At 38.9% G+C, this 288,358-nt stretch overlaps 6 protein-coding genes across 14 annotated transcripts in view; 3 read left to right on the top strand and 3 right to left on the bottom strand.

The window, feature by feature from the left end:
• The window catches only part of LOC127799759 (uncharacterized), an 855-nt gene extending 124 nt beyond the window's left edge, over window positions 1-731 (top strand). Inside the window, exon 1 of the mRNA XM_052333989.1 lies at window positions 1-731. This exon is cut by the window's left edge and continues 124 nt beyond it. Coding sequence (XP_052189949.1) covers window positions 1-731 — 731 coding nt within the window.
• Window positions 732-16,182: 15,451 nt separating this feature from the next.
• On the bottom strand, window positions 16,183-24,657 carry LOC127798694 (UDP-galactose transporter 1-like). Its single transcript, XM_052332241.1, has 5 exons — window positions 24,296-24,657; window positions 20,510-20,759; window positions 20,206-20,413; window positions 16,968-17,202; window positions 16,183-16,548 (listed from the first exon to the last, which is right to left on the bottom strand). Exons 1-5 carry the CDS (start codon window positions 24,404-24,406, stop codon window positions 16,336-16,338), a joined length of 1,017 nt encoding a protein of 338 aa, XP_052188201.1. The 5' UTR covers window positions 24,407-24,657; the 3' UTR covers window positions 16,183-16,335.
• A 52,194-nt stretch (window positions 24,658-76,851) lies between these two features.
• On the top strand, window positions 76,852-78,468 carry LOC127799758 (uncharacterized). Its single transcript, XM_052333988.1, has 2 exons — window positions 76,852-78,201; window positions 78,295-78,468. The coding sequence occupies exons 1-2, from the start codon at window positions 76,852-76,854 to the stop codon at window positions 78,466-78,468; spliced, it is 1,524 nt and encodes a 507-aa protein (XP_052189948.1).
• Window positions 78,469-79,230: 762 nt separating this feature from the next.
• LOC127799757 (protein MAIN-LIKE 1-like) lies at window positions 79,231-81,479 on the bottom strand. Its single transcript, XM_052333987.1, has 5 exons — window positions 81,096-81,479; window positions 80,344-81,015; window positions 80,104-80,256; window positions 79,615-80,034; window positions 79,231-79,536 (listed from the first exon to the last, which is right to left on the bottom strand). The coding sequence occupies exons 1-5, from the start codon at window positions 81,444-81,446 to the stop codon at window positions 79,231-79,233; spliced, it is 1,902 nt and encodes a 633-aa protein (XP_052189947.1). The 5' UTR covers window positions 81,447-81,479.
• Window positions 81,480-82,539: 1,060 nt separating this feature from the next.
• LOC127799509 (sister chromatid cohesion protein PDS5 homolog B) lies at window positions 82,540-220,095 on the top strand. 7 transcript variants are annotated; one of them, XM_052333595.1, is made up of 32 exons: window positions 82,540-82,861; window positions 101,192-101,389; window positions 101,496-101,677; window positions 109,428-109,548; window positions 114,831-115,052; window positions 115,212-115,428; window positions 115,531-115,676; window positions 115,758-115,915; window positions 116,006-116,155; window positions 116,228-116,276; window positions 117,045-117,233; window positions 131,334-131,513; window positions 132,309-132,451; window positions 133,274-133,400; window positions 133,608-133,766; window positions 133,878-133,946; window positions 134,390-134,479; window positions 149,181-149,317; window positions 162,388-162,505; window positions 195,084-195,218; window positions 195,318-195,511; window positions 195,604-195,751; window positions 195,876-196,016; window positions 196,130-196,192; window positions 196,326-196,802; window positions 196,895-196,962; window positions 197,041-197,092; window positions 214,910-214,996; window positions 215,725-215,753; window positions 217,032-217,150; window positions 219,273-219,346; window positions 219,794-220,095. In XM_052333595.1, exons 1-32 carry the CDS (start codon window positions 82,751-82,753, stop codon window positions 219,806-219,808), a joined length of 4,368 nt encoding a protein of 1,455 aa, XP_052189555.1. In that variant the 5' UTR covers window positions 82,540-82,750; the 3' UTR covers window positions 219,809-220,095. The 7 variants fall into 7 exon arrangements, 6 of the variants coding, with proteins under 6 accessions (XP_052189555.1, XP_052189557.1, XP_052189558.1 ...); XM_052333594.1 differs by having other exon boundaries at window positions 82,541-82,861; window positions 219,830-220,095; XM_052333597.1 differs by lacking the exon at window positions 101,192-101,389 and having other exon boundaries at window positions 219,830-220,095.
• Window positions 211,938-261,227, bottom strand: LOC127799510 (two-component response regulator ORR9-like). Of its 3 annotated transcripts, none has more exons than XM_052333603.1 (6): window positions 260,765-261,227; window positions 260,428-260,603; window positions 259,402-259,479; window positions 258,973-259,040; window positions 258,558-258,864; window positions 211,938-212,186 (listed from the first exon to the last, which is right to left on the bottom strand). In XM_052333603.1, the coding sequence occupies exons 1-5, from the start codon at window positions 260,895-260,897 to the stop codon at window positions 258,594-258,596; spliced, it is 726 nt and encodes a 241-aa protein (XP_052189563.1). In that variant the 5' UTR covers window positions 260,898-261,227; the 3' UTR covers window positions 211,938-212,186; window positions 258,558-258,593. The 3 variants fall into 3 exon arrangements, with proteins under 3 accessions (XP_052189563.1, XP_052189562.1, XP_052189561.1); XM_052333602.1 differs by lacking the exon at window positions 211,938-212,186 and adding an exon at window positions 256,686-256,900; XM_052333601.1 differs by lacking the exon at window positions 211,938-212,186 and having other exon boundaries at window positions 258,472-258,864; window positions 260,765-261,226.
• Between the last annotated feature and the right edge of the window lie 27,131 nt (window positions 261,228-288,358).

The raw sequence follows: 288,358 nt of genomic DNA, 5'->3' as shown, positions 1-288,358 counted from the left end.
GCAAAGCAGGAGCCGACCTAAGTGAGAGCAAATATTGGATTGAGCAAATTGAGAAAATCTTTAATTTTATCGGTTGCGGCGAGGGGGAAAAAGTAGGTTGTGCCACTTTCATGCTTCAAGATGAAGCAGATCAGTGGTGGAAGACCATGCAAAGGACCCTACAAGGATCCAGGCGACAAGGTACGCCAATTGTTACATGGGCACAATTTAAGGAATTGTATTATGCTAAGTATTTCCCTTTATGTAAGAAAATGGAAAAGGCCCGGGAGTTCATGGATTTGAAGCAAACTGGAGACATGTATGTTACCCAATATGAAGATCATTTTACTCGGCTGATCAAGTACATGCCCATTTACAATTTGGATGAGGAAGCAAAAGCTCAAAAATTCCTTGGAGGGATGAAGTTGGAAATTCAGCTAGCATTAAACTCTTTGGGGACATGTACTTACGCGGAGGTGGTTTCACAAGCCTTGATTGTGGAAAGAAATCTCCACCGAATGAATTCCCTAAGAACGGAGATCCAGGAACCCAAGGACAGAAAACTTGGGAAAAAACATGATCTTAGGGTTCGAAAAGAAAATTTCAAAAATAGGGAGAACTGTCCTAGATGCCAAAAATTTCATCCGAGAAAACCTTGTGAAAGAAGGAACCCAAGGTGCTATACATGTGGAGGAAAGGACCACATATCTCGAGATTGCTCGAAAGGACCCATGTGTTTCAATCGTCGATAGGTCGGCCACTTCTCTAAGGATTGCCCGCAAAGGAGAGAAGTCAATCAATCACGAACGAACCAAGGAGGCAGAAATCCGCAGCGAGGTCGTGTGTTCCAGTTGACGGGAAAAGATGCCAGTGTAACACCCGGTGTAATCGGTGTTAAGAGAATAAGAATGGAAGTGAGAAAACTTCCAAAAATGCCCTTGAGAAGGTGATGGATCCTTGAGATTGAGAATGCCCATGAGAAGGGTATTTTGGTAAATTGGATAGTGAAGTCCAATAAAAGGGGTATTTTGGTAAATTGAAAATAATTCCTATGTGGAATTAGGTGAGTAAGTGAATAAAATCCCAATTTGGTATTTATGTGGAGATATATGGGATTAATAAATTCACAAAGGGTGGTTTGGGAATTTTGGAATTTATTTCCATAGAGGAAATTAATTATGGATAATAGGGAAAATGGAGAATATGAAATTATTGGAGGAAATAATTATTTTTCCCTAAATTAGTGAATAAATGTGGTGATGCCACATGGATGGTGGAGATGGCAGCTTGAAAGCCAAGTTTGTGTCTTAGAGTGACACTTGGCATTTTGTGGTCCAAGTTAAATGGGAGATTTAAATAAATGCAAAAGAAATGGTAATTGGTCTTGTAAGCATTTAAAGAGAGGCATAATGGTGTTGCATTAAAATAAAAATCCAAAAGAAATGAAAATTTGTCTCCCATTAATGTTTGAAAAATGTGGGATTTATTTAAATGAGAAAGAAATCATTTATATCTTTCAAGTGATCTCTCATGTGATGGTGGAAATTGGTCCCATTAAATTAAATGGGAAAGAAATGAGAAATGAGAGATGGTAGTTAGTGACACATGGCATAATCTTGTGAATCAAGAATAGGCATTTAAATGAAATTCAAAATTGGAGAGTAAATGGTCTTTCAAGTGTTAAATGCAAGCCATGATGTTGTTGCCTAAAAAGAAAATGCAAAAGAAATGGAAATTAGTCACTCATTTATGAGTGAAATGGGAGGATTTATTTAAATGAGAAAGAGTGAAATTAGTCACTCAAGTTGATTTGTTGAAATTAGTCCAAATAAATATTTGAGAAAATAGCTAATTTTGGTATTGGAAGACTAAATTGATTCAAGGGTTAGGATCAAGTCTTGAAAAGGTGAGATATATCCAATGGCTTGGATTAAGTCTTGAAAATGGCATATAATTGTTTCATTAAAGTAAATGAGAAAGAAATGAAATTTTCAAGAGGGATTCAATGGTTGAGATTTGGCCTTGAAAAAGGGAAAGAAATCCAATGGTTGGGATTTTAGAAGACTAAAGCACATGGATTGTGCTTTTGGTGGAAGGCTAGGATTTGTTCTCTCAAATCCATAAAGATCCAAAGGCCTAGATGCATTCTTGAAATATGGGGGAACTAGTATAAAATGGCAAGAAGGGAAGTCTTGGTTTCCTTTGGCCATTTGGAGAATGAAATGAAGAATGAAGGAAAGAAAGGGAGATAAGAAAGTCTCCCATGGAAGAAAAATTGAAGAAGAAGAGAATAAATCAAGGTAAGTATATTTCTTCTTCTCTTTAATTAGTGTTCTAGTATGCAAAGGAAATAAATTTCTTTTGGAATGCCATTTTAGATGGGAGAAAATGAAGATGGAAGCTCTCTTGAAATGGAGATTTAATATTCAAGAATGAGGTAAGGGATGGCCCCAAGTGGTGGAGGCCTTGCATTGCATTGTAAGTAGGTTGCATAAATTTTTATGTATCTTTTTGCATGCTTTATTTGTTCATGAGACCTATGGCCATAGGGGTGGGAAAGAAATGGTAGGTTGATGTCTCAAACCATGTTGGGTTGTAAGGATGGAATGACCTAACCATACTTGCATGCATTTGTCATTACATAGACTAGTTATGCTTTTATTTACCTTGCATATGCACCCTTACTGAGCTTTTGAGCTCATGAGGTTTTATCCTCCCCTTGTAGGTTGTTCTCATGTCAAAAGAGAGAAGAAAAAGTTGCAAGCTTGTGGTGGGAAGCTCATTGTGTTTAATTATTTTTGTTGTAAATTTATGGCTTATGGAAGCCTATGTGATTATGTTTGATTTATGAGATGTAAAACTCATTTGATTGATAATGACTTTTTAAAGCCAAAGCTATGGGTGTATTTTCGTTGAAGTGTTGATTTTAAATTGAAATGAGATTGAGGTTTATGGCATGTTGAAGCCTAGGTTAAATCTCACTTTGGTATGAGTTGTTGTGGAAGCATCAAGGGTGTTGTTTAAGCCTTAATTATGGAGAAATAAAGGAAAAAATTGAAGGATGTGAAGTATTTTTCATTCATTTAAATTTCTGGAAAATTTGGGGTTTTATAGCCCAAAGAAAAAAAAAAAAAAAAGAAGTCAAGAAGCAACAGAAGGCAGCAGCAGGCTGTTGGGCGCGCGGGCGCGCGCTGGGGCGCGTGCGGATGCGCGCTGGTGGCGCGGGCGGGCGGCTACGTGGGCGCAGGCAGTCGCTCGAAGGCGCATGCAGCCCGCGTTGCTAGCGCACTGTGGGGCCCGAGTGTGCCAGCGGGTCCCATTGGCCAAATTTTTTTAAATTTTGGAATTTGTGGGAATTAAAGGGGCATTTTTAAATTGATTTTGGGGCCCCGGAGGAATTTTCAAAATAAAGGGGTATTAGGGCATTTTTGGGAATAATACCGAAATTTTGAAAAATTGAAAATTTGAGTTTTTCCTCCAAATTTGGTAATCAATCAATGGATTGATTTAAATGGTGATTTTATGGAGCCCGGTAAAAATTCTTGAATGGGAAAAGAATTAAAAATAATTGAGTAAATGGCGATTGGGCATCTGAATGAGATTTTCCTTATAGCCAATGCGGTGTGACTAAAGCCCAATTCTGCTAGTGAATCCTGGGGTTTCAGGGAAGGGAAGGACGAGCCTAGTTCCCACCTAGGGCGTTTCATCTTGAAACATAGTCTACCCTTCACCAAAGGCCGAGCAGGTGGACAATTCGGGTGATTGTTCACGAGTAACACCCATAAGTGGGAGCGGGGCATTACATCCAGTGACAACTCGACGGTTATACAAGGTACCTCGAATCCTCCTTAATGTGGTTGTGCGAGTGTTAGTCGGTTCCCAGTCAGCCCATTCACATCACCTAAGGAGTGATGATAAATGTATCAACCTATAATTTTGAAAAGATGGGATGCCAAGTAGAAAGTTGTAACTTTGAGTATGGTTTGTGACTTTAAGGAATGTAATTAAGAATGAAAAGGAAGATGTAACAAGACTACTCTAGACCTTGTTATGAATTTTTATGAGAAGCTAGTAATGATATTTGGGGTTAGCAAACGTGTAACGACCCGATAAGGGGGTCTAGAACATTTTGGCATTTTTGAATTATTTTTATATGCAGCGTATTTTGGGCGTGGATAATATAAATGTTTAGAATGTTTAATATGTTGCAAAAGCCAAAATGAATAAATTGTGTGTGTGAGAAGGTTTAAGTAAAGCCAAGTGAGTAAAATTGAAAATTTAAAGTAAGAGAGTTGTTGAAAAGTCAAAGGCCAAGTGGTTGAAAATTCAAATGTGGAAAAGTCCACAATTGTGGGCTTGAAATTAGAGGCAAATGGGGTTGCCGATTGAGGGCCTTGTATGTGTATATTTATATGTATTTTCATTTATTTAATTGGGTAAAAGGAAAGAAGGGACAAGGAGAGCATTTGTATAGTTCATGAGGGCAAAATGGGAAGAGAGATATGTTATAAAAGGGTGCCTTAGAGAGAAAGGCCAACCCATTCTTCTCCTTCTCACGTTTCTCTTTTTTCTTCCTCCTCTCTACCCCAAACCCTTCTTCTCTTTCAAGGGGAGTTTCAAGAAATGGATCAAAGGCCGAATTTAGAGGGCTCTTGGAGGAGTCTTGAAGACCCAAGCTTGAGGTATATCTTCTTCTCCAAAGGATCTTCCATTTGAGCAAGGCAAGTTCCTCTCTTTTCTTCCTCATCCTATTCATTGGGCTTGATGTGTGGAGGGTGTAGTCAAGCAAATCTCATGGTTTTTCTTAAAGGAATGTTGTATAGCTTCCTATTTCAAAAGTTTTGTAAAACCTCTTTTTCTCAAATTAATTTCATTGGTTTCATGTGGGTCTTGAAATAGAGGTTGTAACACCCTTTGGGGTGAGGGATAAGAGTGTGATTGGAGTTTGATGGAGTATTGGAAGGTTTGGGATGGTTTTGAAGAGATTTGGGGCATTTGTGAGCGATTTCTGGGTGTTCCCCGTTGCCAGGTTTCGAAACATGGCATGTAGGTTTCGAAATATAACTCTCTGGTTTCTATGTTTTGAAACATGTCAAGTAAGTTTCGAAACATAAGTCTCTGTTTACTAGGTTTCAAAACATGTTTCACAGGTTTCGAAACTTGGGGTCAGCCTGCGCACCCTGTACAGTTTTAGCCATAACTTTTTGTATAGAAATCCGATTGACTAACCGTTTGAAGCGTTGTAAACTAGACTTGATAGGATTTGTTTTGGTATAAGTTTAAGATCATTTGGACAATATTTGAATGGTATAATATTGTTTTCAAATCAAGTCTAGTTAATTTCAATCAACATTTGGGAATGGTTGAGATGCTTGCATAAGGGGAACCTTAGGAGTGCATGGAATGTATTAAAGCATGTTATAGGGGGATTCTATCATGGAAATGTCCTTGGTTAAGATGCGAGTTAATAGCATTTTGAAAATGTATTATTCCATGTGGTCGGCGGTAAGGAAACATAATACATGGAGGCATACATGTGTTCACTTTAAACTATTTTGTATGGCATTAAACGTGCTTGTAAACTAAGGATATCCTATTAATGCCGGTAGGCTTGTGCCTGACCATGGGAGCTACGGCTCATGATATCGCCTAGTACGGACTAGAGCAGGGGTTGGATGATGATCCACATTTAATGTTGGTAGGCTTGTGCCTGATCGTGGGAGCTATGGCTCATGATACTGCCTAGTACGAACTAGAGTGAGGGTTGGATGATGATCCACATTTAATGTCGATAGGCTTGTGCCTGACCGTGGGAGCTACGGCTCATGATGCCACCTAATACGGACTAGGGCGAGGGTTGGATGATGATCCACATTTGATGCCAGTAGCGTGTGCCTGACCGTGGGAGCTAAGGCTCGTGATACCGCCTAGTATGGACTAAGGCGGGGGTGGATGACAGTCCACATTTGATGTCAGTGACGTGTATCAACCGTGGGAGCTACGGCTCATGATACCGCCTAGTATGGACTAGGGCGGGGGTGGATGAAGATCCACATTTATTAATTACAACTCTAGGAAGGGATAAGATGAATTGTATGAATTCATGTGCTGGTGTAAACTATGGTGGTGGTAAAAATCAAATGATCGTAAGACTCATAAGAGGAGGTCCCTACAACGACACTGAAGGATCATAAACGAGGAAACATAGCATGCAACGGAAGCGGTTTAAAATCAAAACCGTTCCTCGTATTGATTAGAATCTAGAAGACTTACTTTTTCGGCGGATTACCGGACGAAAAGGGGCAATAGGAGCAGGATGAGCGGGAGCTTCTTCGCGTGGTGGAGACAACGGCTGTCCTGCTATCCTACGGCTCCTTCGCATCAGAACTTGGAGGCTCTCTTTCGATCTTCCGAAGTATGACTCGAACTCGCGGCCTCTCTTTCGGTGAAGAAGAGCAAAAACGACCTTGGATGAAAAAACAACCAAAGAGAGATATATATAGGGAGAACCCTAGGGTTAAAACCCTAGTGGGCCAAACCCTAATGGGCCAAGTCCATTTAATTAATTAAACTAATGAACTATTATTTTATTCTAGCCCAATTAATTATGGACCATCCTGAATAAAATAATTCTCTCTCAATGTAATTCACCCAACAAGCCAAATGTATTAAAAAATACATGAGTTACATCGAGCTACCCCGGGGACCAAAAGACAAATTATTCACGGCTACTAAAATGACCAAAATATCCCTGCTACCTAGTAGCTATATTTTGTCATTCTAAGTGTTCCAACTATCACCATATGGTAACACTGACCCCACGAATAATTTTGCATATGCCATGTCTTTGACCTACTAGTGTAATGACGAAAATACCCTTCTGCGTAACACCCATCATTTAGAAAGGAATAATGTACTAACACCTCTCTAAATGATTTCTACCATCCTTAGATCACTAGTCCAATAATCCGTGACTACTCGAATGTACTTGCTTATCACTAGGAGCTATCCAGAAGCACACACTCTTAAGTCACGTTCCCAGGGCCCTGGATTATTTGATTATTCTTGGACAATCACAAGGGGGTGAATCACAGAAACTATCTTGTATTAGTCTGTCTTAGCTAAGTAGAAACCATACTCCCAACTCAAAAGGATATTGATCTTTGATAGACCTCACCTACAATGAATCTAAGAATATAGCTCTAGGTTCACTAGACCACCAACTAATACTCAAGTATTAGAGTACTTGTCCACGTAGTAGTAGTGATAGACTAGCTCCATGATAATTAGTACTTTGTCATTAGCTTCTATTACAGGTCCTCTCTACGCATTCCAAATGCGCTTGTATAATTAGAGTAAACGGACTGTTTACTGGCTAAGGCAAGCCATCCTCCATTAGGATCTATTGCACAATGATCTTGTCATGATAGAATGCCCAGTTCTACCAAAAGATCAAGAGTAATATTTTTCTTGCTTATTAAGTATCCATGATTCATGCCTAACTGTGAAGAACGACCCATCACATGAATCACTTACTTAATAGCATGGACACTTTTCCAACAATTAAATGCAAATAATATATGTGCCATGAACTGAATAAAAGAAACATCATTACCATAAATTAAACGAAACATGTCTTTAGGGCATACATTTCCAACAGACACCTCCTAGAGATTCCACCATATCTAAAGTTATGCATAATACCGATTGTACTTGATACAAATATGTCATATCAGCGTGTGGTATCATGGGTATGGGCTAGCACAGAAGAATTGAGAATGGATTAAGAGCACGGCTATGATGGAGCCACTGTATACTTAGTGTGTGGCACTATAAACAGGTGCTTGTGTCACAAAGTGGATTGGGTTCATAGGCCCAGAGTTAAGTGCTTTATAACATGAATCTATGATACCTCAAGATAATGGTGGTTGTGCTTAGAGCATTAGATGGGTTTCAGAGACTATATAGTAGCAAGGCTATTGGAGACTACTTTGTTTATGCTATGGTAGGAATTGTTATTTGGGTAGAATGTACTGATCTCGGTTGTAATTTCGTCTGTGATGTTTATGTTGCAATTCTACCTGTATTATTCTATGTCACGATCCTACCATATATATTGCTTGTTATTGTTCCTAAGTCTCTGTTATAACATATCTCATGCTCTATTTCATTGTATTATACTTGCTGGGCCTTGCGGCTCATTCTTTCTCTTCACAACATTCTAGGTGCAGGTAAAACGAAGAATGAAAGAGGTCCTAGTAGAGCACGATGAGTTGGGTTAGATGTGTACAGAGCTCACCCGGATAAAAGGTTTTGGGAGCGTTTGCCGACTGGTTAATTTGTGCCATTCTAATGGTTGTATTTTATTATTTGGAGTTTATCATATTCCTCTTGGGAATAGCCTAATGGAATGTAAATGATAAAGGTTATTTTATATTGTAAAAAAAAAAAAATGATCTAGTTCGAGTTGTGCTTGGTTCCTATCTTGTATTGGGTTAGCGGGTCTTTACAAAACGCACCTATAACTCTTGTGAGTTGATGATTGAGGTGTTCAAATCATACTTATATGAGTTTGTGACTGTATTTATGGACCGATATCTGACTTGTTCTCCTCGAGAGAATTCGAGCATGAGAAAGTGTCGGTACTAGGAGTGTAACTGTTGCATCGTATGTTAAGTGGGCTTGGGGAATCAGAGGTTTGGAAAGGGGGTGATGGAATGGTAATTGCATACGTGGGTTGAGGTAGGTTGTAACTATGAGTGGTATATTTTCCCTGATGTGGCCATGTGATGTGTTGTGGGCTTGCTTAGAAAATGTGTTTTCCCGTAGTAGCAAGCAATGGGATTGCGGTTCCCATACTTGGCCTTTGGGGAAGGAAAATTTTATTATGGTTACCAACCTGACCTTCGGTTTGGTATGCAAATTGTTATACACCCCAAAAGTTGTGAGGAATTGGTTCTGATTTGATTATCCTGAACTTTGCCCTTGTTAACATTGATGCTGATGCAATAGTGGGCGTGCTTTGGCAGCACTATGTGAAAATTTTGAGGTCTTCACGATTACTTGAGGTGATTGTTCTTTCAGAGGGATTCGAATGCGAGGTAGCGACGATGGATAGAGTTTTTGAAGGGTTGTGGTTGTGCGATCCAGTACCATCCCGGGAGGATAAACGTGGTGGCTAACGAGCCTGCTCTGATAGCCTGTTCTATGTGAACGTGGTGGCTAATGCGGGAATGAGCTTGCTCTGATAGCTTGTTCTGATGACCCGAGAGTAGGGACTGGTGAAAGCTTTTAGCCCATTGTTAGTGGATGTGGTTCCCTAAGGAAACATCTGTTTGTGTCGCTAGTCTGGCGATTCGCTCTCCTCTAATGAATAAATCTAGCAAGCTATTTCAAAAAACTTGAAGGTATGGTCATGTGTTGACAATTGGGAATGGGTCAAAAGCCTTAACTGTGGGTATTGGATGGAATTTATGTGCCTGAGACCAAGAGTTAAAGGAAATCATATTGGACGAGGCACACCAAGCCAGGTATGCTATCCATCCTGATGTGAGTCTTGAGGAATGAAATAATACCTCTTAGGAAAGATGTTATAGAGACACCATGATTTTCAAGAATTTGCTTAATCGAGTGCGTTTTAAGGAATAAGGTGGAGTTTTGAGGACGAAATTTTCTTTTAAGGAGGGGGAGGATGTAATACCCGAGATTTTTCATAATCAAATATGACGTAATGCCTGAGACAAAAGTTCATTTTCTGAGCTAGGGGTAAAGTTCTAATTATGGAAGTTCAGGTACAAGTGCAATTGACCAAAAATCTTGGGAATTAGTGTAAAAGATATGATCTTCAAAATATCTTGGATTTCAAACTCAAATCAAATGAAGCTTTGGATTCCAAACTCTATTAAATTCAATTAAGGGACAAGTGGCACCATTTGGATGGAAACACATGGAAGTAATGATGATATGGGACACATGGCACTATTTGGATGGAAACACATGGAAGTAATGATTATATGGGACACATGGCATCATTTGAATGGAAACACATGGATAGAAAAGTCTTCTCCAAGTCTTTACTTAACCTCCAAGTTTGGGACACATAGCACCATTTTGATGGGAACACATGGAAGTAATGATGAGTCCCAAATAATTACGATGACACGTGGCGGATTAAGATTCGCCAAGATATTCTATAAATAAGGCTCTTAGGAAAGGATTTGAGACATTCGGATAGGGAAACTTTGGGAAAATTTTAGGTCATTTGGGAGGTAAGAGAGTGAGGATTTTATTCTTTAGAAAGAGGGAGAGATTCTACAAAAAGAAGGAGCGGAATCAGAGAAGAAGCAAGGGAGAATGGGCTTTGTAGGTAAAAAATCAAAGCTTCGTCGAAGTTCGGACCAAACCAGTCGAAAATCAGCAAGGTAAGTTCTGATCTAACTTGATATTCCTGTAGAGGGATGAAATAGGAGTGTGTATGAAAAAAATGGGGGTCGAATCGAAGTTAAAATGAGAGAGATACGGCCGAAATACGGAAACTACGCGAAGTTGGCCAAAAGTAAGGGCAGCGGGTGAGGCCCCTTCCTGGGGTGCGTGAGAGCGTGTGTAGTCTTATTTTTCCATGAAATTTCTATGGAATGCTCCCATTTTAATTTCTCACAACTCTGTATAAAAATATTTGACATTTACCTTACCAAAACTCATGTTTTGGCATAAAACACTCTCGGTTGGTGTGAAAACGATACTTTCTGGTGAACCCGAAGGTGAGTGGTTCTTGTGCATGCTTCCTCTTGATCATTCTTGGTTTCGTTTGTGAGTGGTTTACGCATGTTTCTTATTTCCTCTTGATCACTCTTTGTTTCACTTGTGGATGGTTTGTTGCTTACATCTTATGTTCCCTTTATTTCGAGCATATCCTTTCTACTTTGTTGCATCGGGTTTGACCATGACAGTTTTCGTTCGTGGCTTGTAGCTTGCATATCATATTCCTTCTACTTTGTTATAAAACATGTCATGGTTGATGGCTTACATCTTATGTTTTGCTGCCTTTAAGCATATCTTGCATATTTTATACGCATCTCAGTATTTGTATCTATGGTTGGTTGTTGGGACATCACGGGGGATCTCGTGCTCTTGCAGTGAGCCATGATCCCGTGCTCTTGCGGTGAGCTACCATGATGATAGCAGGACATCACGGGAGATCTCATGCTCTTGCAGTGAGCTACCATGATGACTGCAAGGGTGATTTCAACCCCCTGACCTTGTTACCACATGGGAAGTTTTATATTGACATGATCTTGAGAGATTTATACTTATCTCTGCCTATTTCTTGGCATAACTGCATATTGTTCTTGCATGCATAGTTTTCTTTACTCGTACCACTCACTTAGATGTAACAATCTAACTTGGGTATTTCATACTCCTGGGATATTCAACGTCCCAGATATATCAATCGTGCCAGGTACTCGGAGATAAGCAAGAGAAAAAGGGGCTACGAGAAAGCCAAAGTTTAGTTTAAGTTTTTGTTACTCATGCTTTATGGTTCTTATGTAATCTTGGGTTTGTTTTGTGAGTTGTATATCGCAGTTGTATAAACAGGAGTTACGTAAGGCTTGGATTTACTTATTATGCTATTAAAGTTGTAAATCGTGATTACTATGTACTATGATTGTGGGTAAGAGTTATTTGACGAATTTTGGAAGTCACGTATTACGATATACTATGTTAAAGATTTTATTATTGGAAATCCTTTTTATCTAGCATTACTAGCTATTAGGTTCAATCAATTGCTTCTGTTGGTAAGGATTTCCATAACGCCCTTGTGGGATATTAGTTTGTATTTAACTTCAATATATAATTAAAAAATGGGGTGTTACAGAAGTGGTGGGTTTAAAATAATTCCATGGGCCTAATATGAATTAGGCTTTTAAATGGGCTTGGGCTATGTATAAATATGGGTTTTATTTAATGAGATGTATGTGTGTGTGTGTGTGTGGTGGTGGATTTACAATAATTCCATGGGCCTAATATGAATTAGGCTTTTAAATGGGCTTGGGCCATGTATAAATATGGGTTTTATTTAATGAGATGTGTGTGTGTGTTGTGGAAAATGAATGAATAAGGCAATTGGAAACGGCAATGAAAATGCAAAATGTCCAAAAAAAGGCTTATATGCTATGTGTGTGTGGGAAAAGTTAAGTGTAAAATGGAAATTTGCAAAATAGAATGAATATAGAAAAGAGAAAAATGAGTAAGTTGGGCATGTGTGGGGCAAATTTGGAATTTTTGGGGGAAAGGGTGGTTGGAGAATGGACGTATAGCCCATTCTCCCCCATGCCTCTCTTTTCTTTCAATCTTCTTCTCTTCCTCTCCATTTTCTTGCTCTCTCTCGGCAACTCTCATTCATCTTCTTCTTCCCTTCTTCTTCCATTAATTGCGGTGGAATCAAGCTCTCAAAGTGAATAGATTTCGAGCTCTTGGAATGCTTCTTCTTCTCTTTGGCTTCTTCATCAAAAGGCAAGCTTCCTTCTCCTTTTCTCCTATCTTTTAGTGCAAGGTATATCCTTATATTTAATCAAAGCTCTTGTTATCATCTCTTCAATGGTAGTTTTTGAAAGCTTGTAGTTAAATGTATTAGTTTCGTGTTTTTCTCAAATCTTGTGGATTTCCTTCAAAAGTGTCATTGAATCTTGTTTTGGTCTCTATTGTTGAGCCAAATTGCTCCAATCAACCTATTGTGTATTTTGATGTTTAACAAAACATAATTTGAGTAAAACTATTTTTGGTATATTTAAATCCTCTAACGAATTTTTGATATATCTTATGGTAGGTAACATATTTTAAGTATTATAGTATTTTGTGTATCAAAATGAACCAAGAAATGTTATTTGTTCTAAGTAGAATATTAGCACACTATAAAGGAACATATAAGAAAATATTTTTATTTTGAAAAACTATCTCCTGGTATTTTGATAGCTAATATTCATTATTGTTAAAATAATTTTTAATGAATTTTTCAAGAAATAGAAAGTATTTATTTTGGAAGTGGTAAAATTGCCAAATCCCAAATTTGTTCTAAAACCAAAAATCTACTTTCTTATTGTTTTGGATTTTAATTTTTTAGATATTTTTATTAAATCCAAATGATGGGTACTTTCTTATTTACAGTTATGTATTAAAGTAAATGGGTCTATTTACTTAAATTAAATAACTGTAAATATCTTGTAATATATTCATGCTATATTCATGCTATGGATTTTATCATCAAAGCAAATCTAATTTTTCTAAAAATCTGGATTGAGAGTCGACTCCAGGTGAGGGATAGTCGACTATAAGTCAAATGGCAGTCGACTGTGAATGTGCATCAGTCGAACATTGTTTATGCAGAGTCGAGATAGCTAAGAGTGGGTTTTGGCCAGTTGATTATCAAGTCGACTGTAGGCTAATGAGAGTCAATTATCTGTGAGAAGTCGACTGTGGGTTGAGTGAGAGTCGACTGTCGGTAGCAAGAGTCAACTGTCGGGTGCCGAGGAGTCGACTATTGGTTAGAACAGTCGATTGCTAGACTCCAACAGTCAGATTTTCCAACCGTTTAAAGATCCGTTGGAAGCTTCATTATAAATATCAAGAGGAGAAATCCGGAGAAGCCTAATGCTCTATCATTTCTTATTTTTCTAAAGCACACCCAAGTTCTCAAGCAACTCAAGTAAAGCAATCCAAAGCTCAAGCTTAAAGTTTAATCCATTTGGAACCCAAGGCAGAGGAGAAGATATTCTCTCCATTTGTGGTAACTTGTATTATTTCTATTTTTCCTTGTACATTATTGTGTTTAATTCCATATTAGTCCAAGCTTGTTTGGACATAGGATTTATTTGTATTAATTTGTGGATTGTGAGTGGCATCCTAGAGTTCAAGTAATCTAGGTGTATTATTGTGTTGTATTAGTTTCCGGGGTGAGCTAAGGGAAAAACCTTAGGGTGTACAAGTTTGCTTGGTGATTTTGTGTGGAAACCTAGTGTTGTGATTTTAGTGGAACCTCAAGTGTCGGGTTGACTTTGAAAGAGTGGAGTAGGTATTGGAGACACCGAACCACTATATATTCTTGTGTTGATTATTATGGTTGTTTGCATATTTATATTGTTTTCACTCCCAAACAACATATATATATATATATAATAAGTGTATTTTGTGTATAAGAAAAGCTCAATAGTTTTAAAAAGGAAGAATCGGTATATTAAGTTTTTAATCCTCAATTCACACCCCCCCCCCCCCCATTGAGTGGCCATTGTATTGCGTCAAGGGACCAACATCTATGGAGCTTGTTTTTCCCATCTTTTATTTAAGGAATAGCAACTTGGGGGTTAGGGTTTTGTTTGTGGGTGTTTTGGGTGTTTGTTGCTCGTGGGTTTTCAGTTTCGTGTGTGTTTAGTCAATTATTCGAGCTGAGGAGTCAACTGAGCAGTAGCTGGAAATTTCGGGTCTGTAGGCCAGCTTGTTGTCCAGCCAACTAAGCCTTAGTCGACTAAGGGTTCCCTTCAGTCAACTATCTCTTCCAATCGACTACTGAAATTGGTCAATCGACTAAGCCTTAGTCAATTGCCGAATCCCTTCAGTCGACTATTTGAGCCAATTTTTCCAAAGTGAGTTTGCTTCATCTAGATTGTCCCGAGTCATATAAATAAGATGTTTAAGCAATAAATTGATTCGAATGAAGTCATATGCATGAAAATGATGTGATGTGGTCGAAAATCCTAGTGAGTGAGTATAAGCATATTGTTGTGGAGTATGTTAAGATGCTTGAATATGTATGCATGTATATGTATATATATATATATATATTACCTTAGTTTGCGCGGAGGGAAAGAAAGAGGATATCCCAAAAAGGGATGAAAGTATAAAACTGTGGGTTAAAGTCCCATTGCGTATGTACCCCGTGACGTATAAGACTGTGGGTTAGAGTCACCCAGCTTCTATCACTGTGATGCGTAAGACTGTGGGTTAAAGTCCCACTGCAACTTTATACACTCACCAAATCAAGGGGATATCCTATATAGGACGGCTCGTCTACACTCTTTTGTATGTGTTATGTGACTTTTTGTGTTATGAGTCATGTATAGAAAAATTGTATTATGCCATTATATAAATTGTGCAAATGTTACTCTATAAGTTTAAATGTGTCTTGTTGTTAAGTAAAGAAATATCAATTATTGAGGTATTATTAATGAAGAAGGCATGATCAAAAGCTTTGTTTCTAAATGTTAAGTAGTAGTCTTCAATTGATTTTTATATTATGCATGCCTTCATAAATATATCTCATCTTTATTCCTCTTTATATATATATATATATATTTACTGAGACTTGTGGCTCACTTGCTTGTTTTTATCATTCCTAGTAAGGGCAAAACCATGGTAGAATGGGAGTTTAGTGGGGCTCGAAGTTAGATTTATACGTGTACAGAGATCTCCCCCAACCTAAAAATTTTGGGACTTGTGTGGAGGGCTGGTGTAGAAGGGTTTTTTTTTTTTTTTTTTTTTTTTTTTTTTTTGTATTGTATTGGCACCCATGTATATTTTTGAAAAGTGTATGGCTTTTAAAATCTTAAGAAATGATGTAAGAATGAATGTTGCTCCTATGGAAAGTGAGCCAATTTATATCGTGAAAGTTTTTAATATGTCTATTGCTATATTCCATTTTGGAAAGATCTTTCGAATATTTCTATGCTAGCGGGTATATCTGGAAGCGGGCCTAGCTATATATTAAGATCTGGAGTCAGAGCATGCATATATATCCAACTATAGAAAACATGGATATGCTATATCCTATTATAGAAAACAATTGTTTTTGACTGATCTATATATATCCTATTATAGAAAACATGGATATGCATGATCTATGAATTAAGATCTGGAGTTCATCCTATTTCTTTCTGATAATAACCCAAATCTTCTCAGAGCGAACGGAAGGTCAGATTCTGGCAGAAGCCCAAATCCTGAAAGAAGGCAACAGCAAAAACGCAGTTTTGAGAACTTCCAAGGCATTCCCCCCGAAACTCTCAGGCTGGCGCAGGCACTTGTATACAGCCAGATCATAACACAATTCATCTAACAAAATTGTGCAAGCTCCAACTAGTCATAGAAATGTAAAATCTTTGGCCTGATTTTATCATTACCCCAGGAACATGCAAAGCCATAATAATGCTCAATGAATGGGAGAGAACAAAACTATATGAATTTAGGGGTCAATCAAATGGAAGCTCAAATGTATAATGGTGTTTCTTTCCTTAAAATGCTATCATATAGACACATCACATATAATTTGACTTAGAGAACCCTGTGCATGATTGACTAGTAAGTACATCATCAAACCTTATCATCTAATTTGTCGTTTACAAGAGGAATCATCTCCTTCGTGTTCCGAGGAGTGTGAGATGGTGCTGGTGGCTGTTGGGAGAGCATATGCCTCACATAACCGTAAAATGTACATCCCACAAGTGTCACCCCGCATCCAATGGCATTCAAAGCAGAGATTGGGTTTCGGAAGATCAGCCATGAACAAGTCACAGCAACTGCAACCTGGGTAGAAGAAACACGGCAATGACAGTTTTTAGATGAAATCACATATCATGACATTGATGTAAACCCTAAGATTGAAGAAGAAGAAGAAGAATTCAAAGTTTGTATGATCCACATGTGGATTGCAAATTCCAGAGAAAATAATTGCAAAATTTGGAGCATTCGCTGTTACTCAAACTAGCTAGAAATAATAGGATTTTGCATGATGGCCATGAATACGTGCTCACAAGATTAGAAGATAGAAGAGCCAAAGGAGCAATTTAGGACGACGACAATGATGTGCTATGCTCATGCAAAATGACTATGGCAAGACAAACTTATAAAAAAAAAAGGAAAAGAAAAGAAAGAAAGAAAACGGTGATCATATTGGAAAGCATAGTGATAAGGTTGAAGGAAAGCGACTCAATCTGTAGTCTCACCTTAAGATTTCCAGCAACATTAAATGTGACTGCTGTTGTTGAATGAATCACATAAAAGATGGAGAAATTGAGGCAGAAAGCCAACACTCCTGAGCCAAAGATAATAGCAAGGGATGAAAAAATAGAACTATGAGGAGACTGAAACCATTCCAGAACTCCAGATCCTTCAAGTACCAGTGCTGGCATGGCCAAGATCATAGTCGCAAAAGGTGCCATGTAGTACACTGTGTTTATGCTAAACACATGAAAGAATGACCAACAGATCAGCACAAATAATAAAATAATGGATTTGCGGGAATGACATGAAATGTTCATGGTATAAAAATTTCTGAGCAATTTTTTGGTGCATAAAATAAGCAAAGATCAGTCAAGAAGCAGCAGAATTAACTATAATTGTATTCAAGGCGTTACTGAAGCACCAAACCAAACAGATTAGCCATGCTAGTATAAGTGATAATAGTAGTAAACTATAAGTTTGTATTTCTTTATTTTTCAGAAAGACTATCAAAACCATGCAGGGACTCAAACAGCTTCTCACAAGTATGTCTATGAAAGCAAGACAAATTCTACAACACACCTTAGCAGATTCAACAAGGAATCACTCTAGTTAAAACTTAAGATTAACTCTATAGATTTTGAGCTGCAGATTTTTGTGTCTAAAAACAGTACTGTTGGTGACATCCAAAGCTATTAGTTGCTTCCTTACTTTCACATGGATCATCATCAACTGCAGCTTATTCTAACTAAGTTAGGTCAGTGGCACGGTATTTACAGTATCAATTGACTTCTAAATGTCACATTGATAATACAAATCCATACAAAAAGAACAACATGGCAAAATTTTATGCCAGATACCTTCCTGATGCAACCCTCTAGCGAGACAATAATAAGATGAAGTTCCAACACCATCTTCATATGAAAAAGTTCCTAAGATGGTGGTGAAACAAGATAATTGATATAGTTGTTTTCTATCACATAGTAGATATTGTGAAACCAAACATAGCTCTTGGGATAACACTTCTTCTGTAGTCTATTCTAGGATCCACATTTGTTGATCAATTCTTAACAGAAAGTAATGAATAAATAGATACAGATTTTGATATGATTGGGTAAACAAACTTTCAACAAGAAAACCCTGAAGATTAGTATTCGCTTATTCTGTAGAGGACAATAAAAACCATAAAGAAGTCAGTTAAAGATTGTATGCCATTAGTTTTTGCAAGGGCAACTCCAATCAGATTCCAGACAGCCTTGGAGTTGGGAATGGAGTAAAATATGACAGTAATAAGAACTAAAGAATGACATAGGGTTTCTGTCATAAAGCTTCGCCATATTTGACCCTGTCAACTCTGATAATATATTTCACTCTTTAGTTTCCAGAAGGATATACAGATTGCTAATCCTGAAATAAGCCCAAAATTTTAACTGAATAGCAAGACTTGTCCTTTACCTGTCACCAAACATCAAACCTTTCTTTCAGAGTGCTAATAGAAATAATATCATTTCAAAACTTCAACAGAAGCATCAAACTTTCCACTATATCAGCCAGTTATTAAAAGGCAACCTGCCAGAACCAACAGAATAAAAACCAAGCTAGTTTCAGAAAGAACAAAGAGACACTTTGGTAAAAGAACTAGATTAAGTGCTAAAATGCCCATAGGAAAGTTCCACCATACCCTTCACCCTAGAGGTGGACCTCTTTTACATGGGTAACAAGGTTATTGGCAAGGTTATTTGGCTACTTCCACAGCTTCTCAAGTTTATCTTTCCCCTTCATGCAGCTTCTTTGCTGTTATCTTTTTTTTAGGTAACATTAATCAGGTAACATTAATCAAGTAGATCGAAAGCTTTATGTGCATGTGCAAGGTATTATTTCATAGAATCAAGTGCTCATACACCTTTATTGGATTAGCTTATAAAAACTATTTGGTTGCTTCCATAGCATCCCAGATTGGACAAATGCCTAAGTGATTACTGATATGGCTGTGGAGGGAACCAAATAGCTTAAGTGATAGGTTAATAGAATACCTCTTGTACAAAATGTATTTAATCAATTCATAGTAACTGAAGTATTTCTTAACATTATTGAGGGCTGTATTCCAATACTCAAAACACAATGCAGTGAGCCTTCCACCATAATATTCCATGGATCTTTTTATATTTAAGAACAATGTTCTTGCCAAAACCATTTGATTGATACTACAGGGTTTTGCATGTCAATTCAATGGATTGATACAACTATGAAATAACCAGTATCACATTTTGGTGATACTTTCACCATAATGCTTCTGGGCACTCTAATGTGTCAACCTTCTATAATAATAACGGTGGTCTCCTAGGCCAATAAAATGTATGCTTCCATAACTTCTCATGCATATATTAAGTAAATTGTATGATATAAGCATGGTAATTTCCAAAAATGGCTCCAAGAATTAGCAATGGTTTTTAAGAAGTTCACAACTATATCATTCACATCCAAGGGTATACGCTTGGGAACATGCACCAATTGTCTGGCAAAATCCTAGCATGCTTCCTCCCTCCGCCTTAAACATTCTATATTTTCACAAGAAATCAAGGTCAAGTAGCTCCACCATACACATTCCCATGAGATTATGACTACCAATTACACCGGAAAAAACTTTACTTCAAACCTTTCTTTCTTTTCTTAGTTACACTAGCCAAAATGCTCCACTTACTGAAAGAACTTCAAGTTATCCTATGCGTATTGTTTTATTGTCCACTTTTTTTTTTTTTTTTTTGAGCTGTAATTCCTCATACATTGGAATTCACTCATTCAAATTGAGTCAACTCCAATGTATAAAGTGATGGAATTGATTAATCATAACCTTTCAAAAATGTTACAGCTTCAATGTCAAATAGAAAATTTAATGAAAGATAAAAGGCGTTCCTAATGCAAAATGCTCTCCGCTAATACTGACCATAATCTATAAGAGATGGTGAAGATTGATAATGCAAGAATAACCACACTTCAAAATAAAAATTAATTCACACCAGGTAAAAGACAAGAATCAAGAATCAACCTATAAGAATTAAGTTTCAACATTGCTATAACAGTAAATAAAGAGAAATGAACATAACATTATGGAAAACAACTGTTTTTTAGTTGTGCAACAATCCACAGACATTAAATCACACGAATTGATCCAAAGAGTTACAAATTTGTTTAATTAATTTTTTTCTTTTTCGTTTCTTCTTTTGAGAGAAAGAGAGAGAGAACCTGTCAAACTTGTAGCCATGCAGCAGAGACTCTGCAAGGATGGTCTTTGTAGAAGTAGCGAGACACCCAAATAAGGCAGCACAAAATCCAAGCATATTGAAACTAAGTTCGGTGATAGAAGTCAGAAGTATTCCTCCTACAATGGGAACCAGAGAAGCCCATATTCGCCAATCAAAGTCTTTCCTCCAAACTAGCCACTGCAAAATAACTGTTTCGCAAGCATTCAAGTCAGGTGCCCTCTGACATGAGAACATAAATTAGCAATGAAGAAGAAAATAAGTAAGTCATTTTTTCTGAAATTAACCTGTTGTTGCAGGGGTAAAAGATTTTATGGTTTGCATAAAGGACACAGGAATATAACGCAAGCTCACATTTCCCAATACTATGTTAATACAGAAGACTAAGGACATGGGAAATATCCTTCTCCATCTATCTTCAGGATCAACCACTATGAGTGGCTTGAGCTTCAGAACCTTGATTGCCAGGCAGGCACCAATAGATGAGCATATAAAGTGTATGCAGGACAGTGACAATGGAAACTTGAAATCCAGTTTCTGTAAAATAGAAAGAAGACATCCAGGCGTAAGTGCTAGCAACAAATCACAAAAACTAAGCAAAGACAGAAGAATGTTATGATCTCCAAAATATCTACTCTGCAACAACTAAAAATGCGAAAAGCAAGTATAAAATAAAGCAGGGAACTAGAAAAATAAAAACTATATTATCATGCTTTTTATCTGATTTAGAGGCAATGAAATCAAAAAACTTTGACCATTAAAGATAAAAAGACTCAACCACACATCAGTAGGATTAGCCCCAACAAAAAGTCAGTATTATTTTCAAGAATATTCATACAGGCAAAGAAAAGGCATTTTGGGGCAGCTTTCGTATCTCGGATTTACAGTGTAGAAGCTGTGGCTAAAGCCTCTTGTCTATTCATTTTCCTCCTCCCTTCCCTTTTAAGTTCTTATTTCTAAATTATCCAATTTGTTTCTCTACTGAAATTGTTATTCATCTGTGAAGCTGAGAGCCTAGCTCCAACAGATTAGTAAGAGGCTGCAATAATCACCAACATATATGGATAAAAGACCAATCAAGTGCATCATTTGGATAAATCTGTAGACCACATGTTGTATCCATACCACATAGGCATAAGCTTTACTGTTGTCATAATCCATTTTGACTTCTGCTTCACCTGGCAGCTAGAATGAATCTCCACTTTAGCATTACATAGTTACAACTGCTAGGCCATTCAACATGTGTTCGACTGTGCCCAATTGTTCTGTTTAAGATGTCAAATGACATACAAACAACCAAACACATTCAGTGTACCTTGGTTCAAGAACAAACATATGTCTTCTTAACTAGCATGCCACTTAAGAGTTCAGGAATCAAACAACCAATTGTGCCTGTGCAGTGAGGCAGACACAGAGCCAGGCAGACCAAGATATTCTGCATGGATCGCCAGACTTTGAGGCCTTCTTGCTTGGTGACTATGGATAAAGATTTCACCTAAAATCATACCCTTCTTAGGTTCTGACCCACCTTCAGGATATCCAATCAAAAGAGATTTTTTTTTTTTTTTCCCCATTATCCAGAAGTTTGTGTGAGTTACCAGCAAGGAAATGTCTTTCCCTTATAAGCTTATCTCCATTACCACTGATCAACATATCAGCTCTACCCTACCTCTTAGAAATTGATGCGAATTGAAAGATTTATTCCAATTTGATTGACAAGACCAATAATTAGACTCTTACCACCTCTCTCTCCATATAAATTGGATTAACTATTTCAAATTGATATATGATTGATACTTAAGACTCTTACTGCCTCTCTCTCATTCTGGTTGAGTTGTTTCATCCTATATGGTATTACCCAATCATTTTCCCCACCCCTTGCCCCCTACTCTCTCTCTCTCTCTCTCTCCACCCCAATAAACCACTTTTTTCTCCCTGTCAAGCTACTGAGTCTCTTGGTTCCAACAACACTAACTGCCAAATTTTGTAGTGTAAACCATGGAACTTTACTCTTTGGTTGATAAAGCTGACATTGCCCAGTGTAAAACAATATGATCTTTTTTCTCATTTCTTCTGGGAGAAAACAAATTGATAACAGAAACAGCTGCGAATGGAACAACTCCAATTCTTTCTGTTATGCCCAGAAATCGAGGAAGGTCCATGAAAATCTGAGTGGCAGAATTGCAAATGAGCAAGTATCCAAGTGGCAAAGCTACAAATGATCAGGTGGCTTGCAAGCCAAAACCATCCAAACCAAGAAGATCCAAGACTAAAAGGGCCGAAAGCCCAAGGGAAGCCAAAAAATGTCAAGAATCAAGCAATGATTGAGTGGGGTGCACCCCACCCGATCATTCATGGCCTTATCCACTCAAACGCCCAATAAACTCATTTTCGAAGAAGATCTCGCCAAACAAGAAGTTATCAAGCAAACGCAAGCAAGGAGAAAGACAAAAACAAACCACAAAACCAAGCGGGAAATGCTCCACTTGATCCATAATCAGGTGGAGTGCACCCCACTCGGTCAAGACTGAGTGGGGTACACCCCACCCGATCATCCATGGTGCTAGCAACTTTAACTCCCAACAAAGTTCAACCTTGACGAAGATACCATCAATATACAAGCCCACAAAGCAAGCAAAAGAGGAAGGAAGAGCCGAGATTAAAGTCCCTCCAAACGACCATGACCGAGTGGAGTGTACTCCACCCGTTTGTCTCCATCAAGGTTTAGTTGTACCATTTCCCAAGCTCGACCGTGCAATCCATCACCCCCGAGAGCCTTTCTTGTAGCCAAGAGACCCTCCCGGGGCGTCCCTCAAACCAAGCCCGAAGCCTCTCTCCAAGACCCTCCCTGGGACCTGAAAGAAAATTCTAAGATTCCATAGAATATGCCAAGAATATTCCATCCTAAAAACGTGGGTTGATTGCCATGTGTCCCCCCTCTCCCTTCTCTATAAATAGGAGAGCCACCTCCTCTCTAAAGTAAGTTCACTTCAACTCTCAGACTCTACTTTTTGTACTCAAGCACTTGAAGACTAACTTAAGCATAAGAGGGTTTGCACAGGGACATCCACCCACGCCCCTAACTAGTTGTTCGTCTCAGCAGGTCATCCGGTTATCAAGGAGTCATCTGGTCATCAAGGAAGCATCCAGTCATCAAGGAGGATCCGGTCAACATCAAGGCACCTTATCATCCAAGCACTCGGTCATCAAAGCACCTTATCATCCACAAGAATCTCAAGACCCCTTGCACTGAGATTTGCAGGTCTCCAGATCATTTGCATCCAAACCTCTAGTTCTCCTGATCATCAACTCTCAAACTTACAAGTCTCCAAATTATCAGCATCTAGACTTACAGGTCTCAAGATCACATGTGCTCAAACTTGGGACTCCCAAGATCACTCGCATCCAGACTTGAAACTCCTGGGATCATTACTCGAGATCATTCTTTCCCACACTACAAATTAATTGTTGTATTGAGGCAACAACACTTTCCAACCAAACACTTCCAAGAAAGATGCTATTGTCTTCATCAGAAAATATGTTAAAAAAAAGAGGAACTTGCTTATCGGGGAAAAAAAAAAAAAAAAGAAGAATACAGACAAATAAAGAGCCACCTCATTAGGCATTATATATATTAAAGAGTGTTATGGAGGCCAACAATCTTAGTATTGGTGCATCCTTGGCGGTTCACCAAAATACAGAACGAAACATGTTGGAATAACTAACGCCCATAATACAGAAAAGAAGATCTAATTAATAATTTGTTGAAATAATTACTGGCCAGATCGGAATTAGAATGTACTAATTTGAGCAAAACAAGAAGAAGAGGAAAAGCCCAAATGCCCTGAAAAGAAAGGCCCCTTGCCAATTTTCGAATTAAAACCGGACAAAATGATGCCAGTAAAAATTGAAAATCAGAAGCAAAAAATAGGTGTGGCAAACAAACACGAAGATCAAGGCCACCCACCAAGTGATAAAGAGAAGTTAGTAAACCCAGTAATCCGTTGGATAGAATCACATAATTCGCACAAATATGTAGGCAAATGTATGGAAATAATGGGAAAGAAAGAAACCTCAAAGATCCACTTGTTCATGATGATGACAGTAACGTTGAAGCCCCACCACTGAAGAATGGCGAGAATGGAGCGCACGACGCCCCACTCGCACAGCCGACCCTCCTCCATCTGTCCCTTCTACAATCCGGCGGCCCCACCACCCAGATCAACCAATTTTACCCAAAGATCCAGGACAAACCAGTTCAAATTCAGAGAGAGTAGAGGAGAGCGAAAGAAATATACAGAGAGCGGGCTAATCAAGGGAGGGGAGAAACAGGGAAGAGCATAGCGGTGCAGGTGGTGGCGCTTCTCCCATGCGACGTACCCTTCACATACATGGCACTCCCCCCCTCTCTCTCTCTCTCGATATATATATATATATATATCACTCTTCCCTTCATCCTGAAGGCTCTCTCTCTCTCTCTCTCTAAATAAACAAAGAAGGCTCTCTCTCTCTAAATAAATAAAGACAGACGAGTCTTACTACAGAGAGCTCAAGAGGGTTATCGAAGACCTTACAGAAAAAGGGCAAAAAGACAAAATTACCCCCTCAAACTTTGCAAATTTGCAAAGTCCTGCGCTTGCCCTGCTCTCTACTTGCTCCCTTCCCATAGCCACGCCTCCACGACGCGACGCGAGAAGAGGCGGCAATGGCAGCAAGGTGACGAGGTAAGGCGACGACAGTGAGCGATGGCAACGAGGTGACGAGGCGCCGCGAAGAGGCGAAGGCAACAGAGGCGCGGCCATGGGAGGGGAGCAAGCGAAGAGTAGGGCAGGGGCAGGGCTTTGCAAATTTGTAAAGTTTGAGGGGACAATTTTGTCTTTTTGCCCCCTTTCTGTAATGCCCTTGGTAATCTTCTCGGGCTCCCAAGACTTTTCCAATAGAGACAGCATCAGAACTCTATGTTATGTTTCACTTCACTTGTTTTATTTTTTTTATAATTGTATTGTGTAAATTTTATTATTCCTCTTAAATTTAAAGTTTTTATAGGTTTCCTAACCGTTCTCCCTCCCTGGCTCCATCAAAGTCATGATGGGTGTAAGTGACTATTATTAAGGAAATTCTATTTGTAGTTATATATTTTATTTTTTATAATTATATTTTATAAAAATTTAATATCACTAAAATAAAATAAAGAAAAAAAAAATATTTGTACCTTTCATTTATAGCCACAATCTGTTCTTCTCCATTCATCATCTCGGTTGGTCTACCTGTCGACTTACTTTCTTAATAGCAGCCACAAAGGTTGACAATTGTCAAGGAAAAATGAGGGAAAGAGATCGACGACCATCGTGACAACAAACGACGTACGATGATGACCTAGGACAACAAGTAGAAGACCAAAACAAAACATGAACCATCGGCCATGGCAATGGCCACGACATACATGGAGAAAATAACGACAACAATAGCCACCATAACGATCGTCATGTTAAACACGTCCCAATCCTGATGCCATGAACAGGGTCCGAATCCTATGGTTCGGATGCATTCCCTTGAACCTTAAGGGTAAGTTATGGAATTATGCATCCTCGGACCCTGGGGTGCGAGGTTGCCTTCATAGCGTCTGAATCACAAGGTTTAGTGAAGCGTGAACGTGTCCAAACCTGGATTCAGGAATTCCTTTACGGTGTCCAAACCCCAGGGTTTGGGGACACGTTCACGCATCAAAACCCCGGGATTCGAATGTATTCATGGCATCAGATTGCAACACGTTCACAACGACTATTGGCAAAGGCTATGGTGGTCATTATCATCGGCGTATGTAATACCCGTATTACATGGTATTGAAAAATAAATAAATTTTGATTAGTTGAAAAGGACCTCGGGTGATTCGAGAAGCTCAATGGTCGATTTCGAAAAATTAATTAATAAAATTATCGAATCAACAACAAGGAATGTGTAATACCCGAGAACTTTGGGTAATTAAGAAATTAGTATTTTAATAGAAAAATGAGATTTGAGGAAAATATGTATCAGAATAGCCCGAGAAATTGACTGAATCGACTGCCGGGAGTACCCTGGAGTTGAGATTCCTAAAGAAAATGATATGGAAGTGTCGAGTAAATTGAGATATGATTTATGGCATCGAAATAATTTGGATCGAGAATAGTTTTCGGTATAGCTAAAAATGCAGCTTCGGAATAGGATGTAAAATCGAATAGTCGTAGGAGACTCCCGAAATGGAAATGGAAGCCTAGGGAAGCTTCGATTCATCAAGTAGAACAACCCTTCAATAGTTTCAAGAAGAAACTAATGGATTTGGGGCTAAAACAAATATTCGGGCCAAAGTACAGTTTACCGAATTCACCGGAGAGAGGTCGAGATGGCAAATTTTTGGAATCTTTCGATAAGGAATGAAAGTTTTTATGACTTGAGGGACTTAATGGCCATATTAGAAAGTTCATGGGCTTTGTAAAAATGGGCCAAGGCATAAGAGACAAAATTAAGTGGGCAAAAGTGTAATATTTCAAACTTGCAGCTAGGAAGCTTCCTGCCATGGCCGAGAGACCAAATCTGGTCGCCGACAGTGCCTACCGACAGTTGGGAATGGAGCCAAATGGGTCGGGGATGCCTTTGGGTCGGGTTTGGGTCGATAATCGGGCACGTGGTGGTCGAATTTGGTAGATTTCCGACCAAGTTTTTGGTCGAATTTTGGAAGCACCAAAAGGTTGTTTTGTGGTCGGATTTTGGCAAGATTAGGTCGATCCAGGGGAGGTAGGAGCCTCAGAGGGGTCGGTTTAGGCAGCCTCGAGCGTTTGGAAGCTCGAGGTCGCTTATAAATAGAGATGGCCGAGAAGAGGAAGAAAATTAATTTTGTAAATTGGTGAGTTTGTGAACGAATTGAGAGCATCTGATAAGGGGCTTTTGTTTCCCATGTCTCAAGCTTCGTTTCTGTCCAATTTGCGCCATTTTGGTTGAAAGTTGAGGGAGATCCGAAGCCTCATCGGAAAAACGAGTTTCGCAGGAAAATCATGTTGAGCAGTCAATAAATGGCTCCAATCGATCAATTTTAAGCTATTATCCGGTAGAGGGCAAAGATAGAAAGGTGTAGGTTCAAACGGGGGGCTAAACGGAGTTCGGAGGAGGCAGAAATTGCGAAAACATCAGGCGAGGCGCACCAGTCCGGTGAACTGCCCAAGGAAGAAGAAACGGCGCGTGCAGTACACGCGCCCAACAGCAGCCATGAGTAGAGGCGCCTGTCCGGAGTTCGGGCGACACGTGGAAGCGCCTGCAGCATCGGAAAATCTTGATTTTTTTTGTAAAATCTTCTAAAATCGATATCTAGGTCCCTGTGCAATTATTTTTGAATTTGAGATTTTTGTTGTCTCGGTTTTAGCATCAAAGAGTCTCGTTTTGAGTGAAAACGCGTCATCCTGGTAAGTTTAGTATTTTTATCTTGATGTTCATAGCTTATTATGATTTGTTGTGAAGAAAGATTGAAGAAAATAGCTTTTGAGGGATCTATTTGGATTTTTAGAAGCCAAAAATAAGAGAAAAATGGAGAAAATAAGGAAATTATGAGATAAATCAAATTTATGATTAAAGTAATATGATTTGTGCAACTTTTGAGGTTGGCACGAAAAATGAGGTCGGGCACGCAAATCAAGACAGTGCGCGCTTTTCAAGGTACTTTGGATTTGGTCAAAGGTGAGCACTTCTAACCCCAAAAATTCATTTGTTCATGTTATTCTCCTCTTATAAACTTGATTTGATCCATGCAAATGTTTTGCTGCATGTGAATGGTTTTAACTTGTGATGGTTGTTTTCATAAGGGTTTGTCCCGAAATGGTTTATGCATGTGCATTAAATTTTGTGATAAAATTATGTGTATGATATGTTGTTTCATATGATCATTGGCGTGTTTTTGGGTTGGGATGTCAACTTATGAGGTGGCACTTGAAGTGGTAGCACTAGGGAAACGTGCTAAGGGAAAATACCCACTTGTGACGGGGGCTGAGAGTGAACACCACCCTTGCGAGTCGACAAGTGGCGGGGCTGAGAGTGTACACCACCTCGGACCGGCAAGAAGGGGCTGCGAGTGGACACCACCCCAGATGCTTTGCGCGGTAGTATTGTTTCCAAGGTGGACGTGGATATTGTTTATCATCATTTGGCCAGGATTGATGTTGACAGTGCTCCGTAAGTTTCTGAATGGGAACGTAATGATGATGGGGTGGTTCCTGGGTTCACGCATTGATGTTGCTCTCTCTTAAGCTAGGACTATGTTTTGCCAATGTGTCAATATGGTTGTGATGCCTTTAGAGAGATTGCATTTTCCCCGATTAGGGTTAAGTGCTGGGTGGGTTTCTCTTGGGCCGGGTTTTGTCATGATATTATGTTGTTTCATATCTTGCATACATTCATGAAAACGTTTTGAACTCTTACTTAGATGATTCATCATCTTATGTTAGACTTTTGTCCCTAGAATATTCTAACGTTCCAGGTGGTAGCAACTGTTCTAAAGGGAAAAGAATTGCCGAGGAGTGACGATAACTTGTAGGTGGATCGTAGTATATGTTTCGGATTATATGTATTTCCTTTTGATGATGTCATGTTAGATGATGATACAGTTTTGATGTTATGTATAAAATGGTTTCGGTTATGTATCACATCAGGTTTCAATCTAGCTTCTGCATTTGTTTATGATGATATTACCTGTCTTAGCTTGATGTTTTTAAATTTGATAGGCTGAGAAGGTAATCGGAATTGTCGTGGAAATTACGGATTCAAAGTGTTATGTAATGGATGTGCATGTCTAGGAAAGTTTTGACTAAGGAAAGACTTGGTACTTAAGTGTGTCCGTTTGTGACCCACCTCTCTTTCCTGAAAACTTACCTGGTATACTATTCACGTACAGACGTTGTGTTTGTGAAAAAATATATCCCCGAAATTCATGATGGTTTATTTCGCATTTATAATGCCCCTCGGTTGGAGCGGGGTGTTACAGAATGCCTCGGAACTTGGATGTCTAGGGAAGAGGGCATGAGATAATGACGCTAGAAGCAGTACGGTCAGGAATAATTTTTGAAATAAATTATGTATAAGCTTAATTGGGTGCCAATACCGAATGGTTGTAAGGGACCTCCGAGAGGCTGATGGGACCCTAGGGGTGGTTCGATTTTGAGAGTGAGGCAATCCTGAAGCATTTTCGGGTGGAATAAAAGTCTCGTGCAGGCGTAGAGACAAAATCGACAATTTCAAGTAAAGGTCAATTATTAATTTTGGATAATTAAGGTTTTGGTGGCTTGAGGGTAATTAAATTAAAGCATTGGAGGATCCAAGTGCAATTATGAGAAATAAATAGGGGCAAATGTGTAATTGTATATATATATATATGAGTATGCCCGCGGGCTTGTTGCCCAAGTTTTGTACAGTAGCACTGGGATTAAAATCTAAAATTTCTTCTTCCATTAGTGAGCATGCCCGAGATTGTGAGATCAGAGCAGAGAGGGAGAGATCGCGTGAGATAGGTAGCGAGAGATGGCCAGAGGCCAACAGCAGCGCTAGAAGCTGTCATGGCCGACGAGGACGCAGCGTTAGAGGAGTTGGAGAGGCAACAAGGGCCAGCTGTAGTGGCTGGTCGGGGTCGCATCAGCATGGAGAGGCCAATGGCAGTGCTCACGACCATTAGGCGACGGCGTCGGCGTTGGCAACCAGTTGCAACGGCCATGGTGGACACTGAGGTTGAAGCGCGCAAGCAACATGCTCTCGCAGGGAAACCAGCCGCAAAGGCAGCCTTTGGCCAGTAGTCGCGGGCAGTCGGTGGTGCCCAACGAACGCGGTGCTGCTAGCGGCGACGAGCAGTTGGAGGTGCTGGTGCAGGGGTCGCACATAGGAGAGAAAAGGAAGAAGATGAACAAGGGAGGGAGAAGAAAATAGAAGAAAGAAAATAAATAAATAAAAATAAGGAAAAATGTACAAATTTTGGGAAATATGCCAGAAAATTTTAGAAAAATATGAAAAAAAATTGGAAATTATTTTGGGGGTCGAGCAGCGTGCCAGAGGCTTAAAAATGGGGTTTTGAGCACAAGGTGGCGTCCCATGAGGCAACGCAGGTGTAGGCGTTTGGCCGATTTTCTCCTCCAGATTCGATGAGGTAAGATAATTAATTCTTTTCTAGTTATTTGCATTATATGAGCTGATGTAATGTGAATTGTTGGTTGGATTAGACCCTTGGTTGGAGTTAATCGAAAGTTATTGATGGGTGATTTTGCGTTGTGTGGCAAAAAAAAAAAAAATATATAGGCCCTGGTGTAAAGTTTGATATTATTGGGTTTAGTATGGCATATTGGGTCGACCGAGGAGGCGGTGATCCTAGACAGGTTCAAAATTTGAGCTAGCGTTCTCACCCGTGGCAGAGAAGAGACTTTGAGCCAAGTAAGGGATGACCCCAAGGGTGGTAGTCTTGCATACATTTGTAATTTTTTTCTTTATGAGTTGCGTGTAGTGGTTAACACGTGTACAATATGAGTTCTAGTGTACCTATGGCCATATGGAGGACTACTGTTGTGGAAAGGGTTGATGGATGCCTTAACCTATAGAGGTTATGAGGGCATGGAAGACTACCTATTTTTGCATTACATGCTCTCTCATATTTCATTTACTTACGCATTACACCCTTATTACTGAGTCTGTATGACTCATGAGGTTTTATCTCATGTTGTAGATGTGCAAATCCAAATGCAAGTAGAGATGGTGCTAGGAGGCTGTTGTGGCAACTAGCAGTGTTGGCGAGTTGTATGTTATACATTTACTATGTATGTATTCATGTGGTTGAATGTAAATTTTGTTGAGTGCTTGATGTATCTAGTTGTTGTAATCACCATAGTGTGATAGGTGTTTGTGAGATTGCTTCAAGTATATGGCTTTCGTTGGTGGAGCCGAGTCTCGAATCAGGTAAGGTTCAAATAGTATGTTCCCATAAATCCCCAATACTCAGTGAAGTGTTTGTTATGCTAGCTTTGTGCCAAGGTCACCTTTAGCTTGCTGTAAAGCGAGCTGGAGAAAGGTGAAGCTCACTTAGGTTTCGGGTCTTGTTCTGCTGTATTTGTTATCTGTGTTTGGGGATCGATTCCTCAAGTGGAGCAAAGGGAAGCATGAAGCCTAGTGCCCACTTGGGGCATTTCCCATTGAAACATAGTCCAACCCTTCAATTGATGGTTTGTCGTGTGAGTAATCCGATCGATTATTCACCGGTGACACCCGCAAGTGGGAACGAGCCGTTACAGCGTATTCTCTATGTATGTCACCTCTCAGTCTTCTGCTCGTCCTCATGGGTCATCGTCATGCGTCGTCACCATCGTCATTGATTTCCTCCCCTTATTCTTCCTTGACAACCAACAGCCTTTGTGGTCGTTGTTAAGGAAGCAAGCCAACGATTAGAGTCGCCGACGATGATGAATGGAGAAGAACAAATCTATGGCTGCAAATGAAGGGCAAAAATGGGTTTTTTTCTCTACTTTATTTTAGTATTATTAAATTTTTAAAAAATGTGATTGTAGAGAGCAAAATACATGCCTGCAACTAGAATTTTTCTATTAGTAAAATCAATTATTAAATATGAAAAATACCTACTTATTTTTATTTATGTGTTGAATTTTTATATTTTTTAATATTGAGATCAAATTTTTAATTTATTTTAAATTTGTATCATAGTCCATATTTTGTTAAAATAATTTATTAGTTGTTGTTGTGTCTTTGTAACTTAAATGGCATGGTTTTAAAAAATGTAACAACTTTAAATTCTATGTATATTTACTTAAGGCGTTAAATTATTACTCGTTACAGAAATGAAAACGAGAAACGGATACAATATAAAATGAAAATTGAAAAACGATATTTTTCAAAAAAGTATGAAGCGAAAACGCTGGGAGATGTATAAATAAAAAAATATAAAGGTCTTTTTAAAAATATATTTTTTAATATAAAAAATTATAAAAAAATAGTTATTCAGTATAAAAATAAACATAAATTCTATAATGCATTCAAAAAACATAAACATAAGCTTTATTATCGATGAACAATGATTTAATAATTAAAAATAAATAATAAATTTAAAAAAATAATCAAATATAATATAATTTATAAAAGTTCTTTCACTTCATCATTCTCTTTGGTCTCTTAGACATCAACCAAATTCAATATCATTTAATCAACACATCAACTAAGTTCACACCTCAATTCATTCCCAAACTAAAGTCTGATGTTCTACCCTTGTGCTTAGTTTTGATGATGAAAAACATATGTTATTAAATCCCTAAGTCATGAATCAAGGTGGTGGTTTTCAACAAAAATCAATTTCAAGTGCATTGTTAAAATGAAAACCAAAAAGATTTATGATTTTCTATTTTAGTTAGAGATTTGCAAAGTCAAGTTTTTAGTCTTAAAAGAATCTCCTAAAATGATTTTCAAATTAGCTTTGAAATCGTTGGTCAACATAGAGCTAAAATTGTTCTAAGGCAAAAGACCAACTTGAACATAAATGTGTTTGATGAAAATTCAATCTTAAGTATGAAAAATCATTTATGTTAATCTCATTCTTCAGAATAAGCTTTCATATTTTGAAGCATGCATGAAAGGTTTTGGTTTTAAACTTAATCGTATGAAAAAATCCTTTAGTTCATGCATCATGTCTTGAAACTCGTTTCGATAACGCTTCAATATTTTTCTAAGTCTGGAAGACTAGCTCCTTATAAGGAGACATATATGAAAATGTTTTCTTTTTAGAAAACTAACTCCCGGTAATTCAATAGCTAACATTCATTAGTGATAAAATGATTTTTAACAAATTTTTCAAGAAATAGAAAGTGTATATCTTGGAGGTGGTAAAATCGCAAAATCCTAAATTCCTACTAAAATCCAAATTCTACTTTTTTATTCTTATGGATTTTAATTTTTTAGATATTTTTATTGAATCCAAATGGGGGGTACTTTCTTATTTACATTTATGTATTAAAGTAAATGGAAGGTAAAATATAAATTAAACAAAATGGAAGGTAAATATGTTGTAATGTTTTCAAAATTCATTCTGTTGAAAATCTTCTTCATCTGTCGACTGTGTGCTTCAATCTGTCGATTATGCATAAGGATAGTCGACTATGCTTCTTCAATCTGTCGACTATATCTTGCATCTGTCGACTATTTTTGTGTCTGTCGACTATTGTGAAAGGATAGTCGACTATGCTATTTCATCTGTCGACTATTTTTGTTCTGTAAATTCAAAATTTCTTCACATTTTTGCAATAGTCGACTATGCATATGTATCTGTCGACTATGGGATTTTTGTGTTATAAGATAGTCGACTATGCTTTTCTGTCTGTCGACTATGGCTAGTTTTATTTGATAAAATAGTCGACTAACCTATTTGATCTGTCGACTATGTGTTTCACAGAAACTTACAACGGCTAGTTTTTCAATCTCCAACGGCTAGTTTCTCATTCTCCAACGGTCACAAACGGCTTCATTTCTCTTCAATCTTGTGGGAAGCTTATATATACATATCAAGGAGATCAAGAGAAGGCTAATGGACGGGAATGAATTAATTTGAGCTTACTGTTACTCGTTTGTATTTACAGTGATTGTGCTTCAATTTTTTTTCTCTCTTCAAGGCTTTGATTTTAACTTGTATTAATTCATTCAAGTCTTGTTTTTATTGTGAGAGAACTTGTAACTAAGAGTGCCCACTCTTAGCATCTCGTTTACATTTGTATCACTCTTACTTTCCTAGCTTTGTGCTATAAGACTTGCTCGTTAAAGCAAGTGGCTGTAATTCCTAGCTAGATGCTAGAGGGCTTGCTTATATAAGCAAGAGGTTGTAATTCAAAGTCATGGACTAGAGGACCTACTTGGTTTAAGTAGGGGGTTTTAGTGGATGGTTTGAAAAATCCTTAGTGAGGAGCTAAGGTAGTGGATTAGGCTTGGTTATGCAGAACCACTATAAATCCTTGTGTTTTCTTATGCTTATGTTCTTTGATATATTTATCTTTCCAAGCATTTCATTATTCCTCCTCGGTTCTCATATTTATCTTTGTTCATTTGTCATTTTTATGGTTTACGCTTTAAAACTCTAAATCCTCAATCTGTATCAAAAAGTTTTTATATTAATGTTCTATCATTTAAGTTTTTAAAATAACCAATTCACCCCCCCTCTTGGTGTGTGCCATAGAACTTGCCTGTTCTAACAAAGTCTAGCAACTTAAATCAGTACAATTAAGAGGAACGGAGAAGATAGAGAGATGATAGAGTCATTAAAAGCATAGCAATTGGTGAGCTGGGATGGATAACAAAGTCAGCTATGCTAAATGTTAAGCATTTATTGGGTTGAAATTAGAGTGGGCATATCCCTTTAACTACCACTAGACAAATTTCACTTTCAAATTCAGAAAACCAAAAATAATTTAGTTTGTAATAATTTTGAATGAGTTTATTTGATCAAACAAGGGCAGCCTCAAATAATACGATAATCACCAAAAAAAATAAATACAAAAGAAGAAAAATAAAAGAAATCGTACCCTTTTAAGCTAAATCGAAGACTGGTTTCCAAGACCTTATTGATATCCTCTTTTTGGATGGATCTTGATAGTTACTGCAAGTGCTAAGATATGGCTACATCTAGGAGGATAGTTGGTGCTCGTCATGGGGAAATGGACATGTCCTTGCGATTCGTCCTCTAGGAGGAGAAAGTTACATCATGTGCCCTTAGATTGTTTTAGGAGGCTGACACTAGTAGAAACAATTATATATGGGCATTCTAAATGTTATGGGAAAGTTTACTGGAGGTATTTCTTGAATATTCACTCATTTATTTCCATAACTTTTCTTTTGCCACTTTTTTTAGACACATATGTTGTAAAAAGGAAAGAAAACATTTCTTTAAGTGCTTCCATTTTTTTTTCTAGAAATGATAGCAAAAGAGCAAACCACCTAGAGAGATATGACGCTTGAGGAGCTACTTTTGCCAGTCATTTTTTGCTTTTCTTCTACCAAGTAGATAAGGCTGATAGAATGTCAGACAGGTCCTCATCGTGGTAGATATCTTTCCTCCTTATGGGATGCTGGTGCACCATCTCCATCGTAGCTCAGGATCTGAAAAAGAAATGGCAATGGGAGACCACAGGAAATATGAGCTTTTGTGGGCTGACTGAAAATAGGCAATCACTTTCTTTGCGATCTGAGGGGTGCCAGGTATGGAATGCGTGTTAGTGTTAGTGCCCTGAATGGTAGATTTACACTACATTTGATGTATGTGTAGCACTAATGATGTATTCTCGTAACATATACATTTTTAATACATATGAGGTCATATCTTCATTCATACTCTCCGTTTATTTATGAATGAGTCCTTAAATTTCCTGGGAGAGATCTAATTCTTATGTTGTAAGAATAATATGACATGAATCTCTAGTTCAAGATTTCTTAAAGGTATCCTTGGTCCTGAGATTTATCAGAAATGAACTATGATTTATCCATTACGGACCAACACGTGTGCTACTACCATTATTTAGCATGTGATGCTAATGAGTATGGATGGTGAGTCATATGCCATCTTGCATGTGATGCAAATAGTACATATGTGGATAGATGTTAGTTGAACATCTATTGAATGTGACACCTACGACATATCACATAGCTTAGAGATTAATGATCTGTTGTTAGTTCTCAATTGCGTATATGGTTCTCTAACTAGAGGCGACAGAGTTGTCTTGTGCATCAATGTTGGAGATTTGTCGTTGAGAGGAACCATCCGAAGTAAGATGTGGGAATGCTCTCTGTGTGGTCTTCGATAGTGGTGTATGAAGGTAGCCAATGGGATCCGCTGTCATTCATCTTATGGGGTGACATCCCATGTGGTCTTAGTTAGTTGTGATTGGTGAATCTTTTGCCACAGTGAGCATGATCGAAAAGTCGTTTCCAATGTTGGAAGTTGTTCTGAGATGCTATCTCAATCATACCGTACTAAATTTGACATAGTTATAGAGTTTTGTGAGTTTAATCAATTCATGACTCTCACTCGGTCAAGATGTTAGACAGTGGAAGGATTAAAGTGCATGAAAATCGAAGAGCCTTAATAGGTTCATCTGAAGTTCATATTTTATTACCATTGGGATCGTCTTGAGTCCAAGTTAAGGTATACTCAGGATCAAGGTATACTCAGGATCTTTCGTGATGAAATGAGGATTTGGAGAGATCCTCATAGTAGATCAAACTGTTCGACCGGCATCAAAGAGTTGACATGTCATGACTGCTCCATGGCCATGAACCTAGAAAGTCACATGGATATCGAGTGTTACACTAAGTAGTGATCCCTTACTGTAACCGTGTTTCTCTTCAATAAAGAGTTAATGATGTCGGTTGCACTTAAGTGTTGACTAGTGAGACTCAATGGTATGAAAGACTATTAAATGTTTGTGGGGCATGCCGTTAATTGTTAATGGGCCTTGGTTTCACTAAGTGTTAGTGAAAAGACTATTATTGTTAATAGCGGGGCTAAAGTACAAAATGTATATAGTACTAGGTGGCTGATGGCTAGACTGGTCGACTGGTTGTTAAGATACTGTCGACCATTTCTAACATACTGTCGATCGTTTCTACTGGGCCCAACCTCCCATAAAGTGCCTATATATATTGATCAGTGGAGGAGGTGGATGAGCACTGGGATGCCTAGAAGAATTTGGAAGCTTAGAGAGATCTCCAGCCCTTCTCTTTCAGCCGCTTCTTTCTTCTTTTTCATCCTTGTGACTCCCTTCCTCCATCTCATTCATCCTCCATGACCACAAGTCTTGAAATCGGTTCTTGCACCTGATTTCTTCTTGCTTCTTGCTCCTTCTTGGGTACTTGTTGTTGGACAACAAGTAGTAGCCTAGGAACTATTACAGCCTCAGGTCATCTTCTCCAAAAGGGCCTTAGCCAAACTCTAAAGAAGGGCTCGGTGGCAGTTCGAGCATGGACGGACTAAGTCCTCTTTATTTATGGAAGCGGGTTGGTTATCCGACAGTTTGCGGGATTATGGGAGCTTCTTGAAGTAGCTAGGAGTTGGCTTTGTGGACAACTGACAGCAGGTACAAAGCATCCATGAGGCATACCTATGAACCCCTTATGGATGGTTTTTCTTTTTGCGCATTTGGATGTTGATATCGAGTCTTACAAGGGTGTTTTTGCTTCCGCTGTGTATTTGGTTTTGAAAATGTTTTAAAAATTGATGTCCCTTGCATTGATCCACCAATCGTTGGTTTTTCAAGCCTCACCCTTTCAATGCGGAGCTTGATAATTGCAGCCAAGTGCCTTTGCGACAAGAGAGATCAATTATGGGAAGTGAAAGGCAATGGGGGCCCGAGGCCAAAAACCAATTCTTGGTGGATCAATGCAAAGGTATTCATATTTTCAAAACCAAAACATGCATATCGAAAGCATAGCATAAAAGAACCCTTGCAAGACACGGTATTAATCATCCATATGCATCCGAAAATGAAAACATTCATAGGGGTTTGTAGCGATATACCTCCACGAACGTTTCTATAGTGTTGGTTGTCCAGTACGCCTCCTCCCTGCTGTCGAATCTACTCCCACAAACCTACTGTTGGAATACACATATGGTGGTGTAGGAAAATTTAAAAAAAATTACACATCAGACATGCACAATGAAAGTCATAAATGCACACACCATACACAGCTTAGGTATTTAAGTAACACGATATTTCATCATATGAAATATAATAAATCACGTACCTATAGCCCAATATCAGGTGGGTGTAGAAACTATTTCTACACTGAAATCGATTCCACCTCAAACTATGGTAGGCTTAGTTTGTCCACACCTAGCCAGCTACCCAATACCCCATCATAGTCCTTGTCTCATGCTAGCCTGAGGACATTGATTCACCAGCTCTCGTGTGTCTCACTGGACCCTTTGAAATTTTTCAAGTGTAATAATGGACACACCAATAATTTTTCAGAACTAAAACATAGAGCAGAAGCCAAGTAGAAGTCTGTCATGTTTTTTTCACCAATCTCCCGAAATTATGCCTCCAATTTCACCGCCACCGCTTCCAATTTCATGCCACGTTGAAGGCATTAATCTTAGTTGAGCCAGCACCGGGAGTCGACTCCCATGCACGAGGCAGTCAACTGTCTCAGTGTTCTGGCTCATTAATTGTAATACCCAAAAAAATTATGGGCTTAAATGAAATTTTTATTAGGGTAGAAGTGTAATTTTTAAAGTTATTGGGGGTAAAAGTATAATTTTTCAAAGTCATGAGGACTAAGTATAATTTTTGGGAACCTAAGGACTTGAGGGCAAGGGGCAAAGTGTTAGAGAATGAAAGAAAATGGACCAAATGGCAAAATCGCAAAGTAAATAATGGAAATCCCAAGAATAACGGCACACCTAGAAAGGGCGGGTCGTTACAGTTGATATCAGAGCTAAAAACATACTTGGAGACTTAGGGAATATTGATAAGGGATTTATGATTTCGAGGTTTAGAAAATTTTAGTTGCGGATACTAATTGAGGGCATTATTTGAATAATAGGATGGCAAGTAACTATCCTGAACAATTTTAGGTGATGCACTGCACACAACAATTAGAAATGAAGGGATTGCTGATCGCTGATTTTTTTGGATATCTTAATGTTCTTGAAGATATTATAAAGGACATACCCCCAAGCAGTTACCAACAATCCAACCTAACGTGTGTTCAGGTTGATTTCCTAATAAACCATCTTGAGGGAGATTGGAGGGCTGTTGCGAAATGGATCCAACAATTAGGTGATTATGAGTCATTTTACTTCTTTTGAGAACAACTTTGCGAACATGTCGCACAAATATTCGAGGAAGCTATAGAGGAAGAGGAAAATCCAGACCAAGAAGAGGATTGAGACCCTAAAGAAATAGAGGAAGTGAATGGTGTTGAGATCATTGTGATCAGTTCAAATGAAGAAAATGCAGGGGTAGATCCTACACTCATTCAAGGTATATTTTTCATATTGGAAACCCCTGTGCATGCATTAATAGATCCAAGATCTAAACATTCTTTCATATCGCATGGCTTGCTTACTGGAATGCAAATAGAAATTGAACCCTTAGGGTGTCTAATGATTATCTCCACACCTATGGGAAAGACCATGGAAACCACGAGTCAAATTAAGAATTGCAAGGTTAACGTAGGTGACAACAAATTCAAGCTGATTTGATATTGCTGGATGTGAACGATTTCGATTTGATCATAAGGATGAATTTCCTATCTAAGTATGGTGCCAATGTAAATTGTCAGAAGAAAATGGTGACCCTAAGGAATATCGAAGAAAAACTAGTTAGGTTTCAGGGACAGGGAGAACCCAAGAAGAGGAAGATAATTTCGGCACATAAAGCAATAAGATTGATGAACAAAGGACCATATGGGTACCTAGCTAGTGCTCAATTGGTGGAAAATGAGGCACCAAGGGTCGAAGAGGTACGAATAGTACAAGAATTTGGAGATGTGTTTTCGGAGGATCAACCCAAATTACCACCACCTAGAGAGATTGAATTTTTTATTCAATTGATACTTGGAACCCAACCCATATGAATACTGCCATATCAAATGGCACCAACAGAATTAGGAGAGTTAAAGAGTCAATTGCAGGAGTTGACTGACAAAGGGTTCATTGAACCAAGTGTGTCGCCGTAGGGCTGAAGGATCATAAACGAGGATTCATAGCATGCAACGGAAGCGTTTTAATCAAAAAAACGTTCCTCGTATTGATTAGAATCTAGGAGACTTACTTTTTCGGCGGATTACCGGACGGAATGGAGCGATAGGAGCAGGACGAGCGGGAACCTCTTCTCGTAGTGGAGACGACGACTGTCCTGCAATCCTTCAGCTCTTCGCATCAGAACTCAAAGGCACTCTTTCGATCTTCCGGAGTATGACTCGAACTCGTGGCCTCTCTTTCGGTGAAGAAGAGTAAAAAACGACTTGAATGAAAAAATAACTAAGGAGAGAATATAAAGGGAGAGCCCTAGGGTTAAACCCTAATGGGCCAAACCCTAATGGGCCAAGTCCATTTAATTAATTTTCTAATTGGGTTAGCCCAATTAATTAATTAAACTAATGAACTATTATTTTATTCTAGCCCAATTAATTATGGACCATTCCGAATAAAATAATTCTCTCTCAATGTAATTCATCCAACAAGCCAAATGTATTAAATAATACATGAGTTATATCGAGCTACCCCGGGGACCAAAAGACAAATTATTCACGGCTACTAAAATGACCAAAATATCCCTGCTACCTAGTAGCTATATTTTGTCATTCTAAGTGTTCCAACTATCACCATATGGTAACACTGACCCCACAAATAATTTTGCATATGCCATGTCTTTGACCTACTAGTGTAATGACGAAAATACCCCTCTGCGTAACACCCATCATTTAGAAATGAATAATGTACTAACACATCTCTAAATGATTTCTACCATCCTTAGATCACTAGTCCAATAATCCGTGACTACTCGAATATACTTGCTTATCACTGGGAGCTACCCAGAAGCACACACTCTTAAGTCACGTTCTCAGGGCCCTGGATTATTTGATTATTCTTGGACAATCACAAGGGGGTGAATCACAGAAACTATCTTGTATTAGTCTGTCTTAGCTAATTAGAAACCATACTCCCAACTCAAAAGGATATTGATCTTTGATAGACCTCACCTACAATAAATCTAAGAATATAGCTCTAGGTTCACTAGACCACCAACTAATACTCAAGTATCAGAGTACTCGTCCACGTAGTAGCAGTAATAGACTAGCTCCATGATAATTAGTACTTTGTCATTAGCTTCTATCACAGGTCCACTCTACGCATTCCAAATGCGCTTGTACAATTAGAGTAAAGGGACTGTTTACTGGCTAAGGCAAGCCATCCTCCATTAGGATCTATTGCACAATGATCTTATCATGATAGAATGCCCAGTTCTATCAAAAGATCAAGAGTAATATTTTTCTTGCTTATTAAGTACCCATGATTCATGCCTAACTGTGAAGAACGACCCATCACATGAATCACTTACTTAATAGCATGGACACTTTTCCAACAATTAAATGCAAATAATATATGTGCCATGAACTAAATAAAAGAAACATCATTACCATAAATTAAACAAAACGTGTCTTTAGGGCATACATTTCCAACAAGGGCGAACCATTATTATTCGTAAAGAAGAAATACAGAAGTTTGAGAATGTGTATCGACTACCATCAATTGAAGAAAGTTATGGTGAAAAATAAATACCCACTCCCACAAATTAATGAATTGTTTGATCAACTACAAGGGGAAAAAATGCTCTCAAAAATTGATTTGAGATCTGGATACTACCAAATGAGAACATTATGAATATTTAGTGATGTCGTTTGGGCTTACCAATGAACCCTTTGTCAATCATTGGGTATTTCGACCCTATCTAGACAAATTTGTGATTGTATTTATTGATGACATATTGGTGTATTCCTCGAATGAAGATAAGCATGAGGAACATTTAAGGACAGTGTTGGGGACTATTAGGCAACACTAGTTATACACCAAGTTTTCGAAATGCAAGTTTTGGTTGCCTCAAGTAGCATTTTTAGGGCATCTAATATCAGCTAACAGAATTAAAGTAGATCCAGCCAAGATCAAGGCTATTCAAGGGTGGAAACAACCTACTAATGTAACTGAAGTGCGAAGTTTTCTAGGGTTGGAAACCTATTACCGAAGGTTCGTGGAGGGATTTTCAATGATAGTTGCACCCCTAACAAGCCTTATACAAAAGGGAGTCATGTTTGAGTGGACTGTCGAATGTGAGAAGAGCTTCCAAGAACTTAAGGTTAGGCTGACCTCAGCACTTGTCCTAGCTATGCTAAGTAAGCCCGGAAGGTATGTTGTGTATACTGATGCCTCAAAAATAGGACTGGGTTGCATGTTAATGCAACATAGTCGAGTGATTTCCTATGGATCATGTCAATTGAAAAGACACGAAATGAATTACCCGACACATAACTTGGAGTTGGCAATTGTGGTATATACTCTAAAGCTGTGGAGGCACTACCTGTATGGTGAGCCGTTTGAGGTGTTTATAGAACATAAAAGCCTAAAGTATGTGTTCTCGCAAAAGAAGTTGAACCTTAGACGACAACGGTGGATGAAATTTCTTAAGGACTACGACTACACCATTCAGTATCACTCGGGGCATGCTAATGTGGTGGCTAACGCTTTGAGTAGGAGTGTGCCTATAGTTATGGCTAGGTTGATGGCCCATGAGTGGCATCTGTTGAAGGGTTTTATCCAACTAGCGGTGAGTGTAGTGCCAAGGATCGTCCGTCCTTATTGCTGGCATGATACTTCAATTGGATTTGGTGAACGAGATACGAGCGGAATATGTGGTTGACAAGCGTATACGTCTATGGGTAGATGAGCATGGTCAGCCCAAGAATCTAGACTTTGAGATGTGGGATGGAATTCTTAGGTTTCAGGGAAGGATATACGTGACAAATCTTTGGGAATTAAGGCAAAGAATTTTAGACGAGGCTCGTAGAGCTCTGTATACAGTACACCTGGGGAGCCACAAAGATGTATAGATATCTTCGAGATATCTATTGGTGGCCAGGAATGAAGACTAATATGGTAAGAAAAGTAGCCCAATACGATACATGTCAAAGGGTCAAGATCGAGCATCGGAAACTAGCAGGGTTAATGAAAGCCCTAGATATCCTTGAATGGAAATGGGAACACATTACAATGGATTTTGTGACATGATTCCCAAAAAGTCAGAAAGGTAACAATATGATCTAGATCATTGTGGATAGATTAACAAAGTCAACATATTTCTTACCTACACAAATGGACAGGCTAGTACGAAAGTTTACAGAGCAGTACATTGGAGAAATAGTTAGGCTTCATGGCGCACTAGTAAGTGTAGTCTCTGATCTAGATCTGAGATTCACTCCAAAATTCTAGGAGAGCTTACAAAAGTGCATGGGAACGCAGTTGAAGCTTAATACAGTCTATGATCCGCAGATCGACGGGTAGTCTAAAAGGACCATTCAGACACTTGAGGATATGTTAAGATCTTATGCTTTATATTTTGAGGAGACCTGGGAAGAACACTTGTCGCTAGTAGAATTTGCATATAATAATATTTACCAATATAGTGTTGGGATTAGACCTTACTGTTGAGTGTAGATTTTGATGATTGATGATTGGCATGTGTGAATATGAATGTTCATTTATATTTTATGTACTAACAAAGCATGAAGCCTTCATAAGGCTTACAAAGCTATTCTCTAGTGATTTCATGACACATGTTATATATGGAAACTTCTTATATTGATATAGAGATTTCATTATATATGGAAACAAGATTTTAAAGAGCTTTCTAGAAATTTGAGTATTTGAGCTATGTATGGAAAGTTCTTCTTAGAATGGAAAGTTTAGAAGATATATATATATATGGAATCATTGTTCATACATGGGAAGTTCAAAAGATCTATATGGAAGTTTTTGAGGAGATTGGAGTAGTCCACTATATGGAGTTGCCATATATGTAACTTGGTGACATGACATTGTTAACATGGCATTTTGATGACATGGCAGCCACATGGAGCACACTCATCAAGGCTACATCATCTCGTTGGTCTAGATATGGTAAGAGAATCATGGAGTAAATTTAAAGGTTCCTAGAAGCTCCTCTACTCAGTTAAATATGGAAGAATTTTTTGAATTGCATTCAAATGGAGAAGTTAAAGATTCAGCATTATTGTTCAACATTAATGAAGGAAATTAAAGTTTGAAAATTAAACCTTGATTGATATTACTTTCCTTTATTGTTGATTCTCTCTCATTAAAAGGATATGGAGACTCAAATTAGGGAATCAAGTATCCTACTCATTATGGCCAATTAACAATCTTGATTATGGGAGAATATTCTAAGGATATCTTGCATATATTCAGCTACACAAATTGATTCTCTACTTGTCAACATTTTTAGTATGGAAACTTGATCAATTAAGGGCTTTTGAAGTTATAATTGATATATTCATTGTTGGACAAATTTGCTTCATTATTTGAGAATATTTGGCTGCATTTTTCACCTCATGGAGATTTAAATTCAAATTTCAAATCAGCTATTCTTGTTATGGAAGCTAAGGGGTCAATTGCTCAATCAAAGGTGTTTGAAGATCATCTAGACGTCATAATTGATCATTTCAGATTTATGGACGATTTTACAAGAATTATGAAGGATTGTGATGATATTTTAATCCTTAAAATTAGCCATGCATTACTGGAATTGATTTGCTCATTCAAGGCTGATTGGAGATCAACAAAAGTCAAAGGTCTTGATGATCAATCAAGTTAGCTGATTATGGAAGGTAAATCAAGAATTCAATATGAAGGGCTGAGATTGATCAAGGAAAGCTTACTCTAACACTATATAAAATGATCTCTTGAAGGCTTTAGAATAACTTTTGGAAGCCCTATTATTTTCTACATCATTGGTCAAGATTTTCATTCTCTATAAGTCTATCTTTTCCTCTATCTTCTTGAGAGAAAACTAAGAGAGTTCTCTACACTTCATTGTAATATTTTTGAGAGAACCCTATTTCTAAATCGCTACCATTCTTGTATCTTGTAAAGAGCGTACAAAATCCAAACTAGTGAGTGTGAGACTCCAGAGGTAGTTTGGTGGTGGTGAAGCCAAGTGAAGGCTTTTGTGGTTGTAACAAAAGTTTCATATAGTGGATTTGGTTGAAAATCCTAAGGAAGGAAATCCTTAGGTAGTGGATGTAAGCCATAAGGGCCGAACCACTATACATCGTTGTGTTCTTCTTCTCTTCACTCTTTACTTATTCTTGCTTGATTATACTTGTTTGTTTTTGGTTTTTGGTGGCCAAATCCTAAGGCCTACATTCTTGTTGGTTATTATATTCTGATTTGCTTTAATTGATCATTCTTTGTACTCATTCAATATTCCATTTGGTTTATTTAAAGTCTTGTTATTGTGTGCATTCAAATCACATGTTTTCACCAAGTTGTAATTTGAAGAGTATATTGGATCTAAGCACATACTAGCACAGCTGGCGGATATCATATTATCCATCTAGTATTTAAGTGTTCCCGTACTCTCAACTACAATTTTGGTTTGTATTAAATTTGTTTTCTCATATATATATATATACGTGCATAAGTTTTGCATTAAAGTTTTTAAAAGGTGTCAATTCACCCCCCCTCTTGACAAGGTTAGAACTCAACACTTACGAGGCTCTATATGGAAGAAAATGTCGATCACCTATCTGCTGGACTGAGATGGGAGAGAGACAGATATTGAGACCCGAGCTCGTGTAGCAAATCACGGAAAAGATTTGGTTAATCCAAGAAAGGATCCGAACCGCCCAAAGTCGACAAAAGTCATGCAAATAGAATGAGACAATATTTGGAATTTGAAGTAGGGGATCATGTGTACCTTAAGGTATTGCCTCAACACTTAGTGACACGAGGAGGGAAGAATGGAAAATTGAAACCACGGTACATAGGACCATATCCGATCATTGAACGAGTTAGGCCTCTAGCTTACCATCTAGAGCTCCCAGCCAACTTATCCAACATTCATGATGTCTTCCATGTGTCCCAATTGCGAAAACATATACCCGATCCAACCCATGAAATTTGGGTGGAAACAATTGAGCTGAAAGATAATTTGCCCTATCCGGAATCACCCAAATGCATCTTGGATCAATGCGATCAAATCCTGAGGAATAAAGTAATTCCCTTGGTCAAGACTTAATGGAGAAATCACACAAAAGTGGAAACAACGTGGGAACTTGATGATACTATTAAGAAGAAATATCCCTAATTGTATGAATAAATGGAAGTAGAATAGAGAATTGTTACAATTTTTTTAAAATTTTACCAAATATCTTGTAAATAAAGAGATGATTATAAATGATATATTTCCAGAATAAACTCATGGAGTGGTATAGATTATTTTGGGATATGTGTGACCACTTGTGAAGAGCTACAACAAGAAATTATGTGAAAGCCACGTCATACCTTGTAAGCATTGCACGTGTAATGAATGCAAACTAGGATATTTGTTAAGGTTAAAAATGATATGTGTTTGAGGTATTCAAGTCATGATATTATTGACAATTTGGTGTAATCTCTATCGAGTTGGGGACGAAGCCAATGGAAATGTTTTGGTTCAGACAAGATTATTTGAAAATAAGGTAATGAGCTATGTTCTCCCTTAATTATTTGATCAGTCAGGTGAAAATTTTGAGGACAAAATTTCTTTAATGAGGGGTGGATGTAATACCCAAAAATTTTTATGTGCTTATGTATAATTTTTATTGGGGCAGAAGTATAATTTTCAAAGTTATTAGGGTAAAAATATAATTTTTCAAAGTCATGAGGATTAAGTATAATTTTTGGAAACCTGAGGACTTGAGGCCAAGGGGAAAAAGTGTTAGAGAATGAAAGAGAGGGGGGTAGGCCATCATGACCTAGGGTCAACCTTACGATGCAAAGCGAGGTTGAGATTGGACGGAGGGGCGATCAGAATCAGCTATAAATAGCCATGCTGGTGGCTGAGAGTCTCATCGAATTTTATCCAAGAAATCAGAGTGTTTGAGAAGAAATTTGAGAGTTTTGATAGAGGGCTTTTGATCCCCAAAATGAGGGGAGAATTTTTGAAGAGTTTGAGGGATTTTGGAAGTGATTTGAAGGTGTTACGAATCTTAGCCGAAAAAACACGTCTCGCCAAAGCTGAGGAATAATCGGCTCAATCAAAGGCGTTTTGGCCAGAATCTTCATGCAATAGGTGTGCCATCATGTTCGAAAGAAGGAATAAGCCAAGAAGGAAGAAGAAAATCGAAGAAACAAGGCAAACCAGTGGTCAATCAGCGTGTAGAAAGACGGAGAAAACCATCGGAGAATCGGGCATAAGGAGGCACGTGCTAGGCAAGTGGTGCGAGCGCGTGGGCAACGCATGGAGGTAAGAAATTAAGAAAAAAATAAAAAGGAAAGATAGGGAGAAAAAGGAAAAAATAGAGAAAAAATCCAAAAATAAATTGAGAAATTTAGTTTTATTAATTTTTTGAAAAAGTTGGCGAGGAAATTATCAGGGCACGAATTTTGAGGCCAGGCACGTAGTTCGAGAAGGCCCAAAAAGCTAAATCAATGTGAGTGATTTATCCCAAAAATTCACAAATGAAATGGTTTACCTAAATTGTGCGTGATTTTCACTAAAGTTGCCAAATTATAAGCTATTTAAGCACATCTTGTCATTTTTGTACATGTTATATTGCCTCGATAATTGTGATATTTCATTTAGCATAATATTATTGGCATATCGATACTTGTGTCATCAAAGATGGGGTAGGAAGTTGTCTTGGTAGTGTAGTCACATTTCTCCAAATAAGTTTTGTTGAAAAATTGCAAGAGTCTCCCGTGCTGGGGATGGATCTTCCCCAAAGTGAGAATTGCCGGGATGACTGCATAGGGGTCCGTGCCTGGGCTAGAATGCTAGTGAAAAATACACTAGGGTGTTGGTTTATTCATGTCCATACATCATTCTTTCATGAAATTTATTTTGACACTCACTTAGAAGATTAATCTTCTAATTTGGACTTTGTCCCTAGAATATTTCACGTTTCAGGTGAATCGAGCAGTAAGAAGGGAAAATAAGTGGTCGAAGCATAATTTAATTTCAATTCATGGTATTCCCTATGTTTGAAGCATAGTTTTATATGGTATCTCACCTACAGATATTGTAATTTATTGGCTGTTGAGAATTATAGTGTACGTTTGTGTTTGTATGGAATTACGATATCCTTCAGATTTCGAATCTAGCTTTCGCAAATGTTTAAGTTACCATTCCATTCCTTAGGTTACCATATGGAATGATGAATGTATTTATATATGGGGATTTTATATTGAGGAATTTGTGATGATAAAAAAGAAAATCCCAAGAATAACGGCACGCCGAGGAAGGGCGGGTCATTACATTAACGTTTAACGAGCCGCTGTCATTAACATTTAACGACATATCTAAAACTACTATTAACTATTAATGATGTCCGAGACACAACAGATGCATAGTGTCGATACCAGATGCCGCGTTATATGATGTGTGACTTTCTAGATTCACTACCGCTAACAAACAAATAGCGCCAAAACTTGTTTGGCACTAGTCAAAACACCTCGACCCATCACAAAAATCTCTCCATATTTTGATGACGATCAAAAAGGTTCTAAGAAGCGTCTAGCAGTAGTCTAGGACAATATAAAAGGAAATGAAGTCTAACTTCAAGTGAGCATATTATAGTTGACGATTACCTTGTACTATAATCCTTCTGTCACTTAACGTCCTGATTGAGCGAAAGTTATGGAATGATAAACTCACAAACTATGTGACTATGTGTCCGATTTTATCAACGTGACTAGATAACACCTTAAGAAACACTTTCCTGATTAATCATATTGCCTTAGTTAAGGACTTTCTCGTCACACTAACAGTAGATCACATAGGACGTTCACCTCATCAGTGATAACGAGAGTGACAGATCCTATCCCTGAACACCTATCTCCATATACCAACAATACGAAACCACATAGATGAACATGCCCACTTCACAATTGGATGGTTGGGGGCATTAGCAAATCTCGCATACCAATATACAAGACAACCATGTTAGTTCCAGTTTAAGAACTAATACACAATCACAACTAGACGACATGATCATTATCTACAATGTCATGTGATTAGTCATTACTATCACATTTGGTGTGTTGTTCCCCAACAACCACCCACGAGTTTACTAGAGACATTCTCATGTCATATGGCATGTGACTCACCACCCTTAACCATTAATATCTCACACTAATCAACGTACCAAACGTCATGACAGTCCATAATCGACTAATCAGTGTCCCCATCCGATTAATCTAAAGATCATGAATATTTAAGAAATCCCGTTAGTAGAGAAGTTCATCACATATTATTAACACCTTAAGAATAAAACTCTCAAACAGGAAATCCATGGACTCATTCATATAACAAACTGGAGAGTTTAATGAATGAAGATAAACTTGTCTTCTATTAATTGTATACAAAGATATATCACATGTATTAATATTACAAGCTCACTAAACGTCATCTAAACCTAGCATTAGGGCACATCACTAACACCTGCAACTCGGGTGACTAACCCGTATCCTCAAAAGTGGAGGACCTAGTCAGTCCACATCTGAGCGTCCTTGGAATCCTTCACCAGAGCAGTGTTAGGACCTTCTTAATGAACGTGAACCAAAGTTGTTTCAAGGTTCCTTTGGTTACACCATGTCTATCTCACAACCAGATCTACAATGGAGAATAAGAAGGAGATTCTATAGTTGAGCTTGGAGTAAGAAGAAATAGCAACTTGTAACAATAGAGGAAGAAGAAGAAGCAAGGAAGCAAGAAGAACAAGCATAAGAAGAAGAAATAATCGTCCAAGCATCCTATGTACACCTCCCCCAATCCCTTCTATCTTATAATAATAGCGGTGGGAGTAGAAAAGGGTAAAACGATCGATTGCATGAACCTCCCAATCCATCTCTTAAAGTGGCCAACCGCCTCATGGACCAATCAACCGGTTGAGGCCAACTCCACATTGTTACTTTGTCATATTGCACTTTGGCCCTGTTATTACCTCTTAATAGCCTTTCCACTAACTTTTAATGGAACAAAGACCCTTGTTAGCTCTTAACAATGTACCTCGCTAACTCTTAGCAGTCTCCTATACATATAGATGTTAGAAAACTTAGAAATGATCATATGCATCGGAATAAAAATTAATTTTTTAGGTATCATGTTTTCAGAATTTATGATTTATAGAATGAATAACAAATAGAAGAATACTTGTTGACAAAATTTGTTTTTTGTCTTTGGTTACTCACCATTAAATCCTCCACATGTAAAATGCCGAGTCGGTCCACTTGAAATCACTTTTGATCAAAGAGCGTCTCAAGAGAAGAAGCGAATTTTTTTTTTCAAAATTTATAACTGAATATGAATTCATACATTTTGATTTAGGGTTTATGGTCATATTTATAAGGAACCATATGGAAACTCTAAGTGCTATTGGACTGAGCTTAGTATGCTAGTATTAAGCCCTATCCAATTATTGATAATTAAATAATTCTATTCATAATACAATTAGTTAATTATCCTTATTTATCTAATAAATAAATGCTCCAAAATTTGTAATTTTCAAAATTACTAATTTGCCCTTCTTCTCTTTAAAAATATTTCTTATTGGGTGAGACTTTATGGGTTCACAATTAAATTGGCAAAGAGAATAATCAATTATTAATTATCATAAATCAAGAGTGACATTTAGCAATATATTATAATTACCTAATTTAATGTGAAGTGGGTATAGTGAACCTTTACTACGATACCTTACAATACGGTCCTTCTATCATCCGATATACTAAGAAGATACGATATCATGGACAACATGTTAAATATCTTAATCTCGTTATATGACCAAATTTGAATTTATTCTTGACTAATGTGGCGCAACATATGGAACACACAATCCATCGTCATATTACCTCGATTAAGGATTTATCGTCAAGTGATTATTGGATCGCATAAGACATCATCCTCACAAATCTCAAGGTGATAGATTTCATGTCTGATGGACACATACCACATATATCACTGAATTAGGCTCATAGATACATATAATCGTTCATGATTAGAACAACCATATAATATCGTTAATATCTTAATTCACCAATGCACAGATATCCACGTCATCTCAGGTCTAAGGACTAGTTGTACATTCGCAGCTAACAATGAATCATTAACCCGTGAGATAGAACCCATGTAATTCAATGTTGATAGTCCTGTTCAGTAAACTCGTTCATATAACAAGCACCCACTCATCTTCCTTCCATGTCTCATATAGAATGGCACGAGACAAACCAAACTTAACTTTCAGTATCTCATACTGAATAAGGAGGAAGACGATATGCTAACCTTTACGAGTTTCTACTATCTATGTTAAGAACTCTATGGCTAAGAACTTGTTTATGACATAACGAACTGTGGATTATCCGTTATTCATATTCTTAATGCTTAAGAATGGTATCAATTCCTTATTATACTAATGGATATATGTTTAATTTAAACTATATTGCAATTTAAATAAAAAACATAAACTTCCCATTTAAATAAAATTTAAAGAATTACTAGAATTGGTTTTGAAGGCTCATATCCAACAATAGATCCATATAACTAATTCTTAGCTACAACCGGTATTACTAACTTTTAGTGACGTGGAACACACTAACAACAATGGTTTACTAATATGATACATTACTCAGTGTGCGTGTGACTTTCTAGGTTCATAGCCATGTAGCAATCAGGACACGTCAAGTTCTTGACACTGATTAAACACTTCAACCTACTAAGATGATCTCTCCAAATCCCCATAATACCCTAAAAAATCCTAAATATGCTCCAGCCAGGACTCAAGACGATCCTAATGACAATGAAATCTGAATTTCAAATGAACCTATTAAGACTCTTCGATTACCGTGCACTATAATCCTTACACTGACTAATATCACAATCGAGTGAGAGTCAATGATTGATTAAACTAACAAAACTCGGTAACCATGTCAGATCCTGTATGGTATGATCGAGGTAGTATTCCAGAACTCTTCTGACATCGAAAACTCTTTTTTTATCATACATACCTTGGCCAAGGATTTCTATAATAACAAACTGACTGAGATTGCATAGGATGTTCACTCTCATCCAATGGAGGTCAATGGGTCCCATCAGTGAGCATCTGCATCCATACACCATTGCACAAAGACCGCACAAAGAGCATCCCCACCTTTTACACTGAATAGATCCACTCAATGACAAATCCTTGACACCAGTTGTAACACCCAGTAATCTTAGTGTTATGAGAATGAGAAAGGAAGTAAGAAAACATTCAAAAATTCCCTTGAGGAGGTGTTAGATCCTTGAGAATATGGGTGCATTTTGGTAATTTGGATAGTGAAGTCCAATAAAAGGGTATGTTGATAAATTGAAAATAATTCCTATATGGAATTAGGTGTGTAAGTGAATTTAATCTCAATTTTGTATTTATGTGGAGATATATGGGGTTAATAAATTCACAAAGGGTATTTTGAGAATTTTGGAATTAATTCCATAGAGGAATTTAATTATGAAAAATAGGAAAAATGGTGGATATTCTATTATTTTTGAAAAGAATTATTTTTCCCTAAATTAGTGGATAATTGTGGTGATGCCACATGGATGGTGGAGATGGGAGCTTGGAAGCCAAGGTTAATGTCTAAAGGTAACACTTGGCAAGCTCTTGTCCAAGTTAATGGGAGATTTAAATAAATACAAAAGAATTGAAATTAGTCTTTCAAGCATTTAAAGAGAGGCATGATGGTTTGGATTAAAAGAAAATCCAAAAAGAAATTAAATTAGTCATGCATTAATGCTTTGGAAATTATGAGATTTATTTAAATACATAAGAAAGTATTTATGTCTCTCAAATGTGATGGATATGAAAATAGTCCCATTAATTTAAATGGGAAAAAAATGATAATTCAAAGGATGAGATTAATTCTTGGATTTGGAAAGTGATCTAAGGGCTATCATTGAGTCTTAGAAGTTGGCATGGATTGCCAAATGGGTGGAGATATTTTAGAGAGAAATGTTTGGAAGGTAGAGATTTAATCTCCAAATTAGATCAAAGGCTAGGATTAAAACCTAGCAAAGCACTTGGATTGTGCTTCCTTTGGATGGCTAAGATTTTGTCTTGTAAAGTGAGAAAAGATCCAATGGTCGATTTTAAGCAAGACTTAATGCCATGGATTGTGTTAGTTTGGAGGGTGAGGATTTATTCTCACCAAATAAATCCAATGGCTAGGATTTATTCTTGAAAAATTGAGAGCTAGTATATAAGGGCAAGTGAGGAAGACTTCTCTTCATTTGGCCATTTAGAGAAAGAAATAAAGAATGAAGGAAAGAATAGAGATGAAAAGAAGAAAGAAATGGAGGATGCAAGTTTCTTTCAAGAGTCTTGAAGGCTAAGGCTTGAAGCTTCAAGGAAAGATAATGAGGTAAGGGATGGCCCCATGTGGAGGAGGCCTTGCATTTGCATTGTAAGTAGGTTGCATAAATTTTTATGTATCTCTTTGCATGCTTTACTTGTTCATGAGACCTATGGCCATGGGGGTGGGAAAGAAATGGTAGGTTGATGCCTCAAACCATGTTGGGTTGTGAGGATAGAATGACTTAACCATGCTTGCATGCATTTGCCATTACATAGACTTGTTATGCTTGTATTTACTTTGCATATGCAACCTTACTGAGCTTTGTGGCTCATGAGGTTTTACCCTCCCCTTGTAGGTTGTTCTTGTGTCAAAAGAGAAAAGGGAAAGTTGCAAGCTTGTGGTTGGAAGCTCTTGATGTATATTTCTTTATTTTGTTGTAAATTTATGCCTTAAAGAAGCCTAGGTTTGTGATATTTAACTTGTGGCTTTATGGCTTAGGGAAGCCTATTTATTGTAAGTGCTTCTTGTGATGTAATTTAATGGTTTGCAATGGCTTGTGAAGGCCTAGAACCATGGACGTAATTTATTTGGAATAAATCACGAGGTTGGAGAAAATGAATTTTTGTTGTGAAAATAGGCTTGGGAATTGAAAATGTGAGATTTTCAATGCATTTTTTTGGAGTGTTATTTCTAGAAATTTTTGGGTTAGAAGGCCCAAGAAAAAAAAAAAGAAAAAAGAAAAATAAGTGAAGGAGTAGCATGAGGCAGCAGCAGCAGCAGGCTGGGGGTGCAGCTGGGGCGTGCGGCCCGCGGCCATTGGGCGCTGCCAGCGGCTAGGCCCCGCGCGGGCCCCACCAGCCAATTTTTTTAAAAATTTTGGAAAAATTGGGGATTTGGGGGCAATTCTTAATTAATTTTGGGCCCCAGAGAAATTTTCAAAATAAATGAATTTTTTCGACATTTTGGAGAATAATGCTAAAATTTCAAAAAATTGAAAATTATGAGTTTTTCCTCCAAAAATTGGTAATCAAGCAATGGATTGATTTAAATGGTGATTTTTACGGAGCCCGGTAAAATTATTGGATGGAAAAAAAATTAAATTCAAATGAGAAAATAATGATTGGGCGTCTTCATGAGATTTCTTTTTAACCAAATGCAATATGGTTAAAGCCCAATTTTGCTAATGAATCCTAGGGTTAAGGGAAGGGAATGACGAGCCTAATTCCCACCTAGGGCGTTTCTTCTTGAAACATGGTCCGCCCTTCACTTAAGGCCGGGCAAGTGGACAATTCAGGTAATTGTTCACGAGTAACACCCGTAAGTGGGAGCGGGGTGTTACACCAGTGCACAAGACAACTCTGATGCCTCCGATCAAAGGACCAAATACACAATCGAGAACTAGCAACAGATCAATAATCCTCAAAATCATGTGATCTATTGCACACATCACATTCAACAGATGCATGTTCAACTAACACTTACCCACATGTCTACTATCTGCATCTCATGCAATATGGCATATGACTTACCATCCCATACTCATTAGCATCTCATGTTAATCAATGGTTGTAACCCATGTGACGGTCAATGATCGATAAATCATGTTCCATTTATAATAAATCTAAAGATTGGGAATTCTTTTAAGAAATCTTGAACTAAAGATCTTCGTCACATCATTCTTACCTCTTAAGAATAGGATCTCTATTAGGAAATCTAGGAACTCATTCATAAAGGAAATACGAAGATGAATGAAGATATGACCTTTTATTAATTATCAAGAATACATCATAAGTGCCACTCACTTACATCTCATGTAGTGTAAAACTAGCATTTAAGGCACTATCACTAACAGAAAGATGGGTTTATTGTAACACCCCAAAATTCTCCTCAATTCTTATCTGCATTATCGGTAGTAAAAGAGTTACAAATACACACCCCAGTGCTATCTTACACACAACAAAGCCTCAGCCAATCATGTTTTATCAGTTACAACATCTGACACATTGCCTATAACTCACACTCAGAGATCTTTTCGATCAGGGTTGCCCCTTACACGTAGCCATTTAGAACTGCCACGTCATGAGTCCATCCTCGAGGACAACTTTCACACCTAGAATGATGTCAAAAACAAGGTGAGCCACAAGGCTCATCAAATATATCTGAAACAAAAGGGGTACAATAGGAAATTAGGCAAGATAGGATAACCCTACCCATTACATGAGAATCGACTATGTTAGGACTTACAACACCCTATGTTCATGCTTTACTTTTCAACATTATGAAATCAAATACACCATGTGCAACCATGCCATGCTATATCATATTATGCCCTATGCCATGCCTCAAGTCACATCATGCATAGTGCTATGATTTTTCGCATTTCGCACCCATGCTCTGATATTGATTTTCACAAATACGCACATGCTTGTACTACACACGCTAATGTGCGCTCTACAAGCCACTAGTATGCATATAGATATGCCATGCCATAATCACTTGCTCACACACCACATGCCATATATATATATATAAAGACGCCTGGACGTAATCACTTGCTCACACCACATGCGTCAATGTGCACTCCATAGGCTATGTATGTGTATAGAGATGCCATGTCCGCACTGTGGACCATCGTCCACCCTTATCCTGGCTTCAACCCAGGTGAGTCTTTCAAGTCGTAGCTCCCTCGGTTGCCCACTGAGGTTCCCTCATCCTAGCTTCCACCCAAGCTAGTCTGGTGAGCCGTAGCTCCCTTAGTTAACCACCAAGTCTATCACAATTGGATATCCAGGTCTTGCAGTCACACCGCCGTGCAAAATAATAGATGCGCTAACACACATATCAATATCTCATCCACATGTAATCTCATTATGATGATTTCACTAAACACGTTTCCTGTTCACATAGTTTGTCATGTGGTATACCCCATGTTATGGCTTACTCCTTGTAAGACACTCGCTTATGCTCATGAAATGCAAATGGCCTTCAAGCTTATACATGTCAATATGCTCAACAATGTGATATACAATACTAAGGCCCATAGTGCTCATCAACCATACGTCGCCTTCTTTGGCGTGGCAGCTTACGCCTACCCTGATGAACGTCACCATCACGGTGTGTGACACCCCAGCCCCCACAACCAGATGTCATCGTAACTCATGGTTACAATCCCAGCCCGTCTCGAAGGACGACTATGCCCTGTCATTATAAAGTATTAAAATAATATGGGCGCCCTGGGTGGGGTCTAAGCTTCGTCGCCTCCAACTGTTGGGTATTTGGTTTCAAGTACATAGGCAATGGAAATTTACCTGACTCTCATACCCAACTAGGCCATTAAAATACAAATCAAATTGATTATTAGCATGCTCAATAAAATACTTTAACAGTTAAACATATCACATACTCTGAATTACTCATAACGGGAATCTTAACTTGATCCAAAGCAAGTTTTATTTAAATCACAGCCATCTTCCGTAGTTGAGTACAAAGCATATATAATTTACATAAACGACATGTACATGACCCATATTCTCATTGCCCGCAATCATTGTTAACTAGTGACTCTTCCACCACTACCGCTTTCCCTTTCTTAGACCCCGAGCCATCTGTTGGATAGGGAGTGAGGGGGTGAGTCCAGGGACTCAGTAAAGGCAATATGCAAAGCAGTAAATTAATGAGCATGACATCATAGATAAAAATGAAGTGCAGCATGCATGCAAGCCCGTCCACCGCACCTATCTCAGGCTCTAGGTGGCCCCTAGTGGTTTCCTCTATAACCCCGTCCTAAGACTCTCGCGGTCCGAAACCCACTGCCCCATGCCTAGGCACTTCCTCAATATCTTATGCAAGCCATGACAAAAGAAATTTACACACAAAGCATATTAAGCCTTACCTTAATTTATTTGGCATTTGGCAATTAATTTAGTTTCGTTGCATAAACTGGCAGCATACCCGCAACACCATTATCACAATTATACATATCTATTAGGCTAAGTAATTTATCTGCTAACCACAAAATAAATTTATTAATTTAACTAATTCCAAATATTATCTACTAATTTAATTAAATAATTAACTAATTAATTTAAACATTTACCTTACTGTCGATTTCTAATTCTTCAGCTCGCGGGACTTCTTCCTCGCTTAATGTCTTAACCCCATGGCTGTGCTACCTATTTATAAGCTTAATCATCCCCTGATTTCTCCCAAAATCCATGGTTTTTACCCCCCCTGAATTAGGCTAATAAATGCTCTGATTTTACCCTGTTACGTGGATAAAATTTGGAAAGCAATGGAGATTAAATTGAGGCAAAACAGATGAGTGGCAGAAGAAGCACCAGCGCGCGCCACGTGGCGCAGCTGGGCCGTGCAAGGCCAGCAGCTGGCCTCCCCAAGACGATGTTGTTTTGGGGCGCTTTGGCTGATTTAAAATCATCCTTTTTTCTCCCAGCGAGCACGCCTCCCCCGTGAATCGAACCTGCGTCCCACGCTTGGCCTCCCTCGAGCTCGACTGCTCGCACTACCACTTGCCTTTAACCTGTATATGCATCTCATTCTATTTAAGTAATCTCCTAGCTTCTTTCCGAAATTACCCCAGCGCCCCAAAGTTTCTGAAAATCATACACACGCCCCCACACCTCATTTCCTCTTATTACACTTATACCCCGAATATTCCCAAAAATCCACCAATTTAATTTTATCATTATTTCCATAAATATTCTCAAATAATTTAATTAATTATCTTAATTTCCCATTTCCTTAAAATATCATAAAGAAATATCTTCTCCAAAATCTCCAAATATTCTAAAATATCCTCAAATACCGAAATTAATTATTATTACTTGTCTGCAAATTTCAAGATGTTACACGGTGATAGCAGTGCCTCGCTCAGAGGCCAAGGGGACTAATATCGTCATGCAAAGTTAACTCAATTGATACTCTTATGAGCACATAAATATCATGTCCTGCACGAACACATAATTCCATTTATGTTATTTAACTGCCCACATCATTTGACACACACAGTTGATGATATACATCATTAACCCACATTTATATGACATCGACACATTTATAGCATTGGGCTCCAGCCTAATGCTTACAGGTCGACGTGTTAATCTTTCATGTAGTTCCAGGGTCAAGCTATGTACCCCAGTATGACATGCACATTTGTGCCACTACACTCCCAAGAATAAGGACAACACCCATCACTCTTCACACCATTGATTGGTCCAGAGTACTCGGTATTATTAAAGATCACACATGGTTGGTCAATTGACCGCCGCCACCATAAGAGACAGTCACGTGGTTACGTTGGCATTGCCCTAACCACACCAATTATCCCCGACTCTCTAAGAACCTAACCCCACATCGGGTCGGCATCATTCCCAAGGAAGTAGGGCGATACAAAGTCCTATGATGGTTAAAATTGAATATTATGGAGAGTCACATATTTAGTTTAAAACCATCGTCAATAGATTCATCAATAACTCACAAGTTATAAAATGGTTACCACACGTATTTACACAATTAATACGTGGAACTGAATCGGGGTAAGAAAGGAAGTAAAATACACTAAGCGACGGGGACTTGTTTATGAATTTAAGAACATGTGGAGAGGGGTTGGAACTTGCCTTTAAATGGTTGATTCTCACCTTCCTCGCACTCCCGCTGCAAAGTATTATGTTTACAGGAATAATAAGACCATAACCCTAAATAATCAATTCCAACCGCGTAAAACTTGTAATTTAACCGTGCAAAGCTTTAATAAATTTTCCCACTTACCTGGCCACTTCAAATACCCATTAAACCAAAAAATTTCTTGATTTTTCCTTGGATTTCTCCTCAATTTCTCCATTTCCTTCTCTGCTACTACTCGTGCCCCTGTCCCTCACATTCTGCCCGATTTTTACCACCAAAAGATAGGAGAAAGCAACTTAAAAATAAGGCAAAAGAGCAGTTGTGGCTTGGTCATGGAGCTGCCACTACCTTGGGCCCTCACTTAGCAAAATAAATCAACCATTTCTTCCCTCCTGCACGTGCAAGGCCCCGACTTGATCCCGCATCCCCTGCTTTCATGTACTCGCGCAACCGCCTGATCTGCTTGTCCATAGTATATATGCATGGACAATTAATTTTAAAGGAACCCACCGCCTATTTTTGGAATTCACACTTAACACCCCCAATTTTTGATAATTAACATACACCCCACCTAATTAATATCACTTACACCCCGAATCTTCTACAAACCTCCAGATACACCCTTTTTCATTGATTCAGTAAATTCACAAATAAAATATCACACATTCACAATTCCATAAATACCCTCTAGTAAAATAATTAGTCATCTTAATTGCCCAATTCACTACTCGACATTCCATTTCAAGAGATTTACAAATTAACATGCCATATCGTCATTTTCTAGTATAATCTCACCGGCCCTAAAACACCTCAACGAGCTACCAAGAATCTCGCAATTAGATTCCTTAACATCATAAATCCCCTATAAATCATTTTCAATGCTCAAAATTGCATATCATTATTTTCCCAAAATACCTGGATATTACATTTATCCTAGGTTAAAAACTTGATCAAGCACTGTAAGGCCACATTCGAGCTTTGTCTCCCATTTTGGGAGATCTTGGTGTTCCATAATGCGTCATCTAGAAGCCCTAGTACTAGAAATTAGAGCATGAAGAAGAGACTATCAGAAAGAAGTCGTGGGTGTCTTCTTCGTCCGAAGGTTGGGGAGTCTTGCGAAGAAGGTATGCATGGCTGCCTTCTTGTCCCTAAGCGTTGGTCCAAGAGGCTTGAGAGCGTAACCCCATCAGGAATGGCTTCGCATGCCTTTCATGATATGTAACAAAGTTTTGAAACAACTCCCTTGTTGACTTCTTGTATGTTTCCCACAGACGACGCTTAATTGTTGTTGCAGGACTATAATAATTAACATTTGTTTATTTTGAGGAAACTTTGCGAACATTTGATAGAATAGAGTGTCCCTCAGCCTTCACATCTTGCCTGCCAAACCCGAGGAGCAAGAAAGTTATCTGGGACAAACCCAGTATGCTGGCCCGGAGAAGGATCGATCCATTAGCTGGGAAAATAATAAGACCATAAGAGTGATGGCTGCTGCAAGATTCTAGGAGATTTTCTAGCTTGGGAGTAGGTGCAAGACAAAAAGTAATTAGAGGCACGTAGGGATTTCTTCCGTTTAGTCCCTCCGATGCTTAAGTCAAATAAGGTCTTCCTATAATAAGAAATGAAAAAGAATGCAGGAATGTCTTGCTAGAAGGGTGCATAATGGAGACATAAATTAAGGATGTTGCCCTAAGCTGGATAGGATTTGTTTGGTTGGTGGACTAACTATTGGTGTACTTGTCTCTCTATTATTACATGCTTGAACTTGTTTAGTTTTAACATCTTTCGCTTGTTCCCAAAACTGAAGAGTTGGGTGCTATTTACAGGCATCGGGCCGACAGGAACACATGACACTCACGTGTTAGGGGGCAGTGCTCTTTCTCGAGAAAGGACGGTGCATTTCCCTCGTCCGTGATGATGTTCAGGGTTTAATGTCAAAAATGACTTTTGAGAGAAAACCCCCTCCTCATCAACCATAAGGAAGGGCCCCTAAAAGGAAGAAGGCCTAAGATAAGTGGGTCGCATTGTCGCAGGGCAATGTGGGGTAATGCAGGCGAAGGATGTGTCTTCCTAGGTTCCTCTGGGAGCATGACTCAACCAGAGAGAACTATGCAGGTCTAGTAAGCTGGTCCTAGATGAATGATGGGCGAAGAAGAGGTCAATAGGGGAAAAAAATGCTTCGTCTTTGAGAAGGCCTTCACTGAGGGGATGGCTTCTTCCAGGATTACTAATAAACTGGTTATTTCAAAAGGATCGAAAGGCTATGCCACAACAATAATATTTATAATTGGAGTTTTATTGAATAAGTTCTCTTGGATGTATATTATTAAATTTCAATTATTTGAACTTATGATTGCTTATGTTAATACTAAAGCAATTATACAATATGTTCAAATATTACTGACTCCACCGGAAGATTTTCTTTTTGGACGACGATGTATTCATCATCTAAAAACAGTAAAGACATTGGAGTAGCACGAGAGGATTTTACTTTTCTAGGGGTACCGTTTTACTCTTGCACGTTAGTTATATCCACAACTTTAAATATGTGACATTTAAATTATTAAAGAATAATTTTATTATTTTCAAAACTACTCCCTCACGGTGTTATCGTATATGAAAGTTTAATATATCCGAATCTTGAAACTTGAGACACCCCCACCGCCCCCCCCCCCCCCGGGGGCTTGTGCCACATGTTAGGGATAGGGCCAGAAGTCACCAACGATAGTTTTCATCATTATGATCATCATCATCACTCTTCAGCAGCGATCTCTTTCAACCTGAGGTTGGATTGGAGTTGGATGACAGCATTCTTTGATTTTAATGATATTTAGCACTTTATTTTTCCCGGGAGATTCATTCAAGGGTCACCGATCGCTTGTTGCGGAAGCAGTTGGTCGGATGCACGAGAGATGTTCTACGAAATGCCGCAGTAGAAATGTGCGAGGGAGTGAGCGAGCAGGTCAAAACGTGATACCTTTTTAGAGTTCAAGGTTTGTGATTTTCGTGCACATGCGTATGCGTTGCGTGGTTTGAGGCATGCGAAGATGCTTGTGAGCATGGCCATTACTAGGAGGAGGCTACAACTAATGTGAATCAATCAAGGCTTGCTTGTTGTGATGTGTTGCTTGCTGCCTATGAGAGCAAAGTGCAGCACTACACATGGATGGATAAAGAACTTCAAAAGTCAAAGGGTGTCTCTTCTTGTGTACAAAGCATTTCAAACTCATTGCCCCCCACAAGATATTGCAACGGAGAGGGCATTGTAAGAAGGGGGTCTTTTTTTATTTTATTATCATTTTTTAATTTTTATTTTTATTTTAACCTTTATGAAGATCAAACTATTAAAAAAATATCAAACTTTCACCTTGTTTTTAATTTTAAACTTAATTTTTAAAATTTTATCGATTAGAACATCAATGTTTACATTATATTTATTGTTTGACTACCATTTGTTGTTGTCATATTTTATTGTTAATTGCTAACAAGACAACATATATTTGATAACTAATTAATTGTCTAATTATAAGCCTAAAGGCATATAGAGAGACATTGTAACATATGGAGATTAACAAGTTTTTAGACCATAGAATATCGATTTGCATGTAGGACATGCACTCCTGAAGAGTTAAGGTTCTGAGTTTAAAGTTCATGCCATTCTAGTGATCTCGAGCTAATATTATGACTCATTGTTTCTTTTAGTTCTTGGAGCAAGAATAATAAATAAATAAATAAATCTTGAAAGATTAAGGTTACGAGCAATTAAAGAAAAGTATAATCTTAATTCTCATATTATATAATATGTTTCAAGTAGAAGAAAGAAAGTATAAATAACTGAAAGAGATTTAAAGTGACTTATAATATGTTTGGTAGAAGTATTAGAAGATGGTAATACCATGTGTTAGATTAATACCATGTTTGGCACAACAATTTATAGGGGACTAACTAATCCTGGATTAGCTCAGAATTTGGGATCTAATTTCTAGATTTCATCCCAACTTTCTAAACCCCGTCGTTGATGTAAACAAAACATGATTTGAGAATGTAATTTTGTTTATAGGTCCTCTCCTCCCGATTGCCTCTGTCCAATGAATATTTTTATATTGTGATACATAATATTTTGTCTTTTAATATAACTATAATACATAATTATATGAAAATATAATTAAGGGTGCTTTGGTCATTTTGCCATTTAACATTAAGAAATACTTGTTCACATTTTAATATCTCATACATGATATAATTATAATTTTATGTAACGTTTCGTTTTCCAAACAGAAGACAAGACAGTATTATTTGCTCTAACTTTATTCGATCTCTATTTTATTGCAATCTAATGAGTCTGTTAGGGTCATACTATAATTTTAGAAGCAATTTTGACCAAGCTAGTAACTTAAAAACTATGTTTAAATTAGTCACTAAGGATAAACCATTGAAATGTGATTTACGCATCACTCATATTTTTAATAGGTGGAAAAGATCAAAGGAGAAGTGACAAAAAAAAAAAAATGAGGATAACGGAAACCTAAGGTGATAGTTCCAAGCGAAAATGAACATTCAATGTGAGGAGTCCAAATTTGCTGTCTCATTTTTTTCCAATCCCCTTAACTATTCCTCCAATTAAATTTAGCCATCTTACCAAATTAATATACACTGATGTGTATTAATAATATTAAAAAATTTAACCTTTTTTTTTAAATTTATTCTGCCATTAATAAAAAAATAAAAAAAAACTCATCTATTCCAAATAAAGAGATAGATTTTTTGCTGTTAATTATAGAATGAATTTTAAAAAAAGAATATTGAGTTTTCTACCATTATTAATACACATAATTATATATTAATTTAGTGAAATGGCTTAATTTAATTGGAGGGACAGGCAAGAAGGGGACAATAGATCTCATTTTTGAGATAGTTCTTTTATGTTGCACTTCATTGGTATTCTCGTTTGACTATAGCATTTGAGCGTAATAGAGATAACTCTAGCAATGAGCTGCTATAGAGTTGTTACCTATAACGGCGGTGCACCATAAAGTTGACATGGAATCCATAGATAAGGACATTTACTAGGTCATTGATGGTAACAATGAGGTTACAAAAAGTTGATAGTGACCATGATAGTTGATGATAGATAGTTAATTGTAAGAACAGATAAATACTGTGAATTGGATTTTTATTTTTATTTTTTTAATTTTAACGATTTTTTTAATAAAATAGTTTGGGTTTTTCAAATAAAAGCTTTGAATATATCTTTCATAAAAAAATTATATAAGATAAATGTAAGATAAAATCAATACAATAAAACTTATCATTTTTAATATTTAGAAAACTTTTGCTGAAATAAGAAAAACTGATCTCAAATTATTGTAAAATATTTTTGTTGAAAGATGAAAAACAATGTTGAAATAAAAAGAAAGATGAATAATACAGCACATATAAAATTTATAGTGGTTTGACCAATAAATCTACTCCACACTCTTGGCTCCTCATCAAGAATTTATTCAATTCACTATAATTTTTATAGGCTCGGGTATAATCTCAGTTTTTCACAAATATATCTGTAATTTTCGTTTTTTACGGACTTTACACATATGAGATCATTAATAGATAAATTATACTAAAAGACAAATCTAATAAAATTCTTTGACCTTATATATTCTCAAGACAATTTAAACATATATTCTATTAAGATATATTGAAAATGAACGTATCAAGGTAGGTAGGTTCACCATATCCTTAATCAATATTTTAAATAAAAATAAAATAATTTCTCAAGTAAATACCATCTTTGATGACCTCTATTTTAGGACCCTTTTTTTGTGTGTCGTAGGCATGGGCGACTAGTCTATCCTAAATATCCTTTATGAAAGAATCTAAGGGTAAATATGTCAACCTATAACTTTCTCTATCTTGATGGAGCTCATGCTTATCAATCTCATAATGCATTGTAACCTTTCTTTAACATCACCATAGAAATGCCATCGACGAGGGAGGATTCATTTCATGACCTTTATCTGATTGTTATTTTCAAGATATCTCCCGCGGCTATGAGAACAATCATTTGGATAATGATTTTTATATTGCTCTTCGTGTTGATCTTCTCTCAAATTCCAAGTTTTAAAATTTTTAAGTTGACAAGAATTTTAGGGTTTTAAAATGAATTTAGGTCATTCACAAAATTTGATATTTAATTCTATGATTAATTTAAAAAATATACTTTTAATTGAACAATTAAAATTGTCACAAATTTTATTGAACAATTAAAATATTATGTTATATCCTTTTTATTTTGTGATGAAAATATTCATATCAACATCTGTCACAAATTAATCACAATCATTTCTCATCTTCATTAAAAATTTAATTTGATAGTAAAAAATATAATCTTTTATATTTTTTGAAATGACCATCCTTACTCAACGCCTGATTACATCAGGAGAGTAATCTTTTATTTTTCTAACTTTGCAACGTATAGTTCCATTGCCAAATCAGTCTCAAGTTAGTGATAGAAGTCTTCTCGTTGCTAATTTCTATTGAAGTTTTAATTAAGCGATTAAAAATATATTTTTTTTATTTTCCTAATTTTGTTAAGTCTTTTTTTTAATTGAACAATGAAATTTATATATATTTTTTTTATTTTTGTTATTTTGGTACTATTGATTTCAACGCAAACTCGATTTCTAAATAGCGACATAAATATTTTTTGGGCAAATCCAACAAACGAAATTTGGTAGCTAAATCCATTGTAAAATTCATCGCTAATTTTTGCAAAACGTTGGCCGTTGCAAAAACTTGTACTCTTAATTTATATTTTTCATTAGTCATGGCTTTGCAAACCCATGACTGATGAAAATATAATTTTCTAAATGAATTAGAAAATATTTTTTTGATATTTTCTGAAAATAATTGCTATTAATTTTTATAACATAAAATATTTAACACATTTTTAGTTATAAAATTAAGATTAAAAATTAAAAAATATTTTTTGAGACAGAAAAGGACCTTACATTCTAACTGTTCATATGGTATAAATGTTGCATTATTATTTTTTTTTTTTCAAAATTTACATAATCAAAATTTATATAAGTTGTGTTAGCATATCCTTCATGAGATTCCCTTTGGAAGGCACCCAATGAGATTCCCTTATAAAATTAAGATTAAAAATTAAAAAATATTTTTTGAGACTGAAAAGGACCTTACATTCTAACTGTTCATATGGTATAAATGTTGCATTATTATTTTTTTTTTCAAAATTTACATAATCAAAATTTGCGTTATTATTTTTTTTTTCAAAATTTACATAATCAAAATTTATATAAGTTGTGTTTGCATATCCTCCATGAGATTCCCTTTGGAAGGCACCCAATGGAATTCCTCCGAAGAAGTTCATTCGAGCCCAACAGAATCTTCTCACCTAGAGAGGTCTTTCGTGGCCTTATTCCCGAAGACCACAAAGAATTCATCTGAAGACCTTTCAAGGACTACTTCCCAAAGGCTAATTAAGTCTTCTTAAGACCCTTTAGGGGCGAGCTCCCCCCGAAGGCTAGATTGTAACGACTCGCTCCCATTTACGGGTATTATCGATAAATAATCGACCGAATTACTCACCCAACGAACCACAACTAAAGGGTTAGACTATATTTTAACAAGAAACGCCCTACGTAGGAATTAGACTTCGTCCTTCTCTTCGCTCCACTCAGGAATCGATCCCAACTCAAATAAGAAAAACTTAGCGGACTGAGACCCAAAACTCGAATGAGCTTCACCTCTCTTCAGCTCGTCTCATAGCAAGCCAGAGGTGACCCAGACACAAAACTAGCATAACAACCATTTCGCTGAGTATTGGGGATTTATGAGAACATACCTCACTAATCTTTACTCGGTCCGAAACTCGGCTTCTCCAATTAAGTCATATACAACGAACAATCTCATAATCATTTATCACACTATGATGATTACAACAATTAAAATACATTTAACGCTCAACAACACATACATTTACTCACAAGGGTGTACATACATAACACCACATGGCTACATACAAGAGATAATAAAATACACAACTCGAGCAACACCGCTAGTTGCCACCACAGCCTTCCGGCGCCACCCCTGCTTGCATCTGGACGTGCAACATCTACACATGAGATGAAACCTCATAAGTCATAAAGACTCAGTAAGGGTGCAATGCATGTAAATATGAATATAACCATGTTTATGTATGCCAATGCATGCAAATGAGGTTAGGCCCACTCATCCTCACAACCCTCCAAGGTTTGAGGCATTAACTTATCAGCCCTCACAACACTAGTCCTCCATATGGCCACAGGTCCACTAGATCTCGCATCACGCAAGTGTTAACCACTACATGCAAATGCAACATAAAAACATTATCAAACACATTTATCAACTTGCATGGCCATCTCCACATGGGGCCGTCCTTTACCTAACTTGAAGCCCCATCTCTACCTCGACATGAATTTCAGCATGCATCTCAAGTTCCTCTAGGATCATGGCCTTCCCGGTCGAATCTAGAGGCAAACACACAAAACCCCATAATATCAAACATTAACCAACGTCTTCGCTTTTGCTTACACCGCAAAATCACCCATCAACACTATCTCCAAACAACACCACCCACGGCATACCCCAGTCGTCCATAATTTTCAAACAACCCCAACCCAGGATTTAATCCAACAATTAATTACTCTACACAATTTAATATCTCACATAAAAGAAATATTCTGAAAAGAATTAATTAACTCACCTCAGATAATCTGGAAAAGAAAATCGGTTAATCACCCACATTGGCATCGCCTATTGGACCGCCATAATGCCCTCGGATTCCTATATCGAACCTCCGGCCCACTCCTCAAGCCCCAAATTAATTTTCAGAACTTTCCCCAATTTTTTTGGATTTTTACCTATTTTCTTTCATTTTTCAGATTTTTCCATTATTTTCTTTTCTTTTCTTTTTTTTCTTTTTCTCTTATTTTTCTCTTCTTCTCTACGCCTCCCCTGCGCGCGTACTATTCACCATCTTCTTCCTTTATCTTCACTGCGCGCGCAGGGCTGCCGGGCATGGCCGCTGGCCACCGCCGCCTGGCCCGCTAGCCGTCGCCGTTGTTCGTGCCGCTGCTGCCGACCCCGCTTCCGCCGCCATCACCGCGGCCAGCATCATCGCGCGCCACCGCCTGCATGCGGCCAGCCTCCGCTGCAACCAGCGGCCATTGCCGGCTGCTGAAGCTTCCGCCGACGCCGCGACTTCGTTGAGCCTCCATTGCCGGTTGCTAGAGTTGCTCAGCCATCGGCCATGGCCGCTGCCTCGGCTCCCTGGTTGCTAGTTCAGCATCTTTGATCGGCCACTGCTCGGCCTTCTCTCTCTCTCTCTCTCTCACTCGCAAGCTCTCTCTCGATCCCACTCTCGCGATCTCTTTTCTTTTCCATTACTCGGCCACTTCTCCACCTCACAAGAGCTCTCTGTTTCTACCATTTCAATATCAGAGGCGCGAAGCTTCAAGGAAGCTTCCTCACGCCTATTTATATATATATATATACATATATATATACATAATTACAATTTTTAATCCCCCTATTTTTACCATAATTCCACTTAAGGAATATAATAATTACACTTAGGGATTTTCTATAATTGCTTTTGAACCCTCCAAAGACTTTAAATTATACCACCAAGTTACACCAAATCTCGATTTATCAAAATTAATAACCAACCACTACTCAGGAATACCGACCTCGTCCCTGTGCTTGCACGAGACCTTTATTTGATCCGAAAACACTTAAGGCCTTACTTAGAAAACTGAACCACCCCTAGGGTCCCCTCCGACTATTCGGTATTGGCACCCACTTAGACTTATACAAAATTTATTCTGAAAATTATTCCTGTTCGGACTGCTTCTAGCGCCATAAACCTCGCTTCGAGACGCTCATCAATCTCATGCCCTCTTCCCTGGACATCCAAGTTCCGGGGCATTCCCTGCCGTCAATTCGACAATTTTCATTAATTAATTTATTGAATCCGACTCTTGCGCTTCCCGAACCACTTGAGATCCTTTCAAAATAATCAAAAATTATTTATTTTGAATACCATGTAATACCGGGTATTACACAGATCCTCATGAAGCCTAACCAAGTGGTGTAATACTTAGAAAGTTTGGGTTGTTTTGGGAATAGTTAATTTGAGAAAAATACGAATTTCATAGAAGATTAGCATCTAAATAACCCCAAAAATTGACCGAATTGACTACGAGGTATACCCTGGGGCTTAAGTACCTACGAAAAAGGTTATGGAGTTGACGAACATCTCAAGGAATAATTTTTAGCATCAAAAGAAATCGGATTAGAAACAATTTTCGGTACAACTTCGGATAAAGTTGAAAAATTGAATTGACGTAGGGGACTTTCGAAAAGTTAACAGAACCCTCAAATGTTTCAATTTTTGCATAAGGAACAACTCATAAGTGGTTTCGAGATAAAATCAAGGGGGTTTTGCAATCAAATCATACTTTTGGGCCAAAGTATAATTTCTTAAAATTGTCTAAGAGATGTCGAAATGACGTTATTTCTAAATTTTTGGAAGTCAAATAAGAAGTTTAGAATGTTAGGGTCTCAATAGAAATTTTGGAAAGCCCAGGGGCTTTGTGGAGAGTGTTGAAATGGAATTTTGAAACTTGAGATGGACACAAGTGAAATTTTTTAAAAACTTGGACAACCATGGCCAATCAAGCTGCCAGCCAACTCCCATCATCGATTTCAGCTACGGGAGACTCGAGGGAGTGGGCTGAGGGGCCTCAGGGATGGGCCTAGGCCACCATGGTTGGTCCTTAGCGGAGAATCAGTCATGTCGACGGCCGATTGAATGGGATTTCTCGGTCGTATCTTGGCAAAAAAATTGAGGGTTTTGGGGGCCGATTTTTTGGGCTTAAAGGAGGGAAATGGGTCGACCTAGGGCAAGCAAAGGCATTATAGACCTTAGATTGGGCATGATTGGTCGTTTGAAGGCTCGATTTTGGCTATAAATAAATGTTGAAGAAGTTGAGGGTTTTTAGAGATTCAAGGTCAAAATACTCTTGTTTTGGGTTGAATCGAGGGCTAGGGATAAGGGGATTTTGTTCTTGAGTTGGTGAAGATCATTTCTGAAAAATTTGGAGAGCTTTCGTGTAGTTTTGGTGAGGTTTTGAGGTTTCGTCAGAAAATGAGGCGGTAGCCTTGGCTGAAAGTTAAAATAGCCGGTTGGACCACTTCCGATCATCTTTTCAAGCATCCAAGCCCACCATCTTGATTGACTGAAGGAGTAGAACAAGCCAGGGGAAAAAGCCAACATTGCCGGTGTGTTGGAGCTGGAGAAGACGACCGACGTGTGGGTTACACGCGTTAGTCCTCACTCGCATCTCATGCACCGGCGTGTAAGGGCATGTGCCAAGCAGCTATTTTCTGATTATTTTTTTTTAATTCTTAGGAATTTATTTTAGGAATTTTGGTGCAAAAATATTTGAAAAAATGTGTGAGTAGGTATTTATTTTGGAATATTAGAGAAGACAATTGGAGAAAAATAGATAAAAATAGGAAAAAAATTATGGAAAAATAGGGTTTGATATTTATTTGAATAAATATGATGAATATGGTGCTTTGTGGCTAAAGATTTAGTGTTGTGCGACTTTTGAGGCTTTGCAGGCAAATCGATAATTGTGCATGCGTTTTGAGATGTCTTGAATCTAGTTTGAAAGGTGCGTCGTTTTTACCCCAAAGGCTTATACGTGATGAGATTCCTTTACTAAAATGCTATTCTCGAGAATTTCTAAGTATTATGTAATTTGTGAGCATGTTGTTATATTTGTACATATATTATTGCGTCGATAGATGTGATTTCTTCCCATGACATGATATTATTAGCATATTGATATTTGTGCATGGGATGTGATGTCGCCCTAATAGTGTAGCCGTAATTTCTCAAGAGTATTGCCGGAACAACGTATAGGAGTAATTTGTTGCCTTGTGTGCAAGACGAGACTATTGCCTAGGGTTTCATGTCGGATTGTTTGCCAGGGAAGTTACACTAGGGTATCGGTTTATGTAAGTCCATACATCATACATTCATGTTATTTTAACTCTCTCTTATAAGATTCATCTTCTAATGTTGGACATCTGTCCTTGGAATATTCCACGTTCCAAGCCAGATGAGCAGCCGAAAAGGCAAGGGAATGATCGAGGCGTGAGCATGACGGAGGTTGCAATGGGTTCTAAACCAAGACTAGAACAAGTTATCCAGTTAGATTAGCTTGCTTTATTTTCGGCATTTGTAATGTTATGATGAGCAAACGATATGCATGAACTCGTTTATGTTATGATTTTTGAGGTTTCTTAAGGTTTCAATTCTCGCTTCTACTTATGTTTAAGTATACAATTCCTTAGTCTTATTTGGGAAAGTTAATCTTATTTAGGTATGCTGAGGATTTTAGTGTGATTTGTGTATGTATATATAAAAAAAAAAAAAAACATCCTAGCATAAATTTTAATGCCTTAGAGAGACGGGGTGTTACAAATGACATCCAGATGCCCTCGGTCGAAAGATCGTGCCACGTGCCCCTTGTGCATGTGTGCCATGTGTCCCAATCCTCGAGGGGTATAAATACCCCCGACCCTTCTATTTGCTAAAATATGGCACCAAACGCCTAATAGGAGATAAATTGATTTTTTTTAAAAAAAAATTACTTAAAATTTGAAAATCTTTACTTGAAATTGTGTTTTAATGAGTTAAAAATAGAAAATATAAAATATAATATTTGAAAAATATAAAACAAAAATAATAAATGACACAAGAGATTTACAGTGGTTCGGTTAAACCTAGCTTACTGCACTATCTTATCTCCCCATTAAGAATTTTCAAATCCACTAAAATCTCTTGTTTAATCAAGTAAGTTCTCTAGCATAAATCATTAGGAATACAAATCTCCTACCAAATCCAATAGGTCCTTTAACACACAAGCTAGGAATTATAAAAAGGAATATAATTAATACAATTGATAATATCTCTCAGTTATAATATCTCACAAACAAAATACACAAAAACTAAAACAAGATAATGCAATTGATATATGTAGCCTTTTGAGAGAAAAAATATAAGTTTAAGCACTTATGAGAAGAATGAATACAATTGTAAGTTCTTGACACTTTATTTTCATTCATTACCCTAATTCAATGTTTCTTTGGGTTGTATTTATAGGTTTTTTCAAAACTTGAAGAAAAATTAACCGTTAAATAAATTTGCGATAAAGATGATTGACAAACTCAAAGAAATGGTCGATCGATTTTTATGCATTAGTTATCGACTGAGGCTGCTTGAGAACTTGCATAAGACTTGTCGATAGGCTTGGAAAGTCGATCAACACCAGAAAGGCAAACGGTCAATTAGTTTGCGAAAAATGGTCAATAATTTAGCCTTCAAATTTAAAAATATGGTTTTGATGTTCAAGGCTATATGGCCAACTTCGATGGATCAAATATAAAATTTATTTTGATAATAAAAACTTGGTTTTTCAAATGTCATAAAAAATATTGAGAATTTATTTTGACATTGGATAAGTTTTAGTATGGTACTTAATTATAGATGTTAAAATATTTTAGTTGCACCTATAAAGAATCATTTTATAAAAGATAAATGCATAATATTTGTTTAATCAAATGAAGTTTTTCATTATCAAAACAAAATCAAAGAGCAAAACAACACCTTCACCTTTTGAACCTTATCCGGAAACCAAAGGACCTTTTTTTTACTATTTCACGCACATTTCTGAAGAGTCCCGCCTCTTTTGAAGGCACCATCTGCACTGCATTGCACCAACATAACCTCTTCTGACTGTCTAATGCTTTGTAGATTGAAAAACTCAAAGACCTCATCGGGAGACTTTACAAGAGCCCTCGAAAGACCGTTCCATAGCCCAAAGACCCTTTCGGAGCCATTATTCCACATAACTCTTTTGGGTGACTCATTTCAAGTAGGCCTTTCTTTTCGGCTCGACCCTGTTAACTTTTTGCTAAACTTTTTTGAGACAAACAAGTTTTAATTGTTGTATTACGGCAACAAGAAGTCGGAATCAAAATTGAAATGCAACTAACTTGATTTTTATTATATTAGATTAGTTCCATTTTTACTTAATATTTGGTTTGATTTAGAATTTAGTTTTTAAAAATTGATCAAAACTAATATGAGTTCAAATTCAAACTAATACAAAACTCAAACAAACCTGAATCATGAATAGTTATATTTTAGTCGTATTGAGGCATCCACAAGAGGATTTTAGGAGTGCGCACTTAAAGCCCCCATTGACATAGCACGGATGGTTCACATGGTAGAAGATTGCACCCAAGAATGCAGGTTCGACTCATGGCAGCTACAATGTAGGAATTTCATCCTCTTGTAGGGATGGTTTCTTATGGGCACTATGCACTGTGCCTCCTACCTTGGGGACTGTCGTGTTCCGTGATTAACCCCTCTCACGTGTGTGAGACAGTGTGTGAAGGCACTTAAGATGAGGAATTTCACATTTTGCACTCAAAAAATGTGCACTTAAATAGTGATGGGATAAAATTTTGTTCCATCATGTCGGGTAACGTGAAGTGTAGAGATATCATTATGACTTGTGTGTAGTTAATTTGGATGCTGCGAGTGACTTGTCTGATTTGTGGGCCAAAATGCTAAAACTAAAAAAAAAAAAAAAGATTTGGCGTTGAGGAAGCCGTCATAATAATTAAGCACAAATGTGTAAATATATATAAATTTACAATTGTAAAGTGTGATGAATTATCTTTAAATTGATTTAGAATCAGGTGAAATGAAGGAAATTTTAATTTGTTTAAGATGTAAAATGGGGTTTGAATATCCCAAAGGTTCATAGACCAAACATAAAATGATCAAATTTAATGGAAAGTCGATAATACATGATTAAGTTAAGGACAAATTTGAACATTTTTAATAAAAAATATTAAAATTAATTTTGTTAAAATATAAAATTAAAATTTTCATGAGTGTTCTTTATTTTTTAAATGCAATAAAAAATAAAACTTTAAAAGAAAATAAATGAAAAGTGTTTAACACTCCAACACCAAATCACTATAAAGTAAATTAGATGTATTATTACGAATTTTTTTTTGGCATAAGCTCTCTTGGGATGATCGCCCTTGCGTGATTTCTGATGTTCGTGCCATCGATTATGACAGGAGAAATAAATCACAGATTATACCTCTCTTGTTGTTACTTTGTGCCATCCATGTTCATACATATTTTTTTATCATAAATATTTATAATTATCAAATTAATACCAAATTTGAAAATTATAAAAAATAGAACAAGCTCTACTATATCCACAGATAAATTTGAAAAATAATTTTTATAAATTTATATTAATTCTACCCAAATCATAAAATTTCTACTTAAAATTAATTATAATTTATACGAGTAAGTAGATTTATATTAATTTTAAATAAAATTATTATGAATTTGTGTAAAATTATTATAAATTTGTGATGATTATTTATTAAATTTATATTGAATTTTCCGAACTCAAATCTGAAAAAAAAAAAAAAATCTAAAAATCTAATAAGTAAAAGAGAAATTCTATTGGCAACCCGCGAAATTACTCAATATAACCCGTTGTTTTAATTCCTCAACTACCCTTCATTAAAAAGCCTTTATTACCCTTACCTAACTACTTTTTTTCAACTACTTTCTTAACTCTTCGCAACTCAATCTCTCATCACTTTCATTAAATTTTTACGAACGTTTCTGATTTTAAGTTTCGCAGCCCCATCTCCGATCACTTTCACTAAACATTTGCGAAGGTTTCTGATTCTAATCACTTATAGCGATTACCTTCTTCTTGTTTCTGTTAATTTTAACTTTTCTCTATGGATGATTATATCCAAAAATTGATGAGATGGAAAGAGTTTTATGGAGAAGATGATGAGCACCAGATCGTGCATAATGAGCAGGTGGACTACAATGAATCACACCAGCAGCACGTCTACAATGAATCACACCAGCATCACGTCAATATTCTGGTAATGTATTTTAGATTGATGCATGATGCTGAGAATCACTACATGAATGGCTAACTGATGCTGAGAATTACTACATGAATGGCGGCTAAGCTTCCGACACATTACAGTCGGGGATACCCAGGTTCCCTGACTGTAACTTTTCGGGGAACCCGAGCTTCCCCGACGCATTCCAGTCGAGCATACATAGCATCCCCGACCAGTCAGGGAAGTTGGGTATGCCAGACTGGAATACGTCGGGAAAGCTCGGGTTCCCCGAAGAGTTACAGTCGGGGAAGCTCGGCTTCCCCGACTCTTAGCCGTCGGGAACCCTTGGGTTCCCCGACTCGAGAAAGTAGGGAACCAGAACGTTCCCCGACAGCTGCGAGTCGGGGAACCCGAGGGTTCCCGACTCGTTACAGTCGGGAAACCTCGGGTTCCCCGACTCGCAGCTGTCGGGGAACGCTTGGGTTCCCGACTCGTTACAATCGGGAACCCAAGCGTTCCCCGACAGATGCGAGTCGGGGAACGCTTGGATTCCCGACTGTAACGAGTCGGTAACCCGAGGGTTCCCGAACCCGAGGGTGATCTCTGTTTTTTTTCGAATGGCCCGAACCCGATTTCATTATCCATTTTGTTATTTTTAATTCATATATTTTTATTCATATTTTGGTTAAAGCACAACCCATTTTTAATTTATGTATCCTATTTTTGTTTTGATAATAGGGATTTGATCATCAAAATTTAGAGAATTTTGAGAATGAGAATGGCGTATCGTTTGATGCTAGTCAAACTTTTGTTACGAATCAGATTTTCAGTAATAGGGAAACACTGATCGAATGGGTTAAGACAGTTGGAAAAGAAAATAGAATGGTTATTGTTATAAAGGGTTCTGAATCTGGTGGTATAAGAAGAAAACCTAGAGTTCGTCTTGCTTGTGAACGGAGTGGAAAGTATAAATCATCAAAAAAAGGAGATGAGACAATAGGAGAAACAAATCGTAGGATGACAGGTTCTAAAAAGTGTGGTTGTCCATTTGAGTTACTTGGTGTTAAATTGTCAAATGAATACTGGATATTGAAAGTTGTATGTGGATTGCACAATCATTTACCAGCAGCTCAACTTGAGGGTCATTCATATGCTGGCCGACTTACAGAGAAAGAGAAACAAATTATGATAACAATGTCTAACAATCTTGTGAAGCCAAGAAATATTTTAATGACGTTAAAGGCAGAAGATAAAAAAAATGTGAGTACCATCAAAACTATATATAATGCACGGCAAAGATATAGAGTCATGGATAAAGGTGGTCGATCACAAATACAACAGTTGATGAAAAAATTGAAAGATTGTAATTATGTGGAGTGGCATAGAAGTGATACATTATCAGATTGTATCACAGACTTATTTTGGGCTCATCCGATGGCTATAGAGTTATTTAAAACATTTCCCCATGTGTTAATAATGGACTGTACATACAAAACTAATAGATATAAGTATCCACTGCTAGAGATCGTTGGTGTGACGTCAACTGAGCTAACTTTTTCTATTGCTTTCGCATTTATGGATCATGAATATGAGGATAATTACACATGGGCAATGGAGAAATTAAAGAGTCTAATAACTCACAATACATGTCCAGGAGTAATTGTAACTGATAGAGAATTGGGATTAATGAATGCAATACAAAAAGTGTTTCCAACCACGAGCACCTTGTTGTGTAGGTGGCATATATCAAAAAATGTGCTCGCCAAATGTAAGAAATTATTTGATAGAAAGGAGACATGGGAGAAATTTATGTTAAGTTGGAACCTGGTTGTTTTTGCGTCGACTGAGGATGAATATGAACGTCGTCTGTATGAGTTAACACTTGAGTACTATGCATATGAGGGCGCACTTAATTATCTGAGAAATACATGGTTGAATGATTATAAAGAAAAATTTGTTGCAGCATGGACAAATAGAATAATGCATTTTGGCAACGTTACTACGAACAGGGCTGAGAGTGCACATGCAAAGTTGAAGAGACATCTTGGATCTTCTCAAGGTGACTTAGAGTCATCATGGACAATTATCAACAGTCTTATTGAGTTACAACATGTAGAGATTAAGGGGTCGTTTGAAAAAAGTTTAATGTTGGTGCAACATAACTTTAAGCCAGCAATTTTTAGAGAATTGCGAGGTGTTATATCGAGAAGTGCATTGAATATGGTACTAATGCAGTCGCAACTTGCTTATAAAATTGGGATAGACAAAGTTTCATGTGGATGTGTGATTAGAAGCACATATGGTTTACCTTGTGCACATGAAATTGCAGAGTTCATGGTACAAGGACGGCCAATTCCTTTGTCAACTGTGCATCCTCATTGGACAAGGTTGCAGTTAGTGCAGTCAGCTTATGATGGTGTGTCATCGCAGGTAACGATTGAGCCAGAAATAGAGAGTATATATAAAATGTTTTATTCAGAACCGGAGCCAGGGAAGCAAGTATTAAAGCAAAAGTTGAGAGAAATAGTTAATCCAGACACAACTTCACTACAACCACCAACCATGAAAGTTAGGACGAAGGGTAGGCCAACATCGAAGAAGAAAATTCAGATTGATACATCCACCAAACGTGATCCGTCCTTATTTGAAATAGTTCAATCTAGTCAAGACAGTAGATCCCTAGCAACATGGATATCCAAGAGAAACACCAACCGACTCAAGGGGTATGATGATTGTTTCCCACCACAAATACAACCGTTCTTGCATAATATTGTTAATGTAGAATCAGATGGACATTGTGGATTTCGCGCGATAGCAGGGTTACTTGGTATGAGTGAGCACAATTGGAGAGATATTCGTTTTAGTCTGATAGGAGAGTTGCAATCTTTTCGTGCGATGTATACGCAAATATATGGATCAGAAATGCGTGTGGATGAGTTACTACATATATTATATTGCTTTGATAACATTGCACCGTGCGAGCATTGGATGACTTTACCTGACATGGGCCATTTAGTTGCTTCAAAATACAATGTCATATTGGTGCATTTGTCACGGATCCAGTGTCTTACATATCTTCCACTTAGATCGATCCCTCCTCCAGCAGTACAACACAGGATGATTACTATAGGATTTGTGAATGATTGTCATTTTGTGCAGGTATTCTTACTTATTTTGGTATTTATTTATTTATATTGTGGATTTCATACGTTTGTTTTAATAATAATTTTTGTTGCATATGTCATTTATCAGGTATTCCTTAAGCCAAGGTCACCAATTCCTCCCGTCGCACTGAATTGGTACAGATTTCGATGTGATAATGCACGTGATTGGGAAACGCCATACATATCCAGAATTCAAGCATTTTTATCTCTAGTAGGTCAAGATGTGGCAACACAGGAAGTTTTTGACTTATCTGACACATGATTCTTACTCTTAGATTGTGTTTCCAAATACGGCTTAAGGCGATGATGATTTTTCGGGCAAGTTTAATTTTCATAGGCTTCAGCCCGTGATTGAAACATTAACTCATATCACCACTTATTGGCAGCCCAATTTGAAGTCCATAAGCCTATTTACTATCTCTTTAGAGGAGAAATGGGCATAAGTCCATTTGCTCAAGAGATGGAGAAGCCTAGCCCATTACGTATGATAGCCATCATTTCGGCCGAGAGAGGAGGACAGTTGGGCGATTCAGGGCTGGGTTTCGTTGGGCTTAGTGGTCTTATTTTTGGAGTTACTTAAGTGGTGATTTGTTATTCATATCTGAGCCTTTCTATACTTTATATATATTTTCGCATTTTATTTTGTGAATTATATTGCACTAATATCTTGTTTTATATATTTCCTATTCACAAACCTATTTCACAAAGATATATTTGATTTAATTGACCCATAATTAAAGTTTATGATATAAAGGAGTCTGATGTAAATAAGTTTATAATATCTTATTTTATAGATCACTTATATCACATATAAGTATTTAAAATAAGTTTTGTTAGTAACAATAAAATTACTTTTCGAGTTATAGAAATAATTTTTAAATAAACTAAGAAAATTAAATCCAAACAGAAAAGGGTTGGCACCATTTATATCTTAGCGACATATCCGAACCTCATCATAAGTAGTCAAATAGATAAGACTCTACTCACTATAGCAAATACAAATAGTCTCATATTACAAAAAAAATTAATCTCTATCAGTCCTTTTTCTTGTCTCTTGAGGGGGGCTTGGGGCTGGATGATGTGGATCTGAACTCGTAGGTGGTGGATTTATATTTACTGCCGGAGGTGATGTAACCACCGTCGGTGTTCGTACCATACTAGAAGGTGCTTCGCGAAATACTGTATATGCATGAGACCCAGTAGAAGAAGACCCGGTACGAATAGTCAAAATATCATATACCTGAAGACATGCCCGTCTCCACGCATCTACATCTTGAGTGGATCCACCTGATATGACTTGCCTAAGAGGAGATAGTGATGCCATGATGCGCTACAAGACAATTATTTTAAATATAAAAAACTAAACATAATATATTTAAAAAAATTACAATTACAAAATTAATCTTACCACATCAGCAAGAGTCACTCTATCATGATCACCTCTGTCAAACCCGGATCTATTTGTAGGATTTTGTATGACTCGATGTGTAATGCGATGATACCATGCCAAGTAGTCTTCACTGCACTCCCATGGCACTAGGGCAAGTCCACCCCGACGGTGTGCTGGCAATAAGTGAAAATCCCAGCGAGACCAACTATCATTGATAAAATCATAAATTACCTTATATGTTGTCGTAACTCTACCCCGCTTGGCTTCAATAGGAGATAATGGAGGTGGAGGTATATTCTGCCTATGCCCAAATTGTCGCAGAACCCTCTCCGGATGATATGGCTCAATCACGCCTCCACACTTAAGACATCCGGAGAAGAACGCAATCTCATGGAGTGGGTGTTGTGCACGATGCCTCCTATATGGTGTCCATATGACCTGCACATGTTTTAGAATTTCAATGATGAGCAATATTAAGTTGCAAAATATAATATGTGAACAGAATACCTGATCTTCAATTAAGTCATCAATTCGCTCTCGCAAAGATTGCAAAGAATCGTACTCACGAACAGGAAGCCAGCGATGAGCCCTAGGCAGCTCGTCAGTATATGATAAATTATGTTTACTTCTAGTCAATGGAAAATGTTCGTATATCCAAGCCTGTATACATTTAATGTAAATAATTGTTAAGATATATGGAAAGACATAGTAAAAATATGCACAAAATAATAAAATTTAAATTATTACCTCAAGTAATGTTAAATATCCACAGATTCCCTTGACATCTCTTCTACTCGCGATACCTAGCTGCCTATATAAATATGCCAAACAAGCAGCCCCCCATGCATACGTACCAGATATACTCAGGTCTTCCAACAATGCAAGATAGGAAATCGAAATCATGCTACCACTCTTATCCACAAATAATGTACAACCTAATAAAAATAACAAATATGCCCTACTAGCATTGTACATCTCTTCATCCGGAGCTGAATTTGGTACGTTCATAAATGTTCTTCTCAGCCAATCTAATTTCACATACGGTCCCCGAGTCTCAGCTATCTGGCCTGCTGCTTCTACTACTGAGACCCCAAGTAAACGACAAAGTAAATTCTGAGCTTCATTACCTGTCAAATGAGGGACTGATACAGGGCTGCCAGCAACTGGTATCTTCAGAATAGTGGCAACGTCATCTAACGTAAGTGTCATCTCACCAAATGGTAGATGAAATGTGTTAGTCTCAGGTTGCCATCTCTCTGAAAAGGCTGACACAACTGTAGGATTCACAAATCGATACGTGGATTCTATCAAAGGTGCCAACTGAGATCTTACAACAATATCATAAATACGTTGCTGATTTGCCAATGGCCAATCAGGAATTCTTTGTCCATGGCTATTACACTTTAATACACCTCTTTCCTATTACATAAAAATAATAAAATAATTACTAATATTATAATAATTATTTTAAATGTAAAATTATTTTTATAATCACTTACCTCTCCAGCCCATATGCTAACAGCAACATGATTTTTAAAACTCTTTAAAATGGATGGATCTTCAGGGCCTCCCAAAAATAGTTCGGTAGTATCGTCCGGAGCACTAGTAGATGGCTGCTCCGGAGCACTAGTAGATGGCTGCTCTGGAGGACTAGGAGGTGATGAGTCCAAAGTACCTGGCTGCTCAGAAATGTGCGCCTCTGAAATAGATGTATCAGCCACAGAATGACCATCATGGCCCTCTACCCTCCTCCTCCTCCTCGTGGAAGCTGTCGGACGCTGACGAGCTCCCTCTACTCCTCCTCCTCGAGTACGTGCCATACCTATAAATGAATGTACCATATTAGTCATTTTTAAAATAATAGTAATCTACTACAAAATTAATTTAATTCATATAAGAATGTTATATGAAATGTCTAAATGCATTATGACAAATAAAATTGTTTATAATAAAATTAATAATAATTAGATTTATTAGAAAGGTGAACTGTAAAATTATAATTAATATAAAAAATAACATGTGAGATTAATATGAAATCAATCATATTTTAAAAAAAATTCAAATGGCACAAAACTAAAAAAATAAATATATAATTATACATTTATTAATAAATCTGGTTCCGGTTTCTCCAACCCGGAATTGCGGGTTCGAGAACCGGAATGGGTTCGGACCCCCGCACCGCGAGGTGCGGGGGATTGCCATGGCTCCGCACCGCGAGGTGCGGAGGTCTCAGTGACCCCCGCACCGCGAGGTGCGGGGGTCTCTGAGACCGCCGCACCTCGCGGTGCGGGGGTTTCAGAACCCTCCTCCCCCACCTTAGCGGCGACGATGGCAACCGCCATGGCCGCCTTCATCAGCCGCGATGGTGCCACCATCGCGGCTGATGAAGGCGGCCATGGCGGCTGCCATCGTCGCCGGTGGGGGAGGGGGGTTCTGAAACCCCCGCACCTCACGGTGCGGAGGTCCGCGACTGACGATGGCGGCCATGGCGGCTGCCATCGTCGCCGCCAGGAAGGGGGTTTCTAAAACCCCCGCACCTCGCGGTGCGGAGGTTCGTGGTGATGATGGCAGCCATGGTGGCTGCCATCGCGGTCGATGGTGATGCCGCCATGTGCGATTATTGAAGAAATTAAACATTGAACAGAAGGCGTACCTGATTTATCAGTCCGATTTCTTCTTCCTCGCGGCCGAAGATTGCTAGGGTTTGTTTGAGAAATGTGAGAAATTGTGTGGCTGGTGTGGCTGTGTGAGGGTATATTTGGGAATTTATGGGTTGTAAATAGTAATTCTCGTGGTTGCAAAGAGTAAAAATAAAAATTCAGTCCAACGGGTTATATTGAGTAATTTGGCGGGTTTCCAATAGAATTTCCCTAAGTAAAAACGGTAAAAAGATGTTGAGGCAAGAGGGAACGATCACCTGCGCTCTACACCGGCCCAATTCGGACACTTCCAAATTCATTGCTCTGTGTCAGCCGTTCGATCAATCACACAACCCCACAAAGCATGATCCCCGTGTCAAGGGCGGGAACTCACGCTCAAAAAACCCTCTCCCTCTCGCTACAGCGCTTCTAACCCACACCCACATTTTCCCGTATCTCCGTTGGAAGCCGAACCCCTAATCCAAGATTCGCTGCATTATTCGAAGGCAACGACAATGCGCGAAGCCGACGCCAATGCCGCGCAACGCCTTATCTCCGACATCGGCAATCAACTCGGCGCCCTAAAATCCCGTCCCAACAAAGACCTCCTCGTCAAACTGCTCCGAGTAAGCCCGAACCTCCCTAGTTTTTAAATTCGCTTTCAGAGTTTCCGTTCGATCGAAACTTTTTAGGTATACTTATCCATCTTTAGGTTTTTGATCGTAATGCTGTTTTTATATTCAGTTGAAGTGTAAATGCTGGTTGCCTATCTAATTGTAATGTGTTATCTTATTTATTTATTTTTTAGTTTAACTCTCTCTGCTGTACTCGCTTCAATTTATCTTGTGTAAATATTTGTATTTGGAGCTTTTCTGCGATTTACCAACGGTGGCTCCACAGGTAAGTGCCCTTGAAATTTACTCCAATTTGGCGTGTAAATTGTAACAAAAGTATAATCGATATTAATTTTAAAGGAGGGAAGAAAGAAGGAAAAATGAGATGCACTGATTCGTATCATCCCAAAATCGCCACATGTAGGTCACACAAATATGATTGGACCATAACATCGATGTCTGTATGGCACCAAAATTCTAGAGAAATCTCTAGGGTTTCCTACAAGGACATAAACATTATAGAGAATTCTTGTATTGTACATACCTGTTTAGATATTTTTAGCAACACTCTGGAAGGTAGTTTTAGGACCCGTTTGGAAGGCTTTTTGTTTTCAGTTGACATTTTCACTATTTTGACTATTAAAATAGAAAATGGCATTTAGTTATCCATTTTCATTTTGAAAATCTTGAAAACTCCAAAATCATATTTTCACATTTTTTATTCCATTTTCATTTCTTCCCGCTCCCACAACTCTCATCATCATCAACTTGATGTCATCAAAAAATTGCTGGAGGGTAGTTGGTGACCTTACCAGTGGCAGTGTCACTCACTGGCAAGCAGTTTGAGTATCTAAATCTCAGTTGACTACCACAGTAGAGACTCCCAGATGTGCTCCGGAATTGCTAACAATTCCAGGAGGTATTCACAATTTCATCCCATTTCTCTACACCTACTGAAACTGGTCTTTGATCTTTCATGCAAGGAAACCAACACAAGTTCAATGCACAAACATATCCAAGTTGCTGCCATGCATAACTTAAACCTTCCTTGTTGATCCTTCCATAGTTTCCCAGATGCTCTTCTTGAATATGAAATTTGTTCTTGATTGGACTATTCTTGAATCTTGATTTCTAATTTCAAAAGGAGAATCTTGGCTTATGATTGCTGTGATTTACGATGTTACAAACTCTAATATTCAAATTGAACACAAACCAAAAACTAGTGCTTGATTTTTGATGTGCCATTTTTTGATGGAAGACTAGAGATGGTAGACTGACATCATCACTGTTGTGTCACAACAAAGAAGCAGACTGAGCATTTGTTGTCTTTGAGAATGGAAACATATTCTCCTTCACTAGTTGCTACTACCAATTGTAGCCCCCCGTTGATGATCCTCTTAGACTTGGTTGCAAAAAGAAGAACAAAATTTGCTTGTTTTTTTGTTTTTTTTTCTGGCAGGGGAGGTGGGGAGGGGGGGGTGTAATGAAGCACTTCTAGGAGTCAACGACTCCTAGATCTGAAGAAACTTTCTGATAGGTTTTGGCAGTTACGTTGGCAACTCCTCCAATTACAATCAATGAGGGGGTAGGGGGAGAAAAATACAAAGATAAAAAAAAAAAATACAAAAATTGAAACCTGTTGAAGAAATAAAAACATCCATTATCATCTTCCTATTTATTTTGTTTTATTTTTTGCTTTGTATTATCTTGTATTATTTCTTAGATTTATCTTTTAGTGTTGTAATCTAGATAATAGGGATGTAATCTAGTCCTAATTCTTAGGAAACTACTTGTATAAATATTTTTGATTCGTATCAATAAAGCGAGTGGGAATATTGCTTCCCTTTCTCTCTTTCTACATGGTATTAGAGCCTCGTTATTAAATTGATACAGTAAACCCTAGTGCCTTCATTGCACAACCACTTCGTTCTGTCCAAAGTGCCTTCATTGCGCTGTTCAAATTGGAACTCCTCTGTCTGACCATCATCTTGCAGCACCATGTCATATATCTAGGAGTATACGAGGGTTAATGCTGTAATAGGAATATAATAAAGGGGGTAATCTTGTAATAGGTTTATAATAATTGTGAAGATATATTTTTAGCAAGTGGTTAGGCTGTTAGAAGACAAAGATGCCTATATAAGACTGCTGTTAGGGGTTTGTTGGGAGGCTTGAATTGAAGAATGAATTTCAAACTCTATTCTCTCTTAATTCTCTCTCTCGGTTCTTTTTCTCTTTCCTCCCCATTCCTCTCTGTTTCAGTTCTATATCTCCCTCCCTTTCTGCTTTCTCTTTCCTAAATCCCTCCAAATTCCTATCACAACCCTAGCTAAACCCTAGGGCTGTGACAATTGGTATCAGAGCAATGTTCCTTGGCTAAATTCCTACAATTGATAGCAGTTGATTTCGACGACTCTCGGCGGAATTGATAGAGTAGAGACTTCAAGCGGTTCTAGCAAACACAAGGATTCCAACAAGTTCCACTGGTTACGGTGTGATAGGCGAGTGCAAGCATTCGAAGAGAATCAAGATCGGTTTAAGAATCCAGGTGAATTCCAACCAGTGGTCGGTGATTGGGTGGGAACTCCATTGGCGATCTTGAATTCACTTTGATCGTGAGTAGATAACGAGAAGGAAGATGCGAGCGAAGCAGAGCCTCAAGCAATTTTCGGCAGCCAAATCAGCGTTGATCGAATGAGGAGCTAATTTCTGTAGCCGATCTAGTTAATAGAGGTCCATAGCTGAGCCAGTAATTGGAATTGAACTTGGAAAATTGAAGGTGGAGCGGGTTGAGCACCTCTAGATTCGATTCTTGAAAAGCGAAGCAGAGCAAAGCAAGTTCGGCTTGAAGCGGAATAGCGCTTGCAATTCGCCATCCCAGAATCAGTTTCGGACAGGGAGCAAATTTAGGAAGTTGAGCTATAAATGACTCTTAGTTGTGAGATACGAGGTGGAATTTAGAGACAGATCTGAACAAATCTCCAGCGACCGTCCTCCGCTACTCATTCGTCATTCCCAATCACCTCACGATCGGCAATTCCAGTGGTTTGATTACGATCCATATTGTGGAGGCAATGAAGGCGACCCCGGTTTTGGGAGACAGGCTTGATAAAGACGGCTCATAGGGAAGTCCAGTTGATCGGAATTTCCAGACGAACAAGGCCATCCCAACCTTGAAGTTGTTTGTAGGAGAATTTCGAAGAAACTACAGCCAAGGTGTCACTAAAGGAGGAGTGAGGCCGGCGAAACTTATAGAGTCTGGCGGAATCTTGATTTTGGTGCGTTGAATTGCGGAATTGATTCTGACGCACAAGGAATTGATTTTAAGCCCATCCCTGGTGTTGAAATCCTTCGCGTTCGTGCCTTCCGGTCGTGTTCGTGTTCCTTCGTGTTCGTACCTTTGTGTTCAACTATCTGTTTCCCTCGTCCCGTTCATCATGTCAGACACCTCAACAACAATAAATCCAACTCCGACAGTCACCATCGGAGACATCCTTCCATTGGATCAGCCCCTTATTGCTGGAGAGTTACCAGACATTCATCCATCCTATCGGTTAGATGGTAGGAACTTCCTCCAATGGTCTCAGCTGGTCAAGACACTTCTTAAAGGGTGAGGAAAAAGCAACCACCTGTCAGCAAACCCTCCAGCAGCTAACGATTCCAGCTTCAATACATGGGATGTGGAAGATTCCCGCATCATGTCATGGTTGTGGAGTTCGATGCAGTCGGAGGTCAGCAAGAACTTCATGTTTCTTAATATTGCCCGTGAAGTTTGGGAGACCTTACAACATACCTACTCGCAAGTCAGGGATGCATCAGTGATCTTTGATGTTAAAATAAAGATCAATGGTACCAAACAAGGCCATGCAACTGTCACCGACTACTACAATCTGATGAGAGGTCTTTGGTTAGAGCTTGATCAATATCAAGCCATTAAGATGGTATGCCAAGAGGACACTGCCACTCTCAATCGAATCCTTGAACGAGACCGGATAATAGAGTTCCTAGCAGGTCTAAATCTCGGGTTTGATTAGGTTCGAGTACAAGTCCTTGGTAAGGATAAGTTACCTAATTTAAATGAAATTTTTGCTATTGTTAGGAGTGAAGAGAATAGAAGATTTGCCATGCTTTCTGTCCATAGCACAGAAGGATTGGCCTTGGTTAGCAAGCAAGATGGAGGCGACAACAAATCTGGAAAAACAACATACCAGGCTCCTAGAAGGTCGGATTATAGGCTTGGGGGTCAGAATCGAACCTCCAACCGTGATGGACAGTGGTGCATGTTTTGTAGGAAGGTAAGGCACACTAGAGAAACCTGTTTTAAGCTACATGGAAAGGAGGCTGTGTTAAGCAGGATAGGAGGATTCAAGAACATGGGGCAGCATCAAGGCTATTTATCTAACAAAGATCCAGAAGAGGAGGCAGCAAATAAAGATACTTCAGAAGTGGAAGAATCTACACAACTAAATCCAGAGGAATTAGGCAAACTAAAAGCTTTCCTTCGGACGTTCCAAGATGGAGCCTTATGCTCCTTGGTGCAGCAAGGTAACCTTTCCTTTAAGTCTTTCATTGCTTCTAAAACTGATAAGAATAGCATATGGATCCTAGATTCAGGAGCTATCGACCACATGACCCCTAACATTCAGTTTTTTGAAACATATGAAGCTCTTGAACCCACTAAACAAATCACAATTGCCGATGGTACTACTATCCCTATAGTAGGAAAAGGCAAAGTATCATTAATTTTTTGGTTGCCACTTAACCAAGTTCTTCATGTCCCAAGCCTAACAACAAGTTTGATCTCTATTACCAAACTAACCAATGATTTAAATTGCTTTGCAGTTTTCTCATCACACGTGTAAGTTTCAGGACAAGGGCATGAGGAAGACGATTGGTGTGGCTAGGGTTCACAATGGGCTCTACATCTTGGATGGGAAGGGTGAAGGCTCTATAAGGAAGCAACATAGTTTCGCCTACTCCTCTCAGTCTGCCTCTAACCTTTCTGCTATATGGCTTCATTATGTTAGATTATGACATCCCTCATTTATTGTGTTAAAACAAATGTTTATGTCTTTATTCAATTCCTTAGATCCTAGCAATTTTCAATGTGATGAATGTATTATTGCAAAACATCATCGAGTTTCTTATTCTATTAGCAATAAATTGGCTTCTATGCCATTCCATTTGGTTCATTCTGATGTTTGGGGGCCATCCAAAATACCTAATTATTTTGGGGCAAAGTGGTTCATTACATTTATTGATGATTGCACGCTCATGTGTTGGGTGTTTTTTCTAAAAGAAAAGGCCGCCATAGGATCAGTGTTACCCTTATTTTGTAAAATGATCCATACTCAATTTGGCAATCCTATTAAATGATTTCGCACTGACAATGCCCGGGATTATTTTAACACCCACTTGCATAACTATTTTCAGAAGGAGGGCATTGTTCATGAGTCATCTTTTGTTGATACTCCCCAACAAAATGGGGTGGCAGAGAGAAAGATGAGGCATCTTCTCAATGTCACACGAAACATCCTTCATCACCATCATGTGCCCAAATATTTCTAGGGGGAAGCAGTTCTGACAGCCACATATGTCATCAATAGGGTGCCTTCTAGGGTTATTAATGGCCTCAGTCCTTTCCAAAAGTTAATGACATTTTTTCCTGAAATAAATCACCATACACTATTGCCCCTAAAGGTGTTTGGGTGTGTTTGCTTTGTTCGCATCCTTAAAATTCACAGGGATAAATTGGACCCTAGAGCTCTTAAATGTGTGTTTCTTGGGTATTCTCCTACTCAAAAGGGGTATAAGTGTTATCATCCTGAATCTCGAAAATTATATGTCTCTAAGGATGTCACATTCAATGAATCCCAACCTTTCTTTGAGTCTACCCTAGGCAGACCATCCATCATTGATTAACCTGACCTAGATTGGGAAAATCTTAACCCTACCCTTGGAACAACACCATTAGGCACTAATTTCTCTCACCCTTCAGTTCCTGCCTCTCCAATCTTACCCAATTCTCCTAGGGAGGAGGAAGGTTCTGGACATGTTGATACTATTAGATACAAAGGCTCTCCCTATGTCTATAAGAGACGACAACCCATTGGTGATCCTCAGCCACACTTGACATCAACTTCGAACCTGAGTTTGGATAGCACACCAGGTGAGAACCCCACATCCAACAATCCTAACCCAAACTCAACGTTCTTGGAGCATACAGACCTCGACCTTCCCATTGCTATTCGAAAAGGGGTTAGGGCATGTACTAAACACCCATTGGCCAATTACTTATCCTACCATCGCTTATCACCTGCCCATAAAAGCTTCTTGACTTCTTTGGATGCAATTGCTATTCCCAAATCCGTAGAGGAAGCCATGAGAGATGTCAACTGTAAAGCAACCATGATGGAAGAGATGAAGGCACTAGAAAAGAACAATACCTGGGAACTGGTAACTAGACCAAAGGATGTAAAACCGTTGGGATGTAGATGGATCTTCAATTTAAAGTACAAAGCTGATGGATCACTTGACAAGTATAAAGCACGATTGATTGCCAAGGGCTATACTCAGTGCTATGGCATTGATTATTTGGAAACATTTGCCCCTGTTGCCCGGATGACAACAGTTAGAATCCTCTTAGCATTGGCATCTACCTATGGATGGAAATTACAACAACTTGATGTCAAGAATGCATTCTTGCATGACGACTTAGAAGAAGAAGTCTTCATGGATATACCACCCGGATTCAAGCAAGAGCAAACAGGAACCAACCACGTGTGTAAACTCAAGAAGGCCTTGTATGGCCTCAAACAATCCCTACGTGCATGGTTTGGTAGATTCTCAAAGGCCATGTTATCTATGGGGTATCACCAGAGTCGAGGGGACCACACTTTATTCATCAAATACACAGGAAATAAGGTGACAACACTACTGGTATATGTGGATAATATAACAGGGAATGATTTACATGAACATGGATGTCTTAAGGAAAATCTAGCTCAGGAATTTGAAATAAATGACCTTGGTCCATTGAGGTATTTCTTGGGCATTGAAGTAGCGCACTCAAATGAAGGTATCTTCTTATCCCAAAGAAAATATGTACTTGATCTACTTTTTGAAACAGGATTGCTAGGAGGAAAAGGGTCAAAAATTTCAGTTGATCCAAATATAAAATTGGGGGCTAATTTTGGAAGCAACAAAGGAGTAGATAAAGGAAGATTTCAACGCCTAGTAGGGAGATTGATATATCTTTCACATACTAGGCCTGACATATCCTTTGTAGTCAGCCTAGTAAGCCAATTTATGCATAGCCCTACTGAAGAACGCATGCATGCCGTGAGAAAGATTCTGAGTTATCTTAAAGCTACTCCAGGCAAAGGGATTCTATTCACTTCAAGGGGAGACCTAAGGATCCAAGGGTATATCGATGCTGATTATGGGGGCTCTCTTGTGGACAGGAGATCGACAACTGGATATTGCATATTCCTAGGAGGAAATTTGGTTTCTTGGAGGAGTAAGAAGCAAGGGGTGGTTGCTAGATCAAGTGTAGAAGCTGAATTTTGAGCCATGGCCTTGAGTGTGTGTGAACTATTATGGCTTTGGATTATCCTAGAAGACTTGAAGATTCTAGTGATAAAGTCAATCGAATTGTTGGGAGATAATCAATCAGCTATCAGCATAGCTCATAATTCTGTTCAACATGATAAGACTAAGCATATAGAGATTGACAGGCATTTCTTGAAAGAAAAGTTGGACTTAGGTATTCTACAAATCACCTATGTTCCATCTAATCAACCAGTGGCAGATGTCCTCACCAAAGGTCTCCATAGTACTCAGTTTGAAGCCTTAGTGAGCAAGCTGGGGATGACTGATATTCACTCCCTAGCTTGAGGGGGAGTGTTGAAGAAATAAAAACAGGATCGGGCCGGGCCTTGAAGATTCCAAGATAATCATCCATTATCATCTTTCTATTTATTTTTGTTTTATTTCTTGCTTTGTATTTTCTTGTATTATTTCTTAGGTTTATCTTTTAGTGTTGTAATCTAGATAATAGGGATGTAATCTAGTCCTAATTCTTAAGAAACTACTTATATATAAATATTTTTGATTCGTATCAATAAATCGTGTGGGAATACCGCTTCCCTTTCTCCCTTTCTACAAAAGCAAATAAAGTTGTCAAACAATATGTTAGTTTTTATTTTTTCAATGAAACCAAAATTGAACACATAAAAAGTGAAAGCTCTATCAAATGGGCCCTTAGTTGTTGATCTAGATTCAATCTTTGCCGTTTATTAAGGAGGTGGAATGGCTATAATTAGGAGAGGCCTCACTTAGCATGCCATCCAAGAAGTCTTGAAATTTGTGAAAAAAATGTTTTTTCTTTTTGGGCAACATTTTTTATATTGTTAAATTATAGAGCTTAGAATGTTGGGACAAGCCTTTTATTGCTCTTTTTGCTATGCTCATTGATTATGTGATATTGCTATGGATATGGTTGAATAATGCATTGGATTATTGTTATGAATGGAATTATCATGATTGATACTTGGACTTTTGCATGTTGTTGGAAGATTGTATCCCACAACTTATGGGATTATAATGAATCTCAATTATTGGGATTGATTTTCTGTAAATTAGCTGTAAAAAATTAGTAATTGTTGTAAATAAGATTAATTGCTGTAATTAGGATTTCTTTCTTATTTTTGTTCCTTAGTTATAGGGATTCGATTGATTTATTTTTCCTATATATTGTAATTAGTTATAGTGAAAAAATCAGGGAAATATGTACAGTTTTCTCACAATTGTTCACAGTATCATAGCCGTGAAGTATCCTTCGGCCTGTAGTACCCATTGACCCAAACACCAAACCCCAGCGACGACGATGGTGTCGACTGATCTAGCGGCCGCCATGGCCTCGCCGACCAGCTCTCCATCGGCGGAACCCTCCAAGGTTTCAACCCTTAACCCCCACACCGAACCAAACATGGTCTTGACGCCTCCACCCCTCAATCTCGGCGCTGCCATTGTGCAGACGTCCCACCTTGACTAGCACCCCATTTCATTGACCATTCATCGCCTCAATGGCACCAATTTTCGAGAATGGTACCAATCCGTGAAGCTTGTGATGACACTCGCCCTCAAGTTGGTGAGTGGATATCCTCCATTCTCAACTTGCTAGTAATCTCTTGAAATCTACAAGTGGATAATCCTTTGGTTAGAGCATCAGCTAATTGGTTTTTTGATGTCACATGAGGGATAGTGATGAGTCCACTGACAAATTTTTCTTTGATGAAATGTCTGTCCACTTCTACATGCTTCATTCAATCGTGTTTTATTGGGTTATGTGCTATATTGATAGCTGATTTGTTATTGTAATATAGATTCATCGATCCACTTTCATTCCTCAAATCCTTTAAGATTATTTTGATTCGCAAAAGCTCACAAACACTTAGAGCCATAGCACGAAATTCTGCTTCTGCATTTGATCTGGCTATCACATTTTGTTTTTTGCTTCTCCAAGTAACCAAATTACCTCCTATGAAAGTGCAGTAGCCTATAGTTGATCTCCTGTTTGTGAGAGATCCTACATAGTTAGCATCAATGTATCCTTCTACTATTAGATTACTTCATTTTTTGAATAAAAGTCCCTTTCCTGGAGTAGCCTTTAAGTACCTGAGAATTCTCTAAATTGCTTGTAGATGCTCCTCCTTAGGATCATGCATGAACTGATTAACTACTCCCACAACATAAGCAATGTCGGGTCTAGTGTGTGAGAGATAAATCAATCTTCTATTATGACCCAAGGATCCATAGAGGGGCAATAGGGTAACAGGCCTATAATAGTTGTTAGAGGATATTTTAGCAATTAGTTAGAAAAACATGGGTGTGTTGTGCATGTTGTTAGGAGCCAGATATGCGTATATAAGGCTGTTGTAAACAGATGGGATTCTCATGCTTGAATTGATTGAATGAATTCTTAATTCTCTCTCTCTACAATTCTCTCCCAATCTCTCTCTCTACAATTCTCTCCCAATCTTTCTCTCGTTTCTTCTGCACTCTCCCTCATTTCTCTCTACATTCTTTCCCCATTTCTGTCCAATTTCCCTCTTCAATCGTTCTGTCCAATGTAAATATTTTATACATAAAAAACTAATATTATATATAATTATTGGTTATGATTATGGTCACAATTTTCGGTTACGGTTATGGATCGGTTATAATTGTAACTGGCGGTTTTTCATTTTTTTTAAACCATGACTATATTTGTAACCGTTTTACTCAGTTTTTAACAGTGTCCACCAAATGTAGTTAGCATTTTTTTCACGGATTAACTGATCCACGCCCATCCCTAAACACAATGCCATTTGCAAACAATATACACCTGGACACCATGGCAGTGAGAGTTTTGTTCCTAGTTAGTTGGTTGATAGCTTTGTTAGTTTTCAGTTGTGAGTTAGTTTGATATCTGGCAGTAGTCTGGGAATTTGTCTCTATTTAAAATTCCATTCTTCTCTCTCAAAATTCTATCATTCCTAAGAACTGTCCATATTATCCTCTGTACAAGAAGCTGATCAGTGGCTTCAATAAGTGACTTACACATATTATTCATTAGAAGAGAATTAAGGAAAAACTTGGAAGCATCCACAAGGTTTTGAATTTGAACTAGATCCAGTTACTTGGCAATAAGATAATTTCCTTCCATTTTACTATTTCACCCTATTACTTTCTGCAAATTCTGTTAGGTGTTTCCATATCCATTGGTTCTATTTGTTTCCCTTGTCTCCTTTTGCAAAATATTGTATCTTGATTTCTGTCAAGTTGAATTGGATAACCATTTCATCATTTCTTTTTTACTTAGGATATTTACTTTTTAGAATATTTAGGTGATCCTTTTGTCATGCCCTCAGATGGGAGGGTCGGACAATTAGGTAATTTTGGGAGAATTACTGGGAAAAGAACAGAATTAGGGAAAGAAACCGATAGGTCGAGAGAGAAGGAGATGGGAAAGAGATAGAACGGAGAGAAAGAGAGAATTCGAGAGGGAAGAGAATAGAGATTCTGTTATTCCAAAATTGTATTCCACTTCTACAACAGCCTTCTTAAAGGCTACTAGCTTCTGTTGTTATGTAACTGCCAGTTATAAGTCCCGCTAACCGTATACAATTTACTAACCCCTGTTAGTTACAACAGTTATAGGCTTTTCCCCCAATAGTTTACTAACCCCTGTTAATTCTCCCTCCCTTTTCTGCTAATTTCTCCTCCTCCTTCAATTCTTCAATTCGGATTTCTCCCCTAATTCCTATCACAACCCTAGCTAACCCTAGGAATGTGACATCTTGCTCTGTATTTGACACATGTTGTCTTTAAAGGTTAGGACTCTCGAACAACTTAGAGTTAGAGGTGATCAAGGATAGGTGGTGGGAACCCATCTGAACCTGAATTTTGCAATGAGCCAAAGTATTTGGTACAAGAATAAGTATCTGGGCATATCCGTATCCTCTAAGAGGTTACCTCATGAATTGGAAGGTAGATTTTCTTCAAATGCTCAAATGGTAAAAGTGGGAATTAGTTTTGTCTCCAAAAGGAGGAGAAGTTGTTAGGCATATTAAATAGTGGCTCATGCTTCTTGTTTTTGCTTTAATTAACTTAGTTGATTTATTATCCTCTCTTTCCCCCCTCCCCCATCCCCCTCTCTACTGCTAATATGTAGTGTATGTGCTATCATTTTTGCTTTCTGGACTCTCAGCTAGTTTAAATTGAAGATTTTTGAGAATATTGACAATTTGGTGTCCCTTCGTGGTGCAGTAGAGGCAGTTTTATTAGTCACTATCTAGAGCTTGTTTAGGTGCAGATGGATGTCTTGATCTTGACATGTTAGTGTACTTGTTGCATTTCAGTAACTCAAGGTAGTTTCAATCAGGAGTAGTTATGTGTCACACGCCTAATGGCATAAGTGTAATAAACCTACAGATACATAGTGTAGAAATAGAAGTATTTTTTTGATATGGAATATTCTTTGTATTTTTAGAAGCTATGTATATTCTTCTTTCCTTTTGTATTATCCTCTTCCTCTATAAAGAGAAAAGAGAATCAACATATTATGAATCTTAAGAAATAGAGAAATACCTAGTTTATATGGTATCAGAGCGGGAATTAGGGATTTAATCACAGCCGTCCACTGTGAAACCCTAACTTCTCATATTCCTCTACTTACCCAAGATCTGCTGCCTCCTTTACACCGGTTGCCAGTCATCACTCAATCCTCAGGCCGCCGCCTCTGCGATCCGACATCCCCGTCGCTGCCGCCACCACGGTCGTCGTCGTTCTCCAATGGGATTCCCACCTCTGGAACGGTCGCGGCCTCCTAGCCCCTCGCGAAAGTCGGCCTCCATTCGTCGGACCTGTCGCTGCTCTTGTTGCCTCGGAATCGCGAATCAGAAGCCGCTCATGTCCGCACATTAAATCCACTCCCATCCACTGTTCAGCGCCATCCCTGGTTGCTGTTCATGAGCCACCCCTGTTCGTACATCAGAGTCGCCCCCATCCTCTAAAGTGCCCAGATTAGTTATTGTTCAGATTGGGCATCTAGATCCAAGCGCCCAGATCGTGGGTCACTACTGGTGCGCTCAGATCCGTGGGTCACTACTGGGTTCAGATCTGATTGTTCCGCCGACTTGCATCCGGTACATATTACAACCATTCGTCTCAATGGTACCAATTTCCTACGTTGGTCGCAATTTGTTCATATGTACATTCGAGGTCGAGGAAAGATTGGCTATTTAACTGGCACCACATCAGCCCCAGATAGTAAAGACCCAATGTATGACATGTGGGATGCTGAGAATTCAATGGTGATGACGTGGCTTGTAAACTCCATGGAGGAAGAGATAAGTTCGAATTATATGTGCTTCTCTACAACAAATGAACTATGGGATGAAGTCATTGCCATGTATTCCAATTTGGGGAATCAATCCCAAATCTACGAGCTCAACTTGAAGCTTGGTGAGATTCAACAAGGTAGTGATACTGTCACCATATACTTTAATTCTTTAAAGCATATATGACAGGACTTGGATCTCTTCAACACATATGAGTGGATGAACTCAGACGATTGCAAACATTATCAGAAAATGGTCGATGGTAATCGGGTATTTAAGTTTCTCGTTGGACTCAATGTTGAGTATGATGAAGTCCGTGAGAGGATCGTTGGTAGAAATCCACTCCCGTCTCTAAGTGAAGCTTTTTTTGAAGTCCGGCGTAAAGAAAGCCGAAGATTGGTTATGTTGGGCAAGAAGAAAAGTGGTGAAAGTGGGCTATCTGAAAATATGGCGCTCGTGACTGTTGATGCTAATGCTGGTGGACGACATATTGTAGGTCAACGAAAGGCAAAAGAAAAGCCTCGTGTTTGGTGTGATCATTGCAATAAACCACGCCATACTCGGGAGACCTGTTGGGTGCTTCATGGCAAACCAACAAATTGGAAACCTAGATCGAAGCGATCCCAACCTACTGCCCATGAAGCTGATGTAGGACCATTCAACAAAGGGCAACTTGATCAACTTCTGCCACTGCTAAAGCCTAATCTGTCCCCTGGTACACCCAATTGTTCATTGTCCTATTCAGGTAGAAATTCATTTGCCTTGTCTAGTTCATTCCAATCTGTTCATGGATCATTGATTCAGGAGCATCTGATCATATGACTGGTTTATCGCTTTTATTCAACTCATATATTTCTTGTGCTGGTAATGAAAAAATAAGAATAGCCGATGGTAGTTTTTCACCTATTGCAGGTAAAGGTCTCATTAAACTCTCTGATAGTATTGATCTTCAATCAGTACTCCATGTTCCTAAATTCGCCTGCAATCTTCTATCTGTTAGTAAACTCTCCAAAAATTCTAACTGTCGTGTTATCTTTCTTAACTCCTATTACATTTTTCAGGCCCAGAACTCAGGGAAGACGATTGGCAGTGTTAGAGAAATAAACAGACTCTACTATTTGAATGGGGGTGTCTTGCGTAATAAAAAAGCTCATGGGCTGAGTGGTACTAGTTCTACTTTTGTTTCTAATCAAATAATGCAATGGCATCTTAGGCTAGGCCATCCCAGTTTTCCTTACTTGAAATATTTATTTCCTACGTTGTTTAAAGGAGTGGATCCTTCTATGTTTCAATGCGAGAGTTGTCATTTATCCAAAGATCATCGTGTTAAATTTTATCCAAAACCCTATTGTCCTTCAAAACCATTCTATTTGATACACAGTGATGTTTGGGGCCCTTCTAAGGTCTCTACTTTGTTTGACAAAAAATGGTTTGTTACTTTTATTGATGATCATACTTGAGTTTGTTGGATTTACTTACTTGCAAAAAAATCAGATGTGTCTAGAACTTTCAAGGATTTTTTTCCATATGATTGAAGCTCAATTTAACACAAAAATTTGTATTCTTCGATTTGATAATGGCATTGAATATTTTAATGAATCCTTGGGGGGCTTTTTAAAAGAAAAAGGGATTTTACATCAAGCCACTTGTCGAGAAACTCCCCAACAAAATGGTATTGCTGAACGAAAAAATCGACACCTCCTAGAGGTTGCCAGGGCCATCATGTTTTCTATGAATGTCCTTAAATATGTCTGGGGTGATGCAATTTTAACTGCTTCCTATCTCATCAATCGTATGCCCACTCGTGTTTTACAATTTCAAACTCCTTTACACTCTTTAAAACAACTCTTTCCTCTATGTCGTATATATTCTGAGTTACCCTTAAAAGTTTTTGGATGCACTTGCTTCGTTTATGCTCCTCAAATATTTTGTTCCAAATTGGATCCCACAGCTGAAAAATGTGTCTTTTTGGGCTATGCACCAAATAAGAAAAGGTACAAATGTTTTAATCCTGTCACAAAAAAAACTTATATCAGTATGGATGTGTTTTTCCTCGAAACTCAACCTTACTTTACCACAAATCATCTTCAGGGGGAGTATATTGAGAAATAAGATAATTTTTTGAATTCTAGTGTTGAGAAGGATAATTCCTTGAAACTCTATGACTCTCGTCCTACCATGATTGGTACTCCCATCCACTTTGATAAACAACTCAAGGATATAAATATTCCAAACGTTATGGAACAAGGTGTGTCTGGTTCATAGGTGCCTAGCATGATGGGATTGGAACCAGGGGGAGAATTACCACAAACGGATCAAAATATTCCAAAACCATAGCTTCAGTTTTATATAAGAAGGCAAACCCTGAAGAATACTCCGAATATTCCTCAAACAATTGAACAATCGATGTCTTCGAATAATGGGTCTTCTAATAGTACTTCTTCTTCTCATGGTAACTCTAAACTCACTCCCTCAGATTATTCTTCATTTGACGTGTCCGATCTGGATATCCCTATTGCTACTAGGAAAAGAGTGAGATCTTGTACCTAAGGCTGGCAATAAGCCGAGCTGAGCCGAGCTAGGCCCAGCTCGAGCTCAGCTCGATTGATTTTAGCTTGGCTCGTAGCTCGGCTCGAGCTCGATATGAGCTGATTTTCTTAGCTCGAGCTCGGCTCAATGATGACTACGAGCTGGCTCGACTCGGCTCGGCTCGAAATTGATTATTACCTTACTTTTATGTATATATATATATTTAAATAATATATGCGATATATATAATATATATTTAAGTAATATATTTATAAAATTATTAAGTATATATTTATATTATTGAATATTAAGTAATAAATATTTTTTTATTTAATAAATTTATAAAATTAATATAAATATAAGTATATCGAGCTGGCTCGTGAGCCAAATGAGTCGAGCTAATGGTAGCTCAAGCTCGGCTCATTTACTAAATGAGCCAAATATTTGAGCTCAAACTTAGCTCATTTGTATCATGAGCTAGCGTATTGAGCCAATTTTTGAGTCGAGTCTTAAGCCAGCTCACGAGTAGCTCGGCTCATTGCCAGCCCTACTTGTACCAAACACCCGATTGCCAAATACCTGTCATACCAAAATTGTCTAATTATCATAAGGCATTTCTTTCAAATATTTCTAACCTGCATGTCCTAAGAACAATTCATGATGCCCTTGGTGACCCAGATTGGAAGTTAGCAGTCCAGGAGGAAATGAGTGCTCTTAGAAAGAATGGAACTTGGGAGATTGTGAACAAACCAGAAGACAAAACAACGGTAGGCTGTAAGTGGGTATTTACTATAAAATGTAAGGCAGATGGGAGCATAGAAAGATACAAAGCAAGGCTAGTTGCTAAGGGATTCACCCAAACATACGGCATCGACTATCAAGAAACATTTGCTCCAGTAGCTAAAATAAACTCCATTCGAGTTCTCCTCTCCCTTGCAGTGAATTTCGATTGGCCACTTCACCAATTTGATGTAAAGAATGTCTTCCTAAATGATGATTTAGAAGGAGTGTTTATGGATCTCCCACCAGGATTCGAGAAGAGCCTCGGTACAAACAAGGTATGTTGTTTAAAAAAATCCTTGTATGTCCAAAATAGTCTCCAAGAGCATGGTTTGAAAGATGTGGAAAGGCAGTGAAAAGCTATGGCTACATTCAGAGTCAAGCAGATCACACACTGTTCTTCAAACACGCTAGTGACGGTAAGAAAGCAATTTTAATTGTTTATGTGGATGATATAATAATGACTAGTAATGACAAGGGAGAGATTGAAGAGCTTAAGAGGAGATTAGCTCATGAGTTCGAGATCAAGGATTTGGGTCCTCTAAAGTATTTTCTTGGGATGGAGTTTACAAAATCTAAGGAGGGGATCTTTGTCAACCAACGTAAGTATATTCTGGACTTACTTAGTGAAATAGGAATGCTTGGGTGTAAGGTAGATGAAACTCCCATAGAATCCAACTTAAAACTTCAACCTATTGAGGCCAAGAATGTGGTAGAAAGGGAGAAATATCAAAGGCTTGTGGGTAGACTTATCTATCTATCCCATACTTGTCCAGACATAGCATTTGCTTTAAGTGTTGTAAGTCAATTTATGCACTCACCTGGTTCACAACATTTTGAAGCTACCTACAGAATTCTGCGATACTTAAAGGGAACCCTTGGGAAGGGTCTATTTTTTAAAAAACGTGGACACTTTCATATAGAGGCTTATACAGATGCAGATTGGGCAGGCAGTGTAACTGACAGAAGATCTACATCAGGGTACTGCACCTTTGTGGGAGGCAATCTTGTTACTTGGAGGAGTAAGAAACAAAATGTGGTGGCCAGAAGCAGTGTTGAAGTTGAATTTCGTGTAGTTGCCCATGATATTTGTGAGGTCATGTGGATAAAGAGGCTTCTATTAGACTTGAGGGTCTCTACTTCTCTACCAGCTAAAGTTTACTGTGATAATAAAGCTGCAATCTCTATTGCTCATAATCCAGTTCTCCATGACAGGACAAAGCATGTAGAGGTGGATAAACACTTTTATCAAAGAAAAAATTGATAATGGAGTAATTTGTATGCCTTCCATTCCAACAGTTGACCAAGTGGCTGATATTCTTACAAAGGGATTACACAAAACTCAGTTTGAGAAACTTGTGAGCAAGCTTGCCATGGAAGATATCTTCAAGTCAGCTTGAGTGGGAGTGTAGAAATAGAAGTATTTTTTTGATATAGAATATTCTTTGTATTTTTAGAAGCTATGTATATTTTGTGTATATTCCTCTTTCCTTTTGTATTATTCTCTTCCTCTATAAAGAGAAGAGAGAATCAACATATTATGAATCTTAAGAAATAGAGAAATACCTAGTTTATACATAGCTATAGCTGTAATGTGATAGGAGCTGTAATAACAGAAAGTAGCATGTGATAGGCGGTTCCGCCTAGGCCACTTGTAGGCAATCGGTTACAATAACAACCAAGGATGTCAGCCTATAAAAGGCAGTGTATACCGAGGATGGGATCTATCAATGAATACATTCAGATCTTTCCCTCTCTAAATTCTTTCCCTCTTTATCTTTTCTCTCCAATTCAAATTCTCCCTCCCTCTCTTTCTCTTAACAATTCCAGAATTGCCCAAGTCTCAGACTCGAGACTTGACATTATGATATCTTACATTTGGTAATGTAAAATGTGTATCATGCAGGTTTTATATACATTGCATTAGGCAAATGACTCTGTTCTATCTGTGATGATTGTCTCATTATTTTCTCTGTCAGTCCTTCAGGTTTATGAATTTGCATCCCTAATTAAGTAATTTTCTTAATGTTTTCCTGATGTAGCATGCATTTATTGAACTGTTGATTTATATGGGGTTGATCCACTTTATGTTCTAAATAGTGGAGCTACAATCATGATTTTTACTTTATGCATGCACATTTCTTTGCAGCAAGCTGCAAGTGCTTTGCCAGAGTTGGATCAGCTGGCATCTCTAAAACCTGCTATAAAGCCCCTGAGTGATTCTCTTGTTCAGCACCACCTACTTGAGCATAAAGATAAAGATATTAGACTTCTGGTTGCAATCTGTTTTTGTGAAATTATTCGGATCCTGGCACCAAATCCTGATTTCACAGATTCTGTGTTCAAGGTTTCAATCTGATTTGATAAACTATTCAGTATGTCTGTCTTTGACTAACATGCCTTTTGCTGTGATTGTAATGTGCACTACATAAATTTTTCTTATTTTTCTGCAGGACATTTTTAAACTTTTTCTTAGTTTATTTGTGGAGCTTGCAGACACAAAGAGCCCATATTTTTCAAGGAGATTAAAAGTATTGGAGACTGTTAACAAACTCAAGTTTTGTGTGCTAATGTTAGACACAGGTTCTGAAGATTTAGTCCTCAAAATGTTCAATACCTTTTTCAATGTTGTAAGGTTGAGTTTCTTGCTTCCCCTTTACTTTTTCTTTAAGAATTTTATTGGTTATTAATGCTTTTGTTTTTTCTTTCCTATTGTTAATTGACAACCAATCATGTCTTTGTTGCTTTGCCTTTTGATCACTCGATTATTTTTATTTGACAGGAGGGTGAGAGAGAAGTTTCATGAAAAAAAGATTTAATGTTGTTTTTCCTTATCCATGCTTAGTGATCTTCTCTGTATTTATCTTTAGTCTTTTATGTTGAATGAACATGACATCTCAAGAGTAATGCCTTTCTTCTTGGGTATTATTTTCTTTTTCTTTTCGCATTTCTTCTCCATTCCATTTGAGATGTTAAGTGTGTACAGATTCTTTTTGGGATTTGTGATAATTATGATATTAAATTAAAAACTTCTAGAAGGTTTTGCTGACTGTACGTTGGTATTAACTTGAATTACTCTTAGCAAGGAAAAAAAGAAAGCTAAAATACAAGGTCTCGTGTATTTACATGTTTATGTGTATGTGTTGTGCGGAATATGCCCTTGAATCATTTCAGAGTCATGCTCTTCCAAATAAGTGGATTTAGCCAAGAAATTGTCACAAAAAAGAGGCCAACCCAGGCCAATTTTGCTGCGGATTTAATTACTCTTACTGTTTCTCTTTATTATTTAAATGTAATTCTCTCCTTTTCCAGTTGGTAGTTAGTTAGAAGGAATATCTAGGTGTAAAGATGACTAGAATAGGACAAAATAGTTTGTTATGAAGATTATGATCTATTGTGGCAGCACCCTAAAGCAAGCTATATAAGCTCAGACTACCCTTGTAAGAGATTATCGATTATCTAACAAGAATTCAATCCATACTCTCTCAAGTTCTCTCTCTCTTCTTCTCTTGTTCTCTTCCAATCTCTTCCTTTCTTTTCACAGTTCTTCAGCTATCTCTTCTAATTCACATTGAATTAGAAGGATTGTTATTGTCACCTTCCATAACAGTGACATTTGGTATCGGAGTGTCGATCCCGACAGTCGGAGTAACAATGGCGAGAGAGATGGTCGAAGGGACTCACATGAAGAATATGGAGTCACAACTCTAGCAAGTCACTTCAACCATGGGAGAGTTCCAGAATCGCGTGGATTGTTTGGAACAGGGATTTGAGAAGAATTACGAGGCGATCGGGGGACTAGAGCATAGGCTCGAAGGTGGTTTGAATCAGATGAGGGAAGATATCGACCAAATGAGAGAGGAGATGGGGAATCAACTTCAACGGTTTATGCTAATGTTTACCCAGCAAAACTAGGTAAGAATGGCTCCTAACTTCCCTCCTAGAACTAGAATAGAATCTATTTTACATAATGAAAGGATGAACCGGGGAAATGGTGCATTGGAGATTGAGGTTGAGCAGGACGATGAAGTTGAAACGGTAACAAGGAGGGGTCGTGAGGACAGGTTTACTCCACCTCAACCAGGATTTCCCATGCCACGGATGGAGATTCCTATGTTCGAGGGAGCTAATCCTAGATGGTGGATTAGGAAGTGTGAGTGGCTGTTTGAATGGTATAATGTGCCAGCAGAGAGAAGGGTAGGCTTAGCTGCTGCCTACTTTGATGATATGGTAGATGCGTGGTTCCAAAGGTGGACCGAAACTAGGAAGAATTATACTTGGGGGGAATTCTCTGAAAAGCTATGTGAAAGGTTTGGAGAGAGGACCATGTCGCATGCTATAGAGGAATTCAATAAGTTAAGGCAAGCTGGGAACGTGGGGTCGGTCTTGAGACGGTTTGAGGAGTTGAGGTCGTTGATGAGTAACCATGACCCCCAAGTGTTGGAAGCCTACTTTGTTTCTAGCTTCCTTAGTGGCCTCAATGAGGATTTGCGGCCGATGGTAAAAATGATAAGACCTCGAATAGTGGAACAAGCGGTAGAGAGTGCCAAGTTGCAGGAGCTGGTGGTTGAGGCCCTTATAAAAAAACATAGATAGCAACAAAAGGTAATGTTTGGGGGAAATTGGCAACAAGGAAGTGGCAGCAAGGGGTTTTATAAAGACCCGATTAAGGGAAATGTAGGGGGGAGAAATTTTGGTGGTCTATATCAAGGGGGATGACTTAAGGAGCCTAAGAGGCAGTTGGGCGCATGTTACAAGTGCGGAGATAGGTATTATCCTGGGCACCAATGCAAACGCCAATTGTTGCCTTTGGAAGGAGATATAAATGGTGGACTAGAGGTGGAAGAAGGAGAAGATGTAGAAGATCTTAGGGAAATTAGAGGGGAGGATGATGGAGAAATATCCCTCCATGCCCCCAAGGGACTCACCAACAACAAGATAATCAAGGTTGAAGGGAAGGTAAAGGAGGGTAGTTTGTCAATTCTAATTGATAGTAAAAGCACACACAACTTCTTTGATGATAGCACTGCAGGAAGCTAAAGTGCCAACTCATTGGAACACCACCCTTGAGTGTGATCATTGCTAATGGAAATTAGGTTGAGCAACTCGGCCTGCCTAGGGTTCGTATGGGAAATGCAGGAAGAAAAATTCGAGGCAGACCTCAAGCTGTTGCAGCTAGGAGGGTGTGATGTCATGTTAGGAGTGGATTGGATGAAAGGGGTGAGCCCCATAAGCTTTGATTTCAACCGTACGGAAGTGTCATTTGAAAAATAAGGGAGAAGAATGACTCTTACAAGTGGGCGAGAGGCAACCTGCAAGATAATTACCGGTAAGAGGTTGCAAAGGGTCCTCAAGAGCAAATGGAGCCAACTCACACAGTTGTTTTCCATTGTGGAAGAGGAAGAGAGTCCTAAGGGAGAAGAGCTTGGGGAGCTACAACTAATTGTCAGCCACCAGCAAAAAGGTGCTGACTAGGTATGCATGGTACCTCTTATTGATGAATTGTTGGTAGAATTTAAGGACCTCTTTGTGGAACCAAAGAGCCTTCCTCCTAACTGAACTTTGGACCATGCCATTAACCTAAAACCGAATGTGGAGCCAGTCAATGTCAGGTCATACCGCTATGCCCCCATTCAAAAAACTGAAATTGAAAGGATGGTAAAAGAAATGATGAACCAATCCTTCATTAGACCCAGCCAAAGCCCTTTTGCTTCCCCCATCCTGTTGGTAAAGAAAAAAGATGGTTCTAGGTTGTGTAGATTATCGCCAACTTAACTCCCTAACCATCAAAGATAATTTTCTAATACCCCTTGTTGAAGACCTTATGGATGAGCTACACCAAGCCAAATTCTTTTCCAAGTTGGATTTGTACTTGGGCTATCACCAAATAAGGATGAAGCCCGAGGATATCCACAAAACGGCCTTCCGAACTCACCATGGCCATTTTGAGTTCTTGGTGATGCCCTTTGGGCTCACCAATGCCCCAACGACTTTTCAATCTCTAATGAACCGGATATTTGAACCCTACCTAAGGAAATTCATCCTTGTATTCTTTGATGACATCCTTGTATATAGCCCCACCTTGGACCAACGCCTTAACCACCTAAGAATCACCTTTGAGGTCCTTAGAAGAAACCAACTATTCATCAAAAAAAATCTGAGTGTGCATTTGGCCAGGACCAAGTGGAGTAGTTGGGACACTTAATTTTGGAGAAAGGGATCAGTATCGATCCAAGAAAGGTGGAAGCTATGCTTAGTTGGCTAAAACCCACTACAATAAGGGCTCTTAGGGGATTTTTAGGGCTCATTGGTTACTACCGCAAGTTTGTTAAGGGATATGGGGTTATGAGCAAACCACTTACAAATTGTTGAAAAAGGGAAACTTCCAGTGGGGGTAGGAGGCAGACTCTGCTTTTGAGAAATTGAAGGTGGCAATGAGCAGGGTACCCGCATTAGGGTTGCCGGACTTCAACAAGCTTTTTGTGCTTGAGATGGATGCTTGTGGGGTCTGTATTGGGGTAGTTTTGATGCAAGATGGCAGACCATTGGCTTTTTTAAGCCAAGCCCTTAGTCCTAAACACCTCGGACTGAGTATATATGAGAAGGAATTCTTGGCTGTTCTAATGGCTGTGGAAAAGTGGCGTCATTATTTGGAGGCGGGAAGGTTTATAATCAAAACTGATCATGAGTCTTTAAAGTTCTTGCTCCAACAAAAGCTTCAAACTCAACTACAAAAGAAAGGAATGGCCAAGCTGATGGGGTTGGATTACTCCATTCAATATAAGAAAGGAAGGAGAATTTAGTAGCAAATGCCTTATCGAGATGCCAAGAGGAAGTAATTGCATCCGCTTTGACTGTTGTAATCCCTGAATGGTGTGAGGAGGTGGTGGACAGCTTTGAGGGAGATGCTCACATAAAAGGCCTACTGGAAAGATTGGCTCTAGGAAACAGGGAGGCAGAAGGGTACATGATGGTTGATGGTCTGTTGAGGTTTAAAGGCAGGATAGTAATCGGCCACAAGGAGGAACTCAAGAGGAAAATTCTACAGTCCCTTCATGAGTCCCCTTTAGGAGGACATTTGGGCATCCAAAATACCTACTTGAGGGTGAGGCAGTTATTCCATTAGCCTGAGCTTAGGTGATAGTCAAGGATTTCGTTTTGGGGTGTGATACATGTAAGAGGTGCAAACATGAAAATGTTGCATATCCAGGGTTGTTACAACCCATACCCATCCCAGAATAGTCATGGACAAGTGTGTCCATGGATTTCATTGAAGGGCTGCCAAGATCCAAAGGTAAATATTGTGTAATGGTGGTTGTCTACAGGTTGACTAAGTTTGCACACTTTGTGGGATTAGCGCACCCCTACACAGCCCAAGAAGTGGGTAGGGCATTCACTGACCGGGTAGTAGCTATGCATGGGGTTCCTAAGTCTATCATATTGGACCGGGATAAGATCTTTACCAGTCACTTTTGGAGGGAGTTGATGGAGAACATGGGCACGAAACTCAACCTTTCAATTGCCTATCATCCCCAATCAGATGGGCAAACGGAAAGGGTGAATCAAAGCCTTGAAACCTACCTTCGATGCATGTGTTTGTTGTAGCCCAAGAGTTGACCTAGGTGGTTAGGTCTAGCATAGTGGTGGTATAACTCCAGCCACTATGCATCTATAAAGTTGTCCCCCTTTGAAGCTGTATTTGGGTTTAAACCCCCTATCTTACCAACCATTGAAGGGTGTACCTCAGCTGCAATAGTTGAGGAGTATTTCCAGCAAAGGAGACGGGTGCTATAGCAACTCAAGCAGAAGTTGGCATCAGTCCAAAATCGGATGAAACAATAGGCCGATAGGAGGAGTGATCAAGAATTTGAAGTGGGAGAAAATGTTTACCTGCGGCTGAGGTACCCTCATCTAAAGTCTATTTCCCAAGGACCAGTCTCTAAACTCAACCCTAAATACTTCTGCCCTTTCCTCATAACAGCTAGGGTAGGCAATGTGGCTTACTGTTTGCAACTACCCGAAGGGTCCAAAATCCATCCGGTCTTTTATCTTTCCTTACTAAAGAAGACGACTGGTCAAGAGCGAGTGAATCCGAGGTTACTCGTGTTACCCAGGGAGAAGGAAGTCATGAAGGAGCCAGAGGCTATATTGGATAGAAGAGTCATCTGCCACCAAGGAGCCCCTCTTATTCAAGTGCTAGTCAGATGGCAAGGAGGATATGCGAGGAAGGACACCTGGGAATACCTTCCCCAACTATTACAACAATTTCCTAGGATAACTAGCCTCTTAAACATCTCTTGAGGACAAGAAATTGCTGAAGGGAGGGGTATTGTCATGAAATAGAGGCCGACCCAGGCCAATTTTGCTGCGGATTTAATTACTCTTACTATTTCTCTTTATTGTTTAATTGTAATTCTCCTTTTCCAGCTGGTAGTTAGTTAGAAGGAATATCCAGGTGTAAAGGTGGCTAGAATAGGACAAAATAATTTGTTATTAGGGTTATGATCTGCTGTGGCAGCACCCTAGAGCAAGCTATATAAGCTCAGACTACCCCTATAAGAGATTATCGATTATCTAACAAGAATTCAATCCATACTCTCTCAACTTCTCTCTCTCTCTCTTCTTATCTCATTCTCTTCCAATCTCTCCCTTTCTTTTCACAGTTCTTCAGCTATCTCTTCTAATTCACATTGAATTAGAAGGATTGTTATTGTCACCTCCCATAACGGTGACAAAAATCATGATCTTAGGTTAGTTGAACTTATGAAATACCAGTAATGCATGAGCAGTTATAAAGCTCTCCTATTTGAAGGAATTATCAATCATCTTTTTTTTTCCTTTTTCTCCTAATATTAATATTATTATTTTTTTTTGTGAGAAAAAGATCAATAGAAGCACTTGTGAGGTGAGTGGATGAGATGGAGGAATTTGTACCTAAAGAGGCAGAGAAGGCCAAACAAAATTCTAGGTTAGAAACTGTTAGGCATGAAAGAGAATATAATGGTCTTATGGAGGATATGACTACGGCTAGAGATACGTGGAGGTTGGGAATTTGTGTAGCTGACCCCATCTTGTGGGATTAAGGCTTGTGATTGTTGTTTTGTCATGCAATTTCAAGCTTTTAAGTTGTTTATTTTTGATAACCGAGACTGGCATTTCAAGGAAATGAATAATGATATACACAACCACTCTGAAACCTGTACAAATCCAAAAATCATTTCAAGGACAGATTTAATCCACCTAAAACTTATGAAAAGAAAAGAGAGAACTATACTGTTTCTTTTTAATTAGAAATTTGTTTAACAGAAAAGAAAAGTGACTTAAACAAAAGTTTTTGAAGTGCTTGATTTGACCTTATCTTCCGCTCTCATTAATTAATCCTTACTCATGCTTGTGTCACAAAAAAGCCGTATTTTCTTCTCATTTATTAACAAAATCTTGAAACGAACCAAGAAATGAAGATCTCAACACTCTAGGCATTGCATAATGAATAAGGTGATTTAGAAATTATTTTCTTTGCACCTAGATCCCTTATGCTCTGTGTGGTAAGGCTTAGTGTTTTGATGTATATTAGCTATAAAGATAAAACAAAGTTGGTGATGTCTAATTCACTTATTTTTGCCTTGCACGATGGACCTATTTCCAAATACTGCCTTTCAGTTATTGTTTTAACTAATGGTCGGATAGTGTGTTTTTCTATAGGATTGGTACGGGCAATATGCATAGAATCATTTAGAGGGTCAGGATACTCTCTGTATTCTTATTACAGCAGGTTATACATCATTTGAAGATTAGAATGTAGCTTTGTTAGCAAGTTGCTTTTGGAGTTCACTTTTATTGTATTGTTGACTAGCAACTCATCTGCAAGCTCAAATTTTTATGCATAGGGTTAACTTTATTATTTATCTTTTCTTATCATGCCTTCTCATGTATAGCTAGGTTCGCATTCATAAGCAGGCCTATCACATGCTGGTTTTAAAATTTAGACGGTCTAATTTGAATTTAACTTTATTGCTTCTCTAGTGCCATGTTTAGTTGTTGACTAGCTATTTATTGAGAAGTTTAAGATCTTAAAAGAGGGATTCTTTATTATTTATTTCTGTGCAAATTTGCAATTGTCAACTGAGTACGATAATAGATTGGATGTTGGACATTCTATAAGGATTTGCTATATCTAGAAATGACATCATACAAAATTTTTAAGGAGGCTAATTGTGCATGACACATTATTTTGTTTTGTCTGTTTTCACTTTTCCCATATTTGCTTTAATTATGTATCTCCTACAAGGAGGCCTACCTGGAAGGATTATATATATCATTGTCCTTCCTACAAACACTGAGTGCTAAATAGCTTAGGCCCTTAATGTTGTCATTATGCTCTGCAGGGAACACCACCCACAAAGTTTGTTCACTGCAATGTCATCTATAATGGCTCTTATTTTGAAGGAGAAAGTTTCTGAGCCACTTATTGATGTGATTTTACAAAATCTTTTGAAAGAGGGAAAGGTAATTCTTTAGTGAAGTAAATTTTCTTTACTTATTAGTGTTGAAATGAAGATCCCATCTTGTGCCACTTAGTTTATTTCATGTTAAATTAGTGGATTTTGGATTATTGTGTTTGTTTTCTTGATGAGATTGTAGCCTAGTGTCATAGATGTATAAATGCATAACAAACTAATTGCCATTTTTCTTCTTTTGAGTTTAACGCATTATTAGTGAGGAGATTTTCCTTGTTCTTGTAATTTATGAGTGCCATCAGTGGAGTTGCTCTTTAGGCGGGGAACATTGGGAAAGGATGTAAGCAAGGTTCTCTGTATGAAATTTGCAAACACAGAAAGGCCTAACAAGTAAGAACCATAAGTGATGAATGAAGGGGGGCCATCATAATTGTGGTGCAGCATGGGGCTGACTTTGAGATATTCTTTTTCCTTTTTGTTTTTCTAACCTCCTGCAAAGTTGCCTTTGGTTAGGCTGGTTTTTTCATCTTGAGTTTTGAACTTTAAATGATGTGGGGTCAATGGACTAATAATTGGTATGTGTAGATACCCAATGTAACTCTTTTTTATGAGATGCCCAATGTAACTCAACGTCATTATTTGTAAAATACATTGCTAATCCATTTATGGGTTAGAATACAATAAATTGAATACGGTTCAATTACTCTACCTCCCTTAAACTCCAAAAGACAAATTATAAACTCATATGCATGTATGTCTTGAGGGCCTCCATCCAACCAAGAGATACATAGAAAAAAAAAGAAGAAGAAGAAAAATGACCAATAGAGGCCAAAATACAAGTAGAGTAATGACCAATAGGGCAGACATTTCCTCGATTGTAGCATCTTGCCACCTCGAATGGGAAAGGTCTCTTGTAACAGTCTTAAGAAGAGAGAGAGAAGACAAAAAGGAAACAAAGACAGAATATCTAGGGACAAATAATGATAACTAACAAAATGTGAGATGGGATGTAGAATAGTGCAGTGACAAGTACCTTTACAAAAAGAAATAGGTAAGCTAAGGTTAGAAGTAGAGGGAGAAGAACTAGAGGAGGAAAGACTAATAGGCACGGAGGGCGAGGCAAGCAATTGCTCCATTGAGTTGGGGATGTTGGGCTTTGCAAGTGGGTTTACTTGTTGAGGATGCTGTTGAAAGGTCGGATGAAGATGGCAATGGAGAACGAGAGGAAATATGAAGAAAAATGCTAGTAGACGTTGACTTAGACAACTTAGAGGAGGGAAGAAAATAAGGAAATGACTCAAAGAAGGTAACATCAACCAAAACAAAATAGCAAGCCAACTTGAGAGAGTAGTAGTGATAACCCTTTTGAAGACATGAATAACCATGAAAAAACACATTTGATGGAACAGGTTGACAACTTATCATGACCAGAAGCTAGCTGGTGGATAAAACAGGTACTCTCAAAGATATAAAGAGGTAGAATACAAGTCAACTTAGGAAAAATAATAGAATGAGGAATATGGTCATTAAGGACAAACAAAGGCATCTGGTTAATTAAGTAGCACATTGTTAAGATATGATCATCCCAACACTAGAGAAGATTGTGCATATGAAGAAGCGTTTAGGTAGTCTCGACTAAATGGCGATTCTTTTGTTCAACAACCCCATTTTGTTTTGGGGTGCCAAGAAATGAAGTTTGCTAAAGAATTCCTTTAGATGCCATATAGGATTTAAATGGCGTTGACAAATATTCAAGGGCATTATCACTATGAGGAACTCGAATACACACATTATACTAAGTTTGAATTTGAGCAAAAAAATGTAATGAAGATGGAAAACAATTTTGAGTGCTTTTTATTAAAGACAACCATGTAGTTTGGGAAAAATCATCAATAAAGATTTCAAAGTAATGAAAACCTTTTTTTTAACCAATGTTCAAAAAGGCGGCCCTTGACCGCCGCGAATACATGCAAATCGGCACCCTAAGTGCTGGGATCAATTAATCAGGTCCAATAGGCGCCGCTGCCTGGGTCGCCTAATTTTCAACAAGATTCACACTAGATCCAACAAGTTTTAGGCTTGTTCCAGAGATCGGAGGACTAGATTTGACTGATTTCAATGAGATTCACACTAGATTCGACAAGGTTTTAGGCTTGGGACGACAGATTCGACTATATGCAGCGATATGCAGAGCTTCCATCATCGAAGAAGGAGAATGAAGGAGACTGAAATAGTGCACAACAATGACCAGAGAGTCGGTGACAACACCGATCGGACGTCAAACATCGATCAATGAATATATGAGTATCTGGGCGGCCACGAGATCGTCGTTGATGTTAACTGTGCAAAGCTCTTTTGTTGCATGTGCTGCGACCCAATATAAGCCGTTGTACACACACCCCAATATAAGCATGTCTTTGTTAATTTCATCATCTATCATCCTAAGAAGTTCATTATGAATCAACAAGTTCTTCTTCGCACATGTTTATGTTGAACTTGTAATTCGATTCTGCTCTGTGTTAGATATTTCACTTGTCTTTCCAGATTTTATTTGTCTTTTCAACTTTGATTTGCCTAAAAAATATTATCAAAAAATAAAAAAATAGCAGTTTTCTTAGGCCCCAGTCTGGTGCCCAACTAGCGCCTAGCTCGTTTTAGAACATTGTTTTTAACTGACACAATTGGGACCCCATACATTTGAATGGACAATCAGAAAAGGAGAACTAATATGTTTATTGACTCTGCTCGGGAAGGGACTATGACTATGTTTCCCAAGTTGACAAGATTCACATAGGTAGGAAGACTAGACAAACTAGGAACCATCTTCTTTAGACTTGATAGAGACGGGTGCTGCGATCAATAATGAACCTGTAATGGTGAAGCAATAGTCGTGCAAGCCATTAATGAAGCAAGGTAAAGGTGGATAGTAGAGTCCTTGAGACTCATGCCTCTTGCCAATTGTTCGTTTGGTCCCCTCAATCTTGAACAAGAACAAAATCAAACAAAAATATTATGGAATAATTAAGGTTAGAGTGAGTTGACTAACGTAAATTAAAGAGGTACTATGGTAAATATAAACCAAAGGATAAAGGTAAAGTAGGAAGGGTTTTAAAGTGCTGATACCTTTGACTAAGGTGTAATAGCTGTTAACCAATGTAACAGTAGGTACCTTGAGTTTTGGATATGGGAGAAGAGAGAACTATTACCAGACGTGATTGGTAGCACTTAAATCAAAGATCTATAGGTTAATAGAAGATAAAGATTACCAGTGTTACCAGTCTGAGTAAAGGATGTGATTGGTGAAGTGGCATGTTGTCCTGCTTGGAATTGAGCATACTCTTTCACGGAGATAGTCATTGGTGAAGAATCAGTAGGATTGATTGCCTCTTGACCCTTTGAATGACCAACAATAATGTGAGCGGCGTTAGCTGCTTGAGGTGGGTGACCATGTAAGCCATAACAAGTCTCTCGAGTGTGATTGATATGATTATAGTAGGTACATTAGGTCTGACAATGTCCACTGCCACCATGATGTCCACTTGAATTATCCTCCCAACTAGGACGAGAACTAGCTTGGGTAGTGGCAAGAGCAGAGTGATCTCCATGTAGAGAAATGCCATGATTAACAAGGGAAGGGTCTCGAAATAGCCTGACAAATACCTTCGTTAAGGGTGCAAGAGAGGCATTCCTTATAATTTGTGTTTTAATTGGTTCAAGTTTTGGCTAAATCCGTGAAGACAAAGAAGGGTAAACGTCTAATCCCGTTTGTCTTGTTGCTTTTTTTCACATCTGTCTCAAAAGGCATCAATTGGTTAAAATCAGTAATGGAAGCCTAGGGCTTACCCAAATATGGTCATATCTAAATCATTCTATTGTAGACTAAATAGAGCATACGAGCTATGTCTCTCGTATACAATTCACGGGCACGGGTCGAAAAATGCCATCAAAGTAGGGTCAATAGTTGGTCACATCAGACATTATAATTGCGCATCCACCTTTTGCCAAGTAGGTTTATTGCTTTTGGGAGTAGTTGAGATGGACGCTGTCTAATAATCCTCAAGTCCATGGCTGAGAAACAGATTTGCACACTGCAGACCAAGTAGAAAAGTTTTTCCCATTTAATTTCTTAGTTGTAATAACTGATGTGCTTGAGAAATGGGGAATGGGACTGGCCATTGATGTGGCTGTACTAGGTGTTGATGAAGTTTCTGTAGATGAAAACATGATCACAAAGCACAAAGTCAGCAAACTGAACACCAGAGCCCAAACCCTAATCAGTTCCAAAATAGTACTCACAATCAGTGAGCAAATCCAAACTCTTATCAGCAACGTCCCAAACCAGATCTAAGGTGAAATCCAATCATGAACCAAAAAAGGTGCACACACCGGACCTGAAATTGCGAACAAAAGCGCTAATTGTTTCCTGAAGTTGTGAAGAAGAAAACGCAAGGAGCAGTCGCTGGATCTTGAAGAGGAAACTGTGATCGGGAGATGTCACACGAACAAGAAGCATTGCGGTTGGCTATGGTAACTGGCGACAACGGAATCGCTTGGAGAGGAAACTGTGATCTGGAGATGTCACACGAACAAGAAGCATTGTGGTTGGCTATGGCAACTGGCGACAACGGTTTAGGGTTAGGGTTTAAAGCCAGGCTCAGATACCATGGAGAATGATAAAAATATTATGTATTTTTACTTCTAACACATAATACAAGAGTATATTTATACATGTGGTATATTATACATACACTAATTATAGTGATACCCTCACATATTATTTAACAATATTGAATCATAAGTTGGAAAGTTTGTTGCACACTGTTTTTCCAGGGAAGGATCTATTGATTAATTTGATTAGGGCCATTCAGAAAGTAACTTATCCACTGTTGTGCTAGTGTTTAATGGGACAATTAAGATTCAAACAATAGAACAGAGCAAATGTAAGTAAAAGGTCTACAGCTCTGTCATGCCGCCAGTAAGAGACTAAAAACCATGGAGGCAATGATAGCCTTCTGGCCTGGATGACTCTTGCATTGCAGTGTTGCAGCCAAGCTCATTGGTGGAGGAAGCAGCTAAGTTGGGTCAAGCCTGGCTTGCTCGTTATGTGAAAAAGAGTGAACAAGATTGGAACTGAGCAACTGAGTTCTTATGAAAATCACTTTCCATTTTCAGGGCAGTTTGTTAATTTAATATGCACGGTCCTCCAGGTTCTGTATATTTGAAATTTCAAAAGAATAGAAAACTATATGCAAAATAGTGAAGCACAGAATCATTGACGGTTTTCTTCCTTTCTTCTCTCTCAAGTTTTGATTCTTTCCTTTTTCTCTCCAGGGCGCATCTCCTGCTGCTTCTCAGCTTGCTGTTTCTGTCATTGAAAATTGTGAAGTAGAGCTTGAGCACCATGTTCGTGAATTTTTAATTTCTTGTATACTGAACAGAGATGCAGTCCGGAGTATACTCAAAGAATTTTACCATGAAATTATTTTTGAAATCTTCCAATGTGCTCCTAAGATGCTTCTGGCTGTTATTCCTAGTTTGACTCAAGAATTACTGGTTGGTATTCCTATATCTGGCTGCATTATCTTAGCTTTAACTGTCATATGGTGGATATTAGACCTTTTTTTCTTTTCTGAATGACAATTATGTTGTCAACTTGCTGTTGATTGTTTTCTTTGTTTCTTTGTTATGTGAAAGTTTAATTTCAATTTGCAGGCTGATCAGGTTGATGTCCGGATAAAAGCTGTTAATTTAATTGGAAGACTTTTAGCACTTCCTGGACATCGTATTGTGAAGGAATATCACCCTCTTCTTATTGAATTTCTGAAAAGGTTCTCTGATAAGTCTGCTGAAGTTAGACTAAGTGCTCTATCATGTGCTAAAGTTTTCTACACAACCAATCCATTGGGGACCAAGTCACTTGAAGTTCTCAGTAAGCTATTCAGAACCTGTATATGTTGTTGGAAAAGGTCCTGGCTTGGTTATCATTCATTTCTTGATTATGTTTCTGATACGGTATATTCTGATTGAGCAGCTGCTGTTGAGGGTCGACTATTAGATTTTGATGACAGAGTGAGAACCCAAGCAGTGGTTGTTGCTTGTGATTTAGCCAAGGCTAACCTGAAATTTGTTCCACCAGATTTAATATATCAGGCTGCAGAACGACTTCGTGATAAGAAGGTAAGTTTTCTTTTAAAAGAATCTATATGATGGGTTCTATGCTACGTGATGATCAACTGTATTTTCTTTCTTGCCATCTAGGTATCTGTTAGAAAGAAAGCCTTGCAGAAGTTGCTGGAAATTTATCGTGATTATTGTTCAAAGTGTTCTGGAAGTTCGATAAAACCAATAGACCACTTTGAGCAGATCCCATGTAGAGTACTGATGCTTTGCTATGATAAAGATTGTAAGGACTTTAGGTAATGAATTCGCAGTATCATAACTTTCCTACTGGTTGCAGCTAAAATGTTGCATAAAGATTGATGTAGTTTTCTCTGGCCATCCTTCAGGCCTCAAAACATGGAGCTTGTGCTTGCAGAGGAATTGTTTCCTGTTTCTCTTTCAATTGAAGAGAAAACAAGGCAGTGGATCTTGTTATTCTCACTTTTCAACTCTTCTCATTTGAAAGTTTTGAACATCATCTTATCTCAGAAACGAAGGTAGTGGTTGTCAAGTTTTAGGATCCTTTGTTTACTGAAATGGTTTTAGTTTAGATGTCCTGTATCTTTCAGGTTGCAAGCTGAGATGCAAGTTTACTTATCTCTGCACAAAAATGAAGAGGTATGGTATTGGAATATTCAATTCAATACTGAACTTTCTGAAAAATGATTTTTAATTCTTAATTATGTGATTCATTTGTGTGAAATATCAGAAGGAAAAGATTCACGCATTCTTGATGCTGGAATCTTAAATGCATCTTCTTCTGTGAATGTCTGATGGAGAACTTTATTATCAGGACTGGGTGTTATCTTTAGAATATTTTTATGTAGACACCTAAATTAGCAAACACATGGACCTCGGCTCAAGCAAAGAGAGTTCTGACATCCTCTGGCATTAATGGATGCTTCCAAGATGTCTCTTGTCAACACTTCATACTCCAGCGTTAACAGACCCTTAACTTTGTATTTGATACTTGTCCAACATGGCTGATTATATTTTAGTTTATCTCAAAGCCAAACACTTTTGGGACATTCATGTTCGCATTATTGATGCGTCGCTTCATAGCTAAAGCAAGGTAAACTCAACGCTTTAGCCACATAAAGCAGACTGAAAATTGAAGCTGTAGTAAGTGCTTCTGCCTTCTGAATTTGCTGTTACGAGGTGAAAAACTGTGAGGTAAAATGAGTTGCTAGGTAATGGAATCAACAACTTAAATCAGAATTTTGTTCCCCTTGCCATTTATTTCCTTCATTAAGTTCTGTAAACTGGGAGTATGCTGGCATAAGGAATGATTCTTGCTCAACTATGTGCACTTTGGGTTTCTTTTCATTTTTGTTTTTTGTTTCTTGTTTTTAAGTTTTGAATTATGGAAACTTTAATTTATTGCAGAGTTTTGGTTCTGAAGAAGTGCAAAAGAGAATTCAAGCATCTGTAGCAAAAATGTCAGCATCCTTTCCTGATTCCTCCAAAGCAGAAGAAAGCTTTCATAAATTAAATTTAGTGAAAGATAATAACATTTTTACCACATTGGAACAATTGTTGGATGAAGTGGCTATAAAAGACACTGAGACAAAAAGAGTAAGTTATCTACAGTATTCATTTCTTTACACTCATTCTGGAAGCTTATCCTATTTCCTCATTTTGCTTCAGTTCTTTTTACAACTCAAATGTTTGTTTAGTTTTTATGTTGGTCAACCATATGTTTTTAAGATGGGCTATTAGCATCAAAAAGCCAAAACTTTTCGAGTTGTGGCGATTTTATCCAATCCTTCTAATTTTGGCAATTAAGGCCAAATTTGTAAAGTTAGTAGCAATTTTATCCAAATTGAAAAACGGGCTGTCCGGCCTGTTATTTCATTTTTTTATAATAAAATGTTAAATACATTTTTTTGAGTGTGTGAGTTTAATTTTTTTGTTGCAGGAAGATCAGCTAAATAAATCACCCTCACGGGCTGCCCGGTCGTGGCTGCACAATTTTGTTAAATACAGTTTTGTATAACAGTTTAACATTTTATTATAAAAAAATATATACCATTCAAATGTAATATATTTGCTGTGTGATTCTAAAAAGAAAGGGACTATTTTAACATTTATGTGTAATATAGCAAAAGAGTTTATGTTTTTTTTGGTCCCTTTTAAAGGGAGTATAATATTCTATTTTGTATTTCAAAAAATTCTGATGAATGTATATGTGTGTATATTACTTTAGTTGCCTTCATGAAATAATTATTCATTATTGCTTATAAAATGACTTTGTTATCTGTTGAATTGTTTTTTTTTTGGCAAAAATTTATGTTTGGACTTTCTAAGTAGGACAATTTTTTTTTTTGTCCTACTTGGACCACCATCATAGTCAATGACAGTGGCGACAATTGAAAGTATTTAACTCTTCTTTCCTACTGCCATTGCACCGAATGTATTTAAACTTTCATCAGATTTTAGGGATTGTTTAAAAATAAAATGAGAGTGAGGGTGATTTATTGTGGAGCTATCTGTCATGACCCAAGATTCCATATAAGGGCATTATAGTAATAGACTTAGCAAATTGTTAGGAGATATTTTTGCAATACTGTTACAGCACATGGATGCTGTTATTTTTGTTAGATGAAGCATATATAAATGCCTCATTGTAAGAGGAGAAGATATGTAAGAAATGAGTAAATGAATATCTGATTCTCTCTACAATTTCTCTCTCTCTCTCTCTCTCTCGTTCTTCACTGTTACATTCCTTCTCTCCCTAATTCTATTCAATCTCCCTCTTCATTTCTTCTCAGTTTCTTTCTCAATTCCTCTTCTAACCTATCACGAACCCTAGGTTCGTGACAAATGGTATTAGAGTTGTTCGTTCCTCGGCCATCCTCTGTTAAGTAATTCCAACATCGTAGTAGCAATCAGTGTTCGACGAATTTCCGGTGAGAGAAGCGAACTCTTGAGGAGCTGCAATAGAGTTGATTGAACTCATAGTGAGCTCCAACAGAGTCGATCGAACCCTCAAGAGACTGCAACAAAGCTCGTCCTAAGCCTTTGATTAGTTCGACTACAACTAAGCGGCAGTCCTCAGCTGTCGAACCAGATCTGGACGATTTCGGAAGGCGGTTTCCAAAGGGAATTCGGGCAACTTCTAAGGCCATATCAGAGTCGCTAAAGCAGAGTTAGCGAATTCGGGCCGAAGCGAAGATGAGTGAATTCCGAAACCAATGACGGTGATTGGGCAAGTAGGAAGATGCGACTCTCTGTGAAATCGATCGAGTAGAGGTTTAAGGTGGAGTTGGATGGCGATTGGAGTGGGTCGATAGGCGAGCATACTTGAAGCGTCGCGAAGATCCACCGGACTTGAGCCCATCATCGATCAGTACAGAGGAGAATTCACGATTGGTGTGGGAGTCCGCCAAAGGAGGAGACGTGGACATCCAGGTGGGTCGCGACTGGTGTAAGAGTTCCAAGCGATCGCGGTTTGGTCGGGCAAGGAAGTTAGTGTTGTAGCCGAGTTAATTGCAGTGGTCTGGTGATTGTGCAGCGGGTTCCTCACCGTGGTGCAGTGGGTGTCGCAGCCATTTTCAACGGTCGGTGATTGGGCAGAACCAGAAGAAGGACCCGAGGTGAGTCCAGTAGTCTGGGCGAACAGATTGAACACCTCTGATCAAAAATATCGCCCAATCGGGATTGGAAGGAGTTCCACTGACGACAGCTACTAAACGCAAAGGATCGCAAGAAGCAATCCTAGACACAACAAGGAATGGATTGAATAGCAAAGTCGATCTATTCGGGAGGTTGTGCTGGAGGCGACTTGGCCAAGTGGTTCTGACAGTGCATTTGGTGGCTCTCGGATTGAAATTCAGCTGTTGCAGGTGCTGTTAGTAAGGCGAAGCAAATTATTCCAGCGAATTCAATTGCAGATCATAACCCAAGGGGAGAAGTAACCGTCGGCTCGGAAGTTGCAGTTAGTTTAAACGGAAATTTCATACAGCAACAGAAGGGAAGTGTGGGATTCATCATGTGTAGAACTCCTTCTACTTGGACTTCGAAGTATACTATTGGTGAAAAATCAGCCATGGAAAGCAGTGCATACATGAAGCAGAATGCTTCACTTTTAGCTGGAATGGAACCTCAATGGAAGCCAAAGAAGGCTGCATTTCCAGTGGGCAGCAACAGGGAACAAGAGAAGGGGATCAGCCAAGTTGACAAGGAAACAAGAAGTGTAATACAAGAAGAGTGCAAGGAATTCGATCGAATGTTCCGCGAGAAGCTGCAAGAGTTTGCAATGATATTGATTAAAAAGTATCATTACAACTTTCCGGTGGAATACTTTGATGATTATCACGGAAGTTTTAATAAAGATGAATTCCTTAAAATGGAGCAGCCGAAGGAGAAATTTAGGAGGCGAGAAGCAGATTCATTGCCTACCCCCAATACGGAGTTGAAGAAGTATATCGGCCTAGGTGGAATGGACAAGAAAGGTGACGATAATGACAATGCTGGCAGCAATAGCAGACTTTGCGGGGGTTCGGTACAAGGTGTGTGGGCAAAAGGAGAATTAAAGGAACACACCGATTCCTTTGGAAAAGAAGTTCTTGATGGTGATGTTTTTGGGATTCTGCAACAAGAGCAGTCCAACTTAAAGGAAGAAAAAAGTGAGGAAAAGGGATTGGAGGATGACACTCAATCAATTGACAGTCTCTCAAGCACTCTTACTAGTGTTGAAACGCTTGGCCAGGTGTCAATTATTGAGCAATCGTTGGCTGGAAGTGAAGTTGCAGCTTCTCCTAATGTTAATGCTCTCAAACAGCCTTGGTATGAGTATTCAAGGAAAGAATACAGACCTCCATTGCTGCATTTTGAGGCTGCTGTTGATATTTCTGCAGCAAAACATGGCTGTGGGTTGAATGGGGATATAGTAACAGCAACAATGGCTGAAGATCTACTCTTCTTACTTGTTTTGGATGGTTATGAAGTTTTCCCTATTGAAATTCTGGGCCAATTCATACTTGGAATTGATCTTGAAAACCTAAGAATGAAGAAGAAGAGACCTAGAAGTAGAAAGACAGAAAGAAAGAAAGGAGGATTATCCGCATAGAGAAGGTTGGAGTTGGATGAAGAGCAATGGCTACTTGCGGCAAGTTCTTGGGGACAAGAACTCTCTTAAGGAGGGGTGAATTGTCATGACCCAAGCTTCCATAGAAGGGCATTATAGTAATAGACTTAGCAAGTTGTTAGGAGATATTTTTGCAATACTGTTACAGCACATGGATGCTGTTATTTTTGTTAGATGAAGCCTATATAAATGCCTCATTGTAAGAGGAGAAGATATGCAAGAAATGAGTGAATGAATATATGATTCTCTCTACAATTTCTCTCTCTTTCTCGTTCTTCACTGTTACATTCATTCTCTCCCTAATTCTATTCAATCTCCCTCTTCATTTCTTCTTAGTTTCTTTCTCAATTCCTCTTCTAACCTATCACGAACCTTAGGTTCGTGACACTATCTAAAAAATTGGTCTAACATGGAAGGGACAGTTTGTTTGGAGCTAGTGAGGGTGATTTATTTAGTTGATCTTCCTGCAACAAAAAAATTAAACTCACACACTCAAAAAAATGTATTTAACATTTTATTATAAAAAAATTATAAAAAAATAAAATAACAGGCCGGGCAACCTGATTTTTCAATTTGGATAAAATTGCTACTAACTTTACAAATTTGGTCTTAATTGCCAAAATTAGAAGGATTGGATAAAATTGCCAAAACTCGAAAAGTTTTGGCTTTTTGGTGCTAATAGCCCTTTTAAGATTGTTATATTTTGTAAGCTCTCTTGCTCATATGCTGGTCGTACTTAGAAATTTTAAATCTGTTTCTGTAATATCCAGATATTCAAAGTTGTTAAAACAACATGCGAACCTTTTATCCCACTATTTTGGGTCAACTACAATAATTATAGCTTGCCAGTCATATTCAAAGTTGCTGATGGAACAGAAAATATATATATATATATTTTCTGTAAATGTGCTTAATTAAGTATTTCCAAAGATATAGAGAATATTTATTTTGACCAATGTGGTTAGTTAATATTTCCCTAATTATAGAAATATTTAATTTTTTGAACATGTTTATTTAAGTATTCCCAAAATTGTAGAAAATATTTATTTTGGTGAGTTAATTACTTTTAGAACTATAAAAACATGTTTTATTCTGGTGAATGTGTTTGGTCAGATATTGCCAAAAGTTGGGAATTTGAATGAAAATATTTATTGGCGAACATGTTGCATAGTTGCCAAAGGCTCAAGGTGCATTGAGGTGCAATAGTTCTTGAAGGCCTAGGGGTGAGGCGCAAGGCGTGGCACTAGCCTTTTGCATACAAGGCACACATTTATTAGAGCTATCTTTTTTTTTTTTTTGTAGTTTTTACCAGTTAGCTTTTAACAAGTTCATCAAAAATTAAAAATAGAAAAATTATGACAACCGCAAAAGATGTTTGCCTTTCTCCTCAAGGTGAGGTGTGTGCCTTAGAGCCTAGGTGTGCGCCTCATAGAGCGAGGCACCCATAGCTTAGCCTTGAGCTTAGGTTTGCCTCACGTGCTTTTGACAACTATGACGTGTTGAGGTATGTGTTGTCAAGTTGTTGATGGATTGAAACACATTATTTTTCTGTAAATATGTTAGGACAAACTTAAATATTCACGAATGGTAGATATTCTAGAGGACTTGTGGGATGGCTAAATGCACTTGACTAGAAACAAATGCATTTATATTTTTAGGTTTGAAGGTATTTAGTACCCTATAGCCAAGTTATTAACTTATTAGAGAATAAAAAAATATTATTTTTGGTGATTGTGTTTAGCCACTTCTAAATGAACATGGGAGTAGTGGTTTTTTCAGAAGACCCATGAGAGAGCCAAAATGGACTTAGTTTAAAACCAAATTTTGAGGGTGCAAGTATTTAACTCTTAATTGTAGAACAAAATTGAGAGAACTTGTCATGTGGGCAAATGTAAATGGAATTTTGATCATGGTTATTGGTTAAAATTTTTTTTGAACTCTCTTGGAAAGGTTGTGACAATTTTCATGTTTCAGGGTAGATTATTATGTGCTTTTCTGAGTTGTTATTTGTATAGAGAGCAACAGTATTGGCTGAGACCATTCCTGATGTTGATAGATCGAGGATTACTTGAAATGGAGAAGTCACTTATATCTTAGTACTTTTTGAATGGTGTTTGGGGCATAAAAACAAACTAGCCGAATTGATATATAAAGCATGCAGTTTTCCTTTCACGTACAGATGATATGCTAATCACTTTCCATTCTTGTTTCTTCTCAGTACTTTGTGCTTGTTAATAAACAGATAGAGCTGTGTTATTAGTTATGTGTTATTAGATTAGCCATTTTCTTGCCTTTTTTTTCCTGTTTCCTATGTTTAATTCTGTCTAGTAAAGTTGTTTAGGTGCAGGCTGCATAACAGATGAAAACCATTTTTAGTTGATCCTCCTAGCCTCCTTTGAGGGTGTCATCACCTTTATGATATTTGATAGGAAGAATGATCCTGCTTGCTATTCTAGAATATTTTTGTTATTATAAAATTTCCGGATTACTGTCCCCGAAATTCATATTCCTAGTTGTCCTTTGCTAAAGTTCTAGATAAATATAAGAGTTGTTTGGAGGATGGCTCAAGTCCGGTCTGTGCAAATCATGGGGAACTATGATATGAATGCCAGAGGAGTTACAAGAATCAATTATAATAAAAGGAGTTGTGGCAAAGTGGCAGTTAGCTGTTGCAGAGAAACTTAGCTGTTGTAGTAGTTACGTTGATTATTAATTATAATGTTAGTTGAACTGTTAGTTTTTTTAACTGTCTGTTAGTTTGTTATAAACAGTCTGTTGGTTAGTTATACTATTAGATAGGTAGCTGTACTCCTAGTTGGTTTGTTAACTCTGTTAATTGGTAGACAGTCTATTGGATAGGTTTGCTGTTGGTTTGTGTCTGTCTGTCCGTTAGTTTGTTGTAGATAGTGTTGGTTAGTTGTACCATCAGATAGTTGGGTATTCTATTAGACAGTGTTGGAGAAACTGATTTGATTTGATTTGCGGACATCCCAATCAATCTCCTTTGCTTGTGGGTTTGGCTGTTAGAACATTTCCATGTTTATTAGTTGCGTTTTGTACAGATTTGATTAAGTTTCCTTTCTTCATAGTTTCCTTGTAATCTTTCCTAGGCTCTACATCTATATATAGGTGATAGGCCCTGCTATGATGTAAGAGAAATAGAATTACAGCTTTTCTTACATTGTATCAGAGCCTTTCGATTCTTAGGGGATTATGTTTTTCCAGCCTTCATAGCTGTTTTTCTGGCCTTCATCGCCATCATCCCTAGGGGTCTTTCCCATTGGCGTTGCCACGACCGTCGGCCTTTACCACTGCTGCCATGACTGTTGGCCTTCATTGCTGCTGCCATGCCTGTTGGCCTTCATTGTTTTTCCCGTTGCCCATCTTTGATTTCTGTCATTACGCCCAGATCGGGAGGCTGCCCATCTCTGATCTCTGTCATCATGCCCAGATCGAGTTGTTGCTGCTGATATTTCCGGCAACCACAGTGGGAGATGAACCCACAACCTTTGACCCTTGTAGTGGGTTTTGACCTGGCTCCACCTCCCTATCGTTCGGACTTCCTCTCCGACGTTGCAGATCTAGCGAGTGACAGTTACCTTGCAGTGGGTTGATTCAGATCATTGACGTTGCTCCTGCGTTGTAGCTCCAGCGAGTGACTGTTTGCTTGCAGTGGGCCGATACAGATCAGTAAAGTTGTTGTGACCCTGTAATGTCTTCAACCACTGCGACTAGCAACCCAAGCTGCCCCTTGCCTGATCCTAACATGCTGTTTGGAGCTGCTTACAACACTGCAGCCAGTGACTTCTAGAATCTCAACCTGTCCTACCAGTTAGATTGAAGAAACAATCTATAGTGGTCTCAAGTTGTGCAAACATTCTTGAAGGGAAAAGGGAAGCTGAGTTATCTTGATGGAACGGGACCACCAAAAGATGACCCAAGATTTGCAACATGGGATGAGGAAGTATTAGAATTATTAGTATAATTAGATATATTGCATACTGTTGTTAGTGTTTTTATTTATTTGTTTGTTATAACTATGTGTAATTAGGCTAAGTCTGTAGGTTATTAGGCCCGTTGTGCCTATTATAAATAACACACTAAGACTAATCTCTTAGGTTTTTCTCTCATAATTATTTTCTCACATGGTATTAGAGCCACCGTGAGAAAAACCCTAGCCACCGCTGTGTATCTTTTTCCAGCGGCCTAAAAAACCCAACTTTTCTATCTTCACCGTCACTGCTCACGCCGGAAAAACCCTAGTTTCTTTCTTCACCGTCACTGTTCACGTCGGAACACCACTGTCCGGTCATCGTTTGTTGGAATCGACCCCACCCTAGGGTTTGCTGCCTTCAGGCCGAGTTGCCGCTGAAAAATCACAGTCGCTGGAGCTCCCACGCGCCCCCATGCGCTGTCACGCGCCGACCCATGAAGGCGCATCTGTCGGACGTTTTCTCTCGGCTTCTCCAGATCAGCTCGCCTGCTTTCCCTAAGCCTATTTCGGGTGTCAAATCCTTGCTATGTCTAACCTCAGTGACGCAATTTCTGTTGGTGCTACTCCCACAATTGCACCTGTTGCCCCTGCTGCCTCTTAGTCCTTTATTGTCTCCAATCTCAGAACAGCCAATATCACCACTGTCAAGTTGATAGGGTCTGCCAATTATTTCTCATGGGTAGCCTCTGTTAAAATGTGGTTCAAAGGGCAAGGCCAAGCCGATCATCTTACCACAAAGGCTGAAAGTGTGTCGGAAGCCAATCAGGCTAGATGGGAACAAGTTGATGCCTAATTGTGCAGTCTCCTATGGCAGTCCATTGATCCATCTATCATGCAACTCTTTCGGCCATTTGAAACTTGTGTTGACGTGTGGAAGGAAGCTGAAGAATGTTATACGAATGACATCCAACGTTTGTATACTGTGGTCTCTAATATCAAGAATCCGAAGCAAGAGTCGTCCATAGAATCTTATTTGGGATAGGTCCGGGCTCTCATGCAAGAATTTGATTCTCTTCTTCCCATTACTATGACCAAGACCGAATAGGTTGCTCAAAGAGAGAAGTTTTTTATGGTTATTGCTCTTCCGGTCTAAACCCAGAATTTGACGCCATTAGGCATCAAATCTTGACCAGCTCCACTAATCCTACCATGAAGGACTCTTTTAAAAGGTTGTTGAACATGACCGATGCACATGGTATGTCTTCTTCTTCTCATGTTGTTCCTCTAGCCGAATCTTCAGTCCTTGTGTCTCAGGCTTCTCACTCAGGAGGAAATAGAGGCCGTAATAATAATCAGACACGTCCATAGTGTACCTTTTGTAAGAAACTGGGTCATCTTGAGGACAAGTGTTGGAAGATACATGGTCGGCCTGCTGCTCTGCCTACATTATCTACCAGTGCAGCTCATGCATTCCAGAGTGATCCTAGTTATGCCCAATCTGCACCGAGTTCACAGTTGATACCTATGTCTACAGCTGAGTATGATGTCTTTTTGAAGTTTTAGGCCACCCAGGAGTCTCATCATGGTAATCCCGTTGCTTGTGTTGCTAAAAGCCCATCTCTTGGTCCTTGGATTATAGATTCTGGCGTCACTAATCATATGTGTGGTAATGAATTTCTTTTCTCTTCACTTACTTATTCTGATACCTTGCCTACAGTTACCCTGGCTGATGGCACCAAAACTGCAGTTAAAGGGATAGGGCAAACCACACCCACTTCGTTTTTATCTTTACATTCGATTTTATATGTTCCTGGCAGTCCTTTCAATTTGATTTCAGTTAGCCAGCTTACTAAAACCCTTAACTGCTTAGTCACTTTCACTCCTACCTCTATTTGTGTACAGGACCATGGTACGGGGAGGACGATTGGTGTCGGGCGTGAGTCACAAGGTCACTATGATCATGCTGTGCTGATAGCTTGCACTAGTGCTGCTTCCCCAGATCTTCTCCACTCTCGTCTTGGTCATCCCAACCTCTCCAAATTGAAGAAATTAATTCCTAGTTTGTCATCGTTGTCTATTTTTGATTGTGACTCATGTCAGCGTGGTAAACACACACGTACTTCTTTTTCCAATTGTGTCAATAATAGGGCTGAGGCTCTATTTTCTCTTGTGCACTCTGATGTATGGGGGCCTAGTTGGGTCACTTACACTCTTGATTTCTCATATTTTGTTACTTTCATTGATGACTTTTCTCGCTGCACTTAGTTGTTTCTCATGAAGAGTCGGTTTGAGTTATTTTCTGTCTTTCAGACATTCACTGTTGAAATAAAAACACAGTTTGGAGTTTCTATATGTGTTTTATGTAGTGATAATGCCCCTGAGTATTTTTCTTCTCAATTTACTACTTTTATGACTACTTGTGGCATTTTGCATTAATCTTCTTGTCCTTATACACCTCAACAAAATGGTGTTGCCGAGTGTAAAAATCGCCATCTCATTGAAACTACACGAACACTACTTTGACATGCCAATCTTCCCACCAAATTTTGGGGAGATGCTGTTCTTATTGCTTGTTATCTGATCAATCGCATGCCATCTTCAGTGTTAAAGGACAACATTCCTCACTCTCTTTTGTTCCCTTCCTAGCCTCTTTATTCTGTTCCCCTTCGTGTATTTGGATGTATCTGTTTTGTGCATTCCTTTTCACCGGGACAGGATAAACTTGCTGCTAAATCCCTCAAGTGTATTTTCCTTGGTTACTTTCGGTTGCAGAAAGGCTATAAGTGTTACTCTCCTGAGTTGAACCCCTATCTTATGTCTGCTGATGTCACGTTCTTTGAACAACAGTCCTACTTTTTGATTGTTCAGCCTGATTCACATTGTCTTGACCAGGTATCGCCTATTACTTCTCTTCCGTTGCCCTTATCAGATCCGTCTATCTCCTCCTCGGTGGACTCTTCACTTCCATCTTCCGGTCCACACTTACTTATCACCATCGTCTTCATCCTGCTCCTGGCACCGGCATTCCTATTGATTGTGACTCTCCTGACTCACTCTCACCGTCAGTGGTCACTCCTATCATGGATCCTCAGCCCGACAACCTTCCTATTGCACTCCGCAAAGGTACATGGTCTACTCGCAATCTACATCCTCTTTATAGTTTTTTGTGTTATGACTGTTTGTCACCTGCTTATAGTGCTTTTGTTTTGAGCCTTTCTTTTGTTTTTATTCCTAAAACCACTGGTGAAGCCATGTCCCATCCTGGTTGGCGCCAGGCTATGTTAGATGAGATGGGTGCTTTGCATTCTATTGGTACTTGGGATTTGTTGCCTTTGCCATCAGGAAAGACTCCCGTTGGTTGTCGGTGGGTGTTCACCCCTAAAGTGGGCCTCGACAGACAGGTGGAACGTTTTAAAGCCCGTTTGGTTGCCAAAGGCTTTACACAGATCTATGGGTTGGATTACAGTGATACCTTTTCTCCAGTTGCTAAAATGGCCTCTGTTCGCTTATTTCTCTCTATGGCTGGCACGCGTTATTGGCCGTTCTATCAATTGGACATTAAGAATGCCTTTCTTCACGATGATTTGCAAGAGGAGGTTTATATGGAGCAACCACTTGGTTTTGTTCCACAGGGGGAGTCCAATGTCGTCTGCAAACTCAAGAAGTTTCTTTATGACCTGAAACAATCTCCATGAGCGTTGTTCAGCAGGTTCAGCATTGTGGTTCAAGCCTTTAGTCTCACTCGAAGTGAAGTTGATCATTCAGTTTTCTATCGATGTTCTTCTTCTTTATGTATCTATCTCGTTGTTTATCTAGATGACATTGTTATCACAGGGAATGATCAGGTTGGTATACTAAATCTGAAGGAACATCTCCATCAGCACTTTCAGACTAAAGAGCTAGGTAAACTCTGGTATTTCTTGGGTATTGAAGTTTCTCAATCAAGAGATGGGATCTCAATCTCTCAGAGGAAGTATGCACTTGATATCTTAGAAGAAACTGGTATGGTGAACTGCAAACCGATTGACACCCCAATGGACCCAAATGTCAAACTCTTGCCGGGACAAGGGGAGTCTTACTCAAATCCTGGGAGGTATAGAAGATTGTTAGGCAAACTGAACTATCTCACAGTCACTCGTCCCGACATTGCTTTTGTTGTGAGTGTGGTGAGTCAGTTTCTCAATTCTCCATGTGATTCTCACTGGGATGTTGTTATCCGGATTCTAAGATATATCAAACAAGTACTGGGTAAAGGGCTACTCTATGAGGATAAGGGGCACACAGATATTTGTTGTTATGCAGATACAAATTGGGCCGGCTCTCCTTCTGATTGTCGGTCGACCTTTGGATATTGTGTTCTTGTGGGAGAAAATATGATTTTTTGGAAAAGTAAGAAACATAATGTAGTGGCTAGATCTAGTGTAGATGCAGAGTATCGGGCTATAGCTAATGCAACTTGTGAGCTCATTTGGCTTAGTAACTCCTGGAGGAACTCAAGTTTTGTGAAGTGTCCCCTATGAAGCTTGTTTGTGATAATCAGATTGCCTTGCACATTGCTTCCAATCCAGTGTTCCATGAGCGGACTAAGCATATTGAAATCGACTGTCACTTTATTAGAGAAAAGCTAGTTGAAGGTGTTATTGTTACAGAGTTTGTTAACTCTAGTGATCAACTTGCCGATGCCTTCACCAAGTTTCTAAACGGTCCTTGGATTGAATATATCTGTAACAAGCTTGGTGCATATAATATCTATACTCTAGCTTGAGTGAGAGTATTAGAATTATTAGTATAATTAGATATATTGCATATTGTTGTTAGTGTTTTTATTTATTTATTTGTTATAACTATGTGTAATTAGGCTAGGTCTATAGGCTAAGCCCGTAGATTATTAGGCCCGTTATGTCTATTTTAAATAGCACACTAAGAGACTAATCTCTTAGGTTTTTCTTTCATAATTGTTTTCTCACAGGAGGACTCGACAATTATGTCTTGGCTGTGGAACTCTATGCAACCCTGAAATCAGTTGCAATCGCATGCTCCTATCCATTACCCAGGAGGTATGGGAGACGATTCGGAGGACATACTCGAAAATGCAAGATGTAGCCTTGATGTTTGATATCAAAACTAAATTCACGTCTACGAAGTAGGTAAGTTTTTCTGTGACTGAATATTTTTGTAGTTTTTATAGAAAACTATCATGTACTAGCGAGATAGGAGGGAAATGCTATAATTAGAGTATATTAGAGGAAGAAAGTAGTATATTAAAAAGTATGCAGAAGGGGTTGTACTTAGTTGTTGCATTGGGCAGCTTGTACATTCCTTGCACATGTAAGCGGTTATCTGCACATTAGGGGGGGGGGGGGGGGGGTAGAATCAGCTATAAATAAGAGCTGATTACTCGTCACGGCACATATGAAAATTCTGATTTCTCTCTCCTCTCTCTCTTCCTCTCTCTGTTCTATCTTCTTTTCTCCCTAAACCTCTTTGGTTTCTCCTTATTTCTTTCTCGATCCTTCTTCGGGAGCTGATTTGGAATTCTCTGTCAGATCCTTCGGGAGTTGACAATTTGGTATCAGAGCAGCACTCTTGGGTGACGTCAAGATCCTTGAAATTCATCGCCATGGTCGATGGAACAAGGATGAAACAGATGGAGTCCCAGTTGCAGCAAATCATGGCAGCAATGGCGGAAATGCAAACTCGAATAGGGATTTTGGAATCCTCAGTCAAAATAGGGGTGGAGACCAGGATTAACCGAGCGATGGAAAGATGGTGAGAGGAGAGTTGGGAACTGGGAACTCTGTTATGGGAACAGATGTGAGATCAGATGATGGAGTAGATGCATCTGTTCATGAGGATGTTCTTAGCTCAACGTGTAAGACTCTCCGCTAAATTTCCTCCTAGGGAGAGGTTGGAGCCAATCCTTCCTGGAGTGGGAATGGAACACCGACTAGTAGGGTCATCGGAGTTTGAATTGGAGTCGGAGATTGTGGGGGAGAATACATTAGAAAGGAGGCCAGGAACTCAAGCTAATCGGAATCAGCCGAGTTTTCCTGCACCAAAACTGGACATCCCACTCTTTGATGGGGAGAATCATAGGTGGTGGGTAAGACGTTGTGAAAGAATGTTTACCCTATACCAAGTGCCTGAATAACAGAAGATTACTCTAGCTTCTGCTTACCTTAATGACATGAGAATTTCTCTCTCCATTTCTTCCCTATTGAGAATTTCTCTTCCTTTAATATTCTGCCTAGGGCTTATCACTGGCTAGCAGTGAGCCTTTTTTATTGAACCCTAATATTTAAGTTTCTATCATTTTGTGATGAGTGGAAACTATTGAATTGGTTAGTTAACAGAAGCAAGCATTCTCTTCAGCCTATTTCCAAGGATGCTGACTTAACTATTAACAAGTCATGGTCTTTTGAAAGCTCCATAACTGTGTAAATGTTTTATTAAACTAATTGTTGCAGCTTGGAGTTCATTTCAGTGGGATGTCACGTACATAGATAAATGATTTGTCCTTCATTCACTCCATCTTTGTTGTATCAGTGTTTTACTCTTCTATACTCTTTACTTGATTGAAGTTCTCTGTCATTTTTTGTTTTTGTTTTCATTGATAATTAGATGACTTTTGCTCTTTATTGTCATCATTCAGGACAATTTTCTGAGAAAGATAGGGGATAGACATCCACATTCTGGTTTTCTAAAATTACTCACCACAAAGTGCTTGTTCAATATATTTAGTTCTGAGCATGTCCACTGCATTCTGGATGGTCTTTTGAATGCAAATTTTGGGGATGATAATTTGGAGGATTCTTCCATAAAGCTTCTTCTGGTAAGGGCTAATATATATATTAGAATCTGACCTTTATGACACGCAGCTTATATAGGTTGAATATTTCGACTAAGGCTTTAGAAGTAAAATGTTTTCTGGTAGAATATTTACTTATTTTCAGTGTTTGGATGGAAAAATATTTTTTTAAATAAAAGATATATTACATTAAAATGCAAAACACCTTATTTTGGTTTCAAAACGAAAATTAAACAAAAATACTATTTTAACAAAGAATCTCATATATACGTAGAACATTCTTAGACTTTCTAATGCTTGGCTTCTTTATGGTAAAATATTAAGATGAAATGCATTTCATATTGTGTAGTTTTGCATCACTTTTATACGATTATGTTTTGCATGTAATCTTTAACATCAAATATTTTGTATGCAAAAATATTTTTCCAAATATTATGTACAATATATTGTTTCGATGTATATATTTCATATGAAAATACAAAGCTAGAATTTGTATGCATTTCAGGGTTGAGTTCATTTGTGTAAAATCGTTTCTATATGAAATTTATTTTCAATATAAAATATTTTTTACATATAAAAAAAAAATGAAGCCTAAAAAATCATTTGTTTTGTGACTAGTGATGACACTTAAAGAGTGTTATAAGGTTTTGCTGAAACTACAAAATCTTTGCTTAATGTTTATTTGACTTAAAACCATGCATTTTTCCCATATCTTTCTCAATTAAAATTTTTGCCGTAATATATGCTAGTTGATTAACTGAATTGCCTGTCGTAAATTTTGCAAATTTGATTTGAGCATTTCCTCTTTTGACTGTTTAGACCATCATATGCGCTTTCCCATCACTCTTGAAAGGTTCAGAAAAGAAGTTCCAGTTGTTGCTATTAGAAGGCAAAATCCCTTTTAATGAAGAGCTGATTCAGATGCTAGCAAAAGAAGGTCCTCATATTCATATCAAACTCAGGTATTTGGTATTTCGTATGGATGTAATGTGGTTTATTGGGCTTGCATGAGATTTTTCATATTTGTATTCTATTTTTGGTATTTGACATGGAATTCATTATTGCTGAAATGTGATGCTATGAATTTTTGTAATCCTTGTTAGGCATTTTTTGGATTTGTGTGTGGGTGCATGTGGTTAGTCCTTGATCTGGACTCTGGAGGCATGCCTCAAGTTGAACTTTGGTCATTTGGGACACCTAGCCATTTTGTTGCCCTCCCTGACAAGGACATTGAGATTAAGTTGCATAAGTTACCTATGAAACTTAAATATAAACTCACTCATGGTTGGGTCTATATGTGCATCAAGCATATCTTTACATGGATTATGCCTAAAACATGGCTTTGCTGCTTGCTTTACTTGGTGCAGGAGAATTTTTTTTTATCATTATTGTTTCTTTTTACTGGCACAAGCCTTCAGATCTTTTATATACATGCTACTTGATTATCATGATTTTGATTGACAAAAATGCAAGTAGAAATTTCAAACTACCTCTACACATATACAAACTATTATGTTCTGCGATTTATGCTCTTAAATGCTTTTTATCTGAATTTATTTTCTTTTTTTGTTCTCGACAAATTATATGGTTTATGGATTTCTTGGAAGAATTTCTCTTACATATCTATTTGTGTAATCATAGATATTTTTTTGTGAGTGAATTCAACGAAACATTTAAAGCATATATATCTGTGTGTGTCTATATTGATGGATTACTCTTTTTTCTGTTTTATTTCTCCCTGTGAGATCTAATTGATTTGTGCTGCATATGCTTTTGTGATATAGTGATATTTACCCTTCACTGGAGAGGTGGTGTCTAGAAGGAACTCACTCTCAGTCCAAGCTTGCTATTTCTGCAATTGCTGCTTTGTCTGGCACTCCTGATCAACACATTTTCCCAGAGTTATTGAAGGTCTAGTTGTCTAAACTTTCATGCCTTCATAACTTTATTGGTACTCTAGGATCACTTTTCGTTGTCATATTGTTCCAGCTGTTCTGGAATATGCCCAGTCTTCTTTAGTTTTGCCTGGTGTATATTCATATCTTGTGTGCTTGTGATCTACTTTAGCTAGAATATTTGTTCTGCCTGCTCATGCTAAAATGATTCGTGCATGTATAGACACTTGTAGATGCTCTGCATTGCGGCCATGTTGAACGGAATATTCAGACTGTGTTGCAGTCATTGGGTTGTATTGCTCAGCATTCTCCTTCAACATTTGAAAGCCAAGAACAAGAGATCAGTAAATATATAGTTGGAAAAATTTTCCGATCAACTGATGTGAGTGTTTCTCTAATTATGTTGAAGTGTACTTATCTTGATAAATAAGTGAATTGCTTTATATCTCTCTAGCTTTTTAATTTCTATATAATTTTTTTAAATTTTGTATAGGTGGAAATGTTAAATAATCTTGATTCATTTAATGATACTTCAGGCAACAGTATTTCCTGCAAATTGAAGGTGAGTTCCATTCTAGTTTTTATTTAGAGTGTCATTCTGCTAATATCCCTTCCGGAAAGTTTGTATAAAATTAGAAATGTGAAGCAATTATAAATAGTCATTTGTCTTGGATGCAACAAATAAATGAGAATACCACGACCTATATTCATGTTCATTGTTTCTACTCAATTGCATAGCATGTTAATCCCTTGGTTTTGGGGCCATACGGAGTATGGTTTATCTTTACTTTGTGAGGGTTCAGTGAAAGGGTTCTTAAAGACTATTTTTTCCTCTCAAAAACATGTAGCCTGAATCTGTAAGCTTCCTTAAAAATTTTGATTTGTTCAAGCCTTCTTCAACCTATGTTTGTAGCTTGATTATTTACAGTTTACATTAATTGTTGCATTCAATCTACTTGTCTCTGAGTCAAAGACTGTGATAGATCTCACCTGTAATTGTTGCAGATGATTGAAAGGAAAAAGAGAATAGGAACTCACAGAGAAGGATCAAGACAGCTTTGTATTTCCTTTGAGAACAAATATGAAATAGGAAATGTAAGGATGAACAAATCAATGGGATATTTCTGATTTTTCTGTAGCTGAAACAAAATTACGAACGGAATGAAAGCAGAATTGAAATACTAATATTGCTAGGCTTTCGAGAGGCCTTGCTACTCTCCCAATCTTCACTCTATTTTCCGGATACCCACTTCCTTGTTTTGCCAGTTATTTCTACTCCTCTGCCTCTGATGCTTCCTCTCTCTCTCTCTCTCTCTCTCTCAACTGAATCATGCCACTTGTGCCTGCTGGATGTAACTGAATCCTTCCACTTGTGCCTCTTTGTCATGTGCCACAGAATGTTCTCCTTTCTTGTGCCTGGAATAGGTAAAAATTAATGGGTGGCTCATCAGACTGCCTCAGCCTTTTTTTCCCATGGAAAGGCTTAGTTTGGAAGATGCAACACAAAGTTGCTGGGAACAGTCAATAATCTCATTATGGATTGACATAAATGGATTTTGATGTCTTCGAGGGGATTGACGTCCAAATTAGCCAAGGTCTTGAATTGTATTTGATTGCTTGAAAACTAAGCCAATGGCAATTTCATATATATAGAGTTCCCCTAGTCAGTTAGAATTTGTATTCCTCAATTAACTAGGATCTCTAATAAAAAAAGGGAAGCAACTAAGTATCTGATGTAATCTAATCTCTTAATTTAAGGAAAAATATTAAGGAACTTTATCATAATCAACTAGGATTTGTAATTTCAAATCAAAATCAAAGAAAATAATGAAATCCCTCAAATCTGCAGTATATTATCAAACCATCTAAGGGGTACCTCCCTTCTTCTATAGAGAAAAACTTTGCTCATTAGTGCATGATTTCCATTTCACAAGGGCAGGCTGGCTTGCATTGTGAATCTGACAAGCTGGGTCCATCTTGCCATTACCTTTAGTGAATTTGGAGACTGAGTTTTTTTGGTTGGTCTAGTTACTCAAATTTTCTGGATGGAGTTGGTAAAATTTGCCTCTTGTCTTCTATCAAACATTTGAAAGATGATCTCTCTCCTTGTTCCTTTTTGTACCACATTCCTCCTTATATTTCATAGTGACAACTATAAGAAGGCAATGTATGTGCTTAGGGACTCTTTTTTGGGTGGCTACATTCTTGAAATATGACAACTTAATTTGGCTGGTAAACTGAAGCTGTTGAATGGCCTTGGCTTTCTTTTTGAGACAGATCTTATTGAGAACATAGTTTCCTGAGGTATCCTTGGGATAAGTCAATGCTTGGTTATATTCCTCTTCCAAAGTCTAATTTGCCTGTCATAGATCTGCTACCTCTTCATCTCTTTTTTTTTTTTTTTTTTTTTCCGGATTTCCTCCATATACAATAGGGATAACTTATTGAAAGGAAACACCAACACTTGGTGGTTTATGCAAGGGTTTTAGCCGGTTTTCAAAGCTTTTTTGTAAACAATATAATAATAAGCAGTGGAAGAAAACAAGATCACCTTGCAACACCCAGTATCTAACAACCATATGCAATAAAACGAAACCATCCATAGGACGTTTAGAGATTATACCTCTCTGGACGATTCCGTTGCGGATGTGGATGTTGAAATGTAGCCAAGGTAGCTCCTGTCCTCACCGAAGGCAGCTCCTAAATAGTCACGTACTGCTCCAAATGCAATAATCGGATGACCAGTTCGCCCTTTGTTTGCACAAGGGCCCTAGTCAGTCCACGCTCCAAGCAATGGAAGAATCTTGCAAGAAACTTATGTGGTAGCCAAGCTTCTTGCAGGTGATGTGGTTGTAATTTGGGTTTTGAAGAAACAAGGGTCCAAGTCCAAACAGTTTCACTGTTGGAATGGAATGCTACAATAGCAAATACAAGAAGGGAGCAAAGGGAAGCAAGGAGGAGAGGAGGGGATTTGGCTTTCTAGAAGGTGAAGAATAGCTATTAGTCGAGAGAGAGCAAGGTTTCAAAACCCAACAAAAGTTGTTGAGCCTTTTCTTTTCTTCCCTTTTATACTCAAACCCTAAACCTTCACTCATCCTCCAAATCGGACAAAATTGACTAGGAGAGAGAAGGGAAAAGGGACAGAGGTGGAGAGGCATGCCTTTTGCATGTCGTCCTTCCTTTCGTACTCTCCAAATGCATGACTCCCTTTTTCCGTTAAAGAAAACGACAAGAGAACATTCTCGAACTTGACCCTTGCTCGGATTTGGGCAAATGGTCGACCAAATTGCACTGAATCAGGATCGGTCTACTGATTCTGAGCCGGTCAATCGATTCGGGGTGGCGCACTATGGCCCGGTTGGCGCCTTCAAGGCCAGTCGACTACCTATATTCCGTCGTCTCAACTTTTTGTAAATTGTACCTAGGCTTGCCATTATCTCTTAATAGCCCTTTCATTATCTCATAATTGTTAACTCTTAACTGGCATGCTTGTTAACTCTTAACAATTGCTTCTATTAATTAAACTCATTCAGTTAACTCTTAACGGTGTTATCACTAACTCTTAATGATGATCAATAATTAATTACAACATTACATCACTAATCCACCACTATTCTAAGTTCACCATTGAGTAATAATTGGGACACGTCAAACACTTTGACGTTGACCAAACACTTTGATCTACAATGAGGATCTCTCTATCTCTTCGATGTACTAGGAGAGGTCTTGAGTGATAACTAGTATTATGTTAGGACAACTTTATCAGTAATGAAGTCATACTTCAAGTGAGCCTATTAAGGTTTTTGATTCTCATGTATTATAATCCATCCATTGACTAACATCCTGATCGAGTGAGAGCCATGGATTGATCAAACTCACAAAACTAGATAGCTATGCCAAGATCTAGCATGGTGTGATTGAGATGACACTTTGGAACTCTTTTTGACATTGAAAACTCCTTTCCAATCATGTACACCTTGGCCTGGGGTTTAAACAATCACAAACCACTACTGATTGCATAGGATGTTCATCTTACGCTGGAGGTCAATGGATTCCATTGACAATCACCTGTCTCCATACGTCACTGTTACAGATACCTCATAAAGAACATTCCCACTGCGATATATGGGCGGTTCTGCGCAACGGCAAATTTATGACACCAACATACAAGGCAACTGTGTTGCTTTCGGTCTAAGGAGCAGTAACACAATCGAAGCTAGTGATAGATCATTAATCCTCTTAGCCATGTGATATGTCACTTGCGTCACACTCAATAAATGTTCAACCAATATTTACTCACATGTCTACTACATCCATCTTATGAATGCATGTGACTCGGCATCCTTTATCATTAATATCTCATACTAATCAAAGATAGTAGTCCATGTGCCAATCTGTAATGGATTAATCATAGTCCCCTTTTGAGAAATCTAAGGATTGAGAATCACTTTAAGAAATCTTAAATTCAAGGGTCTTTGTCACATATTCTTAACACTTAAATAAGACTTATTAGGAAATATAGGGACTCATTCATATATATATATATGTATATATATATGGGAGAGGCAAGAATGAAGATATGACCATAAAATATGAAAACGTATTTCATTAAAATTTGCAAAATATACATCATTAGTCCCAATTTACATATGCGAGATGTCATCTAAATTTAACATCAAGGCACTAACACTAGTACTTGCTGCTTGGTTTGTTTGATACTATGTCCTTTTAAATGGATCTCAGGTGGCAGGTGGCCTGCCCTTCCACCTTGCTCAATTGCAATTTCTTAGAAATACTTTAGGCTCTAGCTTGCTCTTGGCTGATCATTTTATCTCGCAACAAGTCCTCCAGATGATTATGCCTAATTTCTAAGGGAGTTTTCTCTCTTTTATAGTGTTCATCTTCTCTTCTTGGTGTTCCATCTTATAGACAATGCAAATTGTGCAGGAGGGAAAAAAAAAAAAAACACTCCTTTAGATGGTTGTGTAAGGATCAACCTGGACATCTTATGCAGCATCTACTAGGTCATGCCCTGCCCCTTGCGCGAACTCTATTCACAGGATAGTATAGTGCAGTTGTGAACACCAAGGCCCGCAAGAATACTTGAGACACAAGATCTGAGCAGCCTTCCTTAGGATTTGTGTCTGAACTTAGCAGTTTATAGGTTAACTCTAACGACTTTAATGTTAACCCCTAGTTATGATTATTGAATTATGTACTTTTGGTGAATAATTGGATTGGTCGAACATGGTTATGCAGTAGGTAACAAAAAGTTCCTAAAAGGGGTCTACATAGTCTGGATAATTGACAAAGTGTTCAACTAAGATGTTGACTATAGGCCTATACAAGCAGCTAGTTGACTAGGAGGATTGGCGGGGGCATGTTTTAGCCATAGGAAAGCTATAGTCAACTAATGGTTTGACAATGGCAAATACAATGTCTGGAAATTCGACTGTCAAAGGTGTAGTAGACTAGAGATCAACTATGAAGACTGAGCAACACTCTAGCAAAGTTTGGTCGTAGTCAACTGCAGGTTTAACTATAGCAAGGCATAATGCTTTTGAACTGACTATGGAAGCCATAGTTGACTATAAGGTTAACTATGCCTGTTCTCTGGCTGTTTCGTGAGAATTTTGTTGAAATGGAAATTGAAGCCCATTTCAAGGACTTTCCTAATGGGATTAAATCCACAATTTTGGTATGATGTTAGTCACATTATGTATGGCTTAAATCAATGATTTACAAATAATTTAATGGGCTTTAGATCAATTTAAATGATGAAGGGATTAAGCTTGTTTTATCCACCTTGATGGGAGATAAAAATTTACCAAGTGTTGGAAGATTTAATATGAATTAAGGTGGCTGAATGTGACTGTAAATACACCCTTTCTAATTCCAAATGTCATGGTTGTGATGTAGCTGTTGAATGAATCACGGGATTACACATGATTTGGAGAGGAAGATTGCAAGCAGCCTTTCCAAGAATATATTGGATTCTCTCCAAAGATTAGGAATGTAATCATAGTTTAAAACAGTTTCCTAAATTTGTAAAGTTGTATATATGGTTTCCTTGTTTATTGTGTAGCATATCTTTCCTTTCATAGAACTTTCCTATAGTGTATTCTCTTCCCTATTAATGGGGAATGTATCCTATTGTTCAAGGTACGATTTGATTCTGAACTTCCTTTCTACTCATCAATTTCTACATGGTATCAAAGCCAACCTAAGGAAGTTCTAAAAATCGTTTTTTCAGCCTTCATTGCCTCTGCTACAATCTTGTTTTTCGGCCTTCATTGCCCTGTTTGCTTCCTATCCTTTCCCGATTAATTATATTCCTACAGAATGTCGGAGATCACAGAAGCCACATCTCTCACTCCAGCAAAAGAGGCAATACCTATTGAATCTACGAATGGAGGCCCATCTTCTGGAGAGTTGCCCAGCATGCATCAATCATACCGATTGGATGATGGCAACTACCTCCAATGGTCTCAATTGGTAAGGACTTTTTTGAAGGGAAGGGGGAAGATCTCCCACCTCATTGGACCAGCCCCTAAGTCCTCAGATTCTATGTTTGCTGCTTGGGACATTGAGGACTCCATGTTAATGTCATGGTTGTGGAGTTCAATGCAGCTCGAGGTAAGTAAAAATTACATGTTTTTATCTACAGCTAAGGATATATGGGAGACGGTAAAAATGACATACTCAAAGATGCAAGATGCATCTGTTGTTTATGAGATTAAGACCAAGATTAGTGGCACAAAACAAGGATCTATGAATGTGATAGATTATTATAACAAGATGAATGGTTTTTGGATTGAATTGGATCACTACCAAGACATTAAGATGGTATGTAGTGAAGACACTATTATTCTAACATCAATGCTGGAAAGAGATAGAATAGTAGAGTTTTTGGCTGGACTTAACCTTGAATTTGATCAAGTTAGAGCCTAGATTCTTAGCTGAGAAAAACTGCCATCTTTGAATGGCCAGTTTGTTCCTATTGTTGGGCATGGCAAAGTGAGCCTCACTCCTGTTTTTAAAGTGCAGCATGTTCTTTATGTTCCTAGCCTTTCTACTAATCTTCTTTCAGTCTGTAAATTGACTCGAGATCTCAATTGCAGTGTAACTATGACTGTGTGTTTCAGGATCTGGCCACGAGGAGGACAATTGGTGTTGCTAGAGCACACCAAGGACTGTACTACTTGCAACACCAGCAAATCCATGATTTCCCTACAGGAGATCAGCCTATCCTAACCCATGTTTCCACATCAAATTCTACAAAAGAGGCTGTATGGCTTCACCATCTTAGATTCGGGCACCCTCCTTTTTCTCTATTGAAATCCATGTTTCCTAAACTATTTCATGGTCTTAATATTAGTGAGTTTCATTGTGATGTGTGTGAAGTATCCAAACATCATAGAGTTCCCTATGCTGTCAGTAATAAATTGTCCTTGTTTTCTTTTTCATTGGTACATTATGATATATGGGGACCCTCAAAAATTTCTAATTGTTCAGGGGCAAAATGGTTTGTTTCTTTTATCGTTGATTGCACTGGAATGATTTGGGTTTACTTATTAAAAGAGAAGGCAGCCCTTAGTAGTGTCTTGCAGTCTTTTTACATGATGATTCTCACCCAATTTGGGGTATCAATTCAAAAATTCCGAACTGACAATGGCCGAGACTACTTTAATCACACTCTCAATCAGTTTTTCCAACAAAAAGGAATTCTCCATGAATCCTCGTGTTTTGCACCCCCCAACAAAATGGGATTGCTGAGAGAAAATGAGGCATCGTCTCAATGTGACTCGAGCTCTTTTGCATTTGAGTTCTGTCCCTAAAACCTTTTGGGGTGAGGCTGTGCTAACTACTACCCATTTGATTAATCGAGTCCCCTCTCGGGTGCTTGGAAATCTTAGTCCTCATCACTGTCTTGCTACTCATTTTCCATCTCTCTCTCTTCATTCTCCTCTCCCACTTAAGGTTTTTGGGTGCGTAGCCTTTGTGCATGTGTCTAAACAACACCGGGACAAATTTGACCCAAGAGCTCTTCGTTGTGTTTTCCTTGGTTATTCTTCTACTCAAAAGAGCTATAAATGTTACTATCCTCCCACTCGGAAGTTTGTTATCTCTAAAGATGTTACCTTTGTGGAAAAACAAGCCTTCTTTCGTCCTTGTGTTTCTGGTCACCAGGGGGAGAGTCTAGATGGTGCCTAGGTCTTGCCAAGTTTGGAATCAGTGTTTTAGCCATCATCCACTCAATCCTATGACCCTCGGTCAACAATTTCTCTTCCCATTGATACTGAGTCAGAGTCCCACTAATTCTTTGTCTCCTATCTCTTTTACTCCATGTCCAGCTCCTCAAGAGGTAACATCTCAAGAGTTACTCCCTTCTATCCCAGGTTCTCCTGCAAGGTTCAAAGGGTCACCCTACGTGTATAAAAGGAGGAATAAGCCTACTCAATGTGCTCAACAAGAACCAATTTCCTCCCCACAGCCAGGTATGGAATTCTCTCAATCCATTGAACCTTTGTCTACTACTGACTACACTGATTTGGACCTTCCTATTGCCATTAGAAAGGGAGTTAGGAGCTGTACTAAATACCCTATTGCAAATTTTATTTCCTGCCATCATTTGTCTCCTAAGCACAAGTGTTTTATCTCTTCTCTTGACTCTATAGCTATTCCTAAGACTATGGAGGAGGCATTACAGGATCAGAATTGGGTGCATGCTATGCAAGAGGAAATGAGGGCCCTAGAGAAAAATCAGACATGGGACATGGTGCCTAAGCCAAAAGGGGTGTAGCCTGTGGGTTGTAGGTGGGTATTTAATGTTAAGTATAATGCAGATGGCACTCTAGAAAGGTATAAAGCTAGATTGCTTGCCAAAGGATATACTCAAACCTATGGTATTGATTATTTGGAAACTTTTGCACCAGTAGCAAAAATGAACACTGTAAGAATCCTTCTGTCCTTAGCTAGTTGTTATGGTTGGCAATTGATGCAATTAGATGTTAAAAAGGCTTTCTTACATGGTGATCTAGAAGAAGTCGTCTTTATGGAACCACCTCCAGGTTTTAATAATGGTGTTGCAGGGCAAGTTTGTAGGCTAAGGAAAGCTCTTTATGGACTGAAACAGTCTCCAAGGGCTTGGTTTGACAGATTTTCAAAGGCTATGAAGTCCATGGGGTATTGGCAAAGTAGGGGAGACCATACCCTCTTTATCAAACACTCAAAGAAAGGTAGTCTAACAGCTTTATTGGTGTATGTGGATGATATCATTGTTACAGGGGATGATATTGAGGAGCAACAGTAACTAAAGAAGAATCTAGCTCGTGAATTTGACATCAAGGATCTTGGTAAGCTTAGGTACTTCTTGGGGATAGAAGTAGCCTACTCTAAGGATGGCATTTTTCTCTCCCAAAGGAAATATACCATGGAATTGCTAGAGGAAACAGGGATGCTTGGTGGCAGGACAACAGGCACTCCCCTTTAGAGCCTAATCTTAAGCTGGGAGATTCTAATAGCCCGATTGTGGAGAAAGGAAGGTATCAAAGATTAGTGGGACGTTTGATTTACTTATCTCACACTAGGCCTGACATTGCATTTGCTGTTAGCTTGGTGAGTCAATTCATCCATAATCCTACTGAGGAGCATATGCAAGTAGTGAGAAGAATCCTATGTTATCTTAAGACAACTCCCGGAAAAGGCTTGCTATTCAGACCAGGGAAGGAAATGGAAGTAGTAGGATATCCAGATGCTGATTATGAGGGCTCATTGGTGGATAAGAGGTCAACTACAGGATATTGTGTCTTTCTTGGAGGTAACCTAGTGTCTTGGAGAAGCAAAAAACAAAATGTGGTGGCTCGGTCTAGTGCGAAGGCTGAGTTTAGAGCAATGGCTCTCGGTCTATGTGAGCTACTATGGCTAAGGATAGTGTTGGAAGATCTGAAAATTCCTAGCAATGGACCTATGAAGTTGTGTCGTGACAATTAATCTGCTATCAGCATTGCACAAAACCCGGTGCAACATGATAGGACCAAACATGTTGAGATTGATTGTCACTTTATTAAAGAGAAGTTGGAATCCAAGGAGGTATGCATGCCCTTTGTTACTTTAGCAAATCAGATTGCGGATGTGTTAACAAAAGGCCTACCTATTAAGAGATTTGAAGAGCTTATAAGCAAACTGGGAATGATAGATATTCACTCACCAGCTTGAGGGGGAGTGTTGAATGAATCACGTGATTGCACATGATTTGGAGAGGAAGATTGCAAGCAGCCTTTCCAAGAATATATTGGATTCTTTCCAAAGATTAGGAATGCAATCATAGTTTAAAACAGTTTCCTAAATCTGTAAAGTTGTATATATGGTTTCCTTGTTTATTGTGTAGCATATCTTTTCTTTCATAGAACTTTCTATAGTGTATTCTCTTCCCTATTAATAGGGAATGTATCCTATTGTTCAAGGTACGATTTTGATTCTGAACTCCCTTTCTACTCATCAATTTCTACAATAACTATGATAGATATACAATACAAGGGGTAAATGTGATGCTGAACAGCCAGAAAATTGAGAAGATTGAAGAAAGAGAAGAAGTAGAAGAACAGCCAAGAGAGAGAAACAGAGAAACCATGGAGAAAATCAATAACTCTATTCAAATAATCAAAAAATGGTTGGTGAATCTTCTAAATTCATCATATATTCCTATTTATAGGCAAAATCCAATCCAAATTATAGCTTGATTTTGAAACCCTATCCTAACTATAATAAACAAAGGATAAAATAACAGATAAAACCTACTAAAAGATAGCAATCTAAAATATAAACAAAATATAAACAAAAGATAACATAAAACAAAATAAATAAATGTGAAGCAACTAATATCGTATCATAAAGGGTTAGACAAGGGACAAAAGGCCTAATATGACAGGAAGCTTTTTTTCAGAAATGCTGGAGATCAAACCAGGTTTGAGAAAAGGCTGTTGAGGGTCAGACTTGCGCTGAAACTGATAGTGATGTGGTAGTGTAGTTCCAATTGGAAGGTACAAGATGGAGAAATACATTGGTTCTCCCAAAAGTATTAATATGGATGGACAAGAGTTATACCAATGCTTAAGGCTCATGAAGAAGATTGGACAAAAAATGGATGCTCAATTCTTTCTGATGGTTGGAGGGATTTGGTTTCAAATGGAGACATCTTAAATATTTTTATTGAACTGTCCAAGAGGATTGGTGTTCATCAAATAGATTGATGTCTCTAATGTTGTGAAGAATGTAGAGAGGTTGTTTCATTTACTTAATGAGACAAGCAAATTGGAGAGGCAAATGTGCTTCAAGTGGTGATAGATAATGCCTCCAACTATGTTGTTGCAGGTATTTATTTTAGGTTCTTAATTTCATATCCATCTTCAAAAATGTTTTCTATTATAATTAATTTATAAGGTAGATAACATATTCAAAATTTTCTATTTGCATCGGCCAAAATGTTAGAAGTGAGAAGACCACATTTGTATTGGATGCTATGTACAACCCATCACATTGATTTGATGTTGGAGGATATTGAAAAGTCGCCTGCAATTTATTGAACCTTGAAGCAGGCAATATTCTTTAGTGGTTACATTTACAGCGAGATTAATGTGGTTAATATGATGGGGCAATTTACTGGAGGTACAAAATTGACAAGGTTCACTATAGGCTTTCTCACACTTAAGTCATTGCATACCAGCTATACATTTTTTCCTATTGATTAATTCATTCTGATTGAGGCATTTTTCACGTCTTCTCTTCTCGCTTTCTTGTGATTTTCTTTCTGTTTCACACTAGAAACTCTTGTTTCAGTACAAAATCTGATCATAGTTAGGAGGAAAAAAATCTCTTTCTAATAGTTGCTTCATTTGAAACTAGGATCTAATTGGAGGTCTCCCATCTCTTTCCCTTCTGTTTTGCTCTCTCTTCCAGTAGGCAGAAGCTCCCCTTTTTAATCGACACACCACTAGTTTCACCCTCCTATCTTAAGGTATTTCCATATATTTGAAGAACCTGTCAATCTTTGCAATCCAATATAGGAATTCTTTGATATTTAGGTTACCACTTAAATACGGAATATGTACCTTCAACTTGAACTTGTCTCTATCCCTGTAAACGTTTCTACGATAAACTCTACTATATTTGTCATTCTTGTGATCATCCCTCTGTCAAGCTCTTGGGTTAAGGGTTAGCAATTGGGCGGAATTCTGAGAAGAATTTCGATGAGAAGTAGAATTAGGAAGAGAATGAGATAGGGAGAGAAACGAGGAGGGGAGAGAGAGAAAGAATCATGAAGAATGAGAGATAAAACCGTTTTTTCATCAAACATAACTTCTCCTTCTATAAACGCTTACTTAATAGGCGTATACTCGATCAGTTGGGAGGCTAACTGCCTTTCTCGCTAAGAGTTCCCTATAGTTACAACTTCCATTTATTACACTTCTACCCCCAGGTCATAACACCCTCATAGGCTCCTGTAAGAATTCGTCTTCTATATCATCATCATAGACAAGTTGCCTAATGACGATTTGCAGGACAAAGTCTATCCAAACGGCCATCGCACGCACGAGCAACTTCATCTCCTACAAGTATCGCCTTGTTATCCTAATCTATTGGCACCTAATGCCAGGGCATGTAGGCGATCTGCCATCTCTTCAAAACGCTGCTCTAGACGTTGGAATTAGGGATCCATCGTATTCTCCATGGCCCTCAATGCCACCTCATGATTTGAGGCATCAGTTCCTCAATCATTGCTGCTGCCAACGTTGTCGTCACTTGTCATTGGATTGGGCAAGTTTGCTTGCTCTAATACCAATTGATGCAGTGTGGAAACATAATAACTAGTTTCATGTTGAAATTAAGAATGAACCAATTTGGGAGGAAAAAAGTCTCATATTATTTAAGTTGCTCAATAAACTAAAAATGAGTATTTATAGGCTAAACCCTAAACCCTAATTAGACCAGGTAAAGGAAATCCTAATTAAATTAGAAAAAGGAAATCCTAATTAAATCAGGAAATAGAAAACAAATGAAAGTCATTCCAACTTAAAATAGAAAATCCTAAAACTTTAAAGGTCACGAAATATGCCTAAACGAGCCCTTTTAAAGCTCTATTGTGGGCTCAACGGGCCAATTATTTGGGCTTTTGCTTATTTATTTAGTCTAAATAGTCACTTGCAAGATGTTCCACGTTAGTAAGGAGAAAACCATAACACCTTTCAATTTTTCGCTTGAAGGAAAAACTTGGAAATCTATTTGTGTTTCTCAATCACTTGTTACCCCAAAAGGAGAGAGAGATATAGAAAGAAAGAGAGATGAAGAAGAAGAAAAATATGAATCATGTCTCATTGGCTCTCTCTCCATTGTCTCCCTCTAATTTAATTGTTGTTAGGCACTATCGTTCTCTTCTTCTCCCATTTGTTTTTATTTTCAATTGACATCGAAAGGGTTGCAGAGAAAACACGCATGGAGAGATAAATTTCTACGATGGGTTTTTGGAGATTGATCTCCAAACACCCATTTTGATTTTTGGAGAAATTGATGTCTAGAACCTAAATCGGTGGGGGAGAGAGAGATCCATTGACAACCAAACCTCAAGGTCTTGTCGTCCATTGGAGAGGAGGATCGAAGGAGATGATGTTAGACATTGGAAATGCCACCTTATAAGAGAGAAATTTGAAACAATGTTGATGCTTTAGACTTCTAGTACTTTATTTAATTAAAATTAATTATTGCTACAGTGGTTGATATAATATTAGTTGTTAATTATTATTGTGTTAGTTATTTGTTATGGTAAATTACTTACCATACCCTTGAGGCTTGCTATAGTGGTTGATTTAATTACCCTTATTCTCTCTCTACTCTCTTTTGGCAAAACCCATCTCCAATGACATGACGGTGGCATTGGATCTCTCTCTCTCTCTCCTCCAATTTTTGGAACTTAAGTGGAGTTCCAGTTTCTAGTAACCATAACTTTGATAATCGCTAAAGTTTCAATGTCTAGAATTCGAGTGATTCTTGGTTCCAATCTCTAGAACCCATCATCACTGGTTTAGAGAGAGAGAAAGACCTTTGCAACGCCATCACCATCCTCTTCTTCACTGTCAGCACTGCTATTTTCCCCCCCCCCCCCCCCCCCCTTCATCCCTTTTCCACGAGCCACCCTATATTCAACTAACCACCACTGTTTGCCATTACTGCTGCCATGAGCCACCACTGAACTCTGCCTTCCTCATTTGGGTTTCCCCTAGGTGACGGCCTTTGTGTTTATACAACTACAACGAATTGCTCCCTTTTACTTTAGATCTTGCTCCTTAGGCACCCAACAACCTCTAGATCCAACCATCTCGTCTCTGTTTCTTCCCTGCAAACGGCAATCAGATGTTGTTGCCACTGTCTCGTTGCTTTGTTAACAACCACCATGTCACCACCTTGTAGATTGTAGTACGCCTTCACAATATCTTCACGTTTGATCTTCTCAATTTTCTATCTTTCCAATTTCTCTCTTCTTTTAGTCGATCTCTAACCACCCTCGATTTAGTTCAACCTTGTCATTGTTTGTAGTCTAAAAATACAAAGATAGAGAGAAGGGTCCCCCGGGTGGGGGGGGGGGGGGGGGATATAGCTTTTACTCAATTTTTTTAACAGCGAGGGTTTTTTTTTTTGTGGTCATTTTCATGTGTTTGGACTGTATGTTTTTTTGTCAAACTTGAAGGGTGCTAAATGTAATTCAAGCAGTTTCTCATGTGTACTAAACTTGGGTACTAAAACTTGTGCCTTGGCCATAGAAATCAATTCAAGCACTTTCTCATGTGTCCCAATATTTCAGTTGACCTAGAATAGGAGCAAGACTTGGGCTGTTTTTTGTTGATGCCATGTTCATGAGGGCCTTGAATGCCAACTTTTTTGGTACTCAAGTAATTGTTAGAATTATTCAACTTAGACCCGGGGGGGGGGGGGGGGGTGATATTGCGTGCAATGTGGACTATGTGCCAGAGGAATACACACCATTTTATTTATGTGTGGGGCTTTGTTTTCATGGTTTGGTTGCCTGTATACCTTTGAGCCCTGTTCTTTGTCTCCTGAAGAACCAGCCCCCTTCTCAAGCTGAGGGCTTTGGTTTATCAGCTTTGGACCTTGATCTCTCTTCTTCCATGGCCATCTCACCTATCATTGCACCTCTAGGCAGTTTACTCCCTACTTTTGTGTCTGCAAAAGGTATTGCAGTCAACTCCCCGTTCCTTGATATCTATGCACATTACCTTGAAATTTACTACCTTGGGAATGATGTTACGACAGTTATGTTTCTACTTCTGCATTCTAGTTTTGAAGCAATTGGTCGGGCATTGATTTAAACTACTGGAGAATAGTCCATTTCTTGGTGATCAATCAATTAATTGTAGAACTGGGTTGTGTTTCTGTTTTACTATAAATAATACAAATTGTTCTGTTACTATGCGTAAAAGTCTATAATGATTGCAAAATAATGGAAGAACAGTCATTGATCTTGTTAATGTGGATACACACTACATAGTGAATATTAAGTTTAGCCAGTAAAGTGAAAGGGTAAGAATTAGGCACAAACTGTTTCCTTTAGATTTGAATTTTTGATGTTTTATTCATTTTTCTATTTTGTTCTCACTTGGTTAGAGGATACAGTCATAAATAGAGATGATTGGCAAGCTGGAATCCTTGTATTGACCCCACTAGTGGAATTAAGGCTTGGTGTGTTGTTTTTGTTGGTTCTCACTTGCTTATTGCTTCACTGCAGATATTTGGTCTTAAAGTACTTGTCAAGAGTTTTTTGCCTCATCGGACAACTCATGCTAGGCATGATGTTAACCATTTGCTGGACCTGTTATCAGAAATGCTAGAGAAGGGTTATGTTTCTGATGGTAGAATCTCACGGTATGATTTGTAAAAACATAGATGACATTAAAATGATTTTTCTTCTTAAAATGACTAGATCTTACCTTACTTTACCAATGTGCATTACCCAAGTTTGGTCATCACTGTTAACAAGCGCTTGTGCTTTATTCTTGCTTTCTAGCTGTTACAGAATACATACCCTGGCTTCTTGGATTTTGGAGTTGCTATATATTTTTTTCAATCTTTAGTTATGCATCTCCCAATCATTTTCACATCCATGTTCTGTTACTTGTACCATAAAAATATGTATTCTGTTGCTGTTTGTGTATCCCTTCTGTGTATATGTGCTTTTTTTTCCTCATGATGAAGATTCAAAAAGCAGTGCATAGCTAAAAGCATAAAAGTTAGGTATATGACGAGGAAGTAGAATAAAATTGTTAGCAAAGATATCAAGTAGAGGAATCATCAAGGACTATGGTATAGTTATTGTTGAAGGATAAAGATGCGGCCAATCCTAAAGGATTAAGGAGATATTCCGTGGATGAGATGAGAGGAGGATAATTCTCCCAAATTATCCTCAAGCTGATATATGAGTTAATCTTGTCTATCTTGTATATTATTTGTAGATTAGTTAAAGTTTTTTTTTTTCTTGTAATCTTGTGTTAGAATTTAAGAGTTTATTTAGTAGCTGTAAATTAGGAGATAAGTTTGTATCGAACTAGGAGACTTGTGTATTTAATTCTAGCTGCTAATGAAGAAAGATTACGATAGTTTTCATTGATCTACCAAATTTCTTCATGGTATTAGAGCTCGGTTCCAAGTTTCTGTGGCTACCGATTATTTAGAGTTCTAATTGTAAAAGAACTCTTTAACTTGCGCCATGGCTGATGATTCAACAGCCAGTATGGGAACTTTTATCCCTCTTCCAACAAAGAGCAGTCCAGTCTTTGCAACTTCTTCACATCCTCCTGCAGCCTTCGATGGATCTTCCCTACAGATTATTTTACACAAGCTGAATGGAACCAACTTCCGAGAGTGGTCCCAATCAGTTATGCTTGTGATTAAAGGAAAAGGGAAGGTAGACTATCTTACTGGAGAAACCATAAAACCTAGCCAAGATTCAGCAGCATATGGAGTATGGGAAGCTGAGAATGCCATTGTCATGGCGTGGCTAGTGAATTCAATGGAGTCGAAGGTAGGAAGAACTTACCTCTTCTACAAAACGATAAGTGAGATTTGGAATGCGGTTCGAGAGATCTATTTAGATATTGAGAATACCACTCAAAGCTTCCAAGTTTGATCCACCATTCGATCAACAAAGCAAGGTAACAACACGGTAACTGAGTATTACAATACATTGACTGAATTATGGCAAGAGATGGATCTCTTCCATGAGATCACATGGGAATGCTCAGCTGATGGGAAGAAGTATAAAAAGATGGTGGAGAAAGAAAGGATATTTGACTTCTTACATGGTTTAAATTAAGATTTGGATGAGGTACAAGGATGATTGCTTGGGACTAAGCCCTTTCCCTCTATGAAATAAATATTTGCTGAGGTAAGAAGGGAGGAGAGTAGAAAGAAAGTGATGCTACCTAGTAGTGCAGCAAACGAAGGAATATTACAAAGTTCTGCCTTAAACATATCTCGTGGCCGGTTATCTATCACGGCTAAGGGAGAGGTGCAGTGAGATAAGCAATGATGTGACCATTGTAACAAGCCCTATCACACTAGGGACGTCTGTTGGAAGTTGCATGGGAAACCATCCAATTGGAAACCGAGGAACCAGCGGAAGGGAGTGCAGTCTGCCTATATGGTGGAATTTGAAAAGGGGAATTCAGCACCAGTCTCCTTAACCCCAGATCAACTAGAAGTCCTTTAGCAGTTGCTGAATCAGACCAAGATGTAGAAGACAACCGAAAGTATGGACAACAATAGCAATCAAGTGGTATCCTTCGCTAAACAAGGTAAGATCAGTCACTCTTTATTCTCAAAAAGGCTGTTTACAGGGGTTTGGATTATAGATACAGGAGCATCAGATCACATCACAGGTGATCTTGAAATTCTATTCGATTTAAATCTTGTGATCAGAATATTACTGTATTTATGGTTGATGGAACTAATTCTTTAGTCCAAGGAAGGGGCATAGCTTATGTAGCAACGCTAAGATTAGAATAAGTTTTTTATGTGCCGAATTTGAGATGTAACTTGTTGTCAGTAAGCAAGATTACTCAGGATAAGGACTGCTTAGTGATATTCTCTTCTTCCCATTGTGTTTTTCAGGACTAATCTTTGTGGAAGACGATTGGTAAAGCTGAAGAGAACGAAGGTCTATATCAAATCTCGAAACTTGATCACCAAAAAGAGTTTAGGTCATTTGTTCAATCCTCTTTAGTTGCAGTTTCAGAATCTAATTTAATGTTATGGCTTCAAAGATTAGGGCACCCTACCTTCAAGTATCTTAGAGTCTTGTACCTTTCAATTTGTATCAATAAAATTCAGGATTTCTATTTTGAACATTGCATTCTTGCAAAACAAACTAAGAGCACTCATCCAAACCATCTCATCCATTTCATTTAGTTCACAGTGACATTTGAGGACCAGCCAGACTTCCAAGTCTAACAAACACTCAGTGGTTCATCACCTTTATTGATGATCACGCACGAGTTTGCTGGGTCTTCCTCATGAAAGACAAATTTGAAACCTAAATGGTTTTCAAGAGGTTTTATCTCATGGTCAAAAAATGTTTTCCAAGCTTCCATTCATATTTTTAGAAGTGACAATTGTCAAGAATACTTCTCAAATGATTTTAATCATTATCTAAATGAGCATGGTATTGTTCACCAAAGCTCTTGCCCATATAACCCCCAACAAAATGGGGTAGCTGAGACGAAGAACCGGCACTTACTTGAGACAGCTAGGACTCTTATGTTCACCCAATCAGTCTCAAATTCTTATTGGGGAGATTCTGTTCTTACAGCATCCGATCTCATAAATCGTCTCCCTTAAAAGACCTTGAACTTTAAAACTCCCTTAAATGTCTTTCTTGAAGCTTTCCCTCACTATTCCAGGGCCTTAAACACTCTTTCTTCTAAGGTCTTCGAGTGTACCTCCTTTGTACACCAAAACCAGTTAAATCCATCCAAGCTTGATCCAAAAGCACTCAAATGTGTGTTTGTTGGGATACTCTTCTACCCAACAAGGCTATAAGTGCTACAACCCGACAACCCGCAAGTTTATCATTTCTTGTGATGTCTCCTTTCTCGAGAATCAACCTTTCTTCCACAATACCACTCCAAATGAAAATCTAGTAAACAATTGGAGTACAATCATCTCAGTACCTCTCAATCCCCTTACTAGCCTACTTCCCTCCACTAAAGCTCATCAGCCTAGCCCTACCCACTCTCCAGCATCCATCTCCCCATTCCTATATCGTCGGGGGGGGGGGGGGGGGGGGGGGGGGAAAGAGGAGATCAAAATTCAACAAGGTGATCAAGACCTGACTAAACCTCTAAAGGTCTATTCCAGAAGACCTAAGGCTGCTCTTCAGCTAACTAATATGTCCAACCTGGAGGTAAGTCTAGATAAGACAGTCGATACTGATGTCAATATGCAATGGTAGCTTGCTGATGATCTAAGTGTTCCAATTGCCTTGAGGAAAGATAAAAGGATATGCACCAAGCATCCTATTACTGATTTCATCGGGTACTCAAAACTGTCTCCCTCTTTCAAGGCATTTACTTTCAGTTTAGACAATGTAGCTATTCCTAGAAATGTTTATCAAGTATTGTAGGATGAAAACTGGAAAAAAGGCAATTATGGAAGAAATGACAGCCTTGGAGAAAAATGGTACATGGGAAATTATAGATCTTCCAGAGGGAAAGAAGGCAGTTAGCAGCAAGTGGGTGTTCACTCTGAAATATAAATCAGATGGAAGTCTGGAAAGGTATAAGGCAAGGCTTGTAGCTCAGAGGTTCACTCAAACTCAAGGCTTAGATTATGAAGAAACTTTTGCTCTCGTGGCCAAACTCAATTTAATTCGGATTCTATTGTCCTTAGCAGTACACCTGGACTGGAAACTGCACCAATTGGACATAAAAAATGCCTTTCTAAATGGAGACTTAGAGGATGAGATTTACATGAGGATACCACCAGGGTTTGAGAAAGACAATACAAGAGATAAGGTATGCAAATTGAAAAAATTCTCTATACGGCCCAAAGCAATCACCTAGAGTTTGGTTTAAAAGATTTAATGATACTCTATACAAGCTGGGATATAAATAGGGACAAGCGGATCACACCCTCTTTATAAAAATTGGGAAGGATGGAAGGAGAACAATTTTAATAGTCTATGTGGATGATATCATCATCATGGGGGACAATAACCAAGAAATTGAGAAGCTAAAAGAACAGTTAAGACAAGCCTTTGAAGTAAAAGAGCTGGGGGAACTGCGATACTTTCTTGGTTTGGAAGTAGCAAGAAGTAAGGATGCCATTTTTGTATCCCAAAGGAAGTACACTCTTGACTTGCTAAAAGAGACGAGCAAACTAGGGTGTAAACTAGCAAGCACACCACTAGAACCTAATTGGAAGAACAGAGAAGGAAAAGAAGAACATGTAGTGGACAAAGGCATGTACCAACGGTTGGTAGGCAAACTCATTTATTTGTCTCACATAAGGCTGGACATTACCTATGTTGTGGGTATTGTTAGCTAATTCATGCATTCACCAACTAGGAGGCACTTGGAAGCAGCCTATCATATCCTTAAATATCTTAAGGGAACACCAGGTAAGGGTTTGCTATTTACAAAAAGCCGAGACAAAGGGATAGTAGGCTATGCAGATTCCGATTGGGCAGGTGCTGTGGAAGATAGCAGATTCACATCTGGCTATTGTACGAAATTATGGGGTAATTTGGTGAATTGGCGGAGCAAGAAACAACAAATGGTAGCTCGTAGCAATGCTGAAGTAGAGTATTGCTCAATCGCTCAAGCAATTTTTGAGATGGTATGGGCGGAAAGGCTGATGAGAGATTTGTCTATACTGGTGTCATCTCCTAAGTTTCTCTACAGTGATAGCAAATCAGGTATCAACATTGTCAACAATCCGGTGCAGTATGACCAGATGAAACATGTCCGAATTGATCGGCATTTTGTCAAACAAGAGCTGGAGGATGGCAACATCAAGCTGACTTATGTCCCAACAAAAGATCAACATGCAGATATTTTGACCAAAGCAATGGAAAAACAAGGCTTTGAATCGATAAGAAGCAAGTTGGGAATATTTGATATATATTCCTCAGCTTGAGGGGGGGTGTTGAAGGATAAAGATGCGGCCAATCCTAAAGGATTAAGGAGATATTCCGTGGATGAGATGAGAGGAGGATAATTCTCCTGAATTATTCTCAAGCTGATATATGAGTTAATCTTGTCTATCTTGCATATTATTTGTAGATTAGTTAAAGTTATTTTATCTTGTATTCTTGTGCTAGAATTTAGGAGTTTATCTAGTAGTTGTAAATTAGGAGATAAGTTTGTATCGAACTAGGAGACTAGTGTATTTAATTCTAGCTGCTAATGAAGAAAGATTACTGTAGTTTTCATTGATCTACCAAATTTCTTCAGTTATATATCAACAATGCACCTCTTGTTTGCTGATCTTTGTTGAGAATTGAAGTTTATGACAAAATTCCATGACAAAGCTTAGAAGAGAAATGGTTATTCTAGTATTACAAAATTAAACATGAACTATCCTGGCAAAATCATGTATTAAATAAAATTAAGGGTTTTATCTTGAAGGGTAGCTGAATATGCTTTATTAAGATTCCTGCTCACCTCTGAAAGGACACCAAATTGGCATCGGTACTAAGAATATGACAATCCTACTTAACATGGAAAAAAAAAATGCAGTATGACAATATGCAAAAAGAGAGAATTGGCTAAATTCCAATAGTAACGTGGAACATATTTACAGCAAAAAGTTAGGCAAAGAATTTTGCCTGAAATATAGCTTATTAAATTAGTCTACCAAAATCAGCCTACAAATCAGTCTATCAGCTATAAATCTGTCTATCAAATCAGCTATACTGCCTATAAACTAGCTAAACAGCTGGGTCAACTATATAATAATTACAATATTTAACGTTCCCCTCAAACTGGAGCATGTATGTCATATGCACCCAACTTGGTACATATGTAAGTTATCCTTAGCCCATGGAGGGATTTAGTGAAGATAGACTAGTTGGTCATTAGAGTTCACAAATGCAGCATTTATATCTTTTGAATGAACCTTCTCTCTAACAAAGTGACAATCTATTTCTATATGTTTGGTCCTTTCATGAAAAGTTGGATTAGAGGCAATGTGAAAAGCTGTCTGATTATCATAAGTTGCTGCAACCATAGGTTGATATTTAGCCTCTATATTGGACTTGACAACCACATTTTGTTTATTTCTTTTCCATGATACTAAGTTGCCTCCAAGAAAGAGACAATACCTAGAAGTGGAGCGTCTATCAATTGGTGATCTTGCCCAATCAACATCTGAATAACCATCAACTTGAGTGTGTCCTTTATCTTCATACAATAGACCTTTACTTGGTACACCTTTGATGTACCCCAAGATGTGAGCTATAACATTACAATGACTATCACAAGAGAAATCCAAAAACTGACTAATAACGCTCACGACAAAGGAAATGTTAGGTTGGGTTATCGTGAGAAGTTTGTGACACCTACTAGGATAAAATAAAGGCTTCCCCTGTTTTGGTTGGAGTTTGACGTTTGGATTGTTGGAGACGTTGTTTTAGCTGTCATATTGTTTGTATTCTGTTATAGCAGTTAGTTGTTTCTGTTATGCTTCTTTAAGTTTGTTTTAGTTAGTTTGTTGCTGTAAATAGCTATATAAATAGCTATTCCTCTATTTATGATATTATTGATCGAGGTTCATTTTTCATGATTTCTCTCTCTACTTTCTGTTTGTCTTAACTGAGAGAATATCATTTACATGGTATCAGAGCCATTGACTATCGTCTATGGCTTCGAATCAGAACTCTAGTGCCTTGTCCTTACCTCGATCAATGTCTTCTTCGGATTCGCAAATTGATTTTCCTTTTGTTGCGAAATTCTTGACTTTTGTTCTGATCAAATTAGACAACAGTAACTACCTATTTTGGAAGGCGCAAATCCTAGCCACTATTCGAGCCTTTGATTTGGTTCAGTTCATTCACAACTCGTCGTCGCCATCAAAATATGTACTGAATCCTGATGCAGAAGTAGAAGGTTCGGATGCAATGATTCTTAATCCTGAGTATCTCACGTGGATTAGGTCAGATCAGTTACTGCTTGGTTGGCTGTTCTCGACAATGGACAAAGAGGTATTAGCTCAAGTAGTTCACTGTGAATCTGCTGGTGAGGTATGGTCATCTCTTGAAACGCTCTACTCTCAGAAAACTGTGGCACAATCATTTCAACTAAAACAACAACTGAAATTTGTTAAGAAAAATTCTCTATCAATTAATGATTACATTTTACGGATCAAAACTATTGCTCATGCCTTGTCGGCAATTGGCGAACCTCTAGGTGACAAGGATATGTTGTTAGCTATCTTAAATGGACTTGATCATGAGTATGATACTGTGGTGAGTCTAATTATGTATCAAATGGATGAGATTAACTTGGAGAAAGTTCAATATATTCTTCTTATGCATGAACAACGATTAGTTACAAATAACTCAGCTGTTTCATCTTCGGTCAATTTTGATGCTGTTAATGTTAATGTTGCAACATCTGGATCTAAATCTGGTAGTAGTTATCCTAATCAAAACAGAGGAGGTTTTCGAGGAGGAGGATTTATGAACCGAGGTGGTAGAGGTCGAGGTTGGTTTAATAACAATAAGAGGTTCTATTGTCAATTATGTGGTAAACCAGGTCATCTTGCGGACAAATGTTATCATCGATATGACAAAAATTTTCAGAGAAGTCCTAGTCAGTTTCAAAACTATGGATAGTTCAATCACGGTCAATTTCAAAACTATGGACAGTTCAATCAAGGCACTAATAGTGGTTTTCAAGCTGAACCACAAGCATATTTGGCCGGTCCTAGTGAAGTGAATGAAGTCTTTATGTCTGATTTAGGTTATTCATCTTCTACACATCATTCTTTTGCTCCATCTACTGATGTTTAATCTCAGTTTTCTTCTCCTCCATGGTTTGTTGATTCTGGAGCTACTAATCATGTTGCAACAAGTCTCAACAATTTGTCTCTTTCATGGCAATGACAAGGTTACTGTTGGTGATGGTAAGAGTTTGTCTATCTCTCATATTGGTGCAAGTCATTTATATACTCACACTCATCCTCAGTCAGTACTTTCCTTGTCTAATGTTCTGCATGTTCCTAAAATGAAAAAGAGTCTTCTCAGTGTTTCTCAACTTACAAAGGATAACAATGTTATTGCTAAGTTTGATTCAACTTCTTGTTTGATTAAGGACAAAGCCTCAGGTCTGGTGTTACTCTGAGGAACACTTAGGAATGGTCTATATCAATTGGAGCCTGCATTTGATCTTGCTATGCCCATATCCAAGACCATTAATTCTTCCGAGATCTCAAATGTTGCTGCCAATCTTTCCTCCAAGGTTGTGGATGTTAATAATTTCGTTTCAAATAAATCCACAAAGCAGCATCTGATTGTTCCAGGTCTTCCTTTGAATGTAAATGTATCTCAAACAAATTGTATAGGACAACAGTGGCATGCCAAGCTTGGCCATCCAAATTCTCATGTATTGAAACATGTCTTGAATAAAATTTGAATTGATTGTCCTAAATCTACAGTTTCATTTTGTGATTCATGCAAAATTGGTAATTCTCATCAACTTCTTTTTGAAAATTGTCCTATTACTGTTAAGCAGCCTCTGGAATTGATATACTCAAATGTATGGGGTCCAGCACCTATGCTTTCTATTGAGGGTTTTAGGTACTATATCATTTTTGTTGATGCCTACACCCGCTACTCCTGGTTATTTCCGTTGAAATTGAAGTCTGATTCCTTACAAACTTTTATTACGTTTCATAAGCTTGCTGAAGTACAGTATAATTCTAAGTTGAAAGCTTTACAAACTGATAATGGGGGGGAGTTTAAAGCTTTTCTTCCTTATCTTCAATCTTGTGGGATTCAACCTAGATTTTCTTGTCCATACACACACCAACAAAATGGTGTGGCTGAACGCAAACATCGTCATGTTACTGAAATGGGCTTGACCTTATTGACTCATGCTCAAATGCCTCTAAAGTTTTGGGCAACAGCTTTTCAAACTGCTATCTATCTCATTAATCGCCTTCCTTCAGCTGTGCTTCGCTTTGCATGTCCCTTTGAATTACTTTATCTCAAGCAACTTGATTACCAGAAATTACAATCGTTTGGTTGTTCATGCTTTCTTATCTTAGACCTTATAATAAACACAAATTTGATTTCCGTTCCTCTAAATGTGTGTTTATTGGTTATAGTAATGATCAGGCTGGCTATCGATGTTTGCATCCCATAGGAAAAATATATGTCTCTAGACATGTTGAGTTTAATCCTCTTGAATTTCCTTACTCCTCTCTATTTCATTCACATGGTGCTGGTGTCTCATCTCTGTCTATATCCTCAGGACCTTCAGCTGAACTGTTTCAGTCTCTTCCTTTATCTTCTTCCAATGTTCCTCGAGTATCTTAGTCCTTGGTTTCTCCTTTATCAGCTGCTGTTTCTCCTTTGTCCAATCCTCTGTTCATTCAACCTTCTAAGGTCTAACCCTAAGGTTCCTAAATATCGGTTACCTCCAGCTCCATCTATTCATCTTATGATAACTCGATCAAAACAATCTCTTGTTACTTCTCCTCATATCTTGTTAACTTCCCTTGAACCTAGATCAATTCACGAAGCTCTTTGTGATCCTCACTGGACAAAGGCTATGCAGGAGGAGTTTCATGCCTTGCAGTCCAATCAGACATGGGAGTTGGTTCCCTATTCTTCTGAAATGAATCTGATTGGGTGTAAATGGGTATATTGGGTCAAATACAATTCTGATGGGTCTATTCTTAGGCATAAAGCTCACCTTGTAGCAAAAGGATTTCTTCAAAATCCTGGAATTGATTACAATGATACTTTCAGTCCAGTTGTAAAAGCACCAACCATAAGAGTGTTGTTTTCATTGGCTCTCACTTTTGGTTGGGATGTTGATATCAACAATGCATTTCTAAATGGGGAATTGACAGAGAATGTATATATGACACAGCCAGAAGGGTTTATAGATGATCAGTTGCCTAATTTTGTATGCAAACTTAAGAAATCCCTCTATGGTCTCAAACAAGCTCCAAGAGCTTGGTACACCAAACTTAAAACTGCACTGCAATCATGGGGTTTTATTTGATCAGTTGCTGATGCTTCTCTGTTTATTAAGCGATCTTCTAGTGCAGTGTTGTTTCTTTTGGTGTATGTTGATGATATCCTTGTTACAGGGTCAGATTCTATTGCTCTTCAGCAATGTATTCATGATTTAGATCAGCATTTTGCTCTCAAAACCTTAGGATCAGTAAATTACTTCTTAGGTTTTGAAGCACATCAAGATAAGACTGGTTCGTATCTTACACAATCGAAGTATACTGTTGACTTGTTAAATAAAGTTGGTATGGATGGTTGCAAACCATGTGATACACCAGTTAATCTAGCAGTCTCCTTTACTGATGAAGGTGAACTTTTTCCAGATCCATCCTTGTATCGGACAATTGTTGGTTCTCTTCAATATTTGACCCATACTCGATCGGATATCTCTTTTGTGGTGAATAAGTTGAGTCAATTCTTGGTATCTCCTAAATTACAACACTGGACAGTATGTAAACGTCTTCTTCGGTACTTAAAGGGTACTATTGGTCTTGGCCTATGCTTTAAAGCTTCTCCTGATATGACACTCACAGTCTCTACCGATGTAGACCATGCTGGCTGCAAAATATCTAGAAAATCTACTAGTGGCATATGTGTGTTTCTTGGTTCCAACTTACTGGTTTGGAGTTCTTGCAAACAGTCAGTAGTGGCTCGGTTTGTGGGTGAAGCTGAGTACCGTGCTATGGCTCAGGGTGTTACTGAAATCATGTGGTTGCAATCACTTTTCATTGAGTTAGGTTACAAGATTTCTACTGTTTCGGTTTTGTGGTGTGACAATCTCGCAGCAAAGTGCATAGCTGAGAATCCAGTGTTTCACTCTCGGACAAAACATATTGATATCGATGTGCATTTTGTGAGGGAGAAAGTCGAGAATAAGGAAGTGGAAATTCGGTATGTGCCTTCATTGCATCAAATTGCTGATATTTTTACAAAAGGTTTACCGAGAGACAGATTGAAGTTTTTGTGTTCTAAGCTTGGTCTACAAATTTCTCCTGTTTGCTCTAAAATGATAGTTAATCTGTTCTCGGGCAAAGACAGCAGCAAGACTAATCAGCAAAAAGTTATTCTACCAGAACCAGGAGGTCCAGATTGAGGGGGAATGTTGGAGACGTTGTTTTAGTTGTCATATTGTTTGTATTCTGTTATAGCAGTTAGTTGTTTATGTTATGCTTCTTTAAGTTTGTTTCAGTTAGTTTGTTGCTGTAAATAGCTATATAAATAGCCATTCCTCTGTTTATGATATTATTGATCGAGGTTTATTTTGCATGATTTCTCTCTCTGCTTTCTGTTTGTCTTAACTGAGAGAATATCATTTACATGGATCCATTGGAATATCAATAGCCCTAGCGTCTATCATGCCTGTCTCTTCGAGTATGTCTGAGGCATACTTTCTTTGTGTAATGGCAATACTAGCACTTGATTGGGCCACCCCAATGACAAAAAAAAAAAAAAAAAAAAAAAAAAAAAAAAAAAAAAAAAACAAACTTCCGTTTAACCATGTCTTTGGTTTGAAAGTGATGAACAACGTGTTGTTTTAGCTTTTGGATGCCCTTTTGGTCACTACCGTAGTGACAATATCGTCCACGTAAACCCTAGTGTTCTTAAAACATTTCCTATACCGAAATGCTAAGAAACACCAAAAAAACATATCTAGGCTATTTTTGCGATTTCGAAAACGTTTGGGGGCCATTTCATAATATTTGGAAAATATCCAAAATGCATTTCTGTCCACAAAAAGATTAGAGATGGAATTTTTTTTGGTCTCAAATGGAATTTTTTTTTGGTCCAAAAAAAATTCCATGTCTAATTAGGTTTATTTTTAGATTGAATAACTATTTTTATAATTTTTTATATTAAAAATTATATTTGCAAACAGTCTCCTATTTTTTTTATTTACGCGTTTCCCTATGTTTCTGTTTTCTACTTTTTTTTTTGAAAAATGTCGTTTCCTTGTTTCCATTTCCATGCAACCTAGCATAAACCATTAGATAAATGTAGAGGTTGGGCGAAGAGCGGTGATAAAATATTAAGTGATTAGCCTGATTGTCACTCATGCCAAACTATTGTACAACATAGTTGAATAGTCCAAATCACACTCATAGAGATTATTTTAGGCCATAGAGAGATCTGCGTATTTGACATACCAATCCAAACTCTCCCTGAGTAACAAAACTTAGAGGTTGCTCCATATAAACCTCTTCTTGTAAGTTTCCATGGAGGAAGGCATTTTAATATCCAATTGGGAGAGGCTAGCGGCAAATGGCATCCATAGTGAGAAAGAGGTGAACATAAGTAATCTTGGCGACTGGTGAGAAATTATCACCATAATCAAGGGCAAAGATTTGGGTGTATCCCTTAGCAGCCAAGTGAGCTTTGAGGTGATCCATTTGACTAGTGGGGCGTTCTTTAATGATATAAATCCTACGATATCCATTGGGAGATTTCCCTGGCGAGTTAGTTCGTAAGTACCACTAGAATATAAATCAACCATTTCATCAAGCATATAGGGGTGGAGGCACTTTATGATGTGATGTTATCCTGAAATTAAGAGTTCTACTACTCCATGTTGAAGTTATCCATTATTCTTTTATTCAGTATATTGTTATTTGTCAGATATACTTATGAGCTTTGCTTGGTTAAGAGAAAACTGCAATATGTTCTGTGCTTATGTGGCTGTGCATTCCCCATAATTCAGTGAAGTTGACAAGGCCCACATCAGATTAGCTGCTGCAAAATCTGTTCTCCGGCTTTCAAGAAGATGGGATTTGCATATTCCACCACATATCTTCCGTCTCACAATTCTAATGGCCAAGGTAACAATGCTTTCATACTTCAATAGCTGTGAAGTATACTTATTAGCATATTTGTCATCTGATGCAGCATTTTTATGATGGACATGGAGCCAACGGATTTATTCCCTACTGCCCGGTTGCAGCATTATCTGTCTATCTGTGTTTGTATTTTTTTAATTTGGCTCGGCTCTTTCTTTTCCCTGTCAAAGTCATTTACTTCATTAGGGGCTGTCATATTTAGTGTCACTTCTTGCTATTGTATGTGGATAGAAAGAGTTTTTTCTTAGAAGTGTTTTTTACATGGAAAAAAATGCAAACAAATATTAGATCCTAGAATGTAGTTTCAATAAAAATATGTGGATGATGTTATTGTAAAACTTGAAGAAGTCATCTCAAGAAAAGATTAGTTCTTATACCTTGGATTAGTCATCCAAAAGGATGGATAGATTACTGAGGACATTACCTATAGAATTATGACAAGATGGTTAAAGTTGGAATTTGACATTTTATGTAATAATAAGATTCCATTAAAGTTAAAAGGAAAATTTTATTAGATGGCTATAAAACTGGATTTGTTGTATGGCACAAAATGTTAGCTAGTAAAACACTAACATATGCAAAATATAAGTGTAATAGAGATGAAGATGTCAAGATGAATGTGTGGCTATACAAAGAAAATATAATATTGGAAATGTTGTTATTTCTAATGAGGTTGGAGTGGTCCTATTGAAGGTAAGATGTTTGAGACACGATTAAGATGGTTTGGTCATGGAAAGAAGACTAACAGAGACTTTTGTAAGGAGAGTTGATAGAATTGTGCAAGCCTTTAGCAAAAGGTAGAGGAAGCCCAAAAAAACCTTAGTGGGATACTCTTAGATATGATATAAGTTAAGGGCCTTGTAGAATGTTAAGAGAACTACATAAAACAGAAAGAATAAAAGACCATTGAATTGATGAATTCTTGGACACCTAAACTAATTGGTATATACGAGTATTTATAGACTACAAAAAATAAACCTAACTGTTGAGTTATATGGTTATATTTATATAGTACACCTAAGGTTAATCTTATGTTAGAGCCCGTGGCCTATGTCCCGTTTAGTTTTTTTTATATATATAGGTGTATAGTTTATGAGTTTAATTAATTGAATATACAAACCCATAGTTGGAGTTCTCTTTCTCTCTAAACTTCACATGGTATCAGAGCCAAAATACAAACCCTAGTCGCCACTGTCCACATCACCAATGACCACCGTCGGTCGCGTCGTCGCCAGTGTTCTAAAACGCACTAAGCGCTAGTCGGGCGCCAGGCTGGGGCCTAGCGCCTAGGCAGGGCCTAGAAAAATTACTATTTTTTAAATTAAAATTCATATTATTCTAAATGTACATACAAATTAAAATTCATATTATCCCAAATACACATATAAATTAAATAAAGATTATGAAATATTAATATAGATTATTAAATTTAGAGTTTAGACTTTGTGAAACACAATTTATAGGCATTAAAAATAATAGAATCAAATAAAGACGTAATAACAAAATACAACAATAACAAAATACAACACTTGTGGAGGAAGAACAACTCAACAAAATACAAGCAACAAATTACAACCAACAGCAACAGCAAGCAGCTGCAAGCTTGCAACAAAAACACTCGACGGAGGAAGAAGATCAAGAACCAGCAACGCAAGAGATGGTGGCGGCGTGCGAGCACCAGAGAGGCAACAAGAAGCAGCAGTGTTGTTGTTGCTGCTTACTGCTTACCAGAGGAGGCGCAGGGTGAGTGAGGAAGATGTGCAAGCAAGCACGAGAGGCGATGACGACAGTGTGCGAGCATGAGACGGCGGCGACGGCAACTCTGCAATTACAAGAGACGGTGGCTGCGTGCGAGCATGAGAGAGGCGACGACGACGGCGACTCTACAACAGATTGTCGGTGGCGGTGCACGCGAGAGAGAAGGGGAAATCGACGAGAGAGAAGGGGTAACGGGTAAGGGGAAACAAAACCCTAATAAATTTATACTAATCCATTCACGCGGCCGATTAGGCCATAATTGGCCAGGCGGTTCACGTGGCTAGGCGTCCGCCTTGGCCGCTTAGGTGCCCCTTGGTACCGATTAGTCGGGTTGGCGCCTAAGGTGGCTGATTTGGCCATAATCGCGGCGGCCAGCGGCCGCCTAGCGCCTTGGCTCCGCCTAGGTGGTTGCCTAAGCCGCATTTTAGTTCACTGGTCGCTGCCCACCGAGTTCCCGCTGCTCGCGCTACTAGTCTGCGGCGGTTCTCCACCGTCGGACCACCAATCACGCGCACAATCACTGTTGTTGCGTTCGTCGACCCCCAAAGGCCTATCGCTGTTGCCCCCGCCACGCGCCACCATGTGCCGCCTCTCTCACACTATTCACGGAGACGTTTTTGCTCCGATCTCTCTCTCCAGTGCTTCGATCACAACGCTGTCTTCATTGTTGGACTCGCCTCCTTGAGTCCATCCCAGTCTCTGTGATTTCGTCGCCATCCGTTGCCATCAGCCATCCTCAGTTGCTGGCCTGCATCGCCTACGGTCGCTTCAGCGTGCCTCCACCACTTCATTCTCTGTGCTGGATCATCCAGACTTTCTTTTTGGCTTACTTAACCGTTTTTGTTTTAGATTTGTTGATTTTGCTGGGCTCCCTTTCATCCAACTTGGCTGGTACAAGTAAATCTGGCTCCTTCTCTGGTATTCTGTCTCCCTCTCCAACCATTGCTATTGAGAAGTTAATAAGCAATTCCAATTATATCTCCTAGTCCAAGGCGGTTGAACTATGGTGTATGGGTCAAGGTTTACTGGATCATTTGACTACCAAGGCTAAGAATGTGACCATAGACAAAGTTGAGTGGCAGAGAGCTGATGCTTTGTTGTGCAGTCTCTTATGGCAATCAATTGATCATTCTCTTCATCCGATCTATACTAACTATATCACGTGCTGTGAATTGTGGGCTCAAGCCAAGACGTTATATACAAATGACATTTAATGCCTGTATTTCGTGGTGTCTAATCTGCTTAGTTTATGACAACAGGGTCTGACTTTTTTCTAATTTTCTTGGTTGGATAACCTCTATTAAAGCTAAATTAACTCCCTGTTACCTGCTGGTAAGACCTCTGTAGAGGATCTAGCTCAGCGGGATAAGTTCTCTATGGTGTGTACTCTTGCTGCCAGGTCCTAAGCTTGCTCTTGGTCGTGATCAGATTCTTGCTAGTCCTACTGTACCTACTATGGATGAAGTGTATTCTTGTCTTCTTCGGGTTTCATCTGTTCCTACAATGCCTCCCTCTTCCGCAGGTGATCATTCAGTTATGGCTTCACAAGTTTAGAGTAGTGGCGAATAGGAAAGAGGTCATGGTAATCGGGGCAATTGCCCCAAGTGTAACTACTGTCATCAGTGGGGGCATACTAAGGAACAGTGTTATAAGTTGCATGGCCGCCCTCCTCGTGTTAATGTTGCTCATGTTGATGGTTCTCAATCTGAGTCATTTGATGATCATCCACCGCAATCTGTTATTCTCATTGGGGCTGACTATGATGAGTATTTCAAGTATAAAACGTCCCAACAATCCTTATCCACAGTTGCTTCTATCGCCCACTCTGGTGATTCTACTACTTGTCTCGCTTAGTCATCCTCTTTAGGACCATGGGTCCTAGACTCAGGTGCTTCTAACCATATCTTTGGTAATCCCTATTTGTTCTCTCATTTTACTAATTCTATTTCTTTACCTTCTATAACATTAGCTAATGAGTTCAAAGCGGTTGCTAAAGCTGTTGGCACTGCCAAACCCTTACCTTCTCTGCCTTTAGATTATGTTCTTTATCTTTCTCATTGTCCCTTTAATCTTGTCTATGTTAGTAAACTTACACATGTCTTAAATTGTTCTATCACTTTTGATGACCATTCTGTTACTATGCAGGATCGGAGTATGGGACAAATGATTGGCGTCGGATGTGAGTCACAGGGTCTCCATCATCTCAACCTTCCTGCAGCTCATGTTGCTTTCTCAGTGACTGAGTCTCTTGCTCTTCTCCACAATCGTTTGGGACATCCTAGTTTGGCTAAGTTTTAGAAGATGGTCCCTAGTTTGTCTAGTTTGTCGTCTTTTCATTGCGAGTCTTGTCAACTTGGGAAATAGTCTTGAACTTCTTTCTCAAAGCGTGTCAATAATCGGGCTGTGTCCCCGTTTGCTTTAGTTCATTCTGATGTCTAGGGTCCTAGTCGTGTTGTGTCTGTTTCGGGTTTTGAATATTTTGTAACGTTCATCGACGATTATTCTCGTTGCACATCGTTATATTTAATGAAAAATTGCTCCAAGTTATTCCCAATTTTTGAATCCTTTTGTGTTGAAATCACAACGCAATTTCATTCATTTGTTGAAGTATTGCGTAGTGACAATGCCCCTGTGTATTTTTCTATTCTCTTTACTACCTTTATGTCTTCTCAAGGGATCTTGTATCAGTCGTCTTGTGCCTATACACCACAATAGAATGGGGTTGCTGAGCGTAAAAATAGACATTTGATTGAAACTGCTAGCACTCTTCTTCTACACCATCATGTCCCCTTTTGCTTTTGTAGGTGATGATTAGGATGCTATTGTTCAGTTGAAGAAACATATTTTTCATCATTTCCAGACTAAGGACTTGGGGTTACTTAAGTACTTTCTTGGCATAGAAGTTGCTCAGTCTTGTTCTGGTGTTGTTATCTCTCAACGAAAGTATATGTTAGACATTCTGGAAGAAATTGGGATGCTTGATTGTAAACCTATAGATTCTCCTATGGACCCTAATGTAAAGCTCTTACCAAGACAGAGAGAGCCTCTTGTAGGTCCTGAGAGATACCGCAGGCTAGTCAGAAAACTTAATTATCTCGCTTTCACTCGGCCTAACATTTCTTTCTTAGTCAGTGTTGTCAGTCAGTTTTTACATTCTCCTTGTGATAGCCACTGGGATGCGGTAGTCCGGATTCTCAGGTATATTAAGGGAGCCCCTGATAGAGGATTATTGTATGAAGATAGAGGTCATACTCAAGTAGTCGGATATTTTGACGCTCATTGGGTAGGTTCTCCCTCTGATAGACGATCTACTTCAGGATATTGTGTTTTGGTTGGAGGAAACCTGGTATCTTGGAAAAGTAAGAAGCAGGCAGGAGGTTGTTGCAAGGTCGAGTGCAGAAGCAGAATATCGTTCTATGGCCTTGACAACGTGTGAATTTATCTGGTTAAAACAATTGTTTTAGGAGTTCAAGTTTGGGGAAATATCACAGATGAGATTAATTTGCGACAATCAAACTACATTACATTTTGCCTCCAATCCAGTCTTTCATTAGAGAACCAAACATATTGAAATAGATAGTCACTTCATCTAAGAGAGGATTTTATCTGGCTGTATTATTACAGATTTTGTCAATTCCAATAACCAGTTAGCAAAAATGACCAGTTAGCAGATGTCAGTTTCTCAGTGGTCCTCGAATTGAGTATATATATATATATATATATTTGATCAAAGGGTAAATATGTATAAATGATCAAAGGAATGTACAAGTACTCTGGGTACACTCAGGGGATATGGAACCAAACAATTACAAAAGACCCATAGCTAGAGACTCATATTGGACTAAAACATAAGGATACAAAGTAAACATTGCCTTGTATACAAGGTTTTAATCCTCCTTATAATGCACTCTATCGTGGGCTTTGAAACCTCAAAAATCGATCTATGCCTCCCATAAGAAATATACCGTGCTGCCAAGACCCATACGCTTAGCAATGCTTTGCTAGCTAGATCCATGCGCCTCCCTTTTAAGCCATTTGAGGCCACTCGTAAGAGATGGCATCCTTCTTCCCATACCCAGCCAATCCTTTATATGGGACCACACATCAGAACAAACACGACAATGGAAGAACAAGTACTTCCCTGATTCCTCCGCTTTAATACATAACATGCAGGAATGGTCAATGTTCAAGAAAGAAAGCTCATCCCTCGTTAACAGACACGATCTGGTGCTAAGCCACAAAATAAAAGCATGCTTGGGCAGTAGGCATGGGCCCTAGACAACTGAAGCCCAAGGTTCCCTTTGGACCTTAGGTCGAAAGAAATCGTAAACAGCATGAAGGCATACATTAGACCCTCGAACCCAGCTAGCCATAAGATTAACAGCTTCATGAGGGGACCCTCGATCATGGATAAGCATGTCCCTAATGCACAAAATCCTTTTAAGCAAAGTCGAATCATCCCTGTTGCTTTGCCTTTCCCAAACAGAACTATTAGAGAAATAAAAATGGTGAACCCATCTCACCCAAAGGGAGTCCTTTTTGGTGTGGAAATTCCATAGGACCTTCAAGAGAAAGCCCATATTCCAACATTTAAGATCCCTGAGGCCCAACCCTCCCTCAGCTTTAGGCGTTTACAGATAACTTTCCACATCACCAGAGGGGTATTTGAATTCCAGAGGAGCTGCTTGCAAATTCTAATGATTTTATCAATCACAGCAGCTAGCATAGGAAGAATGGCAAGCCAAAAGCTCTCAATACCCTACAAGACCGCTTTGATTAATTCCACTCTACCAGCATATGAGAGAGACGCCACATTCCACGACTTGATGCAATCATAAATACAGTTAATTAAGGGCTCATAGTGATTAACATGCAACTTAGCCACAACCAAGGGGATGCCAAGATACTGAAATGGCATGATGCCCAAAGTGAAATCAGCCACCTGAAGGATCTTCTGAAGCTCTTGCCCACTTGTACTTGCCGTAAAGATACTTGACTTTAAAGCATTAGCATGCATACCCGACTTCGCCCCAAAATCTCTATGGCAATCTGTAATAATTTTGACAGAAGGCACATCACCTCTAGCAAACATCATTAGATCATCTGCAAAGGCCAAATGGGTGATCTGAAGGTTGCCACATTTAGGGTGGAAATTATAATCCGAATTCTCCATAACAGACTTAAGAGCCATTGATAGGTATTCCATGCAGCACATAAAAAGGAAAGGGATAGGGGAACCATTAATAATCAGAGAGTAAGATGGGGTAGAAACGCACTCAAGAACCCACTTCACAAACTGGGAAGGAAAACCCAACCCAACCAAGACCTATTGAAGGAAACTCCAACTAGCAGAGTCATAGGCTTTGTGAAGTTCCACTTTAATTAGGCATCTCAAGGAAATCCTTTTCCTCGAATATTTCCGCAGGAGCTCTTAGGCAAGATGGACGTTTTCAAAAAGATATCTACCTTGGACGAACACAGACTGGGCTTGATCAATGACCGAATCAAGAAGAGGGGCCATTCTAGAGGCAAGGATCTTGGAGATAATTTTGTAAACCACATTGCAACAAGCAATCGGCCGGAAATCACCTATTGATGAGGCATGACTGGACTTTGGGATAAGAGCAATCACTGAATGATTAAGTTGCTTGAGCAGCCTACCAGACACAAAAAAATTCCTCACAGCATTACACAATAGCACCCCCACAATGTGCCAGGCTTTCTTAAAGAAACAAGCTGAAAAACCATCAAGACCCGAGGCCTTATCATCCCCTATATCATGAAGAGCATCCTTAATCTCCTTATCGCTAATAGGAACCGTGAGACTACCGGCTTGATTAGACGAAATTTGAGGGCCCATGCACACGACAGACTAATCAATTGGCTCACAAACAGCCTCAGTCCCCAAAAGCCCCTCATAAAACCGAGAAAACTCTTGAACAACTTGCAAGAAAGAAGTACTGAGACCACTATCTTCCTTAACCACTGTCGCAATATGATTGCGCTTAGAATTCCCCTTAACCATTGAGTGGAAGAATTTAGAACACCTATCACTTTGCTTAAGGTAGTTGCATTTACCACGTTGGAGGAAGAAGAGTCTTTCAGCTTCCTTTAAGGACATGGACTTCTTCCTGAGAACGACAACCTTAGTTTGCAAAGATACATTCTGGAGCTGAACCTGCAATCTAACCTGGACATCCTTAAGATCTTGAGTAGCTCTCTCCGCCCTGGACAAAATGTGGCTAAAATGCTCCTCATTTAACTTCCTTAACAAGATTTTGAGCATCTGCAACTTCTTGCACAAAATAAACTGATCATTTCTAGAAACCTGCTGCTGCCAGATCCCCGCAACCAGCCCACAAAAATTTGCACGATTAGCCCATATGTTGTAGAATTTAAACAACCTTCGCTTTGGCCACTCAAGCTGGAAGACTGACACCAAGCTGGGAGAGTGATCAGAAAGACTTCCTGAAGGGAGAAAATTAGCTTGGCCAAACAGCTCCTCCGACCTCCAATGATTATTTGCCAACACCTGATCCAGCTTAGACATTACTGAGTTATTGGACCAAGTGAAAAAACATCCCAAGGAGGGGAGATCCAAAAGACCCGCTTGCAAATAATAGTTACTAAAATCCCTGATTTCGTAATGCGAAACCTCCAAACCATTACATTTCTAACAAGCTTGGTGTATATGATATATATGCTCCAGCTTGGGGGAGAGTGTTGAGTTATATGGTTATGTTTATATAGTACACCTAGGGTTATCTTATGTTAGAGCCCGTGGCCCATGACCCATGGTCTGCTTAGTATTTTGAATATATATAGGTGTATAGTCTATGAGTTTAATTAATTGAATATACAAACCCACAATTGGGGTTCTCTTTCTCTTTAAACTTCACACTAACTATAGTACCAAGATATAGTCATACTTAATTTGATCATATCTAATCACATCTAACCTAATCATTTATGAAAGAATTAGGTAGAGGAATTATGAAAACATTCCACCATGAATGATTCCTTGATATATGGGACTTGTATACAAAAAACTCCTAAAAAATCTTTTAAAAACTTTCCTAATTATTCTCCTATTTTATAGAAGTAGATTACAACACTTCAACTATCTAATTTATAGATTTAGATTAGCAAGAATTTGGATATTTCTTGATTGATTTATCCTTATTCTTTCTTATCTCTTAGTTTGAATTTTTTTTATTATCTTAATCTGCATTCTCGTGCCATTCATTCCCCCTTTTCTTCTTCCAACACTCCCCCTCAAGTTGGTGAATAGATGTCAATCATTCCTAGTTTGCCTCTAAGTGATTCAAAATCTTATTTTTGCATTGCTTTAGTCAAGATATTTGCTTCTTGATCTTCAGTAGGAACATAAGTGAGTCTTATCTATATTATCTAACAAATCCCTTGAGCAATGGCTCGATACTCAGCTTCTGCATTGCTACGAGCAACAATTTGTTGTTTCATGCTTCTCAATGTCGCTAGGTTTCCCCATAGCTTCGTACAACCCTGATGTGGATCTACTATCCTCAATAGAACCTGCCCAATCTGAATCCGCATAGCCTCTAATTCCTCTATTCTGATTTTTCTTGAACATTAGCCCTTTCCCAGGTGTTCCTTTGACATAATTGAGGATATGGTAGGCTACTTCAAGATGTCTTTTATTGGGTAAGTGCATAAATTGGCTAATAATGCTTACAACATATGCAATATCTAGCCTTGTGTGAGATAAGTAGATGAGCTTCCCTACAAAGCGCTGATATCTTTCTTTGTCAACCTGCTATTCTTCTTTCTCTTCTTTATTCTTCCAATTGGGCTCTAGGGGAGTACCTGCTATTCTCCTATAGTGCATGATAAATGTCTCTTGGAATAGCAACACTATCAAGACTGACAGTAAATGATCTGAATTGAGGAGATAATTTTTAGTATTGTAGATAACTTGAAATAGGGTATTTTGTGCAAGATCTTATCGCTTTCTTTAGAGCAATTGGGATGCCTACATCATTTTCTTTATTACCCCCTTCACCTTCTAGCCTGTTCAGTGCCTTAGCATCTCTTACAGCCACATTTTATGGACTTATCTTCGGATTAGATAATTTGGTTGGTTGAGGATCATGAGGGTTTTTGGAATAAACCATCACTGGTGATTTATTTTGGACTTGATCATCTGCTTGAATTTTGGTGTTCTCTTTCTCTCTCGGTTTATGGCTTAGGGTTGGAGGAATAGAATTTGAACTGGATTCAGGAATTGCATGAGATGTTTCAGGATAAAGGACAGGAGTAGGTAATGGAGTAAGGGTAAAATAGGAGAAGAAAAAACAAGTAACAAATATTGGTTTACTTGTTCTGCTATATTTTGTATGTACCATTAGTTGTTAGTTGTTAGGGTATTGTTAGTCAGTTAATTAGGTAGAGTAGAATAGCTTACTTGTATTTAAAACGCTATAAGTGGTCTTATTTCAAGAATGAGAATGAGTTATTTTTCATTCTTTTGTCTCAATATGGTATTAGAGTGACGACTCGCTTCTGTTCTTGCGATCTGCACGATTGTTTTCGGCCATTCACCAGTGACCTATACGGATCTAGCATTCTTCTTGTTCGAAGTCTGCTTTTTCGCGTTTTTCTTTTAGATCTCTCTTGTTTGTCCATAATTGTTCCATGGCGACAGAGTTGACTTTCTCCTCGTCAGTGAGCAATTCTACCATTGACGATGGTTCGAGTCCATATTTTCTTCATCACTCCGATAGTCATGGTCTTGTTTTGGTTTCTTACCCATTAACTGGGGAAAATTATGCTTCGTGGAGTCGCGCTATGTTGATTGCACTTTCCGTGAAGAACAAGCTAGGGTTCATCGATGGATCAGTTGGAAGGCCAGTTGCTGGTGATCCGTTTTGCAATGCGTGGATCTGCAACAACCATATGGTCATCTCTTGGATTCTCAATTCAATATCCAAAGAGATTTTAGCTAACATAATCTACTTAGAGTCTGCGCATGAGATCTAGAGAGATGTCAAGGAACGCTATCAGTAGAGCAATGGACCTCATGTCGTCCAGTTACAACAAGAATTGATGAATCTAACTTAAGGCTAACTCTCTGTAAGAGTCGTCCACCTAGGATCTAAAGATTTAAACAAATGAGGAAACATAGCTTTTAATAAAGGAAAAGGCGGATGACCTAATCTATAATGTTGAAACCAAATGGTGTGGGATGCTGAAACAGAATGAGATGAACAAGCAATGACAGGTTGCTACTTCTCTGTAGAACGGTCTACCCTATGTAAGGTATACAACCCATTGCACTCCTCAGCCACACCAAACATCTTCCCCGTGATCATGTCCTGAAATTCACACATATGAGGATAGAAGATAGCACGACAATTTAATTCTTTGGTTAGTAGGTGAATAGATATAAGATTGGTAGCTAATTGTGGGACATGAAGAACTTGTTTGGCTGCTAGCAAAGGGCTGAATTTAATTGTTGTCACAATCTTGGGTATTATAGGAGCAAAGCTGTAATTGAGTTACAATTATAGGTAGCGGGTATCTTTGTAATTCGGTTACAGTACATGGGTGTTGTTATTCTGTTATTTTCCTTTTTTATATTGTAGCTTAGTTGGTTAGAGAGTTTTGTTTGGTAGCTAAGTGAGGTTATATATATATTGCCTTAGCTGTAGGAAGGGGATATGCTTGAATTGATAATTGAAAACTCTCATTCTCTCTCTAAGAATTCTCTCAAATCTCCCTCTCATTTTTCTATTCTTCTCTCCCTCATTTTCTCTCTAATTTCTCCCCTATTCTTCTTCAATTTTCCCTCTAATACATTATGCTCTTGACCTTAATTCAATAGGATCTTTTCGATTGCCCATTTCAGCCGTTATGAACCCAAGGTTCATGACAATTGTACCTTGGCCAACAATAGGAATAGTGGTTCCATTAGCAATGACAATCTGTTTAGGGCTAACAAGAGGTTGGTAAGTGTCAAAGGAATTTACGTGAGGGGTCATGTGATCAGTAGCTCCTGAATTAAGGACCCAATTGGTATTCCCAACAGTTTTAAAGGCAGAAAAAGATTCAAAGTTGGCGAGTTTACCTTGCTGTGCAAGTGAACAGGCTCCATCTTGGAGAGTTTTGAGGAAATTCTTGAGTTTGTTCATCTCCTCTGCATTCAATTGTGAAATATCAGCACTAATAGATTCAGTTTTACCTGCTAATTCAGCTTCCCCTTGATCTGTGTTGGAAAAATAGGCTTGAGTCCTGGGCAGACGACTCTTAAATCCTCCTATCTTGCTTAGCACAACTTCTTTGCCATGGATATTGAAGCAATTATCCTTAGTATGCCTAGGTTTTTTGCAATGATTGCACCACAAACCTTGTTGTCCTGAATTTTTCCACGAATTTTCTGTCATTCCTGCTTTAAACTGAGATCCATCTCTATGGCTTGACACCATGGTTGAGCCTTCAACACTATGATCTCCTAGCATAGCCATCCTTCTGTTTTCCTCATTTCGAACAATGGAAAAAACCTCATTAAGAGTAGGTAATTTTTCCCTACCAAGCACTTGGATCCTCACTTGATCATATTCTAGATTAATCCCTGCTAGAAACTCTACAATCCTGTCCCTTTCTTGAATTTGTTTAAGTTTGACAGCATCATTGCTACACTCCATCTTGATATCTTGATAATGATCTAGTTTTAGCCACATCCCCTTCATTTTATTATAATATTTTGTTATAGTGGATGCCCCTTGCCTTGTCCTACTAATCTTAGTCTTAACCTCAAAAATCACTGAGGCATCTTGAACTTTAGAATATGTTTGCCTCACAGTCTCCCAAATGTCCCTAGCTGATGTTAAAAACATAAAGTTTTTACTTACCTCTGGCTGCATGGCACTTCAAAGCTATGACTTGATTGATGAATCTTCAATTTCCTATGCTGTGAAGGATGGGTTTGAATTTGCTGGAGGAGTTCTGGTCAGGTGGCCTAGCTTTCCTCGGCCTTTAAGGAATGTGCTCACCAGCTGAGACCATTGCAAGAAGTTTCGCCCATCAAGTTGGTAGGAAGGATGCATTCCGGGCAGATCACCCCCTCCCATTGGTTGCTGATCACTAGGATAGGATTCAACAGTGGTAATGACCGGAGTTGCCTCTGATATCTCGGACATGTCTTAAGAAGATTGAGTTTGGAAAGGAAACTAGAAGTGTAGCTGGAACAGAATTGCCGAAGAACAGAACAAAACAACAATTAAGGCTGGGCTGAAACCCTAGAGGAGTTCGGCGCAAAGAAGTGCAACGAAGGCACTATTAGGGTTTCAAAAATTTTGGAAGGGAAGGGAAGGCTCTGATACCATGTAGGAATTCAGAATTATACTTTCATAATCAATTCTGATGGATACAATAGTCCTCTTATAGAGGGAGAGATTATATCAAAAATGGAAACTGTCAAAAAGGAAACTATCTCTAAGGAAACAAATTAAAACACAAAGAAGGAAATATACACTAAGATACATATGGACATAATCAAGAAAGATTCCTAAATGATAATTAGGAAATACTCCTAAATGATAATTAGAAATCTTTCCTAATCTAAGCAAATCTCTTAACATTCTGATAAGTCAACAATATCAGCACTTGATGACTATGCTAAGTTCCCACCTATTAGCTGCTAAGACTGGTGCAGAAGTGGATGGTCTCCCGATCAAGCAGTAGGTACCTGTTTTTCTATCTTAGTTAATCCAAGATTAGTTGTCCTCACTCTTGGATAATTGACTCGGGTGCCACCAATCATGTCTGTTGTAGTCATCCTTCTTTTGAATCCATGCGGCCTATTCAAAATGCTTTTGTTACACTATCGAATCATAGCTAGATTTCTATTTATTTCATTGGGACAATGCGACTTAGTTCTGATGTTATAATAAAATTGGAAGACCAAATCTTACAAGGAAAAGATCATTTTCAATATTTGGGATCAGTGATTCAAAAAGATGGAGAAATTCACGAGGATGTCACGCATAGAATTAAGGCAGGTTGGCTAAAATGGAGAAATGCATCGGAGGTGTTATGTGATGGTAAAATCCCATTAAAACTGAAAGGAAAATTCTATAGGACAGCTATAAGACCAGCCTTGTTGTATAACTTAGAATGTTTGGTAGTCAAATACTAGCATGAGCAAAAGACGACTGTAGCGGAGATGAAGATGCTAAGATGGATGTGCAGCCATACAAGAAAAGATAAAATTAGAAATCAAGTTATTCGTAATAAGGTAGGAGTAGTGCCAATCGAGGAGAAGATGTGAGAGACTAGACTAAGATGGTTTGGTTATGTGAGAAGGAGACCAAGAGACGCTCCTGTGAGTAGAGTTGATGAAATTGAATAATTAGTCAAAAAAAGAGGTAGAGACAGATCCAAAAAGACTTTGAGAGACATTAAAGTTTGATATGAAGTGTATGGGCCTAAATGAAGATATGAAAAAAGACAAAAATACATGGAAGTCTAGAATTCATGTAGCCGACCCCACATAATGGGATAAAGGCTAGATATGTTATTGTTGTTGTTAATGCGACTTAGTTCTCACCTAGCTCTTGAGAATGTCTTATATATGCCGTATTTCAAATTCAACTTAATATCAGTAAGTGCGCTGACCCGGCAGAATATTGTGTCTCTCAGTTTCTTTCATAATGCCTGTATTATCTAGGATGTTCCCTACCTAAAGATGATTGGTAGGGGTAATCTTGTTGAAGGACTTTATGTTTTGGATGTAAATTCACTTGGACTTGGGAATCACAATGTACCTAAGGGTAGTAATCTTTTTGTTTTAGTCGCTAATGTGATCAACAGTCATACATGGCACAATAGATTAGGCCATCTTTCTTTTAAGAAGGTCGTCCATTTAAAGGATGTGTTGCATTTTAAACATGATCACAAGAACAATGATGTTCCTTGTTCCATTTATCCATTAGCTAAACAGTGACACTTTCCCTTTATTTCAAATAATCATTTGTCCAAGAATGCTTTTGACATTATTCATTGTGATACTTGGGGTCCCTATCATGTTCCTACCTATGATGGACATCGGTATTTTTTGACTTTGATAGATGATTGTACAAGATTTACTTGGATTTTTCTTATGAAGTGTAAGTCTGAGGCTCGATCTATTATCCCCAAGTTCTTCTTCTTTGTTGAGACTTAGTTCCATTATGTGATTAAGGGTTTTTGGTCTAATCGTGGCCCTGAGTTACTGTTTATTGATTTTTTTGCTTCAAAAGGGGTTGTTCACCAATTCTCATGTGTTGAGAGGCTTGAGCAAAACTCGATTGTAGAACGAAAACATCAACACTTTCTCAATGTGGCTAGAGCCTTATATTTTCAGTCCCGGGTACCTATCAAGTTTTGGGGTGAATGTGTTCTTACTGTTGCATTTCCTATAAATAGGACACTAGGTAGTGTGTTGCATAATCAATCTCACTACCAACTGTTGTATCATTCTCTTGTTGACTATGGTTCTTTTAGAGTATTTGGCAGCCAATGTTTGGCTTTCACTTTGCCCTCTCATCGATCCAAATTTCATCCTAAAGCTACCCCTTGTATCTTTATTGGTTATCTTCCTGGTATGAAAGGATACAAGTTGTATGACATTGCTACCAAAGCCATCTTTGTTTCATGAGATGTTGTTTTCCACGAACACATCTTCCCTTTTCTTTCTGTCACTGATGAACTAATTGACCCGTTTCCTAATCTTGTTTTACCCAAGCCTATTATGGATTTGCCTTGTACCTTTATACCTGTGACTGAACCTACTACATCCTCAGGTTCTGCCGAGGATCATGCACTTCTTTCCAATCCTCAACATCCTGATTTGCCTTCTTCCCTATTCGCAGCTTTGCTTGTAACACCCGAAACTATCATTAGTGACCGTTAAACATAATTCTAGGGGCAAAAATTTGAGTTATAATAGTTTAGGGACCCAAACGTCACTTTTTCCATAGTTAGGGGACCAAAATGAAATGTTTAGATAGTCCAGATTTTAGCCCTACCATGACACGAATTTCTAGAATATTCTTGGGGATTCTTTGATTTTATAGATATAAATAAATTGATTTCTCTAGATATGATATGATATGATTTAAATATTTCTAATTGATAAGATATAAATAAATTGATTTCTCTAGATATGATGTAAATATTTCTAATTGATAAGATGTAAATAAATTGATTTCTCTAGATCTTATATAATATGATTTAAATCTTCCCAATTGATAAGAGATAAAGTAAGATTTGAATTTATCTTATGGAAAAGAGTATATTTGATTTGATTTAAAAGGTTATTTTATTGGGATCCTTATCAAATAGAATTCTTTGACTATAAATATGGCTTTACCCCTTCACAATTCTTCACTTCCCCTCTCCATAGTTGGTCGACGCCCTCCATCTCTTTTCTTTGTTTATTCCTTTCTTACAACAAGCAAGACAACAAATTGTGAAGGTTTTGATTAGGAGAAAAGAGTTAAAGATCTATTTTATTCCAATCAAGTTGAAGGTAAGTGCATTATGAACTATCTTTGTGTTTAAATAAATTCATGAAGTCAAGTTTCATGGACCCTCATGTCATGATTACAAGCAAGTTTCGGGATCGGAGTTTAGTAGCTACGCATGAAGGTTCTTACCCCCACAAGTTGGTAGAATCTATCATGTATCCTCATGTAATTCCTTAGTTGGCCAACCCCCACAAGTAATTCATTGTGAATCATCGAAGGAGGTATGGTCTTCACTTGAGATTCTATATTCGCAACAAACTGTTGCCAAATCTTTTCAGTTGAAACAACAGCTCATATTGGTTAAGAAACACTCACTTTTAGTAAATGATTTCATTTTATGTATCAAGACTAGTGTGCATGCTTTAGCAGCGATTGGTGAACCCCTAGGTGATAAAGATTTGTTATTAGCCATTTTAAATGGATTAGATCATGATAATGACACTGTAGTGAGTTTAATTACCTATCAGATGGATGAGATCAATGTAGAGAAAATGCAGTATCTCCTGCTTATGCATGAGTAGCGTCTTGTGTCTAAGAACTCTGTTGATTCTGCTGTTGACTTATCGTTTGTGAACTTTGATTCTGCTGTTAATGCGAATGTTGCGACACATGGTGGTAGATTTGGTAATGGTTCTGTCAATAACTCTAGAGGAGGATACATGTCTTGTGGAGGAGGTTTTGTGAATCAAGGTGGTAGAGGTAGAGGCCGGTTTGGTGGTCGACGAATTTGTTGTCAATTGTGTGGCAAACTTGGCCACTTCGTTGACAAATGCTATCATCGGTTCGATAGAAACTTTCAGCGTCTTTCTGGTCAAGGATTTGGTCAATCTGGTCGAGGAGGTGGAAGTGGTTTTCAGAATCAAACAGAGCCATATGCATTTTTGACTAGTCCAAGTGAGTAACGAAGTTTTTTGGCTGATCTAGGTTCTACTTCCTCCTATAATTCTCCAGCTTCTTTTCCAGCATCATTTAGTTCGTATCAGTATAATTCTCAAGCTTCTTATCAGTTGTTAGCATCCAATTCTCCTTGGTTTGTTGATTCTGGCGCCACAAATCATATCACTACCAGTCTTAACAACTTATCTTTGTCGTCTCCTTATCAAGGCACTAATAAGGTTATTGTTTGTGATGGTAAGTCCTTGCCTATTTCTCATATTGGTGTTGGTCATTTACATACTAAATCTAATTCTCGGTCGGTTCTTTCTTTACCACATATTCTTCATGTTCCTCATATGAAGAAGAGTCTTCTTAATGTCTCTCAACTCACAAGAGATAACAATATTGTTGCTGAGTTTAACTCTACCTCTTGTTTGATTAAGGACAAGGACTCCGGGCTGGTGTTACTTTGAGGAACCCTTAGAGATGGTTTATATCAGTTGGTGTCAACTTTTGACTTTGCTGTGCCTACATCATCTCAGACCATTACTCCTTTCAAAACCTCTGACATTGCTGCCAATAATTGTTTCAAGACTTCCGATGTTGTTTCTTCTTTTCCTAATAACAATTGTATACAGCAGAATCTGATTTTACCAAATCTGCCTTTGAATGCCAACATAGCTCAAGCAGATTGTATAGGACAATAGTGACATGCCAAATTAGGGCACCCTGCATTTCATGTATTGAAGCATGTTTTGAATAAAGTTCAAGTTTCTTGTCCACAATCTACTGTTTTGTTTTGTGATTCATGTAAGGTTGGAAAGTCACATCAACTTCCATTTTCCAATTGTCGTATTTCAGCTAAACATCCTTTGGAGTTAGTTTATTCAGATATTTGGGGTCTTGCACCTGTTGTCTCTGTTGAGGGTTATCGTTACTACATTGTTTTTGTTGATGCCTATACTCGATACTCATGGATTTATCCTTTAAAATTGAAGTCTGATGCCCTCCAAACTTTTATTAGTGTTCATAAACTTGCTGAGTTGCAGTATAGCTTTAAATTGAAAGCTCTTCATACTGATAAAGGAGGTGAATTTAAAACCTTTTTACCCTATCTACATTCCTATGGCATATAGCCTTGTTTTTCTTGTCCTCACACACCTCAACAGAATGGTGTTGCTGAGATAAAGCATCATCACATTGCTAAAATAGGTCTAACCTTACTTGCTCATGCTCACATGCCTTTGTCCTTTTGGGTTTCAGCCTTCCATACTGCTGTTTACCTCATTAACTTTTTGCCCTCTGCTGTTCTTCATTCTCATTGTCCATTTGAGCTGCTTTATCATAAACATCCTAACTATCTTGCTCTTTAACCTTTTGGCTGCACCTGTTTTCCCTATCTTAGACCTTACAATCGACACAAATTTGACTTTCATTCTTTTAAGTGTGTTTTTATTGGATATAGTCATGATCATGTGGGTTATAAATGTTTACATCCATCGGGCATAATTTATATTTCTAGACATGTTCAATTTAACCCTAATGAGTTTCCCTATCATTCCTTGTTTCAGTCCTTTGGGATATCTTCATCTGTGCCTCATCCTTCTGGACCTTCAACCACACTTTTTCATTCTCTTCCCTCATTTTCTTCCCGTGTTCCTTAGGTGTCTCAGTCGGTTGTTCCTCCTTTATCAATTCTGATTATGTTGCCTTATCATTCTACTCTCCTGTGTCTTTTTCGTCCTTTAGTTCTCCTTCTGGTCGTTCTTTAGTTCAGCCTTCTCAATCTCCTCGTATACCTAAATACCGACTTCCTCCTGCACCATCTGTTCATCCTATGCTTACTCGTTCTCAAACTAGGAAGTCTATGGCCTCTTCTCCTCATGTTCTCTTGACTTTCGTAGAACTTAGCACAGTTTATGAAGCTCTCCTAGATTCTCATTGGACTAAGGCTATGCAGGAGGAGTTCACTGCTTCGCAGTCTAATCACACCTGGGATTTGGTTCCATGCTCCTCTGATATGAATCTCATTGGGTGTAAATGGGTTTTTCATGTTAAGTATAAATCTGATGGCTCCATTCTTAGACACAAGGCTCGTTTGGTAGCTAAAGGTTTCCTACAAACACCGGGTATTGATTATGGAGAGACTTTTAGTCCGGTTGTTAAGGCTCCCACCATCTGGGTTCTGTTTTCTTTGGCTGTTAGTTTTGGATGGGATATTTAGCAAGTTGACATAAATAATACCTCTTAAATGGAGACTTGAGCGAGGATGTATACATGACACAACCAGATGGTTTTACTGATTCACAGTTTCCTTCTTATGTTTGTAAACTTCGGAAGTCTCTTTATGGACTCAAGCAACCTCCAAGAGCTTGGTATACTAAGTTGCTGCAGGCTTTACATGGTTGGGGTTTTGTTCGGTCTGTATCTGATGCGTCCTTGTTCATTAAACGGACTACTAAGGTGGTGTTATTTCCATTGGTGTATGTAGATGATATTCTTGTCACCGGATCTAATTCTTCTACTTTTAAAGACTGCATCCATGATTTAGATACTTACTTTGCTCTCAAAACTCTAGGGTCAGTTAACTATTTTCTTGGCTTTGAAGTGTTTTGGAATGAGACTGTATTATATCTCACTCAGTCCAAGTATACATTAGACTTGTTGTATAAAGCTGGTATGCAGGATTGCAAGCCATGTGAGACACCATTGGATTTGGGGACATCTTTTACTGATGAAGGTGATAATTTCTTGGATCCCTCTCTCTATAGAACCATTATTGGTTCTCTCCAATACATGACCTATTCCAGGCCAGATATCTCCTTTGTGGTGAATCGGCTTAGTCAATTTTTGTTTGCTCCTAAAGAGCAGCATTGGACAGCCTGCAAGCGGTTGCTTTGCTATTTGAAAAGTTCTATTGGTTTTGGGCTGCTGTTTACACCTGCCATCTCTAATTTGGCATTGACAGTGTTCACAGATGCAGACCATGCTGGCCGCAAGATAACTAGAAAATCCACCAGTGGTCTTTGTGTTTTTCTTGGTTCTAATTTGCTGGTTTGGAGTTCAAGGAAACAGTCGGTTGTCGCTCGTTCAGTAGGAGAAGCCAAGTATCGTGCCATGGCCCAAGGTGTCACATAAGTTATGTGGTTGCAGTTCTTGTTTACTGTGTTAGGATATTCTTTATCTCAAGTTCTTGTTTTGTGGTTTGGACAACCTAGCAGCAAAAAGCATAGCCGAGAATCCCGTGTTCCATTCTCGTACAAAGCATATTGAAATCGATGTTTATTTTGTTAGAAAAAGTTCAGAATGGTGAGATTGATATTCAGTATGTGCCTACTATGTATCAGGTTGCGTATATTTTTACTATAGGGTTGTCAAGGGACAGGTTTTCCTTTCTCTGTAGCAAGCTAGGGCTTCGGTGGTCTCCTGTTCATTTTGTGATGCCTAACACGGATGATACCACTAAATTGAGGGGGAATGTTGAAGGAATTAAGGCTTGTTGATGGGAGGTCTATATTGATGGGGAATGTTGAAGGAATTAACGCTTGTTGACATCTTTGTTGTATTCTATCTTTTAGTTTGTATTCTGTTAATTGGGTTTCGGTTGTTTGTTTAGAGCTTAGTTCATGTGTTGTAAGCTGTTATGTTTTAAGTGTTATTAGGAGACTAAGCCTATCATATAAATAGGCTTAACCTTTCTGTTTTGAATACATTTTGGACAAGACATTATTTTAGTATTCTCTTTTCTTCTTTCATCTTTTCTCTCAATTCATTAATCACCATTACACCGTGAGCTTAGGAGTCCTATATGAAATAGAACACAAGCTATCGGGTGCCACAAGAACTTGGCTTTGATACCATGAAAGAATTAGGTAGAGAAATTATGAAAACATTCCATCGTGAATGATTCATTGATATATGGGACTTATTATGCAAAAAACTCCTAAAAAATATGCTAAAAACTTTCCTAATTATTCTACTATTTTATAGGAGTCGATTACAATACTTTAGCTATCTAATTTATTGATTTAGATTAGCAAGAATTTGGATATTTCGAGATTGATTTATCCTTATTCTTTCTTATCTCTTGGTTTGGATTTTTTCTATTATCTTGATTTGCATTCTTGTGTCATTAATTCTCCCTTATCTTCTTCCAACAACATACAATCTAATCTGAAACATATCTTTAAGAACAACTTGAGTTTGTAAACAATGATCGAAATTCTAGTCCAGAAAGTCCTCTCGCCCTACCCCCCCCTCCCCCCCCCCCCCCCCCCCCCCCCCCCAAAAAAAAAAAAAAGGCTGAAAAGTCCTAAAAGTTTTGTTAGAATTAGTATATATTATGTATAGTGTTGTACATATAATGTATATTTATATATTAGATATAGGGTTGTGCCTTATTGGTCTATATAGATATACCACATTGTGAATAAGACCCAACATTTTTCTCTCAAAACATCACATGGTATTAGAGCCACAAACTCTCTAGACCCAGCCATCGCCGCTACCACTAGACATTGCCACCGACCGTCGACAATGTTGGTCTCTTAGGGTATGGCTACTCAAGAGGAGGGAAGAATTGAGTAATTAAATTTTTTTTCCCTTTTAATAAATATTCTTGATTAATGATTTTATTTAAGAATATATATTTGATAAATATAATAAATTATGTTTTAGATTAATAATTAATACAAGCCACAAAATATAACAAGAATAAATAATATGAGGCACAACACAATTTATAGTGGTTCGATATTTTCACACCTAATCCACTCTCCCAAAGTCAACCACCCTTGGGGTTTCACTAAATCAAAATTACCAACATTTCCACACTAGCTTACCTTGAAAACTAGATACACACCTAGATTACAACGGGTTCTAGGCAACCACTATGCTAAGGTTTTCTCCTTAGATTTTAATGGTTCTAGGAAACTTATACAATTCGTTATATGTTTACAAATAATTTGCCCATAGTTGGACATAAATAAGCAATTAAGCACAAAAATATACAAGGCAATAATATTTAAATAAAATAAATAAATAAATTAGTGACCTCGAAGAAATTCGGAGTAGACTCGAAAATATTTTTCTCCTCTTACCTTATGGCTCTTCGGTTGATGTGTAATAATACTTCGTGTGCCTCATATTGCTTGGATGATAGTTTGAGAGCGTTTGAGATCTTTCGGGTGTTTTGGATTTGCAATGGAAGCACTAGATATATCAAAAATGAGATTGGAGGGGTATTTATAGGTATTTTGGACACTTTTTCAACGGTAAAAAATCTGACCGTCATAGGCTCGAAAATTTAGAACTATAACTTAAAATTAATATGTGTACACATGTGACTAAGGAAGCTTGTAGATCAATTGGCACGCACGCGCAAGGACAACCTTGAGGTGTTGGGTTCGAATCAAGAGGCATTTGTTAAATCTTTTTGTGATACATATGCTATAAAAATATTTTATAAATTAATCTAAAATATATTTAAAAAATATTTTTAATAGAAAATAATATTTTTGATAATACATATGCTATGAAAATATTTTATAAATTAATCTAAAATATATTTAACAAATATTTTTAATAGAAAATAATATTTTTGGTAATACATATACTATGAAAAATATTTTATAAATTAATCTAAAAATCTTATAAAAAATATTTTTAATATAAAATAATATTTTTGATAATACATATGCTATGAAAAAAATATTTTATAAATTAATCAAAAATAATTCGGTATTATAATTAATATATTTGATAAAAATAATATTTTTGTTAATAACAAAAAATATTATAATTTGTATATTGAAAATTCACTTTTTGTTAATTATCAAAACTTAATTAATATGAGCAAGTTGGCTCATCAGACAACGTTGCTAGAAGCCACCGTCGACGATCAGATCTCCATCGTCAGTTAGTCCTTTCCATCGCAATCAATGTTGGGCTCTCTATCGTCGTCGGTTGATGGTGTGTTCTCCACACCATTACTGTCGCCTTTGTATCTCCCTACCCCATCCCCGTCCCTGGTCGTGGTTACCATCACCGGTCATAGTCATCATCTCCAACTGCCGCCGCCGTCGCTATCTCTTTTGGCTATTTCTCAGATCTCGGTCGTGTGGCTATCCGGTTCTCAAATCTGGAACATCTCGTGGCCGTTTCGTCTTCCATCACCAAGATCCGTGCCTAACTCTCTTAGATTTAGTCGTTTCCATCCAGATCTCGCCACTTCTGTCCAGATCCAGCCGTTCCCGTCCAGATTCGACCACTCTCGTCTCAGATCTCGCAGCCGCTTATTAGATCTCGTGGTTGGTTTCTCAGATCCAGCTGTGCTCCTGTATAGATCCGGCTATTTCTCGTCCCAGATCTCACGGTCGCTTCTCAAATCTTGCAGCTGGTTTCTGAAATCTCGCCTCTTTCCTTGTAGCCGATCTTAGATCTCTCCTCTCGCAGCCATCGTCCAAATCTGCAAGCTGCCACCGCTATTGTTTCTTAGATCTGGCCGTCAGCCTTCAAATCTGGTCACCAATGCCTTACTTGTATGATCTCTGCTGAGGAGTTGGTTGAGTATCACCAGCTTCGGGCAACGTGGCAGGCCTCATCTCCTGTAGCTTCTATCTCCCAAAAATCTACTTCTTTTGCACAGTTACCCAATGATACTTCTCATAGCTCTCTTACTCATTCTCAGTTTAGTCCTTGGATTCTTGATTCAACAACTTCAGAGCATATTTCTGGTAATAAATCCTTATTTTCTCATTTTGTTTCCTTTACATCCTTTCCTCCTATCACTGTGGTTGATGGGTTTAAAACCCTTCTCATTGGTATTGGTAGGGTTGATCCACTTCGGTCTATTTCTCTTAATTCTATTTTACATGTCCGTAGTTGTCCATATAGTCTCATTTCTATTCGTCATCTCACTTGTTCCTTGAATTGTCGTGTTATCTTTGATACTAAATCTGTTCTTGTGCAAGATCGGGGTACGAGACAAACAATTGACACCGAACATGAGTTTGAGGGATTTTTACCATCTTGCCCTGCCGTCATCTACGTTGTTTGCTTGTGTTACTACAACAACATCTCTTCTTCAAATTCATTCTTGGCTTGATCTTCCTCACTTATCTACTCTTCAACAGATGATTCCTTCATTGTCTCCGTTGACTATTCTCTAATGTGAGTCTTGTTAGTTAGGAAAACATGTTCGTTCTTCTTATCCTAGTCATCTTAATAAACGAGCTGATGCTCCCTTTGATCTTATCCATTCAGATATTTGTGGTTCTAGTAGAGTCAAGTCTAAACAAGCTTTTTCCTATTTTGTTACATTTATTGATGATCATTCTAGTTGTATTTGGCTTAAGGAAAGATCATTCTGAATTGCAATATTTATTTTCTTCCTTTTGTACTGAAATCTCTACTCAATTTGGTAGTACCATTCGGGTCCTTCGCAAAGAATATTGTTCTCGTGCATTTTAGGCTTTTCTCTCATCTCGGGGTATTGTCCATCAGTTCTTTTGTCCTTATACTCCGCAACAAAATAGGGTGGCTGATTGTAGAAATTAGTCATCTCATTGAGACTGCTCGAACACTTTTCCTTCACATGCATGTGCCTGTTGTCTCTCGGGATGTTGCTCTTTTCACTTCTAGTTATCTGATTAACAAGATGCCATCCACTATTCTGAATGGGGCCATTCCACGTACTTTACTCTTTCCTCGTGATCCCATCTATCCTATTCCTCTTTGTGTCTTTGGATCAACCTGTTTTGTCCTTCTTTCCCTTGGTCGTGATAAATTGTCTCCTCGCTTGATCAAGTGTGTGTTCCTAGGTTACGCTCGTTATCAAAAGGGATACAAGTGTTATTCCTTTGAACTTGGAAGATACTCTCTCTCTTCTGATGTCACATTCTTTGATTCTACGCCTTTTTTCTCTTCTTCATTTGATAGGTCTTCTTCTCCATTCGTGAGGTTCTTCTTGTCCCTTCTTTTCCTCCTCTGTTCCCAATACCTATTTCAGTTCCTCCTGTTCCTCTCTAATCTTATCAGCGTCGTTTTGAGCCTTCATTAGCGCCTACCACTCCCGCTCCTATTGCGGATGATGGTATGGCTCTAGACACATGCCTTCCTCCAGTTGGTGCCATTATTTCGTCTCCCTCTGACTCTACCCGAGCTCCTATTTCTCAAGGCACACGTTCCACTTGCAATCCTCATCCCATTTATACTTTTGTGAGCTGTCATTGTTTGTCATCTTTTTATTTTGCTTGTCTTTGCTCTTTCGTTTGTTTCTATCCCTAAGACAGATACTAAAGCTCTATCTCACCCTAGGTGGCAACATGTTATGGATGAGGAGATGTTTGCCTTGTTGGCTAATGAGACATGGGATCTAGTTCCTCTACCTCTGGGGAAGTTTACTTTTGGTTGTCGGTGGGTGTTTAAGGTTGGTCTGGATGGTTCTATTGATCGTCTGAAGACTCGGTTTGTTATTAAGGGCTATACTCAAATTTTTGGCCTGGATTATGGTGATACATTCTCTCCCGGGGGCTAAGATTGCCTTTATTCGTGCTTTTCTTGCTATCGTCGCAAGAGGAAGTGTATATGGAGCAACCTCATGGTTTTGTTGCTCAGGGGGAGTCCAAACTGGTTTGTCGCCTGGAGAAGTCCTTATATGGTCTGAAGCAATCTCCTCAATGCTGGTTTGGTCACTTCAGTTCGGTCATCCAATCTTTTGGTATGAGCAAAGGTGAAGCTGATCATTCTGTTCTCTATCGCCATTGTCGTGGTGGAGTCATATTATTGGTGGTGTACGTAGATGACATTATTATCACAGGAGATGATGACGTTAGTATTGGACAGTTGAAGAATCATTTGCATTCTTATTTTCAGACCAAGGATTTGGGTAGGTTGAAATCTTTTCTTGGTATTGAGGTAGCTCAATCTACCCATGGTGTGTGCCTCTCTCAAAGGAAGTATGCTTTAGATATTTTGGAAAAGACTAATATGCTTGATTCCTGGCCTATAGATACTTCTATAGATCCTAATGTTAAGCTTGTACCAGGACAGGGGGAGCCATTGGAGGATCCTTGGCAATATAAGAGACTGGTTAGTGTTGAAGATATTGATGTCTAAGTGTTTTTGCTGTTATTTAGTGGTAGCTTTGATGCAGTGTGTGTGTTGATTGTAGGCGATTAGTTGTAGGAAGTTAAGTGTTATGTTTTTGCGTTGTATTAGAATGGTATGAGAGCTGACAGTATATAAGTCAGTTTCTTGTTATGTAAGGACAATTATTCATTTGTTTTGATTTTAATTGAAGTTCACCTGAGGTACTTTTCTACCTTTGTTTTCATTCTTCCTGTTGTGAAGCTCTTGCTTTAGTTGGGAAGCTTAATTATCTCACAATCACACTGCAGACATCTCTTTTGCTGTTAGTGTGGTAAGTCAATTCTTGGACTCCCCATGTGATAGTTGTTAGTGTAGGTGCTCTAGACCCAATCAGATTGGGTATGTTGTACACTGACAATTGTAATCATGTTTATTATTTGAATAAAGAGTTGTTCAAATTCACAAGAAGTCATTCTATTAGTTTCTTGTTATTATTGTAATAACCGAATGAAACTAGATAGAAGTCCATATGATGTATACTGTGATTAATCTATAAAGATGTAAGATGATGCATCACAGTTTCTAGACATCATTAAACGTCCTAAGTCGTAGTAATGTCAAGAATGGACATTGACAATTGCGGTAAGACTTGTATGTGCTATGTTTTTACTATATGATAGTAATGGGGTCTCACACCAATAGGCACGGGGATGCCTAGACAAGTACATAGGTGACCAATGTTGGAGAACGTGTCACTGGACATGACTCGCCATGAGAATCTATTTTGGTTATATGTTGATGGAATTCTCAAACGAGATAGGTGTAACTAATCCTTGGACCTGAAGTTGTTACGGTCATCTCATAAGAAGACCGGTATGCTTTGACATCGTTTCGATTGGCCTAGACAAAGGCTGCACGTGGATGATCGTTGGGTATATCATGAGGCTTATGGAGATGGGTGCATAGCCAAGATGGGACTCGTCTATCCCTTGATAGAGGATGATGTATTTAAGGCGCATTCGGTGGATATTTACTTTAAATCTATGGCCATGGTGAAAGAGATCAATAAGTAGTTATTGATTTACTTTCTAATTAAGTGAAAATATCCGGAAGACCGAAGAAAACTCATGTGATCGTTATCAAGCAAACATCTCCATACTTGAGATCACATAAGATATATTGACGAGAGGATCGTATTACATAGTAACCATGCTCGTGAAATGTTATTTGCGGATTATGAATCCTTTTGAATAATTGGGTAGGCATGATGCCTTACTAGAGGCCAATCTTATCTTATGTGTTTGTACCGACACATTGCCAACATATTCGGGAGCCTAATGAGTCATACGCAATAGGCACGGTCCCTGGTTTAAACTAGGAAAGTGGTCGTATGGTTAAGTGGGACACTTCAGCAAGAAGTTGTGCCGTCGTAGGTTCTCACGGAAAAAGAACAAATAGACGTAATGACGTCGATATGACGAGGAGTCGTCATAATGGAAAGAGTTTCCTAAAAATGGCAATTGATTAAATTAGTAAGGAGTTTCTAATTTAATAATTTTTTATTTGTTGGAGTGGCAAATAGGAAATAAAATATTTTTGAGCTTTAAGTTAATATTTGGACTAAATTAGATTTGGGCCAAATATTAAATTAAATATTATATTTAGACTAAATTGGATTTGGGCGAAATATTAAAATAAATATTATATTTGGACTAAATTAGATTTGAGCCAAATATTAAATATTATATTTGGACCAAATTAGATTTGGGCTAAATATTAAATATTATATTTGGGCTTGATTAGATTTGGGCTAAAATATTTTATTTAAACCTAGAAAAGGATTTGGGCTATTTAATTATATTTCTAGTTGGACTTGAATAAGCTCACTTAATATTTTAATTAAATTAGAATTAATGGGCTAGCCCAATCCATTAGGGTTTTAGAAACTTTAGGATATTTCACTATAAATATCCCTTTATGAGTTGCCTAAAATAGTAGTGATTTTTGGTGTCGTTTTTCAAGAATTGAAAAACGTATTGCTGTTCACTCTTCCCCGTTTCTTTTTGGCATCGATTTGAAACATGAGCGTTCTTTTCGGTCCATACATAAGCCCCGAAAAGGAGAAGGAGCTAGCACTCCTATTCCGCTCTCCTTACCAACAGACGCGTGTCGCATATCACGAGTTAGAGGCTGGATGCTTGGACGGCTCGAATCCGCGAACGACTCGATAATCTAAATGTTAGATTTATTTATTTGTATGTGAATGATTTGATTTCGACGTTGATCCAATCGCCGGGATCGGGGTAAGTTAAAAAATTTTGAACTACGCTGTTTGCCCCGTAGCGATCATGCTTTACTTTCAATAGTCACTGGCTCGCTTCAGTGTGTATCTTGAGATACATTAAAAGTGCTCCTGGTAAAGGCTTGTTGTTTGAGAACAAATGATACAAGTAGGTTGTTGGATATACTGATGCAGATTGGGCTGGTTGCCCCACCGATAGGTGCTCTTCCTCGGTTATTGTATCTTGATTGGAGGAAATTTGGTTTCTTGGAAGAGTGAGAAGCAGAATGTTGTGGCTAGATCTAACGCAGAAGTGGAATATCGGGTTATGGCTTTAGCCACATGTGAGTTGATTTGGCTCAAGCAACTTCTTACGGAGTTGAAATTTAGAGATTTAGGACCTATGCAACTTATTTGTGATAATCAGGCGGCTCTTCATATTGCCTCTAATCCAATTTTTCATAAGCGGACCTAACACATAGAGATAAATTGTCACTTTGTGAAACAAAAATTGATTTTTGAAGAGATTAGTATGTCATTTGTTGGCTCTAATGACCAGTTGCCTTATCTTCTTACCAAGGCATTACGGGGTCCACGGGTTGACTACATTTGTACCAAGTTAGGCACAACCACTTTATTCTGTACCAAGTTAGGCACAACCACGACTTGACTACATTTATACCAAGTTAGGCACAACCACTTTATTTTGTTCCTCTTCGTGTTTTTGGATGTATCTGTTTTGTGCATTCTTTTTTACCCGGATAGGATAAGCTTGCTGCAAAATCTCTCAAGTGTATCTTCCTTGGTTATTCCTGGTTGCAAAAAGGCTATAAGTGTTACTCTCCTGAGCTGAATCGCTATCTTTTGTTTGTTGAAGTCACATTCTTTGAACATCAGTCTTTTTTTTTGGTTGCTCAGCTTGATTCACAGAGTTTTCACTAGGTTTTGCCTGTTCCTTTTCCTTTTCTTTCGTTGTCCTCTTCGGCTCCGTCTGTCTCCTCTGTGGTGCCTACCCTATCGTTCTCCGGTCCACCTACCATGGCTCTTCCACTTCTTACATATCACCGTTGTCCTCATCCCGTTACCGGCGCCAGCATTCCTCCAGCGTAGGACTCTCCTGACTCGCTCTCTCCGTCTGTGGTCCTCCTGTCCCAGATCTTGAGCCCGAAAACCTCCTTGTTGCTCTTCGCAAAGGTACACGGTCTACTCGTAATCTACATCCTCTTTATAATTTTTTTATGCTATGGCCGTTTGTCTCCTTCTTATAATGCCTTTGTTTTGAGTCTTTCCTCTATTGCTATTCCTAAAACCACAAGTGAAGCTTTGTCCCATCCTAGTTGGTGCCAGGTTATGTTAGATGAGATTGACGCCTTACATTCGAGTGGTACTTGGGATTTGGTGTCTTTGCCACCAGGAAAGACTCCCATTGGTTGTCGTTGGATATTCACTCCCAAAGTGGGTCTTGATGGCCAGGTGAAACGTCTTAAGGCCCACTTGGTTGCCAAAGGCTTTCCACAAATGTATGGGTTGGATTGCAACGATACTTTCTCTCTTGTTGCGAAAATGGCCTCTGTTCGCCTCTTTCTCTGGTTGCTACGCATCATTGGCTACTCTATCAACTTAATATTAAAAATGCCTTTCTTCATAATGATTTGTAAGAAGAGGTATATATGGAGCAACTACCTGATTTTGTTGCTCAGGGGGAGTCCAATGTAGTCTGCAAACTCAAGAAGTCTCTCTATGGAGGGGGAGTCCAATGTAGTTTGCAAACTCATGAAGTCTCTCTATGGTCTGAAACAATCTCCATAGGTATGATTTGGTAGGTTCAGCACTGTGGTTCAAGCCTTTGGTCTTACTCGAAGTGAGGCTGATCATTCGGTTTTCTATCGCCATTCTTCTTCCTTATGTATCTATCTTGTTGTTTATGTAGATGACATTGTTATCACAAGGAGTGATCAGGTTGGAATACAGAAGCTGAAGGAACATCTACATCTGCACTTTTAGACCAAAGACCTAGGCCGACTTCAGTATTTCTTGGGTGTTGAAGTTGCTCAATCAAGAGATGGTATATCAATTTTTCAGAGGAAGTATGCACTTGACATCTTAGAAGAAACTGGTATGGTGAATTGCAAACCAGTTGACACCCCAATGGATTCAAATGTCCAACTCTTGTCGGGACAAGGGGAGCTTTATTCAAACCCTAGAAGGTATAGGAGACTAGTAGGCAAGTTGAACTATCTCACAGTCACTCGTCCTGACATTGCTTTTGCTGTGAGTGTAATTAGCCAGTTCCTCAGTTCTCCATGTGATTCTCACTGGGATGTTGGTATTCAAATTTTGAGATATATCAAAAAAGCGCCAGGTAAAGGACTACTCTATGAGGATAAGGGACACACGGATATTTGGTTGTTATGCAGATGTAGATTGGGCAGGATCTCCTTTTGATCGTCGGTCAACTTCTAGGTATTGTGTTCTTGTGGGAGGAAATCTGATTTCTTGAAAATGTAAGAAACATAATGTAGTAGTTAGATCTAGTGTAGAGACAGGGTATTGAGCTATGGCTAATGCAACTTGTGAGCTCATCTAGCTTAAACAACTCCTGGAGGAACTCAAGTTTTGTGAAGTGTCTCCTATAAAGCTTATTTGTGATAATCAGGCTACCTTACACATTGCTTCCAATCTAGTGTTCCATGAGCGGACTAAGCATATTGAAATCGATTGTCACTTTGTTAGAGAAAAGTTGGTTGAAGGTGTTATTGTTACAGAGTTTGTTAACTCCAATGATCAACTTGCAGATGCCTTCACCAAGTCTCTAAAGGGTGGTCGAGTGAACTATATTTGTAACAAGTTTGGTACATATAATATCTATGCTCCAACTTGAGGGGGAGTGTTAGAATTATTATTATTATATATTATAATTATTATATGTGTGTGTTTTATTTGTAATTAGATTAAGCCCATAGGTTTAAAGTCCATTATGTTTATTATAAATAATAAGTTAAGAGAGGCTAGTCTCTTAGGTTTTTTCTCTCCTAATTATTTTCTCACAATGTACAAAGAGTATTTTTAGACTAAACAAGGTAAACCTAACTGTAGAAAAACTGAATGAATTAATTCTCTAATAAATTTGAATATACACGAGAATGTCCTCTTAAAGAGGAGTAGGGAAACTACATTAGGAAACCTACCTTCTACAAGAATTACAACATAGGGAAAGGATACAAATTTACAATCTTAGGAAAGTTTCCTAAGTCTGGAATAGGTAAGATCCTATTCCAGATTAGGAAGCTACTAAAAGCTGCATATCACATGCATATGTCCACATATCACATGCATATCTCCTTATCTGCATATCACATGCAGATCACACACATCTCCGGTCTCCAACACTAACCAATAATATACTGAATTCAAAACAATACAATCCAATCTAAATCAACTCCAATCTAATCATATTTAATCTGATCACATCTAATCTAATCATAATTTAATCTAATTTGAACCATATCTTTAGCACAAAGGGTGAGGCCATACATTGAAATGATTGGTGAGGTAGAGTTCACCTAGCCAACCCTGCATAGTGGGATTAAGATAAATGTTGTTCTTGTGTTGTACATTTATGTACTACGACTATGGATTCTAGGTTAAGGATTGTCTTCTTTTCTAGTTTTTGGCTTGAGTTTGATTTCTTTATTTGTTTGATAACACTTCCAATTATGGGATTCAACTCCAGATAAGGCTATCTTGACTTCAGATGAGATGCGCCCTTTTGTGTTTTGAATTTGTTTTTGTTTTAGGTATTTGTTTATTTATTGAGTGATTCATAATGTATTAGGTTATGGGTTGCATTTCTTGTTCAAGGTTTAGTCATCAATGTCTTAATTGCTCGCTCCACTTTTAAGCATGATTATTTGATTATTTTGATTGTTCATTTTCTAAATACACATGAATTATGTTGCTGATCAGTCTTTCTTTTTTTTTTTTTTTTTTTTTTTCTGTTACATGTCAGGCCTCTTTATCTTTCATACGCAGATCATTTATTGACAAAACATACAAGCTCTTGAAGCAGCATGCTGTACCTAGCAAATATGCATGTGCTTTTGCATTTTCTGCTTCGGATTCGCTAAACGATCTGCAGGAGGATGTAGGTTTAAGTATTCTTGTTTGTTCATGGGATATGGATTTAGCATATATTTTAAGATGTTTATCTTGCATTCTTTGCTGACTTGTTCTCCATCTTCAGTCTCTGAAATATATGGCAGAATTCATAAGGGAGTATAGCAGAAAGTTTAGAATTTGCCAGGCTCCTAATAAGCAGCTAGGAGTGACTGAGCACCCTGCATATATTGTGGTATTCCTGATCCATGTTCTTGCTCATCATTCCGATTTTCCACCTGGAGATTGTGAAGATGAAGAAATATACTCTCAGTTTCTCAGGTAGATGTATTAATGCAACAGAACATATTACTATTTTATAGGCAAATATTAGTGTTTATGATTTTTATTTTAATATTTTCTTCCTTTTGCAGTCCACTTGTATTCACTCTGCAAGCTTTAGTTAATTCTAGTTCTGTGGATGGTGACATGGATTTTGTCAATGGTGCTGTCTCTTGTCTGAGAAGTATTTTTTATGCTATTATGAGAGCAGAGGATGCTGTTGATGTTCATAAAACTCCCGTAAGTGTTGTGATTCTCTTAAAAGTGCATATTTCTCTTTTTTTTTTTGTTATTTTAAAAAGTGCATATTGCCTGTCCACAAGTGCTTTGAGTATATTTTTAAAACTTGTTTCTTATGTTGCAGAAATTGCATATTCTAGCAGACTTTGGAATTTCCATATTAAATGAATTCAATCACAGTGCCATCCCAGTTTCACATACACTGCGTTTGATATTGTTGCCATCCTCATTGTACAGAATAAGTGCTGCAGGAAAAAGAGAGGAGGCAAGTTCCATGCTGATATTTTCACTGTGGACTGCTTCTGATTATTAAGTCGTTCCATATTGTTTTAAACTTTTGAATTTTTTTACAAACTAACTTGAAGTTGTGTGCATCAGTGCCATTTTAAAGCAAAAATTGCTAAGAGCGTCATTTCTAGTTTTCAATCTCAGATATTTCAGGTAGCTTTCTTATGTCCACCGTTATTCATACTTCTTTCTTTTATGCTTCCTTTCTTTTTTCTATTATTTTTACTGGTGCTCTGTCATAGTCGTAATCATTGTTTGGAAATGGCTTTGATGTTGATGTTATCAGTCTTCTAGCATGTTCGTTAAGCATGGCAAGAAAAGCGAGGGGGATGTTTCACAGACAGGCATTAAAAAGTCTGCACTGAGGAAGAATGATGATTCCTTTATAAATGTGACAAAAGAACAAAGTGGAATCTTTGTTCATGGAAAGGAGACTCATGAAACTTTGAATCAGGAAAATCAAACTAAACAAAGAAAAAAGAGGACTCTCTCTCCATCTCCTCCTGGATCACTCGAATTGCACAATGAGTTCTTTATATATGATGAGCAAGAGGATGGTGCATTGGGAAATTCTGAACCAGTTATTGCAAGAAACCAGCCTCCATCTTCTTGTGATTCTGTGACTATAAAATCCTCACCCAGTCTGCAGGAAGGTTTAAAAGATTCTGCTTCTTTGATATTAAATCGCACGGTTAGAAAATCTAACGTTGCTGGGGATCATCCTTCCAAGTTTACACGAGCTGCAGCTTTTTGTAGCTTAAAGGTATATCCATATCGTGCTAGGTTAGAGGATAATTGATGTATTTGGCTTGCATCACGGCCACTTCGAATTTATTATGGTTTGGAATCAAACAGGATGGTAGAAGCAAGAGTCAAAAATTAGTCGGAAAGCGGATAAAATTATGGTCCACGGTTGGAGAATGGTGAGGATCTGCATTTCTGAGTTACATTTTGCAATGCCATTTGTGGTCATCTTATCTAGTTGTTGTTCTACTTTTCAGTTACTACTCAGGCACAGTGGTTGGGTTTGATTGCGGCAAAGATACTCACAAGGTGAAAAGATCCATTTATGGAAAAGGACTGTATTCTTTTTTCCTCTGTAGTTTAATCTATACCTCTGCACTTACAATTTGTTGAACGCTTTTCATTTCATTAAATGTCCCCTCCTGCAACCTCCCCCCCCCCCCCCCCCCCCACACACACACACACACACCCATGCCACACTTACAATTTGTTGAATGCTTTTCATTTCATTAAAGGTGTCCCCCCCCCCCCCCCCCCCCCCCCCCCCGCGCCCCCCCAACACACACACCCATGCCACACTTACATTTTGTTGAATGCTTTTCATTTCATTAAAGGTGTCCAACCGCCCCCCGCGCCGCCCCCCCCGCACCACCACACACACACACACAAACCCACCCACCAACAGACACATGCCCCAAGGAAAAGGGGAAATGGCCATGGTACTCCTGAACTTTAAAGTAATTGTAGGAAGTATCCTTGAGGTTTGAGAAGTGATAGAGATTACCCTTAACTTTTGATACTACATTGCAATTCTTTTCCTGTCATTAACTTAACATCATTTCATTTTTCTAAATATAAAAAATACCCTCCTTTCTCTCTCCAATCTCTCTTTTAGTTTTGTTAGATCTCTCTCATCTTTACTTTGCTAGCGAGCAAGCCAAATTGCAAACTCTCTTTCTCTCTCTCTCAAGTCAATTTATTGCCAACCACTATTATCATTGCTGACCAATTTTATAAAGGAGACGATGCAGGGGTAAATTGTGATGTGGTTGCTAAACAAAGAGATAAGAGGCATTGAGATTGAAGATGAAATTTCCGCACCGTTGCAACATATCGTGATGAGGAAACCCCATTACCAATAGTTTTGGGATTTCCCCATCGGTGCAATGCCATTGACAGTGTTGGGGTTTCCTCATTGATGGGATGCCATCAATCAATGGGGAAACAATGCAACCATGACAGGGTTTCCCATCATCGATGGTGTTTGTTGGGCTAATGTTGTTCTCACTGCATGTTGTCATGGCACACCTGTGAGGACCATTGCTCCTAGCTCGGATTGAATTAGGAGAGGGGTTCGACTAACACAAAACGGAACAGAGCAAGGGAGGGAGAGAACGAGAATGTAGAATGAGAGAGAGAGTTAAGAATGAGAGAGGGGAAGCAATTATGATATTCTCATTAATGCCTCTTACTCCAACCAGCTGAGAATATATAGTACTCAGTGGTGGGGAACTGCTACAGCAGATTCCCTCCTCCATGCGGTTATAACCGCTTCTCATCCTATTCTAATTTCCCCCCACGTGGGGAATCTTCCAGCTAATATAACTAAGGCAATTACAGCAAGGAAATTAACAGAATTACAGCAAGGAAATTAACAGAATTACAACAAGTAAGCAAAAATAAACCAAGATTCGTAGCTACAGATTGTATCCGTCCTAGGTCCCTTTCCGTGACAATTCCCCCCTCCTTAGAGCTTTCTTGTTCTCAAGAAATGTTGAGGAGACTGGCAGCTCTGGGAAACCGAGTGAGCAAGCTAGGCAGATATTCCCAAGTCTCGCTTCCTGCTGCACCCCCCTGCCATTTCACCAATACTTGAATGAGCGAACCCCTTGATTGTGAATTACTCGCCTATCCAAAATAGCTTCCGATTCTTCCAAGCTATCCTCTCCCTCAGAGAGAGTGGGCATCGTGGGATCCACTTGCCCAGTCCCTACTGCTGCCTTTAACTGGGAGACATGGAAAATTAGGTGGATTCGAGTTCTCTCTAGAAGTTGTAGTCGATAGGCCACCTTTCTTATCCTTTCCAATATGGGAAAAGACCCAAAATATCTAGGGGCAAGCTTTGAGACCCGCCTTTTAGTGATAGCCTTTAGGTGGTGCCTCCTTAACCTCAAGTAGACTTTCTCCCCGACCTCAAATTCCCTATCACTTCTCTTCTTATCTGCAGCTTGCTTCATCCTGTTTTGAGCTGTAGCCAGTTCTTGTTTGAGCTGCCGCAACACCTCCCTTCTCTGCTGCAAATACTCTTCCACTGAGGTCGCGGTGGAATGTTCTCCTGAAGCTGGTAGTAAGGGAGGCTTATTGAAAGTAAAGTAAGATCGCTACGGGGCAAGCAACATAGTTAAAAAAAAATTGAACCTTACCCCGATCCCGGCGATTGGATCAACATCGAAATCAAACAATCACATACATAATAAAGTAAATCTAACCTTTAGATTTTCGAGTCGTTTGCAGATTCGAACCGTCCAAGTGTCCGACCTCTAACTTGTGATACGCGGCGCGCGTCCGTTGGCGAGTAGAGCGGAATAGGAGTGCTAGCTCCTTCTCCTAACAAGGCTTATGAATGGACGGGAAAATAATCGATTTTCAACTCTTGAAAACCAACAAAATAAAAGGCTTAATTTGGGCATCCCATAAAGGGCTATTTATAGAGAAGCAACCTCCTAGGGTTTCCCAAACCCTAATGGACATGGATTGGGCTAGCCCATTAATCCTAGCCCAATTAGAAATTAAAATGGCTCAAATCCATTTATAAAATATTTGGCCCAAATCTAATTCAAGCCCAAACATTTAATATTTAATATTTGACCCAAATATAATATTTGACTCAAATTTAATTTAGCCCAAATATTTAATTTAATTTAATATTTGGCCCAAATACTTTATTTAGCCCAAGTATTAAATTAAGGCCAAATTATTAAATTAGAAACTTCTTTCTAATTTAATCAATTGTTATTTTAGGAAATTCTTTCCTTTATGATGACCTCTCGTCATATCGACGTCATTACGTCTGTTTGTTCTTTTCTCGTGAGAACCTACGACGACACAACTTCTTGCCGAAGTGTCCCACTTAACCATACGTCCACTTTCCTGATTTAAGCCAGGGACTGTGTCTATTGCGTATGAATCATTAGGCTCCCGAATATGTTGGCAATGTGTCGGTACAAACACATAAGACAAGATTGGCCTCTAGCAAGGCATCATGCCTACCCAATTATTCAGAAGGATTCATAATCCGCAAATAACCTTTCACGAGTATGGTTACTGTGTAATTCGATTTTTTCGTCATTGTATCCTATGTGATCTCAAGTTGGCAATGTGTTGCTTGATTATGATCACATAAGTCTTTCTTCGGTCATCCGGATATCTTCACTTAATAGAAAGTGAATCAATAACTCCTTATTGATCTCTTTCACTATGGCCATAGATTTAAGGTGAATATTCACCGAAGGCGCCTTAGATACATCATCCTTATCAAGGGATAGACGAGTCCCATCTTGGTTACGCACCCATCTCCATAAGCTTCACGATATGCCCAACGATTGCCCACGTGCAGCCTTTATCTAGGCCCATCGAAACGATGTCAAAGCATATTAGTCTTCTTATGAGATGACCGTGACAACCTCAGGTCCAAGGATTAGTTACACTCATCTCGTATGAGAATTCCATCAACATATAATCAAAATGGATTCTCATGGCGAGTCATGTCCAGTGACACGTTCTCCAACATTGGTCATCTATGTACTTGTCTAAGCATCCCTATGCCTATGGGTGTGAGGCCCCCATTGCTATCACATAGCAAAAACATAGCACATACAAGTCTTACCGCAATTGTCAATGTCCATTCTTGACATTGCTACGACTTGGGACATTTAATGATGTCGAGAAACTGTGATGCATCATCTCACATCTTTATAGATTAATCACAGTATATATCATATGGACTTCTATCTAGTTTCATCCGATCATTACATTAATAACAAGAAACTAATAGAACGACTTCTTGTAGAATTAAATAACTCTTTATTCAATATAAAATATGTTTACAAATGTCAGTGTACAATTTGCCCAATCTGATTGGGTTTAGAGCACCTACACTAACACTTATAACTGAAGAGAGCCTCGAAAGGAGACACTTTTAGGGAAGAGTGTTGGCTGGAATTGTACCACCATTGGGCTAAAGACAACCACCTGTGCCAACTCTTGGGCTGCAAGATGCAGATGCACCTCAAATAATTCTCCAAACCTTGGTTGATCCGTTCAGTGTTGCCATCCGTCTGAGGATGGTAGGCTGAAGACATGTTCAGCTTAACACCCAATGCCTTCATAAGTTCTTTCCATAGGGCGCTTGTAAAAACCTTGTCTCGGTCGGAGATAATAGTAGTCGGAACCCCATGCAAGGCTGACACTTGATCCATGAAAATTCTGGTCACTTCTTGGGCTGTATAAGGGTGGGCCAATCCTATAAAATGAGCAAATTTCGTGAATCGATCAACCACCACCATGATACTATCTTTCCCCTCAGACCCAGGCAAGCCTTCAACGAAATCCATAGAGATGCTAGACCAAGCTTGCTCGGGCACCGACAGTGGCTGTAGCAGCCCCAGATAGGCCACATTCTTAGCCTTACACCTCCTACAAATGTCACAACCCAACACAAACCTTTTTACCTCAGCTCTTAACCTGGGCTAATGGAAGAGTTTTTTCACCTGGAGGTAAGTATTTTGGATGCTCGAGTACCCTCCCAAAGGAGATTCATGTAATGACTACAGGATTTTCTTCTTGAGATCTTCTTTATTCCCAATGACAATCCTGCCCTGATGCCTTAACATTCCATCCACCAGCGTATATCCTTCAACTCCCTCTGATCCTATGGCCAACTTTTCCAGCAACTTCTTCACTGTTGTATCCCCCTCATAGCTCTCGATCACTTGTTGACACCATTCTGGGATAAAAGTAGTTATAGCTACCACACTCCCCTCCTCATGACACCTTGATAATGTATCAGCGACTACATTTTCTTTCCCTTTCCGGTATTGTATCAAGTAATCCAATCCCACCAACTTGGCCATGCCCTTCCTTTGCAACTGTGTTTGTAGTTTTTGTTGTAGTAAAAACTTCAAACTCTCATGATCCGTTCTAATCGTGAACCTCCCCGCTTCCAAGTAGTGCCTCCATTTGTCAACAGCCATTAGCACCGCAATAACTCCTTCTCATATATACTCAGCCCCACATGTTGCGGGCCCAAAGCTTGGCTCAAGAACGCCAAGGGCCTCCCTTCCTGCACCAAGGCTTCCCCTACACCCGTTCCACACACGTCAGTCTCCAAGACAAAGGGCTTGCTAAAATCAGGTAGCCCCAGCACCAGCACTCTGCTCATGGCCCTCTTAAGCTCCTCAAAAGCCCTCTCTGCCTCCGGTCCCCAGCTGAAATTTCCCTTTTTAAGCAGTTCGGTTAGTGGTTTGCTGATAATCCCATAATTTTTAACAAACCGCCGGTAATACCCAGTTTGGCCAAGGAATCCCCTCAAACCTCTCACGGACTGAGGCCTTGGCCAGGACACCATTGCCTCCACCTTCTTTGGATTTGTACTAACCCCCCCTCCTTTGGATATAATGTGCCCTAAATACTCCACTGCCCTTAACCAAATGCACACTTAGATTTTTTAATGAAAAGCTGGTTAGACTTGAGGATTCCCAAGGTGATTTTGAGGTGAATTAGGTGCTGGCTAAGGGAAGGGCTGTAAACTAGTATGTCGTCAAAGAACACAAGAATAAATTTCCGAAGATAAGGTTCAAATATCCGGTTCATTAGGGACTAAAAGGTGGCCGGGGCGTTGGTAAGCCCAAATGGCATTACCAAGAACTCAAAGTGTTCGTGATGGGTTCTGAAGGTTGTTTTATGTACATCGTCCGGTCTCATCCTAATTTGGTGATACCCCGAACGCAAATCAAGCTTTGAAAAGATTTTGGCATGGTGAAGTTCATCTAAGAGGTCTTCCACCAAGGGTATAGGGAACTTATCTTTAATGGTTATGGCATTAAGTTGGCAATAGTCCACACAAAATCGCCATGACCCAACTTTCTTTTTGACTAATAGGACGGGTGAAGCAAAGGGGTTTTGGCTGGGTCTGATAAGGGACTATTGAAGCATTTCTCTAACCATTTTCTCTATTTCAGTTTTTTGGAGATGTGGGTACCGATAGGATCTTACATTAATGGGTTCAGTATTCGGCTTTAGGTGAATGGTATGGTCATATGGTCTGGCAGGAGGTAGGGAATTAGGTTCCATGCACAGGTCCTCATAATCTGCCTACAATTCATTAATGCAATCTAAGTGATTTACCTGGCCAGAGGACTCCCCAATTGAGCTGACCGTTAGGTAGGCCTTCCCCTGCCCTCCTAGAACTTCCTCCGAAGTTATGATGGAGAATAGATTGGCCAGCTGACTCCATTTCCCCTTGAGCACCTTCTGTAACTTCCTTACTGTCATCATTTTGCATGCTCCGATTTCCTTGCCTCCTGCCAGTATCATTCTCCTTCCCTCCTTTTCAAATGACACCTCCATTCGATTAAAGTCAAAACTGATCGAGCTTACTCCCTTCATCTAATCCACCCCCAGCACCACGTCACATCCCCCCAGTTGTAACAATCTGAGGTCTGCTTCGAAGGGTTCGCCCTGCATCTCCCAACGAAATCCGTTGCACGCTGATATACTCATCAATTGCTGGCCATTGGCCACAGTCACACTCAGAGGAGGTGTCCCAGTGAGCTGACACCCCAACTTACCTGTGCCTTCATTAATTAAGACCATTAGGCCTTTCCCCCTAACTCGACCTTCTACCTTCATTATTTTACTGTTAGGTACCCCCTTCAATGCATGGATGGATATCTCCCCATTATCCTCTTTGGCCTCCTCCTCCTCTTCTTCCTCCGTTACCGCTTGTTTTGGCTCCTCATTACCTTCTAGCAACAGTATCTGCCTTTTGCACTGATGGCCTACATGATATTTTTGTCCACACCGGAAGCACAATCCCGCCAGCCTTCTCTGCTCCCTTAGTTGTTCTCCAAAAGAAGTTGGGTTGGGGCCTGGCATCCCTCTCACCCCACTACTTCCTCTCATCTGATCCCGGTTGGAGTGTCTTCCAGTAGCATTAGATGGCCCTCCTACCATACCCCTAGTTTGCTGTCTTTGCTTTCTCATTAAGGCTTCCACCACCATCTCCTGCAGCCTAGCGTTTTCGGAGGCTTGCTCAACTGATCGGGGTCTCAACACCTTCACCATTGGTCTGAGCTCATCATTAAGGCCACTTAAATAACTTGACACAAAATAAGCCTCCGAGTGGTGAGGGTTGTGTTGGATCATGAAAGATCTCAATTCCTCAAAGCGCTTTTGGTAGCTCTCCACACTTCCAGTTTGCCTCAGTTTGTTAAACTCCTCTACAACATCCTCCATACTTCTTTCCCCGAACCTCTTGCATACCTTCTCCGAGAATTCCCCCCAAGTGTAGATCCTACCCTGCCGAAGGCTTCCTTGATACCAGGCATCCACCACTTCATTGAAATGCGCCGTAGCTAGGGGTACTCTCTGCCCTTCAGGGATGCCATACCACTCAAACATCCTTTCGCACTTCCTTAGCCACCACCGAGGATTAATTCCCTCGAAGGTGGGAATATCCATCCGAGGCATCGGAAATCCTGCGTGAGGATTAACAGGCCTGTCCCGGGCCCTGTCCATCAATCCCGCCAGCTCCTCTTCTGGGTCCGCTCCAATCTCCGAGGTTTCACATTCCCCGTTAGTTTTATTCCTCTATAGGATTGGTTCTGTGTGCTCTCAAAGTGGAAAGTCAGGAGACAACCTGACTGGGTTCTGGGGGCAAACATAACCATGAACTGTTGCATTTGAGCACTCAATTCATCTCGCACTCCGGCAATGGACCCTTCCAGCCTCCGCTCCATTCCATCCATGGAGTTCTCCACTCGTCTGTCCAACGCCATGATAGCCTCATGGCTATGGGTAGCTCCTAACTCCAGCTAGTCGATCCGATTTTGACAATCGGTCATGGCCGAGTTGGTGTGCTATAGTTGTGATTCCAGGTTCTTCATACGAGTCCTTCTGCCATTACCGACTTCCTTCTTGGTTGTCCAAGGAAAGGTGGCTTTGATACCAAATTGTCACGGCACACCCGTGAGGACCATTGCTCCTAGCTCAGATTGAATTAGGAGAGGGGTTCGACTAACACAAAACGGAACAGAGCAAGGGAGGGAGAGAACGAGAATGTAGAATGAGAGAGAGAGAGTTAAGAATGAGAGAGGGGAAGCAATTCTGATATTCTCATTAATGCCTCTCACTCCAACTAGCTGAGAATATATAGCACTCAGCGGTGGGGAACTGCTACAGCAGATTCCCTCATCCATGCAGTTATAACTACTTCTTGTCCTATTCTAATTTCCCCCCACGTTGGGAATCTTCTAGCTAATATAACTAAGGCAATTACAGCAAGGAAATTAACAGAATTACAACAAAGTAAGCAAAAATAAACCAAGATTCGTAGCTACAGATTGTATCCGTTCTAGGTCCCTTTCCGTGACACATGTTATCTCATTAATCGGATACCTTTCTTTGTCTTATAGCATGAGGTCCCTCACGCTATCATTTTCCCTGCTCAGAGTCTTTATCTCCTTCCACTTCGTGTTTTTGGGTACACTTGTTTTATTCATGACATGACCCCTAGTCGTCCCAAACTTTTAGGCAAGACTGTTAAGTGCATTTCCCTGGTTACTCACGACTTCAGAAAGGCTATCAGTGTTACTCTCCTGATCACCAGTGTTATTTAATCTCTGCTGATGTTACCTTTTTTGAGGCATTTCCCTTCTTTCTTTCCTCCCCCTATCGGGAGTCGTCTAGTTTCTAAGATTTTTCCCACTCCTTACCTTTGTTTTCTTTCCTTCGATACTGCTCCTATTGTCCCTGAACGTCCCATTCAGGTTTATCATCGCCTTTCACATCCTCCTACGACTGCTGATGAAGAACCTGATAACTCACCTCGTGCTCCGACATCTTCACTTGCCTCGAACCAGCCAGTTGCTTTTGAGCCAGATGTTGACCCTTCTCTTGAACCCATTACCACTCGAAAAGGTATACGCTCTACTTGCAACCACATACACCTTCCTTAGCTATCATCACTTAGCTTCCCCTTATTATGCTTTTGTGTCTACTTTATCCTCTATTACTATTCCTAAAACTACCAGTGAAGCACTTTTAGATCTAGGGTGGCGCCAAGCTATGGTTTTTGAGATTGATGCTCTACATTCTAATGGCACTTGGGAATTGGTTTCTCTTCCTCTTGGTAAATCTACTGTTGGTTGTCGCTAGGTCTATACTGTGAAGGTTGGTCTTGATGGGAAGATTGATCGCCTTAAGGTATACCTGGTTGCCAAAGGCTACACTCAAATTTTTGGATTGGATTATGGTGACACTTTTTCTTCGGTAGCTAAGATTACCTCCGTGCGCTTGTTTTTATCCATTGTTGCAATGAATCATTGGCCTTTCTATTAGTTGAATATTAAGAATGTTTTTCTTCATGGTGATCTCCAAGAGGAAGTTTATAAGGAGCAACCGCCTGGCTTTGTTGCTCAGAGAGAGTCTGGATCAGTATGCAAACTTCACTGCTCTCTTTATGGCCCGAAACAATCTCTGCAAGCTTGGTTTGGATGATTTAGTATAGTTATTCAGGAATTTGGTATGATTTGTAGTGAGGCTGACCACTCTCTTTTTTATCGCCACTCATCCAATGGTCAATGCATTTATTTAGTGGTTTATGTGGATGATATTGTCATCACTGGAAATGATCAAGATAGTATCCTTCAACTGAAGACACATCTCTACAACCGTTTTCAAACTAAAGATTTGGGTAAATTAAAATATTTTCTTGGCATTGAAGTGGCCCAGTCCACAAGAGACATAGTTATTTTGCAAAGGAAATATGCCCTAGACATTCTTGAGGAGGCTAGCATGCTTGACTGTAGACTGGTTGATACTCCCATGGACCCGAATATCAAGCTCTTACCAGGATAGGGGGAGCTATTATCTGACCCTTGTAGATATCGCTGACTTGTCAGAAAGCTAAACTACCTCACTATCACTTGGCCAGACATCTCTTTTGTAGTCAGTGTAGTTAGTCAGTTTTTGCAGTCTCCATGTGATAGTCATTGGGATGTTGCCATTTGCATTCTTAGATATATAAAAGGTGCACCAAATCAGGGATTGTTATTTGAAGATAAGGGTCATACCCAGGTGATTGGGTATTCTGATGTCAATTGGGTAGGATCTCCTTCAGATATACACTCTACTTTCGGGTACTGTGTTCTAATTGGTGGCAACTTGGTATCTTGAAAGAGTAAGAAGCATGATATGGTTGCTAGGTCTAGTGCAGAAGCAGAGTACCATGCTATGGTCTTGGTAACATGTGAACTTATATGATTGAAACAATTGCTTCAAGAATTAAAATATGGTAAGGTGACACAAATGAAATTAATCTGCCATAATCAAGCTGCCTTGCATATAGCCTCAAATCCAGTTTTTCATGAGAAGACCAAACACATAGAAATTGATTGTCACTTTATCTAAAAAAAGATTCTATCTGGATATATTGCCACAAGTTTTGTTAATTCAGCCGATCAACTGACAGACATCTTCACTAAGTCTCTTCGGGGTCCTCGTATTAGTTTCATTTGTAACAAGCTTGGTGCATATGACCTATATGCTCTAGCTTGAGAGGAAGTGTTGGATTAGTTGTCGATTGGCTATTAGACTTGCTATGATTAGTAGACAACTAGGCCTTAATTTTAGGAGTAATTTTAGTCTTAATTATTGTACATTCATACTATAAATCTTAATAGAATGAGGCTAGACCTCACTAAGTTCTCTTATTCAACAGAGGTAATACTTCCCGAATCACTCATCATCTGATAATGGAGAAGAAAGGTGCAGATAGGGTCAGAAAGATAGAGAGATAGAAAGGGCACAGAAGGCAAGGTCGATTATCGGCAAGTTGCAGAAGTATATACTAGGCCTCAATTGTTCAGTCACCGCCAAATTGCCCTTGCTGTGGGTTTAGTGCTCACTTGGCTGAAGATTGTTCATTCTTGCTATTGGAAGAAATACACCAAAGAAGAATTGATAAGGAAGAACATCCAGAAGAACAGGCTCCTAAAATCAACATTGATGAATTGGGTGACATAAAAGAAGATTGTGATCAAGAAATCACACGGGCAGTAGAATAAAAAGAAAGTGAGATTAGTAGCCATGAAGAGGCTCAACATGAGATGTCAATAGAAATAGTTATAGCACTTGAGGAAGTTACCCCAGATGATCAAAAAGAAGCTGCCTATCAGGTGATTATCTTATCCTTGAGGAAGTCTCAAAACTTTTTCTCCTTTGCCATTTCCTCGGCCTTCAATTGATGCTGTGTCACAATTCTGTCATCCCAAGCCAACTGAATTCCCATTACCATTACCTTTCTGTTTTGCACGCTAATGTAAATTGGACATGATTTTATGTAAACTGAATATTTTTGCCAGGGATGAACGGATTCACTATTAGCCTATATTGGAATTCCTAACAAGACATCGCTACTGTTTAGCTTATCCTACTATAGGCAAGTTAATGTTGATGACAGCATGTGGTCTCTAATGACAGGGATATATCACAGGTGGCCCCAGAAAGCAGTCTAAGATCTACAAAACTTGAGGACATATTTTTTCTCCTACCTAGGGATAGTGATAGGGATATTTTATTTTGATTTTGATTTTAAAATAAGATTTAGATTAGATTTTATTTTGTTCTCTTTTGATTTATCATAGTTGTTTAGATTATAGAATTGTATTTGATTTAGGGATTAGATAGGGTTAAATTTGATTTTGCTTAGATGTTATCTTTTAGATAGATTACCTTTGAATTGCTTATAATTAGTCAACGTAATGTAACCTTTTTTCCAGAATTGATGACTGAATATTATTGATTTTCTTCCCTTGAAAATTCCTCTTTCTCTCTCGGTTCTCCTCTCCCTCCTCCTCCTTCTCAAGCTGCTTCTTCTTCATATTCTCTTCTTTTTCTTCTCTGTTTTCTGTTATTTTCCCCACTGTTCTGCATTACTAGATTATAGAATTGTATTTGATTTAGAGATTAGATAGGGTTAAATTTGATTTTGCTTAGATGTTATCTTTTAGATAGATTACCTTTGAATTGCTTATAAATGGTCAAAATAATGTAACCTTTTTTCCAGAATTGATGACTGAATATTATTGATTTTCTTCCCTTGAAAATTCTTCTTTCTCTCTCGGTTCTCCTCTCCCTCCTCCTCCTTCTCAAGCTGCGTCTTCTTCATATTCTCTTCTTTTTCTTCTCTTTTTTCTGCTATTTTCCCCAGTGTTCTGCATTACTACTGGTTCTATATTTTGTTGCTTGAATTGAATTTTATGTTTCTTCTTCTTCTTCTTCTTCTTCTTCTTCTTCTTCTTCTTCTTCTTCTAGAATGGGTAACTTGTTTCTTATCTTTTCCAGTCAGACTCTAGGAAGCTGCAACACAATCTAACAAGCCTCTACTTTCTCTTACAAATGCACAACTAGAATCTTTAATACTTGCGTAAATGAAAAGCCTCTTCGTTAGGCTGATCTTGTACACAATCTGTAATAAACAAAAATGACAAAAAAAAAATCAACTTAAATGGGTTTGGCAACAATTCCCTGGAAAAGTTGCTTCTGATCTGTTTTGTGTTCCTTTATTGCTTCTTGATTTCACTTTGATGAGGTATTCTTGTTATTGCTAGAGAGTGTGTGAATTGTAAGTTGTTGTTTAGCTTAGACTTCTCTTTCTACTTTTTGGGGCTTTTTTGTCTCCTCTTCCCAACTCTGCAGCTCACTAACAACTCTGAACTAAAATAGCAGGACAGGGGTTCTTCTGTAGATTTTTTGGGAAGACAAAATATGGCCGTTAGGTCCCTACAGTTAACAAACAATAGACTTTAGGATCAACTTAGCCAGCCCCTTAGCTCAGCTATTCACAGAGGCAGTTGACTGTTGGGTTGACTAATGTGGCAAATAAATAAGCAAGGATAGAGACCTGGAAGTTTGACCATCGATTCTCATAGTTGACTTTTGGATTAATTGGGAAAGTTATACTGTGTATAATGTGTAATGGCGTGCATACCTGGGAGGTCAACTTTTGAGGACAATAATCAATTTTCCTTGGCTATCTTTTTGGGAAGTCAACTGACAAAATGACTTGCAGTGTCATTAGCCTATGTACCTGGAAGATCAACTGTTGGATCCTACAGTTCATTTTGAGGTCGACTATGGAGGACAGTGATGAACTTTGACTGTTTTTGGACAGTTTATTATGAACCTTCAACTCCAACATGTGTTAAGAACTCTCCCAGAAGATTGATTGCTCTTCTTGAATTTGTGATTCTGGTTCTAGATAAAAGCCAGCTTCACTCAGTCGTCATTTCAACAGTCGACTTTCAGTGTCAACTATTGCTTCTAGAAAGTGGTTACTTGCATACACTCAATATGTTATTGTGATAAGTTTGCCTTGAGTCAGTTCCTAAAAGAATAGTGAAGGCAATTGTAATAATTGGCTAATGTTTAGATAAGCGGTTTTAGTTTTGTTCCAACTGTAATTTAGTTAAGTTTGGGGGTTAAACTGGTAATATCTAATTCCAATAATTATATTGGCATGTCTACCCTCTTAGTCTATAAATAAGGGGGCAAGGGGGTAGCCGAAGAGAATTCATTTTTCTGTGCAAGTATTGCTTCTGTTTCGTTCTGAGAGGAAAGGCTAGAGAGAAGAGATGGTCCTTTGTAATCTTGGTGAGCGATTGAGGGTGTACTCGGGTATTGGTGTATTGATCTGTTTTCAATAAAGTAAGGCTGTTCTCAGGAGGATTCTAAGGCTGAAATTGCGATCAACCTTTAAAATGAAAGAATTAGGAGAAGCTAGGAAAATATTAGGCATAGAAATAAGGAGAAATAGGCAGCATGGAGAGCTTTCTTTATCCCAAAAGGCATACCTTAGTAAGCCGATTAAGAAGTTTAATATGCTGGATGCAAAGGAGGTTTCAGTTCCCTTTGCATAGAACTTTAAATTCTCCCATGAGCAATCCCCAAGTAGTGAAGCAAACATGAAAGAAATGAGTAAGATTCCTTAGTCAAATGCTGTGGGCAGCCTAATGTACAACATGGTCTGTACAAGATCGGATTTGGCCCATGCTATGAGTGTATCTAGCAGATTTATGGCCAATCTAGGTAAGCCTCATTGGGATGCTGTGAAATGGACATTTAGGTATGTAAAAGGAACATTGGATATGGCCTTAGTTTATGGTGGAGCAAAACTAAAAGAACCTTGCATTTTAGGGTATTCAAATGTTGATTATGCAGTAGACCTCAATAGGAGGAGATCCTCATCCGGATATGTATTTCAGCTATGGAATTCTACCATTAGTTGGATGATTAACCTGTAGCTCGTGGTGGCTTTATCCACCATTGGGGCTGAATAAGCAATCAAGGAAGGTCTTTGGTTAAAAGGTATTGTGGGTGATCTCTTAGGAAGAAATGTTAAGGTTGAGTTAAGGTGTGATAGCCAAAGTGCAATTCACTTGGCTAAGAATCAATCCCACCATGAAAGAACCAAATATATTAATGTTAGGTATCATTTCATTAGGGAGATCCTTAAGAAGGAGAAAGTAGACCTAATTAAAGTTGTTGGAGAAAATAATGTAACTGATATATTTACCAAACCAGTTCCTTTATCCAAATTACAACATTGTTTGAATATATTGAATGTTTGTTGTGTGAAGTGACCAAGTTCAACATGCAGTCCCAGAGGAGAGCAGGATCAGCTTTGGCAGATGGATTGAACTCAAGGCAAATGGTGGGGTATTGTGATAAGTTTTCCTCGAGTTAATTCCTAAAATGTAACGGCCTGCCTCTCGGAGCCCCCGCTAGTATAGAGGATCTGTGAGAGTCATTATTTGGATAATACAAAGCTATTCTCACCAAGCATCTAACAAGAGAAACTATGCCACATGACATTTCATAAACACCTTTACATAACCGAGCACATGAATACTCGGGTTAAGACCCTGTGCAACTACATTCATCATAAAACAACCTGCGACCATATAACACGTGTCGCTTTCAAAAACATAAAGGAGTTATCCTGACAAACAAAAACTACACCCAGGACCCTGTGTTCGGGAAAGCTCTGCACATGCTATCATGACTTGACGATCTGGACCCAAACCCCACCGAATGTACTTGCCAACATAGGCGATTCCCTTACCTGGATTGATGTTAAAACAAAGGGTGAGTCGCGAGACTTAACAAGCATAAAAAGGAAAAGCAATAGGTTAAAGATAGAACTTCCCCTACACCACATGTGTTTCATGTCAATGCAACAACACATCATGCCATGTTCAATGCGTGCGTTAGCTCTAAATGCATAACATTAAGTAAACTGCACATAGAAGGTCCTTGGGGCTCACATAAGATGCACACATTGGCGCCCAAGTCCCACATACAAACCTGTTAACAGCCCAATATAGGCTATCATATCATCATATATCTGTTGTTAGCTTTCATAATACATAAACATGACATATGGCTGCTGTGGGTTTCATCCCCAAAGTCTTAACGCATCTCCTTCACTCATGTTAATCACTCTTGCTTACCATGCAATGTAGCATATATGAAATGTAATGGCTCCTGTAGCATAAACATGATGACAAGGCCTCCATAAACCAAACATCAGACCATGCTACGCCCACATAGGAACTCACACAGGCAGAATGCGCTAAATGCATATGCTCATCTAATATACTCAAGTCTGCGCTCAGCCGGCCAACCGGGTTATGCTAATGCTCACACTTCCCAGCACACACAAAGCATGTCCCTCAATGAATGCAACCCAATCCCCATGTGTCAAAACAATATCGTGATATGCACAAAGTCAAGGTGGGTATCCGGCAGTACCAGCTCTTCTGGCCCGTTTATAGCTTATCGTAACAGTTTATAACTGACGCCCATACATCTAGCCATCGACTGCCCTGACTCACGGTCGACAGTCAATAGCTTTGTACCCCATACCCTTAAACATACATAACAAATTTCAAGCCCCTAGTTACGACAACTTACACCGGAGGGTTCCCATAACCACAATTGACTTTGTAAGAACCTAGTCCCACCCAGGTTTGGCATCATTCCCAATGAAGTGGGGCGATACAAAGCCCTGTGTCGGTTAGAAAGAAGTGTTGCTCAAACCATAAAATGGTTGCCATGCGTAGTTTCATCAATAATGGGTGGAGCTAAATCACGGCAAGGGAGAGAATAAAATATGGAAAACCATAGGGACTTGCGTAGGGATTAAAGAACATGAGAAGAGGGTTAAGAGTTTTCCTTTAAACGGTCGATTCTTGTCTTTTCTGCACTTCCGCTGGCTATTTTAAACACCGAATAACCCCAAAATTTCCTGGTTTCTCTTCTAATTTCCCTTTTTTCCTTCACTTTTCTTCCAATCTCATTGCTACGTGTGCCCTTCCTTTTCTTTCCAAATTTTCTTCTTTCTTTCCTCTTTGTTTTGGCACCAAAATGGCTAAATTTGGCCTTAAATAGCACAAAACAGAGCTGCCTTGGCTAGTAAGGTGAACGGGCGGCCTACGACATTCCACGTGGCGCTTTGCATAGCTGCCGCGCGGCTCCCCCCTTGCCCCTAATATGATGTTGTTTCGAGGCTCTTTGTGCTAGAAAAATTCTAGCAAATTCTTCTGCCCGCATGCGGAATCAAACCCGCTCCTCCACCTCGGCCTTGCTTGCTCGCGACTGCCCGTGCCAGCTGCTCCCTCAACCTATATACACCTCCAATTAATTTTAAAGAGACCCGTGGCCCCTTTTTGGAAATTACACCAGCACCCCAGAACTTCCGAAAACAAACACTCGTGCCCCCACACTCCACTTATCATTTATTTCACTTGCACTCCACACATTTAGAAATTAATTAATTAATTTATTCCTTTATTATTTTCACTATTATTATTTCCCTTAAACCCCAAATATTCAATAATCACCTCAAGTATCGGAATTAGCAATTATTATTCATCTCCAAGATTCCGGGATGTTACATAAAAGATCAGTGAAGGCAATTGTAATAATCGACTAATGTTTAGATATGCGGTTTTGATTTTGTTCCAATTGTAATTTAGTTAAGTTTGGGGATTAAACCAGTAATATCTAATTCTGGTAATTATATTGGGATGTCCGACCTCTTAGTTTATGAATAAGGGGGCAAGGGGTTAGCCGAGAGACATAATTCATTTTTCTGTGCGAGTATTGCTTTTGTTTTGTTCTAAGAGGAAAGGCTAGAGAGAAGAGATAGTCCATTGTAATCTTGGTGAGCGAGTGAGGGTATACTCGGGTATTGTTCTGAGAGGAAAGGCTAGAGAGAAGAGATAGTCCTTTGTAATCTTGGTGAGCGAGTGAGGGTGTACTCGGGTATTGGTGTACTGATCTGTTTTCAATAAAGTAAGGTTGTTCTCGGGAGGATTTTGAGGCTGGATGTAGGGTTGTCCTAAGGGACAATCTGAACGAAGATAAACCGGTGTTCAATTCTGTGCTTTGATTTCTTGTTCCTATTTTTGATTCAATTTATCATTCTGTTGTTTAGTTTCTGTTCTTTCTTTATTAACAATCCGTGAGGGTGTATGCGGTTGAGAGAGGCAATAATTCATCTAAAGATTCAATTCTAAATAACCCTAGGTTAGGAGTTATGATCACTTGTTTGTCACTTATTAAATCGAAGCATAAATTTGGGTCCAAAATGCCCAACCTATGAAAGTTGGCTGGATGCCTTTCTCTTTGAATTGCTACTGCTGGTCAGGAGTCACAACACATTGCATTTGGCTTAAGCTTAATTTATTTTATCTTCTGAATTGGCTGCATTGCTTAAATATAAATCGCTACTTTTAATATCTAGCTTGGAAAAATGACCTAGTGTTTTTATGTGTTTTATAGATCTCCTATGATAATGGAGTGGTTGAAGTTGTAAGTTTGAAGACTGAAAACTGGAAGACTATAAGCATCGACTCCCTACCAGAAAAGGTAAATAGAAGCATGTATATTGCCTGCTTGCTTGAACAAGCCCACAACAACGCTGCCCCCCCCCCCCCCCCCCCCCCCTCTCCCAACACACACACACACAAAGCCCTGGCATCCAATGCTTTTGTCATGACAGAACCAATATATTGAATCTTAAGGGCATCGTTCATGAGGCTCCACACAATATGAAAAATTCCTATCTATGTTTTTCCAATCCAAAAATGACAGATCAATTAAATGAGATGCTTATTTTCCATTTTAAAATAAGCTGTTCCCTTAAATCTCACTCATTTTGAGAATTTTTCCAGCCGTTTTCCACTATAATCCATCATATCTGATGTAATAGGAGCGAATGTGTTCTCTTTGGGTATAAGGATATTTTTCTGCTAGTAAAATGAGAAATTGTTGAAGATGATACTAAGGGGATAATAAAGTACAATGCTCTCCAATGCAGTGGTACAATTTCATGTCACAAGAGAACTAAGACCGGCAACTTACTACCTCTCCTGGACACTTCTTATGAGGGGAAGTCTTATGCACTGGGAGTGACCTTTCTTTTCACCATAGTTTCTGCCTAGAAGATTATAATATTGTATCAATTTCCATTTAATGTAATTATCAGCTTTGAATCAAATTAACATCCATGGTTTGCCCCCAAAAGTCCAATTCTAAATCTTGCATACAAATTTGACCTTACATGATTTATGTGGATCTGTTTCCTCTTGATACAGGAACCAAACAGCTCCAATTCAGAGCATTGGTAAGTTGTTACATCTCTCACAGAAATGTTGGGAATGATAAAGAAGCTTAGCTTATGATAATGCTGAACAAACTTTTGCGGAAGATTTCTTTTTGGTTTTGGATATATCCTAGGGTGATTTAATGGTGAGTGTTATAGATTCCCTGAATTTTGACACATCCTCAAACTGCTTTTAGTTTTCCCTTCTTGTTTTGAATTTCCAATTTAGAGCTACTTAGGCCATTAATTATGTTTAGGTTCATAGAAAGTACAATTTGTATCTTGTGAGTTTTTACATTTAGTATGCTGCCTAGTCTTGAATATCAATGCATTAGGTGTAACATGGATGCTTAATGAACATGACTCATAAGTTGTTATTTTATTGAGAAAGGAATAAATGAAGCCTACCAATTATTTTTATATGCAGTTTGCGTACTATGTTGTCATATTTACATATTGATCCAATTGGTGAGGTTGCAAATGTTGATCTCACTGTTTTAATTCATATGGTTTGAGCAATTTATTAACATTACATGGAAGAAAGAAAAAAAAAAAAATTAACAGCTGAAAACTGTGTTTTGACCTGTCCCACATAAGAAGTAAACTAGTGTGATATGAATAGTGTTTTAGTGAATTTGTAATTAAGCGAGTAAATTGGGTTGATTCAAAATTTGACTTGAAAAATGAAATTGTGCGTAACTATTCTGCCCTAATTATGTTTCTACTATTTAGTGAAATTTAGACGTGGTCTTCTTGAAAATAGGAGCGGCCTCATTTGGTCCCCCCCCCCCACCCCCTAAAAAAAAAAAAAAAAAGAGAGAGAGAGAGAGAGAAAGAAGGAAAAGAAGAGAAAATAATTTGGACCTCATTCCTTTGGTTCATGAAGTCACTAAACATTCACTTGGACAAGTGATACTTCAGGTTGGTGATCCTTAAAATTTTTCCTGTAGTTGTAGAATGCAATAATTTCCTGGAGATACAATTGAAAGCTGAATTCTATCAATTAGCTTGAATAGATTATTGGAAGTTTTGGCTTTAGCTATCTGCTGGCTTAGCAAGTATCCATAACTTCTGACAGTTCAACCTTCACTTGGTAATTGCCATGGTTTGACGTAACCCTGAAACTTTTGTTTTCTTTTTTAAATTATTTGTCTGTATAAATATTTCTTTTTGTTTTATCAGATCTAGATTTATTCAAACATTTCAAATAAGCTAATTTGTAATTTTATTTTTCTGATCTTTCCATGCATTTATCAGCCTTTTATGATTCAACTTGAACTCGTAATTGGCTTGTTGCAGTGATTATGTTCGTGATCAATCCAAAATGGTTGATCCATCTCCAGATGGTGTTTCTCAGCAAGGACAATTTTCAAATAAGAGAAAGGGAAACATCTTAAAGAAAGGGATTCCTTTGGCTGGTAAGAAAATCACATAAAAGGAATTTTATGTTGTCTTGTGTATCAAAAGAAAAAAAAAACGAAACTTTATATTTCTTGCCTTCGGTGTCAATCAAGAAGAAATGATCTCATATCATGTTAAAAACTTTTTCTTGGCTAACATGAATATTATATCTTAGCTTGAGCCTCTTTTTCTTGGGTTAAATATTATTATGCTAAGGTGATGCTTGTGAGAAGCATTAGTAATATGTGGAATTTTCAAGCTCACACAAGTTTGAGTGACTTGGTGAACAAATCAACTAACTGTTTTGTCACATGCTAGATGTAGCTATTGTAATTTTGGTTTTTATTTTTTATTAGGGCTATTTGTTTTGTAGCTAGAGGCAATTAGAATTTGGAGTGTACTACACATGGGTGCATGGTGTGGCTGTGAGGCTATATACTAAGCCACAACTGTAGGAAGGGGCATGTTGAATAAGGAATTGGTATTCTATGTCTCTCTCTCTCTCTCTCTGTTATCTTCTCTCCCTTGTCTCAAATATTTTGCCTCTTCTTGTTGTTTCTCTCCCTCCAAATTCTTCTCTTAATCTTCCCAATTCCCTTTCATACCCTAGCTCAACCTTTTTTTGTTTTTTCTTGTAAGTGAGACTCATAAAAAGGTGACTATGTCTCTCCGCATTCATCTTGCAAAGGAAACATCTATTCGGAAAAGACAAAAAAAGTTTAATACGGTCAAGTGTAGAAAGACGCTCCCGAATCGCTAACCACAAAATAAAAGAATAACCTGGAATACACTCCGACAACCACACGAGCTTATGTCAATGAACCCGGGGACGTTGTTCCTAGAAGTCTTTAAGCGTAGCCCTAACCAAAAAAACACTGTTCACAGCCGAGAGCCAAAAATTCTAGGCACGACGCTGAACGCGGGGAAGGCGAGGAAGGTAATTCCTAATAAGATCGTAAGTCGGATAGGGGAAAAGGTCAGGCCAATTTCCAAGAGCCATCCTCAATGAAATCAGAGACTTGGCTAAGGTATGGATGCCTAATTGCCGAGGCAATTGGCAAGAGAAACAATTAATAAGCACACCCAAAGGGTGCCATTGATCATGCCAAGGGAACACGCTACAACCGTCCCCAATTTTCCACCCCACTCTAGATCGCACAACTCCCCCGAGGAAGAGCAACTTCCTCCAGTACTATAGACAGGCGTATGGCACTTTAAGGAGCCAGAAGCACGCCCCCTTAACTCGATAGGTATGCACCCACTTCACCCAGAACGACTCCCCATTACTTGAGAGCAAGTGCCAAATTAGCTTGGCCATAAGGGCTTGATTCCTGACAGAGAGGCTTGAAAAAAAAGTATCTACCATGATTAGGTGAGTAGCTCTAGCTCTTTTTAACTCTTTTGAAGGCGAGAGTAGCCCATATACACACATTTGATTGAGTGAGGAGACAATTTGTCATGACCAAGCAAGAGAAGATGGACAAAACAAGTTTATCCAAAGACATGAAGGGGGATAGGATAGATGGGATCACAAGGGAAAAGTAAAGTATGTGGAATGACTCCATTCAAAATACAGGATGGCATATGATTAATTAAATAACTAGAGATGAGAGTAGTCACATCCTAGGAGGAAATGGAACATGCATGTGAAGAAGAAGTGTCCAAGCAGTCTTAATGAGATGACAATTTTTACATTCTATCACCCTATTTTGTTGCAAGGTATAAGGGCAAGAGAACTGATGAACAATACCTCGAGATGAGATTAAATTCTGAAATGTAGTAGAACAATATTCCTTAGCATTATCACTTCAAAGAATCCAAATTGCATGACCAAATTGAGTACAAATTTCATTACGGAATGAAGTGAACTAACATTGCAATTCGGTACAATATTTCATTAAGTAAAACCAAGTACAACAGGAATGACTATCAAGGAATGTAACAAAATAGAATAAACCCTGTCTAGACTTGACTCTACTAAGGCCCCAAATGTTGGAGTGTAGAAAGATCAAAAGGAGGATCAGCTCGTTTATTAAGATGACTCAAATAATTATGGACATGTTTTCCTAACTGACAAGACTTGCATTCTCAAAAGCAGTTCTAATTGTTTAGTGACAATTCTATAATTTCTGGATGCAGGAAAGGAAAATAAGGGACATAAAGTTTCTATAGACACATCAGCATCAGAAGTCATCAATACGAATGAGGAATCTGTAAGAATGACCTATTTCTCTTTGCATCCTCTTTAATTTCCTTTTACTCTTTATGTAAAGCGGGGCTTTGGAACTTTCTTGCCATCATCAGAAAAGTTGCCTACATTCTATCATTTTATTTTATACCTTCAATGGAGTATGCAATATACCCAATCATAATATATTAATATTTAGAAGTCCATACATGAGGTTTGAGCTGTAGAAAGCATCAAACCATCACTTGGAGTGTTAGAAAGTGAATGAAGTTTGTTTGGTTGGTCATACATAAGTACTTCAGCTTCACTTTCTCTTTTAATGATTTTTGCCACGTGTTTACTGTATCAATATGTTTCAGTTCTTTGTGATAAATTTGGGAGGCCAAGCAGTTGCTCATCATGCTAAATGGAATACAGATGTTGCTGAATCTCTCTCATTTTTGTAGTTTGATGTTTGATGTTTGATGTGCAGTCTGGTAATGCGTAAATTCCGTTTCCTTTTCTTCAGATTGCTAGAAGAAACCGGAGGAGAAAATGATTTATGTTTTCATTTAGTTAAAGCTGCATACTTCTAGACTGGAACAACACGATGTATTGAAAGTATTAATCATTTCTCTTGTGCGTATTGGAAGCCAGCCAGCTCCCTTTGCCATTTACTCTGAATTTGAGGTGTGAGTTATGTAAATTTTAAAACGTTGTATCTACTGACATTTTTTGAGATCTTCCCTAAAATTTAATGACCAACTTATTGATAGATTGAATGACATTCTGGCTGTTCTGTTACACTGCTCTCTCTCTCTCTCTCTCTCTCTCTCTCTCTCTCTCTCACACACACACACACAAAGAGTATGCAACGCATAGGATGGATTCAGTGTCTGGTTTGATAAGCGCAGTGATGCATTTGCTACAAAGAGGTAGAAATGTTCATATCCAGACCATGTCTTTTGTTTCACAATGCTTTGGAATGTATGACGGCTGGGCTGCTGTTTTCGGCTATTAAAATCTAATAAATGATCAGAATTATAAGATGACCCAGTTAGTTATCATCGGATGGTTCAACATTAAATCATTTTTTGCGGGATGGTCATTGAAGGGGGAAAAAAGTTCTCCAAATGGAGGGATGGGTTCAGTAAGAATATGGGTCTGGACTCATTCTTTGTCCTTGTACTAGATAATTTGCCTACAGGCAATAAATAAAAATTATTTCTGAACAAAAAAGAGAATGAATAATTTCAAACTCTAATAAAGTTACATTTTTCTTGTATAAAGTTACAAATTAACTTTAAACTTTTTAGATATAATTATTTGATTGATAAAAATAAAATAATTTAAGATTAAGTTTTATTTTTATTTGTTAATTACTTTATAAATGTTAAATATTTTATATATTTGTAATGTATTAGTTAAAATACTGGTAAAAAAATGTATTAGTCAATATATATTATGTGTATATATAATATATTAAATAAATAAATATATATTATATATATATATATATTCAATTTGATTTGGTTCGATTATCCACACATTCGATTTGGTTTCGATTCGGGTTTTAGTTTTGATTTAGTGAAAATCATAATCAAATCATACCCATTAAAACAGTGTTCAATTTTTCACCAAATCAAACCATTACCCATTTTTCACCAAATCAAACCATTACCCAGTCAAACGATTTTTAATCGCATTGATTGATTCAATTTCAGTTTGATTCTCAACGATTTCAATTGTAATTGTCATCCCTGACTCTTTAGGCTCTCCCTCAAAGTCTCTCAAAGACCTTTCAAGGCCTCTTGCAATGTTTCCTCTAAGTTTCTTGGGGACCTTTTACTTGAGAGGGTTTTTAGGCCCTTTGTAGCTTTTTTTATTTATTTTTTTGGACATATATTTTTTATTCTACTTTTTGGGTAAATTCCCTGTTGGCTTCCTAAATGGGTTTTGTGATTGGGTTAATGTTGGTATATATGTCAATTACTCCCCACTTTTTCTCCTGAATTTTCAAGTGGGAAGAGTTGTAGTTTTCTGACTTGTACTTTTTTTGGGACACTCTCACCTTCTTAGTGGTAGTAATTGTAATATCCGATATTACAGTGTTGAAAAATATATGATTTTCTGTTATTTTTAAAAGATTTTGAGTGGTCCGAAAAGTTCAAAAGTTAGTTTCGAGAAATGAATTAATAAATTATCGAATTAACGGTAGGGAATGTCCCAAGATTTGTATGTCCAGGAACGAGGGCACGACATTTGTGAACGTTTTGAGGTGAGACTAATGACGCTGAAAGCAATCAAATTGGGAATAGTTTATGTATAAGCCTGAATTATTGATTGAACCAAATGGTCGTAAGGGACTTCTGGTAAGTCAAAGAGACCCTGAGGGTGGTCCGATTTTGTAAGTGGGACAACACTGAAGCATTTTTGGGTGGAGAAAAGCTCTTGTGAAAGCACAGGGACGAAATCAATCTTTCCAAGTAATTATCAGTTATTTTTTTTGGAGAAATCAAGATTTTAGTGGCTTGATGGTTAATTAATTAAGGCCTTGGAGAGTTTAAGTGCAATCAATAAATTCCTCCAGTGAAATTAAAGAGAAATGGTAGGGTTAATATGATGGGAAATTCTATTCACAACCCACACATTTGCTCTTCACAACCCACATCCCGCCAAATTCCACAACAATTTTAAAATTCCTATTTTACCCCTCCCACAGCCCACAACCTACTTTCTCCTCCGACAACCCCTGATCGCCAACCTCTGCCTCACTTCTTTCTTTCTCTCCCACACCATATACACACATGCGGCCGCCATGGTCAACCCACACATACACGGAAAATATGGTCGCGGCCATGTGTAACGCCCCGCTCCCACTTAAGGGAGTTACTCGTGAACAATTACCTGAACTGTTTACCTGCCCGGTCTGAGATGAAGGGCGGACTATGTTTCAAGAAGAAATGCCCTAGGTGGGAACTAGGCTTCGTCTGGCCCTTCGCTTACCCAGGATCTATAAACACCCTAGGACCTCGCGAGTTTCTTATGAATGAAGAAATAACTTGCTACACTGCCCAAGGGCTTCAAGGTGCTTCTTAACACCGGGCTACACTAAGGGGAAAACTCATACTCAGAAAAATCCTCCAATTTTTCCAACATTTCATCGCTCGGGGACTTCTTCGGGGATTTTATAATTTCTTCTATAGCCCAAAATCTCCCAAAATCGGGCCCTATTATTTCCCCCTTTTATTCCCCTAATTTTGAAATTTTTCCCCTTTTTTTTTTTTTTTCGCGCGCGGGCCCCACGGCCGGCTGGGCCCTCCCTGGGCCCGGCCGCGCGTTGCCTAGGGCGGCCGCGCGCGCCTATGAGGCCGCTCGCTCGCGCGCCTGCCGCGCACGCCTGCGCGACTGTGCGCTCGCGCGCGCTCGCGCCCGTGCCCGCGCCCGCGCCCGCGCCCGCGCCTGCGCGGCCGCGCGCCCGCACGCCCGCGCCTGCGCGGCCGCGCGCCCGCGCGCGCGCGCCCGCCCCAGCTGCTGCCCGACCTGCTGCTCCCAAAATTTTCCAGCACCCATTTTTCTTTGAAAATTCCACTTTCCAACATCCCAAAAATACCCAAATTCTCCAGAAATTAAAATAATAAAATACCTCACTTTTCTTCAAATTTACCTTTATTTCTCCACAAATAAGGCTTAAACAAATTCTTGATGCTTCCACAACACACATCAACCATTCACTAATTTGCAATAAAACTTACACAACCCCTTGATGCTTAAATCCCCTTTTATTAAGAATGTAGCTTTACAATATATTTGCTACATCATACTTAAAAAAAATAAAAGCAATTACAACATGCTTAGGCTTCCAAAACCCAAGCTAAATTACATGAATTCCTTAGGGTCTTCATCTCATCAAGTATGCTTAACCTTCCAAGATCCCTTCCTTCTTGCACATGAGATACCTACATGGTGAGGATAAAAACCTCATGAGCTATTAAGCTCAATAAGGGTGCAATGACAATAGTATGAACATGAAAATAAATGTGATGCCAATGCATGTATGCAACATGGTTAGGGCTTCCACATCCTCACAACCACCTTGGTTTGAGGCTTTAATCTACCCTACCCCACTCAACCTCATGGCCATAGGTCCTAGCACAAACAACATGCAAATGCACACATAGAAATCATGCATCATACTCACAACTTACAAGCCACCATCCCATGGGGCTATCCCTTACCTCTATTCTTTTTGATTTTCCACAATCTTTATCTTCAAGAGAGCTTCAACAACTTGACTTGGCAAGACTTCACTTGCTTCCATCCCCTAAAGAAGTAAAAGAAATAACCTTGATCTTTACAAATCTAAACCTTGAAGATAAGAAGACTAAGAGGTTAGAAGACTTAGATTTCTTTATAAAAACTAAAGAGTTTACCTCTAGGCTCTTTCTTCTTCTTCTTCTTCTTCTTCTTCCTCTTCTTCTTCTTCAAATGGCCAAAGGGAAGACTTGTCTTCCTACCTTGCCAATATATAAATTTTCTCCCTCTTTCAAGAACAAATTCTAGCCTTTGGATCTTATGGATTTAAGAGATTAAATCCTAGCCCTTTACCAAAAGCACAATCCATGTGCTTTGTAAGAACAAATCTTGGCCATACACTTTACTTTTCAAGAATACATCCTAGCCATTGAAAGAAACACAACCCATGGCCTTAGTCTTCTTAAATCTCAACCATAGGATTTCTTTCACTTTTCCAAGACTAAATCCCCACCATTTAAGAAAGCACAATCCAAGACTTATGGAGAGCTTAGATCCCAACCTTTGGATTTCTTTGAAGATTAAATCTCCACCTTCCACCTCATCTCTTCTCTTGGATTAACAAACCCACTTGGAAATCCATGCCCACTTGAAGGTTTTAATTTCATTCATTGGATTTAATTCCACTTTCAAGACAAATCCTCCACCCTTGGATTATCTTGAATTCCCATTTCTTTCTCATTTATTTAAATGGGACCATTTTCAAGCTATCATCTTGAAAGACATATATACATATATTACATATAAATTAAATCCCACATTTTCCAAACATTAATGGGTGACTAATTTCCCATTTTCTTTTGGAATTTTCTTTAATTCAAGTGATCATTACACCCACATGGCTAAAATGGCTCATCTTATTTTCTTTTTCATTTAAATAAAAGCCACCATTTTTGCTTGAACAAGAATATGCCAAGTGTCACTCTAAGACACAACTTGGCTTCCAAGTTTTAGTCATATCCATCCATGTGGCACCACCAAATAAATACACCAATTTAGGAAAAATTAGTTATTTCCACTCCCATAATTAATTTCCCCTTTTTCTCAAATTTAATTCCTTTATGGAATTTCTCTCCAAAATTACTAAAATACCCTTTGTGAATTTTCAATCCCATTTATCTCCGCATAATGCAAAATGGGAACTAATTCACTTCCACACTTAATTCCATCTTGGAATTATTTTCAATTTACCATTTTACCCTTTATTGGACTTCATTATCTAAATTACCAAAATACCCCTCTCATAGGGCACTCTCAATCTCAAGGATCCAACACCTTCTCACAGGCATTTTTTTTTTTGGAATTTTTCTCACTTTCTTTCTCATTCTCTTAACACTTGTAACACCGGGTGTTACATTCCTCCCCCCTTAAAAGAATTTCGTCCTCGAAATTCGTTTTACCATCATCTCTTTCCCAAGACAATCACGTTCTCGGGTTACTTGCCAAATTCTCCTGCCCGAAAATCCCATAGCCTATCCATTCTCACATTTACCTCGGGTTACACCTACCTCGAGGCTTCACTTTAGGCTTTCGTTCTTCCAACTCTCGAGGGCATTCAACAACCGTACACCGCTTTGGCCTCTTGCCACATTGCACGACTGGTTGCTGATCATGCTCACCGCAACGCTATCCATTTCTGGATGGGTTTTTGCTACCTCGAGCATCACTTTGCAATCCACTTCCATTTTTCCCATAAGTCAAAACCACATACGCTGACATTGCATCATTAATCAGTCTTTCACGATTTTACGTCGATCACACACGACAACGTTTTTCACTGCCACACACACATGGCCACGATTTTACGCTGGTCCAACCAGCAACGTCTTAGCACTGATCATTCGCCGCAATGTCACATTCTAGTGCCCATTAGACACTTGGACGCCCATTCCACCATGGTATACCGCTATTATCCACACGCCTGCATAGCTTGAGTTGATCCTCATGGTAATCTCTCACTACCGATCAACTTACCATGCCAGCACTACCTAGGAAGCATCCCTTTGGCCCGCCTGGCCAACTTCGACCATTTCATACATGGTCTTCTACCATAACTAGCCGACCCCCACTTATCGGTACGATTATGCTAAATCGACCTACCTAACACCGTGCTAGGCTATCGCACATTTCAACCCGATATACTGCCCGAGTTCGCATTGAGCTTGGCGACGTATGCACCATTTCAATCTCACCTCGAACCTAAGCATGCTCGGCCACAACCTTCTCCCAACCAGGAGTTCTTTGCATTAAGCACACGACGATACTTACTAGCCGATATCACATGCTAGTAGGGTCTCATGCCCATACCAGGGAACTCTTCACTGAGCAACCCTTCTTCAAAATTTTTTTTTTTTTTTTCACCCCATTTCTCTACAAAGCCTCTTACTCTTGAGGCACGAACTTCCAGCCATCATATATCAGGTTCATTCTCAACCCGTAATAGATACCTGACTTAAACCATGCATAATGGTTCCTTTTGTCCTCCTTGGCAAGGACATCACCATGACAGCAACGAATTTTCTCCCCACGATTGTTGCATCTCAAAGTTCATCGATACCAGCCTTCATGGCCATTCGCACTCGGCTTCAAGGTCTTACCAAGCACGATGGTTACCTTTGACCTTCCTGGCAACTTCTTTTCCTTAACTGCGGTGACGACACCACCATGCCATCACCAAAGACTTGCTGCTCTTTGAATCTCACTGGTTACCACAACCAGCACAACCCTAATTTTAGGTCGTCTTCCTCACATCACCTTTTATACATCTAGCATCTAGCTAAATCTCTTAGAGACCTTTGCCTTTCCCGGATTCCTTATACACTTTGCTACAACCAGCTCACACCTTCCGATGAGCGACCACATGGCTCTAGCATCACAATAGCTTCCCTAGCCAATTTCCTTTCACAACCATTAACCTTAGACGCGAGGTTAATTTTTATCAGTTTCACACATTCCAGGCATCCCTTAACTGTATCACTCACAGCCATTAGGTGATTTCATCACCTCAACACCACTACTGGAGACCCATCTCGTCCCATACGTTCTTTCCTCGAGCTTTCTTTACCCATCGGCGACATCTTAAATTCACCACAACTTCCATCTAACCAATTCAATTAACTCTAGCCGACTCGCTCGGCTCACAACCCACATAACCTTCCTCTAGGCACCGTACTTGCAATCATCGATTACCGCTTCGATTTAAACTCCAGTCTCTGGAAATCACCCCTGCCACTCCTGTGGAATTCACACTTCCACTGAATGCCGTAGGACTCACCTTCCTACTCAGGCACTTGCCATTACGCTAGCCTTTCCCTGAATGGGTTTTCCTGATCGGGTTGTAGCGCCTTAGGAAGTTTATCTCATATTGTTGCCTCGTGTGCAACTTTTCTTGGGAGAACATCTCAAGTTCTACCCTAACCACAATCCCACTAACATTGATAGCTCTAATTCCAAAGCCACACTCCTTTGAGTGGCACCTTTCTTCTCTAACCAACCATCTTTCATCACCTTGCATCTCTTTCTCACAATTTGCATGGTCTAACCACCAGGACCCACTAAACCTTTCTAGTAATGGCATGCACGGTGCCAACAAGGCTTTACCTCACTTCCCTCGAGCATCACGTTCCATTATTGCCATCCGGTGCTACCACTTGGCAATTTCTCGTGTGTCATCAACTGGAAGCCCTTCCAGTGCCACATGAGGACACTTCCTCATTTCGCATTGACACAACCAAGATTAACACCAGACTGTGCAATTGCGCACCTTCTCGATTTTTAAACCGTGCCTTAGCCACACGTTCAGCCTATCACAACTCACATCACTGGATTAGAGATTGCTTTATTTGAAACCTCCGCACGCTTCAGTTTCCCTATCTGATGGTTGGCTTCCATTTCGTAAGTCTCGCCCTCCACGGCATTTACGTACCCTTCTCGAGCCATTCACCAACTCTACCAATCAGTCCCATCTTCATACATTACTACAAGATCACACTAGATACATCATCTCAATTTACCCGATCACTACGATCGATTTATCCACAGCTATATTAGCATCCTTTAGCAAGGAGCATCGCCACACCTCTTGTTATCGCACCACCAGATATCACTCCCTCGATTCACAAACTTTTTTTTTTTTTTTTTTTTTTGCTGCCTTGACACCCACAGCACTACCACCATACTTCAACCCTTACGGAATTTTAGGTCTGGCTCAAGAATAACATACAGCATACCCCAGATCTTCGGTGTCTAATCGTCTCCACAACAGACAGGTTACTCCACGTGGAGGGCTGCAGTCCTTCCTGTGGACTAACCGTCTGCATCCAGTGGTCCATAGCGTTAGACCCGTCACTGGTAGGCGTCAACCATAGTATTATTCCCATGCTAGACCCGTTTCTCTTTTCCTTGGGTTTCTTTCTCAAACATCTCACCGATCTTCAGTCCCTGACCATCTGCATAGTCACTGTGTTGCCCTGTGCTTTAGGCGCACCAACACCTTGTCATCATCATCGTGTCACTCCCATACACTGGCCCAACACTGACTCCCCATCGCGTTGCCCTGTGCTTCGGAGAGTCAACACCCAATCACCTTTACTGTGTTGTCCCTTACACTGGCCCAACAACAGTTTCCTACAGCATGGCTCAGGTCCGATTCTGATCTGTTTCGCACCCCGTATCATGATTTTTACCTTCCAGTCACACCTCTGCTCTCGAACTCAGCATGACTACCTCGCCACGTTCGCAGCCACTATTCCTACCAGGCGTCCTATTCTACAGCAATCTATCGGATTCCCTAACGCGCTCCGCGATTCCTCCTTAGGACTACTCTATATGTCGTATCCTTTACAGGAGATTCTCGATTTCACCTGACCAAATTTCCTAAGGTGCTGCTCTAGATCTTCGACATCCGACCGTCACCTGCAGTTCACTAAATCGCTCAGGCCCACGGGCCACTTGCCCTCAACACGAGCCAACTCATTAGTCCTCTGCCACACGGTCCGCAGTAACAGATCCATTACACCGAGCTTTGCACCCATAGCATCAAAGCTATTTAAAGCCTCCCGAGCTACGATGGTTCCACTACCATCTTACCCGAGCCATCTCACTTGGTTATCCTCGCCTTGATAACCTCGAGCTCGTACCATAAGCCCTGCTCCTCAAGACTTTACATCTCTTATCACCTAAGAGACTCTCAAACCACTTCGTATTTTGAGGCCTCATGATCTTACCCCTCAAGATCATACATTGCGGCTCTCAATCAACCTTTGAAAGCTCTAACTTTCCATGACAATGGATTCAAACCCGTCATGATCCATTTCACCACCTAGTTCATCCCCAAGGCTTGGTTATCAATGATCTCTCGGTCCACAACTATCACGCTGAGCCTATCTCAAGCTCCTGCACCTTTAACCATTGAGTACCCACCGTCACTCTCCAGGTAAATTGAGACCTCTCGTCTCTCCTTGCACACTCCTGTATGCATTCAGCCACTACGCCCGGCCTGGCCTTCCCGCACGCCTCGATCGGGCTTCCTTGACTTGGAACTAAAATTCTCGGGCTTCCACATTGCTCACCATGCCCCTGCCCACTTGGCATCCAAAGTTGGCATTTCTTGTGCGCTCATAGCCCACGGATGTCCTGTCGCTACGATTAGCTACCTTCGGCCTACCCACCGTTCGTACCCCTCACTGGGTGACCTCCTCGTCTCCCATCAAGGGTTTCACAACCTTAGGCATCATCTCGACCCCAGGCATCATAATGAGGGTCTATTCACCTCTCATCTTCCGACCTTAGGCATCTCGCCTGACCCCAAGCGTCAATGAGAGTTTTAATTTGGCCCCTCATCCATCATTTACATGAACGATCGCTTGGCCTTTCATAATTAGGACTCCTAATCCCATGGCTCCCACGCGCATATCTACACAAGCCCAACTCCTTTATCCCAATTCTGGATTCCCTTGGATTCCAACTCGACTCACTTGGGATTTCCATTTCGTACAAACACCCATTAGGGTCCATTTGCTACACACCTATCCTTTCTTAGGATATTTACTGTTTCATCACGAAACCAACTAGGGTCCACTCACACCCTAGACACGTCCCATCCAGGATCTCCATAACCATACGATCACCTCGGACCATATGCATCCCTCATGCATAACACACACCCAACTCCCCTCGGAGTCTTTTTGCAAGCCACCAACGTCACGCCTACTCTGGCCATAACTGGCATACACCTCACATGCTTGCTTCGCCTCGAGCCTCTCTACAAGCAACTTTAGCTTGCTCCATTCCCGGAGCTCGTCACACAACCTGTTGACGACCTCTGTCTTTGGGTTTCGAGCTAATTTCAACCTCAGCTCACCCTAGTTTAAGCACACAACCCTTAACACGCCATCCATACGGGAACAACTCCATTCCCTTACACATGCTTGACCATATCCTCAACATAGGGATACTCCGCTAACCCATTCACGGATTAGATATACTTCGGACTCTCCTTGTCCCATCATGACCCTTATCATGACTCGGCCTTGTGTCCCCACACAAGCCTCGACACTTCAATCGCAAGGAACTTTATCCTTAGATTACCTCATGAGTCTCCAAATTTCCACATTCGGGTTCTTGATACCAATACCCACACTTGGGCATTTGACCCTTCATTGCTCGACCCGTATATCTCTTACGGTATGTCATCTCAAACGTGATATTTTCCCTTTCCTATAGCAGGAATATCCGAGCACTCCATTTTCGTCACTGTAGACCTCCATGTCTCGACCCAACCCTTAGGGTCCTCGTCATTTGTGGTTCTACTTCCAAGGCCTCCATATCAACTTTTGACTACATTCCCCCCAAGCATCTTCCACTTGATGCTCCAACCACGCTCTGATACCAATCTGTAACGCCCCGCTCCCACTTACGGGAGTTACTCGTGAACAATTACCTGAACTGTTTACCTGCCCGGTCTGAGATGAAGGGCGGACTATGTTTCAAGAAGAAACGCCCTAGGTGGGAACTAGGCTTCGTCTGGCCCTTCGCTTACCCAGGATCCATAAACACCCTAGGACCTCGCGAGTTTCTTATGAATGAAGAAATAACTTGCTACACTGCCCAAGGGCTTCAAGGTGCTTCTTAACACCAGGCTAGACTAAGGGGAAAACTCATACTCAGAAAAATCCTCCAATTTTTCCAACATTTCATCGCTCGGGGACTTCTTCGGGGATTTTATAATTTCTTCTATAGCCCAAAATCGGGCCCTATTATTTCCCCCTTTTATTCCCCTAATTTTGAAATTTTTTCCCTTTTTTTTTTTTTTTTTTCCGCGCGCGGGCCCCACGGCCGGCTGGGCCCTCCCTGGGGCGGCCGCGGGCGCCTGTGCGGCCGCGCGCTAGCGCGCCTGCCGCGCACGCCTGCGCGGCTGTGCGCTCGCGCGCGCCCGCGCCCGCGCCTGCGCGGCCGCGCGCCCCCACGCCCGCGCGCGCGCGCCCGCGCGCCTGCTGCCCACGCGCGCGCCCGCCCCAGCTGTTGCCCGACCTGCTACTCCCAAAATTTTCCAGCACCCATTTTTCTTTGAAAATTCCACTTTCCAACATCCCAAAAATACCCAAATTCTCCAGAAATTAAAATAATAAAATACCTCACTTTTCTTCAAATTTACCTTTATTTCTCCACAAATAAGGCTTAAACAAATTCTTGATGCTTCCACAACACACATCAACCATTCACTAATTTGCAATAAAACTTACACAACCCCTTGATGCTTAAATCCCCTTTTATTAAGAATGTAGCTTTACAATATATTTGCTACATCATACTTAAAAAAAATAAAAGCAATTACAACATGCTTAGGCTTCCAAAACCCAAGCTAAATTACATGAATTCCTTAGGGTCTTCATCTCATCAAGTATGCTTAACCTTCCAAGATCCCTTCCTTCTTGCACATGAGATACCTACATGGTGAGGATAAAAACCTCATGAGCTATTAAGCTCAATAAGGGTGCAATGACAATAGTATGAACATGAAAATAAATGTGATGCCAATGCATGTATGCAACATGGTTAGGGCTTCCACATCCTCACAACCACCTTGGTTTGAGGCTTTAATCTACCCTACCCCACTCAACCTCATGGCCATAGGTCCTAGCATAAACAACATGCAAATGCACACATAAAAATCATGCATCATACTCACAACTTGCAAGCCACCATCCCATGGGGCTATCCCTTACCTCTATTCTTTTTTGATTTTCCACAATCTTTATCTTCAAGAGAGCTTCAACAACTTGACTTGGCAAGACTTCACTTGCTTCCATCCCCTAAAGAAGTAAAAGAAATAACCTTGATCTTTAAAAATCTAATCCTTGAAGATAAGAAGACTAAGAGGTTAGAAGACTTAGATTTCTTTACAAAAACTAAAGAGCTTACCTCTAGGCTCTTTCTTCTTCTTCTTCTTCTTCTTCCTCTTCTTCTTCTTCCTCTTCTTCAAATGGCCAAAGGGAAGACTTGTCTTCCTACCTTGCCAATATATAAATTTTCTCCCTCTTTCAAGAACAAATTCTAGCCTTTGGATCTTATGGATTTAAGAGATTAAATCCTAGCCCTTTACCAAAAGCACAATCCATGTGCTTTTGTAATACCCGAGAATGATTTAAGGTCATAAATAATATTTGATGAAGAGCATAAATGGATTTTGTGGAAAATAAGACTATAGGGTACACTAACGCAACTTTGGACGATCGAATTAGTCAGAGGGAGTACCCTAGACCCTAGATAGCCAAGGAAAAAGGTATAGTATCGACAAGTAATGCGAGTTATGATTTTAGGCATCAAAAGAAGTTGGATCGGGAACGGTTCCCGGTACAGCTAAAAAAAAAGGCAATTGTGATTTAGGCTGAAATACCGAATTATCGTACGGGGCATCCGGGAAGTCAATGGAACCCCGAGGAAGTTCATATTTGGCATATAGAGTAACCCTTCAGTAGTTTTTGGAAGAAACAAAAGAGTTTGTAGCTAAAACGAAGATTCGGGCCTAAGTGCAGTTTTTTCGAAATTGACGGAGGTAGATCGAAACGATATTTTTTCGGAATTTTAAAGAGAGTGTTTTGGGATATTTCAAAGGGTTATAAAGGTCTTTAAAGAGAAATTCAATTTTTGAGCCAGGGGCAAAATTGTAATTTTTGAGGTTGGGGTAAAAGTGTAATTTACCGAAAAATTAGGGGCATTAGCGCAATTAGTCCATTTTTCAGGGACTAAAATGCAATTAAAAATTAGCCCGGGGACCATGTTGAAAAGGGTCTAAGTGCAATTATCCAAAAGTTCGGGCCAAAGTGTAATTCTTGAAATCTTTTTACTAGGGGCATTTGGGAGATTCAGGAAAAAGCTTCATAAATGACTTTAGAGATAAGGATGAAGTCTCATGATGACGTTAGAGATAAGATGAAGGCTCATGATGACTTTAAGGATAAGATTTGTATAAGATTTGATTGGATAAGAAAAGATTTGATTTAGATAACAATGATTGCAGAAGATTTTAGAAGATTTTGGAATGATTACAAAAGATATTAGAAGATTTGGAATGATTATAGAAGATTTACAATGATTGCAGAGAATCTTAGAAGATTTTAGAATGATTACAAAGATATTAGAAGATTTGGAATGATTATAGAAGATTTACAATGATTGCAGAGAATCTTAGAAGATTTTGGAATGATTGCAAAAGATATCAAAAGATTTGGAATGATTATAGAAAATATTAGAAGATTTGGAATGATTGAAAAAGATTTTGAAAGATTTGAAATGATTGCAGAATATATATTTCTTGGTGGCTAAGTTTCCTAAACATATAAATAGGGGCTCAAGGCTAAGGATTCTCTCATTCGAAGTTGTGATACATTTGTGCTAGACGAGAATGCTTCGGGTGTAGTGGATAGAGGATTTTTAAAGCATACGCGAGGCATCACACGCGTAGAGCACTTAGGCAGCGCGTGAGGACCTGTAAGGAGGAAGTTTGGTTAAAAGACTTGAGGAGTTGCACGAAAATTGAGGTTGGGCACAAGATTCGAGGTGTTCTGAATTTCGTTCAAGGTGAGTTGTTCGCTACCAAAATTTGGCTTTCTTGTGAGTGGTTTTCCTCCAAAACTTGATTTATTGTGCTTGTTCTATCTGAACATATGGTGATTTCATGCAAAATGGTTTTGTGCATTAAAATGGTAACCGGTGACGGTTGGATTTATGAGGGAGGTTTGTCCCTAAACGTTTTGAACTATGCATTGCATTTTATAAATGTTGTTTATACGATGCATTGAATTGTGAATTGTGAATTGTTGCATTGTCTTGAGTTTTATGTGTACGTATGGAATGTCAGCCTCGGATGTTGTCTGGATAGTGTAGCCATAATTCTCCAAGGGCGTGACGGAATAATAGGGGTATCTGATGCTGGTGTGCATGTCAGGATAGCCGCCTTGGTTTCCGTGCCAGACCGTTTGGTCAGGGAAGTTGCACTAGGACGACTAGGTGGTCCATACTGTGTTGTTCATGTGGGATGTCAGCCTAGGATGTTGTCTGGATAGTGTAGCTGTAATTCTCCAAGGGCGTGACGGAATAATAGGGGTATCTGATGCTAGGTGTGCATGTCAGGATAGCCGCCTTGATTTCCGTGCCAGGCCGTTTGGCCAGGGAAGTTGCACTAGGACGACTAGGTGGTCCATGTGAAATTTTGGAGTTGGGATTGTATGGTGGTTCCTGGATGCTTAAGGTGGGAATGTATTCTGGTGAGATGCGTTGGCAGCCCCATTTAAGCTAGAATCGCGTCGCGTCGTCGTGTCGTCGAGTCGGTGTGGTGGTATAGCTTTTAGAGAGATTGCTCTTTCCCCATGGTAGGGTTAAGCGCGTGGGAATTCTCTTGAGCTAGGGCTTACCGGGTATATTGGTTTATTTCATGTCTTGCATTATTCATGAAAAATGTGTTTTGAACTCTCACTTAGATGATTCATCATCTAATTTGGACTTTGTCCCTGGAATATTCAAACGTTCCAGGTGAAGGCAGCGGTGCAAAAGGGAAAGGAATCGTCGAGGAGTGAGGGCGATTAGCGGATAGTTTACATTATGTCTTTTCAGTTATGTTATTTACTTTTGAAAACGTCATGTAAACGTTGGTGCAACTTTATATATAAATAAAGTGATTTTGGTTATGACCTGTTGAGGTTTCGATCTAGCTTCCGCATTTGTGTTGGTGAACCTGTCTTGGTTTATTAATGGTTCATAGTTGATATACTGAGAAGGTATAACGGGATCTTCGGGGAATGGTTTTTGTGTTGGGTTTTTGTTTGAAAAAAAAAAATTATCCCCGGAATCTTACGTTACGTTAACGCTCCCGAGAATTGGGGTGTTACAGCTTTGTAAGAACAAATCTTGGCCATACACTTTACTTTTCAAGAATACATCCTAGCCATTGAAAGAAACACAACCCATGGCCTTAGTCTTCTTAAATCTCAACCATAGGATTTCTTTCACCTTTCCAAGACTAAATCCCCACCATTTAAGAAAGCACAATCCAAGACTTATGGAGAGCTTAGATCCCAACCTTTGGATTTCATTGAAGATTAAATCTCCACCTTCCACCTCATCTCTTCTCTTGGATTAACAAACCCACTTGGAAATCCATGCCCACTTGAAGGTTTTAATTTCATTCATTGGATTTAATTCCACTTTCAAGACAAATCCTCCACCCTTGGATTATCTTGAATTCCCATTTCTTTCTCATTTATTTAAATGGGACCATTTTCAAGCTATCATCTTAAAAGACATATATACATATATTACATATAAATTAAATCCCACATTTTCCATACATTAATGGGTGACTAATTTCCCATTTTCTTTTGGAATTTTCTTTAATTCAAGTGATCATTACACCCACATGGCTAAAATGGCTCATCTTATTTTCTTTTTCCTTTAAATAAAAGCCACCATTTTTGCTTGAACAAGAATATGCCAAGTGTCACTCTAAGACATAACTTGGCTTCCAAGATTTAGTCTTATCCATCCATGTGGCACCACCAAATAAATACACCAATTTAGGAAAAATTAGTTATTTCCACTCCCATAATTAATTTCCCCTTTTTCTCAAATTTAATTCCTTTATGGAATTTCTCTCCAAAATTACTAAAATACCCTTTGTGAATTTTCAATCCCATTTATCTCCACATAATGCAAAATGGGAACTAATTCACTTCCACACTTAATTCCATCTTGGAATTATTTTCAATTTACCATTTTACCCTTTATTGGACTTCATTATCCAAATTACCAAAATACCCCTCTCATAGGGCACTCTCAATCTCAAGGATCCAACACCTTCTCACGGGCATTTTTTTTTTTGGAATTTTTCTCACTTTCTTTCTCATTCTCTTAACACTTGTAACACCGGGTGTTACACCATGGCAGCCACCATCCATGGAACTTGGTTCCCGACTGCTGGGTTCCCCGACTACCAACAGTCGGGGACACAAGGCTTCCCTGACTGCCCGCAGTCAAGGAACCCAAGAGTTCCCAACTGCTAGCAGTTGGGAACCAGGTTCCATGGTCACGACTACCATGGCCACGATCATGCTTTTTGTGTGTGTGTGTGTATGTATCGGTGTGTGTGAGTATGTCTATATATATATAGGTGTGTTTGTGTGTGTGTGTATATATATATATATCTGTGTGTATGTGTGTGTATTCGGGAGGGAGAGAGAGATGGATATGATAGAGTGAGAGAGAGAGAATTTTGGCGAGAGTGGCTGCCATCGCAGACCCACCTCGCTGCCCAGGCATATATATATATATATATAGAGAGAGAGTGTGTGTGGGGGGGGGGGGGGTTGGCTACCTAGCCGACCCCCAGCCCATTCCTGGGTAGGCCATGGCGGCTGCATGTGTGTGTATATATATATTGTGTATATATATATATATGAGAGGAAGAGGCTGGCGATCGGGGGTGATTGGAGGAGAAAGTGGGTTGTGGACTGTGGGAGGGGTAAAATAGAAATTTTAAAATTATTGTGGAATTTGACGGGGTGTGGGCTGTGAAGAGCAAATGTGTGGGTTGTGAATAGAATTTTCCTAATATGATATATATGTGTGTGTGTGAGAAGCTCGGGGGCCAAGTGTATAACAATGGTGTGTTGTATTTGAAATTAGTAAAGAGTGAAGTAGAGAGTTTGAGTGGGATAGAAAGAGATATGGTGGTTGGCCAAAAATGGCAGCTTGAAGTAGCAACGGTGGCCGAGGGTGGCGGCTGAAGGCCCAGATCGGCAGCAGCAACGGTGAGTAGCGGCTATGGCTGTGCGGCATAGTGAAAGGTGGTCGGTCATTGGCAATGGGGGCTCCAAAGCCGTGATTGCGGCTAGATGCGTAGGTGAGCGACGATAGGAAGCTGTTTTGGGCTGGTGATGATGGCTGGTTGAAATGGTGGCGGCGATCGGCGATTGGTTGTGTGCGGAAGGCTGAGTTACGGTGGCTGGCGGCGGTCACGCCACGGTCTATATCGGTCAACGGTGGCGAACTGGCAGGCAGTGGAGGCTAGGTGACGGTGGCCAGCGGGTTGGTGAGCGAGCTACTGTGCGCATGCATGAAGAAAAAGGAGAATGATGGAAAAAAGAAAAAAGAACAAAAATGAAAAAAAGAAAAAGAAGGGACAAAAATGGGGGGAAATGCCAAAAAAAATTGGGAAAATTCAGAAAAATTTTGGAAATTAATTTGGAGCTCGAGGAGCATGCCAGACGCTCAAAAATGGAATCTAGGTGCAAGGCGGTAGCCAAAGAGGCAATGTCAGTGTGGCTGGTTAAGCGTTGGTTGATCCTTTGTTGAGGTTGTTTGGAAATTGTAGATGGGTGAGTTTTTGCGAGGTATGGCAAAAACATGGGCCTTAGGTTAATTTCTGTTGTAACAGGGTTTTTATGTGTTGCATTTAGGTTCTACCGAGGAGGCGGTAATCTTAGAAGAGCTTGGAGTCCAATTAGTCATTATCGTTCATGGTAGAGAAAGCTTCGAGCCAGGTAAGGGACGACCCCAAGGGTGGCGGCCTTGTGAATGTTTTATAATATCAATGAATATATATGTTGTTTGCAGTACTGGTTGTGCATGTTCTATAGGTGGTCTAGTGGAGTCTTATGGCTATGGTGTAATACCCGGTATTACATGGTATTGAGAATAAATAATTTTTGATTATTTTGTCAGGACCATGGGTGGTTCGGGAAGCTCAAAAGTCAATCTCGAGAAATTAATTAATAAATTTCTGAATTGGCGGCAGGGAGTGCCTCGGGACTAGGATGCATAGGGAAGAGGGCAAGAGATTGATGAGCATCTCGAGATAAGGTTAATGACGTTGGAAGCGACCGGGAATAATTTTTGGAATAAATTCTGTATAAGCCCGAGTGGATGCCAATACTGAATGGTTGCAGGGGATCTCCTGGAAGTTGAGGGGACCCTAGGGGTGACTCGATTTTCTGAGTAAGGTAACCCTTAAGTGTTTTCGAGTCGAATAAAGATCCCGTACAGGCGTGGGGACAAGGTTGGTATTCCCGAGTAGCGGTAGGTTATTAATTTTAGAAAAATCAAGAATTTAAGGGGCTTGATGATAAATAATTTAAGGCTTGGAGGCCCAAGTGTATTTAATAAATTCTTAAGTGCAATAATTAAGAAATTGGAGGGTTTATTGTGTAATTATATATATGTATATATATTTATGTGGGCGCGTGAGCTTGGGGAGCAAGCTTGCTACAGTGCCCCATTTCTCTTAATTTGAATATGATGGAGGCATTTTGCTGAGAATGAGAGCAAAGAGACGAGTGTTTGAGAGGGCTCAGGAGAGAGCTTTGCCGCGAGAGAGAGAGAGTGATCGCCGATCGGCCATGGTAGCAGCCGCCATGGCCGATGAGGAAGCTCGACAGCAGCGAGCCATGCCAATCACTGGCCGGTTGCAGCGGCTTGTGGAGGAGAGCTCGTGGGAGGCTGAGTTTAGCTGAGAGAGCTAGGGAGAAATGGTGATCGAGAGAGGGAGCGGTGGCCGACCAGAGGCAGCGGCCATGGCTGCTCGATGAGGAAGGCCATGGCGGCTGCGACAGCCACGAGCGAAGCTGGAAGCATGCGCGGGAATGACCATTGGCGGAGGCAGCGTCGGGCAGACCTAGTTCGCGGTGGCGTGCGGTGGTGCACTAGGCAGCTAGGAGCACAGCTTCCATGGCGATTGCAGCGGCGCTGGTTGCAGCGGCATGGTTGGAGCAAGGGCGGCCCTCGGTGGCTCTACGTGTGGGTTGCGGTGGCACGACGGAGGCAGCCGACGGCGGAGCCAGCAGTGACAGAGGCCAAGGCTCTGGCCGGTGGTGTTCGACAAGGGCTGGTGCGCCGTCGCGGTGAAGAAGAAGATGGCTGTGCGTGCGGGAATGTGGAGGAGGAAGAAGATGAACAGGGGAAGGGCAAATAAAATAAAGAGAAAAAGAAAAATAAAATAAAAGAAAAAAATGGAAATTCTGGAAAATAAGGGAAAAATGGAGAAAAATCCTGAAAAATTCCCAAAAAGTGGGGGAAAGTTCTGGAATTTAAATTGGGGCTGGAGGAGCGTGTCGGGAGCTTGGAAGTGAGATTTTTGGGCGCAAATGGCAACTCGGGAGGCAGTGTCGGTGTGGGTGTTTCCGAATTTCTCTCCAAATGGGTCGAAGTAAATTAATATTTTTCTTCCCCAGTTATTTGCATTAAACGAGTTAATGTAAAATAGTTATTTGTTGGATTAAACCCTATGTCGTGGTTGTTTGGAAGATTGTTGATAGATGGTTTTGATGGTGTGTGTGGCGAAATTGAGGGCATTGGTTTAATGCCGGATGTTGATAGAGTTGGGTTTGTGTGTATTTGTATCTAGGTTCGACCGGGGAGGCGGTGATCCTAGAAGAGCTCGGAGTTCGGACTGGGGTTCGTGCCGAGACAGAGTTGAGGCTTCGAGCCAGGTAAGAGATGGCCCCATGTGGAGGTGGCCTTGCAAGTTAGTAAATATGTTTGATAATATTTTTATGTTACATTGACATGTAGTGGTTATATCTTGTGTGATGCAAGACCTAGTGGACATATGGCCATATGGAAGACTAGTGTTGTGGGGGTTGATAGGTTGATGCCTCAAACCTTAGTGGGTTGTGAGGATAAGTGGGCCTAGCCTCATTTGTATGCATTGGCATACATAAACATGGTTATATTCATATTTACATGCATTGTACCCTTACTGAGTCTTTATGACTCATGAGGTTTTACCTCACGTGTAGATGTTGCAAGTCCAGATGCAAGCAGGGATGGCGACGGGAGGCTAATATGGCAACTAGCGGTGTTTCCCGAGTTGTGTATTTTAATTATCTATGGGAAATATCCATGTGGTGTTAAGTATGTATACCCTTGTGAGTGTAAGCATTGTTGAGAGTTAGTTGTATCTAATTGTTGTAATCATCTTAGTATGATAAATGATTGTGAGATTGTTCATTGTATATGTGGCTTGAGTTGTTAAAGCCAAGTTCGGATCGAGTAAAGATCAACGAGGTATGTTCTCTTATATCCCCAATACTCAGCGAAGTGTTGTTATGCTAGCTTTGTGCCTGGGTCGCCTCTGGCTTGCTATGGGGCGAGCTGAAGAGAGGTGAAGCTCACTCGGGTTTAGGGTCTCGGTCCGCTGAGTTTTTCTTGTTTGAGTTGAGACCGATTCCTGAGTGAAGCGAAGGGAAGGATGAAGCCTAGTTCCTACCTAGGGCGTTTCCTGTTGAAACATCGTCCAACCCTTCAGTTGTGGTTCGTCGGGTGAGTAATCTAGTCGATTATTTACCGGTGGCGCCCGTAAGTGGGAGCGGGTCATTACAGTTGGTATCAGAGCATGGCTAGCTATAAGAGTGGGGAAGGCTAGCGTGTTGGAATGCTAAGTATGGTCGATTAAGTGAGTCGATGATGTCTGGTATGAATTCGGATATAAGTTGAAATGTCCTAACTGCTGAGTTGGGGTCGAGAACAGTTATTTGTGATCTCAAGGTTTGGATGTGAGATTGATTGATGATCTCAAAAGTTAGACATGTGGTCTGAGGACCCTAAGGGATTGGGTCAAGTCATTGAGGCCTGCAATGGTATGTTTGGATATTCCTGTTCTTGGGATGAGAAAATACCCTAGATTGAGATGATATACTTGTGAGAGGTATACGGGTTGAGCAATGAGGAACCGAAAACCCAAGTGTGGGTGTTAGTATCAAGAAAACTCGAATGTGGCATTTTAGGGTTATGAAGTGTTTTAAGGATGGGAACTTCTTGAGATTGAAGTGTTGAGGCTCGTGTGGGGGCACGAAGCCGAAGCATGACTAGTCTGGGAGAGAAGTAGTGGAGCGTCCCTATGTCAGGGATTTGCCGAGCATGTCCAAGGGAATAGAGTTGTACCTTGGAAATGGTGTAATAAGGCCTGTGCGCTGGAGATAGAATGAGCTAAAGTTGGTGTTAGCTCGAGGCTCAAGGAAAAGATTTGACATCAGGCGATGTGATCGTATTGTTAAGATGATCCCGGAGGGGATGTGCCTAGGGTATGAGTGGACCCTAGTTGGTTTCACGACGAGACGATGCCTATCCTTGGGAGTGATAGGAGTGTGACAAGTGGACCCTAGCGGGTGTTTGTATGAGATGGAAATCCCAAGTGAGTCGAGCTGGAATCCAGGGGAATCCAGATTTGGGATTAAGGAGTTGGGCATGCGTTGATATGCGTGTAAAAGTCATGGGGTTAGAAGTCCTAGTTGTGAAGGGCCAAAGGACCGTTCATGTGATTGATGGATGAGGGGCCAATCAAAACTCTCATTATGACATTTGGGGTCTGGTGGGACGCATAAGGTCGAGAGATGAGAGGTGAATAGACCCTCATTGTGATGCCTAGGGTCGAGATGACGCCTAAGGTCATGAGACCCTTGATGGGAGACGCAGAGGTCACCCAATGAGGGGTATGAGCGATGTGTGGTCTGAGGGCGATGAGTTTGTGGCAACAAGATATCCATGGGCTATGCGCGCGATGGAAATGCCAACTTCAGATGCCTTGGTGGGCAGGGGCTTGGCGAGCAATGTGGAGGCCCCAAAATTTTAGTTCCAAGTCATGGGAGCCTGAGCGAGGCGTGCTGGAAGGCCAAGCTAGGCATCGTGACTAAATGTGCTGTGGGTGTGTGCAAGGAGAGACGGGAGGTCTCGATTTACCTGGAAGGTAATAGTAGGTGCTCTATGGTTATGGGTGCCGGAGCCTGAGGTAGGCTCAGCATGTTGGTTGCGGATTGAAAGATCTATGATAATCAAGCTCTAGGATGAGCTAGGAGGTAAAATGAATCGTGATGGATTTGGATCCATTGTCATGGAAAGTTGGAGCTTTCAATGTTGAGTGAGAGCCGTGAGGTATGATCTTGTGGGGTAAGATCATGAGGCCTCAAGACATGAAGTGGTTGAGAGTCTCTTAAGCGGTAAGAGATGTAGAGTCTTGAGGAGTGAGGCTCATGGTATGAGCTTGAGGTTATCAAGACAAGGATAACCAAGTAAGATGGCTTTGGTAAGATGGTGGTGGAACCATCATAGCTCGGGGAGGCTTTAAGTAGCTTTGATGCTATGGGTGTAACAGATTTGATGCTGTGGATTGTGTGGCAGAGGACTAATGAGTTAGCTCGCGTGAGGGTAAGTGGCCCATGGGCCTGAGCAATTTAGTGAACTGTAAGTGACGGTCGGATGTCGAAGATTTGGAGCAGCACCTTAGGAAATTTGGTTAGGTGAGATCGAGAATCTTCCGTAAGGGATAGAACATCTAGAGTAGTCCTAAGGAAGAATCATGGAACCTGGTAATGTTTCGATAGACTGGTAGCCAAGTAGGAATCTTGGTGGGGTGATGCTGTGGGTGCGAAGCAAACAACTGTTGGGCCAGTGTATGGGAGTGACACGGTAATGATGACCAGGTGTTGGCTCGCCTAAAGCACAGGGCAACACAGTGATTATGCAGGTGGTCAGGGGCTAAAGATTTGTAAGATGTGCGATAGAAGTGGTGAAAGCTGTGGTCAGTTCCACAACTCAGCTGTGTGTAAAAAGAGCGGTTAGGGCGTTGCACCCAAGTCAGGGGTTAAGCCCTTTATTTCGATAAGTAGTGTCGAAGTGGTTTGACAAATGTTTGGGTGTTGTAGCGCTTCGAGATGTTTGAGAAAGAAACTCGTGGAAAAGAAACAGGTCTAGCATAGGAATAACGCTACAGTTGATGCTTACGGTTGACGGGTCTAATGCTAAGGATCACTGGATATAGACGAGTTCACAGGAGGGACTGCAGCCCTCTATGTGGAGTAACCTGTCTGCGGTGGAGACGATTAGACGCCAAAGATTTGGGGTATGCTGTAGGTTATGTTTGGGCTAGACCTAAAATTTCGTAAGGGTTGAAAAATCATGGTAGTGCCTTTTGTTGTCTTGGCAGTAAGAAGGTTCGTGAATTGATTGAGTGATATCTTGAGGTATGATAACAAGACGTGTAGCGATGCTCCTTGCTATAGGATGCTAATGCAGTTGTGGTTAAATTTGATCAAAAATTTGATTGAGTAAATTGAGATGATGGACCCTGGTTGACCTTGCGGTGATGTAAGAAAATGGGTCAATTGGTGGAATCGGTTAATGGCTCTAGAATGTTACGTAAGTGCCATGGAGACGAGACTTACGGGTGGAAGCCAACCATGAGATGGTATTATCGAAACGTGCAAAAGTTTCAAGTATGGGGATCTCTAATCCTGTGATGTGAGATGTGGCAGGCTGAACGTGTGGCTGAGGCACGATTTGAAATTCGTGAAGGCTTGCAGTTGCACGGTCTAGTATTAGTCCTGATGTGTCGATGCAAAAATGAGGAAGTACCCTCATGTAGCACCGGATGGATTTTCGATTGATGACACAGGATCAGTTGCCAAGTGGTAGCACCTGATGGTAATGATGGGAGTGTGAGGCTTAAGGACTGTGATATAAAGCCTTGTTGATTGATCGTGTACATAAAGGTTCAGCGGATCCTGGTGACCAGACCAGGCGGATTTTTAGAAAGAGATCCAAGTTGATAAAAGATGGTTAATCAGGGCAGAATTGTGCCGCTTAAAGGAGCACTACTCAGTAGCAAGAGCTATAGATGGTAGTGTTGAAATGTGGCTGGGGAAGAACTTGAGATGTTCTCCCAATAAAGGTTGGGCATGGGGCAACAACACTAGATGAACTTCCTAATGCACTACAACTTTATCAGGGTGAATCACCTGGAAAAGCTAGTGTAATGGCGAGTGCCTGAGAAGGAAAGTGAGTCCTACGGCATCGAGTGGAAGTGTGAGTTCCACAAGAGTGGCATGGGTGATTTTGAATAGCTGGAGTTTCTATTGAAGCGATAGTCGTTGATTGCAAGTGTAGTGCCTGGAAGAAGGTTGTATTAGTTGTGAGCCGGGCGACCCGGCTAGTGCTAATTGAGTTGGTTAGCTGAAAGTTGAGGGCGAATTTAAGATGTCACCAATGGGTGACGAGAGTTCGAAAAAAAAAAAAAAAAAGCTTATGGGATGAGATTGGTTCCCAGGAATGGTGTGAGGTGATGAGATCACCTGATAGCTGTGAGTGATACAGCTAGAGGGATGCCTGGGTATGGGGGCAATTGATGAGATTTAGTCTCGCGGTTAGAGGTTAATGGGTGTGAAAAGAAAGCAGCTAGTTGAGTCAATTGGTGATCGGCTAGGGGTAGCCGATGACGACCAAAGGTGCCAATTGGTGATAGTAGGAGCGGCAAGCAGCGATTGGCCATGATCGTGCAGCGTCGCGAGAGTAGTCGGTCAGTGGCGTAGGTGGCTCCGGAGTCGTGGTTACGGTCGGATGTGGCGTTAAGCCATGGCAAGAAGTCGTCTGAACTGATAATGGTGGCATTAGAACCAAGGTGGTCACTCACTGATTAATGTGAGCGGTTAAGCCAAAAGTTATAAAATGTCCGAGAGAAGCCAGAGTCTCTTAGGGAATTAGCTAGTTGCCATAAGCATAGCAAAGTGATATGAGGAAGGTGGCCTAAGAGTGGGGTCGTGCCGGTTACGTTGACCAGTGAGATTCATGGAGCAGCGAGTCTTTTGAGATGGCATGGTGGTGTCATCATCGCTGTCAGGGAAAAGATGTTGTCAGGTAGGTCAAAGATAAACATTATGCATGGTTTAAATCAGGTGTTTATTGCGGATTGAAAATGAACCTGATTTAGGATGGCTGAAAGTTTCATGCTTTAAAGTAAGAGGCTCTCTTGAGGAATAGTGAGATTTGAAAAATCCTAATGAAGTTGAAGCTGGGCGAGTAAATTTGGCTAGAAGGTCGCTACAAGAGTGGGGGTGTAACCATGTTAGCTTGTTATGGTGTGGGCCAAAGGCACGAGTCATCCTACAGGTGCGATGCAATAAGTGATTGTGTAGATGGTAATGAGCCGATCACTTATGCCACGCACCGTGGGTGATGACAAGGGCCGATTAATGGATCCATGACCTTAAGCGCAATGGTAGGATCCTTGACTCGTGGTAGAGTTTAATAGCCAATGTAAAGCCTAGCATAGGGCTTGATTGTGAGAGTTGAATTGGGTGAAGCATTGAAGGGGGGTTGCTCAGTGAAGAGTTCCCTGTTATGGGTATGAGACCCCTACTAGCGTGTAATATCGGCCAGTAAAGAAGGCCAAAGTATCTCTGTGTGCTATGCGAAGAGCTCCTGGTTGGGAGAAGGTTGTAACACCCGGTGTAACCGGTGTTAAGAGAACAGGAAAGGAAGTAAGTAAACTTCCAAAAATGCCCTTGAAGAAGTGAAGATCCTTGAGATTGAGAATGCCCATGAGAAGGGTATTTTGATAAATTAAAAATAATTCCTATATGGAATTAGGTGTATAAGTGAATAAAAATCCCGATTTGGTATTTATGAGGAGATATGTGGGATTAATAAATTCACAAAGAGTATTTGGGAACTTTGGAATTTAATTCCATAAAGGAAATTTAATTTTGGAAATAGGGAAAATGGTGGATATTAAATTATTTGAGGAGAATAATTATATTTTCCCTAAGTTGTGAATTAATGTGGTAATGCCACTTGGAGAGATGAGATTAAACTTGGAAGCCAAGGTTAGTGTCTTGTTGTGACACTTGGCATTTTGTGGTTCAAGTATAATTGGGTGAATTAATTAAATGCAAAAGAAATGTTAAATGGTCTTTCAAGCATTTAATGAGAGGCATGATTGTATGGATTAAAGAAAATCCAAAAGAAAATAGTAAATGGTCTCCATTAATGCCTTGGAAAATATGAGAGTTATTTAAATACATAAGAAAGTATTTATGTCTCTCAAATGTGATGTTGGAAATTAGTCTCATTAATTTAAATGGGAAAGAAATTATTTATGTCTCTCAAGTGTGATGGATGTGAAATTAGTCCCATTAATTTAAATGGGAAAGAAATGGAAATTAGTCACTCATTTATGAGTGAAAATGGGAGGATTTATTTAAATGAGAAATAAATAGAAATCTCCAAGTGATCCAAGGGTTAGGATCAAGTCTTGAAAAGGGTGAAATATATCCAATGGCTTGGATTAAGTCTTGAAAATGGCATATAATTGTCTCATTAAAGTAAATGAGAAAAAAAAAGAAATGTCCAAGTAATCCAATGGTTATGCTTAAATCTTGAAAAGGCAAAATAATCCAATGGATGAGGTTAATCAAGATGAAGAGCATGGATTGTGTTTTCTCCAAGAGAGGAAACTTGTTTATTTGAAATGAGTGGTGGAGATTTAATTCTCCTTAAGCACATGGATTGTGCTTTGAATGGATGGTGGAGATCCATTCTTGAAAATGGGAAAGGATAGTATAAAAAGGCAAGTGTGGGAGACTTGTCTCCCTTTTGGCCATTTGTAGAAATGAAAGAAAGAGAGAAGAAGAAAGACAAGAAAGAAGAGATGAGAGGAAATGGAAGAAGGGAGAAGAAGTGAAGAAGGAATCAAGGTAAGTCTCCTTCTTTTTCTCCTTATGTAGTGTTCTTGTAAGCAAAGAAAGTAAATTTCTTGTTTTAATGCCATCTTAGATGGGAGAAAAGAAGATGAAAGCTCTCTTGAAATGAAGATTTAAAGGTTCAAGAATGAGGTAAGGGATGGCCCCAAGTGGTGGAGGCCTTGCATTGCATTGTAAGTAGTTTGCATAAATCTTTATGTATCTTTTTGCATGCTTTACTTGTTCATGAGACCTATGGCCATGGGGGTGGGAAATAAGTGGTAGGTTGATGCCTCAAACCATGTTGGGTTGTGAAGATGGAATGACCTAACCATACTTGCATGCATTTGTTATTACATAGACTTGTTATGCTTTTATTTACCTTGCATATGCACCCTTACTGAGCTTTGTGGCTCATGAGGTTTTATCCACCCATTGTAGGTTGTTCTTATGTTAAAGAAGAAAAGGGAAAGTGCAAGCTTGTGGTTGGAAGCTCTTGGTGTATTTTTCTTTGTTTTGATGTAAGTTGTGGCTTGAGAAGCCTAGGTTTGTGGTGTTTAATTTGTGGCTTAATGGCTTAGGGAAGCCTATTATTGGTAAGTGCTTCATGTGATGTATGTTAAGGGTTTGCAAGGGCTTGTGAAGGCCTAGAACCATGTATGTAATTTATTTGGAATAAATTGTGAGGTTGGAGAAAAGAATTTTTGTTGTAAAAAAAATAGGCTTGGGAATTGGAAATGTGGAGATTTTCAATACATTTTTTTGGAGTGAAATTTCTGGAAAAATTTGGGGTTTTATAGCCCAAAGAAAAGAAAAAAAAAAAAAAAAAAAAGAGAAAAGGGGTGAAAGAGCAGCAGGCTGCAGCCTGCGCGCCGGCTGCCCCAGTCGCGCGCGCGGGCGGCCGTGCCAGAGTGCGGGCGCGCGCGCGCGGGGGCGTGCGGGCGCGCGCGCGCGGGGGCGTGCGCGCGGGCAGGCGCGGCCAGCGCCCAGCGGGGCCCCGGGCGTGCCAGCGGGCCCTGCCGGCCAAATTTTTTTAAAAATTTGGAATTTTGGGAAATTAAGGGGCATTTCTAAATTGATTTTGGGCCCCGGAGGAATTTTCAAAATAAATGGATTTTTCGGGCATTTTTGGAGAAAATGCAGAAATTTTGGAAATTTGAAAATGATGAGTTTTTCCTCCAAATTTGGTGATCCATCAATGGATTGGTTTAAATGGTGATTTTTGGAGCCTGGTAAAATTCTTGGTCGAAAAGAATTAAATTCAATTGAGAAAATAATGATTGGGCGTCTTCGCCAGATTTCTTTTTAACCAAACGCGGTGTGGTTTAAAGCCCAATCCTACTAGAAAATCCTGGGGTTTAAGAGAAGGGAAGGACGAGCCTAGTTCCCACCTAGGGCGTTTCTTCTTGAAACATAGTCCGCCCTTCATCTCAGACCGGGCAGGTGGACAGTTCGGGTAATTGTTCACGAGTAACACCCGTAAGTGGGAGCGGGGCGTTACAAAGGTTGTGGCCCGAGCATGGTCAAGCTCGAGGTGAGATTGTAATAATGTGTGCATCGCCAAGCTCGAGGTGGACTTGGGCAGCACACGTTTGACTGAAATAAGAATTGCCTGGCATGGTGTTAGGCATGTCGATTATGCATAATCATATCGATAAATGAGGGTCGGCTGATCAAGGCAGAAGACCATGTATAAAATGGTTGAAGTTGGCTAGGTAGGCCAAATGGTTGCTTCCCATGTAGTGCTAGCACGATAAGTTGATCGGTAATGAGAGGTTGCCATAAGGATCGACTCAAGCTATGCATGCTTGTAATAAATGGCAGAATGGGTGTTTGAGTGTCTTGTGGGCACTAGAAGGGACATTGCGGTGTATGATCAATGCTAAAACATTGCTAGTTGGACTAGCGTAAAATCGTGGCCATGTGTGATCGGTGTAAAATCGTAGTAGACTAATCAGTGATGCAATGTTAGCAAGTGTTTGTTTCGATTGATGGGAAAATGGGAAGTGGACTGCAAAGTGATACTTCGAGGCATAGAAAATCCATTAAGAGATGGATACCGTTGCAGTAAGCATGACCAGCGACCAGTGGTGCGGTTTGGCGAGAGGCCAAAGTGGTATTTGGTTGGCGAATGTCCTCAAGAGACGGAGGACCAAATGCCTAGGTGAATCCTTGAGGTGAGAATAACCTGAGGAAAAAGTATGAGAAAGGGTTCAGCTACGAGATTCTCGAGCAGGGGATTCGGAGAGTAGCCGGAGAATGAGATTATCTTGGGCAAGATATCAAGGCAAAGTGAATTTCCAGGACGAAATTCTTTAAGGAAGGTGGAATGTAATACCCGGTATTACATGGTATTGAGAATAAATAATTTTTGATTATTTTGTCAGGACCACGGGTGGTTCGGGAAGCCCAAAAGTCAATCTTGAGAAATTAATTAATAAATTTTTGAATTGGCAGCAGGGAGTGCCTCGGGACTGGGATGTCCAGGGAAGAGGGCAAGAGATTGATAAGCGTCTCAAGATAAGGTTAATAATGCTGGAAGCAACCCGATCGGGAATAATTTTCGGAATAAATTATGTATAAGCCCGAGTGGATACCAATACCGAATGGTTGCAGGGACCTCCTGGAAGCTGAGGGGACCTTAGGGGTGACTCGATTTTCTGAGTAAGGCAACCCTTAAGTGTTTTCGGGTCGAATAAAGGTCCCGTGCAGGCGCAGGGACGAGGTTGGTATTCCTGAGTAGCGGTCGGTTATTAATTTTGGAAAAATCAAGAATTTAAGGGGCTTGATGATAAATAATTTAAGGCCTGGAGGCCCAAGTGTATTTAATAAATTCTTAAGTGCAATAATTAAGAAATTGGAGGGTTTATTGTGTAATTATATATATGTATGTATATTTATGTGGGCGCATGAGCTTGGGGAGAAAGCTTGCTACAGTGCCCCATTTCTCTTAATTTGAATCTGATGGAGGCATTTGGCCGAGAATGAGAGCAGAGAGACGACTGTTTGAGAGGGCTCAGGAGAGAGCTTTACCGCGCGCGCGCGAGAGAGAGAGAGAGAGAGAGAGAGAGAGAGAGAGAGAGAGAGAGAGAGAGAGAGAGTGAGTGATGGTCGATCGGCCATGGCAGCAGCTGCCATGGCCGATGAGGAAGCTCGACAGCAGCGAGCCATGCCAATCACTGGCCGGTTGCAGCGGCTTGTGGAGGAGAGCTCGTGGGAGGCTGAGTTTAGCCGAGAGAGTTAGGGAGAAATGGTGATCGAGAGAGGGAGCGGTGGCCGACCAGAGGCAGCGGCCATGGCTGCTCGATGAGGAAGGCCATGGCGGCTGCGACAGCCACGAGCGAAGCTGGAAGCACACACGGGAATGACCATTGGCGGAGGCAGCGTCGGGCGGACTTGGTTCGCGGTGGCGTGCGGTGGCGCACGAGGCAGCCAGGAGCTCGGCTTTCATAGCGGTTGCAATGGCACTGGTTGCAGCGGCATGGCTGGAGTAGGGGCGGCCCTCAGTGGCGCTGCGTGTGCGCTGCAGTGGCACGACGGAGCCAGCCGACGGCGGAGCCTGCAGCGACAGAGGCCAAGGCATTGGCCGGTGGCGTTCAGCGAGGGTTAGTGCGCCTTCGCGGTGAAGAAGAAGATGGCTGTGCGCGCGGGAATGCGGAGGAGGAAGAAGATGAAGAGGGGAAGGGAAAAGAAAATAAAGAGAAAAAGAAAAATAAAAGAAAAGAAAAAAATGGAAATTCTGGAAAATAAGGGAAAAATGGAGAAAAATCCCGAAAAATTCCAGAAAAATGGGGGAAAGTTCTGGAATTTAAATTGGGGTTGGAAGAGCGTGTCGGGAGCTTGGAAGTGAGATTTTTGGGAGGAAATGGCAGCTCGGGAGGCAACGTCGGTGTGGGTGTTTCCGAATTTCTCTCCAAATGGGTCGAGCTAAATTAATATTTTTCTTCCCCTGTTATTTGCATTAAGCGAGTTAATGTAAAATAGTTATTTGTTGGATTAAACCCTATGTCGGGGTTGTTTGGAAGATTGTTGATAGATGGTTTTGATGGTGTGTGTGGCGAAGTTGAGGGCATTGGTTTAATGCCGGATGTTGATAGAGTTGGGTTTGTGTGTATTTGTATCTAGGTTCGACCGGGGAGGCGGTGATTCTAAAAGAGCTCGGAGTTCGGGCAGGAGTTCGTGCCGAGGCAGAGTTGAGGCTTTGAGCCAAGTAAGGGATGGCCCCATGTGGAGGTGGCCTTGCAAGTTGGTAAATATGTTTGATAATGTTTTTTTGTTACATTGGCATGTAGTGGTTATATCTTGTGTGATGCAAGACATAATGGACCTATGGCCATATGGAGGACTAGTGTTGTGGGGGCTGATAGGTTGATGCCTCAAACCTTAGTGGGTTGTGAGGATAAGTGGGCCTAGCCTTATTTGCATGTATTGGCATACATAAATATGGTTATATTCATATTTACATGCATTGTACTCTTATTGAGTCTTTATGACTCATGAGGTTTTACCTCACGTGTAGATGTTGCAAGTCCAGATGCAAGCAGGGATGGCGCCGGGAGGCCGTTATGGCAACTAGCGGTGTTGCCCGAGTTGTGTATTTTAATTATCTCTAGTAAATATCCATGTGGTGTTAAGTATGTATACCCTTGTGAGTAAATGTAAGCGTTGTTGAGAGTTAGTTGTATCTAATTGTTGTAATCATCTTAGTATGATAAATGATTGTGAGATTGTTCATTGTATATGTGGCTTGAGTTGTTGAAGCCAAGTTCGGATCGAGTAAAGATCAACGAGATATGTTCCCATATATCCCCAATACTCAGTGAAGTGTTGTTATGCTAGCTTTGTGTCTGGGTCACATCTGACTTGCTATGGGGCGAGTTGAAGAGAGGTGAAGCTCACTCGGGTTTAGGGTCTCGGTCCGCTGAGTTTTTCCTGTTTGAGTTGAGACCGATTCCTGAGTGAAGTGAAGGGAAGGATGAAGCCTAGTTCCTACCTAGGGCGTTTCCTGTTGAAACATAGTCTAACCCTTCAGTTGTGGTTCGTCGGGTGAGTAATCTAGTCGATTATTTACCGGTGGCGCCCGTAAGTGAGAGCGGGTCGTTACACATGGGGAGACTAGATGCATGCTAGGGGTATAGAATAATAGAAGCATTTTATTAAGGTTGATTGTGAAATAAATTTAGTCAAAAAGGAATTTTATGCAAAGGAAAAGAGAAGTACTAAAATAAGATGTGAAAAAGTATAATCCCAACCATGAAAACATTTGAATGATAGTTAAAAGAAAAATACTATAAACTGCTTTTATGTATGAAAAACATTAATGTGACAGATGAAGAATGATACTATTAAAACATAATCAACAAAAACAATCATGAACATAACAATTTTTAGAGTAGTTCAACGATTAGGACATAAGTGAAATTTTTAGAGGATTTGAGGTATAGTGTAATTTTGCACAGTTAAGAGTGACCGAATCAACTATAGGGAGTGTTCCAAAACTTAGATATCAAATGAAAATTATATAGTATTAACAATAATTTCAAGGCATGATTTTCAGCATTAAAAAAAATCAGATTAGAAACAGTTTTCGGTATAGCTTTGGTTTAGGCTGAAAAATCGAATTGTCATAAGAAACTTTCAAAAAGTTAATGAAATCCTAAGGAGACTTTGATTTATTAAGTAGAACAACCCTTAAGTAGTTTTGGGTTGAAACGACAGGGTTTGCGGTCAAAACGTAAATTCGGGTCTAAGTGTAATTTCTTAATTTAGCCCGAGAGAGGTCGAAAGGACAATTTTTTGGAATCTTTGGAGATGAAATGAAGATTTTATAACTTGAGGGTCTCAATGGGAATTATGGAAAGCTCAGGGGCTTCAAGAAAAAGGGCTAAAGTGTAAATAAGTCAAAATAGAGGGGCAAAAGTGCAAACCCCCCCTCCCCCCCCCAAAAAAAAGCTTCCACGACGACCAGCAACTCTTCCAGTCGTCGACCACCGCTTTCCGACCACAAGGAACTCAAGGGAAGTGGTCAGGGAAGCTCAAGGACCAAGCCTTGACCAACATTGGCCACGAGAGTGGCTAGATTTTCAAGATTTTCGATCGTGTCTTTGCCGAATTTTCAATGCTTTGCAACCGTGTTTTTTGGTCCGTTGTTGGCATTTTTGGGTCGATCTAGGAAGGTAGAAGCCTTAGCAGGCATTGGGTCGATCAACCATGGGTGTTTCGAGGCTCGAATTTGGCTATAAATAGAGGTTATGGGATGGCCAAATTCTTCAAAAATTAAACTCGTCAATCTGAGTATTTGAGGAAAAATTGAGGGAAGAGGATTGAGGGATTTTGTTCTTCATATTTTTAGGATTATTTGTGGAAATTTTTGTGAAGTTTTAAGCTGATTTGATCGAGTTCTAGAGAGTTCGCCAAAAAGTTGGGGTTCGCCGGAGCTAGACTGAAAATTGGTTGATTTGGCCTTTTTTGGCAAGTGTTTCGATCATTGGAGGGCTTCATCGTGATCGCCTCAAGGAGAACTTCAAGGTTGTGGAGTTAAATTAGCCATTGGAGTTTTCAGCAAAGTCGTTGTCGCTGGAAAAGATGATCTGAGGTAAGAAATAAAGGGAAAAAAAAAGGAAAATAAATAGGAAAAAATTCTGAAAAATTCCTAAAAAATTTCACAAAATTGGGAATATTGTTTTATGAATTATTTTGGAGAAAATTCTGGGAAATTATTTAAGAAATATTTATTTTTGAGAAAAAGGGATTATGAAGTGATTTGTTCAAAAATTGAGGTTGTGCACAAGAATCGAGGTCGGGTGCAAAAATAAAGGCTATGCATGTTTTTCGAAGTGTTATGAATTTTATCAAATGTGAGTGGTTCTACCCTAAAACTTGGTTCTGATTCTACCTAAACTTCAGTTGATTACATGCAAAGGTTTTGGTTGCATATGAACGGTTTTACCTGTGATGGTTGGTTTTATATGGGTTCGTCCCAAAATGTTTTATGCATGTGCATTAAATTTTGTGCGATAAATTATGTACATAAAATGTTATTTTCTATGATGCATCGAATCATGGTATGTGGCATTGGCATGTTTTTGTGCTGTTCATGTGGGATGTCAACTTGGGATGTTGCCCCGATAGTGTAATCGTAATTCCCCAATGGTGTGTGTCGGAATAACATGCAGGGGTATCATGTGTTGTGTGCCAAGATGACTACCTGGGGTTCTGTGTCGGGTTAGGTGGCCAGGGAAGTTACACTAGGGTGACTGGTTGTACATATGGGATGTGATGCCAACTTATGACGTGTCAACTGAGTGATAGCATTAGGAAAGCACGCTAAGGCTTAATGCTCACTTGTGACGGGGGATAAGGGTGGACACCACCCTAGCGAGTCGACATGTGGCGGGGCTGAGAGTGGACACTACCCCGGATTGGCTTGAGTTGCGGGGCTGCGAGTGGAGACCACGCCGAGGCCTTTGAGTGGTAGCATTGTTTCCAAGGTGGACGTGGATTCTCAAGGATAGTGTTGATCTTCTAGGGTTTGTGTTAACATGATCCGTTATGCTTCTGAGTGAAAACGTAATGCCTAACATGATTTTGGGGTGATACTCAGGTTTATGAGTCGAGGTTGTCCCTCTTAAGCTAGGACTATGTTATGCCAATGTGTCGATGTGGTTGTGTTGCCTTTAGAAAGATTGCATTTTCCTCAGTTAGGGTTAAGTGCTGTGTGGGATTCTCTTGAGATGGGATTTGTCGATCGTGATATTTTAGTTGTTTCATGTCTTACATACATTCATGAAAATGTTTTGAACACTTAGATGATTCAACATCTTATTTTGGACTGTCTTTGGAATATTCAAACGTTCCAAGTGAAAGTAGCGGTGCAAAAGGGAAAGGAATTATAGATGATTGACGACAACTTGTATGTGAATCATAGCATGTCTTTTGGATTATGATGTATTTTATTTTGATGATGTGATGTTAAACAATGATATTAGTTTGATGTTATGAATGAAATGATTTCGATTATGTACCATTTGAGGTTTTGATATAGCTTCTGCATTTATGATGATGTTACTTGTCTTACCTTAATGATTTTAAGTTTGATATGCTGAGAAGGTGATACGGGATTATCGAGGAATGATTTTTATATTATGTGTTTGTGGGAAAAAAAATATCCCCAAAATCCTGAGTTATTTAACTCCCGGGAAAAGCGGGGCATTACATCAGTAGTGGTTGCCTTTATAGCCTTCCTGATTTCCCCCTATATTGACTCCCGGGCCCAATTCAGTTTCTCCTCATAATCTGCCTTGGTAAGACGGGTCACAATACCCGCCTCAAGCAGTCGGCAATCTGTAGCAACTTGGAGCACTTAACGCTAGACCTGATAGAACGCAGTTGGTTGCCCCAAATCCAGTAGCCTCCGATTCGATAACAGATTGAGATAAGCATCGATAAAAAGGTCATTCTAGAATTTGGGGTCCAAAAATGAAACCGAGTAGCTCCTGGGACTAGTAGGACCTGAACCACCAGACGGTCGAGTCTCCCATTTGGAACCCTTCTGTTGCCTTTTTTGCCTAACCAACTCCTCGGAAATAGTAGGCTCCTCGGGCCTAAGAGCCAAAGGCTAGGTGGAAACAACTAAAGGAGGGGGCCATGCGACAGAGGAAGCCGACGCTGGCACAACTAAGGCCTTCCCAACCGCCTTATCCGCCAGCACAACGCCTGACGCTGGCCCTACTGAGGCCTTCCCAATCGCCTTATCAGCCGGCATTAAGCCCGACGCAACTTTGTTTTCCTCCTTGCAGAGTATCTCCAACTCTTCCTTAATATCTTTCTTATGAAAGGCCAGTCCCATTTTTCCCATTCCTGCAAGAAGGAATACACAGGTATGAGAATGAGCAAAATGATAGGTTGCTCACATGCTCAGCAAAATTCCCCATAGTGCCCAGGATAGGCTCACGATAACAAAAAATGGCCTAAGCTCGACGAGTTACTTGGCCCAAATCGTAGATGGAAGAAGAATGCGAATAGATAGTGCAGTCCCGATCAAAGGTCTCGAAGACAAAAGAGGAATCCCAAGGACTCGCAAAAGCACAGGGATGCGAAGATTGGAAGAAATAAGGAAAAGAAAACCTTGGATCGAATGGGACCTTTATAAAGGTCACCAAGCCGCGTATTTGACTGTCGAAAGCCATCTGTCACGGATCTACCACTATGAAACTGCCACTTGTTGCACATTCAATTATTTGTCTATAGCACCCCACCTCTCGAACATAATGCCTCGAATCTCGAAACCATGAGCACTACGAATCAAAACGTGAAGAGAATTGCTTCACCATAGAGGCCAAGCTGGCTTTAGGTGTCCTTAGAATCGACATTCGTCCACACGAGACCATGCGTCAACTCGGCCATCCATCTCGGCTGGGTCTTAACAACAATCCGGCTCTAAAAAAAAAAAAAATGGCATATACAACAAAACTCGCCCAAGACTTCCCCTTCTCTGGCTCGAACGCTCATTTCTCGAGCATCTGACCTGTGGGGTTGTGGACCGTCTTAGCCCAATCTTGACCCATATCTCTCAAGACCCAATCTTAGCTTGATCTTGGCCCTACGCCAGCCTATAACATCATCATTACAATAGTATGCTGGGAACCCGCGCGCCCGTTTAAGATCCTATTCTCATTTATGGTGGATTCCATCCACATTAATGAGGGTCCTATCGATGCCATGCTATCGCCTGGGAACCTCCATCAGCACCGGGTACTCAGTACCATCACCTTGTAAACTCATGATGCATGCATACAGGAGGGCCTCTCTTCCTTTTATATGAACTCGCTCTCCTTAGAGCTAAAGTATGCTCTTCTCTATGACTCACTGATACTCTGCCATTTTCTACTCCCTTGCGTACTCTAGCGTCAGAGTGCTTGCAGGTGCCAGCATCCCTCTTGCCCGGAGGGACCAATCACCGAGGTCCGTCTCTCATCATTGCAGGCTCGCCTTCGACCTTCTCTTTTGTCAGGAAAGAACAATAACTTTGATATATCACTTGTACCATACTGAAACCCAAAGAAGTCATTGTTCGTCATCTCCTGCATCATCCAAACCAAAACACCAAACTATATACTTATTTACTGTTTTACACACTAGCCACATTGCAAACCTTCTCCTCGTCTTATAGCGTTTTGACATATATAATACAATATAGTTTTATGATAAAACATATTAACATGCGCTATCTTTAGCCAAATATCATTCCTCCATGTGCTCCTTTCCTTTTGAACTACCTGCAAAATCTGGCACATTGAATGTGCACTAATGAGTATTGCTACCTAGAAAGGGTTACAAAACAAATTTGTGTGCGTGCAATGAGTGTCCCATGTTTGGCATGATTAAAAGCATAGTCTTCATCATGTCATGACCCTTAACGCTTAAATCAACATATCCCTTGTTTGGTGATCTTAGGCATCACTCAGAATTAGTAGTTTCAGACCTTAAGCATTATAGTAGTGGTTTGGTTATATCCCTCATCCCCAACATACTTGTATAAATAGTTGTTAAGCGTATCATGACCCGTTCAACTGCTTTATGGCTATAACTTTCATATAATGCATATAAATGGAATTTGGTGCGTTCTTTACAATAACATGCTTCAACAGAAATTAAGGTTTGCAAGTAAGCTAACCATACACAACATGCATTTTGTTATTAACAATGAAATTGTACTTTCCTTGCAAACAATATCAAGTTGTATTCACTCATTCTTTGTATTATATTTGTTTGAATTCTCTCTTAATAGACATAACAATATAGCTTATACTCGTGAGTCCACAAGACTCACCCAATTATTTAACAATTTTTAGGATATGTAATATCAGTTCAGCTAGTGCTTTAGTATGGACTATTGGTATGTCTGTCCCAGTATTCTATTATATAAGTATGTTCTGTAAGGGAACAGATTGATTGTTCTATTTATATATATTTGACGTTGTGCCTTATTTTGGGATTTATTGGTATATTTTGATATATATTTACACTATTTTACATATTTCGAGATATTAATGTATAATTGTTATAATATTATTCTGTTATTCAAATCCTAGTATTAAATTCTAATTCTAGTTATCTATATGGAGAATGGAATTTTCACCTTATTTTCATTATATCATTGAGATAATACATGTCTAATTTTTGTCATAGATCTCGCCGTTATGAATGTTTTACTATTTATTATATGTATCTATAATTTACTAATTTTGAGATGGGACCCACCCAATCTTGGGATTAATGTCGATCAAAGGCTCACTAAAATTAAGGTTATGACAATTGTACCTTAAAGAGAACAAGTTGCTCAAAGGACTCCATATTATGAGTCTTTTCCAACCAGAGGGAGAATGATACAGTAAATTAAGCGACTTGCTCAGTTGATTGAGTGGGTACCCAGAATGCCATATCAAAATTTTAGAAATTAGCACTTCACTGGGAATAGTATAAAAAACCCATTGAGGTTTAGGTGTACTCCACCTCTTGGATGTGTGTTGCGTGTGTGTTTGTTATCTCTTGAATGTGTGTTTTAATACCATTGATACAACACTGTTCTTTGTAATCCCTTCTCTAAATAAGAATTGCTAGATTGTGCTTTATAAATGTTCTATATCCTTTGGTGGCCTCTTATCTCAAGGTAACAAATTTGGTCAATATTAATCATAGTGGTGTTATTAACCTCGTAAAGATGAACATCGATCTTTTATGATGTCTTAATGTCAGAGGGCAAATAGAATTGCTTTCTCGTCAAGTTGAGAGATTGTCATGCATTTGGTCTCACTACATTTATTTATATATGCTGGTAGATAATTAAAACCACCCCTAACCAACATGCACAATATTAATTAGTGATAAATGAATCAATTAGTAAGTACAAAGAAACGAAGACCTTAAGCCATCTAATTATACCTTAAAATGAAAACCCCAAAAAGAATGTTGGATTAGTTAAACCACTGCTAGTTCTTTCATTTTGGGTCTCCTCTCCGAGCATTCACGAGACATTCCCTTCCTCTTGTTGGCGTTATTGGTATTGCTACTCTTATCATTGTTGTTATTATTGTTGTTGTTCTCATCATTATCAGCATTTTCATCCATATTCACGTCGAGATCTTCACATGAATGGCTGAAAGGCTTCAGCAGATGAGACTGAAGCTTCCTCATATCCGATAACTGGACCGGTTTTAGTAAGAACTCCTCTGCTCCTCCTTCCAAGCACCTGAAGAAAAGATGATCAAATCATCAAAACTGTGTATATATACACAAACTGTCACTCAGAGATTGAAATGTGGTACATGAGCTAATTCTGAGAAGTTAAGAAGCTTACATGCTGATTCTGGAAGGTACATTCTCTGATGACATTACCACAACTGGTATATCTTTCCAAGTAGAACCCTGCATTAATTAGAGGCAAATTAATGAATGAAAAAAGAAAAACGAAAGCCCCCAGTTTAGTTGCCAAATAAGAAGAAGAAGTTGTTGTTAATGTAATCTCAGTTTGCACGGCAGTTGGAATCACATTGATGAATGCACATTGAAATATTTACTTGAAAGATTTGGTAAAAGGAATGGTTATCTAGCATGGTACTAAATTTTGAAATCCTGCTAGATTTCTTGCCTTTTTAACACATTAAAATGTAGGGTATACTGTAAGACTGTTCATATGTCTACATTAGGTGGTTTCTTAGTGAAAGAAACCATACTGTAGACATACGAACAAATCAATGTAAGTTTTGATTGGCTGGTGGTGACTGACCTTAACCCTTCTCAGCAAATCATAGCCACTCATCCCTGGCATGCTATAATCTGTGATGATCAAGTTGACTTTTGATACCTGCACCAGATGATTTAAACAAATCAAATCTACAACATTCAGCATCAAATTAGTAGGAAAAAGTAGAATCGAAATTCTTCTCAAAAGAATATATATATATATATAAAGAAGCAGATTAAAGAAGTACAAATTTTATATTCCCGCAGAAAACATAGTGTAAATTTTATAGGGTATTAGTTTAACTTTTCCTTTTTACTTTTGCTAATTGGATATACGGTATTAATTGAAAACAATTCTCTTATATTTATAAAGTGAAAAATAGCTGATCAATTGACATTCTAGAGGCCAACAACGCATTTGAGTTTGCATGTGTGTAGATATGAGATTTATAGATGGTAGATAGATCTCCCATTTGGTAGATCCTACAAAGAGAGAGGCACCTGTGTTGAAGCATAAAGAAAATAAAATAATATAAGAACAGTTAGCTAAATTAATGCTTGATATATAGTTATCAGATCACAGAAACGTCTATTTCATTTATTGAGGAGATCCGAGTTTTGAATTTTGAGGGTCTTTTTATATATTTTTACAGAACATTTAGACCAAATGTGATTTGACAATAATATTTCTGTAATAAGGTTAAATTAATGAGTCTCTTCTTTTAGTTAAATATATAGATATTGGCAACATTTGCAAGAAACTCTATAGAATTTCAGTGTGCGCGCGAGCTTGTCTATGGAGAACCCTAGGGTGAAGTCCTAAAAGTCATTTAGACGAGCCTAATGTGTCGGGTGCTTAAAGAAGAAAGTACTGATGTTAAAAGGCCAGGAAAGAAAAGTAAAAAGTTCCTTGTGGGGGAATCTTTCTTTTTTTTAAAAAAAAAAAAAAAGGTTTTGGGGGTGGGGGCGAAGCAACTTTAAAATGAATTACTGAGAAAAAAAAATCTGGAAAAAGAACAAACAAAAAGAAAAATGAATGACATGCATGTATGCTAACTAGAAGTCTCACCTCTTGTTGTGGAGGTTGATCAGGTGAAGATGTTGCAGTACAAGAAGAAGAAGATGATGATGATGACGATGTCGATGAAGAAGAACTCGTTTCAATGGATTCAGCATTAATATTCTCCTTGCTGTTGAGCAATCCCAAGTATTCCAAAGCTTTGTCTCCAGAATCCACACAAGTCACTGAAACAACAAATCAACAGAGAGAGAGAGAGAGAGAGAGAGAGAGAGAGAGAGAGAGAGATTTATGTGAAAATGAATGTATCTGAGAATTGGATTTATAATACATATATATATATATGTCAAGTTATATAAATTAATTATACGATGATTAGTTATAGTACCTTGGTACGAAGATACAGTGAGGAGCCTCTCCAAGAGCTTTCTGTCAAGAAGGCTATCGTCTACTGCCAAGACATGAAAATGTTGTTCTTCTTTCTGGGTAATTCCTCCAATACCAGCTGGTCTCAGATCCATCTTGGTACTGATGAACTGATGAAGAAGAAGAAGAAGAAGAATGAACAAGCTAGCCAGCTAGCTAGCTTAATTATGCCTCCCAGAAGAATTTCAGATATCCAATTAGGTAGAGGAGGAGGAGGAGGAGGAGGAGGGGGCGAGAGAGAGAGAGGTGGTGGTGGGAATGCTATACAATATATGATAATGAGGAGGTATTTGTAGGTGTTTTTATTGATGAGTAGTTGGGAAGAAATCTGCGCCTTGTAGCTAGGAAATGGGGGTGTCTTTTTCTTTATTTAACTTTCTTTTTCCTTTGTGATCTCTCACTAGCTTCTCTTAGACCAGATGGATACCTTGTTGGTACAACCACTAATATCTATATATATATATATATGTATAAGATCTCTCTCTCTCTCTCTCTCTCTCTCTCTATCTGCCTTCCTTATATTAAAATGTTGGTTGGGGTCCCCCCAGGAAATTCTCTCTCTCTCTCTCTCTCTCTCTCTCTCTCTCGCTTTGTGTGTGTGATGCTTCCTTTGTAGTTTTTCTTTCTTTGTTTTGGATTTTGGGTTGATTGCCAAAGGATTTGGGACTGATTGCCAAGGGAATCCAGATATCTTTGTTCTCATTTTGTCTACAAAATCTTGGGGGTTGATTTTAGGGGATTGAATGGGAGACTTTGAAAAGTGATTAACTCATTAAGATACCCTCTTTTCTTTACTTGTCTCTCTTGACCTTATGGGACGCCTCTTCTTCTCCTAATTTTGTATTTATTTTATCAGAAAGCAAAATAATCTCCCTATTTAACACACACACACACATGCACTATAACAGTCCTATATATTTTTAAAATGTTTATCAATTTTTTATGCGTTTACTTCTTAATATATCTAACACCAATTATAAACAATATCACTATATATATATATATGTATACCATCACTCTCATTAATTTTTAAAAAAAAAAAATACTTGGCATGCATGCTAAAGCTGGCATGGAAGAGGGCTGTCTCAAAATCAACTAACAGATATATATTTTCAGAACGTTTTGTCAGTCCCACCCATCCTCAGTTTCTTTATCTTCAAATCAAGATTTTGGTTTTACTTATTTATTTTTGCTAGTAGTGTTGATGTGTTTCTTCTTTCTCCAAAATGAAAAAAAAAAAAAAAAAAACATCTTTAAAGCTAATTAATGAAATAAATTTAATTTAATTTGTTGAAAACTCTCCAATTCTTGAAGATGACGTGATCCCTTCACATAGCTAGCTATATATTATTATTATTATTATTATTATTATTATTATTATTATTATGATGCCATCAACAATCATATAAATTCCCTCCAAAGTTGCTCAAATTACCCATCAAGACTCAGAACATCCTCTTGTTAATTAATTTTCTTCTCCCCCCCTCTCCTCTCCTCACCTCACCTATATGAATTTAATCACCAATTAATGCAACCACTTAATAAATGCATGCATATATATTTGGCCACAATGTTTGAAACTTTAGCCACTAATCGCCCAGTATCTTACCTGTTTTTTATGCTCAAAGAACTTAAAAAAAAAAAATTAATTTCTATAAATTAATTAAAAGAAAAATACTGCTTTTCTCACATGCATTGACGACCATGATTAAAAATTAAATCCCAAAATAAAAAATAAAGAAAACTGTGAATCTTGTGACATACATACTTGAGTAGCTAAAGCACCCACGTTAATGGATGGGTGGTTGAAAAGTTTTAATAAGAAGTTGTAGATATATAGTCCAATTAAGAGAAATGGGTTTCCCGAAATTGTAATAATGAAAAGTTACGAGGACTAAGAAGAAAAATTAAGTGGGTACCGGAGAATTGAAGGAGGTGAGAGGATAGAAACCAATCTTTTGTAATCGGAGTGAAAGAGACATGAAATAAGTAAAAGGGTGGTTCGAGGGGAAGGGGGCGGGGGGGGCCCACTAGCAAATATTTTGAAATCTTTGTGGGCCCAAGCAAATAAAATCCATAGTGGGGTACTTGCACTATAATTGGGGCCTTCCGAATCTGTCCCCATCCAGAGGGGGAAAATATATTTTGTTACTTTGAGATCACGTCAATTTGTTTTTTGTTTTTTTTTTCTAATTATATATTATTATATTTTGTGATCAGAATAAATTCATAAATATAATTAATAAAATTTATCTTATTATTTATAAATTAATTCTTATCATAAACACATATAAAATATAATTAATTTAAAAATTAAGTTAGAGTGATGTTTTAAAAATAAAAAAATATTTTTTAAATTTCTATATATATATTAGAAGGTGAGGAGTGTCTCATTCCTCGACTCAAAAGGAAACAAAAAAAAAGAGGAAAACCAAACACAACTTGTTCAAACACCCAGTGTTGTCTGCCACGTGTCAATTTGTTCATGTGATGGAGAAGTGATGATGAGGAGGCTGCTAACATGAGTCAATTCATCCCATTTTGTGTTCCAAAGATTGATTTCTTTCTTGCCAACAACTTTCCCGTGGTGACATAATGCCAATCTGACTAAGTTGTTGGTTGCCATTGCCTTCCATCTTAATTCTTGAACAACTTGTTCAACGTTGGTTTGGCTCTTCCTCTCTAATGATACAAATGTTATATTTACAAAACTTTTATAAAGAAGATATAATTAAACAAACACTAAAGTGACATTTTTATAATTATAAATTATTTTAATAATGTTGTAGCATAGTTTTCGAGAAAAGTTCTTCCGAAACTTTCCCAAAAAATGCAACAAAGCTCGGGAGAAGATCTTCTCCTAAATAAGTCTTTGGGGGTTCATTCGCTAGAGACTTGGCCTATCAACCCTTCGGGGGTAAGTCCCCTAAAGACCTGGCCCACACATAGGCACCAAGGTACTTCCAAAACCTAACTTGGGACAACTGCATGCGCCCAGGAAAGTCGCACACCCTTTTTGGTGCCAGATGTCCCTGTGCATGTTTTCCCATGTCTCCAACGTGCCACATATCCCATTCACTACCTAATGCTTATAAATACCTCTCAACCTTTCGTGTTTAGGGGATCTCTTCTTCAGCTTTCCCACCCTTTGGCTTACTTGAACGACTCTTCCACACATCTCTTTAGGAAAATTCCTCATTCTTTAAGACAATTTACTACACATTTTTTTTTTTCTATAATAGCAGCATATTTCATTCGCACTACATACTTGTTGTTGCCAAAAATACAACAATCGAGATTGTTGTGAAAGAATGGTCATTGGATATCTGAGGTTGGCTTGAGACAATGATACTCGTTGAGAGTGTAGAAAAGTTGGCTCTAGGAGGAGGATTAGCTCTAGGAAAAGGGATTTTAGGAGATGAACGTGTCATCAGAGAGAAGGTAACGTCCTAAAGAGAAATGTGACTTCAGAGAGGAATGTGACCCCAGAGATGATTGTGACTCTAGAGAGAAAATATGCTAGGAGAAGGACGTGACTCCGGAGAGGATAGTCTTTCCCAGACAAGTATCTCTCCAGGTATGATTTACCCTCGCGCACTTGGCTTTCGAAAAGAATGTGGCTTTTTTGGGGAAGAATGAAGCTAGCTTTCGAGAAGAAGATAAGTTCTTTCGGGAAGAATGATTTTGGCTTTCGAGAAAAATTGGGTTCTTCCAGGAAGGATGATTTGGACTTTTGGGAAGAATGCAGCTCTTCTAGAAGGATGATTTCAACTTCTAGGAAGAATTGGGCTTCTTTCGGGAAGGATTTGTGCTCTTGAGAAGAATGCTAGTTCTCTCTTGGCAACTATGACCACAAACAAATGTTAGAGGGCTCGCAGGGATTCCTCGACCTTAATAACCCTCCAATGCTTAAGTCAATACTAGACATAGGTAATTACAAATGAAAAATAGTAATAATGCAATTAGTGTGTCTAGATTTTATCGAACGTAGTAGTCCCTTTTTGTGTCCTGTGGCTAGGTATTTATAGGGTGTGAATCTCGAGGGGACATGTGTAACGACCCACCCTTTCCAACATGCCGTTATTCTCGGGATTTCTTTTTCTTTCATCACAAATGATTTCCTCAATCTAAAATCCCCATAAATACATACAGCATTCCAAATGAAAGTTAAGAAATGTAACGACCCGCTCCCACTTACGGGCGCCACCGGTAAATAATTGATCGGATTACTCACCCGACAACCACAACTGAAGGGTTGGACTATGTTTCAACAGGAAACGCCCTAGGTGAGAACTAGGCTTCATCCTTCCCTTCGCTCCACTCAGGAATCGGTCCCAACTCAAATAAGAAAAATCCAGCGGACCAAGACCCGAAACCCGAGTGAGCTTCACCTCTCTTCAGCTCACCCCATAGCAAGCCAGAGGTGACCCAGGCATAAAGCTAGCATACAAACACTTCGCTGAGTATTGGGGATTTATGAGAACATACCTTGCTAATCTTGACTCGGTTCGAAACTTGGCTTTACCGACTATGCCACATTCAACAGGCAATCTCACAATCATCTATCATACTATGGTGATTACAACAATTAAATACATTTAAGCTCAATCAAACAAACATTTACTCACAAGGGTATACATACACCACGCCCCCTGGCTACATACAAGCAATATTAAAAATACATAACCGGGCAACACAGCTAGTTGCCACAACGGCCTCCCGGCGCCATCCCTGCTTGCATCCGGACTTGCATCATCTACACATGAGGTAAAATCTCATGAGTCATAAAGACTCAGTAAGGGTGCAATGCATGTAAATTTGAGTATAATCATGTTTATGTATGCCAAATGCATGCAAATGAGGCTAGGCTCACACATCCTCACAACCCACTAAGGTTTGAGGCATCAACCTATCAGCCCCCACCACTAGTCCTCCATATGGCCACAGGTCCACTAGTTCTTGCATCACACAAGATATAACCACTACATGCCAATGCAACATAAAAACATTATCAAACACATTTACCAACTTGCAAGGCCACCTCCACATGGGGCCGTCCCTTACCTGGCTCGAAGCTTCATCTCCGCCTCGGCACGAATTCCAGCCTGAATCTCAAGTTCTTCTAGGATCACCGTCCCTCCGGTCGAACCTAGATGCAACCACACACAAAATCCCAACTCCATTAACCTCCGGCATTAAACCAATGCCCTCAATTACGCCGCACATCACCAAAATCATCCATTAACTAATTTCAAATAACCCTCACACAGGGTTTAATCCAACTAATACTACATAATTCATTATCTCGCATAATGAAAATAATTAAATTAATTTACCTCAATTAATTCAAAAGAAATAATTAATTACCTCATTCAATTGGAAGGAAAAATCGGCTAATCGCCCACGCCGACGTTGCTTCCCAAGCTACCATCACATGCCCGAAATCCCATTCTCGAGCTTCCGGTATGCTCTACGAGCCTCAATATAATTTCCAGGACTTTTCCCCAATTTTATGGAATTTTTCGGGATTTTTCCCTATTTTTCCAGATTTTCTTATTTTCTATTTTCTTTTCTTTTTTTTTTCCTTTTTCTTTTATTCTTTTCCTTCTTCTTCCTTAGTCTTCTCCCGCGTGCGGCCTGCCCTGTTCATCATCTTCCTCCTCCAACGCGCGCCTGTGCACGAGCAGCCTCCCATCGCCGAACGCCGCTGGCCACTGCCTTAGCCAGCCCGCTGCGTCGCCAGTGCTTCCGGACCACCGCGCGACCTTCGATCGGTCGCCATTGCTGCTGCTGGCTTCCCCTGCGCGCAAGCTGCTTGTGCGTTGCAGCTTCCATGGCCGGTTACCCCCAACGTCGCTGGTTGTCGCGACCAGCATAGGCCGCCTCGCGCCACCCTGCACAGAGCCATTGACGGCCGTTGCAACTCCGCTCGCCACTGCTTCTCCGCTGGTGCTGCTCGATCTCGGCCTTTGCTCATTGGCCATGGCAGCCTTCTGGCCATCGAGCTCTCTCTCTCGCTCTCATCTCTCCCGCGAGCTCTCTCTCACTTTCGCGATCTCTCTCTCTTCCTCTCATGCTCTCATTCTCCCAGCCTTGCTCTCACTCTGCTCCCATCTCTCGGCCATTTCGATTTACAGAGGCTAGGAAGCTTCAAGGAAGCTTCCTCACACATGCGCGCCTCTCTCTCTCTCTATATATATATATTATGCACATAATACACATTTAACCCCTTAATCACACTTAATTCCACTTAAGCAACTTATTAATTGCACTTTAGGAATTTACTAATTACACTTGGGCCCTCCCAATGCTCAAATTAATTATAATTAAGCCACTTAAAATCACGGTTTATTCGAAATTAATAACCGATCGCTACTCGGGAATATCGACTTCGTCCATGCGCCTGCACGGGACCTTTATTCGACCCGAAAACACTTAAGGGTTGCCTTACTCAAAAAATCGAACCACCCCTAGGGTCCCCTCAGCTTCCAGGAGGTCCCCTATAATCATTCGGTATTTGCACCCACTCGGGCTTATACAAAATTTATTTCGAAAATTATTCCCAATCGGACCGCTTCCAGCGTCATTAATCTCATCTCGAGACGCTCATCAATCTCTTGCCTTTTTCCCTGGACATCCAAGTCCCGAGGCACTCCCAGCCGCCAATTTGGCAAATTTGTTAATAAATTACTCGAAATTGACTTTTGGCCTTCCCGGACCACCCGAGGCCCTGCCGAAATAGTCAAAACTCATTTATTTACAATACTATGTAATAACGGGTATTACAAGAAAAGGTAACATAAACACTTGCGGAAGCTAGAATTGAAACCTGAAAGATATCATAATTTCATACAACACAACATACACCACTGGTCTCAACAGCGAATAATTACAATATCCAGTAGGTGAAACAACACAAAAACCTGCTTCAGACATAGGGAATATCACAAATTAAAACTAAACTATGCTTTGACCACTCCTTTCCCTTTCTTACTGCTCGATTCACTTGAAACGTGGAATATTCGAGGGACAAATGTCCAAATTAGAAGATGAATCTTCTAAATGAGGGTAAAAATAAATTTCATGAATGAATGATGCAAATACATGAATAATCCGACACCCTAGCGTAGCTTTCACCAACATTCTAGCTCCAGCACGGAACCTTAGGCAGTTATCCCAATAATCACCCTTGGGGAAGATCCATCCCGAGTACGAGAGACTCCTGCAATATCCAACAAACACACTTGGAGAAATGCGACTACACTACCAGGGTAACATCCCACCCCAATACAAGTATCAATATGCCAACAATATCATGCCAAATGAAATATCACAATTATCAATGCAATAAATCATGTACAGATATGACAAGATGTGCATAAATTGCATATAATTTGGAAACCCTCATGCTCAATTTAGGTAAAACATATCACGCACAATTTTTTGAGAAAAATCACTTACCTTAACTTAGCTTTTAAAGTCTTCTTGATATGTGTGCCCTGACCTCGAAACGCATGCCCGAATAATTTTTGGCCAAATTTTAAGAAAAATTAATAAAACATAATTTCCTATTTTTCTTATTTTCCTCCATTTTCCCCATTTTTTTCTTCCTTTCTTCCATACCTTACTCACGGTCGTGCACGTGGTCTGCACGTGTCTTCTTCAGCAGTCCCCTCCGCCGCTGCCGACTTGGTTCACCTTGTTTCTTCTCGATTCCTCCTCCTCTCTTGGCTTATTCAACCCCTTGAACACATTGGAACCACCATTGGGCTGAGATTCCGGCCAAAACACCCTCAAACGACCGATTAAAGCTCGACTCCAGCGAAGCTCGATTTTTCAGCCACACCTCAAAACACCCTTAAATCAACACCAAAATGCCCCAAAGTTTCCAGAAACAATCTTAACACCCTATAGAATTAAAGCCTTTTAACAAAACCCTCTTATTTCTCCAAAAATGCATGGATTGAATGACTAAAAATTTAATGCAAACCCTCATCTTCTTCCTGCTATTTATAGCTATTTTCGGCCACTTTGCCAGCCAATCACAACCTTCCTTGTGTAACACCCCAAATTTCTTGAGCGTGTTATAACTTAGGATTTAGAGAATATAAAAATTTTTCATATCACAATCGTTGTCATATATCACACAATATCCCAAAAGCCCTAATTTTCACCTTCTTAGCTTAACAAACCCAATATTAAATAGCTAAGACAGGTGTTAAAATTTCAAATGCGGAAGCTAGATCGAACCTGATATGGTTCACAATCATAATGCTTTATTTATCATAAATAAAATCGTTCAAGAGTCTACAAAATGTATTACATGGACATCATCTCTCACAAGTGATAATTGAACGTCTTAAACACATCCAAATCCTACATAGGTTCGCACATAAACATAGATATGATAAACATGCTACAGGCAATAAATTAAGTTTATTCTTTAGTTACCTCCTTTCCCTTAGAGCCGCTCGTCGAACCTGGAACGTTTGAATATTTCAGGGACATAGTCCAATTAGAAGATGAATCTTCTAGTGACAAACTCCAAAAAAAATAGTTTATATCAATGCACGAACAAGTATAAAATGTATGAGAAAAATAAGGAGAACTATTTCGAAGTGCCTCGTGAACACGTCAGCCTCCTCCAACGAAAGCTTTCTCAATGGTGCACACATAGCGCCTCTCGGGAGGTCCCTAACCATGTCACCTTGGCTCGAGCTCATAGAACTCATACAAACACCACATCCGTTGTCCCTTAGACTCACGGTCTTCCCCACGAGAGTTTTCTCGATGGCACACGCATAGCGCCTCTCAGGGGATATTCGACTTTTGCCCTTGGCCAACAACAAATAAGTTCAATAGTATGGCTACACAAATTTTATAAATGTAACAATAAAAAGCCAACAGCATATATTTTCCAGAAAAATACATTTCATATATGCAACATGATCTCACGTAAGAGAATAACAAGAGTTTACGTATAAGAACTTCAAAAAACACGTCTCAAGCAATAGAAGTCTCTCATAAGAGAATAAAAAATAGGATTTGGAGTATAGGAGTCTCACCTTGTTGGTTTATCTCTTGGACGGTACGATTTCACTGCAAACGGCCTAGGTTTCCTGTAGAAAACACGCATTTTGGTAAACCTAACCTCAAATATTTTTATATAGAGTTGAGAGGCATTAAAGTAGGGGCAAAACTGAAAAATTTGAAGAAAAATGGGCTTATTACTCTCCCTCAAGCGCCCTGAAAAGGTGGGCCACGCCCCTTCACGCGTAACGACTTTCCGGCGCGTGTAACTCACACGCTGCACAGCAATTTCGGACAGCTTCGCCTCGGTTTGGTTTTTCGGCCATAACTTCCTCATTTTAACTCCGATTCGACCCTCGTTTGAACCTACGTGACCCTCTCTTCACCCTCTACAGGATTATCAAAAGGGACTTACCTATCTTTTTTTCTAACTAATTTTGGTGAATTCCGGCGAAGACTTGCAACTCCGACGAGGCTCGTTCTCCTCCGCTTCTCCGTCGCTTTCTTCCCGCCTCCTTGCAAAACTTCCTTCCCTCTCTCTAGAGAACACTTTTCCACTTAGAGTGGCTCACTCCTTTAAACTCCCTTGAATGATTTGAGAACAACCCATGGTGCCTATTTATAGATTACTTGAACCAATCACCTTATGCCATTTGTCAGAATCTAAGCCATGGACTCCAAAGACTCAAAGATATAATTGAATGGCTTTTGAAATTCAAAGCTAGAATGAATTTAATTTTTGAAATCCAAGCTAATACCCCAAACTTCTTTCAAATGACACTTTGACCCTTATTTCAAGGTCTCAACTTTAATATTTTACCACATGAGCTCTTAATTTCATCCTTATTTCATTTGGATAATTCTTTAATTACAATTACACTCTCAAACATCAAATTTATTGAGACACTTAAAATCTCAAAATTAATAACTCAAAATTACTCGATATGTACAATTTTCGGGAAGCCCTTACCATCATTCGGCCTTTTTAGACTACAACTTAGCTTAACCGAAAAATCATCTATGATTTGATTTCTTTTAGCACCATAAATCTCGCCTCGAGATGCTCATAAAAAATATACCTTTGTCCTTAGGTATCCAAGCTCCTGGGCACTCCCTACAGCTGATTCAGTCACTTGTTGCCATTTCAAGCATATTTTCAGTATTTTAATTTCACTTCGAATACGTGGCATCTTAAAAAAAAATATGGGGTATTACACCTTGCACCGCAAGGCCTTGCCCTAGGCCATGATGGCCCTAGGAAGCCTCAATCGGCCGTGATACGGCCTCCCCGACGGTGGCCTTTTTCGGCTAACAGCCATGACAAGTTTCATACCTGCCTTTGCCATTTGGTCCCTCAACTTTGCTTCTTTGCACTTTTGCCCTTTTTCCAAGCCCTCAAGTTCTCTGAATTCCACTTGGGCACCCAAAAACTTTGAGAAATTACACTTTAGTCTCAAAGTTTTGAAAATTTCCACTTATGCCCCAATAAACAATTACAATTAGGATTATAAAAATTACACTTAAGTCCTCAAGAAATTCAAACGACCTGTTAGTGGGTCTAAGGTGGTTATTAATATTTTATTATACGTGTTGCATCTTGGGCATCGTTTGAATTAATCATGTCGAAAATATCTTGTGTGTTAATAAAGAGGCTAGAATTAATGAAAATATTATTTTATGGGAAAATAGTGTGAGTGAATTTTGAAAGTCCAAGTAAATGAGAAAAAAAAATATGTAGAATAGTCAAGGCATATAAATGGTTGTAAAGTGAAGCTCTTGAGTGTGGAAAAGTTAAATTTTGTGTGGGGTTTAAATTGAAAGAAGCTCTCGGCAAGTGCATGTGATTTATATATGTGTATATTGTGGGTTAATTAAGGAAAAGGAAAAAGAAAAAGAAAAAGAATAATGCAAAGGTCTAGAAAGGGCTTAATGTCTTTATGTTGTGTATGAAAAAGTTATGGGTAAATGGATAATTGCATAAATGGATTGGATAAATAAAATGGAAAAAGAAAAGAAAAAATGACAAATGTCCAAAAGAAGTTTATTAAAGTGAATTGCTTGTATTTTAATTAGAAGGTCAATATGGTAAATGCCAAGGGAGTGGTTCGTAGTGTAACAGCTCGCCTCCCAGAGCCCCCGTGCACAAAGAAGATCCGTGAGATGGTCATTATTTGAATGATATCGAACAATAACACCTAACTCACACACAACCCTTATAGATACCATAACCTTTTATCACATAACATTTCATAATCATTCTTGCATAAGCATTCACACCGTGAGCCCACTTGGCTTACATAATACACACATATCTCAATAACATAAAAGCTTTACCCTGACTGAACACAATGACACCCAGGATCTAGTTTTGGAAGAACTCTGCACATGCTATCATGGCTCGATGATTTGGACCCAACCTCGTCGAGCGTACCTGATATCTTAGGCGATTCTCTTACTTGGAATGATGGAAAACAAAGGTGAGTGGCGAGACTCAACAAGCTCATGAAATAATGGCCATACGATAAGGATAAAACTTTTCCCCAATACCCTATGCAATTCATGCCAATGCAACATCATACCATGCCATGTCCAATACCTAGCTTAACTCTAAATGCATAGTCATAAAGTAAACTAAACATAAACCGTCCTTGAGGCCTACATCAAACACACACTGGAGCTCAAGTCCAACATACAAACCTATGAGCAGCCCAACATAGGCTACCATAGACTTCCGGGGTATATGCCAGATCATTCCTTGAAGTCTCCAAGAACACTCGTGGAATATATGCCAGATCATTCTCCACTGGGCCCAAACAACCTTAATAACCATAGACCTTTGAGAGATACACTAGATCATTCCCCGAAGTCTTCAAAGAACATCTGTGGAGTATACACCAGATCATTCCCCACCATCGTGGGCCACTTCCAAGACCTACGCTCCATGGTGGGCGCCACCTATCACCCATACTTATCACCCATAGCCGCACATTCTCGCCACACAATGCAACAAATAGGACATGCAATGGCTTTTGCAGCATAAACGTGATGACAAGGACCCCATAAAACAAGCATCAGGCCATGTTACGCCCACATAGAATTACACACATGCGAAATGTTCTAAATGTACTGCCTCACCTAGGGAACCCAAGTTGGCTCTTAGACCCACGGGGTCATGCAGATACTTACACATCCCATCACACACAAAGTATGTTTTCCCCAATGAATGCAACCCAACCCCATGCAACACACACATCAAGTCATGCACAAAGTCAAGGCGGGAATCTGGCAGTACCAACTCTTCTGGCCCGTCTAGCGCTTATCATAGCAGCTGATGACGAGCGCCCATACATCCAGCTATCGGCTGCCACAACCCACGGTTGACAATCAGTGGCTTGGTACCCCATATCCTTAAGACACACATCATTATCATTAAACTCAACATTTCATAAACTTCCCTTATGACTCATCATGCACTTGAGACACAATCATCAATATACCATTCTTCTTCTCATCTCTTATCATGTTAATGAACCATTCACTTTTCTCATTAAACCCTTTAACGTAACCCAATAAACCATACCAACTCTTCTAAGAACCTAACCCATCGTGTTCGGCATCATTCCCATAGGAAGCAGAGCAATACAAGGCCTCGTGATGGATGTGAGAAGCAACACCAATACTTCATTTAATTTATTCATTCCATCCACAATCGACCCATTAATAAAATATAAGGCACAAGATGGTTGCCAAGCAGACTTATGTTATTAATGTATGGAACCAAGTCACAGTAAGAAAGGGAATAAAATACGAGAAACCACGGAGACTTTCGCAGGAAATTAAGAATATGAGGAGAGGGTTAGGAGCTTGCTTTTATTTTCTCGATTCTTGCCTTCCCCAAGCTCCCACTGCGAAGTAAAACATTTACTAGTGCTTAATAAAATCGTAGCTTACATTAAGTAAATCTAACCATGTAATATGAATAATTTAGCCGTATAAAATTCTTAAACATATTACGCTTCTAATAATTTTTACCCACGTACCTAGTCACTTTTCACACCCAAACAATCCCAAAACACCCTTATTTTCCCCATATTTTCCCTTTCCGTCTTTTTTCTTTTCTTTCTTTCTTTCTTTCTTTCTTTTTCTTCTTCTTCTTCTTCTCCAACGCATAGCCACCGCCTGCACTCAGCTACCCCTAGCCACTGGCCGACCCAGCCCGTGTCGGCCACCCTAGCTGTTTGCTCCACTACCAACGGTCGCGCTACCGCCGTCTGTCGCTAACTCCATGAGCGGCCATTGCAGCCCCGCCTCGAGCATAACTTGCAACCATCTATTAGCCAACCACATGCATCTGCCTCCGTCAGCTACTACTGCAGCCGCCAACCACCTACACCTCATTTTTCCCTAGCCACCATTGTTGTTGGCCCACCGCCTCAGGTCACCCCTGCTTCAGCACTGCCGTCGTCGAATTAGCTTCCCAGCCACCATCGTGGCCGCTGCAACTGCCACCGGCTAGCCCTTGGCCGGCTACCGCGACCAGCAGCTCTTTCTCAATCTCTTGGCTCCCTTCCCTCACGAGCTCCTTCTCTTTCTTTCTCTTTCTTCTCTATTTTAAGAGAAAATGGCCCCCTTATAACGTGCTTAGGGGTCACACACTTACATACATACATACATCTATATTAATTAATTTAGTTTAAGTTAAAATTTGCTCATTTGTTGATATTATTATTATTATCTCTATTATTGTCATTGTTACTATTATTGTAACTATTATTATTATTACGATTATTATTATCTTTAGTATTATTTACCTCCCTTAAATCCTCAAATGCTCAATACTGACTGTAAATGTAACACCTTGTATTGGCATAAGGTTGCCACGTAATTTTGAGGAGGTTGGGATATTGAAAAGTGGGTTTGATAGTAAAATAAATCGCCGAATCAACTGCAGGGAATGGCCCGAGACTGAGATTTCAAAGGAAAATAATATATCATTGCTAAGCCTCCCGAGATAGGATTTTTAGTATCAAAATAAATCAGATCGGAGTTAATTTTCGATACAGCTTTAGTTCGGGCTGAAAACTAAATTGTTGTTAGAGAGCGCCTCAGAATTTAGATGTTTTAAAGAAAGGATATAGTATTGATGAGCGCCCCAAGAATGTTTGGAATGGATTATAGTTATTTTTTAATAAAAGATGTTATGGTTAAAAAAAAAATCAGATTTACAGTGTGAGGCATGGTCACCTTCCGCAAATTGTGAAAGGAAAATTCAGCAATGGGATAGCTTTACTTCGGCAAGGCATGACCGAGCATGGGCCAAGGTCGCGTAAGGGCTAAGCAACGACCACTAATTGGTCGAAAAGTGGATGAATTTGGCTATAAATAGCTGAGCTTTGGACGAGGGTTTTTGCAAGTTTAAAGCTTCGATTTAGTCAAGTTTTGGGAAGTTTTTGATGTTAAGATTAAGGGGATTTTGTTCCCCAAGAGTAGAGGAGTATTTCTGGAGATTTTGAAGCATTTTGGAGTGTGTTTGAAGGGTGTTCAAGGGTCACCGAAAAGTCGCACGCGGTGGCCGGGGCAGGTCTGATTTTGCTCGATTTGGAGGCTCTCCGGTGGTTTGTTCGGGCACCCAAAGGTACCCCCATGATTGACTTGGAGAAGGTTTTCTGCTAGTGTGATCGGGGGAGGATTCTGGCACTAGCCGGCGAACTGCTCCTCGGAGAAGATGACAAGCGTGCAGTGCACGCGCTGACTTCACTTGCAGAGATGTGCCTAGGCGCGTGGGGGCATGTGCAAGTGAGTTATTTTCCAATTTTTTTGTATTATTCCTGGTAAATTGTTTTAGGAATTGTTTTGCAAAAATATTTGGTGAAAAAAGTTTGTAGATATTTATTTTGGATTATTAGTGAGGAAAAATGGGAGAAAAAATAGGAAAATGTGAGGAAATTAAGGAGAAAATTATATTTTGATGATTGTTGGATAAATATGATGATTAGGGTGCCTTGCAGCTGAATGTGAAGTGACTCATGCGAAGTTCGAGGTGGGCACACAAATTGAGGCGTATCGCACTTTTCGAGAAAATTTGAGTTGCGTCTAAAGGTGAGTGTTCATCCCTATGGCTTGGTTTATTGTGAGTGGTTCTACGAAAAAAATTTGTTTGTGGCATGTAAATGGTTTACTATGAGTTGTTCAATCCAATTCTTATGCATATTCTTGTTGCTTTGATCACTTTTGATTTATTGTGAGCGGTTGGCTTCGTGCGATGGTTCGTTCAAATGATTATTTACATATGCATTAAATTTCATACGGTAAATTGCATACATTGAAATGTTGATTTTTATGTTATGCATGTTATGATTTTCGGCATTGGCATGTTATGTGTTGCCCATGTGGGACGTTGACGTGGCCCTTGAGTGACAGCAGTCGAGATGCATGCCGAGGATTAATGCTATGTGACCCACTTGGGACAGGGCTGAGACGAACTTCACCCTACGGTACTCAAGTGGTAGGGCTGAGAGTAGACACCACCCCAGGTTCCTTGGAGCAATAGCATTAATACCGAGGTGTCATTGATTCTGGGGATAGTGCTGATGTGATACTCTTGGGGCTAGGGTTACGTTGGGTTTTGGAATGCTTTTGAGTAGGAGCGTAATGCTTAACAATGACAACTGGGTGATTCTCGGGTTCATATGTCGAGGTTGTCCCTCTTAAGCAAGATTGTGTTTACTAATGGGTCGATGTGGTCGTGTCGCCTTTAGAGAGATTGCATTTTCCCTAGTTAAGGCTAAGTGCTATGTGGGTTTCTCTTAGGCTGGGCATGTCAGGATTTGTCATTTTATATATGATTTTGCATATATTCATGAAAATGTTTTTGAACTCTCACTTAGATGATTCAGCATCTAATTTGGACTATGTCCCTGGAATATTCAAACGTTCCAGGTGAAAGTAGTGGCGCCAAGGGAAATGATGTCGTCGAGATGTAGCTGCTATGTTTAGTTTTCGTAGGTTTTTGTCTATGATTACGATGTTCAGAGGTTATGTATTATTTTGATATTCTCATGTGAAATATTGTTTTAGTCATTTAACTGTAAAAGGAATTTGACGGTTATATATCATTGAAGTTTCGATCTTGCTTCCGCTAATGTGATTGATAATACCTGTCTTAGTCTATTATTTTTTAAATTTTGATATGCTGAGAAGGTATAATCGGGATTGTCGGGAAATGATTATGATGAGGGTGTATGTATATCGAGAGAATTATGTTGTGTGTATGACGTTGAAAAATATATATATATATTCCCAAAATCTCGAGGTAATGCGCGTTTTGGGAAAACGGGGCGTTATAGTAAATACCAGAGCTAAATAATTATTATTGTCTCCAAAATTTTGGGATGTTACTAGGAGCCCACTCCTCTCCTTTCCTCATCCTTACCTTCTTGTTTCTTCCATTCTCTTCTCTCTCCCATTGCTCTCTCAATTTCTTATATTCTTCTTCTTTTTCTTCTTTCTCTATTTTCTTCTTGGATTGAAGCTCAAGTTGTGGATAGCAGATTTTAAAGAGGTGCTTCTGCTTCTCTTTGGCTCCAAGTTGCCACTTATTTGGCTCTACTGAAGACAAGTTCTTCTTGCATCTCTGTTTTTTGTTTTTTTTTTTTTTTATGCAAGTTATTCTTGATAATTTCTCTTCATTTTGAGCACACTTTGCTTCCTCCATTGCTATAATATTACTTCTCTTGATAAAATGGGTCTTTCTTCTTGGTTATAAACATTTTATAAAATTTCTTGAATATTAATGGGTCTTGTTGAGGTATATATTTGGGACTTGATTCACTCCAAAAATCCTTCAAGGAATGGCATTTTTATTGGTTAGATTAGAACGATGCAAATATTGTTGATTTGCATCGCATTCTTTCATTCGTTTTCGTTTCTGGGTCTTAGGAGTTGACTCTGTATGTTAAGCTCTCAGTTGGATAGATTGAGTTGATGTAAAAGTCAACTTTTTCTTCCAAAAGTCGACTTTCCAGAAGTCAACTTTTCAGTTTCAAAAGTTGACTTTTCATTTCAAACTACGTACGCATGTTGTACTCTTTTGGGTATAACTTTATGTAGTTATATCTGATTTAAGATCCGCTTTTTGTATTGTAAACTAGACTCGATAAGATTCATTTTCGTATATAAATTGGATTATTTGGAAAAGTATTGAGCTTGTAAATACCCTATGAAATACCCATTTGAAATTTGGAATTTTTATTTCAATTCGTCAATGCTTTAGTTTTTGGAACATAACTTCTTGTGATGTTATCCAAATTGAGATCCTTTTTTTGTATCATAATCTAGACCTTATAAGCTTTGTCATGGCATATTCTTGGAATTAATTGGTTATGTCTTGAACCCGTAATAGCTCGGTAAACCTTGCTTAAATATGAAATTTGTGAGATAGTATGCACTTGAGTTAAGCAAGTATGCATGATAATCATGTTGGGAAATTGTCATGATACGTACATGGTTGGCATGGTCACAAGATTTCATGTGTGATGAATAATATGTCCGTGGGTGAGAAAAAAGATATCCTATGAGCGCTTGACGTGGGTTGAGGCGGCCATAAGCCTGATAGGCGAGGCTAAAATTTTAGTTGCTTTTTGATTTACTTTCATGATATATGTATACATTCGTGGGTGTGGTGGCCTTGGGAGCCATGTGAAGCATGTGGAATTCATTACTATTAATGCAAGTGCATGAGGATGGAAATGAATGCATGGCATGTATGATGACCACGACATGGAAATGGTTGTGAATGGAAACTTATGAGTTGTGTCCTACTTATACATTTTCATAGAGTCATTATTTACTCTATCTTGGTTATCCGTGCCTTGATCTTATCTCTCCATGCCTTATATATATATTTGATGAGTCTTGTGGCTCACCTTGTTTACTCTTATGTCATTCTAGGTAAAGGTAAAACAGTTGTTGAGGGCGAGTCCAATGGAGCTAGAGCCCAAGTCTAGAGGTGTACATAGACATCCCAAACTAGAAGGTCCATGATAGTAGTTTGATGAGGGCAGGCTGTGGAGAGATTTCATTTTGTTAATTACATTAGTGCCCTTTGTGTACATTCTATATAGGCCATGGTGCCAAGATAATGTAAACAGATGATGAGGTAAACTTTAATTTTGTCTTCCACTGATAAAATCTAAGGATAGAAATCTGATGTTGAATTATATTATTCTGTATTATCTTTGTGATGACCTCTTTTTGGATATCTTATTCTAGCGTGAATATCTGGGAGTAAGCCCTTATAGGACATGCATGCCGTATCCCCAAGATCTTGGGCGCTTCGTGTCATCCATCTTTGGAAGGGTGGATATGCTTGGGAAGACTTTATTTGGGAATGATGTCTTGCCTAGGGAGAGGCTTTTCCTTGAGACAAAAAACAAGCTCGGAGAGGATTTCTCTCCAAGGAGAAATATCTTGCTCAGAAAGGATCTCTCTCTAGGGAGAAATAGCTTGCCAGGAGAAAATTACTCTCCATGGATAAACAACTTACCCAGAGAAGATCTCTCTCTGGGAGAAATAGTTTACTTGGAAAGGGTTTTTCTTCTTGGAGAAATTTTCTATTCCTCAGCCATTTTGAGTGGGACAATAATTACCCCCCTACTCTTTTTTTTTTTAACCCTTGGGTAAAACAGAAGAGTAATTCCCTTTCTTCTTTTGTTGTATGCCCGAGAAGAAACATCTCTCCCAAAAGAATTTCTATTACTAGAGGAAAGAGTCTTTCAAGGAAGAATTACCTTATTTGGAAAGAACGTCTCACCAGGAAGACTTTTCCATTCCCTGAAAGAAATCTTTCCAACCTTGGGACTCAGTCGACTCAGGTTTTGATCTTTTTCTCGATTTTAGTTTATTTACTTTTTGTCGCATCTACTATTTCTGGGGTACATCCTTTGTTCTAGGGAGGATTTTACTTATATACGAAAGGAGTCCTATTCTTTCCCAGTTCTCTTCTCATCTTAGAAGAGTTTGGACCTTGTCTCGAGAAGAAACGCTAGTCTTTCTAAAAGAATCCTTTTTCCTTTTTAGAAGGAATCCTTCGTCTCTCCTAAAAGAATCCTTCGTCTCTCTAGAAAGAGTCCTTCATCTCTTTGGAAAGAATCTTTTGTCTCTCCAAAAAGAACCTCCAAGTCTCCACTCTTTATTTACTGTTAAGCGTTTTTTTCCTTTCCCTTCTCCTTAAGCCTTCTCCATTTTAGTCATGGTAAGCGATAAAATGTAGCTCTCGCCCCAACAACCCTAAAGGTTGCTCTCGTCGATTTTTGATGAGAAAATGCTTGAATTTGTCTGAGGGTGAGTGTAACAACCCACCTCCCGGAGCCCCCACTAGCATAGAGGATTCGTGAAAAGGTTGCTAGTAGTATGATATAAAAGCTACACAAACCCAAACCATCATAAAAAAACCATCAAGCATATACAAGTAACCGGGTCAAAAGATACATCCTCTGAATATGACACAACAAGTCATAGCTACAAACATAATACATTCTTGTGGCGCAGAAGTCCAACTAGCTCTAGCAGTACAGCACCCAAAACACACAAGGACCCTTATTTTGGTGAGCTCTGTACACATCTATAGACACGAGATTAGCCTTTGCTAGACTTGCCTTCAGCCCTATCTTTGTCTTTACATGGAATGATGCAAAGTAAAGGAATGAGCCACAAGACTCAACAAGTATAACAATGAGTAAAGAAAGCATGATCCAAGAACAAAGAAATATCAATAACTTATCAATAGTAGCCCAAATCAAAACAAGAGTATAAGCTAACGAATCATGCCAATGCCATGCATACTAAACATCCCATGAGTTCGTATATAACACAAGAAATACCGTGACATCTCATCCTACACCCACAACCACCACTAAGTCTTGGGGTCAAAAAGCTCATTCCTAGGGTGATGGTCATTAGTACATACACCCTTGAAGACATTCCGCTCCCACCTAATACCTCTATCCACCTTTATACCATGCACATTAACTACATATGTATAAGTAAACATGCTCATGTAGTGTCTTCTAACTCTTTTCAATGCGCACAAATGGGTTTAATGCCATGCTAATGAATGCAAAACCACTGAAAACATAAAATTTAAGCAAACACGTACACCAGCTACATCCTAACAAGGAACGCATCATTCCCAAAGGTTTATAGTGTGAAACGAACCCAATTTCAAAACTCAAAGGAGACCAACAAGATTAAACAAAAGGCTAAGGAAATTTACAATCATTTTGACATAGGCATGAACCAAAACCAAACCTTTAGGAAATCTGATTTCTATACTCACACTTCCAATGCCTCAAAGTCCAAATGTTTAGGGGGAGAATGAGAGAAGAAGAACTTGTATGAAGGAAAGGACTTACAAATATGATTAGACTTACCTCTAAAAGAAAGTAAGGAGGAAAGAAAACTTGCCTTTACGAAGAACAACCAAATGGAAGAGCTTGCCCAAATACTGGAAAATCTACCCCAACTTGCAACTCCAACCCAAATAAAAGAAAAGAAGTCAAGGAGAATATGGAAGGAAGAAGAATATACACACACACATATATATATATATATATAGCCATGGACTTGAAATCCCATTCAAAACCAAATTGAAATAAGACTTGAGATCAAAAATTAAATTGGAATGAGATTTGAAATCCAAAACTATATTGAAATGAGATTTGAAATCCAAAACTATATTGAAATGAAGGCTCACATCCACAATCTTTAAATCCCAAATTTTCCCTTTACCTTTTCTCATTCCTAATATCCTTATTAAACCCATTTTGGTCATTTAACCATTTCACTCCTATTTAACACAAAATACCTGCATACTCAACCACCCAGCTACCTCCTCTAGAGATGTCAAAAGGGCTGGGCTAGGCGGTGCTCGAGCCTCATGAGGGGGCCGGGCTTGAACAAAGAATTTGGGCCCACGGCCTGGCCTCGTGGCCCACTAGGCTCGGCCTGTTGGGACCTTATGAGCCGGGCTCATGAGGCCCTTATGGGCCTTACCGGTTAGGCCCTATGGTTAACGAAAAATCATTTATTAAAATATTTCTATATTTTTCTGTTAATGGACTATCATTACTTGGAATGTTGAATTGTGAAAAATAAGTTTATAAAACTAGTAAACCCACTAAAGTGATCCAATAAAGATCCAGGGCAGATGTCAATTTCAACACATAATTATGTGTGACATTTCTTTATGCTCTATGTCACAAGTACCATAAAGTGCTTATGACAGGTGCTTTATGTCACAAGCACTTGTGACAGGTGCTTTATGTCTTTATGTCACAAGTAGCAACGTTTGAAATTCAAATTTGCAACCTTGCAAGTCCCCTGTCACTGATTGTCTATAAATAGGATAAAAGATATGAGTTATTTTCATTTGCTTTCGAATTTCATGCAATTTAGTTGTTCGATTGTTCTTGAGTTTGACTTCTTAATTCTTACTTATTTTTGCCTTTCTATTTTATAAGTTTTATCCATTCGCTAGTTAGATATTATTCTTATTTCTAAATAATTTATACTTTTTTTTGTTTTTAACAATCAATAATAATGTCTTTCCTTCGTCGCTCAAAATCCACCCATTTTTCTCGTGGAACTTCTTCTAGTTCTATGGATCTACCATGATCTAGCTAATGAGTGCATAATTCCATATATTTATTTCCCTTACATATGGTCTCTTGGGTGAGCTTTATGCCATATTGTGTTGATTTATACTTATTTTTATGGTTAAGGCAATTTTAGATAGGTTAGAATAAATTGGGCTTTTACTCACAAAATTTCAGCTTTTTAATATTTTGACCTTTTTGGATTCTTGCAGATTTTAGAACATGTTAGAGTTCAAGAACATGAATAAGGTCTTCAGAGATTTTGTATAGGACTTCTTGGGATTTCCATAATGGTATGATTTGTCCAAATCCGAGTTCGTTTGGGCCTCCAAACATTGCTTCAAGTTAGGGCCAAAAAGCTGGGCCAAATCCTAATTGGATTAGAATTCTGCACAAACATAGAATCTTTAAAAGGACATAACTTGAGCTTTTGATGACCAAATTGAGTGATTCAAAATAAAAAATTCATCTAAACAATCTTAACTACAATTCTTAAGAAGGGGCCGAAGCCCAAAACGCTCGTTATCCGACCCAAAACGGGATCACAAGTTACGGGAGTCTAGGAGCCCTAATTCCTTGGCTGATTTGGATTCTTTGTTGGGGGATATTTAAAGTCTTGATCCAAGCTCGAGAGGGGGGATGCCCAGGAAGAAAAAGAGGCAGAGAAGCACATCCAAGAGGGGGAAGAAGAATCCTTTTTCATATTTTCTCTTCTTTTTGTGTTCTTTCTCTCATTATGTGTGGCTAAACTTTGGTTTTTCGGTAGAAGGATATTTTGAAGCCATGGTGAAGAACATTGTGAGATCTTTTTGAGTTTATTTGTAATCTGATTTTATCTTGAATATTCATGTATCTTCTGGTTTTATTATTTATGATTGTGTGTTTTGATTGCATAGACGGCCGCTATTCAATTCTTGATGCATGATCTATTGCTAGCTTGAATACCAAATCCGTAATTGTTTGGTCTTTCTTGCATAAGTAGCAACTAGGGTTGATGATTATGGATAAGTTTTCATTCAATTCCTAGGGAGTACATGTGTTGAATTAAATAAACCGAGCTTGTGTGTTTATTGTTCAGATTTGATCTTGTTTCCACAAAGTTTAATGCTGCCATTGAATTAAATTCTAGAGAGCTTGTTCTAGGGTTGTTTGAAGGTAGGCTTATGGTTGAGCAATGATTAATTACTCAAATAAGAATGAAGATATCTAGATATAGTCTGTATATCTCTTGAAAGTTTTTGAATGTTGTATGTTTTTCAAGCAATAATTCCTAGTGTTACTCATGTTTAGGTTCAATGCATTTGAATAATAGAATTCTAAAGTTTCTATCTTTCAAGAATTACTCAAAGTATGCCTTATTATTATTATATGTGTATGATGGCTTAGAGGCTTATAAGTATGATGCTTAAGCTAGTGCATCTAGGTGTTTATATGATAAGCTTTGTTGTTAAGCAACATATTTTTTGCTCAACATATTTGCAATGTTCTATGTGCTTCATTTCAGTCAACTAACAAGTAGATTACTTGACTTATGTGTGCTCTTGTCTTGATAAATGAGATATTATCTTTGTGATATATGAGAAATCTATATTATGCTCAACTTATTTGAAATGTTTTATGTGTTTTATTTCAGTCAAGTAATGGTAAGTTACTTGACCTATGAATGTTCATGTGAGTATGTTTCATAAAGTTTTTTTTTTTTTTTTGTGCATATGTGATAGAGCGCATATTTTTATATTATTTAGCCCTCATATTTAGTCTTTTTGCACGTTAGTTGTGTCATTTTATTCATCTTGATTTTATTTTATTTTATAGGAATTGAGCTTCACACTATTTTATTTTATTTTGGACAGATTTGGGCTTCCTGGGTCAAGAGGAATTTTGATGGCAAGAAGGGAAACAAGGAGATTGGAGACAAAGAAGCAAAAGTGTGCTGACAAATTTGACCTTCTGTGCTTCTTTCAAATTTTTGGCCAAGTTATAATCCCAGAACGTGAATGATGTCTTCAGAGATATTGTAGAGGACTTCTTGGTATTTCTGGAATGGTATGGTTTGTCCAAATCCGAGTTCGTTTGGGCCTCCAAACATCACTTCAAAGTTGGGGCCGAAAAGTTGGGTCAAATTAGGAAAGCTGCATAGACGCTGAATCTTTAAAAGGCCATAACTTGGGCGTCCGATATCCAAATCAAGTGATTAAAAATCCCAAATTTATATACTCTTCCTGATATACAATTGTTATGAAGGGGCCGAAGCACAGAACGCACGTTATCCTATTCGAAATCAGCTGTGAAGTTTCGGTAACCTAGGGTTTCCTCCCTAAGCTCTATTTAAGAACATTAAGAGGCCATTAGGGGAGGATTATTCTTTTCTCATGTGAAAAGTAGCCAATTTTCCTTTTTTCCATTGTTCTTGTCAAGATGGAAGGCTAAGGATTTTGTAACCGGTTGCATGCCATACTCCTTATTCGGTTTGAATCTTTGGATGTTTTCGTATATATGTTTTCATCTTTAATCTTATGGTTTTGTTTCTTTGCTTCTTCTCAAGTGTGTATGTATTTTATGCGATCGTATGAATGCATGCATGATGCTTGGGTAGATTTGACTAATAGGCTTGATTGGGGTATTGGTTTGCAAGAAACAACATAAACTTAGTGGGCGATTGTTCATGTAGGTTTCAGATCTGTGTGCTAAAAAAATTGAAACTTGTATATTGATTAAGAAGATCTTCTGTGATTTTTATATTTGTTTCGATTTAGTCTTCGGCGATTGTCAAGCATTTTTTTTAGATTTGGGGATTAAAGATAAATAGGTTCTTTATATGGTGGATGATGATACCCGGATAGGGAGGAAAGGTTGCAACTAGTTGCATCTCGGTTTACTGTGTTCTTGTTTATTTTGTTTTCTATTTTTCATCAAACCCCCCCTGTTTAGTCTTGTTTTGACAGATCCGTTTGAGGTTCGTTGGGAGACGACTTTGGGTTGCACCCTTATTGCAAATCCGAATCATTATTCATCTAATCTATCGGTGTTCGACAGCCTGACCAATATGTTACATGCTGTGTAATAATGTATGAGCCTTATTTGAATCTAGAAAAATGATATTTTTTAGTTGAGCAACATATATTGTTATCACCTTGTAATTAAAGCCATGAGCTATAAAATTGTCTATTTTATCTTCTAAGGCTTTTTATGTAAACAAATGAGTGTAATTGGAAAGTTAGTTTTAACCAACTTTCATAAATGTCACTTATGTTTTGTATTTGAGCTTAAGGTTTATGAGAAAATTGAGTTTTATATTTAAGCTCAATGTTTCGATGTTTATGTTCTTGAGAAAAGTGTTTTGTTAATATTTAAAATAATATATGATAGTCGATTAAGGTATTGAGTATAGTCGAGTATGTTTGAATGTCACTTAAGTGATTGCTCTTAATAATTGAGTATTTATTGCAAGTTTCAGCTATATCAAATGCAATCGAGTGATCTATGTTGTAGTCGAGTGTTATATCCTCATTAGTCGACTAAGAGTTCTGCATAATCGAGTAAAATCCTATATTAGTCGAGTATCTCTCTTCCTTAGTCAAGTATGATTTCTTCATTAGATATTATAAGGTTTTATCTCTTTTTAATCGAGTATTTTTAGTTAGCAATCGAGTGTACGTTGATGTATAATTCACTATTATTGTGTAATAGTCAAATATTTTATGTATCTCTTGGTTGACAGCATGTAATGCATATATTGTTAGGTTTGTATAGCAATGATACTAATACCCAAGAGGGGGGGTGAATTTAGTTATTTAAAAATTTAATTGAAGTTTGAAATCCTTTCTGATGAAAAAAGATTTAATGCTTGTAAGACAATTGTGTGGAGCTATAAGTAAAACAAGAAAGACACAAGTGATATATAGTGGTTCGGCTTAAACCATGCCTAATCCACTACCTTAGCTCCTTACTAAGGATTTTTCAACCAATCTACTAAAAACATCCTATCTCTCCAGATAAGCCTTCTAGCAACAAGATAGGAATTTACAACCTCTTGTTTGGACAAGCAAGCCCTCTAGCAATAAGTTAGGTATTACAACATCTTGCTTAAACAAGCAAAACCTCTAGCAACAAGCTAGGAAATACAATCTCTACAATCAATGTAGGCCCTCTAGCAATCTTGTTAGGAAAATCAAGAACGATACAAAAGAGAGGATCTAAGAGTGGACACTCTTAGTTACAAGATCTCTCAAAATAAATACAAGCCTTGACCAAAATAGTACAAATGATAATCAAAGCCTTTAGAGAGAAAAATGAAGAAAAAATGAAACAATTAAGTTCTTGAACGAATAATCACTTGAAAGCTTGAAATCAATTCTCTTGGTTGTCTTGATTCATCCCTTTGATCTATATTTATAAAGGTTCACGAGCTCTTTGAAAAATATGGCCGTTGGTGGAAAGGAGCAACTTGGAATAGTGGAGAAACTAGCATTTGGAAGTTGTCAGAGACTCAAACTGTAGATAGATGAGTGAAAATCGATCAATAGATGCAAAAGAATGCATTCTGTCTGTTGATAGATTGGTGCAAATCGGTCGACAGATGCAAGGAAACTAAGAAACGATTATGTATAAGTTTGTGTGCATAAGTAAATAAAGGTGCTTTCAGCTAGAATTGTTCTTTGTGTACACATAGGTGCTTAGGTGTGCTAGTGGCGTGGGTTTGAGTCATGGAGGTAGCAAAGCTAGTTTTAATTTTTGATAAGCTCTTTTAAAAAGATTTTTGGTACAACATATTTAATCAAATAAAAACATGATATTCCAAATGCCATCAAAAAAAATTTCACAAGAGTTTTTAGCATTAGATTGCTAAAACTAATTTTCATTCAACATTTTTTAATCAATTAAAAACATAATATTCCAAATGCCATTAAGAAATTTATCACAAGATATTTTGACATTGGATTTAATTTTCATTCAACAAGTTTGAACATAATATTTCAAATGTCATTAAGAGATTTATAACAAAATTTTTGACATTCAATTATATGATGGAATTAATTTTTATTTTAGTACTTAATAAAACATATAAAAATAATTTAGAGCACCAAGTCAATAAACATCACTAAAATAATTTCATCATAAAAATACAATTGATTTTCATCATCAAAACTATATCAAAAGAAAAAAAACATCAATCTATCAAGAACATACATGGTCTTTTGCCTTTGAAATTTTTTTGCTTCATATTTATCCAATGGTTCAAAACCATTTTGTAAAAATCATTTAGGAGATTATTTTAAATCTTAATACTTGTTTTTGCAAATCTCCATATGTATAAGAATGCAATTCATTTGGTTTTCATTTTAACAAAGTAGTACTTGATATTGAAAATGATTTTTGTTCAAAAATTATATACTTGAGTCAAGATATAAAACTTTGTTCTTTTTCATCGTCAAAATCACACACAACACAATAGTAAAATATCATATATAATCGAGTAGCAGCTGAGTTCAATTGAGTAGCTAAAGAATATAATCGATTATTGAAATCTGACAATCAATTATTGACCAATGTTAGTCGAGTAAGGGCCAAAGTTCATAGAGTAAATATGTGCTAAAGCTGATTTTTATAACTATTAAACTAACCGTTGCAAGTGTTTTTAATGCACATAGTTTGGACCATTAAGGCTTCAAAAATGCTTTAATTTTCACCTTAATCAATTATCATAATATTTAAATATTCTAATAATTATTTTTATGAAAAATGAAGGTTGTCCTTGTAGATTTCTTTCTTATGACAACAACTATAAAAGGAGACGAAGATGAAGATAAAAGCTGTTGTTTTAATACTTTCTACTATTGCTTTTGAGCCAAGAAGATACTGTAACACCCGGT

This window comes from Diospyros lotus, chromosome 4, assembly GCF_014633365.1.
Source record: "Diospyros lotus cultivar Yz01 chromosome 4, ASM1463336v1, whole genome shotgun sequence".
Taxonomy (NCBI): Eukaryota; Viridiplantae; Streptophyta; class Magnoliopsida; order Ericales; family Ebenaceae; genus Diospyros; species Diospyros lotus.
This window is presented reverse-complemented; position numbering and strand designations above follow the sequence as displayed.

Excerpts from the sequence above, each read along its gene's own strand:
- LOC127799509 (XM_052333594.1), top strand. The coding sequence starts at position 82,751 with ATGCGCGAAGCCGACGCCAATGCCGCGCAACGCCTTATCTCCGACATC. Across the intron at positions 195,512-195,603 it reads ATATACTCTCAGTTTCTCAG|TCCACTTGTATTCACTCTGC; the intron begins GTAGATGTATTA and ends TTCCTTTTGCAG. Across the intron at positions 196,017-196,129 it reads CTGCAGGAAAAAGAGAGGAG|TGCCATTTTAAAGCAAAAAT; the intron begins GCAAGTTCCATG and ends TGTGTGCATCAG.
- LOC127799757 (XM_052333987.1), bottom strand. The coding sequence starts at position 81,446 with ATGACTAATATGGTACATTCATTTATAGGTATGGCACGTACTCGAGGA. Across the intron at positions 80,035-80,103 it reads ATGACTTAATTGAAGATCAG|GTCATATGGACACCATATAG; the intron begins GTATTCTGTTCA and ends AAACATGTGCAG. Across the intron at positions 79,537-79,614 it reads GAGTGACTCTTGCTGATGTG|CGCATCATGGCATCACTATC; the intron begins GTAAGATTAATT and ends ATTGTCTTGTAG.
- LOC127799758 (XM_052333988.1), top strand. The coding sequence starts at position 76,852 with ATGTTAAGTTGGAACCTGGTTGTTTTTGCGTCGACTGAGGATGAATAT. Across the intron at positions 78,202-78,294 it reads ATGATTGTCATTTTGTGCAG|GTATTCCTTAAGCCAAGGTC; the intron begins GTATTCTTACTT and ends GTCATTTATCAG.
- LOC127798694 (XM_052332241.1), bottom strand. The coding sequence starts at position 24,406 with ATGGAGGAGGGTCGGCTGTGCGAGTGGGGCGTCGTGCGCTCCATTCTC. Across the intron at positions 20,760-24,295 it reads TGAACAAGTGGATCTTTGAG|AAACTGGATTTCAAGTTTCC; the intron begins GTTTCTTTCTTT and ends TCTATTTTACAG. Across the intron at positions 17,203-20,205 it reads CATGGCTACAAGTTTGACAG|CATAAACACAGTGTACTACA; the intron begins GTTCTCTCTCTC and ends TCATGTGTTTAG.
- LOC127799510 (XM_052333603.1), bottom strand. The coding sequence starts at position 260,897 with ATGGATCTGAGACCAGCTGGTATTGGAGGAATTACCCAGAAAGAAGAA. Across the intron at positions 260,604-260,764 it reads CACTGTATCTTCGTACCAAG|TGACTTGTGTGGATTCTGGA; the intron begins GTACTATAACTA and ends TTGTTGTTTCAG. Across the intron at positions 259,480-260,427 it reads ATCAACCTCCACAACAAGAG|GTATCAAAAGTCAACTTGAT; the intron begins GTGAGACTTCTA and ends CATCTGGTGCAG.